Here is a 234,055-nt window from a genome sequence, read left to right on the forward strand (position 1 = left end):
GTTGGTTTGTATTTATATGCTGCACCTGACATTTTGCTTCTGGTTGGAACTAGATGATCTTTAAGACCCCTTCCAATCCAATACCGTTCTACGGTTCTGCGACGTCCGTAGGGGAACCCGCGCACGGCCTCAGCTCAGACACGGGCTCCCACGGGCTCAGCCGTCTCCCCCCGTTAGGGCTGGCGGTTCATGAGCGGTTACCAAGCCCTCAGACCCGGTGCCGGGCAGGTCGGTGCCGTTCCCGCGGGACGGGTGTGGGGACACCCTCACCGCTGCGGGAGAGGGAGCAAGCAGTCACTGAAGACCCCCGTTTCCGGCGGGCCCCTCAGCTCGGCGCTGCCTTCCAGCTGCCAGACACGGCCGCGGCACTGCGGGGTGGCGGCTGGGGCAGGGCGGGAGGAGCCGGGGAGCGGGTGGAAGTGTTGCGGTCGCTACGGGAGACGGCGAGAAACCGGAAGCGAGCGGGGCGGGGCGGCGAGGAGCTGCGCTGGCGCGGGCTCCCCCGCTCCCAGCCTCTCCCCGCAGGCCGGTCGGGTGGCGGCGGTGCCGGTGCCGTCATGGGTTGCTGCTTCTCCCGCCGCGGCAAGCCTGCCCAGGACGGGCAGCAGCAGAAGCAGCAGCAGCAGCAGCAGCAGCAAGAGGCGCCGGGGGGAGCCGGCCAAGATGAGGCGGCTGGAGAGGAAAAGGCGCCGCAGTACAGCTGGGACCAGCGAGCCAAGGTATCGCACCGGCTGTTGTCCCCGCGTTGGGCGGGGGTATCGGCTGCCGGGTAGTCGGGCAGCCCCTTACTGTGTTCTGCCGGCTGGGGTAGGGGAGGTGTGGGGCTGTAGCCGTGGCGGGGCCCCGGCGCCGGGTGGTGACCGCTGGACACAGGGCGGGAAGGGGGGGGGGGGGGGAGCGATTAGGGGGTTCCCCCGGTACCGCTGTTACGGCTCGGTCCGCGCAGTTAAGTGCGTTTGTTAAGCAATTGAGAAGTGTTTAGCCTCAGCATTTTACCTTCGGTTTCGCAAGAGGAGAGGGCAGTGCTTTGGCTCCTGTGGCTCGCCTGTGCGCGCGGCGGTCCCGGTCCGGCTGAGCTGACCGCGGCGGTGTCGGCGGCTGCCGCCCCGACCCTGCTCCCCCGGGGTGGGACACACCCCATGGTGGTGGCCGTCAGCCTGAGCTGGGACAGGCGCTGCGGGTGATGGGCCTGTGTCTGTCGGGCAGTAGCGGTCTTTGCCGGCCTGAAGTGAAGTCCCCGCTCCTGGTGCTTCAGTGGAGGTATAGAACTTGTGCCCTGGTTGTCAGTAATGTTTATTCTTCCTGCTTGGGTTGTTGGGATCTTTCTGTTTAGGATGTGTTTTGGGGGTATTTTTGGGTGTGTGTTTTTGAAAGCGATTGGAACTAGAATTACCCTATCAGTCCCTGAAGTGATACATGAAGATAAATCCATCCCCGTGCTGTTTCTTGACCTGTTGAAGGCAGCAGGAAGATTCAAGCAGGAAAGCACTGAAGTGCTGGATTAAATGTATTTCTCACCACCCTCATTTCAAGTTTCACTTCCTCATACGACATTATAGCACTGCTGGGTCTCCCCTCCTCTCCACCTGCCTTTGGGGTGGCAGGAAGGGGAAAACAGCTGTAAACTCGATGTGGTTTTAACAAACAAAATCCTCAAACCTTTAGGCCTCATTTTGCAAGTGTAGAAAAGAAAATGCCTTAACTTATTTGAATGCTTAGCTTGTTTGGTTTTTTAAACATGGCTCTAGGGCGTCCCTTAAGTCTTCCAAGTAGCTTAAGACAAACTGAGATTGAGAGAGCATGCACATGACCCTGGGGAATTGGTTCCTTGAGGATAAAGATGGTTGATCTGTGTAGGGCTTGTTGTTTTGACTTGCTAGTGGATATTTGCAGTGCAGCACTGGATAGGGAAGAGGAGCATGGCAACCTGTTACTTCTATGGAGGCTTCTCACAAGGAGAGGGCTGTGTTGAAAGCCTGTCTTAGAGCAGAAGAAATCTTAGTCCTGTGCAGAAGTAATTTACTAAATCAGCATTTGAAATATTGTATTTATTTTTTATTTTAGAGCAAATTCGTCAGCTAAAGCTTGACAGATATGAGACTTTCAGTCCAATCTGCTTATATGGTGCTAACTTCTGAAACTAGGAGGAGGAAAGCCAGGACATAGTAACACTTGATTTAGAGAACAGTCAGCCTTGTTGCTAGGGAGATGGCCATTGCTGATGTGCTAGAAGTAGGTTCAAGCTAACAGACAAAGCTATTGAAGCACCAATAATCCATTGGGGGGGGGGGGGGGGGGAAGCAAAGCATGTAATATATTGCATGTACAACAATTTCCTCCTTTCTGTAAAAGACTCTTAGAAACCAGAAGAATCTGTGAGCCTGGGCTGTGCTACTGAACTGGGAAAGCTGACAAATTAGCTGCTTGATTTTAGTACTACACAGCTTAAGAATGGCTGTTTTAAACCCATTTTCTTTTGTTGTTTTCAGCTTTATCTTGTACTGGGCTTTGGGGGGCATACGCTTAGTACATTAAACCAGGAAATCAGTTCTGATACTGTAAAAGAATGCTGAACACTTAGTGTGCTAAACATGTTGATCCCAGTTTGTATTAAGTGATACTATGTTAATGTGGTAACTTTTAAGTATTGTCTCTGATACTTTTAATAACGTATTGATGCACCATTAGGGTTGGGAGTGGGTTTCTCATTTTAGGCTCTCCTACCCAGTGATGCAGTTCTGGTTATATAGTGCAGTCCTTCAAACAGGTCTGGCAACTGCCTGCTGTTCTTCTAAGCTATCCTCTGTACATTCTCACTGGTGGGTAAGCCTTGCTACTCAGACATTCCAGCTGTCTTCCTGTAAACTAGTGACCTGCTGAAACTCTCGCTGTAGTGAGACTGCTAGCTGACAGCTGTGCTGTAAAAAGCTCTGAACCTGAGTAGTTCCTCCAGTGAAACTATTTCTTCTGCTTCTGAAGTAGCTTTGCTACTGTAGTCTATTTTAATTATGTTCTGATGGCAAAAGGTTATTAGTATTGGTACTGTTTGCTAGCGTAGACCTAGCCAAAGAGTAATATGACGATATCCTAGTCATATTATGTATAATGTAACATATAGTCATATGTATGTATGTATGTATGTATGACTATGTATCCATATATAGTCAGTCTCCAGAGAATGTTGTAACTTGGTGCTTAAGGGCACCAAACCCATGCAAGTATTACAAGAGATTGTCCAGAAGGACCTTGACACATAACTCCTGTATAATAGTCCTGAAAATTGACCATGCAGTAGAAAACTTTAAATACAAAATATTATAAAGTGCTGATAGTTGAATTGAAATAAAGGCAAGTATATGAATTTGAATGGCCTTTTCAGATTACTACATGACCTCATTTAAGTGAGGACAGAAGCCTGTGTTTTTAAAGTGTACAAAAATTAATCAAGTTTAGGTTGCAGTGCAAGTCTGTTGAGATCTCTGTAATGCTTGCTGACCCGTGGGTTCGGAGAACTGAGTAAAGATTACTTGTGGTGCAGTGGAAGAATCAAAGGATCAGATATCTCAAACAGAAGGGAAAAGGATGAATATTCAGTTTCTCTGGGATTCTTAGACCAGGAGACTATGTACAGCACAGTTATTAGAGTTTATTGTTACTGCATTGCATCCTGGGGACTTGCTGCGTGTTGATGTCATTCAGCTGTTGAGAGACTCTCCTTCTGACCAAATGTGAGAGGAACTAGGTGGTGCTCAGCCCTCCTCAGTCTTCAGATAGGTTTCCACCTGAAATGTAAGATTTTACTTCTGCTCCTGGACTCCCTTTTCTTTTCCTACCTGACTACCTTCTCTGTGACAAATGTTTACATGTATGACCAGAGTGAAGACTACAGAACTAACTGAATGTGGGTACATAGAGATGGGAACGGGGGTTCATGTCTTATTATGGCAGATATACCCACGTGCTATGACCTTTTCTGCATGAGAAGAAACACAAAAAGCTTCATAGTCTTTTTTTGCTGTTGTCTCATGTTCAAAGAAATAGGATTAGGATTGCAATGGCATTTAAAGCTTAGAGGGACTTTCCCTCCCAGATAATTTTTTCTTTCAGAAGGAACAAGTATGGTTTTGTTTTTTGTCAGTTGACTTGCAACTTGACTGCTTTAGTTGATAGGAAACACACAGCTATCATTGCTGGTTATGATGGCTGTATTTAAGCAGTTTTAAAACCTCAGAGGTTTAACTTTCTATATAAACCATGATCTTTTGTTATTAACCTTATGTTCGAGGACTGTGCTAAAATGGTCTGAGCTGATGTGGGCATTGTGAACTACCTAGATCTCATTTAGGTAGCTGCTTTATATCTTGTTTTGGAATATAAATAAAATCACCTTTTTTTTTTTTTTCCTGTAACTAAACAAATATTTTGTCCTTAAATCCAAAGCACCTCCCTTATGCTTCACAGTGCACCAAAACTGCTGGTGTGTTTCTCAAAATGTAGACCATCAATTGAGAAAAGGTCTGCAGGTTCATATTAAACAGTATTTCCCATGAAGTCAGATATAGGCATGTGGTAGCTTCCTTTCTTCTTCCTCTTCTATTTGCTGTATTTGGCAATGGTTTGCTACTCAGAAAAGCATGAGTATGACCAGTTTATGCTATTACAGGTACTCTGGAAGAGAGGGAAGATTACAAAGAGTTGAATGAAATGTGCATTCAGACTATTATATTGGCCATGTTTGAAGTCAGGGTGTGCAGATGTTCCAAGATTAAAATCTGTATGCTAGTGACTGGAACTTGCACATGCTGTCCCTCATTCCACCTTTTCTTGTTGCATAAGAATCTAGAAATCTGCCAGAGGTGAGTAACTTCAACAGTCTCCAGAGAATGTTGCAACTCGGTGCTTAAGGGCACCAAACCCATGCAAGTATTGCAAGAGATCATCCAGAGGGACCTTGACATGCTTGAGAGGTGGGCCAATGCCAGCCCCATGAAGTTCAACCAAGCGAAGTGCAAGGTCCTACACCTGGGTTGGGTTAATCCCAGGTGCAGCTACAGGTTGGGTGGAGAAGACATTCAGAGCAGCCCTATGGAGAAGGACTTGGGGGTGTTGGTCACCAGAAACTTAAAATGAGCTGGCTTCAGTGTGCATTTGCAGCCCAGAAAGCCAACTGTATCCTGGGCTGCATCAAAAGGAGCATGAACAGCAGGTCAAAGGAGGTGATCCTGCCCCTCTACTCTGCTCTCATGTGACCTGACTTGGAGTATTGTGTGCAGTTCTGGTGTCCTCAACATAAAAAGGACATGGAACTGTTGGAACAAGTCCAGGGAAGGGCCAAGAGGACGACCAGGGGACTGGAGCACCTCCTGTATGAAGACAGGCTGAGGAAGTTGGGGCTGTTCAGCCTGGAGAAGAGAAGGCTGCGTGGAGACCTCATAGCAGCCTTACAGTATCTGAAGGGGGCCTACAAGGATGCTGGGAAGGGACTCTTCATCAGGGACTGTAGTGATAGGGCAAGGGGCAATGGGTTCAAACTTAAACAGGGGAGATTTAGGTTATATATAAAGAAGAAACTTGGTGAGGCAAGTGGAACAGGTTATCCAAAGAAGTGGTGAGGCACTGGAACAGGTTATCCAAAGAAGTGGTAAATGCTCCATCCCTGGTGGTTTTCAAGGCAGGGTTGAACAGAGCCTTGGGCAACATGGTCTATTATGAGGCATCCCTGCCCATGTGTGTTCCTTTATGTTGAGGGAGACAGTTTTACTTTCTTCCATCAAAACAGTACAGGAACAGTTACTTCTCTTCAGAAGGAGAAGTTCAGAGGTACCAAAACTTACAGATTTTTTTTAAATTTGGCACTTAAGCATGCCCTTCTAAACCGCTCTGCTCTAAAACACCTCTGAAGCAGCAGTAGCTTGTCCTACACAGTGGCCTTTTGTCATGGTTTAAACCCAGTCAGGTAACTCGTTCACTCACTCCCCCCCTTCTTTCCCTCCCCCTACTCCCGGAGGGACGGAGAGGAGAATCAAAAAGAATGCAACTCCCACGGGTTGAGATAAGAACAGTTTAGTAACTAAGGTATAACAGAAATAACTACTGCTACCACCAATGATAATAATGATAAAGGAAATAACAAGGGAAGAGAATACAATACCTCAGCACCAGCTGACCGATAACTCGCCCCCCCCCAAGCCTGACCAAGCACCGACCCATACCTCCTCCAACCCTGCAGACCCAGCCGTTCCGGGTAACTCAGTTACATCCCAGGCATGACGTGCTGTGGTATGGAATACCTTTTTGGTCAGTTTGGATCAGGTTTCCTGTCTCTGCTTCCTCCCGGCTTCCCCTCCTCCCTGGCAGAGCATGAGGCTCACAAAGTCCTTGGCCAAACCAAAACATCATTGTTGTCAGCTCTGTTCCCAGGCCGAAAGTCAAAACACTGCACTGCACCAGCTACCAAGAAGGAGAAACATGACGGCTACTGCTGAACCCAGGACATTATCCACCCCTTATTCCATACAATTCACGTCATGCTCAGATCCCACATTTTCAATATACTCTTATCTTAGTGCATGGACCAGTCCCTATAAAGCTGCTGAGTCTCTCTGGTCCATGATATCAGACTCCATCTCTTGTAACAGTCTTTCAGAGCAGGAGAGACTGTGTGCAGTGTTCACACTCGTGAATAACCTGGGCAATAGTGTCCATTGCTAAGTCCACCCCTCGATCATGAGTCCATCTTTATGTTGCATCTCTGCTCTGATGGCCTGAAGTGCCATGGGCCCACCAGGCTTAAAATAATTCACTGTCCCCTTCAGCAGTTTCTGCAGCTTGTTGCTGGGCACTCCACACAGCTGCCTTCCATCTCCGACGCTTCCAAAGCACTGGAGGGGCCCAGTGGACTAGATACTTGCCCATACTGTCCCACACACCCTGCCACTCATGACTGTCTAGCCTTGGAGAAAACCTCTTGGTCCCCTTATATTGTCGTCTAACCGCAGACAAGACCCAAAGCTGACTCTGCTTAACTTTTGAGATCAGACAAAATGGTTGTGGGTAGAACACAGTCTGTGTGTGTGCCAACATGCTGATCCCCATCACAATCAGCAGGCAGGTCCCAAGGACACCCAAAGGCCATTCAAAACCTTCAGAACTCTCACACGATGCTGCTGTACTTGTCACTGGGGCTGGTGTAGCTGCTGTGCTTGCCGGCTCTCCCACCGCCAGCTTCTCTTTTTCTGAGTCCAGCTCTTCCTCCTCTGCCTTGCTGGGAAATGCTGCGTGCTCTCCTGCATCCTCCTGGGGCTTGGCGGGCGGCTTCCGGGGGATGCTCTCGGCCGTCGCGGGGCTGGGCTGGGCCGCGGGGCTCGGCTCCTCCGCGGGGCTGGGCTCCTCCGCGGGGCTCGGCTCCTCCGCGGAGCTCGGCTCCTCCGCCGTCTTCTCCCGCTGCTCGGCAGCCGCTTCCTTCCGCTCCTCGACCTCCCCGACCTCCTCCACCCGCAGCCGTCCCCTCGCGGCCTCCGGCCCCGCTCCCGCCGCCGCCTGGTCCCCGGGGCCGCTCTCCCGGGCCGCTTCAGCAGCCGCCGGCTCCCGGGGCCGCTCCCCCTCGGCTCCCCGCAGCCTCACGAAGATGGAGGCGAGGGCGAGGGCCAGGACGGTGAAGAGCAGCCGGACGGCCAGGTACAAGTCCACGGCCACGTCCGTCCCGCCCTGCTGCTGGAGCCCGCCCGTATTACAAGCCATTGCCATGAAGCACAGTGAGACAAGAACCTTAGCCCAAGCCCCACACTTGATAAACACTAACACAGCAAATACCAGCTCTAAGTAAGGTACTACATTTTGAAACTGTGAGATCAAGAGGAACAACTCTGAGAGCCAATAAATCAGCATTGTGATGAGTGACTATTAATCCGGTCAGATCTGTCGTTATCTCAACCCTTCGTGCCCCATGTTGGGCGCCAAAAAGAACTGTCGTGGTTTAAACCCAGTCAGGTAACTCGTTCACTCACTCCCCCCCTTCTTTCCCTCCCCCTACTCCCAGAGGGATGGAGAGGAGAATCGAAAAGAGTGCAACTCCCATGGGTTGAGATAAGAACAGTTTAGTAACTAAGGTATAACACAAATCACTACTGCTACCACCAATAATGACAATGATAAAGGAAATAACAAGGGAAGAGAATACAACACCTCAGAACCAGCTGACCGATAACTTGCCCCCCCCCAGCCCGACCAAGCACTGACTCATACCTCCTCCAACCCTGCAGACCCAGCCCTTCTGGCTAACTCCCAGTTACATCCCAGGCATGACGTGATGTGGTATGGAATACCTCTTTGGTCAGTTTGGGTCAGGTGTCCTGTCTCTGCTTCCTCCTGGCTTCCCTTCCTCCCTGGCAGAGCATGAGGCTCACAAAGTCTTTGGCCAAACCAAAACATCATTGTTGTCAGCTCTGTTCCCAGGCCGAAAGTCAAAACACTGCACTGCACCAGCTACCAAGAAGGAGAAACATGACTGCTACTGCTGAACCCAGGACACCTTTATAGAGATGTATGAAACTTCCCATCCACCTTGCAATTTTATTTAGGCCTAGGTGAAAAACATTGTTTAGTCAGCTAACCACAGCTTACAGCCAGTTTCAGATGAGAGCGCTTGAGAGAGTAGTAGTTGAGTTTAATGGTAAGACAAATAAATCAGCTTATTGCCAAAATCAGGAGCTCAATTTTATTTCCCTGCCATGAGCTGGGTCATGCCCTGACACGACTCTTACATCTCAGTTTGTTCACCATGTTAAGGAGTTTGCTGAATACAGGGGAATGGTCACTTCCCTAGTCCTGCTGGCTATGCTATTTCCAATGCAAGCCAGGATGCTGTTTGCCTTTTTAGTTCATGCTCACCATCTCTGAAGTCTGCACTATCATCAGCAGGTTAGTATTAAATCACTGTGTCCACCTTCCTTCCCCTGACAGTCAGCGCTAACTGCTTCTTAAGCTCTGTCTTTGCAGCGTAGCAAAAAAGCAGGCTAGAAAGACCAACACCAGCAGAAGAAAGTAACCTCTGCAGCCTCATATGACCACAGTCAGGGCTATGTAGATATCTCTGTCTGTTCATCTGGGCAACTAATGCTGTAAAATCATAAGCATGTGGCAGGTCAGCAAAAATCTACTGTTTGATAACTCATCTATTTATCCTTTGCATTTGGATAAAGCTTCAGAGAACTTTGTCCAAATCTACTCATCCCACCCACACAGTTGCTTTACTCTCCATCCCTCAATACATTCCTATGTCTTTTCCTCAGGCTGGTATAAGTCCAAATGATGACAGTATTTATAGAAGCAACTTTCAATGCTTTCAGCTGAATTTAAGGAGTTTTTAGAGTAGATATGAGTCATGCAGTAATAGGTATGGGCATAGTTCAAGAGTTGAAACCTTCTAACAGAAGTGCTATGTGCAGGTTCAAGAATTACTCCATAGAGGGACCTAAACTAATCAGATATGATGACGAAAAAGTAATCCCTGTTTGCACAATATTCCTCCCCCTCGACAGAGGTATTCAAGTCTATCTTGGTTATCAGCAATGTCACTGGTGATAAATTTGTTATGAAGGGCTGAAGGACAAATTGTAAGGAGCAGGGATTTTAAAGAACAAAGAAGGGAGAGAAGTGAAGACAAAAATTTGTCATGGTTCCTTTGAACTCTAGGAAGCTCTGCTGCAGCAAGTGCAGAGTGTATTAAGCAGCTTTCCTTCCTGTAAACACTTGTCTTGCAAGAAGGTCAGAGGCCATACATGAAGGCTGTAGATAATGTACATCCCTTCAACCACCATTATGCAATTTACTGGCACTAAGACTAGAGAGCTCCCATTTGGAAGATGACTCAGAAGTACTAGACCTTCACAGTTACTGTACTTAGAATGGCTGAGGATCCCAACAGCTTCTTGAACTCTTTCTGGTATGGCTTCATGTCTTAACAAGACTTTTTCACTGGGTCCATCAGAAAAGGAGTTTCAGTCAGCAATGGTATGCCACCACAAATATGAGAAGTTACTGCTGTACTTAAGGGATTATGGTTTTCCCCTAGTCATCTCAGTCTAGCTAGCTGAGCAAACAAGAATTTGCAGAGTCTTTCTAAACCACTTACAGAAAGGTCTTCTCTTTTAAATATTGTTCTCAAAAAAGTAATTCCCTGTCTGTTTAAATCACAACAGATGGTGGTTCAGCTTTGGACTTATATACAGCTGATGACATCCAAGAGTCAGCTGCTGACCCAGTGACATTAAAAGCTGCAGCTATATGGTAGACACACAGACTTAAGAGGCTTTATGTGCTATTTTTGTCAGTAGGGGAATTAACAGAAAGAAAACAAGCAAGAAAAGTGCATTCCCAGGCCTAGACACTTCTGCATGTTCATACTTCATAGAATCATAGAATGGTTTGGGTTGGAAAGGACCTCGAAGCTCATCTAATTCCTAATCCCCTGCCATGGGCAGGAGCACCTTCCACTAGAGCAGGTTGCTCAAAGCCCTATCTAACCTGGCCTTGAACACTGCCAGGGATGGGACAAAACTAATACAAATATCTTATATATGGATCAAATGTAAAACATTTCATGAGACTTAAGACCTTAGAGGGTCGGAATCCTGCTACATGGCTATCCTACTATCTGTACTATGTGGCTGTCTCCATGATGCATACCTTATCATTTGAGCCTCATAATTTTGCTTGAAATTCTTCCAACTACCTTTCCTGGATGTGTTCTAGTGATATTAAGTATGATTGAGGGGAGATTCCTAGGAAGCCATCTTCATTGTCTCAATTTGCATTTTATTTGGAAGATTCATCAGCTGCAAACTGTCTGGAGGTCAGGTATGTTGTATATAAAGGAGTACATTTTAGAAGTTGGTGGAACTAGTATCTTAGCTTCCATTAGCTGTGCTGGACTAAAGCTTCACAGGCTGAGCTGGTTTAGTGGATGTCTGGCACTAGCCCATCCTGGTTCATGCCTTTTTTTGGTCTTGAAATCTCATGCAAATGTTTGAAATTCTGGGGAGGAGGAGTTTTTTTACAAGTTAGGCTATACAGAAACTTTTGTAATACATTAACACTGATTATCGTGCAGCAAAATTTAGGGCCCTCAGGCAGAAAATCAAAAGCAGGTTTGTGAATTGGTTTTGTGTTAAACTAGTTCAGGTACTTGTATACTTCTAAATGCTATTTTAATAAGCTTTCACAAGAGGGCAGAGTAGAATTTGCTCTGGGAATTATAGTTGTCTTGAGACTTAGGTCTATCTGGAAATGAGCCAGCTCGGATTCCTTTGGTGTTACGACAGCATGGGTTGTATTATTCATGCTCTCCACCTGTATTGCAGACCATCCTGGGCACCATGTGGCTCTTCAGTCCCTGCTCCCCAGTAGAGAAAGCCACAGCCTGTCTCAAGTGTCTCTCCTTGGCAGTGGGATGCTGGAGCATGGAGGAGGAGATGTCAGTAAACATGCCTCTGCACCACCACTGCCAATATTTGCCTGTTGGTTGTAGCTAAAACAATCACATAGCTGTTGTTAGCCCAGGAATCCTGTCGTTGTTAGCACAAGATAATGCTGTGGCACAGATAAGTGAGGTCTTTGTAGTTTGCAAACATAATAAAGACGATGCTGCTTGAAAGCAGCAGGGTTTCCTTGCATCATCTTGAGATGTGGTAAAATATGACTGAGAAAGCTACTTGAAAAGGGAATACTGTGTATCTGTATGAATCTGTAAGTTTGGCCATTTCATTTATTACAGTTATTGTATATATGAATATATATGTATATATGAAACAGTTTAGAGGCCACAGAGAGAACTAGCTGCCCCTGCCTTCATTCTGTATTAGAGGACAAACTGAGTTAGTTGGGTTTCTTCCTGGAGCATCTCAGAAGTATAGTTTCAATTCTTCATTGTGCATTCTAGTAGTTTAGATAAAAGATCTGCTTCTAATCTTTCATCACTCTTCAAAGAGTTTTCTGGCAGGTTATCCTGTAGAATTCAGTGCTACCTCAGTTAATACAAGTGAATTCACATTTAGCATTATAATAGTCTCTGTATGGGGAAGCTTTCATGTTTTCTGTTTTTTTTCTTCCTTCTTCAGATTGACCCCAAAGATTACACATTTTCTGGACTTAAAGATGAAACTGTGGGCCGGCTGCCTGGAAAAGTAGCAGGGCAACAATTCATCATTCAGGATTGTGAGAACTGTAAGATCTACATATTTGACAATTCTGCTACAATCACTATTGATGACTGTGTAAACTGCCAAATCTTTTTAGGACCAATAAAGGGCAGTGTGTTTTTCCGTGACTGCAAAGATTGTAAATGTATAGTGGCCTGTCAACAGTTTCGCGCTCGGGACTGCAAAAAGCTGGAGGTATTTTTGTGCTGTGCCACCCAGCCCATTATCGAGTCCTCCACTGGTATGAAATTTGGATGTTTCCAGTACTATTATCCTGAGCTTGCTTTACAATTTAAAGATGCTGGACTGAGTATCTTCAATAACACATGGAGCAACATCCATGACTTTACCCCTGTGTCAGGAGAAAATAACTGGGGCCTTTTGCCTGAGAATGCTGTAGTCCAAGATTATGTTCCTCTGCCCAGCTCTGAGGAGCTGAAAGCTGTCAGAATTTCTACCGATGTTACAAGGAGCATAATACCAGTAACTCGAGGGCAGAGACAGAAAAACAGTGATGAATCGTGTTTGGCTGTGTTTTTCGCTGGTGACTACACAACCGCAAATGCCCGGAAGTTAATTGATGAGGTGAGCAACCTTTGTCTTCATTCAGCTGTTTGAATTTCTAACTGAAGTTGCCTCTAGACAGCCTCTGGTGCTCCCTGAAGGGATAACCCAGAGGCCCTGCTTGTCTACTAACCATACTGGTCAACTGCACTGTTTACCTTAAAGCAAGGTAAGAGACTGGATCTGATCTGTTGTTTTACATCTGACATTCTGGGACTAGCACGTCTATCCGGTAATAGTTCCAGTGTACTTTTCTGTTATGGCACACACCAAAGCTACGTTCTGAAGAAAATGCTTAGTTGATTTGGTGAACTTGGCCAAGTGTAGTGAGTGATAGGCAATGCCTGTGAAAGGCAAAGAGCCAATTAACTTGTTAGCTTGCTGCCCTGAAAGTCACAGCTAACAAAGCAGCCTGGCCTGAAAGTTTCACCGGTACTAACAGGGACTTTAAAAAACCCCCAACATATTAAATTGTATTCCCCCTGCCACCCAGTATTGGATTTTTTCTCTGGAAAAGGCAGTGAGTGTGTGTCACAGCTGATCAGCTGTCTTCCATTACTTAAATAGCTGGTGCTGTCTCTTCCTTTTTTTTTTTTTTTTTTTTTCTTTTTTTTAACTTCGAGGCAGCAGCTCCAAGCTTGGCAAGATTTGGGGCTTTCCTGGGGCTAAAACCTGGGAGTGGCTGGCTGCTTTTAGCACCCTGGAGTGCCAGGGATGACAGAGCAGAACCAGTAACCATGAGCTACAGCTTCCAACAGAAGAGGTATCTGCAAAAGCTGCAGATCCCAGTGCTGTATGATCAACAAAACAACCGATGGAGTTCTTTCCCTTGTGTTTTAACTTCAGGGAAAGAAAGCTGTGGGGAGTTTCCATGCTCCTCCTTCCCCCCACTGCTCATTTGTTTTTTTATGGAACTGAGCTACTAACAGCTACTTGAGTGAAGGGAGATAATGATACTTATGGGTATCTGGAGAAGGAATACTGTAGTAAAGAGGATAATAGATGTGTTTTGTGTTAGTAGTTCTTTAGAAATTAGAGTTAAGACAACACTAAAAGCCTAGTTAGTGAAATTCTGTGGAAATCTTGCAGCTCTAGGTTAATGGACGCTGTGGAAGTACAAATACAGTTGCTCCTTTTCCACATGCTTTTAGTTTTGTATCAGATTTAAAGTAAAAAGCTGCATGTGTTCCAAAGTTTGTAACTATTTTTCCAAAATGGAAAACTGTAGCAGTGGATAGATGAGAGTTTGAGCTAATGCTTAACTGAACTATTGCAGATTAATGAGAACTAACTGCTTGACTCCAGATGCTGAATTTTTTTAACTTCCATTAGTTTCAATTTATGAGAGATTGTGAGGCAAAAAACACAACCCTGAGCCATCGTATAAACCAAAACCATTTGCATTTACTCCTCTAGGTGCACTAGGCCAGAGAAGAAAATCTGGATGAATGGAATGAAAATAAACAGAAATCTAGAAAAAGCAATGGTTTATGAAAAAAAAATAAAAAAGGGACCCTTTGCTCTGTGGCTTGATGTGTGTGTGTGTGAAAAATGGGTCTATTCCAGTATAATCTGGATATTCGAGCTGAACTCTCTGCCTTAGAAGTATTTTTAACATGAATTCTTTCTCTGTTAACAGATGATTGGTAAAGGCTTTCAGCTGGTACAGACTAAAGAAGTTTCCATGAAGGCAGAGGATGCTCAGAGAGTTTTCCAGCAGTGTGCATCGGAATTCATTTCACTCCTTGAAAAAGGTGAGTTTGTATTATTTGCTTTCCCTTGATACAGGTATCTAGCTGTCACTAGGGAGTTCTGGAGAAGAAAGAGGAATGAAGGACAAATTTGTGTTTCAAGGGCGTAGTGTAAACCCAGTTGAGATGAGTTTTGGAAGCCTCAGTGAGGTCCTAAACTAGCCAAAACTCCTGAAGGCATCAGAAATGAGCTGTTCCACGTGTAATTTGTGGCTCTGCCCCCCCTCTAGTGGTGCAACCGTATAGCTCAGGAGCAGTGGCACAAGCAGATCTGTCGGGAGTGGTGAAAGCTCACCCTTTTAGACTATTTCTAACTTCTCACCATTGCCGCTCAATACCCAGATGTTCAGTTTTTCCGTATATATATTCAAGCAAATAGGTATAGATATGTATAAAGCAGGCAAGTGTTAAATTCCTGGTTTAACTGGTGTACTGTCAGAGTATTTCAGAAGCCTTTTTATTGGTCTGACCGTGATTGTTTTTTGTCCTTTCCTGCAGAATTACTGACATCTTGCCATCTGTTATATGCTAAAGCTCAATATATGCTCCCAAACTTAGTAACAACGTTCAGGTTTTTTCATAGTAACATAAGAGGCCTACGATGCTCATTGCAAGAACAGACCAAAAGTTACTGTACTTATCAGATGGCAGTCTAGTTTAAAGGCTATTTTGCACCCATGTGGGAAGAAATAACATGTTCAAAATGAAACCAGAGAAAGGGGATCTGCAAATAGTGGGTGAGAACAAGTCTAAAATTCAGGCAGTTTGCTATCTTGGGACTGAGGCAAAAATGCCTGAATGACTCAGTCCTACTCCAGATGTCAGTGAAATGGCTCACTACTTGAGCAGTATAATCTGACTCACTTCCATGATGCCCTGCGCTCCTTAGTGGTTTTCTGCCATTGCTGCTGTTCAAGGAGTAAAACTGGAATTCTGCCAGAATCTCTGCAAAAATGAGCATGGAATTGCAGATATTTTGTTTTCAGATAACACTATACTTTGAAGCTATGGTTAAGTGTTTTTAATTCTTTATCTTGCATTATGGCTGCTCAAGCAAAAACCATAAAATACCTCTTGCAAGCTTCACAATTCCCTGTGCGTTGAAAAATCTACTGTTTCAATGCCAAGCTTAAAAGTAGTATTGATTCTAGATGAAACTATCTTCTAGGTCCAGTGATTGCTTTGGAGTTTAATGGAGATGGTGCTGTGGAAGGATGTCAAAGCATTGTAAATGATGTTTTCAGTGGGACCAAGGTAAGCTGTTGTATTGCTTTATTGACAAAAAATGTCACAGAATGTCTGGGGTACTTAATGGAAAAGCCATACTGCTGACATACTGCATGGTCTTTTTAGGTTTCTAAATAGTAAAACCTGAATATCTTGGTTTTTGTTGGTTTTTGTGGATTTTTTGTACTCCAAACTCAAGTTGATTGTCAGGGACAAGAAAAATTGCCCTTGAAAGAGAGTACTAAATCCCCATCATAGCAATTGAAGAATAGAAGATTTCCACTTCAAACTATTATTTCACATGATAGTGAAAACAAGTTCTACAAATATAGCAGGGAAAAGCTCTACTCCAAGTCTTATGCTGAAGTCTGCGTTGTGATGTTCTAGTCTGTTAAATCCTGACAAAGATAATATGATGGGATTTCAGGATTTCATCCTTTTTCAAGGTTTACTTTTGCAGTGTAGGATATTGCAGAATGCCTTCCTTCAAAGACACCACACCTCCTCTTTGCTTGCTGTCCCCATTTCTCTAAATGGCAAAGGTTTTGAGAAAGTTTCTGGAAATGATTAGAGCACTCTTGGTAACAAGAAAGTGACAAACCCTTTGCTGTTCGAAGAAGACTAGAATGTCTTTGAGACATAATGTCCATACAGCAACTTCCTGTCTTTTGGTTCCTTTGAAAGAGTTACTAGGAACTAGACAGCCCAGTTTCTGGAAAAGGAGTTATCTTATAATAAGTCATCTCAAATGCAGCTGATGTTTTTGCTTTTTTCATGTTTGCTATTGCAGCAGCAAAAACCTGATGTGTAGCAGGCTTTGATTTGGCTGTCAGTCTGGATAATCCTAGAACTACATTCTGGGCAATTCTTCTGACTCAAAAGTTATCACTGCAAATTTTACCATAAAAATGGCCTCTCTAAAACAAGAGCTTACAGTGCTGGGTTTTTTTTTTTGTTTGGTTGGGTTTTTTTGTTTGTTTTTGTTTGTTTGTTTGTTTGTTTTTCTGCCATATGGTTAGCGTTGTTTCCTTTTTCCATACAGAACAAAGCTGATACTGGGTAGGTAACTCACTGGTTCTTCTTGATCTTTTTCTTGACTCAAAGATTGAAGTGATATTGATTACTAGAACAAATAATATTTCATATTTTCCTAATTGGAAATGACTGGTGTTTGTTTATAACAACACTACGTCCTGACCTGAAAACCAGAAACCTCAGCCTGTGTGCTTCATGCTTTGAAGTAAGCATTGTTCTTGGAGGTGATTGGTAGTGTTTGGGTTTGGTTTCAAGTATGAAATTACTTACTGCATCTGGATTTAAAACTTCTGTTTACAGCCTGGTTACATGGTAAAATCTGCCTCACTTATAAAACACTTGCTGCACTGAATTAAGAAGCAGAACTTTAGTCTTCCTGAGAAGTATATATCTTTCTTTAGATAAAATGTAAGTCCAAAGCTTCTGATAAAAACTAGGTTTGTGCATGGATCCCTAGATAATGAAATATTACCAGTATACATTCCTTAAAAAATGCATTTCTTCCTTGGGGCACAATCTAGAAACAATTTAGGGATTAACAAACTTCAGACTTATTGCTACCAGAAGGTTCAGGAATGCTCTGTAAAATGGTTTCACTTCATTCTTGGCTGCCCTTATCATGTTTGAGAGTTGTTGTAGCACTCAGAAAGAATTATAGGTATCCTTGATCAAGAAACAACAACAAAAGCTCTTAGGAAGACATGTATCCTGTAAGACTTTGCAGGAGCTTAATCTGTTTTTAAGCAGGTGGCTACATTTGCATTTGAAAACCACAGTTAAAAAATATCAATTCATCAGTTAATAACCTTAATTTCACCAGGTTTTTGTTCCTGAAATAAATCCAACTTTAGGTACTCCAGTAAGGGTAGAAAAGTTCTTCAGCAATAGTACCACCACAGTTTTTTGAGCTGTTTGCTAGAAACAACATGTTACAAGGAGAACTCTATGCTCTGCACTGAAGTAGACTTTCTATTTGTGTGGACTGGGAGAGTCTGCACTCTTTACCTCTGACATTCTTTCTGGTGTGACTTTTTTGGCATGCTTTCTCATATTGTTCCTCCATCTCATCAATTCTTCATAAAATACTGTGCAAAATGTAAATCACAATATCCTGGTATTGAGGGGTGCTGAAACAAGATATTTAACTGTTGTGACTATGGTACTGATTGCTGTTGCACCAAACAACTGCCGAATAATTAGTAGGTATTTTCAAGTCCTGTCAAATAGAAGTCTATCATGAATTCAAGCAGCAGTCTAGGAAACTCCTTGCTTTGTGGTGATTTTTCTTTTCTTTTTTTTTTTTTTTAATTTCGTTTAGAAATTTACTGAGCAACAGGATATTCATCTTAAAACACAATTTAAGTATGAACAAGTTTCAGGAATTGTCATCATTTACAGTCAGATGGTGTTCTGAGCTGAAGCAGAAAAGTGGTGACTGCTGTAGCAGAGTCATCTGGAATGACCCATTCCTGCAGTCCCAGATCACTTTGAAATAACTCACTTGGCTATGCCAATGCTAGTGTGCTCAGACAGTGATGATTTTCTCTGGAGGTATAGAAAATATAAGATAGTAAGAACTCCAGTTTTTGATTGAGGCTATCACTTGCATGTACAGATTGAGGAACAGCCACAACACTGTCTGTTACACTGAACTATTTGGACATTGCCTAAGGCATTTTTAGTAGGTACGCTGAAAGCTTTCAAAGATGACTGTCATGGAGCTTGGACTTTCACATGTGTTGATCAATTCTGCAAAAAGCAAACGTAACTGAAGTTATATAAAAACAAGTAATCATCTGATAAAGAAGCAGCCAAGTTTTTGAGAGGAATAGAGTGCAAAGGAGTCCCTTACAAACCCTGACTTCTTGTTAAAGGAAAGCTTAATGGTAGTCTGAAGTTTTTGTATGTTTGTTTTCCCCACTCTCTCCTAGACAGAGTTTGAATTTACCGAGCAAAATACATCTAAAAGGGGAATATCTGAAGCTGTGGCCCCTGAATAATCAAGCCCAAATTTTCTAATTCTCATCATTGGAATGCTAGGGTTACTGCAGCTAGCATGTCGGTAGGAACAGGTGACAGTAACAGTGTGCATGAGGGCTGAGAGAATTCTCACACTATTCTATCACACAGTGGAACCCAGCCTCTCGAGAAATGCACATATAAAAATAACAATTACTGTCTCCAAATGAGCAAAAAGTACTTGAATGTGTTTATTAGTGATGTGTAACTATTTCCTTGTTTAATAAAACAGGTTTTTGTGTCAGAAAGCAAGGCATCAGCATCTCAAGATGTAGACAATTTCTACAACTTTGCTGACATGCAGATGGGAATGTGAAGTTTAACATGAAGGTGTTCACATACGGTTTGTCTCAGCACTTGGATGTCACTTGGCTTGAATGTTGCAGTAGTATCTGAGAAGTTTTGTCATTTGGTTTTGTATTACTTATATATCCTTTTATAAAGCTATTGGTGGTTGTCATACCACATTACCTGAACTGGAGTAAATGGCATAGCTTCCAATGTGTGTTGTGTTTGAAACTTACATTTCAACTCCAGAGACAATGGAGGTTTTCTACTAACTTTTTACAGTGATTTCTAAATTTCTGTTGACGCTTAAATATTCCTTATCAACATCTAATGGTAATACACATTTGAGAAGTGCAGTGCTCGTACAAATTTGATGCAGTAGTAATTGTTCCCTTTAATACAGACATGTTGTTTAGAAAGTGCATTTATGTGAAACTCGCTGCTTAAAACTCCCACATGCAAATTTGTCTTCACTGGGGGCCAGGGAGGAAGCTGTAGTCGTTGACTTTTTCTGAATGCTATTTTGAAATGAATTCTCCTTGTAGCATGCTTTCAGAAGCAGTGCATGACTTATAAAATGTACGTCTGTATTATTCTGCTTCAGCATCTTTCTTGAGTAGTTTGCAGCAGTATTTATGCCGAGAGCTATCATAACAGTGTTGTGGTAAGAGAGCACTTGGCAGGCTCTTCTGCTTTGAGATGAATTCTGAGCATGAGTGCTCCACTGAAGATGCTCTAAGGTCCACTCAGGGTCTCTGGTGACATGACTGCCTCCGGTATTCCCAAGCCATGTATGGAATATACATGAGGTTCCTTGGGACTTGGAGCATTAAGTTTCTGGTACTGTTGTTTGCTAGAAGGGCCATATAGCAACCAGGAGTCAGAGAAGGGCTCTGATGGCATTAAAATAACTCTTTCTTGCTAGACCCCCAGGGGAAGGGTGTTACACTCAGTAGTAGTACTGAAAATTTGGCTGCAAAGTACTACGTACAGCTGTAGGGTTTATTTTGTGTTGATTCTTAAAACAGACCTGAGAAGTGCTACTAGCATTTTGGGAGATACATTTGTTCTGTAAGGATGTTTATTGCTATATAGTACATATTAGAATGCAAACCTATATGAATATTAAATACATGATTGATTTATTTTTGTACATTACATCCTTACTGATTTTTCTATATGTACTTAAAGTTTATGTCAAGGTTTACAAGCCCTCTGTAATACTTGAACAGTTTGCATGTGCAGACACACAAAACCAAATTTCTTAATTAAACCAGTAGCTTGCCAGTTTATGTAGCCTTTACAATCCATTGAATGGACTGGGGCTGTATTGAGGTGCTAAAGCAATCATTTCCTTGTTATGGTCATCTGTCACAAGGGAAGATGTTGTGCATCTTAACTGAAAATGAGTTTTGACTCCTCAGTTTGTGCTCAAGCTCCAGAAGCGGGTGGCTAAAAACACATCTCTCTCTTTCATGTGCTAATTTTTTAGAATTAGCACGTGAAAGAATGTGTTGTCCTGAAGTCCATGATTGTCATGCCCAGGAGATGTTCTGAGCTGTTGTTTTATTGCTACTAGGCAAATGCTTTCCATTAGTTTATATATCAAGAGTATGTCCTTGGGACCTCTTGTTCATGTTATCATAGATGAAATAAGGAAGAATATCTCCTGAAGTCGATAAACCATTGGTGTACTGAAGATAAGAAAGATACTCACTTCTGGGAGATGCTTTTATTTGACAAAGCAAAATGAAATCAAACAGCCACCAGAATTTGACTGGTAGCAGAAATTACCACTTTTTTGCCCTTAGCCAGCCAGGATTTAATTTTCTTTATATATGTGTGAGCAAAGGCTGTGAAAATACCTAAATACCTAAAAATCTTAGGTCAGTCTCCAAAGTACACCTCAACAAACACTTGCTGGAATTAATCTAGACACACACAGTAAATGTATTTTTTTTTTGTATGGACAGAACATTGTGTCATGTACTTCAGAACTATCATTGTGTAAGTTGTCTAAGCAGTGCATATTGGACCACCTTGGTCTCCAAATCTCTACATATAATACTTCCAAACTTATATGCTGACACATGGTTATATGTATGTTCATAGTTTATTTTTTATATCATCAACCTGCTCTGGAAACAAAATGCCGAATTGATTTTTGTGACTACTTTTCCTGGGGGACAGGATGGTTAGTTAAAAATTAATCTAGGCTAGAATCAGTGGAAAAAAAATTTAAATGCTAGGAAAGAGCAGGATATTGCTTTTTTAACTTTTTTTTTACCTTGATAGCCTGCTTAACAATCTGAAGTTTTTAATTAAAAAAAAACCTAAATAATGAAGGACTTTCTTAATCCAATTATTTATCTTTTGATTTCAGTTTCTTGCTAACAGGTGTTAAGAACACTTCTAGCTTAAGCATCAGGTACTGTATGCATTACAGAATGGTACATGCTCCATGTAGTCTTTATATGTTTGTTGTATAGCTTTTTATGTAATTTGTATTGCACTGTGAATGTGATTCATAATAAACATTGTACATCTAAACTCTGGATTCTGGAAGACTTTTTAAAGTTATAAAATATTGCAAACCGTAATTACATTATATTAAGTTTACAAACTGAAATCTGTGTTTAAGTGGGGACTTCAAATAGATACAGCTAATTGAAAATAAGCATTAACTCTGTGGTCAGCCATCTTCCAAAAAAGGTGAATTCTTGACAGCAGAGATTTCCCCCCGAAGTCACTGAGGATGTGATTAACTTTACACTGCAGTTTTTCCTAATAAAATATGGAAGAAGGGTTTTGATAGCAAGCTGTAGAGAGTCAAGTAGAGAGATTCCTGGATGGAGACTGTTAAAGTGCTTCTCCCTGATCTGTGTGTGCATGGAGTTGTTTCTTTTTGGTTTGTTTTTTAGCTTGTAAAAGTCTTGTGCTTTTAACCGTGCTTATCTCTTCGTTTATTGCATGCATGCGAGTGATGTGCTCACAGCAAAAACAGATTGCGGTGGTTATACTGGTAGAACTATTCATTTAGAATGCAGTTTCTTTGTAAATCCCATTTAGTGTCTGAAAACAGGTAAAAAGTCCTGAAAACAGGTAAGCACTAAATACATTCCCAAACTTGGCTTTAAACTGGTCAACATATATGAGAATCTTCTGTCTAGAGGTGGTCTAGGGCAATTTTATCATAGATCATTGAATGATTTGGACTAGAAGGGGCCTTAAGACCATCTACCCCTCTGTCATGGGGAGGGACACCTTCCACTAGACCAGGTTGCTCAAAGCCATGTCCAACCTGGCCTTGAATACTGCCAGGATTGGGCAGCCATGGGTTCTCTAGGCAACCTGTTCCAGTGCCTCACCACCCTCACAGTAAAGAACTTCTTTATATCTAGCCTAAATCTCCCCTGTTTAAGTTAGAACCCATTGCCCCTTGCCCTATCACTACAGTCCCTGATGAAGAGTCCCTCCCCAGCATCCTTGTAGGCCCCCTTCAGATACTGTAAGGCTGCTATGAGGTCTCCGCACAGCCTTCTCTTCTCCAGGCTGAACAGCCCCAACTTTCTCAGCTTATCTTCATATGGGAGGTGCTCCAGTCCCCTGATCATCCTCGTGGCCCTCCTCTGGACTTGTTCCAACAGTTCCATGTCCTTTTTATGTTGAGGACACCAGAATTGCACACAATACTCCAGGTGTCTCATGAGAGCAGAGTAGAGGGGCAGGATCACCTCCTTTGACCTGCTGACCGTGCTCCTTTTGATGCAGCCCCAGAATACATTTGGTTTCTGGGCTGCAAGCATACACTGCCAGTTTATGTTAAGTTTCTTGGTGACCAACACCCCCAAGTCCTTCTCTGCAGAAGTTCACGTCATGAACTTGCATGAAGTGTAAATGTTTGCTAAGAACATGAAGTACTGTGTCAATATAATTTTTTTAATATCTAGAGTTAAATTGTGAAGCTTTAAAGAATCAAAGATTTTGGTTTAAACTTAACTGTTATTGTCCAATTTTACAGTTTAAAAATAATCTTATACCCCAACTGGATCTGAGTTGCCTAATAATCGGGTTTTTTACATAGCATGTAAGTAATAGCAAAGCTGCCTTAAGTATTTTCACAATTTTTACCAATCACATCCTCGAACAGTAAGATGCAGAAGCTTTGTATCTGTGTCCCAATTGCTAGGAAGACACCCACTTTCTTGTATCGTACCTCATAGTCATGCATAAGATGCACGGATTTAAAAGTAAGCCACATGCCAGGCTGCACTTACATAACTGGGACAGATACTTTTTTCATTCCAAAAAGCAGCCGGAAACTTTTTATTTCAAAATATGTGCTTCCATCATTCTGACTAATTGGAAAAAAAAATGAGTTTTACTGACTTAAGTGTGAGCAAGAATTCTGTTGCGCAATATTTTCTCTTAAATGTTGGCTTTTGAATGTTTAGGGTTTATTCATACAGCAGTCAGCTTTCTGTACATATTGAAATGAGCATTGCTGATAACATAGTCTAGAAGATACTGATTCCCCAGGCTTTTTGCCTAAAGATTTAATAAAAGCTGCTGAGAAATGACTCTTTCAAGACCTAGTATCAGCCCCGGTGCTTACATGAGTAGCTCCTAAACAGTAGGATTTTTGCTATCAACTTCCTTGTTGATTCCTTGTGACCTTTGTGCCATTTCTTTTTTATGTAATGAGTAAGCCTTCTGAATTCATAAGGATGACAAAGGCCTTCGGAGGTTTGCAGAAACAGCTCTTCCAAGGCATGTTTAAACCTGACCTAAAACGTGTACATCCTAGTCCACCAGTACTAAAAGCTGTGAGTGATGCTCATAAGTAATGTCTCTAGCAGAGATGGATCTGAGTGGGATAATACAAGCAGGCTGTAGCACTTCATTAAGTTGTGTGTTGTAGGACTGCTTTCTTGCTGCAGTATATGCTGGAAGGAAGCTCTGCAGTGGTCCATCCCATTCCCTGGACCTGTGAAGCTTGCAGTATAAATTATAGCAATCTGCTGAGGATAGCGTTTTCTGGAAAATAACAACTTGCTGCATTACCAGCCTGGAAGCTTTTCTTAAAACTATCTAGTCTGAGCTCTGTCTCTCAACACAACCACCTATGTGTGGGAAAACCTTACAAGCACCCAACCTGGTAAAAGCAGGATGTACTGGAGGTGTTACTGCATGGTTGGGAGTCACAGTGTCTCAACAGGCCAGACATTAATGTCTTGGTGTCCACTTTGATAGAAGAATGCTTTTTACTGCTTTCATCTCTCCAGAATGCCTGGTTGCCATAAGGCTGTTGCTGTTAATATTTGTGGTCATGCAGTCTTCCTGGTGCATATGTAGTCATTGCTGGCTCTGAGTAAGAGAGAAGAAAAGGAGGGGGAAGTGAGAGGAGCTTTTGAAAAAGCTCTGAAGTTTTCTGAGTACATGAAGAAAAATGTGCAACTGCTCATTCCTTTACTTTTTCTGCAGCTAGTGATAATCCCTAGCTATGTCCAATGTCATGTCTAGAGTATCTGAGTACTGTCCCAGAATGTGTTAAGCAATGTGACCAGCATCTGTCAACTACAAGTCATCCTCTTTCCAGTTAGACAAAGCTTTAAACTTGCCAGTGTTGTCAGGGGTCTAAGAGGTCTTACAAAGACATGTGAATTTTCCTCACATCCTTCTGTTAAATCCACTATAAAAAGTTTGCCCTTAAAAGGATCAGGTAAAGTTGATAGGCAGGAAATGATGGTGAGGTTAAGAGGCTCTTGGACAGTGTTTCAGCGAGTGAGTTTCTGACATTCCCAAGCTGCAAAGGCTAAAAGCAAAGCAATGTGCTACTACAGGTTCTACCCACGTGATGAGGCTAAATTTAAGGCTAGGCACCCCTGCAGTACTGGGAGCTCAAAGGACTCTGTGTCTGCATGCCAATAATGTGCATCTTTTTGCTTTACCAACTTCATTTTATCAGAAGTGTTGTGGTGATGAAGTCCCAGCTCATACAGTCACATGAGAATCTCCATTTCATTTTAGGTGCCTTTTGTCCTGGTCATAGTGAAGAAAATTTACAACCACTTTTTCACTATGCAGAAAACTTTGTGGCTGTTTGAGCCATTGAACTTCTGTGTCTCAAAATTAAAAAGACAGAAACTTTGGAGGGGTGGGGAAGGGTGGAGCAGCCACTGACTTGTGATTTCTGGGCAGTGGAGAAGCAGCCTCACTTCCCCCTACTTGCATGGATGCTGGGTACTGTAGGTGGGATCTTCCCCCAAAACTGCATGCATGTCACCACAGAAGAAACTAACTCTCCAGCTCTTTTAGGCAAGGTACAAAATTTGTTCCCTCGCTAATACAGGCATAAGATACATTTTTTGATTCTTTTTTTTTGTTAGGTACTTACCTGCCTAAGTACAGAGCCATAGTACCAATAGGGTTTGAAAGCTGCTGGCAGCGCTCTCCATTCTGTGTTACTGTCTTAGAAGGAGAAAGATAAACCAAAGATCTCCCACAAAACTTTGAACTTGTCAGATCCTGGGAAGTGAAGCTGGCACATTTTGCTCTATAGAAAGTAAATGCTTCACGACTGTGGAAGTACTGTTTTTTTCTGAATGTGCTGATCTTTCTATGAGGGGAGACCTTACCCCACTCCCTCCTCTCCCCCCTTTTCCTGAAGTTCCTCCATGAAAACCGCTTCAGGGGCTTTTTTTTTCTGGCGATTAAATGGAAGGGCTGTGCGATGACCTGAGGACGTCTTTTGATAGCTGCTCCAACAGGTGCTAAAGGATTGGATTCAAGTGTTAAAAGACCATCTTTTGAAGCTCTGAGCACTCTTTGCTTCTATTTCGAACAGTATCAGAAACAGTTTTAGTCATGAGAGAGTTTAAAGACAACTAGCCATCCTTAGATGAGATTCTGCTTTGCATTTTTTTCCCACAGATGAATTAAAGTTACTCTTCAGTGATAATCAGCTCATTGTGGAAGGAAACGAAGGGAGTTTAAGCTGTTGTGTCTCTCGCTGGTAGCTGACAATGCTTCTTCTGGTTTCAAGGACAGCGTATCAAGATTTCACCCATGGTACCTGTTCTACCGTTGAAGTGAGTTTTATGCAGCTCTGCAAGTTTCAAAAAGAGTCAGTGTATCAAGTGTAGGGATCTGTGTATTTTAACAGAGTCAACTAGAGCAGATGCCCATGAAAGCCTCTATGTGCAGGCTGGGTATGCTGCAAACACTTGGAGGTAAGCAGCATGAATTAATCCTCCCAGGCCTTTCCAATTCTTATTTCTTCTCCAGGATACCATGGCATGTTTGTTGTCTTTTTCTTTCCCAGCATCTGATCTGAGATAGCAGATTTAGTAAAAAAAATGCTTTTGTCCTGAAATTCACTGCAATACTTCTAGGTATTCTCAATTAGAGATGATGCTTCTGGGGCTCCAGTCCCTAAACTCTGTGTGACCCTGCTTCTCAGATGTTAAACATTACTTGACTGTAACTTTCTCAATGCCCTCATACACTATGGGCAGCCTTTGCACAGCTGAATAATGACCTGGTTCACCTTGAGTATGGTATACATGTAAACGTTATTTTATCTTCACCATATATCTTATACTTCTAGTTTCCTGCACATTCCTCCCTTGGGAAGACTTCATGTTTGTACTATATTTTATCAACGTGTTAACATCTGGCTTTGTAAATTCTTTATATTCTCTAGGTGCATAAGAGCATCTGTAGTTCATCCTTTCCCAAGAAATGTGGAAACTGTCTTGCATATGTCTTTTAAAAACACAACAGTGTACAATCTGCTTCCTATTTATTCATCTTGCTCCATGTTCCTTCCTATAGAAATGCATCTGAATGTAAATACAATTATGTGTAAATTATTATCAAGTGGTAAATAGTTTACCAGGAGTTACAGAGGATCAGATTAAAAAAAAACCAAAAAACTATTTGCACATAAAAGCATTTATTGAAATTAGAAGCCCCACAGTCTTTCTGCTGCGAGTTTTTCCATGTCACCTATCTTTTAGCGCTGAGCCCATCATGTACAGCTGCGGATTAGAAATAGGGATTTGGATGTCATCTTGTCATCTTCTCCTGACATATAACAGACAGTGCATGAGGAGGGGAGGAGTGGTGTGTGATTCCAGGCATGGGAAATGAAGATAGCTGTGCAACACCTTTTGTGGGCTGGGCTGCATCTGCTCCTGATAAAGTCATTGCATATAAAGTAATCTGGCAGGAAACTTCTCATTGGAATGTTTCCTTCACTGATGGGAATGTACATTTGTCATTGTCCTTCAGAATGACAGATACTTTAAATGATGTAAATCTCCACTAAGCAGATTCATGGACATACAAGAATAGAAAATACAAGTGAAGACATTGCTACTTGAAAATAGTTTCTGTTTAAATCAATCAGGCTTCAAATTCCTTTTATGATTAGGAAACAGATCTTTTTCTATTGCACATAGACCTGGTTTTATCACTCTGAATTCTCTTAATTTTGAACTTAACATCTGTCTCATGGCTGTATTGCCTTCCCTGCTGCCTGGACCATCCAGTTTGATAGACAGGATTCCACAAATGATGATGATCAGAGGAGTGTTCTTGGTGTTTTACTTGAGACTGTGGTTTTCAGAAGCTGCTCAGAGTGGTTTCCTGGCAAGTATATATTAATGAACAGAAGGGTGATCACTGGTGCGTGAAGGAAGTCACACATGTCGGCATTGCTGTTTGGTTGCAGTCTAACTGTATTTGTAAAAAGCTACACTATGTATTACACACAGAAATATTAACCAGATAGTCAAGAGAAAAAAGAATACTGGGTCGTTCAGGGTTGTTTGTTTTTTTGGTTTGTTTTTTTTTTTTCAGCAGCAAAAAAAGGACTTCTATGGAAGTCTTTGGATTAGCCAGCTGTGATTTACAATCAGAAGCCTACATGGATTCAGTGAAAGCTGACTTGGACAGGTTGGACAGGTACTTGGAGATGTGATCTGTTGGGGTCTACTGAACAGATGTGCCACACATCCTGCTTGGGAATCTCAGTAAGAGCTATTGGAGGTTTGCAGAGTACATAAGGAAGCTTCTTATTGTGGATGCCCACTTGGACCAGGAGGAAGTTGATGCAGGGGGGCTGTGACTTTTCTACAGCAGGTAGGAAGATGTTGAGCTAGGCAGAACAATTAGCTTGAACATTTTGCCTTTCTCGTGATCCATTTCACCTCATCTTTTGGCTGGCATCTGGGAACACCACAGAAGTGCAGCTCAGGCATGCCAAACCATCCCTTCCACAGTTGCTGCTTGTCTCTTCATTCATAGAATCATAGAATGGATTGGGTTGGAAAGGACCTGAAAGATGGTCCAGTTCCAACCCCCTGCCATGGGCAGGGACACCTCACACTAAATCATGTCACCCAAGGCTCCGTCCAACCTGGCCTTGAACACTGCCAGGGATGGGGCAGCCACAGCTTTGCTGGGCAACCTGCTCCAGCGTCTCACCACTCTCACCTAATACCTAATGTTAATCTCCCTTCTGTCAGTTTAAAGCCATTCTCCCTTGTCCTGTCACTGCATGCCCTTGTAAAAAGTCCCTCTCCAGATTTCTTGTAAGTCCTCTACAAGAATAATTTTTCTTTGTCCTCCTTGTTACTATATTTTTGTTGTTTCTTCTCTGTGCCTGGCCTAGGCAGGAGGGCTGTATCCCATACTTGAGACCCCAGGTTTGATTTCCTTCTCTGCTGAGTTTCCATAGTCTTTCCATGCCTCAGTTACTATACACAGGGCTGCAGCAGCTGAAGGGCGTTCTGCAGTTACATCTCTTCGAGGCAGTCCTTCTGGTAAGGAAGGCAAAAGGGTTTTGCAGCGTGTTTGACGCAAGTGATACTTGGTAACAGCAGTTTGGGAACTATGTGTGGGTGTGGGGCCTAATAATGGAGGAGGTTTGCCAAATTTCTGCTGTTGCTTCCTTTATTCTAACTGATGCCGCCTACTGTGCTATCAAATATTGTTTTGATGTGGAACTCTGTCACGGGCCAATTAGCACCAATAACTGGCTGAAAGCTGCCCCAAGGCATACTTTAGGACCACCATTTTACAAGTTGTGCCACTCACATAAACTGTTCTCAATTCGGTGCAGGACCGGGCGGGGATGGGTGCGTGATGCCCTCAGAAGCTGTCGGAAGGCAGGTGGGATGTGCCGGCGTGCCTGGCCACCTCAGCTCCGCGACCAAAGCTGGGTCTCGGCAGCGGATGGCTCTGGGGCCACGCGCCAGGCACTGCCACTTGCTGATCACCTGCGCTGGACATCCCAAGGGGAGAAACACCGCCCGAGTGCGGCGGAAGCCAACTGCCGCTCTCACCGCGCCCGGCCACGGCTTAATCCCCTCAGCCCTGCCGCCCGCCCGAGGCGCTGCTACTGAGGTCTCCCCCGCGCACCTTCCCCCTCAGGCTCCTCGCCGCCCGCTCGCCGGGGCGGGGGACGGCTCAGCCGGCGCAGCTGGCAGGAAGGCCCGGCAAGGGAGGGAAGGGAAGGGGAAGAGGCGGGGCCTGCAGCCCAGCAGTGTCAATAATACAATAGGGCTCTTGTGAAGCTGCCGCCGGAGGAGGAGTGGGGTCTGACTGCGGGTGAGCGGGCCAGCCAGCCGAGCAGCCGGCACGCAGGGCGGGAGCCGCCGCCGGCCACGGGCCCGGGCGGGCGGAGGCGATGCGCGCCGGCGCGGGACGGCGGCACCACCACCAGCAGGAGCAGGAGCGGCAGCGGCTGCCGCCGTCGTCGTCTCGGCGGGAGCGCCAGCCCTGACGGCCGCGGCCGCCCACGCCGGCGAGCAGAGGAGGAGCGGGAGAAGGCGGCGGCGGCGCGCCGGGCCGTGCCGCGCCGGCGGCGGGAGGTGAGCGCGGCCCGGGCTGCCCGCATGAAGGCGGGGCGGGGGGCGGGCGCCGGGCCGCCGGGGCCGCCGCGCCGGGCCTGTACGCGGGGGAGGCGCCGGGCCTGCGGCGGGCGGGAGGCGGTGGCGGCGTTTGGCGCCAAGGCCGGGCAGGAGAAGGGGGAGGAGGAAGCAGCGGCGACCGGGGGGAGGCGGCGAGTCCTGCGGGTATGTGGGGCCGGGAGTGGTGGTGGGGGCCGTGCTGTGCCGGGCGGGCTGCGTCCCTGAGGTGCCGTGGCGGGTTGCCCGCCCGTCCATCTGTCCGGCGTGGGCGCTGCGGCCCCGTTCGCGTCCGGAGGGAAAAGTTGCGGCTGTTCTTCCGGGCCGCCGCTCCGACCCCGCGCTCGGGAGGCCGTGCCCGCAACGTGCGGCAGCGGCTGGGCGCCCCCGGCGAAGCGCCCTTTTGTTCGCCGCAGCCCGGAGAGGCGGCGACCCGGCGGTCCCGGAGCCGGCGTGGCCCTGCGGAGCGGAGCGGGGCTGGGCGTGGCGGGCGGGCGGGCCGACACAGCCGAGCGGTTGTCCGCTGCCGAGCAGCGCTCCGCCGGTATGTCGAGGAACTTGCTAGAACTGAGTTTGACAATGAAGAGGTAGCGCTGCCCGGCCCGCAGCTGCCAAGGTAAGTTTTGTGATGAGCAGCAGGCGCGGGTAGCGCCCAGGAGCACCGTGCACTTGTAGGGATAGGAACGGGAAGGGCCCGTTTTCGGCTTTCCTAATACAACCTTCTTCCGCCCTCGCACGATGTTTGCTGGGATGTTGCCCATCTTTCTGCAAAGGACGCACAGCGCCCAGTACGGTTAGCAGTAGGGGATGTAGCAAAAGTGGCACTTGCAAGTAATTCTGTAGTGATTGGTGGGAAGAATGGGGCACAGGCACCTCAAAATACGTCTTGACAGGTAGAATAAATGCTGCTTTTTCCTGTTTTATTTAACTACACTTTATAAAGAGCATTTATAGTTATTTGAAGAGTTCAGCTATTATTCACAAATTGTTATAATGAGCAGCTACGGACTTTAAAATATCACTAAATTAGTGCAGTGCTTTAAAGGAGACAGGATGCTGAAGACAGCATCCAGTTGTGATTAAAGTACACTAGGAACAACTTGGAATCTGTTGCGCTTCTCTGAAAGTCTTAGCACTAAAACTGAAAGATTAAGAGGGTTGTATTTTGTCTTGGTGCACACGGAACGTTTCATCTGCAGCCAACTCTTTACGTCATGTTGGTGCTTATTGTGGGCTGTTCTGTAGAGCATCTCGAGCACACCTGCTTATCTCTGCAAAGCAAGGCCGTATCTTGGCCACAGTTAGAGCTAACCTGTAAGTGTGAGAGCTGGGTGGGTTTATAGAGGAAAGGACCCACCTGGATGAAGGCATGCTAGTGTAACTTTCAAGCCTGCCACAGAGTTCCTTAGCAGGACGTCAGAAGCTTTCACCTGCACATACTAAAGGGAAAAAATGCAATTCTAGTTAAGAGAGTGCATTTTCAAGTTAAAAGCAAGTTAATGCCTTTAGAGTCCAAAGTTATGTTGGGTTTTGTTGTTGATTTTCAGTTTGGCTGTTTGGGGTGTTTTTTTTTTTTAGCTGAACTTCTAACCTCTTTTCAGACTGGACATGACATGCCCTGTTCTTAGTGCCTAAGAGGAGCAGAAAAAAAAGCTGTCTTCTCCAAAAGTTGGGCTTGAGATGCAATAGAAGTCATCAAAATAACAAGAGCTGTTTCTATTGCCTGTCCTTCATTTAATGTTTCCTCTTTCTAGGTTCATTTTGGAGAACAGGCCTCTCTCTGCCAGCAGTAAAATTTCCCCTGAGTTCGGTCAGTCAGTGCAACTGTGGGTTTGGTTTTTTTTTTTTGTTGTTTATTTGCATTTTTGCATTGTGTAGCAGGTACCTGCAAAGATTTACTAGAGAGCTGATGCAAGAGCATCCGCAGTGGCATTTATTGGCAAGGATGTGTGTTAATTTGAGATCTCGTTAAAATCCTGAAAATCCTCTGTGAATGTAAAAGGCGCAGCTAAAGGATCTCAGTGTAAGTGTTAGAATGAACCCAGCTTTTTCTTTCACCATGGTTCTGTGGGCTTCCTCCCTGTGGCAGAAAATCAGGAAGTTTCCATGTGGAATTTATTGGGATACCTGAGGTTGCTGTAGACTTGTAGTTTTTAAAATACATGTAGTTCTTGTAGAGCTGGGTGGCTTACTTAGGACAATTTCCAAAGGCTGCTCATTTACTTGTCCAGCTCTATGTGTACACCTCAGCAGGCACACATGCATGCGGTTGCTGTAGTAGCTACCACGTGCTGAGTGCTGTAGAGCATTTATCCCAAAGAGCTTGCTGTGGCTCACCTGTGGGGTGTCTTCACTGGTGGGAACTCTTGCCTGGCATGATACGATGGCAGGTGCCCAAGGCCATGGCAGAAATGGCTGGATTTGTTAGACCTGCTGGTGAGAAGTGAAGTTAAACCCAGTTCAAGCTGCTTCGAGTTTGAGTTTGAAATTGATACTCCTACGTTGCTCCTTGGGGGCTATTCAGGTAGCTTTTTTCAATCTTTGAAATTGTTTTCTGGCCATTATGCCCAACAGGTAAGGAGCATGGTTTGGAGTCTGTATATTTTTGTTTAGCTCAGCACAACATATCCAGACCAGGAGCATAGACCCATGTTTGTATTGCAGCTTTTGTGATCCATGGATTAAAATGTTATATAAACCTCTGTTTCTGTGGTGCATCTTTCTCCTTTAGTCCCTAGAAGTCTCCTTTAGAATTGGCTCAAGGTTTTGAGAGGTCTTACCTGAATAGGTTTGGTAGTGGAATGTTTTGTACGCTTCAGAATATGCAGAGCAATTTAGTAACAAAGAATTTGAAAGTTAATATTTTATTAAGTGTGGAGATCATTCTCTTGATATATTTTATAACCAAACCCTTGCTGTTCTGTCTAGGTCAGTGGTGTCATTCCTTCTTGCATTATAGCCAGAAATGGATTTAGCCAAAACTTGCAGTTTGATCATGCCAGCTTAATTTCTCACTACTCCCACAACTTTTGTGGGAGCCACAGCTAAGGGTTCCCAGGGGCTTCTGAATTTCTGGAGAGGGGAACCCTTCCTCTGGAATCGTGTGGTATTTCTCTGAAGATTTGAAAGTGGTTATGACACTTAAGGCTTCATGTAATTTGAGACATAAGTGCAATTTTTACATACTTTACTTAAAATGGAAACTAACAAGTTAATAATAGCACTTATCGGGGGATATTTATGTAATGGAAGCCAACAGATGCTATTTGCATCTTGAAGAGCTGGTGTATAACATGTTATGTCAGGGCCCTGGCAGGTTTTGTGCTGGCGGAGGCTGGGTCAGGTGGGAGTGAGAGATGCTGGAGATCTGTAGTGCTTGATGGCACCTCTGAGAAGTGAGATAACTATATGAAATTTTGCATTTTAGCACACAGTTGATTTTAGCTTAATGCTGCTATTTAAAATAAAAAAGCATGTGAGAGGTGATTTAAATTTCTCCATGTTAAATGATCAATTGCACTGTCACTTTAAAATGACTTTTCTTTAAGCTGTCTTCTAGCTACACCTGCACATCTGATGTTCAGAACCCCTGAAAAGTGTGCTTATAGATACTAATTTTACTGATGCTTCAACTTCAGCTGTAAGATGATATCTGGCAAAGAAGTATTAGAAGTGTGATGTGACAGCCTGGGTGTTGCCTTCTGTGGAGAGATGTCTGTGTAATTACTAACCACCTCCCTATTTCCTAGGCTGTTCTCTCTTCTCGTATTTATTTACTTCCCAGTCACCCTTTTCTAGATGGCATGTGAACTTTTCTAGCATTTAAGATCTTGTTTCAGTGGGTAGGAGACAAGGAATTTTGGGATTAGAGCACTCTGGGACGTGTGATCTTGGGCCTAATGAAATCTCCTGCGTTTGCAGAGCTGTAATACAAGCTTTAATGGGATTTAAAGAGATGGAAGAGACCCTGAGCTGTGAGTGTGGATGTGGAGGCCCCACTGGCACTTGTTAAGTCGCCCTGTTAGGAGGAGCAGGAGAAGGTGGGAGTATAAGCTTGTGACTGCTGCTGCTATTTGTTATAACTTTCTCCTGGATGAAACACTGGGATGCTTGCTTTAGCTTGTTAAAACTTTGCTTGAAAACTTTGGAGTGTTTTCCTTCTTTAACATACATCTGCTACAGCATTAGATTACAGAGCTGTGTTTTCTTGCTTATTGAATTGAATGCCGAACATAACATATTGTGTCGTTAATGCCTCCTTGTGTTTTAATTAAAGCTGTAGGGAGATGTTAAAAAACAGGTTTATACACATGCCGCACTGGTTGCTAAATTGAATATGCTTGTCATATGGTCTTGAAGGAATTACGTACTATTTTGTTAATCTGCTGTCCAGGGCTCTCCCAATCCTCTGCTCCTTCTTTATCCTTCCCCCCCCCATTATTCTGAAAAAAAAAAACAACCAAAAACCTTCTCAAATGTTTTCTGACAGCCTCTCATATTTGCTAAAAGTTCCTGACTGTGTGGTTGGCTTTGCTGTGGCGCTTGTTCATGTGCTAGAGAGCAGTTTTGCACCTGCGCAAGTGGTTTGATGCACAGCAAGTCCAACAGCTTCCAAGGGTGAGTGCTGTGCAGTAGTAGATGCTGGGATGCCAAAGGGAGGGGTGGCACCCTGCCTACCAGGCTGTGCCAAGCGAAACAACTGACCAAGAGCATTTACTACACATAGTTAATTCTGTGCGACTGTGTTACGAACTGTTTTCCAAGCTGTGTTTTAAATTTACAGGTAGTTCTTGTTTACGGGTAGTTTAAATTTACAGGTAGCTCTTGTGTGGAACATTCTGTTGGGTAGATAAGAAGTTGGAGGAAAACTTCTGGATAGGACATGTCTGCATGCTAAATAGCTTTTAACTGTGATAAATTGTTTATCATGTAATACTGGATGACTGCAGTTCTTTAAATGTGCAAATGACATATTCTGCTACAAATGTTAGACTGAAGTCTTCTGCTAAAGTTATTTTGGTTGTTAGATGCAGTTTGATTATTAGGTTAATACACTACTAGGTTCATAACATTGGTGTTCACAGGCAATTGAAAAATCATAACCAAACTGTGAGCTTTCATTCATACCGCTTTAAAAAAGTGAGTATTGGTTTAACAGACTGGACAATTTTTAACTAACACTTGCTTTAAAGAGCGTAAGATTGAGAAAGTTAACTAGTTTTATCCACAAATATTTAAATCTTTCCTGTGTATCAATTATAGGAGAATAAAATGGCAGTGTTTTTGTTCTGCTGCTAGCTAGAAAATGCAACATCTTGAACTGCTGGATACAAAAACATAAGGAAAAATGTGTGTCCTGTCAAGGGAAGGAAAGAGTGTCCCTAGTGAGATTACTTGCAGTTTTTAATTCTTTGTTGTTCTGCTTTTAACTGCTTGTATTTCTTTAATATTCTTCCAGTGTTAATTTGCAAGATTTGATATCAAAGTGGCTGTTGAGAACTCACTGTTGGAAATAGTGCCATATCTTCCCCCAGGTTTTGACTTTATGAAAGAATCAAAACCAACAACCAACAAAAAATCCCTGAAACGCCGCATGGAGCTGAAATACAGAGCATGTGAGCATGTTAGGGATCCACACGAGAAAATGGTAGGCTCAGCAATTATCTGGTGAGGAGGTGTCTCAGCATAAGAGGTAGCAGAAATACCTCTCCCTCTTTTATTAGTACTTGCAAGGGAAGAGGAGTAACAAGCTCGTACTCCTATTCCTGCCTTCATGCAAATAGGTTCTTTTTCCAGCAGGTAACTGACTGGAAATAGTGATAACGGGTGATTACTCTGCAGTGCAAAGTAAACCTTGTTAAATGCTGTTTGATAGGAATGAGAAGAAATGCTCATTTCAAGCACAGAAAATAGTTTATTGTTTGTTTGTTGTTTTTTTTTTTTTCAAGAACTGCTGACTGGTGGTTTGGCAAGGGAAAGGTTACCAGTCAGTCATCAGCATTGCTGGGCTTTGCTAGTATTAACCTTGTTGGATGGAGTTTTAGCAACTCTTCTGCTTAATTCCTGAGCAGTTGTATTCTTCTGCAAAAGTCAAACTGACTGTCATTTAAGCAACTGAAAGGCAGATACTTAAACCTGATAATGAAGTTGCAGTCTTCCTTATGTTAGCAACATAATCATTTCCAGTGTAGCATAAAATGAGCAAGCTTAAGAAGTAAGTGAAGTGTTTTGTCTGACAAATTTGAACTTGCAGTTCTGCAACAGAATGTGCTAAGAGTGAGGGAGGAGCTAATACAAGGTGCTTGTTAATGAGCTGCAATATCGGAATTTTGCTGTTGCCATACATAGGAAGTAAAGTTCACTCCTTAAAGGTATTGATTCTTATGGAATTTTTTTTTTTTTTTTTTGCAAAATAGTTTGCCTGTGTTACAGAAACTAATTTTCTGCCCTGCCCTTCCTTTGGTTTGTGCTTCTTCAGTTTTGATGTCCAGGAGTGGAAAAAAAAAAAAAAGGTGAAAAAAAACTCTGGAATGAAATAATTCCACATTTTTGTATGAACAAAAACAATGCAGGATAGTTTTGTGTGCTCTTTGGAACTGGTATCCATCAGTTTAGGTAGCTTTGTTTTGGGTTTTGTTGCGTTGTTTGTTTGGGTTTTTTGTGTGTTTTTTGTTTTTTTTTTATTAATTTTTATTTATTTAAAGCTGTCATACTATAGCTTCCCAGTGATGTTTTGTGAAAATTTTAAAGTTTTTCTTTATTTGGGTATTTTTCAGGTGTTTAAATCTGTTGAAGTTGGTAGTACGCATATTTTTGATCAAAATGAATTTTCATACAGCTTAGCATACAAAGGGTTTACTTGCCCTGGCAATTGGACATCATTTTGCCAGTGACTAGCAGGTTATATCCATGTATGCTCCTACAATTTTGATGAAGATCTGACTTTGTGTAATCTGATCTATGTGCCTGTACAGAGGTGAAATAGCTGTGGTACAACTGTTATCAAATATAAAGTCTCTGGCCTGAGCTCAGTGAAAGAGGAGGTGGTTAAAAATGACTTAATGTGTCGATACCTTGTGTATTCTGTCTTTCCTCTATTACTTAACACTGAATATATATATATATATTTCTTTGCTAGGCATGTGGTGTTTTCATTTTTCTTCCTCTATTAGTGCCATAAAACTTAAGAAGGTGGGACGTAAGTTATTAGAAAGCTTGTGCTCCTGACAATTGGCTCAGTATCAGTCAGAGCCCCGTGACTCCCATTACGTGGATTAATCTGGTTTAAGTGCTTTCTTAAATCTTTTGTTTGGCGTCTTCTGTGTACTTGTTCTATATTTTTGGAAGCCTCTACATGTAACAGCAAACAGGGATATGTATTAATTTACGTTGCTGAAGTCGAATAGCTTTTGCAGGTGCCATTTCATTTTCTTTCTAAGATCATTGAAAAGATTATTAAGATTATTCTGCTTGTTCACTTGTGCATGCTTGACTCCCACATTTCAGACAGTCCACTTCTGAGGTACCGAGCGTGTTAAGAGCTGGAAAAAACATCTAAACTAAATTTAAAAAGGGGAAGAAAAAAAAAGCCCCAAGTGCACGCAACAACTTGAATGTGATTTATAGTTCCTACTTATCTCTCCCAGCCATGTCTTTGATGCCTTTGTGGTCTCTGGTTGGCTGTCCCCTTTTCTTTTTGCCTTGACTTCCCAGCTTTTTCCTTGTCATTGGAGAAAACAGTGTTTCTAGTGAGTGGCTCTTGGTCATCTTGGGACCCTATAAATCAGCTAGGTCAAACTAAAATTGTCTCCTGTACCAGACTCCAGGCTCTATGGACTTCCAGATTATTTGTAGTTGGCCTGAAAATATTTTAGCAGACCTTTAAGTTTGGTTTGGTTGGTTTGGGGTTTTTGTTGTTGCTGTTTTGTTCGTTAGATGGTTGTTTTTGAATAAGATTCAAAAGGTCACAACAGTAGGTTTGCTAGGCCTGATAAAGAGATGCTTTTCCCTTGTCAGGGTTTTTATGTGAGGTTTACTTTCTGTGGCTGGTACTTCTGTGTGGGTTTACATATGTATAAAAGCATCATCCACTGAAAAATCAAGTGTTTTTTTTTTGATATTCGTATAAAAAAAGTATTCATGATATAACACTTCTCAGTGAACGGTTGTATTGATGTGATGAGTGTTTTGCTTATGTATTTAACAAAAACTTCTGTCGTCTTTATGCCTGTACGTATGTAAGTTGTGCTTGGTTAAGCAAGTTGAATCAGTGTGATTTAAAGTAAACACAATTGCTGATATGTGTTTTGTACTGATAATAAGTATGTTTCAAAAGCAGGTATACTTTTAGGTATCAAGAGGAACTGCTGGAAAAACAGGACAGTGGTAAAGCATTGGGGTAACTTCCAAAACACTTAAAAGTAACAAGGATGCAGGTATCAAATCCTTTCTAATAATCTGATAGTTTTTTCTGTCAAAGTGCTTTTTTTTTTTTTTTGACTTCTTGAAATAATTTTAGGGAGTCTATGTTAAGCTCATTCTATTGAGGAAACTAGTGTTTCTAGCAATTCGAAGGTGTTGCACTAGCTTAGCTGTGTTACAATCATCAGGCTGGTCGTGCATGTTTAATTCTGAATAAAAGGCGTTAGTTCAGCCCTTACACAAGGCCTATAGAAGCTGAGCCTGCTTCGCTCTCATACCAGACTTTGGCCATAATGAACTATCTTTTGATCTGTGACTTAGAGGTCTTAATGCCACATTAAGGTATGCTGTACTACCTCTGCCTGTTCATAACCTCTTACAGGCTCGTAGAGATAAAATCATTAACAATTGTGGGTTTAACTGCATGATGGCAATTCCCAAAGGAGGAAAAGCTCAGCTCCTATGTTTACTTTCTCTGTTGAGCTTTCCAGGTCTGACAGGATTATAGCAGGATTATAGAAGTTTTTGTGCTCCAGGTGAGCAGAAGCAGTGCAAAACTCTCGAGGAGCAAACCTGTTAAAGCAAGTTGTCTTTATTTTTATTCTTCATCCCTCTGGAGGATCGTAATGGGGTTTGGCAAGTTCACAGGGGGCATTTGTGCTGTTTGCATGCCTGAAGTGCCGATATACCAGTGTGCTGTGAGGAGCCTCAGAACTGGTGGAAACCTGTTCATGCAACCCATCCATACCAGTGCAAGTGGCAAGTCTCTCTATGTCTAGTTTAGCCCCTTGCTAAGCAATGTCAAAAGCTTGGCCTCTGCAAATGTGATAACTTTATGTAGCAGAAATCTTACTAAACTACAAGAAATCATAAAGGTCTGTGTATTTATAGACAATTTTATTAAAGGTCACGTATTTATTTTTGACAGCTCTTCTGGCAGTGGGTGCTTTTAAATGAGTAGTTCTCTTGCATTGCAACTCCATCTTGCAAACTCCCACCCTTCCTCAACATATTTGCATCAGGAAACTTTGAGAAGAAATTCAAATTTTGTTGCTTGGGAATTCTGCTCACAAATTTATCAGATAGATGCTTTGCTAATTCCTGGCTTTGTTTTGGCACTGTCCTTAATTCCTGTTGATTCCACCAAGGCCAAAATTTCTTTGCTCGTTACTTGGAGCTTATCATGTGTTTTGTCTGACTGAGCAGGAATGGCTTTGGGAAAGGATTAGTAGTTGACACAGGTTTCTCTTTCATGGCAGTAAAAAAGCACCAACTCTTTCTGACCATTTAGGATCATCTTCAAGGAAGGAGTCTTTTGGTTACTGCTGTGGAATTTGCAGCCACAAAGGATGAAGTTGATGAAGTCTTGTTTACTGTGTTTTCGTGTCTGCTGCTTCATTAATTGTCATTTGATTGTGCTCCAAGTCTTGTGTTTTGCGGTCTAAGTGTAAAGCTTGGGTACTTTATTTATTTATGGAGTTTCTTTGCAGGGGGAAGTGAAAATTTGAGTGCTAGTGTGCTATTGATGATCAGCTGTCTGACTGTGAAAGAACGGGGGGCTTTTCCTTGTGAAATCTCACAAATACCAATGTACCGACTTTGAAGGATGTCAAAAGTAGTCTAAATGATCGTGATGAGCAAATGAAGTTAACACTGTTATTTTTCTCTTGCCTTTCTTTTAGTTTCTCTGGAAACTGACCATCATTCAGCTGAATACTGACTAAATGTTTTGATAGGAGGTGAGCTGTTTGAGGGTGACTTTTCTGTGGCCACTGAGACTGCCTTCAAGTCCAGGAATGCACAGTATATTCACTATTCACTCAAATTCCTAGTAGCCACAGCAGTTACAGAAACTTGAAAATGCCTGTTCTGTAATCTGTATGAACCCCTCTGTTGTACATTGGTGAGCATTATAACTTAATGTAGCCAGAAGAGGAGGCACAGTCTTTTCTTGACTGCTGTCAACTAACTGTGATCTAGCTTTCCCCCTGTAATCCAGATGTAAATTATTCTGAATCTTTTATTTAAACTCGCTGATGCCAACCAGTTGTGGGTGGGTTTGGTTTTGGTGTTTTTTTTTTTTTCCCCCTTACCTACATTGACCACAATAGGAACAGAAGCTCAGCTGGCTCATTTGGGTTATAAAAGCTGGTGGTGGCTTCAGGCATGAGCTCCCGACCAGCAACTGGTGGCCATCCTGCATGTAAGTGGCCAGAGCTAAATGGCACAACATAGGTAGTAAAAGGTTGCGTGGGCTGGGCTTCCCTCAGAGCAGTGGGGAATAACTGCGGGTACTTGCATGCTCCATTTAGCAGCAGCAGAGTCCTATGAGGGAAAGGGGCCTGGGGTCTGGTAGCTGGGCTTGGAAGGTTGGAGGCATTGAGGCTGAATCTCGATGGACAGAGGAGGGCTGAGAAGGCAAGGTGCAGAATGTGGGATGGCCTTTGCAGGTGTGGCAATCATTGAAGCCTTATGCAACCCTGAATTGGATATTTGAAGAGTGCGAGCGAGGGGAGGAGGAAGAAAGGTCTAAGCACTGATCTGATTCCTGAAGGTATCTGTTTACAGGACTGCAAGTCAGCAGTTGAATCTGCAAGAGGAGAGATTTCTGGCATCATTTCCTCTTTGGTTTGTGAGCTGACTGTCCTGAATGTGCTGACACTTTGAGTCCCGGCATAAAGACCTTTTCATTTGCTGCATGGGGAGTTAAAACATTACGAGGCTTGTTGTTTCTTGTTGTTTCAGAGATGTAACTTGAAGGCATTGAAATGCACAGTTTGATATTACTTCAGTCTGAAGTCTAAATCTGGCCCTTCATCTTTTATGTTGTCAGTGCGTGGAGGATCCAGCAAGAAACAGTGATGTTGCTTTTAGCATTTGTGACTCTCGTGTGTGTGGTGGGGTCATGGGACTTGCTGCAGGGTGTATGAGAATGGCAAGGCTGTGCCATCAGAAACATAACATCTGTTACCATGCTTCAGAGGTTCTCACACTTGGTGAATAGTTTTATTTTTTATTTTTATTTTAAGATCTTCACTAAAGATATCCATAACTGTGCACAAATATAATTGCATTAAATTATGGAAATTATCTGTGGGAAAAGATGCTTCTAGGTCATCTAGATCATTGCTTCTGAACTGTTCCCTTAGACCTCCCTTCAGCACACGACATGAAGTAGCTATCACTCAGCTCTAGAAAACGCACATAAGCGCATCTGTTTAGGACAAGATGTGCAAGTCAAATGAAGTGGGTTGACAGTTAAGATCTAACTGGCCAAAATGTGACTGTGTCTAACAGTGAGACATGTTCCCTTTCCTCAAGAACTGGCTTTGTTTTTGTTGTTCCAGATCCTCCTAAATAGTCTGGTTTTGCTGGTCAGTGGCTCAAAGCCCTGTTCTCCAGTTTCTCGTGGTAGGTAGCACCAAACTACGTTTGTTACTTCTGGACTCAAGAAGCCTCCTGCCAGTCCCTGATATGTATATCCCGGTTCAGGTGTTCTACTGCAGGCTTCTGCCATGTGCATTTGTGGTCTCCTTCTGCTGCAGTCCTCTGCATTGCAATGTGACTTGCCATGGGGAATACCCACTCTTCAGAGAGATGCATCTTGCAGCAGGCTTAAGTAATACATCTCAACATTTTGACGTGAAAGAGGAGCACAAACCTGACCTGGTGTGTGGACTGCGGCATTACTAGCTCTATATTAAAGTATTATAGAATAGTTTGGATTGGAAGGGTCCTTAAAGATAATCTAGTTCCAGCCTCCTGTCACGGGCAGGTACAACTTCCACTAGACCAGATTGCTGAAAGTCCCTTTCAACCTGGCCTTGAACGCTGCCAGGCATTGACAGCCTCAGCTTCTCTGGGTGACCTTTTCCAGTGCTTCAGCATCCTCATAGTGAAGAATTTCCTCCTACTGTTTAATCTAAATCTACCTTCTTTCAGTTTGAAACCATTACCTTCTATATCCCCTCAGTCTCTGATGCAGGGAGGAGAGACACATGGGTGGAACAGCTACTTGGAATTGCTTTACTCTCACCAGTGTGCAGCGATATGCACATGTGCTGTGCAGTAGCTGATGCACAGTACTTGCTGCTCCACAGTAGCATGTTTGCATGGCTAGGTGCAGTCCTGGGTGCAGAAAGGCCAAACAAACCACTTTGTGTAGTCCTCCTCTTTATACTTGGGTCCCATTTGTTGTCTTGCCCTTGGGCTGGTTTGAGGAATGCTGAGCTGGATCATGTTGTTTTGGCAGTGTAACTACCAGGACTCTTGTTCAGTCTTTGTTTAGACGTCAAAAGCTGCAGCCTCCAATCTGTCCCCTGGGGATATGGACCAGCAGTTCTGACTGTCAGCATGTTTCCTTGATGCTAAGCCTAAAGTTTTGGGTTTCAGTTTGGTGATTTTTTTGTTTTGTTTTTTTGGTTGCTTTTCCCCCCCTTTTCTTCTCCTAAAATTTATCCCATTCCTTCTCATCTTTTACAGACCCATGCCTACCATGTTTCACTAATGTTAATATTCTACTGGACACATGAAGACTATAAACAACTTTGTGTGCACCTTAGGATGGGTGGTTTAAGTTAAATCCTGTGTGTATGTGGATCTCGGTAGCTTTTCCCCATAAGGGCAGTTGTTTCAATCCCTGACTTTTTTTGCATGCATATGTTAATTATATTGTGTAACAAGTAATTTCAAGGGAGTAATAAGTTTTGAGTATTTTGCAGAGTGGCTGGCACTACACATGCACTGAATAACTGCTGCGTTGGGTCACCATCTGGGTGCCTACAGGCCCAGGACTTCAGAGCATTTCATAAAACGGCTTGATATTACTTGTTAGTTGCCTTATGAAACCTATCCTTCTAGGCATCCTGCTGCATTGTTTGTCTGAAATGGGGGTAAGCTGCTGTGGGAAGTTGTTTTCCCAGCAATTTTGAACTGGTTGCTGGAATTACTAAGTCATTGGCTATTATTAAGAATAGACTCGTTGCTGTGTAAAGGTGTAATGAAATACTTTTGTGACAGTGGAAGGAAATGAAGGTGCTAGGGAGTTGCTGGCTTTTTTAGCTGCTTTCCACATCTCTAACCTGCTTTAGGATGAGATGGGCTGTCTTTAGATTTTTACAATAAGATTGTGAATTTGTACTGAATTGCAAGCAAAAATCTAACCCTGTTCGCTATGAATATTTAAAGATTTTAGAAGACTATTCTTAAAGCTTAGTGACTTTTTCTTTTCTACTGCCTCTAGGATAATTATTGCCTGGAAGTCTCTTCAGTTAAATACGATGGCTACTGTTTTGGTATTTGTATACTTGTTCCTGTTAAGATTTTTCTAGAACTATAAGGGGAAAGAATACCATTACCTTCTTGCTTTATACTATGATTTATTTATAATTTCAAACTACTGTCCTTATTTCCCATGCTGTCTTAGTAGTATTAAAATCTTCATGTGCATTTTGTAAGAAATCTGTGTATACTGGCAGTCCGTGGGGAGCCAGGTACATGTGTTAGGTAGCTGAGACAGTCTGTAAGAAAATTAGGTGGTAAATAATTATAATTTTCTAATACCTTTCTCACATAAACAGTTGTTACATCTGTGGAATTATTTATTGTGATGTAGACATGAAGCATCGCAAGACCAGCTTTCTAATTCAGTCGTGAAAGTTCATTTATGAGCTAAGAATTCCACAGGAGATGATGCAAGTTATCAGAAAATGAATGTTACCAGCATCAAGCTAAGGAAAAATGGATTAGATTAAATGCTCATAGAAATGTTTGCAGTTGCTTAGAAAACGGAAAGGAAGTTGCTAAGCCACTGTCCCTCATATTTGAAAAATCATGGCAGTCAGGTGAAGTTCCCAACTACTGGAAAAAGGGAAATATAACCCCCATTTTCAAGAAGGGGAAAATGGATGACCTGGGGAATTACAGACCAGTCAGTCTCACCTCTCTGCTTGACAAAATCTTGGAGCAGATTCTCCTGTAAGGCATGCTAAGGGACATGAAAAACAACAAGGTGCTTGGTGACAGCCAGCATGGGTTCACTAAGGGGAAATCCTGCCTGACCAATTTGGTGGCCTTCTATGATGGGGCTACAGAACTGATGGACAGGGTAGAGCAGTTGATGTCATCTACCTGGACTTGTGCAAAGCGTTTGACACTGTCCCACATGACATCCTTGTCTCTAAATTGGAGACACCTCAATTTGATGGGTGGACCACTCGGCAGATAAAGAACTGGCTGGATGGCCGCACACAAAGAGCTGTGGTCAATGGCTCAATGTCTGGCTGGAGACCAGTAACGAGTGGTGTCCCTCAGGGATCAGTGTTGGGACCGGTCTCGTTCAACATCTTTGTCGCTGACATGGACAGTGGGATTGAGTGCGCCCTCAGCAAGTTTGCCGAAGACACCAAGCTGTGTGGTTCGGTTGATACGCTGGAGGGAAGGAATGCCATCCAGAGGGACCTTGACACACTTGTGAGGTGGGCTGATGCCAACCTCGTGAAGTTTAACCATGCCAAGTGCAATGTCCTACACCTGGGTCGGAGCAATCCCAGGCACAGCTACAAGTTGGGCAGAGAAGAGATGCAGAGCAGCCCTGCGGAGAAGGACTTTGGGGTGTTGGTTGATGAGAAAATGAACATGAGCTGGCTTCAGTGTGCGCTTGCAGCCCAGAAAGCCAACCGTATCCTGGGCTGCATCAAAAGGAGCGTGACCTGCAGATCGAAGGAGGTGATCCTGCCCCTCTACTCTGCTCTTGTGAGACCTCACTTGGAGTATTGTGTGCAGTTCTGGTGTCCTCAACATAAAAAGGACATGGAACTGTTGGAACAAGTCCAGAGGAGGGCCACAAGGATGATCAGGGGACTGGAGCACCTCCTGTATGAAGACAGGCTGAGAAAGTTGGGGCTGTTCAGCCTGGAGAAGAGAAGGCTGCGTGGAGACCTCATAGCAGCCTTCCAGTATCTGAAGGGTATGCTGGGGAGGGACTGTTCATTAGGGACTTGTCCTGTCCCCCATTAGGACAAGGGGTAACGGGTTAAAACAGAGGAAGTTTAGATTGGAGATAAGAAAGAAGTTCTTTACTGTGAGGAGGGTGGTGGGGCACTGGAATGGGTTGCCCAGGGAAGTTGTGAATGCTCCATCCCTGGTGGTGTTGAAGGCGAGGTTGGACAGAGCCTTGGGTGACATAATTTATTGTGAGGTGTCCCTGCCCATGGCAGGGGGGTTAGAACTTGGTGAACTTAAGGTCCTTTCTAGCCCTAACTATTCTATGGTAGTTGCTAATTAGTTTAAACAGGACAGGTGAATGTGGTGAGATTTAAGTGGCCTTTGCTAGGTCCAATGTTATTTGCCGTTGATGATGGGGGTAAAGGAAATAAGACTGCTTATTAAATACCCAGATGAAACTGAGTGGAGCTGTATGTCTGTTTGAGAAGATGCTTTGAATGTACAGTTGTTTGACACATGGAGAAGGAGTCTAGGAGGAGGGGTTGAACAGGGCTGAGCAGGGGGCTGAGTAGTAGCTGTGATGGGAGGGTCTGGCTCTACACTGGCAGACTGGGAGTGATGGGCCCAATAGCAGTGATTGTTTATGGCCAGGACATGAGGCAGCAGTTGTGTTGCAAAAGCAGCCACACTGGAGTTCACTCACAGTATTATTATATGTGACTCACGAGACGGTAAATAATGGTTTTCTGTAACAAGGAAAAAATGTTTTATGTCTAGGGAAGGGTTCAGCTGGAAGACTTCACCCAGATTTGGGCATCACAACCTTGCAGTGGTTTTGTGCAGCAGCACGAGAAAGGTGGTGGAGAGCAGCAACTAGAAGGATCAGAAATGTTGAAAACATGGCCTATGAGCAGAGGGTGAAAAATGGAGTTTTATTTAGTCTGGAGAAAAGACTAAGGCGTACTAATTGTTCAAGCATGAAGTTAACTGTGTAAAGAGGAAAGGGGTGATCTCTTCAGGGTCCAGTGCAAAGAGAGACTTGGTAAAGGGCTTGAGCTCTGTCAGGGGAGATGTGTGTTATAAGTGCTGGGACGTGCTTTCTAGCAGTGGAAGGGGCGCACCTGGAGAGGATGTGGAGCCTCTGCTGTGCAGTCTGAGCTCTTGGTCCCATCTTGGTGTGCTTTTCCAGCACCCAGGCCAGTCTTTTCTCCTGAGTCCCTCTCTTATTGAAAATGGCAGTGAAGCGTGCAGGATGGTTAAGGAGAGAAGTATGAAGCGCTGTTCCAACCAGCACGGTTCTTGTTTTGGAGGCTTGGCTGTTGGCAAGTACTATGGTAAATTACAGAGGGAATGATAGTATAACAGTAGTGATAACTGCAAAAATAGGTCTTTGTTCCAAATGGCTTTCTGTTGTTAAAAGTTGTGTTTTAAGAAATAAATCTTCCTGATGCTTTTTTTTCCCCTGGTGATGCTTAGTTTCCAGGCAGTATTTATGAAAAGCTACTGTGCATTTCCAGGGTCTTTTTTTTTTTTTGTTGTTTTTTTTTTTTTTTCTGTGTCTGCATTGTCCTTTAGTTTCCTTAAATATTTTTTTTTTCTCTTTTCTGTTTCTCCGTACCACAGTTTCTAGTGCTGCCTTGATGCTTTTTCAAATGCACACCAGGAGTAGAAATTTGGGGTCTGTTGACACAGTGCGTGCAGAGAGGAGGGCGAGTGTCTCCAGCGTGATCCTTACCCTGCTCCTGAACTTGCTCTTGATGGGGAGATTTGGGGGGTTAGCACCCTTCGAGGCCGTGGAGCACTCTTCTGTTTGTTCTTTTCACCTGCTAGGGAAGAGTTCCCTGCTCGTTAACTTGAGGTGATTTAATTTAGTGTTTCAGAATCAATATGTTAAGACTGGCTTTCAAAACAAAATAAAAGGAGAAAAGGGGGGAATGGTAATTTGCGATGTCAGCTCTATCTTTCATGTTATCTTGTGTATTTATATATGGTTGTGAAATAAATCAAGTTGGGACTGAAGATTGTGACTGTAGTGTAAGGGTTAGAGAAAGAAAAGATTTTTAGTTGAACCTTTTGATATTTCAGAGTTCATCCTGGCATTTAACTGAGCAAACAAATGTGTTTTTAATGAGGAGTTCAAAAATATAATAGTTTTGTGGTTCAGCGGGGAGGCAAAAGCTGTGGTTTTGTTCACACTTAAAAGTTGTAGGCTGTGTTGCATTTTAATGATGTCATTTGGGCTGCCACGACCAGGGCTTTGCTTGTGTTTCTATGGAAAACTTACATTAAAGGGCTTCAGTTGGGACTCTAAAGAATTAGGCCTTAATGAAACGTCTCATAAGAAGAATTTGTTCGAAGTAATGCTTGAAAATTTGATCCAGCCACTCACTCATTCTTTACTTTGTATCTTCCTTTGGTCTCCCTTCCCCAGTGCATTTTGTGGGTGAGGTTCTTGGCATTTCTTAGCCAGAGGGTAGAAGCAGCATTAGTACCAGTGTTTTGTGGCAGAGCAGCAGTGGGCTTTTAACACAAGTCCCTCTCGTCACCACCTCTCACTGTGTTGTGTGTCAGCTCAGCAAACCATGTTTCTGCTGCACACGAGCTGAGTCCCTCTGGATAGAGACTGGAGGCACCCATCGATGCCAAGTGCATTTTGTCTCCTGCTCACGGACCCTGTGATCGCTTCAGGCCATGCATGTGGTGGTGGCAGCAGTGGTGTATATCTGCTTATCTCCAGTTAAAAACTCGACCCACATAGTGTGATTCATGTTTTGGCAACCTTGGCTGTGGTACTGCTTTGATCTACAGATGTTCTAGCATTGCTCAAAATTAATTGCTTAATGTGGGTTATAGCGAGAGACTGTATAAAGGAGATGGAAAGAGGAAACTGGGTTGATATAAAAAAAATGCTCAAAGATAAAAAACCTAAAGACAAAAAACTCAATGACAACTTTGCCAAAACCTTACAATTTTCTAAGGTCAGCATACAGGAGCTATAATATATTGTGTGTTCCCCTACCCCCGCAATTGGAAGGAAACATTTTCCTTTGATGCCACAGCCAAAGTTGAGCAACAATAGTTGTACTAAGTAATAGAATCTGTGCCACTCCTCAGTGGATGGGTGGTGGTATCCTCTTCTTGTGCTGCAGATGGGTGGAGAAGCAGAAACGTTACAGCATGGTGCTGACACTTGGGCCAGAAACTGCCTTATTTCAGTTAGAAAGACATTGCCATCCCCTCCTCCCCCTTTCACTCTTCTTCTGGTAGGGTTTGCAGTTATCAGTTCCTTGGTTTTTACTTGAATTTCTGCTTTCTAATACTTTGTTCCCCAACTTGTAGCAGTCCTGTTTTTGTTAGCTTTTTATTCTAAGGCATGGGGTGGACTGCCTGCCAGGACAGACACTGGTCTAACTGCTGACATCTCCGAGGAGTGCTGCAACTAAGCTGTTGGGTGTAACGACTTTAATGCTTTTGCCATGTCCATTACAATAGGACACAAACCATACATGTGCATAATGCTGCAGGAGGTGAATGCGGGCAGTTGGTGAAGAGAAAAATTCCTTCTATTCCCATATTTGCTGTTGCTCAAGGCTGAGAACTAGATTAAAAAGGGCGAGTAAGCGGAATCCCTGCCAGGAAGCTGAACTATCCAGGATTGTCAAGGAGAGGTTTGAAGGAATGTCTTGAGGAATTAAAGCAGGAGCCATAGGGAGCTTTCCCTCTATACTTGTCCTCCCCCTCCCTCCCCCCCATGAATTTATAAGCATGCTCAGTTCATAGAAGGCCCTCTAGAAGGAAGAAAGCATTGGTGTATTTGGAGAAAGCAGCTCCTTAAGTCAGCTGAATAAGCGTGCAGCATCTACTTGAACTTTTTTTGTTATTCCCCAAACAAGATAGAGAAAATGTTAATTAAAGTTCTGTTTTGTTGGTATTGGTAAAGTTGCTTCCCATTTGTGTTAAGAGGAAGGCAAAACCAACTTTAAGATTATTGTTATGAATTTACTTTTAGTTGTAGTATGTGTATATGTAGCTGATGTATTTCATTTTTTCATATATTAAGTTAGAATTATGGGATTTAAGGCTTTAGATTATGGGTATATCATTTGCTTGAGAAAATTGCAGTAAAAATGTAATAACACCCTTCACTTACTTGCCAAAAATTAAGCTGTAGCTCAGACATGAAATGCCTGATGTCACTCCTGCTACGTAAATAGCACTCCTTTCATTTTTTTGGGAGCTTGTGATGTCATAAGCTGAAGCGAAAACATCTACCTCATGACCTGGCATGTAAGTGAAGGAGGAACTGATACTTAAAGAACCCTAAATATGTGCGTGTTGGTGTTTACAATGTGTAAATTGAACCTGTATACCTTCAACTTTCAGATATTGCCTTTTAAATGAAAGCTTTGTGGATTTTAAAGGAGTATAAAGTCCTTTTAAAGGAGAGGAAGTCATAAAAGAAGCTGTTAACAATGAGGTTCCAGCCTGCAGAGCTCCTTGTAATAATTTCAGTTAAAATCTATCTTTACGTATCCTGTAATGCTTGGAAGGCTAGTAGGCATAGACAGAGTAATTTTATCTTACCACAATATTTACATGTGCTGCTTCTACTCCTTTTCATTCTGTGCTGCTTCTCTGGATATAAATTTTGATAGTTGTGATGAATACATTCTGTACCCAGTGATACCCTTTCTAAAATTAAAAACCGCTTGTGCACAAGGTTTAGATGCTTTTACGTGCTCAGATGCTTCACAGTAAACTTCCTGCAGCTTTGTGACACTTCTATATTCTTTTTTTTTCCCCCCTTAAGTAAGCACAAATATTTCAATCCTCTGCAGAGGCATTTTCAGAGCCTTTTTTGTCTGCCCGCTTTCTGCTTTTCTTTTGTGTGGCTTAAAGGATTAAAGTGCAGTCATGGCTTTGAGGGGCTGATGTCAGCAGTGAGCTGGGTATTCCTAATTAGTGCTAACACCTGTACCTCATTATGAAGCCTCATTCAAGCTGTCCAAGTGAACCAAGGTAGCCGGTCTCTGTTGCACGTCTCTAATGTGATTATAAAACCCTCTCCTGATGCAAATTTTATTACTTATTCAACTTTGGGATTGATGTGGAAAGTGAAGCTAAGCTGAGCCATTTGGCTGGCTACCAAAGATCATAAGGAATGGCAAAGAGAAGAGATGCAGTCATCTCAGTTTCAAGACTTGTAGTTCAAAGCTTGTTTCTGCTTTGACTGTTAAAAAAGAAAGGCGGGGGGGGGAGTGTTTTTTCTAATTTTCAGTGTCAGATACTCTGAATTTAGAAACCAGATCTACAGACTCCAGCTGAGCTCTGAACATCTCAGTGCAGTTGCTATTGTGCATAACCGATTGATTTTCTGCAAATAGAGCTTTGGCCTTGACTACTCTTGCACCATCACTTTGTCTTTTAGGGGTCAGTGTTTAGAGATTCCTTTCTATACAAAACCAGCATCGGCCTCTCCTCCCACCTAATTCTGTGCTGTTAGCAGGGCTGTAATACAATGTGTTGTGCCATTGCAGTTGGAAAGTATGACCTCAGACAGATTTGACTAATAAAATTAAAGGCTCAAGTGAAACGGGTCACTGTCATGTTTGGGCTTTGCAGGCAAAAGTTTAAGCATGGTTACTTTTTTTTTAGGTAGTTTCAGTAGATTTTTTTAAGGGTTTAGCTTATAGAATTCAGGCACACAGTGCTGGCTGCAGGTTCTGGGTTATTTCCCTGTGAGGGAGGAGAGAGAGTAAGTTGAGATGTGTGTCTTGGAAAGGTTTTGGGTAATAAACCTGTAAGAATTCACATGAGAACGTTGTGCTAGTTATTCTGATTTGGAAAAATGAAAGAAAATGGCAGTTTAGTGAAGTCTTAAACTTCAAACATGGAGTTGAAAGTCTAGTTATTAAAGGGGTTGAAGCCTTGCAGAGTAGAAGAGAACCCAAAAGAAAAGCCTGAATGGATAGTGCCCTAAGGTGCATGTAAGCTGTATTTGCACAGAGTGTTTATTAATTTCTCTTTAAGAAAAGAAAAAAGGCAGCAACTCCAACACACTGAGAGTGAGCTAATCTTATATTTAATCATTAGGACCAAAATAGTTCTCTACAGTGAACAGCGATTAACAAATTCTTCAGGGAAACAGCATGTCAACTGTCAGAACCCCTGGTGGTTGTGCTCATCATAATCAGTATCTTGTCTGATAAACACACTCATTTCAGTATTTACCATATTCCTATGGACCATCTATCTGACCTGTAGTCCAGAGAGGTCAGGTTGGGAACTGGTAGATTAAGAAAATAATCCACTGCACAGAGGTGAATTGTTATGAGCAAGTCTGGTTTCGGATGAGCTCCTTTACTGAATTAGGCCAATTACTGTCTCTGATAATGGTCAATAGAAGACACCTAGGGAAAGAAAGCATTAAAAAGCTCATATAGACTCTGTTTCTTGTAAAATTTTGACTTTGGGATTTCCAGCAGATTGACATGACATATTGTGTTTAATAGCCCTTGTCCTCCATTTGCCTAATTCTCTTCAATCTGTTTATTTTTAAACCTCTGCAACATCCCATAGCATTGAGTTTCTCCAAGTAATTTTGTACTAAGTGACTTTTTTCTTTTAACGACTCTAGTTCAAAGTTTGTTCCATAACTGTGTATCCCTTGTCTTCCGCACCATGAGCAGCAGTGAGTGTCTCCATCTTGTTTGCTGTTTCTTAACCACTTACGGCATCTCTCTCCTATTCTGTATCTTCCTTTCTCAGCTGGGAAGTCTCAGATCGTTTAATCTTGTGCCCTAAGGCCATTGCATGCTTCTCTTGCAGCTGTAGTTGGAGGTTCATGTTCTGCAAATACTTTTTCTTCAGTGGTGCCCCTCCAGAAGGTACTTCCTTGCCCTTAGCCCAAATGAGTTATCTACTACTGTTGCTCATCCATAAAGCTTTCTCTTATGTGGCTCAGCAGGTGCAGCAAAAAATATCAGACAGGCTTGTATTGATGCTTGTTGCTGCTGGTCTTGCACCTCTCTTGTATAGGTGCAGAGCTCTTTGTGCTGTTAGTTTCTGCTACAGCTCACCTTGGAATACCCAAGGACCTGGTTTTTAAAGGCATTTTATGAATGTGTTTGTTTTCACCACCTTAAGGCCTTTCAGAAGCATCCCATAGGCACTGTGGCATGGCTGTGCATGTTAACTGGGAGCCATAGTTGGTGTTGAGGTAGGCAGCTCAGTGTCCCTGGCAGGGGTGTCTGAAGGAGCAGATGGACCATGCCTGGGCTGCTCCTGGGTCACAGCTTCAGTGTGAACAACTGGTCACTGTTGCAGAGCTGAGGAAGTGGATGAGTAGTCTCAGGTGGCTTTATTCTGCCCAAACACAGGTTAAGACATGTCTTCTCTCAGTTGCAGACCCTTGATAACAAATACAGCTGCAGCCTGCCCTGTGCCCTGCAGCTGCACAGGGTAAGAGCCTGCAGAGAGGGGGACTTTACAGGTTCATAAAACCTCACTGACCAACTGGAGTTGCATATACAAAACATATTGACTGTGCAGGTTTTGCATTGTGTTGTGGAGTTTTGAGAGTGACTCTGCTGTAAAGGTGGTTTTGTTTTGTTCAATTTTATAGTTGCACTTTTAATTGTAACCTCTCCCTCTTTCTCAGCAGAGACTTTATTACTGCTCTTGATAGCATGTGATTCAGTTGCAGCATGTTGTGGGCTCTTACCTATGAATAAAGATGTGGTGAAACACCTCCCTGCCTTCATGGTTTGTAGGCATTTCCATTCTTTCCAGTACAGAGGTGGAGAGTGGATGAAGTGACCTGCTTTGGAGTCAGATTCATTATCTCACACCCCTGCAGCTTTGGAAGGTCAGTTGTGATAGTTCCTTGTCCTCATAGGATGGAAAGGATAGTATTTTTCTGTACTTTCTCACTCCACCTATTCAAGTACAGCTGCTGTTTGTGATCCACCCTATGGGTTGGCACCTTTTTTCCTGTGCCAAAAAAAGCCACCTCCATCCACTTGCTTGGCTTTAGCACAGCTCAAGTAAGGACATGCTTTCCACAGAAGGGTGGGGGTCTAGTCTTACTCATTTTAATCTTGTTTATTTAGTCAAGAGGGGGGGGGGGGGAGGAGGGAGGAATTTGGGGTAGTGTTAATGGTCAGTGTGGCCCCTCATCAAAAAACCAGGAAAGTGCTTCAGCTTGGCTCTTTGGTAGGAAATTGAACTTTATGTGGTCTTTAGGATGCATCACTTGACTGCTTTCTCAAACAAGATGTGGCAATTTAGAAACCTTGGGCAAATACAATCATTCTTTTGTTCCCCTTTCCAGGGTGGTGTCAGCCCCAGTGAGTAAGTTTGCTGTCTATTTTGTCATTGCTGCATTTTGCGTTACAATGGGGGGTGGGGGGGGAAGGGTAATTTTTCTTTTTGCCTCTGCTCTGTACATAAAAATGGACAAACATTATTTGGTCACAGTATCATTTTCATAATGTCTTCTCTCACCTCAGTTGGGTGATTTAGAGAAACCTGGAATCTTACTTACTTTTTTATAAAGCTATTTTAAATCTGTTGGCCTAAAAGAGTCCTGAACATCGTCGGTGTGTTGTAGTATTATAGATTGTAGCACATAACATGAAATTAATTGACCTTCCATTAAAATTAATTTAAATTCATTACTTATTAAGGCCTTTTTTTGTCTCTTTAGAAAGTTTTTCAAACTAAAAAAGTGCTTTAACAAGTCTAGTAAATCTTTGTTCATGTTGTGATGTTTTGACACAGAGAATTAAATACTGCAGTTGCATATGTGTTGTGTGAAATGTGAGAAAATGTAGTAGGATGTTAGTATTCAACTAGTGATTTGGAATATTCCAAGTATTATTTTGAGTTCTGGCTGTGACAGTACTTCCCCTTTAAATGTTCCTTCCCAGTGATCCCCTTGGTGCCCTTTTTCTTACTTGAAGAAAACTTCAGCATCCAGACTGTTTATTTTCAGCTTGTGAATGAAAACCATTTCTTGTCCGATGAGGAAACAAGTCATCAACTTCATGTTTCCTATAGGAAAATATTTGTGTTCTTACTTTCTGTTATCCTTTGAGTAGAATATAAAGATGCAGCTTGCTGTTTTTTGTAATCCTTCAGGCTTTGTTAGTGATATAAAACTTTGCAGCGAAGTTGTTAGCCTCTTCAAAGTATTATAACCAATAAATAAATGAGTCAAAAGAGGTAACATATTTAATGCATTCTACTGCTGTTGATTCTTTTATTGTTTGAGACTTAGGAGAAAACAAAGAGAATGGTGAAAGCTACTTACTTTATTTGCAAGTACCAAAAAAATAACCAATTATTTGAAGCAAGTGTCTTTTGGGAAATGAGAACTTCTGCCTGTGCTATTAATAGAAAATTTGTTTTTTGGAATCCCAGTAATGCATCCATTTCTAGATCTTTCCTTCTCTGATAATATTTCCTGCGTGTATTCCTAGCTGTGATGCTAGTTTCTTACCTGTGTTTTGTCAGGAAAGCATGCATTAATACAGCTGGAGAGCAGAGAAAACAGATTCAAGTGGAAAACTGCTTGCAGCATCAGGCAGATAAAGCAAAGTGGCATCTTCACTTGAACTAGTGTAATACTCATTATTGCCTAATTTTCAATTAACCAGTGACTCTTTTGTTAGTTTCTTTCATTCTCCCCTCCGGCTGTGGAGCAATTTCATCACAGTACAACAGCAGGACAATACTTGGTGACTGAGTGCATCACAGGGATTTTTATCCTGTTTGTCTCCACGTGTGCATTAGCAGGAAGGGCAGCGAGCGGCGAGGCTGTGGGATAAGCACTTGGGAGACCTGTATGCAGCTGCCTGCTTTGCCAGAGGCTCCCTGCATATGATGTATGGCTGCTCTGTGCTGCAGCTCTGAAATGTCAGAGCTTTCAGTGCTTGCTTAACATGAGCCTATCGTGAGGGTGGATATGGTAAAGACTGCAAAACACTTAGAGCCAAGGTAATGTGAATCATACCAGGTCTTAAAATAGAAAGCCCAGCTAACCACTCTCTGAGGCTTTTCTGCTCAGTGATACTGGAGAGGCGTGTGCATGCTGCTCCTGTTTCTCGCCAGCGCTTGACGTGCCCATGACTGCAATCTCCTTGCAGATACAGTGCATGAGGCTGCCTTTGGGTGTTGAATCCCCTCGGGGAGCCCCTGGGCAGCCATCTGCTTGTTTACCTGGCTTAGCACTGGGTGCAGTAACCTGCACCAGTCAAAAACTGTCTCTTACTGGTCAGTTTTTAGTAGCAGGATGTCCACACCAGTCTTACAGCAAAGACCTTAGCCTCATCTTTGTTTAGTAAGTACATATGGACTTGTGGGGTTTTCTTTTTTCTTTTGCCCCTTTATTATTAGATGCTGCCTCAGTGTTAATGTCAGGTATGAGTTTTCTTCTGAGGGAGCCCTGTAAAACAGGCAACAAACCATTAGTAACTGCATCTTCCCTGCTGAGGGCTCTTGGGAGCAGATTAAGTCCTCCACGTGTGTACCTGAGATCGGCACTTTCTGCGGCATATGGTGCATGCGTGTAGTTAAAGGTCTGTATGTGAGCCAGCCCCTGCCTCCTGGGGGATTCCTTCAGGGATGAATTAGCTGCCCTGGAGTTTCCAGCAGCCTGACAAGAGGTGGCTTGTTTGTGTGAGGCTGGCCTGAGGAAGCAGGAACTGTGATGGCTTCCCTCTGGCAGCATGGCGCTCCTCCCTCCCCTGTGGGCCTGCCCTGCCTGCCTGCCACCTGGGCCTCAGGCACTGACCTGCTGTGTGGCAGCCGTGGTAATGCCTGCTGGGAACTTGTTCCTTGTTTCTTTGCATTGGGAACTTTGTCACTCCATTGGCCATGAGGTGGGCCCAGCTGGGTCAGGCAGAAAGAGAAGACACCAGCAGGGTGTTGGTGTCCTGCTGAGGACGGTGGTTCCCTTTTCCTGAGGGCTGTGCCCTCATTTTAGCCTTTTTCCTGAGTGGAAGCAATGCTGGGAGGTGTTTGAGGAGCTGGGAGAGGTGGGTGAGGAGTGTTCACTGGGCTGCTGCAGCCAGGCAGACGCATCTCTGGTGTTGTGATCATAGCAATGCCGGGCAGTGCCCGGCTGGTTGCTGTGTCAGGGGAGGAAGTGCTGCCTTCTGATTGTTTTTTATTTTGTTTTAGAAGCAGGCTTTCATTCAAACTCAGTACGGTATTTTGAGGGAAATAATTTTGTGTGTCTTAATCTCTACTGCTCTTTTAGGAAAACGGTAGCTCTGTTGATAAACAGCTGGTATGAAAACAGCCTTGCGTTCAGGAGCAGAAAGTAATTATGAGGACTGAAGCAGAGAGGAGCAGAACCACGTATGCATTGGTGTATTTGCTCGCATTAATGGCAGTCTGATGTTTTTTATTTTTTTAAATTGATTTTGCTCAGTTGGTACCGTCTTCAGGATGCAGTGTTTAATGTGAAGAAATACTTCCATGTCAGCCTGGCCCACTTGGCTGCTCTGTGCACAGGCCAACACATGCAGCTTGCTTCAAAGACAAAAATAGAGCTGCTCAGTCACTGCCGGGTGTCAGGGAAGCACAGGGAGGAGAGTGTCATTTAATCTTTCAGGCCTCTTGGAGAGTTGCTGTCGAGGTGGTGGTGCTGTGTGTGTTGCTGGTGACTTGGTCTTCTGAATGACTTCGATTTTGAATGACTTCTGAATGACTTCGATTTTACCCAGCTTCTTGGTGTGAGGTGATTTAGCTGAAGGCCTCTGGTGGAAATCTGTCCCCACCTGCCCTCACGGTGGGTCTTCACGCGGATGTGGCACTGGGAATTAAAAGCTGCTCTTCTGTTTTCAAGGTAGGAAAGGCAGTTGTATTCTGGCTGTGCTGTATTTTATTGTATCATCAAAGCATGTTATAAATGTGAAATAGCATCACTTACCCTCTTTTTATACTCGCAAAGCAAAATGAAGGCCATTAAGTGCTTTGCAGTAGACCAAATGATGAATCTTCTTTGTAGAAGGGCACGTGAAATGATGCCAGGGTTCCCTTTTGGCCCATAATCCACCAATGAATGGGAAGGGGGGGGGGGGATGATTGGGATTTCTTCATCATGATTTTATGATCTATCAGCTGACTTCAGAATTTAACTATTTCAGGTGATAAATTGTGCTGTTAGATGATACTTTGGGTTCTTCTTTCTAGGTTTTAAACACACAGTATCCTTGTGGCAGGTGCTAAATGGCCTTATGTAAAAAGGTAATGTACAAGGAAAAGAGAGATGGAGACTAGGTAGTTGCTATTGCGCTTCATACAGACCTATGTTGTTATCCAGATTCCTGTAACGTGTACTTCCTTGCCTACTAATGTTATTTCTTTAATTAATGACAAAGGAATTGACTGTCACTGGTAGTGCTGTTTCTAAAAACAGGCTCATTCCTCCTTTGATTATTATGTTAACCAAGGCTTAGTTTGAAATAGTAGCAAGAAAAGGTTTATTTTGTGGTAGGCCAAGTACAGTCTTCAGAGAATAAATCAAGCTTTCATTTTGGGGGTGAGAGGAGAGTAGGATAGATGTGGTCACTTTATTAGGGTTCTTCAGTAGGGGGATATTACTAGTCTTAAAATGTTCATTCTCTTCAGAATGAAATAAAGAAAATTTTTTTTTTTTTGCTGAACTTTTCCTGTGAATTGTTTAAGCTTTCAGACCTTTTTGTTGTGGCACATACTGCCAACCCAAGTCCGAGTAGGTGTTTTTTCCAGTTTATAAAGCCTTTTTGTGAGATTGGATAGGATATTAAAAAATAATAGTAATAAACCCAAACATGACTGATCTCTCTTCCTCTAGTTATTTGAAAGGTTGTATTAACTCTACTCATATTTCATCATTTCCCTGGCAGTTGGCTATGAAATTTGACCTATTTAAATGGTCTTACTGTACTACATTTCCTGGAGACCTTTCAAGATAATTTGCTTCCTAATCTAAATTTAACAGTTACATAAACCACATTTTGGAGACTTGGAAATTTCTGCCTACTGCCTCTGCCTTTTTTTGTATTTTTTTTTTAATTTCTTTTTTAATGTAGACAAGCCATATTGGAAAACTGTAAGTACAGATTTTTTAATCTGAGATTTGCGTGTAGCTTGTCAGTTGGTTTGCATACATAGATGCTGTTTTTCTTTTTAATAAGATAAAGAAAGTAGGTTATTTCTTTGTCACACTTGAAAGTTTCCGTAATGCAGTGGCCAATTCCATTTTTTGTCAGTCTATTTTAAAGCATGAAGAAATAAAATCTCACAGGTCTAGGTTATATTTGCCTTACAGCTCCTTGAATTTCTTTGTTGCCTTTTCCTTTTGTATAGGTGTTAACAGGTACTGAGTAGCGTATGGATATATTTAACCTTTCTCTGCAACAAACTGAAGCCAGGAAGAAATGACTGCTACTCCTTGGAGATACTGTTTTGTTCTGAAATCTGGGCTAGATTTAAGGATTCATTTTGTACGTTTGTCACTAGTGTCTTGCCTAATATGCTGGGTGAGTTCAGACTCTGTGAGATACCTCATCCTTCTTTGTGCTAACTCTTGTTACATTCTTCAGCATATAGTGCATCAGTATCAGAACAAGAGGATAAACTTAATGGCTTATTTGGTAAATTTAGTTGTTTACTCTGACACAAACTAAAAAGGAAAAATGTGTGTTGCTATTGTTTTCACAGGTATTTGAGTTTTTATTTTGAATAAGGCTCTGAAATTTTGTTAACTGCTGTTTACATATGCTGCTTGACTGATTTTTTTGAGTAATTCATGCTAACTAGCCCTTCAGAAAGGGGAAGTGCCATAAGTCAGTGCAGCTCAAGTTTTCCCTAGGGAGAGGAGAATGGTGGTAGAGGCAAGTGTTCTTGTTAGCTTCAGCTAACTGTAAATAAGCAAAAAGGAGCAAACATAATTTAGAAATCATTAATTACAAAACGTCTCCCCTAGATTTTTGGCACAGAGTGTTTCATTTTTGTCAGATTCTTGCATGTGCTGGCTGATATGTTGATTACTGTTAAATTGGGATCCATGTTCTGTTTCAGCCAGGTGAGTGCAAGGTAATTTTTTCCTAAAGTGCAGTGATATGTTGGATCCAGCATCGATTTTGGCTCCAGGGCAGAATTCCCAATATGGGCATCAGCCTTCTGGAAGCCAGGGAGATGCTGGCAGCATAATGTTGCTGCTTGTGGCTCAGGAGAGTGTGTTTCCTGGGGTTATTTTTAGTTGAACACCTGAACAGTTCAGGGCATTTTGACTTGCTTTTGAGTGTTTAGGTGACAACAGGGAATGAGGCCGATTTTTCTTCTTTTAAGTTGTGGGTTTTATCTTTAGTAGTTGTGAGCACATCAGGGATATGGCCATGGCTTGACAAGTCACAAATGGGACAGGTGTGGAATATGGTTGAAGTTTAGGAATTGCTCTGGTAATTGATATTGAAAATGTTCCACTGTGGTAATTGCCTGGAGGATTGAGTATCTTTTTGCTTGTGACATGGTGGTTTTGTAATGTCGCTTCTGTATTTTAATTTTCATTTAAACGGTCCCTCAAGGTGAGCATCTTTAGAACTTGGATATGTTGTCATACGTGATAGATCAGTTGTTAGTCCTTCTGTGGATTTAAGAAGTGGAGAGGTGGGGGGAGAACTTTAGATCATGACATGTTATGTTCTTATTCCTAATGATCATTTTTAAGTTAATCTGTGCTTGACTGTAATGCTTGAGCACATTTCAAATCCACAGCCACAGCACTTCTACTTAAGTTTTAAGGTAGTGGAATCATTACGCAGTGACTGGTAAATAATAAGGCTTTTCTTGGGGCTTTTTTGGGGAGCCACTTACCTTTTTTGCTCTGCAAAAACATTTCTGTGTTGCTTTATGCTCCTTGTTTATCTTAGCTTGTACATTGGAACTACTGTAAAGTTTAAATGCTAAAACTAATTTCTCAAAATTCAGATAAAAAGTTCAACATGCACATTTGCAAAACATCTGTATGAAGAAAACTGAAGTGGAAGGAGGCTGGTTTTAGTTGTTTGTGGTCCAGCATTTCCATCATACTGCTGATAGCTCATCTTACTTTTTTTTTTCCCCCTTTATAAACCGCATCTATTTGAGGCTGTGTTCTAAATTTATATTGTAACAATTCTGTGGAAAAAATATTTTTTATCTGTTCTAAAAGTTCACTAAATCTTTCATTTTGTATGTAAAACTAAAACTGTTTATTTGACTGTCTTGGTTTGCCATTGATACTGTGAAGTAGGAAAAGGGCACTGGTAATCTCGTTAGTTTATTTATTACCTTTCTAAGCTTCATGCATATGTTGAAAAAAAAATTAATTGTGCTCCTTTATTCTAGGCTTAATTTCACCATAGTTTGCGGGGTGAAGTTAGAAAAGGGGCCGAGCTAGGATATCTGAGGGATTGTACCTGCTTGTGTGGGATTTTTTGGTTCTGCTTGTTTGGGCTTTTGGTATGTGTGGATTGTCCTTTCTTTCTACGTTTAACCCTTTCAGGGATATTTGTGGGGGGTTGATTTTTATTTTTTTATTTAAACTCTTCACAATGCATTGCAAGTGGTAACGCTAAATGTGATGGAAGAAGTAGGAACTTCAGCACAGGGTTGCTTGCAGCCTTGCTCTGGATGGTATCATCCAGCAGATAGTATCATCATCTGAAGCTGAGGGACAAAACTGGAGGGTGCTGGACTGCTTTGCAAGGAATTGGACTGAAGCTGGGAGAGGCTGACATAAGTTTCCGTGTTGTGGAGTCTGGCTTTGTAGCTCCTGTCTTTCTGAGCAGAGCAGCTGCTGATTCTCCTGCGTTCTGCAAAGGCAGATGAAGGAGTGAGGTGGGATCTTTACCACAAAGTGGATGTTACTTTGGGACACCTCACTGATGACTGAGGAAGTGGTATCATTGTTAGTGAGCCTTTTTGATGAGCCCTCACCGCACTTTTGAGTGGAAGTGAGCTGGAAGTTGTGTGCCAGTCACAGTGTATGCAAGGGTACAGCAAAGGAGTCTCCTACCTACTAAAACCAGAAGTGAAGTCCCCTGCAGAGGTAGTCCTGTTGAATGATGCTGAGTCTTGTTACTCCTGCATCGGGGGGGGGGGTGGGGGGTGGGGTGGGGTGGTGTATATAGCTGGTGTTGGTCACTTTAATAACCTCTCTTAGTGAATGCAGCACACACCTGTGATTTGTTGTAGCTCTTAGTGACTGTTGTGGTTAATACTGCTGAAAAAAATCGGTAAGGACTCCAGTGTTATTACTGTTTGGGGCTTTTACCCTGAGTGACTGCTTTCACTGTTTCTGTCTGCTGTGACAGAGGTGTAAATCTCTTGCCTCAGCTGCTGCAAATCCAGTTCTCAAATACAGCTTTTTAATTTTTTTAATTGGTTTGATTTTGTTTTTCCTCCTAGAAAGTTGTTTGCTGAGGTGTGCTTTCTGTTCCAAAGTTTTGGTTACACTGTGTAAGTTGTCTTTGAAGTAGCTGTCACCTCTCTGCTTTTCCTAGTTGCCCAGGCAAAAATCCAGGCTTCCTCGGTGTTCTTTCCTGCAGTTGTCTGTCTTAGCCTCGTGTTTGACCCTACTTTGGATGAATGCACATGTTGTGCTCTGCAGATAGCTGTCTTTAGGAGAGTGAAAAGGTTTTATTGCTGCATGTTTCTATAGGCTGTAAGAGATGAGAATCGCCTGCCATAAGCTTTCAGCACCTTTTAACAACTGCTCAAAAATTCATCTGAACATCAAAGCAAGCAGCAAGCACTTTAATTTCTTGCTAAGAAATGGAAGTGAGAAATACTGCTTGGCATACATAGATGTCTTTTTCATCGACTCCCAAGGTCTTGTAGCATGCCCGATGGTCTGTAAGCCAGGGCACTTTGAACTGAAAGACTGCCAGCAGAGAAGGTATTGCCACAGGCAGAATGTGTTGCATTTTAGAGAGTGTTGTATGCTCCAGGGGCTGGGTTTGGCTGCTTTAGCACAAGATCTCAAATAAGGCAATACCATTTTATTTGCTTTTGATTAAAGTCCGTGCATTTAAACTTCAAGATGACAGTAGTCTTCTAGCCCTCCCTGCACTACCCAGAAGTTAACTTCAAGTCTGCTGCCCCCAAAACATGCAGAAAGACAAGCCCTTCTGGCTCAGGTGCCTTCTACCTGTCAAACAGCTTTTGCTAAGAGATTCATGGAAGTCCCTTCATCTGGCTGGTGCCTGCAGAAGCCACCTGACCCTGCTAGCTGGAAGTGAAGACCTGCGGTGTTTTGGGTACTTTGTTTTTGATGCTTCTCTTCTGTTGGATGCTGGTCTTTGTATGCGGGATGGCTGCCTTGCCTCCCCCAGGCTGTTTTGAGCTGGGAGAAGGTGAATTAATGTGAAATAAACTGCCATTGCATAGCAGTTTAAGTAATATAAATGACACTTTTTTGATGTCCTGCCCTGTTGATCACTGTGTCTGTCTGTCCTCCACCCAGGTTGAATACCTGACTCAGAAGTTCTGTATCTGACTGCTTGAAAACTACACATGTTGCTTCCTTTTTTGACTCCCAGGAGTGTGGGACAATGTCTTCTTATAACAGATAGCTCAAAAGGGTTGTTTTAAACTTTTAGTGATTGATTATTGCGTTTAGATTCAGTAAACTCACTCCCTTAAATAGGAGTGAAAATTTCCACCAAATTAAATACTTGTGCTGCAGAGAACTTGGTTGCAATCAAAGTCTTGGGACATGCTCCTCTTACGTGGAAGTCTTGTTTATCTATCCCATGGTCTTCGGATAATCTCAAGACCCATTGTACAGTAACTACCAATGAGGGTTTATTAAATGGGGGCACTTAGCTATGTTGCTGTTTTTAACTGCATGTGGTTTTGTTTAAGAAATGAAGCTGCTTATGTTTCAGGTGTGGGCAAGCCTCCGTTCTAATAGTGCAGGCATTTCAGGTTCAGCTCTCTGTAACCTACTCATGCTTAGCTTCTGCTTTGTCTGTTTTTGCAGAATAATTTTTTACTTCTTTAATGATTTCCTCATTCAATCCATTAATAAGATCAGAGCAATTTCCATTTACTGTTATTAACTGTAAACTGTTACTGGTTCTTATTTAGCAAATGTAGCATTTAATATTATAGAATTGCAAAGTCTGGTAAGAATGTTTATGGATTTCTGTTGGCACTTGTTTAGAGCCTGTAACTGATCACTGTTTTGACCTTTATTAAGTAGAGGCCCAGATTTTTTTCTTGTGTGTTCTCTGTATGTGTTACATGTTGAAAAATCAGTTTCAAAAAGCTTAATACCTTTTTTTAATGGGACCATGGAAGCGATACCCTCCTTCACTCCTCAGACTTCTGAAAACCACATTTCATGTGAACTAAGTGGTGGCCTGATGATTTCAATGGCATCAGTCATTATCTTCTGTGATTGTCCCTATTTAAAATGTGCCTTTTGTTTTTCATGGATGCCTTTGCTTTTTGCTGGCTTGTGTTTGTGTTGGGTTATTTTTAAGGGGAGTTGTATTTCTAAATCGTTGTCTTGCTGTGTGAATCCACCTTATTTCCTGGCCTCCACCCATCTCTCAGCTAGCGACTGCCACCATGGCAACTCTTCCTCTGGCTGAACAGATGGGACATTGAGTCTCCTCCAGGAGCAGAGCACTGCTCACGCCCTGCTGGGAATCATGCGGGTTGCAATCCTCGCTGCAGAATTCGGAGCAAGCTCTGGCCAGCAGAGGCATGCTGGTTTTGAGGGTGCTTGGTTTCACAAATCATACTGTGGTTGAAGAATTGCTTGCAGAAATAAAACATGGTGCCTTATTATATCTGTGCCTGAAAGCTCTTCAGAGGAACTTTGTCTTTAGTGAGAGGAGCTTGGCCTCAGCCAGCACCTGGTGATTTTTCTGGTAGAATGGTTGCCATCAACTTTTCTTTTCTCTAGGATGCGTCAGGATGAAACGCCACAGGCATCTAAGCACCAGTGACAGTTCAGACAATGAGAGTAAGTAATACCTACTAGTTTTTCTTTGGTCTGTCACCCCCTTGTGGTTTCCTTCCGTGGTTTGAGGCCAAACTGTTTCACCTCTTAAAATTAAAAAAAAAAAAGTCTCTTGATTTCTTTTTTGCATTCTGTGGTTTTTGATGTTCTGATTCCTGTTATAGGAGGAAAATGAGGCAAACGATCCTTTAAACCTAGGGGAAGTTTTGAGTCTACTTAGAATGTAAAGAGAAACTTGAGTGTCTTTACTTTTCAATGTTGGGGAAATGAAATCTGTAATTCAAGAGAAAAATTTACTGTCTGGGGTCCTATTTTGTAATTCCTATTTTTTAAAAGGAGTTCTGTTGTCTCTTGTTATGCAGGAGCCTCAACTTCAAAATGACTGGGGGTGGCAAGCTATTTGAGCATTGGTACGTTAGAGTGTACATAAGACACAGAGTTACAATAAGTATATTGATAGTTATCTTACATTACACTGGTCCTTGATCTATTCTACTTTGTTCTGTTGTACCACTTCGGATAGTTATATTTTAAATGTTCCTTGGCACACATTAGCCTGAGTTTGCTGAGGAAGGTGGGGACACCTTCCACTTGAGCAGGTTGCCTTCGCCCCCCTGCCCTCCCCAGACCTTCCCCTCTGCTTTTTGTTTTCCAGGACTTGCAAACTCTGTCCTCAGTTTTGCTCCTTCTTCCACTTTGTTAGAAAGAAAGCAAAGGAAAGTGGTCTGCCTGCCTCTTTCTGTTTACTCCTGCTTGCATCAGGCAGATCAGAATGTACCCATAAGCTGTGTGCTGTGGCTTTACAAAGAAGGAGTGGAACAGGAGGAGCTGTAATTAAGCCTACAGACTGCCTAAGAGTTTTTTTGCCCACATCTTGTCAAAAACTTGTGATAATTCAGGAGGCTGGAGCACCTTGTGTCTTACTGAAAAATTAAATGAATTGAAATGAGCTATAATGTTTTTGTTTTTTTTTAAACAGGTCCTTCCACTTCCTTTTCATCTTGTTCTAAATACAGGAGCAAGTCAAAAACACCAGCAAATGAACAAAAGAAACCTGCTGAGGTAAGAACCAGGGTTAAAGATTGGTTGCTGGTAATTTTTTGTCTTGTAGTTTTAATGTTTCTAAGCCTTGAAATCATGAGCTTTGAACTAGTGCCAGTGAGTCCTTTTGTCACCTGTCAAATTCTTTATGAAACTGTTTTCCCCACTGTGCGAGTATTATGGGAGCTCTAGTGTTTGATGTCCCAGAATGACTTTGGGCATTTGCAGACAGTATTGTGTAGTTCTTTCTTCCCCTGAAATGTAGTCTTCTTTTTAAATTGGAAAAGCTGGGATGGTTTTAGGACTTGTGCGTGCCACAGAAAAGTGGTTCATGTGTATGGGAAGCATACTTTCTTTCTGCTTTAGGATAAAGCAGTGGGCCACTTAAGTGGGCAGGATATGCATGAGGAGTGCTTACTCATCTTCTGTCACTTTCTCACTTTTGGCTTTTTACCTTCAACAGAGTATTTTATTTTATTTTTTTCCTATTCACTCTGCTGTCCCCACCATTAGGACCTCACCTACTGCCATTGTCACTGGATCTGTATCCACCAGTTGAATAAACTGGCCTATATGCACAGTCCAGTGCTCAAATCCAGTCTGGCAGTCATTCCACCAGTAGCCCTTCTGCGGGAGAATTTGTAGGCTGCCTTCTCCAGATTTGATGCTTGCTTTCTTAAGGGATGAAGTCAGATAACTGCTGCAAATGGGAAGAATGTTTTTCTTTCCCTTTACCTTGCTATTGCATTCACTCCAACTGAGTCCTTCAACATGTTAGTATGAACTGTTGATGCCTGAGGTTACTGAAAAAAAACACCAAAAAAATACAAAACCCACTTTGCTCAACAATTTAAAGCTGAGATTTATTTCCCAGAAGTAATTTTCTGTACTATACCAGCAGCTTTTTACCTGCTTTAGGTACTACTATGAGAGATTGCATGAACTAGAATGGATTGTGCTCATACAGAAGAGCTGTTTGGCAGACATACTTCATGCTTCTTTTCTAAATGCTGCTAACCAGATGAGTTTGGTTTGGTAAGAGCAAAGTAAATGTTGCAGAGCATGTTCTTTCTTTAGAAGCTTAATTTTTATCACAAGTTAATTGAATAAAACTCATAGATTCTTTTCTAGAACAGAATCTTTTAGGAAGGTTTCCATAAAAGGAAAATTGGCCATTACTAGCTACATAGTGTCTTATTTACAGCCATCAAGAAGGTTAAGAGTTTACTTACTTTTTACCTTTAAAAAAGTAAGTCTGAGGTCTGAGGGTAATGGTTCTGTGAGAATTTTAATCTTAAAACAGCTCATGGCTTCTGAGGTCTTGTAGTTATTGCTGATGTCTGCCTTGTTACTAGCTGAGCTAGTAACTATGAGCTAGTAACTAGGGCAAATGGGAACTGAAACGGACATACCCTGCCAGACTTCTTGTGTCAAATACACCTCAGTGCTAATCCCTTACCAATCAATCCCTTGTTTCTTTGCAGCCATCCAGCTTTACTTTTGTGTCTCTTTTTGGTGATTGTCCTATTACAGTTTTCTTTGCATTTGTTGCATGCTGTCATTATGGTGTGTATGTACATTATAAATAATTATGAAGATTTAGTCCATATGTATAGCATACAAGTATTCTGTTTATGTAACTTCTAGGAATTAAAATGAGCAGTATTTTCAGTTCCTCCTCTTGGGATCTTTGCTGCTTTCTACCTGTTTCAGCACAGAATCTTGAACCCTTTACTGCTTGAAAATATGAAACTTTGAACAACAAAATCTGGAATATACAGTTTGAATTAAAAAGTGTATTTTGTAACATCATCTTTCCAATAATAATGACATCTTTTTATCATCTTTCATTTAAGATCCTGCTCCTGGGAATAAAAGAAGGAAAAAAAAAAAGGAGAGAAATCTTAACCCTTAGAATATGTTCTCGTCTGAAGGAGTGTCCCAAGTATAGTATTTAAAAGAATGCTGTATTTCCAGGGGGTGGGGACGGAAATCAAGTCCCCTGGGAAAAGGGAATGAAAGGGAAGGTGACAGTAATAATCTCTACTGCTTGTACATAAACTCTTGGCTGTCCTTCCAGTTTTCCTTTCCTTTTGCTTCCTTCTGCTGGAAGCAAGCACTTATTGCAAATCCTTGAAAAGCACATGCTGGGAGAGTGTGTTACATGAAATGCTGTTGTCTGCAAAGCCTTGAAATTGATTATTTATGCACCAAGTGGTGACAAGGGTGTAAAGCAAAGACTGAAAAGCGACCCCACCACCCACCCTTCCAAAAGTCATGTTGTAATCCCACAAGTTTTTTGTAGCAATAGTTGTCTAATAACTGTCAGATAGAAATTTAAAATTTCGGGCTGACAGGATCTGTTTAGCAAGGGCTCTCTTTAACAAGTTGGCATTCCTCTGCTTTTGTTCACCTCTGCTTGCCAGGCAGCAGGCTGTTTCTTGAGTCAGTGATGCAGAAAATCTAGAAGGTCAAAGCTATAAATAGCTGTTTGGGAATATTTTTGCTCATGGTCTTCATACATTGATTTTTCTTTCATGCCAGTAAGCCTGGCTTTCTCAATTAGATTGCATGTGAATACATAGGATTTTTTTCCACTTCTTTCACCGTGTTCAGCCCAGACCAAGTACCTGGGTTCTCTTTCCAAATACAAGCTTGGTTTGGGCCCTGTGTCCAACAAGAAAGTTATTGTATCTATAGATTGCTTCACAGGACTTGTCTGTACATGCTATGGTCCTCTGTGGTCACCTCTAAAAAAAGATGAATGGCTGCAGTTGAGGAGAGCTCTGCCTTGAACTACCTCCCAGGTCAGTCAGTATCGAGGTGGGTGCAGATGGCCTCAGTGGAGCCATGGAAAGGTTATCGGGTGTTTCTTCAGGGCAAAAGGGCTCAGTGTCAGAATGCACATGTCAGAGTTCATTCCCAGAGCCTGACTTACCCCAGAGGTTTGCATCAGTGCAAAAGGGATGTTACTGAGTCAGACCTGGGTCTGCTTACTCCATGCTCCTCCTTGGAGGAGAACAAGGCAAGCCTGTGACGATGCTTCTTCAGACCACCGTGTTTCTCTATGTAATTTAAAAAGCAGGACTGTGGCTCTTTCTCTGTGCTCCCCTTCTGGTTTATTACAATCTATCACAAACTACTGAAATGTTGACTTAAAAATTCTGCTGTCTGATTAGCTTTAGCATTTACTTTGAATAAATAAATTCTGTTAAGGCTACAGGTACTTCAGTAGTATAAGTCATAAGTTTTTCAGGCCTTTATGGTGATGTTGGCTACGTGCCATTTGTGGTGTTGCCCCTCAGGGGTTTAAACATAGACAGGAGGGGCTTGCAGGCTGGAGCAGTAGGCTGTGTGGGAGTAGCAGAGTAGCAGGCATTTGGGTGTCTGGCTCAGCATGAAGCCTGTACTTTGTAGCTTCCTGTCTCTGTGGAAGCTGCAGAAAAAAATGATGGCATTTTTGCAGGGAAAACCTATTAGCTGGGCTGTCCGGAATGAATGTGGCCGTTTATTTTCTCTTAGGCTACTGGGGTCACAAAAGAGCCTAAGAGATCTTTATGATGCTCCACACTCAAGCTTCTATATGCATAAAAATATGTATATATATTTTAGTCCCCTCTCTTTTTGAAACTGTAAAGGAGTTAGGTTAGCATTGTGCTTTTTTTTTTTTTTTAACCTTCCCATAAAAGATGGCAGTATTTTACCTTTCTTTACAAATAGGCTTTTGAGTCTCTCAGCAATAGTAGTTTTTAATCCCTCATTGATGATAGCGACAGCTGAGTTATCATGTGAAATATGGCTTGTCTTCTACAAGTAAATGGTCTGCTTTCATTACTTGGATATGTGAAACTTTCTTTAGTGGCATTTAACTGCCACATAAATCGTAGGTCTTGATCCTGAAGAGCACCGTGTAAGACCAGACTCTTGGCAGAAAATGGATTCTTCTTGCAGTTTGAAAGTGGTTGGTTTTGTTCTATGTATGAATAGACAATGTGGTTGAATTATATTGCTCTGCATGTACCATGCATAATAGAAGAGGAGGCTGTTACTTTTATGCTCATGCTACCTCAGAAAATTCTGAATTAACTTGGACATCTGCTCAGGTTTCTCAAGACCTCTGGCAAACATGGCTTAAGCATTTCAATGAGCAGCTTTTTAGCCTGCTTAGGTTATGATTTTTTTTTTTTAAAAAGTGTTTTACAATACTTCTATGTATGTCAGAGGTGCAACCTCATTGGTTATTTTTATGCTTTCAGATATTCTCAGGCTATTTGGTCTTTTTAGCAAGAGGTGACCCAGATGCATAAGTGCATGGAAGAGCTTGCTTATGAAAAGGCTGACCTATTTTACCTTTGGAAGTGCATGAGCAGGTCTAAGAATTAAGTGTGAGTGGTCTGGAAACAGCAGAGCTAGAGCTTCAGTCCTGCCTGTCCTTGTGATGGAAGAACTGGGGAGGAAAGCTGGGAGGGAGTGAGGGGGTGGTGAATGAGGCCAAAAGTTAAGAAATCTGTAGCAATTAAAAGGATATGCTTTTCCATGCATCATGTAATTAGACTGTGGAGCTCATCTGCTACAGGAAGTTGTTGAGACTGAGAATTAAACAAGATTAAAAAAGAAATGGGGCAGATGATAATGAGCACAGATTTTTCTAAATATCTGTATAAATTAATACCACTTAAAACAAATTGATTATTCGGATTAATCCCAAAATCTGAAGCTTATGTCTGATGAGCAACCAGAAGGAAACTTGACGTATTCTTGCACAGTCTTCTGGCTCATGAGATACTGTCGGAGACATGACGTTGGGTAGGGATGATTTAGTATCCAATTTCCTGGCTTTTTCTATACATGCTTGTAAAAGAGCCTAGGAAGATTCATGGCTACTTAACAGCCAAGTACAACATTTCATTTGTTTGTGTCCTGGATAATCCATAAAAATGGTTTTTAGGGAGTAGGGGTTCCACATTAGGATTTACTGCAGTGTGTGTCCAAAGTGTGTGGATGTTTTGAGAACTACAGATTTTATGCTATTCTTACTCCTGTTTGTCCCAGCTTTTTTTTTAACACTGAGTTTTTCAGTCCAGTCAGTATACATGCCTGAAACTGTACCTTCACTTCCATGTTGAAATTATGTTGTCTTTTTTGGCTACTTTACTACCAAAAAACTACCAACCAACCAAAAAAAAATCTTGTCTCAAGTCTTCAGGCTCCTCTGTAGTAAGTTGTCTTTATTCAGAAACTTCATGCCCAGATTGCAGTGTATTAATGAGAAAAAAATCTACCTCTCCATGATGAGCCTACCAAATTTTGTCCTTAAAACTTCATCCTCTATAAATGGGAAGTCTTTTGCACATGCTCTGAAACATCTATACAGAGATTAAACTATGCTCAGATACTATGTGGCTGTTTACATTTGTAATGGCTCATATTACAATTTGGCTTTTGTTTCATTATTTATGAGGTAATTTTAGGTGTAAATTGTTTTGTAAGTGTAATAAATTTTGTTGAGGGCATTGTACTTGAGGGCTACAATAGTGAAGGAAGCTGTAACATAGGAATAAAAAAGTTACTATATCCTTTCAAAGTTGAATAAAAAAGTTTATTTGACCCCAAAGATGATGAAAAATTGTGTAATTTACCATTGTTTGGCACCTGGCCTTTCCAAGTTGGCCTTTGCAATAGGTTGTAAAGGAGACCAGAAATCCAAGAAAATAACTAGTTCTTTCAGCTGTCTCTGGTTAGAGAGGATGTTCCACATGGTTTTCCATAAAAGATTCCTGAGGGTATGCTCTTGTGGGGGGACAGGATGAGACATAGTAGTTCTGTCTTGCCTTTTAAAAATCATGGTTCTGTCTCTGGAGCAGTGAGTCTTCTGACTACCTAAGTGGTGGGTACAAGGAACAGAAGCTAGGTGCGGCTGTCATGCATGGGGCTTTGCTGGGCACAAGGGAAGCCTTAGAGCTGAAGAAATTGAATGCAATCCAACAGAAATCCCACTTGGATTGTAGCAACAGAGCAGTTAACCCATAATTTACTTAACACTTTGGGGTGTGGTTCCCAGCCATGTACCTGTGACAAGCAGCTTACCCTTGGGGGTTTGTAAGTACCCAAAAGGTCAGTGTATCAAAAGAAGAAACACTGGGTTTATTTATTTTTTAATTTTTTTTTTTTCCCCCATTTGCTTTCTCTTACACATTCATTTGGGCAAGACAAGGTGAATGAGCAATGGCATCAGTCAGCTTCAGTGATAGCTTCCTGAGGGGTCTTGGAAAAGGTATTTAACTTGTTTGTTTGTTTCCCTCTTTGTTTTTTCACTGGTTTTAGGTTTGCAATGGTCCTTGTCAAATGGTGCCTGGCAGTCTGTGCAGATCTGATGTTTGAATTGTTCAGCCAAGATGGGGCTTGTGGTAGCCTACTCTAGTGTCAAGACTCATGCTCTCTGTGTTGCTAATATTTTCGTGTAATCCTCTATAGCATTACTTGTATCCTCCTTGATATCTCTAGTGGATAAGGATACTTCACACATAATAGTATTCTTTGTTTCACAGGTTTCATTTATTCACACAGTGAGCACAGGAAGGTCCTGTGAGGAAGATTACATACTGAATTGACATAGAGTGCTTCCAGAAGGAGTTTGGATTAAAGTTATAGACAGCTTTTGGTGAAGCATTTATAAATGGATTCCAAGAAGTTAATTTTCCTTGGACATAATCTTCTAACATAAGTTCCAAATAGGACTCAGAAGTCTGAAAAACAAATAAAACATATGAACCATATCTTTCTTTCCAGAGCTCCACGATATCTCTGTTGCTTGGTGTGTTACTGCCGTGGGGGAGCAGAGCATCCTTATTTCTTGAGATTTTTTGTAGAATTTAGGTTTTAAAGGCTTTAGAGACAGCAGTACATCTCTGCAGAGGTGACTAAGACGTTCTCATTGCCTCAGCAAGTCCAGGCAGACTTCTGCTGCAGAGCAAAAAGCTGATCTTCACCAAAGAACAAGATTTCCTCTTCTAGATCTAAGCCCCAGCTCTAACACATTAAATAATTGTTGGGAGTTTCTCCATAAAATGGTGGTGATGATGATGATGGTGTAAGCAAACACTTTTTTCACTAACGTCATTCACTCAAAGCACTGCACCATTTTCAGCTGAAACTTAAAATTCCTGGCAGCAAAATTAAATTGCAAGGTCAGACTGAACAGCCTTGCATGGTAAGCAGGGCTTACCTCATTTCTTCTTTCATGCTTTCAATTGCTGAAAATACTTCTTAAAAACCCCCAGTCAGACCGTAATCTCTGTGAGCCCTTGGCAGTGGTGGGGAGTACCCCATCTCTGTGTGAACATGCAGACCTGGCTCTGCTGGCTCCAGGTTGTTGTCGCCCACCTCTGCAAAACGCTTCTCTGTTGTGGTAAAGATACGCAGCACTAGTTGAGCCTACTCTTGAGGAGTGATATGTATGTCTGTATGGGAGTACTTTACTAGCCTAAACCTGGCATACTCATTTTTCAGGTTTTCTCAATATGGATTATATTGAAATAAAGTTGAAGGGTTGTGTTTTATGTGTGGTAAGAAATAGAGCTGCTGTTGGGTGACTGAAAGATGACAGCCACACTTCATGGGCTAATTGTGGAAGTGAAGGTGGTCCTTGCCAAGAGAAGAGCATGTGCTGTGGAGTGGACTAGCTTTTGCTTAACGGGTACAGTTAGTAAAGGAACTGCAGTGTTTTTCAAATAAGTGTCCAAAAAGGAACAGCCACAAGGAAAAACTGTCTAAATCCTGAAGGTGTGTGTTGGCTCGTCATTGATTTGGCTTAGTTCATAGCCTTGAGGCTGACTGCTGAAATATACTTAGTTTGTCAGAAAACTCTTTAAGTCTCCTGGGTGTTTTGGTTTACTTCCACAAGAAAGGAAATACAGAATGAGTGTTCTCATACATTGTCCTCTTGAGTGTATTTTACTGTTGGAAGACCCAGCTTGGCCACACGTGAAGCAGCGAACAATGATGAGAGCTAGATATTGTAATGATTCCAAGCATTTGCAGGAAATACTCAATTGCACTCATCACAAGTATGAATAGGCAATTCTTAGGAAGTCTTGGTCAAGTTTTGGCATCCCTTAAGTTTTCATCAGTTGTGTTTAATCTTCAACCTTCAGTGGTCAAAATTTTAGAAAATTGAAGCAGAGAACTTAATATTGTGGTGTGGTGATGGTGTGGTCAGTACTGTACAAGAGTCAAAAAAGCAACAAAAAAGTCCATGTTCCAGCAAATTTGTACTCTAAAAATAGAGGTGATACAGTTCACATACATAATGGATGATCAGAAGATGAATTTGCTGCTAAGCAATGTAGTTAGAATACTGATGCCTTTAATAGCATTTTTCATCTAGTATTTAAAAAAGTGGGCTTGACATGAAGTAGTCTACTTCTGTATTCTGTTAGTAGCTTAAAAGGTAGCTTATAAAGCACTTACCCTCAGATGAGGTTTGAGAAATATCTTTTCTGATAATTAAGCTAGTCATTGTCCTTCTCATTTATTGGATTATTTTTTCCATCTGGAGTTCTTTTGGAATTGTACCATGTTAGTGTTTCTCATTATCCTGGTTCTGTACCTGTAACATGGAAAATGAAAATGCCTTTTAAAAGGCATAAATAATTTTATATTTTGGTGTGTGCACCTGCTGCTTGGAACAAATGGATGCTTGCAGCCTCAATGCTTTCACTTCTGTCATTCAGATTTTAATAAAGCCCTGTTAGGTACCTGGGAATCTGGGGTTTTACACAGAAGACAACAGTTAACAGTCTGGACTGAACCAAAGCAGGCTGCACATCAGGAGCAAATAAGAGAGCCTTGAGTCTGTGGTTTTGAATTCCCTTGGTCAGTTTGCTCTCCCAGCAGTCCATGTGAGATGTGCTTGTAGGAGATAATGAAGTAACACCGATGTTCCAAGTCATTGGCAGCCTATTTCAATACCTGTTTTTAGCATAGAGCCTTTTTTAATAATGTTTTCTTGATGATTTCCAAGAACAGCTGAGAATTTTTGTAGTATGCATAACCGGTCTGGTGCTGTCAAATTGAAAAGGGTACACAAAGATACTTGGCTCTCAGATATTTTATTACTCTTCTAACTATAAAACTGAATTAATAAGAAGAGAGTTCAACCTGCCACAGCTTATTGCAGGGATATTTTCCGTCTTGTTTTATTGCCCTTGGAGGGTTTGATTTCTCATTATGATAATACTGCTAATTAGTCGTGATGTCTCCCTAACACTAAGCCATAGTCCCTGTTTTGCTGGTGCAGTGTAGCAGTAGAGGAAAAAAAAAACACAAAGCATGCATATGCCCTTTATTTAAATTGTATGCACCTGTATTTGACAGACACTGCCATTAAGTAAGCTTTGAGATGACTGATAACAGTGTTTGTATGTTTGTAAAAACTTAATCCTCTTGAGCCAAGAGCTGGATGTTATGGCTGAGGTTTGTCACTGATGGGTTTGCTTTGTTTCGCAGTAGCATGTTTCATCATCTAGGTTTGCAAAGGATGCCGAGGTTGTGTTGCTGTGCCTGCACTGTTGGTGTTCAGACACAGAGCAGCAAAGGTCTTGTGTTTTAGCAAAGGCAGCTGTTCATCTTTGATCATGGAATTCCTGACCAGTATATCTTCAAGTGGTTTTAAGAAATGAACAAGTGCCTATGCATCAATTTTGCCATGGCAACCTTCATAGCCCGTGATGAATATGACAGTTTAAAATAGCTAAACTGGGTGAAAGAGAAGGATATGCTACCTTGCATCTAAGTTGGGGTAAAGCCTACAGACTGGCAAGTAAAATAAGCTTTTTGAAAGTGATATGGTGAGGAATATTAAATCAGAAGCAGGCTTCTTGTCCCTTCTCCCTGGTCACCTCTAGCAGCCTTCTTCCATCTGATTAGCCTTTAGGCATCAGCGTGGTTTTGAGTTAGCATAAACTTCTTGTCATACTGCATGTGATACACTGAACTGCTAATCTGGGTAATTTCAAGCTTGTTTGTGTCTTGGTACTCTTTTAAAAAAATTATCAAGGTATATGCATTGTTTCAATGTAGATTAAGAAAAATACCTACTGCTTCCTTTAGTGCAGTGCTCTTTCTCAAGCCACTCTTTTCCCTGGTGTTTCTTGCAGGTGTTCCGCAAGGATCTCATTAGTGCCATGAAACTACCAGATTCTCACCATGTTAACCCTGATGAATATTATATCTTTGCGGACACATGGAAACAAGAATGGGAGAAAGGGGTTCAAGTTCCAGCCAGTCCAGAAACTATTCCACAGCCTTCTCTCAGGTAATGACAATCAGATGCAGATCACGTACACAAAACGCAAAACAGCAACTTAGAGAAGATGCTCTCTCAAAAATAGGTTGTCTAAATGCAGTCAGCTTTTCTGTATTCTTATATTTAAACCTCCAATGCAGCAGCCTTCAGGCATGTTCTTAAACCAAGCAAGTACCAATTTGGAAAACATTTCTGTGGCACTCCAGATCTGGTTCTGTCTGTACACTGTTATAGCATCTACACTGTGAATTTAAAAAGGGTTTTTTTTTCTCTCCTGAGTCACACAGTGTTATGGATTAAAAAGTTTCTCATTTGAGTACGGCAGGTTTAATAAATTAAAAATAAACCCAAATCTTATACGTGTTATTTGAAAGGCTTCCATATAAAGCATGATGATAACAGAGCAGGAGGCATGCAGTAGTTACTGATACCCTGTAAAGTTACTCGTTCATGTAATTTTAGTTATTATTGCCAAAGCCTTAATCCTTCTGCCATCTCTTGTCAAAAATTGCTGCTTAACATTATAGAAAATCAGTGATCTTGGTAGATAAATAACCTTAGACTAGGAAAACATAACACTAGTCCTGCAACTCTTCCTGGGGCAAACAGAGTGTGTTTCAACACAGAAATGTTGTTGCCAGCATGGTCTTTGAGACAAGTGAATTGTCCAGTGAAAGCACTGATGCCAGCATAATTTAATTTCTACTGGGCTATTGTCAGTACCAAGTTATTAAAAATAAATATATTGCATCTCATACCAGCAGTATTACATTAGAAGAAAAAAAAAAATGCTATAGATTTGGCTGGACCAGAGAAAAGAAAAGCTCACAGGGGAACAAGATGAAAAAATGAGCAAGGTGAAGGAGGAGGAAGAATGGCAAAACACTGTACTGACATTGACAACTCTCATTGTCCAGTAAGAGCTATGTAGGATGCTGTTTGAGTGCTGCCTGCTCCCTCTTTATTCTACTTGCCTAATTTCCCACTGTTTTTTCTTTTTTTCCTTGTCCTGTGGAAGGTTAGTGCTAGAAAGCATGCAGAGTTGCTCATGCATGGCACTGTTCCAGTCAGTATCTCCCTGGCTTCCTTTCACATGCAAGTCCTCTTGCATTGAAGTCAGGGAAAGATTGACCTTATCTAGGTAAGGTCAATTTTTCCATTTCCATAGGTTAGTTTACTGATCAAATGCTGAGTTTTATCTTTTAAAATAATTGAAAGATTGAAAACAGCAATATTTTTCTTCCTTGCTTCCTGAATGATTTTTAGCTGGTTTTTCCCCCTTTACATTTTTGCTTGGCATCAGGATGGTTCTTACATAACAAAAATAATGCATTAGTAATGTGGATAAAGTAATTTACAAAATAAGGGTAGACTGTTTATCCCAAATGAAGAGCAAGCATTTCTACACACACACTGCAGTAGAATAAATTAAGCTTTTGTGAAAAAGCTGTTATTTTCAAGATATCAGTTGGCAAGACTTCCTTCTAACGTTTAAGAAGAATATAGAAAAAAGATTGTAGCAGGATTTTATGCATTATACTTTCTGTGGGTTTCAAAAGGACTTGCATCATCGCTGTAGTAGCATTTGTTAAATTCAAAATCATATGCACAGGCTTACATTTTAAGAAGGATTCTGTGTACGTAGCAAACGTTAACACATTTTGTGTGAAGAAATGACATTTACAGACTCTCATCTCTGTAGCCTGTCTATGTTTACTGGCTAGTTTAAAATCTGTGAAACACAAGGTTTCTTTGCACTTCTAGCAAATATTTCGTGTCTTTCAAGGATGAGTCTTAAAAAGCTATAACCCTCTATTTCTGTTTTGTGGTGTTGTTTTTTTTACTTCTAGGGTTGTAGCTGAAAAGGTGAAAGAAGTACTGTATACACGACCCAGGAAATACATCCACTGTTCCAGCCAAGAACCCACAGAACCAGGTTACATCAACATTTTGGAACTGGCAGAATCTGTCTGTCGCTATGACTTGGATGACATGGACATCTTTTGGCTTCAGGAGCTAAATGAAGAGCTTACAGAAATGGGTAATTTTACACCATGTTCTAATTTTAAAAGCAGTGGTTAATTTCTGGTGTTTGAGTTGTAGTTGGATATGTGAGATCTCTTAAAGGTTGCTGAATAAGAGTTGAATGGAAAGGCTAAGAAAAACAGGAGGGAGAAATGCTTAAAGTAATTACTTGCTTCATCTGTTAATGCTTTATATTTTACCTGTTATGCCAAAAAACTTCATCACATCCAAAATCATGTGCAGCTTCTGCAGGCTGAGGCAGGAGGAGATTATCCCACACCAGATGGAGTTGATTTTAGGACTTCAAAAGTTAAAAAATTTAATGTAGTAAAAGCAGATGTTTTCATTTCTTAAACTTGAACATATTACTGCTACAAATTCAGAGTTCTGAGGAGCTTGCATGCTGGGTTCTTAACAGAGTAATTAAGTTTCACACATGTTAGCTCATTTAAAATCAGCTAAGTAAACTTTTCTTTTTTCCATGCAAGTGGCGGTATAGAAGGCTATGAGGGCGAGTGAGCTGTGGAAAATAATCTTGGAATTATTTCTGGAATAACTGACTTGTGTTGGAATAGCATGTGTGGCTGACATTCTTCCATGGGTGATTGCAGGTCCTTTAGGAAGGACAGGTGGGCAAAAGAGAGGTATTTGGCATGTCGTGGATTTGCTGTTCACAACCAAGGAAGAACCTGTAGGGATGTGCTAATCGATGGCAGTGTTGGGTGTAGTGGCTATGAAATTGTGGTGACTGAGATCCCGAGGGAAGTGAAGAGAGGAAGTAGCCTTGTGGTCCTGGATCTTCTCCTCATTTGGTTAACTGGTAGATCTGGGAGGCAGCTTTGAAGTTGAAACTGTTGAAGAGAGCTAGCAGGACTTTAAGGACAGTCTCCTCCAAGCACAGGAGAGATCAATCCACACAGGAGAAAAAGTAGATATGTCAGGAGACCAGTCTGTTGAAGAAGGGAACTCATGACTGAGCTCCAGTGCCAAAGGATGTATGTAAGAGGCAGAAGCAAGAACAAGCTTCCCAGGCATACAGGAATGCTGTTAACAAAAGCTTTTCTGGGGGCCAGATCTCCATCTCGTGGAGATTTTTCAAGATCTGGCTGATACATCTCTTGAGCAGCATCCTTGTCTAGATTCACCATTGACTGCTTGGAGCCAGGGACTAGGCTGGAGCCCTCTGAAGGTGCCTTCCATCTGAACAGTTCTGCAGTTCTTTTTGTTCAGGGACTGAAAAAATATCCAAGCATTGGAGAGAACAGTTTAATAGCAGAAGATACTTTTTATCAGCAGTCATTTATCTTTTCCATCTCTGTTTGTTTGTGACAAGGAGTTAAAATTAGTAGCCCTATTCTTGTGCATAGTCCAGGAGTTAAAAGGTTAGCCTCTGACAGCAATGTCACGTGAGTATCCCAGCCTTTGAAAGTCTGAGTAAATAGTGAACTATGGGCAGCAGCATCATTTTTGAGTGAGGATTTTGATATTTTGAGAGGATGCAGTTTGGAGGTTTGTCGTGGTTTAAACCCAGTCAGGTAACTTGTAGCTGTAAACATTGTAGAGTTTTGTATTAAGCGTGTGTCCTGAAGCTGCAAGCTGAAGGCCAGTCTCATAGCAAATCCTTTCTATGTGGTTCTGTTTACACTGTGTTAATTAGTGGTAAGTGTATAGAGCATGTGTAGTGTTCAAGTGAACAGAGGTAGTATGGATTGCAAATAGTATATTTATCTGCTATTTTATAAAAAAAATAAAAAAAAAAACCCTAAGAAACAACAACAAAACCCGCAAAACAGCAACAAAAAATATTAGTGTTTCTTAGTGATGGAGATGAAGGAAAGGTTGTATGGGAGCAGTTAGGAGTTACAGCAACTGCTGTCTGTCTCTTGTGCTGTTGTGTTTTCTTCAAGGTCCCAGTCTTGTGTTATATATGCAAAAACTTTTACTCAGGTAGTAGTTCTTAGCTTATTTATAAAATACATCTGCAGTTAACCAGTAAGTGGAAAAGGTTTTCTATTTTTATTTTTTTTTTTAGTTTTAGTAAGAGTGATGGGAGAGGATGCCATGTCTACTGCTGTAGCTGCTAGAAGTTATCCTTCTCTCTTCCTGCATCTCAGACTCTGTCAGAGGCACCTGACTGTCCTTTAATTCCCCTTCCCTATTCTGTGTTGCAGGATGTGGGCCCCTGGATGAAAACACAATGGAGAAGACGATTGAAGTGTTGGAACGGCATTGTCATGAGAACATGAATCACGCTATTGAGACTGAAGAAGGATTAGGTATTGAATATGATGAAGATGTCATCTGTGATGTGTGCCGGTCCCCTGACAGTGAAGATGGGAATGACATGGTGTTTTGTGACAAGTGTAATATCTGTGTCCATCAGGTTAGTAGTGCCTGCAGAAATGTTGACAGTGTCCTAGGGTCCTGGGATCTTAGTTGATGTTGGCAAATGTGGAATTTGAACTGGTATTAGATGTTTTGGGGACTTGCAAGTACTCTGTGACCATAACAGTTTTCCCCCTGTAATTAAACCTGCTTTTGAAGATAAAACCGGGCAGGAAATTCTAGCTTGCCTATTTGTGAAGAATCTAAAGATCATTGTTTCAGAGCTGGGGTTTTTCCTCCTTGACTGACTAGTTAATTGTTCAGATGGGGGGTATCCAAATCTAGCTATCTGAAACCACACGTATGTGTAGGCACTTTAACAGACTGATCTTTTTAGAAGGCGTAAGCACCTGCAATAACTGTGCTCTCAGTCTGAAAGTTGCTCACGTTTATAATGTTTCATACGTAGCCAAGACTTTACACTGACTGGGCTCAGTATAGTGAGGCAGAGGTATCCTTGTAATCAAAAAAGGAATATGAATCCTGTAGTTTCTGTTCATCTTGTTCTGGAAGGGACTTTTGCTATAAATTGAGACGGGACTGAGAAGGTTTTTTAGTGTATTTTTGTACCAACTGCATATAATACCCAGAAAACATACCTGGCTGAAAAAGGAGCTGTCATCTTCCTGCTTGCAGTGGGCTGGCTTCCAGCCCAGCTGCTTTCCTGATCTGATTCACTGTGTGTAGCTGCCATATGAAACCGAGTGCCAGTAATGTGGCCAGTGACAGGAATAGGGCTGGCAGCTGGGCTGCCTGCTTCAGCCTCTGCTGGTGTCTGTTCAAAAGTAATGATGAATTTGCAGTAGGAGGCTTGTGGTTGCCTGCTGGCAGCTGAGCTTGATCTCATGGCCTGCTGCCTCCAAGCTCCTGACCTGTGCTGGATCTGACTGAAACTAACTGGGGAGCATGTCTGGGCTAAGGCTAATCCTACCCACAGCAACAAAATCATTTGATTTTTAATCTGGATTGGCTCTGGTTCACCAAATAGCCTCAGGTCTGTTTGTCATTGCACAGTTAGGAGGGAGGGGGGAGTGTGAGAAATTTCCTCCTTCATGGTACCTTCTCGTGCTGGCTCACATTGTGAAATTACTGGTTTAGTAGTCTAGGCCTCCTCTGCTTATTAGTTGGATTAAATCAGAAAATAGTTTTGGTTCATTTCCAACCCCCTAAATGTGATCTCTAGGTGTAATGTCACTTCTGCTTTAGTAACAGAAAGGATGCTGGTAGGAATGTGCTGCATAAGGGAGAAAAAAATTATTTGTAACATTTAGATTACAGCTCCCCCTGTTGATTTTTGCAGCAGTCGCCACATCAAAATAGCTTTTAGACTAGTGAGTCTTGCAGAATTTAATTCAGGAAAGTCCCCCTCTCTGTGAGCCTGGCATAATGTGCAATGTTTTATGGTATCTCCTCATATTAAATACTTAGCTCTTACAATCAGAAGGCTAGGAAGTCAAGTGTGGAAATTTTATACTAGATTTGAATCTGAAAGACTAGTTGCAGTTAATCCTGTTCTACAGAGTGTTTCAAGTTACTGCTCTCAGAGACAGTGTTAGGCATGGTGGGATTTCTTCTGAAAGCCACCCTTTTGACAGAGCTTATATTTGGAGCGGTTAGGTAGAGTTAGGCCTTAGTGGCATCCATGGTTTTAGATCCACTCAGCTTGTTACGCGTGTATATATGTACAGCAGGATATGTATAGGTACATGTGTGGTTAGCCATCAAGAACTGCTAGGAATTTGAATTAGAAGGCAGGTTTGTTTATTCTGTTTTTTTTTCCTTTTTTGTTTTTAGTTCTCAATCCTAGGAAAACCTAAGCCCTTGGAAAATGAGAAATGTCTCAAGTGCAGTACTCAGGAAATAGTCATAAAACCCAGCACCCCATAATTTCAGTATATGCTGTAGTTTTTTGTTGTGATACTATATAAATATTTAAAGTAACAAACAATTCACAGAACTGTAACCACAAAGGTAATTTAAGGTTGCAGGAAATGGTCTTCAGTCAAGCCACTCATATCCCATCACATCTAAATAGAATTTTATGTTACAGTGTAAAGTTAATAGCAGTAGGAAATTGTGATTTTAAAGAAGTAGTTGATGCAGAAGCTGATTTAAAGAGATAGCAACAGTTTTTGTTTTGGAAATTTAAATCTCTAAAAGGAAAGATGAAGGTTCTTAAAGCCAGTGGTGTTTTGCAGTCACAGTGGGTATGTTTTACACCATAAACAAATATTGCAAGCACACTTGAAAAGAAACCAGCATAAAAAGTCTTTGCTTTATAGGCTGCTTGCTTATCTCTTTGATCACTTGACTCATTTTAAGGTAAAGAAGCTAGAGAAGGATTAAGTAAAGGCCAAACAGTGCCTTTACTATTTGAAAGCTTCTTTCTGTGTGAATATTAATGCTCAGTGTGAAATCATTTCAGCATAATGATCTCAACATTTAGTTTTCATTATTCATATTATCTCAATATTTATGTTTTCCTCCAAGGCATGCTATGGAATCTTAAAAGTACCTGAAGGGAGTTGGTTGTGCCGCACCTGTGTCCTGGGAATACATCCTCAGTGCCTCCTGTGTCCCAAAAGAGGAGGTGCTATGAAAGCTACCAGGACAGGGACCAAGTGGGCACATGTGAGCTGTGCTCTCTGGATTCCAGAGGTAAACACTTAATTTCTGCCTCTTCTTTTGCGTTACAGACTCCTCTTTTGCGTTATAGACTCCTCTGCGTTATAGACTCCTTCTTGTTCCTTCCTCTGCCTTCATGTCATGATTTAAGGTATCTCTCTGGCTTAATACTGGGCTTTATTCTGATGAGCCTGCACAGTCTGTGAAGACTGGGAGAGAGTCCCGCTTATGTTCCCATTAATTAATAACTTTGTCCCCTCCATTTACTCGGCAGTCACTTCTTGGTGTCGTCATGGTATCGGAGCTACCTGCTAGAAAGAATTACTGATGTAAGCTAGTGTTAACCACACAAATGCATCTTTGTTGTTTTTTCTCTTCTGAATTTGTGTATTCAGTTAGGTGTATGGTTTGCATAAATACATCATTTTTGGTTTTGTTTTTTTTTGGTTTTTTTTTTTTGTTTTAAAAAAACACCTCATTGCATTATCTGCAGAGGATATATTAAAACATTTATAGTTAGGGTTTTTTTGTGGTTTTTTGTGTTTTTTTTAAACTAGAGTTGATGGGGAGATAAGTATCTATTTCCTATGTCATATTTTATAAGAAAAGGCTTTTTAAATATATCCGTGTATAAATATGTGTTAGAGTTTCATAATGAAACTTTAAACTTCTTCCTCCATTTTGAATCAAGTTTAGCATAACAGTATTGTTCTGTAAATCGAATGTTCATTCCTGTATAGTTGGGGTTTGTTTAATTTTGTACTTGGAATATTTCTGTTTTCTCTCTGGTAAGATCCACAAATCCATTAAAGGGTGGTTTAATATGAGGCATTAGCCAAGTCTGTTGGCACCATGACATCAGTGGGATGGATGCCTTCTTTTCTGAGCATTCTGCTGCCAAGAGCAGCCAGGCCTCCTGTTTGCAAAACTTTGAGGGAGATGATAAGATTCTAGGGTTTTTTTTTTTGTTGTTTTTTTTTTTTCTAGCATAGCAATCAGATGCAATGTGTAGTTGTTCCTAGCTCTGTCTCAGGCACATATCTGCTTTTCAAGGAGGTTATCTTTGCAGTTGCACTTTTCCTTTCAGGCCTGCTTCGGTTTTTTCACCTCTTCAACCTCTAAGAAGAGTGGAGTTGAAGAAAAAAAAACCAAAACAACAAAACCAAACGGTTTATTTTGAAGTTAATAAAATATATAAGTAAAGCAACCTCTGACTTCTCCTCCTCTGCTGAAGTGTCTTAGCTGGAGGCTCTTTTGGATTTGAGCAGATGGTTTTTCCCAGGAGGTCCTTCCTGCATGTGATTGCCTTGATGCTCTCACCAGCAGATGTGTAGCCGGCAGGTTTGGGAAGCAGGTGATGGCAGGGCAGGAGCCTGTGCTGCCTGCTCACCTTCCCTGCGGCTGAGGGAGAAGCTGCTTGGGAGAGACCTCACATCCAGCTGCTCCCACAGCCTTTTCACTGGCTCTAGGCCTCGGCCACCTCCTCCCCTCCACACCAGTGCCTAGTGTGTCAGGCATAGCAGGGAAATGACACCTGGCAGTAGGGGTGGGAAATGCCTCTTGGATCCATTCTGTCTCTTGGTGTTCTGTGTTGTCACTTGTAAACCAATTCAGTCATAGGAGAAGCCAGAAAAACCTTTGGGAATCTGCTAAAATGGCAGATCAGTTCCTTCTGCAGAGTTGTGGCCTCACATGCTACAGGGGACAAGAAAACCCAGAGTTTGAACACCTGGGGATAGATACTTTAGGAAAGAATGTGTATTCTGGTATGCCTGTTTCTCTTCTGCGAAAGACAGTAGCACACTGAAACTCTCCCAGAAGAAACAGATAAATTCTAAAATCACTGCCATTTCCTCCTGTGGCCCTAACAAAATAGAGTAAGACAGAATGAAGAGAGGAATAGGTCATAAACATGTCTGTGCCTTCTGGTAGAAGTTTCAAAGAGGGACTTCCTGTGTCACCAGGTACAGGCTAGCATTGTTGCAGGCAATTGCACCAGGTATTTTCCTTCATTAGCTCATTCAGCACTGTCTTAAAATGCTTTTCCCTCCCTTCCTGGTGAGCTAATGCTGTTGAAAGACTTTCTTGACCCTCACTTGACTGATGGGGAAGTTGGAAGGGTGTACTCATTGCTGGTTTAAAGGGGCCTACAAGAAATCTCGAGAGATGTTTTACAAGGGCATGTAGTGACAGGACAAGGGGGAATGGATTTAAGCTGGAAGAGGGTAGATTTAGATTAGATATTAAGAAGTTCTACACTATGAGGGTAGTGAGACACTGGCACAGGTTGCCCGGAGAAGCTGTGGCTGCCCCATCCCTGGCAGTGTTTAAGGCCAGGCTGGACGCGGCTGGGAGCAACCTGGTCTAGTGGAAGGTGTCCCTGCCTGTGGCAGAGGGTTGGAACCAGCTGGTCTTTAAGGTCCCTTCCAGCCTAAACCATTCTATGATTTTGTGATACTCTTCTGCCTCTGGTGTAAATGTGTAGTCTAATTCATGTTTTCTTAAAAAGCATTCTTTTTAAAAAATGGGAACATTGAGACCGGAAAACTGTGATGAGTGTTTTGAAATTCAAGGTCCTTCTCTGCCTTAGACCACCCATTACAGTTACGTCCTCCCTCAGTCAGTGTGGGGTCAGCTGAAGCAGAAAGTTATTTTTCCTTGCTACAACTGGATGTGTATCAAATTGACTATCCTTAGCTGCTGTTTGAGTGGCTGTGCTCCAGCCACTGGTGCAGATCATTGTGCACTTGTGCAGCTGCTTGTGGCGGGTTAGCAGGGGAGCAGAGATGGTGGCAGTTGAGATGGCAGCGGATATACGTAGCAGTCACAGAGAAGAGATTTCAACAGCCCCTTGTCTTCACCCTGTCCCACTCTTAACACTTCAGAGTACAGCAGTCAAATGTAACAACAGATAGAATGTGCAGAAACAACAGGAAACAGCTACATATTACAGCAGATGGATAATTTCTGCCTTGGCATAGAAGGTTTTGGAGAACGATAAATGTTGGCCTCTCTGCCCTCTATATCCCTTGGGAGCAGTGAAGTTAAAACAGACTTTGCCTTGACTCTTCTCTTAGGAACATCAGAAGCATGCAGACAGCATGAGGCCAGTATAAATAAATCACACCTGACTCTGTAAGCTCCTCTTTGTGCTTTTACAGAGTAGGGTAATATAAACAGGCAGCACTACAAGCTGAATGGACAGTATTTCCAACATAAATGTTTCCTGACCTTGAGTCCCCTCTGGTGAAGGAGCTGGGAGAGCATTAAAAGGGCAGAGAGGGACAAGAAGGTCTGTGTCAATTCCCAGATCCTGCTGGGAAGCATGGTGGAAAGTTGGTATTACCCAGTCTCCATTAAAAAAAAAAGAAATCACTGAAGAATCTGTTTTGTTTTTGAAAGGAATATAGATAACCTGACAAGATGATCAAATCCTTTAATTCCCAAAGTCTTGCATCCTTGTGTAGTGGTAACCACAAGGAGAATTCTAGTCAATCTTTGTAGAACATTTCAGAAATACCTGTGCAACTTGGAACCAGCTCTGGTTCAAGGAAGGTCAAGTTAGGTTGATGAAGTTAGGCTCACTTTGGAAGTGAAAAAGCTACATTTTATGATGTTTGGGAGTGCTAGGCATAATACTGTGGAACCATTCAAGCATTCCAGAGGCAGCTTTGTCACCCACCAATTTATAGGAAGGCCACAACAGATTGTCATCTCTGTCTGATGGGGGCATCACATATGGCCTGCTTATTCTCCTTATCTGGTAAAACCTGGGCCCTCTCTGAAGCATCTGTCTTCCTAATAAAGACTTCTGGAAATGAATACAGGAGGTTGACCTCAGTATATTACAGAAGATGTGGCTTCAGCTGGGAGATCTAAAGGGTGAAGTACTATAATAAAACCAATGAGAAATCCTGTTTGAGTCAATATATGTTATTCGTTCATGAACTGCTGATCAACTTTTTAAAATGTTGAAATAAACCAGGTAATCTCTTGCAAGCCTGTCTTCCACCTGGTTTAAGTGATCCTTAGAGCAATGCAGTGGTGCGAAGACAGTAACAGAATTACTCAGCTTGAGCATAGCAACTGTGACACTCAGACTTTATGAACTTAGCACTGCTATCTTTGAATAGTTCAGCCTCACCAAGGAGGTCTGCTGAAACAAATCCTTCCCTTTTCAGGGATTAAGCAGGTTTTAAAATTAATATGTGCATCAAGTGATTGCTGATGTATCTCCAGAGAGGAGCTAGGAAATTCAGCTTAGTCTGCTGGCTCTTGTGAAGTCAACTAATTATCACATGCTAAATCAATTCATATAACCTGGATTTCCCTAGGGGAGTCATATTACGGAGTCAATCTTTGAAAATTATTGCAGCATAATGCTCAAGTGTTCTAGAAGAAGAAGAAAAAAATTGCCATTCAGATCTCAGCCTTAACTGTTCTCTTAAGAAATCAGTGTTATACTGGCCTCATAGTGCCATGGGGTATGACCTAGGAACCTCTCTTCTTTGAGTTCTTGGATATGACCCCTTTGAGAATAGGCCCCTGTCCCACCATTGGAAATGCAGGTCTGTTCTATTCAGGTGAATTGTTCATAAAAATTATGATCTTCCCAACTAGAATCTGCATTTTCTTTTCTGCTTCAGGCAGGTAGCTCTCCAAAGCATATATTCAACTCTCCAAACATACAGTCAGCTCTCCAACTGCTCTATTCAAAAAGTGCAGTGTAAGCATCAAAATCCAAGCTTTTGGAGACTGGAATTCTTGGGACAGAACAGTTCCCTCACTGAAATCTTCTGCCATGTGCCATTCTCATACTGGTCCAGTTCTGCATGTCAGTCATTCAGAGCTGGCCAGCTTTTTGTTTGTGCTCTTAGTTAAACTCTTGTCTGTCAGGAGTGGCTCAAGAGACGCCCACACAGCTAATTTATGTCTGTTTTGGTGTCCACTTTATGGGGGACAGTCCTTACTTCCCAGTATGGACAACAAGCAACTGAGAAATTTGTCACAGAGGGTATGCGGACGTTAGTGTAACAAAGAATAGGAAAAGGTATCCTGTGCTTATCTGTTTTTCTTTTTCTTTTAGTATTAATATCCATAATCTGGTCTACCAGAGACAAATGGATCATCCAGACTAAGTATGTGAAAACTTGAACAAGAGAAAATACTGTGCTTTGCAGTAAGAGAAGTTTGCTGTATTCTTTCTCAAATAATATTTGATGCAACCTGTAGTGAGGAAAGTGTGTTAGAATCATCCTTGCACTGGGAGTGCTCAGAGTAGTGGCAGAACTGGGAAGCAAAGCCTTCCCTGACTGCTGGCTGATAGATCTGGTTCTGTCCTAAACTGTGGGCTGACGGGAGTAGCTACTGTAGCAGATCTGTGGATCATAAAAAAGAAACTATTTGGGTAAGTATGAGTAAGTGTTCCTATTTTGTTCTGATAAGCTTGCATTTTGATACTTTGTAAGTTAGACCTGTAAAAGTAGCACAGGGGAAATAAGCATCACTTATTGCAGTCTGTCAACTGATTCAGAACAGGACATGCTACAGGTGCCTCAGATGTTTTGAAGAGCTACAACTTTTAGCCACCAGGTTAAACTAGTAGGATTCCACAGTACTGTTTTCATGTGGGATCTTTCAGGGTCCCGTGCTGAGAAGTATGAGCACATAGAGATCTCTCAGTGAGATAAATGTGTGGTCATATTTCTTCATCTGGTATTAATTGAGAGCTTGTTTCTACTGCCTTGATAACTGCTTTCTATGCTGTTTTGTTTTGTTTGTTTTTGGTTGTTTTTTTTTTTTTTTTAATGTTTACAGGTTAGTATTGCTTGCCCAGAAAGAATGGAGCCAATCACAAAGGTGTCTCACATTCCACCAAGTCGATGGGCTCTAGTGTGTAGTTTATGCAAACTGAAAACTGGTGCTTGCATACAGGTATGTACTTGTCCTGTGGTGACTCTATGTAGTGTGTCATCTATGTGAGAAGGGCAATTTTGGTTTTGCATTTTGTTCTTTGTGTGTTCAGAGATGCTTTATAATGCAGATGACTGTGGATAGTATGCATACTTCTTCATAGCTGTTTACTATCAAATTAGTTCACTAACACAGAGATTTAGGAGTGAGTTTGAGTTGCCTTCTTTTAAAGAAGGCTGAGATGTATAAGGACTGCTACAGTGTGGGTCAGAGATGGATAGAAAAGTTCTGTTGAGCATTGTTCACAAACAAGAATATACTGAACTGGGTGGTACCAGCTTCAAAGAGACCAACAGAATGTTTAAGAGTGCTTAGGAAATAAGTTTTGTAGGGATGGACTTTAGTTAAGATAATTCTGTCCTTTTTTCCTGGTTTGTTGCTACTGTTAGTGATCGAGGTTTTTTGTTTTGTCTGTAGTGCTCTGTGAAAAGCTGCATCACTGCCTTTCATGTCACCTGTGCCTTTGAGCATAGCTTAGAGATGAAAACCATCCTGGATGACGGTGATGAGGTCAAGTTTAAGTCGTACTGTCTAAAGCACAGCAAGAACAAACAGAATTCGCTACCTGACACTGATGAGCACCCTAAAAGCATGTCGGACCAGAAGCAAATAGAGAGTGAGAAAACCAGTTTGCGAGCCCAAAAACTCCGAGAGCTGGAAGAAGAGTTTTACTCACTAGTTAAAGTGGAGGATGTTGCAGCAGAACTGGGCCTTCCTAAACTTGCTGTAGACTTCATCTACAATTACTGGAAATTAAAGCGGAAAAGTAACTTTAACAAACCATTGTTTCCTCCCAAGGAGGATGAAGAAAATGGCTTGGTGCAGCCAAAAGAAGATAGCATTCATACTCGCATGAGGATGTTCATGCATTTGAGGCAGGACCTAGAGAGGGTAAGAAATTAACTGGTACAGTTTTGAAAACCTATTTGCAGGTGAGCGAGGTCTTTGTTCGTAGAGTGAAGTGGGAATGGAGGGAAACATAGGGAGATGATTTCAAAAATTACAATAAAGAAAACAAAGCTTTCAACTCAGGTCTTCAGTATGCTGCCCTGCCTGCTGCAGAGACTGTCAACAGCGGTCCCTTCTCAGTCCAGTGACACCTGCAGTTTTCAGGTGCTTAGAGATAGTGAATATAAAAAAGGTAACAAATAAGGTATATGTGATAACTGTGATTCAGAGATGTTGGAGAGGAGAGGGGAAGGAAAATCAAAAGAGAGAAAATAGTGTTATAAGAAAAGGGAAAACATTATTGGGGAGAGAAGAACATGAAAATACAGGGAGATAAATGTTAGAGCCAAGATTTCCCCTTCTTGGTGTAACTGTTGTCTTGAATCTAGTCATTATCAATCTCGATCTCCTTTTCCAGGACTACTTCAGCTATGGATCTTTATTTAAAAAAAATTTAATTAAAATCCCATAACATGCTTCAAATGGAGGGTTGTGGTTTTGGGGCGTTTTTCTTCCAAGAGGCCATTTCAAACTTTTTCTTCTTGTTTTTCAAGTAGTTTGTTTGCATCAGGTTTTGTTGATAATGCTTATTCTGAGTGGAGGTAATTCATAGTTGGAAGCATCTGTCTCAGTTTCTGAACTTCTCATGCCACAAGGCTGTACTGGGTTACATTGTGGGATGAGTATGAATTTGGGGATCTTGGAATTTCCTTTCTGGGGAGAGAGGTCCCAGTTCTGAACAGATGAAGTTGAGTGCTGGGGGAGATATGCTTGGCAAACATCTTTCAGCCAGCCCTTAAACTGTTTCTGTGTTCTGAAAGCTTTTTTAACTGTGTATCAAGAACTTTCAGTGTCTCTTCCTGTTCTCGTTACATTAGGTGGAAATGCTGCTGTTAACTCAAACAAATAGTGAAAGCAGAATTATGTGAAACAGAATCACACAATGGTTTGGACTGGAAATAACCTTTAAAGATCATCTAGTCTGACCACCTGGCCACAGCAGGGACACTTTCCACTAGAAGAGGTTGTTCAAAGCCCCTTTCAGCCTGGCCTTGAACACTGCCAGGGATGGGGCAGCCACAGCTTCTCTGGGCAACCTGTTCCAGTGCCTCACCACCTTCATAGTGGAGAATTTCTTCCTTGTATCTAATCTAAACCTACCCTCCTTCACTTTAAAGCCATTCTCCTTTGTCCTGTCACTACATGCCCTGGTTTCTCTTTTCCTTATAATTCCCTTTCATGTAACAAAAGGCTTCTTTATTGTCCCATGGAGACAGCAAGGTCTCTGCGGAGCCTTCTCTTCTCCAGACTTGGTAACCCAAACTCTCAGCCTTTCTTCAGAGGGGTTCCAGCACTGACCTTTCTTGTGGCCCTCCTGGATTCACTCCAACATGAGTGTCTCCATGTCTGTCTTGTGCTGGGGGCCCAAAGCTGAACACAGTACTGCAGGTGACATCTCACCAGAGTGGAGTAGAGGAGGAGAATCACCTCTCTCAGCCTGCTGGTCACTCTTCTCTTGATGCAGCCCAGGATACAGTTGGCTTTCTGGGCTCCATGCACACATTGCCAGGTCATGTCCTGTTTTTCAGCCACCAGAATTCTCACGTCCTTCTCATCCAGGCCTCTCCAATCCCTTCCTCTGCCAACCAGTACTGATCCTGGGTATTGCCCTGACCCCGGTGCAGGACCTTGCGGTTGGCCTTGTTGAGCTTTGTGAGCCTGCAATGGAGTCAAAAACTAAATTGCAAAATGGGTTATCCAGAATGTGTGTATTGCACAAGAAGCCAGAGTATTCTTTTAATTTTAGGAGAAAAAACATAGTTTAGCCGTTAAAAAGCATTCTATGAAACATTTTGCAGGGAAATTCTGGGAGAATCCAGTATTGCCAGCAGTAACATCCCCAGCATTGTACACAGTGGAAGCAGGTTGCAGACAAGCAGGTCTTAGAAATGGCTTACTTTTCTTTTGACTAGAACTCTGCTTGCTGTTCTTATACATGAAAACGTCTTCTACTGTCTTGCTGAATATATTCAAGGCATTCATTAAATTGGCAATGAAAAAGAAAAAATCCAGGGTATTTTTTTTATTCTTAGTTACATATGCTCAGTAATATTCACAAGAACTTTGCCAAGGGATTTACACATAATGTTGTTTAAATTCTGTTGTTGATGCACTTTCTATAACTATGTTGGGATTTATTTTTGAATTGCCTATTAAGTCTCCTATTATTCCTCTGTAGGTAAGAAATCTCTGCTACATGGTAAGCAGGAGAGAGAAACTGAAGTTATCTCACAGTAAAGTACATGAACAGGTCTTCAATTTGCAAGTCCAGCTCATTAATCAGGAAATTGCTGCAGGTAATCACACAAACGTAAAATTTTTACACATTCTGTCTGTATTTAAACTAAAAAAAGTGTTCTCTTTACGTTCCTGCTTAGTGTTTTTAACACTGTAAATCTGCCTTTAAAAACTTTGTTCACGTACGCAGTCAGTGAAAGTAGCAACACACACAAGACTCTAATTTCTTAAAATATGTACTTCAATATTTCTTGATTTTATGGCTGTTTGTGCTATATTCCTATTACTTATCAATCACTGTGCCATCCAGATGGCAGAAACAGCCTGGTGGCGATCTCTAGGTTTTTGCTTCCTTTGGCCTCTGGTTTATGGTTATTTCCCCACAGCAAGCTCTGCCCTGCTCTTTGGTCCTCCAGCTGAGAAGGCTTTTTGCTTGCTGTCACGCTTGGTTCCTTCAGGCAAGAGAGAAGAATGACTGATGGGAATCACTGTTCTCCTGTTGCCTCACATGCTTGATGAGCACTGCAAAGAGGCATTTCTTAGATTGCCATCTGCAGTTACTCTCCTTCCTTCAAAAAGAGTTTAAGTTCTCTGTTTTTTAAGAGTGAATGGTAACTGGTTAGGAATGCTGATGTACCAAACCCCACTCTGCCCTTTGTTCTTATAGCGACCCTTTTGAAATAAGGAGCACACCATTTGGAAAGAGGAAGAGTATATATTACAGTGCAGTTACTTTTTTTTAATTCTTTCAGGGTACATATTACGTTTTAATGAGTTAAGAGTGAAGTCTTTGAGGTTTTTTTGTTTGCTTGTTTTTTTTTCTCTACCTCTGAAACACAGGTTTCATTAGTACTGACAAGGTGGGTTTTTTAAACTGTTTTAGATCAGACTGGAACTTTGTGAAGCAGCAGTATTCTAAAGCACTTTGGTTTTCTGTAACTGCATTTACAGTTCTGGGCCTGGAGAACAGAAGGCTCCAGGGAGACCTTAGAAGAGTCTCCCAGTACCTAAAAGAGGTCTACAAGAAATCTGAAGAGGGACTTTTTACAAGGGCATGCAGTGACAGGACAAGGGGAAATGGCTTTAAACTGAATGAGCAGAGATTTAGATTAGATACAGGGAAGAAGTTCTTCACTATGAGGCTGGTGAGACACTGGCACGGGTTGCCCAGAGAAGCTGTGGCTGCCCCATCCCTGGCAGTGTTCAGGGCTAGGCCGGGCGGGGCTTTGAGCAGCCTGTTCTAGTAGAAAGTGTCCCTGCCTGTGGCAGGGGATTTGGAACTGGATAATCTCTAACGTCCTTTCCAACCCAAACCATTCTATGATTCTGTGATTTCGTTAGAAATGTCTACTAAATTTATTTTATGACTTTTCTAATACAAGTGCTTTTGTAATGCTTATTGGACAAGCTTGATAGCTGCTCTGCAATGGGTTCTGTATGCATATAATATCATAAAGACTAATATAGTGGGGTGAAAAGACTTTTAAAGTGTAAAGAATTGTATAATACAAAGCAGAGAGTTGAACCAAGTCCAAACTGGAACTCAGTTTGAAGCATTGTTTTTTCTCCATCCAAAACTGAATATGAACCTTTTTTATAGCTTTGTTGGAACTACTTCAGTCATATCTCAAAACTGGTTCGATTCACTGGCTTAAAGCCCTTTAAAAATGGCATGCTGTTGTTTTTAATGGAAATGCTAAAATGCTTACCTAAATTCTGAAACGGTGAATAATTTGGAACAATTTTCATTATCCCAGCTTCTCTTTAATGTCCTAAAATAATTTCATTCTAATTGCTTGCAAATGCTTCTTATTGTTGAATGACTTTCTAATGGACTGTAAGACTTGTTATAGATAACAAAACAATTACTTTCTTCTAAAAAAAGCTTTTTTTTTCTTCTCTCCCCTTGTGTCTTTCTGCTGTAGGCCATACCCTGACAAGTGCACTAGAGAATACACTGTTCTACCCACCTCCCAGGATCACACTGAAGTTAAAAATGCCCAAGTCAGCACTAGGAGATTGCAGAAATAACTCGCTGAAGCCTGGCAACAGACCGCTTTCTCCTGACAACAACAGCACTGTTTATGGCAAGCGGAGCGTGCCGATGTCAAAGGAATCATTTGAGATTAAAGCAAAATCTTATGCCAGGTATCAACATGAGAGCAGAAGTAATGGGTTGCTGGCAGGGATTGGAAAGCCTCGGGGTGAGGCAAAGGATTCTGGCCCCACACAGATGCTGGAGTTTCACCGGGGCCAGCCGTCCGGGAAGCCCTTAGCGCTCCAGGCTGCTTTGCACGGACAGGGTTCCATTGGGAATGGGCGGGTGCAGCAGGATAACTCAAGGCTGGCAACAAAGTCCAATGGCCTGATGGGCAGGGCTGGAGATGTGAGCCAGAGAGACAGCTCCAGCCAGACGCCCTATGAGCAAGAGTCCGTGCTCACGGCTCACTTGGCCAGCCAGAGCAGTTTCAGAAAGTCCACCATAGAACATTTTAGTCGGTCCTTCAAAGAGGCTACCAACAGCCTTGTGAGGACCACAGAAGATCTCCGGTGCTGTGACAAGCCAACAAGAAGACTTGCAACAAAAGACCGTTTGTGGAGCAAGCAGACACTGGAAGGTGCTCCGTACCAGGACAACGATGGGTACTGTCCTGACTTAGAGCTGAGTGACTCTGAAGCAGAAAGTGATGAAAACAAAGAGCAAGTGAGGTTGAGACGAGGTAGCTCAGAGAGAGAAAGCCCAAGTAAGGACTTTGGAAGAGATTGTCACAATAGAAACAAAAAGAACATGATTTCTCACAGTTCCGTACAAAGGTGATTAGAAGCCCCCACGGGGTAACTCAGCCTTTACGTATTCCAGTGTACCAGTGCAAAGCTCAGCATCAAAAGGTTCCAGAAAATAGTCCAGGACCTACATTAGGAAGATTTGCGACAGGGGATAGGGGAAGGGGAGAGAAATCAGTAGTTCTGTTCAACTGTGAATTGGCTTGCAGTCTCCGCAAGGTTGACTCTGTTATTGCAAAGTCATGTGGAAGTGGATGTGTTTTAATTAGACGGTAACATCTGGGAGAGCACAAAGCAGTTACTCTTCGTGTAAATCCAGGGAACTGCTTCCCCCTTGCCGGTTTATGTGCCAGACAGTGTGCTCGTGTTATGTCCATCTCGTGGTAGTGGACAGGTATTAAAGAAGTCCTTGCATTGCTCTAATGTGTTGCAAAAAAGTGCAGACAGAGACCCTGAAACTGCATTCATGTGGCACGTTCAGTAAGGCTTTGATCCAGCAATGCACATGCAGATGCGTTGGGAAGTTAAGCATGTGAAAAGTCCTGATGGTTTCCCCCTGGGAACGTTTCTACTCCGATCTCTGAGCGCATGCCAGTGTGCTCTGCTGGATCAGGCCCAAAGTGACTACTAAGTGATGATCCTGTTCTGCAGGAGACTTTGAGCTGCAGTGGTGTGTGCAGGCTCCTTGCGGAGGGTGGAAGCAGGCGTCGCTTGTGCTGCCAAACTCGCTGACCTCTAGCCGTGCCCCTGTTCCTTGCTCTTGCTGAAGGTTGTGTTTCTCTTCACAATAATTTGCTTACTTTGTAAATATACAACTTCTATTACTTCAATTTTTTTAATCTCTGTACATACTTGCTTGTTGTGGGATGCACTTGTAAATATTTTACCCAGCTAACAAGTACAGATGGCTAATTTTGTGGATAGTGTTTACAAAAGTAGATGTACTACTTCAAAGAAAAATGCTATTTGACACTTACTCTTAGGCAATCACCGGTGATGCCAGGTTCCTCTTGAAACTGAGATTTCATGTCCAGAGGTGTTTGTACCTGGTACTTCTTTTGCAGGCTCAAATTTTCAACCCTGGTTGCCTGAATGCAGGCATAAGAGCCTTACTTCTGGCATCGAGGTCTGTAAAATTTTAGCCAGTCATCATTTGGAGTAGCTTTTTTTTTGTTCTGAAAATCTATCCTGTTACTAAACTACTTTTCAACCTCTGGATCAGTTGCTGTTTCCCAAACTAACACTGTTTTGTCTGTCATTTACAATTAGCAGTTGTTAAGTAGCGCTTAAATTTCAGCCAGGACTGGAGAAGCAAGAAGGGAAGGGATTTTTTTCCATTTGTTTCAATGTCAGGGAATTTTTGTTCAAATGCATACAACCTTCTTGCTTTCCAGATGGTGTCCTGTCAATCAGCAAAGTAACTGTGCTGTTTTTCTCTGAAATGCTGTACATTTCATAAATATGCCATATCCTCTGTCCCCACACTGCTGGCTGAAACAGGCCGTAGGTTGTATAAGGCACGTCATCCACCTCCTTTCTGTTGAGGGTTTTATTTTGTGTAGAAACAAAAGGTGTTGCCCACCCAGCATGAAGATGACTATGCAGAATCCAAACCACAACCTGCTTTTCTTCATCATCTTAATTTATTGCTTTTAGCTTGGGAAATGGCAACGACACTTTCAGATTTGTTTTAGACTTTGAAATCTCCCTAGTTGCAATAGAACTAGCAGGTCAGGGGCTGCAGGACTTCTCGGTTGTGAAATAATAATAAGAAAGAAAAGCATACTTGGCAGTTCTGCTCTGTTTGCAAGCATCTTAATTTTTATAATTTCTTTTTCCACTTCTTGATTTTATGTATATTTGTGTAATTGATCTTTCTAGAGCTGTATCTTCAAAACGATTTCTTTGGTGTAAATATGCAGTAGCATTTTAGGTTTCCACATATTTTATTTTAATGGGAAATGCTTTGTGTTCTAAGCCATGGGTCATTCAGAATAAGTAAACAAATGTTGCTCATTTGTATTCCAGTTCTGATTCTCTTAGTTCTCCTTCGATATTTATTAGTAATCCTTTCTCACTGGTCATGAAATTTTATGAAGCTTGTATTGGGAACACTGATCTAGGAGGTCAGCAAAGTGTTCCTCTTATTTTGTGACTGGCAGCGTATGACAGAGGGGAGGGAAAATGGTGCTTCAGCAAAACTCAGCATTTCTGCTCTTCTGGGGTAATTAATTCAGTTGTTTCCAGTCTGGGCAATGGTTTTGCTAATTTTACATGATTTTAATAGATATATGAAGGAGCCCTTGGTTATGTAGTTCTCAAGTATTGTTCCCAAAGTGCATTTGCTAGTTTTTATTGTGTGTTCGGTGGCTAACTGTTTGAAGTATTACCTCTTAACCTTATTTGTCAATTTTTTTTTGTGTTTTTGCATTTTGTTTTATATATATAAATATATATATATTCAATTTTCCAAGATGGACTCGGTCTTTTTCAGATGTCCCCTTTTTACAAGTACTTTTTCATTAAATTATGAAACTGCTAACAGTATTTTCATTTGTTGTGATTTATTTAGGGCTTCACCCCTTGTGTCTGGCAGGTTGTTAAACTCATCAGTCCCAGTGCAGTTCTATGTCCAGCAGGAGTAAAGTATTTCTGCAGAGCTGGCAATACTTGTAACAAGTTAAGTATCAAAGAAAACCTTTCCCCTTCAGCCTCCCAGAAAAAGTCACTGAACCACTAATTTGCTGTGGATAGCAAATAGCCCAAGCCTGGCATTTGTTTCTGCCTAGCTGAGCAAATGTAACAGACCGTTTGCTGCCCTGGCCTCACTCTATTTTCTTATGCTGTGGTATGACTGTATTTCCCTGGTTGGACAAATTAAGTTGCAGAGGAAGAGCCATAGCCAGGCCAGCTGTCTCGTCCTTGTTCTTGAATGCTCACATGCATGCAGAAATACCTAACAGTCAGCTTTTGTCTCATGCGTGCTGCAGACAAATCCATGCAAGCAAGTTCCTGGTTTGATGGTTTATGCTGGTTCTCCATGGCCTTCAGCTGTAGTTCCCCTTGTTCCCACAGGCCGGTGCTGTGCTATACCTTGCTGGCAGAGAGGAGCTGCTCCCTGTTGCCTGGGTGGGGAAGGTGGCAAAACCAAGGAGGAAGATGGAGAGAAAGGAGCAGGTTGTGGCTGCACAACCGATCCAGTTGCATCCCTCCTGCTCTGGCTGGCTTGGTAGCTTGCAGTGTTCAAGAGGGATGAGGGATCTGCAGCGCATATGTTGGAAGCAGCAGTGACCTTCCTGCCTGTGGTGGGTCAGTGGCTGAGCAGTGGCCCCAGGCAGGTGGGAGTGGAACTGGGAGTGGGTTGGGTGAAATAGAGCAAAAAGTCCCTTGGCTGCAAAGAAAACAGGAGACCAAAAAAGGGGAAATGCACTAAAGGTGCATATAGAAGAAAGGGAAAAAACAGCACTAGGAAGAAGCAGTGAATGTTGGATAGTCAGCTGTTTTTCAGGACCAGGATTTCTCTTTCCTTGCTAAAGGCATCCTTGCAGCAGATTCCTGCACTGGACTTCTTTTTGTGACTTTCTGACTGGCAGCCTCCCATTCCATTTGCAAGTACAGTCTGCTTGTGGCTGTGATGTGGGAAAGACAGGGCCAAAGAAGGAAACTGGTATCCTCATTATTTTGGAAATGGCTGCTATTGGTTTGTAGAGTCTTTACAAACAAGAAAGTGTGGTTAGTTGTTGACAGTAACTTGAGCCAAGCTCTCACAGGGGCTGTGCGGTGATTCCCAGCACCCTCACTTCCACATTTACATCTCTGTCCAAAGAGATGTTCCTCAGCTATAACTTGCATATATCACTTGTAGAATGTTTTCTTCGCACCATGAATCACAAACCATAGAAGGAAAAATTACAGATGTTTAACTACTAAATATAAGCTTGAAACCTTCACCTGATTTTGATGTGGTACCTCAGTGCTGACTAAGCCCAGACACACGGGCTGTACTGCAGACACGTGATGTGCATCTGGTACCTGGGAGAGACTCGGTGTTCAAAGCCTGCCTCTGTGAGCTGCAGAGATAACCCAGCACAACCTGTCATTTTGATCATTGTGAGTTTTGATGCTCCCAGTACTCGGGAAGATGTAGTACTGCACGGAACTGACACATCTATTAGGAAGACATGCTTTTGATGTGAATTAATGAGCAAAAGGAAGCTGCTTGCACAACCTGAGAGCTTGGCATGGAAGGGAATAATCCTGGGGAAGGGCAGAGATGTAGAACAATGGAGTGCCTCAGTGTGACTTCTTCAGGAGGAAGTGAAGACTCAGATTTCTGGGCTCTGGTTTCATGAGAGATGCCCTGCTGCTGCTGCTCTGACTCTTCCTCCATGCCAGCTTCATGGCTGAACAGAATTTTGCCCCTCCTGGGATGTATTCCTCTTGTAGAGACCTGGGAGCCTGGAGTAACTGCTCCCAGGCTCCGCTCCAAACCACATCAGCTCATCTGGTGGACTCTTCCAGCACAACTGCTGGACTCTTCCAGAGAGATGTGACACAAGTGGATTAAAGTGACTGCAAGCACAGCTTTCTGAAGCAAAATCTTACATAGCAGTTGGGTAAGTTGCTTGAAAATAGCAGCTGTGCATGCCTGTTTCTGTTCCTCAAGTCAACCCTGGGCAGACAGCTTGGATGAGTTTGTATGACTACCTCATTGTGTAAGGAGAAGCAGCCTCAGATAGGATTTTCCCTGCCTCTGTGTGTGCAGCTTCCAGATAATCTTTCTCTAGTAGGCTTCTTTTGGCTGGGACAACCTCATGGTTCCACCTTGCCCTGCCTTTTCTCTGGGACTCTTTTTTTTTTGTTTGTTTGTTTCAGGCTGGGCTGACCTTCCCAGCCTTCCCATTGCTTTCTCAACAGCCCTAAAGCTGGCTATCACCAGCTAGCCTCACCTAGGCTGCCTTATCTGAGACATTGTTTTAGATCTTGCAGTAGGCTCTGGAATGACATCTTAATGGTTTCTTTTGGCCTAGCCCTTCTCAAGACATTTTTCCTGGTTTCTGTTTTGTTTTTTTTTCCACAGGTGCCTGCCCCCTCTGCCCTCACTTCAGGGAAAAACACTGGGCAAGGCAGGGACACAAGGTGTATTTTGACTTATTTGAGTTCTGTAATAGCTCCAGAGATGTTCTGCTAGCCAAATTGGTGGGCCAGTGTCCTGATGAAGAATTTAAAACCTAGCACAACAGCACTGTAGAAAGGAAGATGCCTTCAAGAAATCTTCTGGTCATCCAAAAGTCCTTGAGGTTGTGACTGATGTCAAGATTTGTCACTCTTCTTATTTTCTGTGGTCTCAGCAACCACAAGGAATCCAAGTATAGGTGCTGCTACTGGAGTGATACCTCTAAAATTAAAATGTATGACATGCCATTTGAGAAAATGGCTCTGGTTATACCTTTTTGGAAGTGCAAGCCCTAGTGAGGGAATGAGGTACCAGAGAGGGGAGGAAATCATTAAACTAGCCCATCCCCTTCATCTGAAATCAGTGTCTGGCTGCATTCCTTTGGAGTTCCATCCCTCTTATCTCAGAAGCTTATCTTAGCTCAGTAGTTTGGGAACCTCTGCCCTGGCATAACTGGCATTTTAGGCTTCATTTACATTGGTTGAATGGAGCCTGACCAAAGCACTTCCCCTCCCTAGAAGTGATGGCTCAGCCGTTGTTATGTTATCTCCTCTACAGTGGAGTAGGGGCACTGCCTCACCCTCTCCCTTCAGATTATTCCTTCTACAACAAGCCAGCCATCTCTCCTGGCTTAAGGAAGCACAGAGGCCAAAAGCTGAATGTGCCAGGTGATGCAGATATCCATAAGCAAGTTGGAGTTTATACTTCGTACGAATGGCTGATACAGAAAACAGGCTTCTCTCAAACTGGTTGAAATGCTAAATTAAGCTCAGAGCAGTCACCCCAAACCTGAAGTTTGCTTCTGATTTGGGCCTGAAGAAGGTCTGGTGTGCCTGAAAAGTGCAAACCCTGAAAGCACTATTGCTAAATTACCTCCTCGAATGAAAGATGCTGGCTCCCTTGCACAGCCTTCGCTGTGGCTGTAATTTTGCAGCTGCTGTAGCACATATCAATGCTCTTTTTTTATCCTGAGGCAAGCAAAATGGAAATGCAGGTCACGTGGATTATGAAGACCAGAAAAGTAAGGCATTAATGAAAAATGCCTTGGCCGTGCTCCACTGAAGAAGGCTTTCTGAAGCGCCCTGCTCCCCAGCTGCTCCTGGTGATGTACAGCGAGAATGGGATTTGCCGTCTTTCTTCTTAGAAAAGATTCCTCAGCCCGCAGAGCAGAGAATCTTTCTGGGACAGTTTAAGGTGGCAGGAACTAGCACTTGTGAGTGCTCCAGTGACAACAAAGTTGGAGGTGCATGCGTGGTGGTGTGAGGGGTGTTTGTGAAACACTTGAGAAGCTGGCTGCACTGGGAAAGGCAATATGTTTGCTTATAGTACTGTATTCTGGGGTGTGATACGCTTTTTCGTGGCCACTGTGTAAGAAATGAAGCTCAAAGAAGACTGTGTAATAAACTGCAATAAGTAGAGACAACTGTTGCTGGTTCTGTGAGAGAAACTGCACTTTTAAAGGCTAAATGCTTCAATATGACTCCATGGTAATTTGGTGCAGTCCTTTTTAGAAAAGATTGCCTGGCTGAAATTCTTAATCCATGCTGCATTAACTTCTGTGACAGTGTGACAGCAGTGGGTGTTAGCCTTGATGTAACACATAAATTAATCAGTGGGCGCAAGTCTGCTGTTTAACGCACTCCAGAGAGGACATTTACAGAGCAGGAATACTTTGGCAAATGCATGAGTATTTAAATACAGGACTGTGATCATCCAGACTAGTAAACAGTTGTAGCATCCCAGTGGTTTGATCTCTCCTGCACCTACTTGTTGCTTCCTAACAAATAAAAGCTTGAGCTGGACACACAAGTGAGTTCCAAGAACTGTACTTAGCTGAAAACAAGTGTGTGGCAGTGCCAACTCCTGCTTTCCAGCCAACTGATTGCAGTGACTGATCTTTTATTTCTCTCCGCTCTCGCTTGGTGTTGGGGTTTTTTGATTTGGTGTGTTCTCTCCATCCTCCCAAATGCAGTATTATCTGCTGCACTTTGCTCAGCTGCGGAGGAGGCCTGACAGAGCCCCTTGGTGAGGTGCTGGGTCTTTAAGATAGAAACATCTGATATATGGCAATTGCACTTTGTACCAGGCATGGATAAGGCCTACAGCCCTCCCATCTTTAGACAGGGAGGAGGACTAACATAGGAGTACAACAAGAAGGCTAAAGGTGAAAGAAAAAAGACAAAGAGGGCTCTAAAGATGAAGAAACAAGAGGATCAGATTTATAAAAGGAGAAAAGAACAACTGCAACCTTCCAGGAACCAGCATAAACAAGTCCCGGTTTATTTTTATAACCCCTGAAATCACCCAGCACCCATTCTTGCCTGCAGTCCTTATTGGGGGGAGGGGGGAGGGAATTTTCCCTGCTTTGTGGCACACTGGGCTACTCTCCAGAACTGGTCAAAATTTCCTGACTAGAGAGAAGGGTAATGGCTTGCAGCAGGCTCTGGGAGCCTGCAGGCTGGGTAAGGGCTGTGACTTCACCTTACAGGACCTCCTGCAGCGTAGGTCTACTCTTACTGCTCCTCATGGCTGCCATAGTAAGATTCCCCTTTCCCTGCTCTCACAAAACAGGAGAAAGTGTGCAGTGTACCCTACCATGTGGAATAAATGCTGAGCCACCAGCCACTTCCTTTGTGCTGTGTGTGCTCCTTGTTACTCAGATTTAGAGGCCACAGAATAGACATTGTGGCTGCGATGCAAGGGAGGGAAATTCCTGGTGGGGAAGCCACATGGCAACACCACTTTCCACAACTATCTTGTCTGTGCTCCTCTCTCCCATATTGAGCTTGTACTGGCAGAAGACCTCAGCTGATGCTCTCTGTGAAGGCACCCTGCCATGAATTCCTCCCTGCTCTACCTTCCAGCAAGCCTGGATTAACTGTTACAGAAAAGACAAAGCAGGAGTACTGCCCTGTGTAACTGGAGATACAAGTTCAAAATACTTGGTACTTTGGAAGGAGACCAGAGTTTGTGTTGTAACCCAGCGCTTGCAGAAGCTGTTAATTTTCTCCCAAGGTGTGTGCCATCCCACAGCTTGTTTTGATGCCTCCAAACCATGCTAGCAAATGCCTAAGTCAGCAAGGAGCAGAGAGATTGGCGCCAGGTGGGTTGAGAGTGCGAGTATCTCCTGCTTGCTGAATTCAGTAAGCTGTTTCACTGACCACATGTCCCAAATGCAAATGGCCTTGTAGTGTGCAAGGACAAGGGGAGAACCGCAAATGTGGCTGAGCTTTGTAAGAATTGGTAGTTGTACTTTGCTGTACTTCATGAATTCTCAGGATACATTCTGGGTTTTTTTTTTAGTTAACGTCTGGATCCTCTTCCCTTATTGAAAAATGTATGAAAGAAAGAGAACTGTAGCACTTTTTCTCTGGATGTCTGTTTTCTGTGATGGCAGTCACTAATAATTTGCTTGCCTTGGGTCCAGGATGAAATCCTGCTGTTTGTTGTACAACACAACAGTGGGGACAGAAGGAGGAAGTTCAGTGTGAAGCACTGAAGCAACACTACGCAAACCTGACACAATAAAAGCCTAACTGCTTGGTTAATGTAGTACAGTGGTGTAGTAGTCCACTGAGGTAAGCCTGCATGAAAAACATGTTGGTAAGGCCAGGTAGCCCATACACTTTCCAAATATACCACTAAAAGAAAAAAAAGCCATGACCAAATGAAGCCTGGGCTTTGAACACCTGCTGTGTGAATAAAGGTAACCCAGCAAAAATGCTTGGCAGGCGATAATTGCTAATAGGAATGTGTCTGGTAAGGAACAAGTAAGACCTGTAACAGAAGCTCTGAGGGGACTGCCTGGTGTGCAGTGGAATGAAGTGCCAGCTGGAAACAAAAGTCTGGGTGGGGAAAAGGGGGTTTGGAGCAGCCGTGTTGATCCTGGTTCAGGGGCATATGGTGGTGAGCCAGCTTGGTGCCCCCTGGGTTGCCAGAAGACACAAGACATGGAGCAGTGAGACCAAAGTCGCTCTTGTATCACAGATCCTTGTGGCGATGACCGAATTCAAGTCAAAAGGCAACCTGTTGGGATGCTAAAGAGGAAAGCTGGCATTTAGAAAACACACTGCTTTGTGACTGGGAGCCACAGCGGCATGAACACAGGCAGGTGCAATGGAGAATTGCACGTGGAAATTTTGGTGCTAGCCATCTGTTTGTCTCCTCGCTTTGGAAGTAATTGAAGCTATACAGCAAGAGGAGCAAAAGAGGGCACGACATGACACGTGGAAGGTCCTGGATTCCTGGAAATGCTGCAGGATCTGTGGAGGACGATGCGCGGTGCTGGGAGCCGGGGCCAAGGCTCAGCAGACGCGTAAGCCAAGCATGGAGAAGGCACACACAGACCAGGCCTCCGGAGAGAGAAGAAACTTGTCCACTGCGGGGAGAAATCTCCTCTCTCTTTCTTCCTCCCTGCAGCTTTTGGAGGGTGAAGCTGGACCTCACCTGGAAGCGCCCGCTCCCTCCGCCGTCCTTGCAGCACCACGCGGAAAGTTCCCCGAGGGGCCCGGCCTGGCCCTGCGCGGTGCCCCCCTTCCCCGCCCTTTCCCCCGGGGCAGGACTGCCCGGGAGGCCCGCCCCTGGCCGCGACACCAGAGGCCCCGCCGCCACCGGCCCCGGGGCGCCGAGGAGAGGGGCCGCCTCCCCGCTATAAGAGCGGCGGCGGCTGTCCGGGGCCTTTGGCTGCGCTCCCCGAATCAGGTAAGGCAGGCGGGGAAGGCGTGCGTGTGGTGCTCTGTTGCCACTGCTTCATTGTCTCGTGCGTGTGGATACACTGAGGGGTGTGTGTGCTTAAATCACACCGCGGCAGAGGTGCGCCGGAGCAGCCCGGAGTGCAGGGGCGGGACTGCCGGCTGACGGGCCTTCCCCCGCAGGGCCCGGCGCCCCCAGTTGGGATTTGTCTCTGTTTTATTACCCAGACACCCCTTGTTTTGCATTATTGTTTGCAACCTTCGCCGTGATGCATTACAATCCGCTCCACACCGCCGCGCGGGGTGCCCGGCTGGGTGCCCCGCCGGATGCAGGCGCTCTCTGCCGCCGGGCCGGGCCGCGCTGCGCTCCCCGCAGCGGCGGGGAGGGTAGCGCACGTTGTTGGACATGTGAAAGTCGTTCAGTAGCACGAAGCGGGCCATCGGCGCAGGCAGCACGGATAAGCTCTGTCGCTGTGTACAGGTGAAGCCTCGCTATGCTTGAAGCACGGCTCTGAACACTGATTTTCAGCACCCAGAAGTGGATTTCATATGCTTTTGCTGTTGGCAGAGGCGTGTAAAATGGAATGGTTTTCTCTACAGGCATGTCAGCCGTTAAGATTGAGTGCGTAGCCAGCGAGGGCTACAGGATTGGGGAGTCGCCCGTCTGGGATGAGAAGGAAAGCGCGCTCCTCTGCGTGGACATCACGGGTAGAAAGGTGTGCCGCTGGAGCTCGGTCACCAAGCAGGTGCAGGCCATCTCTGTGGGTAAGGAATGGCTCAAAAATCCTCTGCGCATCACAACAGTTGTGTCTTCTGCCTTGGTCCTCTGTCCCTGCCCAATGTGGCCAGGGTACCTGTTGGTGATGCATCTGCATTCCTCAAAAGCGGCTCAACTTCTAGAGATCTTTCCCTAAAACCTGACTTTCCTAGGCCAAGGAGGACACCGGGGCTTGTGCTGTGCACAGACAGTAGATACTGGCCAGACAGTCCTGAGCACCCCTCTTACGATTCTGGGCTAATGTTTGATCAACTTCTCTTTCCTGTGACTTGTTCACAATCTCTTTTGTTCAAAGAATCATAGAATGGTTTGGGTTGAAAGGGACCTTAAAGATCATAGAATTCCACCTCCCTTCCATGGGCAGGGACACCTTCCACTAGACCAGGTTCCTCAAAGCCCCATCCAGCCTGGCCTTAAACACTGTCAGGGATGGGGTAGCCACAGCTTCTCTGGACAACCTGCTCCAGTGTCTCACCACCTTCATAGTAAAGAATTTCTTTCTAATATCTGATCTAAATCGTCCTGCATTGTCCCAGAGATAAAGTTCTGCTCTTGATATTTGGGGGGGGGGGGGGGTGGGGTGTTACAGAAGGAGCAATGGCCATAATGTTGTCTTTATTGGAAGAAAAATTCCTGTACCTGTTTAAGAAGACATTTTTATAAGGTAACAGTGTCACCACCTAGAGCCTTGATAGTTGAAGTATTTAGTCAAGAAAGGAAGAAATGTGCTAATTCTTGTGAAGAGTTGCAGATGTACTTTTCTGTGTAATAATGTACTTAATTGTCTTTCAGAAGCCAGATCCTTAAATGTTTTAAGTACTTGTATTTATGACTTTCTCATGTTCAGTAACACTTGGTGAAAATCACTTTTTCTCACCTATAAGCTGCTTGCATCATTCCCAATGAATTGAATGGGACTTACCTGCCTTTCACATTACTGTAGTTACCAGTTTTAAGATGGAAGAAGGCTTGATACTAAGCATTCCTTCCCAGACTTGGTTCTTCTTACCTTAGCTGAGGAGGGGTGCTTCTCTCTGCCTCCCCCTACCCAACTTGGACCTACTCTCAAAGGTGTAATCTTTTACATGTGGCCTCATTGGAGGTGTAGAAGGGGTAGTAGCTGAAGTAGTTTGTTTTTTTTCTACTTCCTTCTGTTTCCTCTGTTTTGTAACAAAATAGTTATAGTTAATGGCTGTGCCTTTGGGAGTACCATGATTAAAAGAAAAAAAACCAAACCCAACCAGCAAACACCCAAAGAGTATCATGTGATTTAAATAGCGGGTTGATGTCCAAAGTGGCAGCTGAGGGGGAAATTACTCATTACTGAAGTTTATAGAGAATTGCAACAACCCCACACTTAGCAGCAACTTCAAATGCCCTTTTCAGCTTCACAGGGAAAACACCACTACATGCGTAATTGTGCCTGGGGTGGGGGGAACTTTACGGTCAATTTTCTGTTTGGCATAAGATGGTGTTGCAAATAAATTGGTTCCTGTGGATGCCGCTTAACGAAGCCCTCTGGGGTGGCTGCAGATTGAGCTGTGTGCAAGGCCAATACGCTCACTTCTGCAGTGAACAGTGGGGTGGGTGGCTGTGTCCATCTCACTAGCCTTATACTCCCCTTTCCGCTGGGGGGCTTTGTCGGGAGCTATGGGGCTGTTCTTGTGGCTGTAGGGGCACCTGTGCCTACCTCCAGGGACAGGCAGGTAGGGGTGTACAGGCTGCTGTGCTTAGGGCTGCTCCCCCAGGTTGGAAGGGAGGTCGGCCCTGGGGGCTGCCTGGGTGGAAGGGCTCATGTGAGCTATAGCCCAGGGTGTTTCACTGGGAGAGCAAATGGAGAGCTGCATGCCAAGGAGAGGTGTTCCTATGCTCTCCCAGCAAAGCCCCTGCTGCTAGTGCAGGCAGAAAAGTGCTTTTACCTGCAATTGGAAGAGCAGCAAAATTAATTCCTTTGGTGGGTGTCACAAAGGGCTGAGGGGACTCTGCCAGCCTCTCTGTGTTGGCACAGTAGGAGAAGTGGCACCTGTTTGCCCACTGTAGGTAAGCCCAGACCAACAGCTTCATCAGTGTGGTGGCGCACCTCTAGGTGAAAGAGTTGCTAGAGTCGAGCTTGCAATTAGGTGTGCATCTCCGGTGTTGGGGGCAAATAGCATTTGGATTGCTTGCATGGTGGTACCGCTGCCGGGACTGCAAAGGGAAGGAGCATCCTGAGCCAAGAGCAAGCAGCCAGAAAGGAGCAGCTCCTCTTGGCAACAGGGATGGCTGGTGATGTTTATAAGTGTTTGGGAAGCTATTACCTAATTATACCTCTGCAAAGCTATAAATACATGAAATGTTTTATTTTTAAATTAAAAAGTTGCCAATTAGTCCCATGTGTATTAAATGCTATGCCAGACTTTATTGCCCTGTTTAATGTTGTTATTCCTTATGTTGCGCCTGATTGCAGGTTTTTACAGAAATGTTATCCACACTCATTTTGCTGCTTTTTCACTAATTCCTTTATAATAACCTGTAGTTGAGGTCTTACTGCATAATAGCTCAAATGAGTGTAAAATAACCATGGAGCATTTATTAACTTTTGGTTTTGCTTTGACTCATGGAAAGCTCTGCCACTCCTGGGTGTGTTTCTGGTGCTGCTGGCGGCGTGTCTGAACTGCACAGCAGCGTGTTGCAGAGGGGTGCCTCTCCTGTCCAGTGTGACCTGTCCCAAGGCAGAGATACTCTCTGTCTCCATGAGTTACAGCTCAATGCTCCTGTAGAGCTGATTTACTCAGGAGCTGTGCTAAACAAACACAGTTGCTCCAGTGCTCTTGTGGCAATTGATTTTTCCCTTGAGAAAGGGGGAGCCCAGGCAGTAAGCTGCTGTAAAAAGCTTACATGCCTGTATCTTTTTATTGAATTATTTACTTATTTCTTAAAGCACCTCAGAACCAGGTGCTGGTAATGATTATTGCTCCTGGTTGCTATGGTAATACTCAAGTTCCTGGAGTCTGTGTGTCCCAGACTGGTGATTTTTCTTCATAGCGACTTTCTGTATGCATTAAGTATGCCCTCTTCACATGGAAGAATCTATTTCTGTGCATTTACACACCAGTTTTGTTGGTAGAAAAGGAGTTCGTTTCTCTTGCCTGTGGTCTTACTGAGTCTAGTGTAACTAGACTGGCATGTCTGAAGTGGACAGAAAACAAATGCCTCTTCATAGCACATGCCTCTTTTGCATTTCACCCTGTTTCTAGATGCTCCCGTGAGCTCCGTGGCTCTCCGGAAATCTGGGGGTTATGTCATCACTCTGGGAACAAGATTTGCTGCTTTGAAATGGAATGAGCAGCTGGTAACCACCATTACTCACGTGGACAAGGATAAACCAAACAACCGATTCAATGATGGGAAAGTAGATCCTGCAGGGAGGTATTTTGCAGGTAAGCTGCAGGTGGTTCTTTCCTTCTGCTGCTCTGTGACGTTTTGGTGATGAATCACCAAACAGCAACCGCTTTTGTATGCAGTAAGTGTTGATTCATAGTTAAATGGTGGAGGTGGATTTTTTGTTGTTGCTGTCTTCAAGCAGAGTTTATCCCATTTACATGGGGATAATCCAGGTGACATCTAATCAAGGGGACACCATCTAATCAGGGGGTGGGCCTGGATGATCTCCAGGGGAGCCCACCAGCCTCAAGCTGTCCTGTGATCCTGTCCTCCTGTTTTGTAAAACACCATTGCGTCTATCTGCCATGTAATTGGGTCCCCAGACTTACCTTAACTTGCATTTACCCAAACTCCAAGAGCCAGTCTTAGCTGCCAACTTTGAGCCATAAAGATGAGATTTGTTTTTTGGAGACGCTTTGGTAAGACTCATTCTGAGGGAGGAGGAAATGTTTTTCCCAGTCTCTGTTAAACAAGATGTGGAGATCTGTGGGAAGTTAAATGCTGACCACGCCTTTCTTAATATTTGAATGACTGAATAAGGCATTTTGCAGAAATTATGCTGCACACCGTTTCTGCCACAGTTCAACAGAAAAACAAAGGCTGTGTTTCTACATCTTCTGATGAAAGCAAGCACTTTTGAAACCTACCTTTCTCTTTTGCTTTTACTCAGTTTCTTCCCCAAATTTCTGAAGCCCCACACTGCTCCCTTCTACATGGGCAATGTGGTCATTGTTATAGCAAGGGGCTGCCACCAAACCCGAACTTGCTTTCACTCTGAACTTATTTCATTCTAAACCTGCTCTCTCCCCTTTGGCTCTGCACAGGGACAATGGCTGAGGAGATTCGTCCTGCTGTGCTGGAAAGACACCAGGGCTCTCTGTATTCCCTCCTCTCTGATCTCTCAGTGGTGAAGCACTTTGATCAGGTGGACATTTCTAATGGGCTGGACTGGTCGCTGGATCACAAAACCTTCTTTTACATTGACAGCTTGTCCTACTCAGTGGATGCCTTTGATTATGACCTCCAAACTGGAAAAATTGGTATGAATTGTTGCATTCTACAATAATTGTTTGCACCTAATGATGGGGATGTTTGTTTGCATTCTGGTTATGATGCAGAGATGATCAGAGCTTTGGGAGTGCTCCTACAGAAACCTCTTTAGAACAAAGCAACAGAAGTCATATTAACATCCATCTGAGCCTGAGTAAGGTCAAACTAATCAGATGCTGTTGGTAATATTCTAAAGTATATAAGTTGTGTGGCAGAGTTTGAGCAGTAATGTGGACTGCTGTTATTAAACAAAATGCATATCTGATCTTCTTGTTTAAAAAAGGCAGTGTTTCTGATATGGCTAGGTTTCTGTGGCTTCGTGCTTCTTATTATTGACAGCATAGGCAAAGTATCAGAATGCTTGTAGTCCTGTGCAGAACCTTTGCTAGCTTCTCTGGAGGTTTTTTCCACCCTGTTTTGTTGTTTGTTTTTTTTTTAATATAAGCTCTTAAACGAAGATTCTGCAGATAGAGCCAAGCAGCAACTCAAAACTTCTTCATTTATTTAAGACAAAACAACCCTTTAAGGGCTTCTGCAAGCTTGGGCAAAAGAAAAGAATTCAGTGGCTTGGACTAATAGTTTGCTATTGAGTACATGGACTGCAGTATTTTGCTTTAAAAGAACCCAGTCAATTTGATATTTAGCTTTGAAACAGTGAATTTAAAGTCATACTGGGTGTAGCATCTTGTCCTAGTGTCTCTGCTATAGCTTCCAACTGGATTTTCCTTTAGGAAACAGGGTGGTTCTTCTCTCTCTCACCCCCTCTCATTCACTCCCTTTCTGTGGGCAGTCTGACAATCCCCAGGAGGCAAAGGAAACTCATTAAAAATATTTCTGCATGTGAGAAACACTGAAGTTGTCAGAGCATAAAATAAACAATGTTGGGAAATTGGTTTTCATTTTCTTTAATAACAGTGGATAAAAGTCCAGGTAAGAGTTGTTTGGGTCTCTCTTGACAGCCTTTGAAGTTGATGCTTTTTCTAACTCTGTGTTTATATAAACTCTCAGTTTATATATCTTAAGGTCAGTTTTGTGTTGGAACAGTGATTGTTGGCACGTTCCAGCAATCTGTTTGAAAAGTCTCCAGTTTTCTGACTGGAAGTGGCCCATACTTGTAATGATCCAAACTGCTGTTAGAACAAGTAATTAATTTTCTGAATATATATATATATAACATTAATGTATTCAGTTCTTCATTTAGTATTAAAAGTAGGGAGCATGAGTGTTGCACTAGAAAAGAATACCAAAAAGCAAAGATTACACTTCCAATGGGAAGAAACTGATCCACAGGCTTTCATGCCAAGAAACAACTGGCTCAGGGAAACAAACAGGGCAGCAGACACAATCTGTTTCTTTCATATGAAAAAGCACAGCTTTTGAAACTCACAGGATAATTAACTGCTGGGCTGCAGTTTTGATAAAAGTTTTAACAACTGTCTCAGTTGTGTTGGTTTTTTCGACCCTGCAGGCAACCGTAGGAGTATATACAAACTGGAAAAAGAGGAGAGCATTCCTGATGGGATGTGCATTGATGCAGAAGACAAACTCTGGGTAGCTTGTTATGATGGTGGGAGAGTGATTCGTCTTGATCCTGAAACAGGTAAGTCCTTGCAAAGGGTGGGCTGGAATTCTGTATGAGAGAAAAAGAGAAACAAGCACAAAGAATAAGAGGTGTTTTTTTTCCCCTCACAGAAATGGTATATTAAACAGATTAATGTCCCTGTTCTCAAAAGTTAGCTTTGTAAATAAGACTTCTTAGTTCCAGCCTCTGTTGTGTTGGAAAAGGTAAAGTTGCTGAGGAGATTATTATTATGCTTGTGAATTGTTTGAGTTAGCATCCTCTTACAGCTTCCAAGCTTAAGGTTTACCTCATTGATAAATTATGTGGAAGAAAATTAGTGAGCCATGAAAAAGCAAAGATGACTTAAACCATTTTTTGGCTTCTTTCTTCAGCATAGCGTATTATTTTGGGCAGCCTACTGAGATTAATACAAGTCCCATGAGACACTGATACCAGCAACGTTGGTTTATTGTTGAAAATTATTTGCACAATGAACTTTGCAATTGAGATGATAAAAAAAATGTTCAATGAATTCCACAGCATTTTACCATTCCCACAGTAGTGTCTTGGGTGTGCCCATTGTCTGAGCCTGTCATTCATTGCTGCTCTCATTTGGGCTTTGGTGGTCTGCCAGGCATGATTTGGTCTGGGTCAAAAACACGTGAGCCTGTCTGATTCACTGTTTCTACCTTTTTCCTCCCTGGCCTTCACCTTCTTCCTTTTTTCACTTGTTTTCCTTTTTGTCCTCCCTTTTGGAAGTATTTTCTTAAATGAAAGCTAAAGAGAATAGTGTCCGTAAGCAGAAGTCAGAGACTAAGAATATTGACAGCAGAGTATGTATCCCTAATGCATTCCCAGTTTCTTACTGTGTTCAGAGCAGAGTCTTTAGGAGCTGAATGTGGTTTGGATGTACCAGTAGGTGCCAGTGATTTTCTCTTCCCATGTAGAACACCCAGCACCTGCGGCAAACATTACCAAAAACACTAGCAAGAAGTTTCTCAGGTTAAGTGTCCATGTCAAAAAGAGCCTTCTTTGTGAATATCTCATGCTTATCTGCCTCTCCACAGGGACAGTAATATGTAAAATCTGCAAATTGCTGAATTCTGAGTGAATTGAAACTGTTTAGGGAGATAACCCAGGCAGGTTTGAAGAGAGCTCCATGAAAGCCTCTCTTTTAATGCACAATAGCTATTAAGTGTGACTTGAATGACTGTCAGACAGTTGCAGTTACATCCACTGATAAAAAGTTGATCTAAAGCATGGGGGGGTTTTCAGGTTTCACTGATAGCAAAGCTTAGACTGTGTTTTTAGGAGGATGGGTAAGGAAACTTGTTTGTTTTGCATCTTTTCTAATAGAAGGTTTTGAGGTTCAGGGTGAAGCAGCTTTTCAGGTCTAAGCTTCTTTAGCCCAGACAGCTGTTGCCTTGAGATTTAGGATGTGCTACAGGGAAAGACTGTGATGGCTGATCCAACTGGGTTTGCAAAGGGCTGCAAAGGGATGTCTAACTTGTATATTGCCAAGTCTTGTCATACCTTCTGGTCATGTAGTGACCTAGTTTTGTGTAGTCTTGTCTTATTATTAGGAATTAAATATTTGACAGCTCTTCATAATGAATGTATTCTTATGTCCTTTGATTGTATAGGGTCTAAAAGATTCGCTGAGTTTCTCCCTTCTAGGTACCAGGCCTAGATGAATACTTCAGGTAGATTTTGGAGCGTCCAGGTGCAGATTTTCTTGTACCTCAGGAGACAATGCTCATCTCAGATCTTTGTAAACAATATCTTCCAGGCTGCCACACTGAGACCACTCTGCAAGTGCAGTCAAGGTATCTCTGCTTGTCTTTGGGGCTCATGCCTCTTCTCCTACAATGCATATTTTTTGCCTTTGAATACCCTTCACACTCATTTTCTCCCAGACTTGGTTTCAGCCAGTTTCTAGGGTGGCCTCTGGAGCATTTTGTATGCAATCATGTAATCCATGCAACCATGTTAGGCTTCAATTGACAGCTGACTGGATAACAACAAAGTGTTGGTTGAGCAAGTTGTCAGGAGCCTTGTCTTGGGACTCATATTGGTCCTTGTCACTCCCAGGCAACAGACAGAACTACTTCTTTCCCAGTTTTTCTAGATATTTTGAAAAATCTGCTCTTCTCAGGAGAAAAAAAAGCAGTTAACCAGACAGGCAAATGATCTCTGGCAACCTAAATGCTCTTACAAAGTGGGTTTGATTTTTACTTTGTCCACTGTGGGTCTAGAAGTGTGCCAAATAAGCTTATTGTACAGCATCAGGAATCCAAGACTGCTCAAACTTTCCAGGCTTTTTCACCCCTCCTTACTTGCTATTTTCTTATATTTATTTTGGGCTTAAAACAGAGTTGTAAAGTACCCAGACCTCATCAGAGTTGCTGATGAAGCCAAGAGAATTCTGCTCATCCCTCTGTTGTGTATTCTGCGTATACTGGTTTTACATCAGTACTAGCAAGTAAAATGAATCAGGCAATGTCCGTTAGTCCTGCGCCATACAGCATATGATGAGGGATGTTTTACAAGGGCGTGTAGTAATAGGACAAGGGGGAATGACTTTAAATTAGAACAGGGTAGAATTTAGATGAGATATTAGGAAGAAATTCTTCACTGTGAGATCGGTGAGGCACTGGCACAGGTTGCCCAGAGAAGTTGTGCATGGTGTATGCTTCATCCCTGGCAGTGCTCAAGGCCAGGTTGGATGGGGGTTGAAGCAGCCTGGTCTAGTGGAAGGTGTCCTTGCCTGTGGCAGGGGGTTGGAACTGGATAGTCTTTAAGGTCTCTTCCAACCCACACCATTCTGTGATTTTATATTGTAGCTTATTTTGGACAGCCAGGCTGTCTTCCCACACCAAAGCAGAGACCAAACTGTCTCTGGGGAGCAGTATATCCATCTAGGCAGGCCAAAAGTGTGCCAGGACTGCACCAACAGCTTAAATGTGGCCTTGATTTTACCTGTGCTTATGACCCACTTAGTGTTGTGGTACATGTGAAGCTGCTTAGTCTGTGCTTTTGTCAGGTAATTGCAGCACTGCTACATCATTGCAAGGGAGAAAAGCGCAGCATGGTGGTGAGGCAGAAGGGTTGATAAACACCTCCTGGGAAATGGTGGCCCCACTCTGAAGCTGACCAAAAACTTCTGACAGGTGTTAAGTGGGCCAAACTTTCCACTTTTTCTTTTCCCTTGTAGGATTCCTGACATCAAAGTTACTCTCCTGCTATTGCAACTCATCGCTAAACAGTTATTTACTGTAAGGGGACCGGGCCTTTACACATGCAGTTGTGGGGCAGGGAAGATATGTGTTTTGTAAGAAGAAACTATTCTATGACAGCCTTCTGGTTAAGGCTGGGCCAGTCCATTTACTACTGTCATTATGCTGGTAGCTGTTTGTTAGTATAATAAATGAGTAATATTATTTAGGCAGGGGGGGTTGGAACTAGATGATCTTAAGGTCCTTTCCAAGCCTAACTGTTCTATGATTCTATGATAGCACTAGTTTCTTCCAAGCTTCAGACTTGTCCCATGATCCCTATTTTATTCAAGCTTGTTTTGAAAGGCTATTGAAATTTCAGGAAAAACTTCAAGGAATTAATCTTCCTTAACTGCAGGCAGTAGAGGTGTAGCACGAGGTACGCCTCAATAGAGCTGCATGAGGTCTGTCTGCTCCAGGCTTCCTTTGTAGTTCTAAGTAGAAAAGTCATCAGCTCTAGGGCATGATTCATGTGACCTGTTGTAGGGAGGAATTATATCTCATTTCCATTGACTGCATGGGCAGCTGAGGTGATGAGCTGAGATAAACATCTGTGCTGTGGCTGTTAGCATTTACTTAGGGGACAAGCTGAGATTGGGGGGAAGGAAGATCTGTTTGTAATAAGTGAGACTGAAACTTGTCAAATGATACGTCACGTCGTCAACAACAGAAAATCCACTTCTGTGTCGTACAGAAGCCTGGTTTCTCCTGTCACGGTGCTCATCGGTGTGCTGAAATGCAGCATAGGACCTGCTCCTGCCCTGGTACCTGCTTTTGCGGAACACCTGGCTCCATGCTGGTTATTCGCGTAATTTGTTTAAGTTTCTTGTCCTAAGCTGACAAATGGGAGCACAATGCATTGTTTTCTTCAGGAAAAAGACTGCAGACAGTGAAACTTCCTGTTGACAAGACAACTTCCTGCTGTTTCGGAGGAAAGGATTATTCAGAAATGTATGTGACTTCTGCCAGTGACGGGATGGATAAAGAGTGGCTTTCACGGCAGCCACAGGCTGGTGGGATTTTCAAGGTGAATGATACTTTTTCCTGTTATTTTAGAAGGCCATTTTTTCTTTCCTGCATTTTTCTGGTAGCAACCCAGTTGGAGTGGTAGGAAGCAGGAAAAGGGGTGGTCATTGGAACTTAATTCACATACGTTAAGCTATTGTTTGCATTTTTGGTTCCTGTTGCAGGACAAAGAGGTTAAATGTACTTGGAGATTTGAAATACTTCTGGGTTTTGTAATGTTGTGACATTTGTAACAACGCTGATACTGCAATTTTTTTATGCTGTCACCTCTTTCTAGTTCTCCCCTTCCCAATACAGTTTGGGTTTTCTATTTATTATGGAAAGAATGTGTAAATACTCTGTGTCTCAATCAATGGCAGATAAAAGTATCTGCTATTATTTACCTTCTAGTTAGTTATAACTAAGTTATCTCTTTACAAATTTGTCACCTTGGGATTTGTTTGAAATCTGTAACCTGCTCTTCTGTATGTGTCCATACTGAAGGCTATATTGCAAACTGCAGAATTAAGGCTTAGTGGTATCTTGAAAGAGGCTTTTGGGGACTGGACTCTGGTCTGTGATTATTGAGCTTCACAGAAAGAGCACAGGTTGCACAGGCTGAAGTTCCTGGCTGTGATGAGCTGCTGTGTACAAAATACAGTAGGACGTCGAGTTGGAGGACAGAGTCCTTTTCTAAATTAGAGCGTGTCTAGTTGTGAAAGAAAAGCAAGTGTCTGATAGTGGTGAATTGTTACACTGATCTTGTTTTTTTCTCTCTGTTTTAATAGATAACAGGGCTAGGGGTGAAAGGAGTCCCGCCGTTTCCGTTTGCAGGTTAAATATACACTCTTCAGGACGGATGGAGAGGACTGATTTAAGCAAGAGAAGTGGGAAGGTCTTATTCTAAACTCAAGTATTCTGGTTCAGCATCTTCTGCTTTGAAACCACAACACAATTATAATATCAGGAAAGGTTTAAAAACTACTGAAATACATAGAATATTTTAAAACTAATCTCCCCCTTGCCCTTAAACTCTATTACTTTTAATATCTGATGGTGCTTTTTCTGTTGTGTTAAAAAGATTCTCACCCTAATAAATTACTGAATATTGTAACTTTCTTTTATGATTAAATAATGTTTTCATATGTTTTATTTTTCTTGTTTATTCTCTTGTCTCCTAAGTTCCTTATAAAATGTCCATTTGTGGTCTTACCACCACTTTAACAAGAACTTCATTTGTTCCATGATGTTCTCAACAACTCAAACACTAATACCTATTGCTGTGCATCTACAGCTTCCTTTTCACATTACCTTTTTAAGGCCTCAGGTGTGGTTGTGTTTAAATTAACTCTGATGGGCTGGAGCCGATCATTGTCTCTCCCCCAGTGCATGTCACTATGTTGTTCATTTTGTTAAATATAAACCCAGACTTTTGGGATGAAGAACCGTATCTTTACGCATCCTCTGAAGATCTCAGCCTGTTCTGGCTTGATCCATGATGACAGGAAGGTGTCAGGTGTTCTCGGTCATTTGTGTTTAGAAGAAAACACTACTTGCACATACCTCTCACTGAACAATATTCCCCAGAGCAAAAGGGGGCTGCATGCCCAAATGACAACTGCTTCAATGTATGTGTTTGAAAGGGAAGTTCTATTGTAGTTTCTTCACAGCATCTGTTGCAAATGGCAAGATTATTCACTGGTTTGGTTTTTTGCTGGTAACTTCAGGCCTCTATGTGCTGAAACAACTGTGATGTAGCTCAGCTGGTTTTTAAACTGCAGATTTTGCTGCTGTCGTGTTACACATTCCCATATTTGTGCACCTCCACCTGCAGGTGGCATAGCTATCCATCCCACCCTGCTGTGCGTAGGTAACCCACCAGGTGAGTGCCAAGAGAGCCTGTGGCTGTGCGTCTTCTCTGCAGGTAGCTCCAAGAGTTGGTACATCATGGTTTTCTGCTACGTCTCCAGAAGCCTGTGGGAGTTAGTTTCTCTCTGTGGGATCTGCTTGTGTCTGCTACGCCTCCTGAGCATCGCCTCTGCACCACAGCGTTATACTGAGGCTGTGGTGCCGCTTTGAATTGAGGGTTCAAACCTAACTTTGTGCAAGTCACCATTTTTCCTCTTTAAAGCATGTAGAGGTTTGTGGCCAAGTGCAAGGTCCTACACCTGGGCTGGGGCAATGCCAAGCACAAATACAGGCTGGGTGGAGAAGGGATTCAGAGCAGCCCTGAGGAGAAGGAGTTGGGGTGTTGAATGAGAAGGTCAACATGGCAATGTGCACTTGCAGCCCAGCAAGCCAACTGTATCCGCGGCTGCAGCAAAAGAACTGTAATCAGGAGGTTGAGGGAGGTCTTGTGAGACCCCACCTGCAGTACTGCATCCAGCTCTGTGGCCCCCAACATAAGAAGGATGTGGACCTGCTTGACTGAGTCCTGAGGAGGGCATGAAGATGATCCAAGGCCTGGAGCACCTCTCCTATGAAGAGAGACAGAGAGTTGGGTTTGTTCAGCCTGGAGAAGAGAATTCTCTGGAGATACTTTATAGCAGCCTTTCGGTACCTAAGGGAGAACTGTAAGAAATCTGGAGAGGGACTTTTTACAAGGGCATGTAGTGACAGGACAAGGAGGAATGGCTTTGAATTGGCAGCAGATTAAGATTAGATATTAAGGCACGAACGGGTTGCCCAGAGAAGTTATGGTTGTCCCCATTGCTGGCAGTGTGTGTCTTTGTGCCTGTGAGCATGGGAGCAGGTACAGTAAGCTTCTGCAGACACTTGACAAGTAAATACCACCTCCCCTCTGTAGGATCAGCCACTGGGCTTCACTACACTGATTTCACAGGCATCACATGAGCAGGAAGAGCCAACTCTGCCAGGAGAGTTGTATTTTTAATATTACTGAAAACACCCCGGGAGCGCGCCTCACCACAGCCTGCAGTGCCGAGGCCTTGGCTGCCTCCCGCGCCCCAGCCCCGAGGAACCCAAACAGGTGCTGCCAGCATATTTTGACTCAAGTCCCATGATGGGCCATCGGATCAGTCCCAAACTGGAGCTGGGTGGTTGCCGGTTCCCTCAATTAGGAAGGCTCCCTGACTTTAGTTTAATCCCTTGCTTATTAATGAAGCTCACCTCTTTGATCAAAGACTTGTACTGATTTCAATTAGCATTGAGCAAGAGCCCACTGACAGGAAAGGCTGTACTAGGAGGAGCAGCTGCTGTGCCCTGAAGGATTTCTTCACCCTCGTGACCAAAATCTATAGTCATAGGTGAACAGTATTTATTCCCAACCAAACTGGAGAAAACTCAAGTCATCCTCTGCTGGCAGCATAGCTCTGCTGAAATAAAAGCCAGAAGCACGGACTGCCCGGGGAGCTACAGTTCTTCCCATCTCAAGCACCAGGGAGGGACCAAGCCCTGCCTACAAAAAGGGCGAAGCCAGGGGAAGATAAGCCTTGGCTTCACGTTTGGACAGCGCTGTCAAGTGGGATATTGCTGGGGTGAGTAGCTGCACCCGCGCCTGCCTGGCATGGGTTTTTAATAACTGTGTCTTCATTAACTGTAACCATGCCTGTTGTCGTCTCCAAGAGGGAGACAGCGGCAGAGGATGACTCTGTCTAGGTGAAGAATGACTTTAAGACATAAGGGCAATCAAATCATATGAAAGGTTGAGTTTCTAGAGTAACAAAAGCTGGGACGGAACCGCAAGGGGAATAAGCAACACAAGTGTGATTTGAGGAGCTGTGAGAAAAAGAGGGGAGTGATGGACCTACTAAATATTTACAAAGCCATGGGAACAGAGCTATTGTCTGAGCCTGTATGCAACAGAATATATGCCTGTGGGTAACAGAAGACAAGTACAATTATTTAGATACCACATTAATATATATGGTGTGTTAATGCTTTGATACACTCTCCCAGCTACACTGTGTTGATAAAAACTAGGGACCACAAAAAAAGAAGTGGTAGGAGTTGCATCAGAGGAAACCAAAGCAGTGGGAAAGGAGAGAGGAGGTCACTCCAGAAGGAAACACTGTGGTGGGGTTGTCAGCCAGAAGTACAGGGTTGCACCACTGCCTTTATCATAAATCACAGAATGGTGTGGGTTGGAAGTGACCTTAAAGATCAGCCAGTTCCAAACCCTGCCATGGACAGGGGCATCTTCCACTAGACCAGGTTGCTCAAAGCCTCATCCATCCTGGCCTTGAACACTGCCAGGGATAGGGCAGCCACAGCTTCTCTGAGCAGCCTCTGCCAGTGCCTCACCAGCCTCATAGTGAAGAATTTCTTCCTAATACATAATCTGAACCTACCATTTCTCAACTTAAAGCCATTTCTCCTTGTCCTGTCACCACATGCCCTTGTAAAAAGTCCCTCACCAGATTTCTTGTAGTCCCCTTTAGGTACTAGAAGACTGTTACAAGGTCTCCCCTTATATACTCAAAGCTTGATTTGTTTAAAGAAATAAGATGTTTTTAAAAGTTCAGATTTTACTTTTGTGCTGTTAATGACAGTGCTTGCCTATGGCCAAATCCTCTGTAAACTTCTGCTTTGCAGCATTAGAAACAAATGGAGTGCATGGCAGGGACAGGCTCTTGATGTTCCAGAAATGATTCAGGAATAGTGGGCTCGCCAGCAACAAATACATGCACCCGCTACTGCAGGGGTGCGCCGCTTGTCAGCAGCATCCACAGAGCCTTTGAGATGTGTCTCCTCCTAAAGTGACTGACCTCTGGAAAGGTTGGCATAGGGGATGCTGGAGTGGTGTGCTAGGGGTGGGAGATGTGATGCTGGTAGTCTAGATGCTGGTCAGGTCAGGAATAAGAGATGGTGCCAAATGCGGTGAGGGTGTTCCCAGAGCATTTGCAACCACCTGAATAAATCAGAGAGACGTGCTCTGGTAGCACTGTCCCAGCTGCTGCCCTGCTTGGTGTTGCTGCTTGTTGATGATCCAGCATCTGAGCTGCTCCACAGCAAAGCAGCACATGGGGTTTTTTAGCTGCAGCAAAGCAAATGCTTTATCCCCCTGCCCGACGTGGTTTTGCTTTGCCGCAGCCTGTGGCGGGAAGTCAGTCAAGTCACCAGAAAAAATTGCTGAGTGGGAAATGTGGTTTTCTCTGCCAAAATTCCTTTAGGAAAAGATGCCTTGAGAAATACTTTGTGGAGAGAAAAAAAAAAAAAAAAAGACCTTTTTTTCCTGCACCAGAGAACCAGTCACTTGTCTTTCAATGTGAAAGCAGTTAAAATGATAGTAAATGAGAATTTCCCTTTTGAATATACCTTCCATCTGAATGCTGTGAAAAAATGGATATCGGTCTACATGAACCTCCCTCCAAAGTTATCTTTTAGGTTAAAAGTAGGAAAACACGACACAATGTGAAAAGTTTTGTGGGAACGAGCAGAGACACAGGGTTTGTGCTGAAATGAGGTGGAGCCTTGGGAGGCCAAGGAAGACTGAAAAGGGTACTCAAGGAGCTCACAGCCACTTTGCCCATAATGCAATGACTTGGCAGGAGCTCAACTTGGAAATATGACTGCCTCTTTTGCTAGAAATGGTTGAATCTGTCTCTGGCTTAGGGCTGTAACTTTTTAACCTCCAAATGTGGCTCGATGGTGACTGTGACAGGATAATACTGGGTCTATCTTGGCTATTTGCTTATCTGGGAGAAATGTTCATCCTGTTAATCATTTGAACATCAAATTAACATGTTCATTAAAGTTTTGCATTAGTAAAGAAATGCATTGCTTTCTCATGCTGGACTGGGTCTGATTCCTCCCAGGTGGCTTCTGCCCTCTCTGATCATGGTGAGCCCAGTGACTGGCAGCAGCAACCTGCCTCCTGCATTTCCCACTAGCTCTGTCTCCACGGCAAGCCTGCCCTTGTCCCCACCTTGCTGGACCAGCTGCAGGGGGTACCCACCATCACCTACCTCTGCTGAGCAGGGCTGGTTTGGAGAAGGCACTTGACATCTTCTGTCTTCATCTCTCACAGGTGAAAAAATGGCAAATGCCAAAGAAAGAAAAAAAAAAGTCTTAAATCCAAGCAAGATGTTGCTGTCCTGCAGCATCCGTGGCAATCGTGGAGGGTCCCGGGGCAAAGCCCTTCTTGGGTGTGCTGCAGGCAACAGCTTGCAGCTCTCCACTGAGGTGCGGATCGGGCTTTGCGTGTAGGAGGTGAGAAGCCCTGCAAGGAGAACGGGTTCTTCTTTGCACACAAGAAGGTTGTGGCACAGCTGGTAACAACCTCCAAATCTTAATGATGCTAATATGCTTTAATCACAAGAGTAGATTTTTCCTTATCCTTCAAAGTGACTACAAAACCTTCTCCTGCATCTTTTATTAACCTCCCCTTTTTATCACTCCAGACATTCATTTGCCTCTAAATCTGGGGAGAGTGTGCTAGCCCTTGGGGTGACCGAGTGGTGCAATGTCTCAGTTTTCCTCTCCTGCTCTTATGACATGAGAGAAACTCTGAGCAAGGATTTTTCCCTATCACATGTTCTGCTGCTGGCACCAGGAACCAGACCATTCAGAAGGGCTTTGCTCCATGCCTCATCATTCACGTGACTGCTGGCTGAATACAAAATCTAAAAGGTTACCTGCTAGGTGCAGATAGCATCAGCTATTGCACATTGTTCATTGTCGCCAAAAACAGTAGCTGGTTTCATCGGACTAGTGCTGGAAAGGAGATACCAGCCCAGGAGTTGCGATATTTCCCTCTGCAGGTGTGTTGTTGTGATGAGCTGCACAGTTTAGCATAGGCGTCCTCCAGCTCGGTGAAAATACTCAGCTGCTTGATCAAGGGAAGCGGATTCTTAAGATTCCTTAGTTTTCACTGATGGGTATTTCTCTGTATGCACATTATAAGCCTCAGCTGTCTGCCTGCTTCAGCTTGAAATGAAAAATGAAATGATGTGCGCTTGCATGGGGGAGAGAGGAGGAGAAACAGTAAAGACCTGTTAAGGCAAATCATTTGTTTGGTTTTTACCTGTATCTGAGAGGTACTGAAATGACCACTTTATGTCCAAATCATTTGAAAAGGGATGTGGACTTAGGATTAGAAAAGCTATTTTCAAATAGCTACCAGAAGGAGGCTTTAGTTTTAAGAGCTGACCGGATATTTTTACATTATTTTCCCATTCCTAAAAGGAAATTTTTCTTATGGTCTCCAGATTCTGGTAACTTTAAACAGTTTAACTTGGAAAACATTTCAGTGACACCCATCAGCCCCTTAGCCTGCATGACGGGTTTAGGCATGAGTCCAGGAGGCTAGAACACCAACAAAATGTAGCAGAGAGGAAATAGGCAGGGTAAAGATGATGTTTTTATCCACAGGGATTTGTTTGGGGAAAATACAGTAGAATTTGGTGTTTTCTGCTTGGAATGGTTCTTTTTTTTTCCCCTGCACACCAATCAGTGCAAGGTGCCCCTTGCACAGAAACGTGCCAGGCAGCAGAGTGCTTGGGGAGTGGTGAAGTTGGGATGTTTTGAACAGGGTTTTTTGTGGTCATTTCCACATTTTTCCCCCTGAGATGCTGTATTCTGTGGAATGCTGCTCCTATATAGCTCCACGTGGTGCAAGCAGGGAAAGTGAAGAAGGAAGTGGGCCACCAAGCACGGGGGGGAACAGGGGCTGCATCCTTGCCAAGTTGTGAGTCCTCTTTTGGATGACAGTGCTGCCTGTTAGGGTTGGATGAACATCCTGTTAAAATTCTCACTTTTTAGTTGCTTGTGAAAATTAGTGAAACCTCAGCCAATAAGGCACAAATCTTCCCTTTTGGTTGCCCTCTGCTTAAAAAATTGAGCCAAAATATTCAGATATTTGAAAATAAAAGGAACCCACAGCTGGAGGGACATACAAGAGCTAATCCTTTGGAGAAGGGGTGAAATGCTGAGGCTGGATGTGCAGCTGGGGAAGGTGGATGTGTGCTGAGTTTCCACGGGACAGGGCAGGTCTAGGCAGCATCGTGGTGGGAGCATGAGAAGGGTAAGCAGGCAGCTGGTGCGTGCAGGTTGGTTTCTCCTCTGCCTGTGCCTTGGGAAATAGCTGTCAGTGATGTGATTGCATACTCCTCATGTGGCACGCAGGATGGGTCTGTCAATCAGTGTTTCACTCCGGATTATCTGCCGGGCCCCGGTATTGTTGCTGCTGGAGAAGGAGCAATAAATTGAACAGGTGGTGGTGGGAAGAGAGAGGTTTAATACAGCTCAGTTTTGTCAATGAAACAGCAAACAAAACAAATACCGTCTGCTGCAGATCTGGAGACTTTCTTCCTTTGTGGAGCCGTGTGGATGCCAGGCTGCTGCTGAACCTTGTTTTCCCATGAGGGTGGGAGCCGCTCTGTGTTTTCCAGACCGCAATACAATACAGTCAGCATTGTGTCTCTGAGCCTCGAGTCCCAACCAAGGCAGCCACATGACACAAAACTTCAACCCAAGAGAAACTCGCTTCTCCAGCTTGAGCATGGCCTAAGAGGTTTTATGAGGTTTTACTGGCATCTTGCTGGGTATCCTCATTTACACTTGAGACTGATGCTGATTTCTTGCATGGAGCAGCTTAAGTCCAGCCTCTCATGACTATTTTCTTGGAAGAGAGAAGGATATATTTGATAAATGGGTTGTTTGGATCTTACCGTGATGGTGTGACTCCTTGTTATGCATGCCTGGGGTTTGAAAGCAGGGGAGATCCTGGGTCCCCAGCCATGGAGTTTCCACTCAGGGTGATTACTGGCTCTTCCCAGTACTTTGAAGAGCATTAGTGATAATTAATTGTAGAGCATATCATCAGCTCACCTACTAGGAAAAAATGCCCTCTTCAAGACAATAATCCATAGGAAGAGTGTTAGGCAGGGACTGGCTGCCTCCCAAGAAATATCTCTCTGGTCTGTGGAAAAAATGCGCTGAGGCCAGTGGGTGCAGCAGCAGTGGTGTCTCCATTAGCAGTGACTGAGGCAGTGAGGAGGCCCCTTTCTTTTGTAAGAGCTGAATGGTGGATGCTGCTGCTCACATCCCACACTGAGACAGGGGCAGAGGCTGATCTACCTGTTTTGGAGGGCATCAGTGGGCTCTGAACACAAATATAAGGGATCTGGCACCCTGTTCCAGGGTGGTGGCTGAGTGTCTGGTGTCTCTCTGGGCACCTTGCCACAACAGGGATGGGACATGAGCACCCCCTGGCAGGAGCAGCTGCCTCGGATGAGAGCTTCATAGGTGGCTTTGCCCTGAAGCTGCAGCTGGAGTAATTACACCCTGCCGCCTGGCACAGGGTGAAATGTGGAGTCTGTGGCAGGGGCTGGAGCCATGACTAGGGCGGCGAGGGGGCTGATTAAGATGAAATGCTCAGAGGGAAAAGAAAGTATCAGGATTTCAAAGGCAGGATCCTTCCCTGGTGTTTGCATATTCGCGCTGGCTCCTTGTGGGAACAGGTACTTGGTCTGCAGTGGCACCAGTGGCAAGTTGCAGATGGTATATGAGCTTACATCTTCCTGTGGAGCAAGTCAGAGCATCTGTGTTAACAAGGAAGAGCCTTGTTTTTCCACAAAAAGTCACCTGAATCATCAGTGCTGCTGCCCACAGTCCCTTCTCATGGGTCAGGGAAAGCTTTGGGATCACCACTCTCTGGTTGACAGCTTGGTCCTGGCTCAGGGACATATCCCCAGAACTTCCTTGTCTGGAGGCAGGTGCTGCTCTGGTTCGAAGTCTCCTTCCTAGGAGAGGTTTGCTAAGGAGAAGCCTTGGAGCCTGGAGCTCAGTTACAGCCATGAGGACATGGAAATGTCACAGAAGCCTCCTAAATTACTTGTCATGTGGGATTTGGAGGGCTTTGCCCTTTACAAACTCTGCCTTTAGGCACTGTAGGCATAAAACTTCTGCACAATGAGAGCTTTTCATTAAATCTGTTATCAGCATTCTTCCCCTCAGACCATGTCCTCCTCCATCAAAATCGAATCCGTTGTGAAGGAGAAGAACAGGATGGGAGAGTGCCCAGTTTGGGAAGAGAGGGAGAGCGCGCTCGTCTATGTAGACATTAACTCACAGAAAGTTTGCCGCTGGAGCTCTCTCACCAACGAGGTGCAGAGCGTGTCTGTGGGTAAGAGTCCATAGTCATCACTTCATCATGGGAATCTTCTCTGTCTGCTCCTGTCCATCCCTCCTGGTAGGAGTCCCACAGCATGGTGGTCTCCTTTACTTTCCGTGGGGTCACACTCCCTGTCCTCCCGTGACGTGTTGCTGAATACGGTGTGCTTTGAGCCAGTTGATCAGAGGGGATTGTGCTTAGGTGCGGAGAGCCATGTGCATGTTGCTTTTGCTAAGCCCAGATGGGATGTTTCATTTGGAACCTGCAGAGGAAAAGCTACAATCCTAATGGCTGTGTCTGCCCAGAATGTGGGAAGATCTGGGGAGCACAGAGCCAGCAAGGAGTGCTAATGATCCCAGGGAAGAAGGATCTTAGCATCAACTCAGCCTTTCCCGGGTCAGGGATGTCCCAGTCAAGCCCAGATGCTCACAGTGAGATGGGGGATTAGGGCTGACTGAAGGCCTGGAGCCATTTGCCATCTCCTGCTCCCTCTTGCCCACAGATGCCCGTGTTGGCTCAGTGGCACTGCGGCAGTGCGGGGGCTACATCATCGCCCTGGGGACCAGGTTTGCCTTTCTGGACTGGGACACCAAGGCGGTCACCACCATCCTTGAGCTTGAGCAGGATAAGCCCAACAACAGATTCAATGACGGGAAGGTGGATCCAAAGGGAAGGTTTTTTGCTGGTAAGTTCCTGGCAGAAATTTCCCCCAGCTCAAAGAGGAACTAATTAAAGGGTATTTTGTACAGTGCGTTTTATTCCATGTTCTTGATTCCTCTGTGGAGTTCCCCACAAAAACTGCCATTGCAAGCATAAGCCATCTTGTGGATGCTCTGCTCAGTTACTGCCCAATGGAGGAGGACAAGGGACCCCCACATCCCCTGACCCAAATGAGGACAGGGGCTGTCAACATGGGCTGTCTGGCAGGAAGGCTCCCCTTCCACTTGGCGGATGGTGTTTTACAAACATCTGCTTCCATGGGAGCTGAAAAGCCAGTGAGGGGCTCATGCAGATAGGAATGTTTCTGGAGGTGTGCAGGGGGATGCAGGTCCTACAGTAAAAGATAAGCTGCAGCTTGAACCCTTCATGTACAGCCTCCTCTGGTTAGCCTGTGGGAAACAGGAATGTGAGGCGAGATCCTTGGCCTCCTGAAGGCAGGAGGGACTTTTGCCACTGGTTGCGATGCAAAGCCCTGTGCTTTTTCTCCTCCTATATAAACGAGGACGCAAGCACAGAAATCCATGCTGGAAGCAGAGGGCAACTGATTGGAGTGAAAACGGCTCTGCATTTGTTTTTCCACCCAGCCTTTTCTTTTTATTTCAAATTTACCAAAAACCAGGAAATTCATTTGACTCCTGGTTATGCTTGAGGGCTGACATGTCACTGGAGTTAAGGACAAGAAAAGAAACCCACCTGTTTTGCACACCCGTTCCTAGATGTGCATGGTGGATCAGTGCTTTTACAGGGGCTTTGGCCAAATGTTGTAAAACAAGCTCATGAAGTCTTCTAAAAGGGGAAGCCAACAGAAACAGTCTGTCACAGTTAAAAGAAGGCATGAATTTCCCCCTTGAGTGCTTCCCATCCCATTGATACAGAGCTCTTTCCTTTCTGGAGAGAATCAGAAACTAAATAACAAGCACAACACTGAGACATAAATCCATTAAGGAAAAAAAATCTCACTTCTGTAGTATTCTCCACTTGCTTCTGAGACCACCATGATTTACAGCACCTGTATTTTAAGGTCACAGCCCATTTAAATGACAAAATCAGTCTACAAAGAGAACCAACAAAAAGAGCACCTGATGCTTGCCTGCCTCTTGGATTTTGCTGTGAGCAACCTCAGCATCTGATGTGTTGTGGTGCTCCTTTGAGTCTTTGGTGTGTATGACTTAAACCTCATGGCAATGCAGAAACTCGTCCTTTTGTTGGCCAGAATGACCTCCATGGGAGGCAGCTGCTCCTGACCTGCACCTTTTAATCCTTCTCACCAGTCTGATGGGACCTGGGCAGACCCTTTCTCCCTAGGACCTCTCACTAACAGTTACAGGAGGTTTTTGATCAAGCCTGAGGAAAAATAAGCTTCTGCTTTCTAACTGTCACTCACATTTCCATTTCAGGTACAATGGCTGAAGAGACAGCACCAGGGGTCCGAGCAAAGCAGCAAGGAGCTCTCTATACCCTTTTCCCCAGCCACTCAGTAATAAAACAGTTAGACCAGGTGGACATCTCCAATGGTCTGGACTGGTCCCTGGACCACAGGACCTTCTTTCACATTGACAGCCTGGCATACGCTGTGCATGCCTTCAGCTACGATGTGCACACTGGAAAGATTGGTACAAGTGCTTTCCTAATTTCAGTGACAAATAGCGCTATCACTCTTCCTGCAGGAAGACCTGGGTGTGTAAGGTGATTTGTTTGACAGATCTCATAGCTCCTGGGTACAGCTTGTCAGCAGGCTGACCGTGACTTTTGTCAAATTTAGTTACACACCAGGTGTATTTGTTGAACACACTTTTGGCACTCCTTCAACTTACTTTCATCTGGGTAGATGGATCATATTTAGACCCTTTCAAGGAGCTGCAGGGAAAAAGCCATTTATACTGCAGAGTGAGAATTAGCTTATAGGAAGCTGTTTATTCTTCAGTGCCATCTACTGGAATACTTTGATTGTACTAGTTCCACAAATACAAATACGGAATGTATGTGTATGTGTATGTGTATCACAGGATTGTGTTTAAAGAATCAAGTTATCATTGTGACTGAAGTTTCCAAATTCTGAAATGAAAATTGCCCTCAGATGTTTGGTGAATTTCATTTGATTAATTTTCTGGACAAATATTATTTGATTCCGGACTGTAGTGATAGGACAAGGGGTAATGAGTTCAAGCTTAAACAGGGGAGATTTGAGTTAGATGGAAGGAAGAATTCTTCCCTGTGAGGGGGATGAGGCCCTGTCACAGGCTGCCCAGAGAAGCTGTGGTTGCCCTATCCCTGGCAGTGCTCAAGGCCAGGCTGGTTGGGGCTTGGAGCAACCTGGTCTAGTGGAATGTGGCCTTGTCTGTGGCAGGGAGCTGGAGCCAGGTGGTCTTTAAATTTCCTTTCCAACCCAAAACATTCTATGATTACATCTGCAAAAATGAAAATTCAAGTGCAAGCAAAATCGAGGTAACCTCATTTGAAAACTTGGTGAAATATTTTTGCGCTGTATCAACCAGTTGTACTTCACGGGAGTTTAAATTGTGGAGCTACCTTTGTGCTCTGATGAGTGGGGACTTTGTGTAATCATGGGTGAAAATCATACAAAATAATTACATTCTCTCAGATCTCATTTTGCAGAGAAAATCTATCTCTACAGATTTTATGATACAAGATTTCTAAAGAAGATGTAATGTGACTTCCTTTCCCCCACACTCTCCACCCCAATACACAAATGTAATGAATTTGAACTTCCTAGCCTTGGCTTTAAGTCAACAGCTGTCTGGTTTTGGGTAATGTAAATGCCATAAGGCACTGGATCAGAGCAGGCAGACTGCTGCCTATGGGCACTGTTCCATGGGCCCACCAACCCATCTTCACTGCAGCCTACACCATTAGCAGTTGTTGTCCAGGCTTAACCAAAACTGGTAGCTTGGCTGGCCATTAAAAGGTAAGGTTCTTCATCTTTAGCTGACAGAGAATGCTTATCACCAACATTTAAACCTAAGTCATTATTTACGTGATGTGTTGCTCATAAGACATCCGGGCTGCTGTGAGAAAGGAAAGACCAGGAAAAGTTCTTGCACTTGAAGCAGTGGTGTTATGGTGGGCAGCTAGTAGGTTAACAAGAAGGACAGTGGTATTTTGTTCTCTTCCCTTGGTAAAATAGGAGCGTTAATCCAGTACAATTCCAAACTGCAGTGGTTCTACTGGGCACTTGTTTCTGCCAGGCTAAGTTAGGCTTCTAACACATTTGCTAAATGCATATATGATATACATTTTGCAGCACATCTTCCTCACGGAAAATGAACTTACCTGTTTGCAAGAGCTTGGAAGATGTTAGACTGGGATCTGATACAGAACTGGTAGGACCCCATGTAACACTGGCTTTGTAACTCTCCCTGCAGCCTGCCCCAGACTTTTGTACCACCTAGAAAAGGAGGAGCAAATGCCCGATGGGATGTGCATAGATGCAGAAGGAAAGCTCTGGGTGGCCTGTATTGATGGAGGGAGAGTCATTCGTATAGACCCAGAGACAGGTAAGGCATCCATCAGTACGTGTGAATCAAGCGTCACATATGTGCCACGAATACAAGAGCAAGGAAGAATGGTTTGAAGGTGGGACAAGAAGGTGTTATCTATTGCCTGTTTCTGCTCCATGTGATACCATGAGCATCACTGGTCCAGACCCTGATCACATGGAGAGCACAGCTCCCTGTGCTGCCTCCCAGTGTCAAGTACCCTTGCTCCCACAAGGAACCTCCTGATGTAGCACACCCACTTCTTAATAGCACACTAAAAGAAAATTAAAAAATGCATTGCATATCTATTGTGAGAAATATTATACACCTGCAATTCTTAATTATATGTAATTTAAAACTTAATTAAATTTAATTAAAAGAAAGAATTCAGCGTTGAAATGTTTAGCTGGGAAACTCTGTTAGGGAATGACAACCATGCCAGGCCAGGTGTCTCTGCTCTTCCTGGCTTTACATAGTGTATTACTTCATTATGAGGAAAGGAAACAAAGCCTCACAGATATAGGGAAGAGAGTGAAAAATAGTTAGAGATGAGGCAGATGAAAGAATTTGATTTCCCAACAAGCTATCCTTTAGGATATGGCCTCTGTCTGAAGAGGAGATTCCTTTTGAGTGAATGCCACATCTGTGCTATGTATGCATTAATATTTATATGGCATAAGTAAACAAATGCCCATTTTCCCAGGAAAAAGAATCCAAACTGTGAGGCTGCCTACTCCGAGGATCACTTCTTGCTGCTTTGGTGGAAAAGACTACTCAGAAATGTACGTGACTTCTGCGTATGATGGATTGGACAAGACCACCTTAGCCAAGGAACCTCATGCGGGAGAGATTTTCAAGGTCAGCAGATCTTCTTTCTGTATCTCAGACCTGCCAAGCAGGGTGAGGTGTCCCGAGTGCCTTTGCTCATCCTGCTCACCTCATTTGCTGGTCCAGATGTGTTGCTTGTCCTGTAGCTGGGTACAGCTGCTTTTGCACAGCCGCTCATGCATTTGGAAGGAAGATTGGAATGTTGCTAAGCCAAAGTTGGTATCTGGTTGGGATCTGAAGGCAGCTAGTGGATCTGAATCTGCCCTGTATAGCATAGTCTGTAATACACTGTAAGGAACTGGGACTTGCTCCTATGTCTTACTTTATTTTCATCAGTTCTGGAAATTTCACTTCCCTAATTCTCAGGTTTTAATTGTGCCAGGAAATCTAAATGTAATGCTTACAGCACAGATTGCACCTTTAAACATTTAATGGTTACATTCACAAGGTCAAAATTCTGCATCCCAATCCCAAAACTTTGGAGATTATTATTTTTTTTTTAATATGTTTAAAATGGTTGCTACGTTTTGAGAAACTAATAATACACATTTTTGTCCATTTTTGCTCTTAAATCTGAAACTTGGTTTTCTCTTCATTTAGCAAAATATTTAGCAAAAAGTACATCAGGAATGTAAAACGCAGTTCTTAATCATCAACTGCCATTATTCCCTGAAAGCTGACTGCAGCCAGTTTGGCTATAGCATGAAAAGATGTTCCAGGAGAAATGGAGATCTAGTCTCAAATCTGGGACTTTCTGGTTTAAAGCAGTGCTTGGAACAGATTTTGCATGGCTGAGAACTACTAGATTTCTCAAGAAGCAGAGTTTAGGACCCCAGGATAATTAAATGAGCCTTGTCTCTTTTTATCTCCTCCTCAGTTCTCCAGTTCTAGAAGGGAACTGGTATTTTCCAAACTCAGATGTCTTCCATGGGCAAAGCACCTTAGAAGTTACTATGACTCGTTTGGTTACTATGGACATAAATACCATATGTAAGGGCAGCAAACAATGTGCAAATTAGCAAAATTATTGAGTGGTGCTTGATTATGTTAAAGACCTTAATGAGCTCTAAAGAACTCCATTTAATCTCTTTAGTCTTCTATTGAACCAGGAGAACATTCACGTAGGAGTAGGTTGTTACGGTATTTGTTGTAAAACAGTTGAAGGTTTTCATTGTACTCAGTTGGAGACTTTTCTGTTTCTTTATTTTTTTCAAACAGATAACAGGCCTGGGTGTGAAAGGGATCCCACAGAATTTCTATGCTGCTTGAACACTGATGTTATATAACAAAGAAGAAGTGCTTGCATCTTGTAGTAACTCTGACAAGAAGTCCAATGAACTGCAGAATTTATCTGTATGAGGATTTCTAAATCCACATGTGAGAGCATTCCTGTTTGGACTTGAAGACATTCCTTCTCCTGTGGGCCTGTGTCTTGATGCAATAGGTTAGAGAGATAAAGTTAGCTGGTGCTACACCTGGATAGCTTTTGTGACTTCCCATAGACCTCTTCAAGCTCAAGCTTAGTTTTTTGTTGAACTTTCTGATTGACAAGCTCTGGATTTTCAAGACTGGGTGGTTCCTGTAGCAGAATCTGACTCATGGTTTGTCTTTTCATGTTACAGTGATGTACCAGCTATGATAAGGCAGATGTTAATAAACATTTTAAGTAAGTGATGACCTTAATTGCTCCTGTGCTGTGGGACTTCCCCAAAGTATGTTCTTTGGTGTTTTGGTGTCTTTCTCTGAGGTATTTGGCCTTTCCACCACTGCTATTGAAAGCCTTAAGTTAGTCCTCAGACACCAGGAAGTAAGTACTCAGTGCCTCATGAGGACAGTTTCCCACAATGGCCCACAAGTGAAAGAGCAGAAAAAATGGTTAGCCACACAGAAATGTCACACAGTTTCTGTGGTGCTGTATGCAGATTCCCCCTAGAATTGAGTGTTTTCTCCAGAACCAAGAATCCTTCTCCTGGCCAGGGGTTCTACATAGCATGGTTTTGAAAGAGCCAAGCCGGGCTGATTTCTTTGCTTCTGTGCTACTTGGCCAAATCATTGGTAAAATAGAACAAACGCTCTTGGCCCATTGCTCTGCTTCACTCCGACCTTGTTCTGGGAACAAGTTGATTCCATAGAGCGGCACAAAGACAACTTGATTGAGAAATAAAACGTTCAATTCATTCTAATGTTTGCTCAACAACTGGGCTGTTGTTTTTTTCCTAGTCATAATTCCAATCGCAATTAAGCTGCTGGGGTGTTTTAAGAGCAAAGGTGTTAAATGCTCCTTTGGCACCATGTCAATGCCAAACTGGTATAAGGGATGTTGACAATTATGCAAGATTTCCTGTTTGCCCCATCTGGAGAGGAAAGTGAAGGTAGGATATTTGGAGGCAAGTCAAGTGTCCTAACCTTTAATTAAAAAAAGAAAAAATATAGAAGTGTGTGCAGATACCTTATTTAATAAAAAAATACCAAATTATTTGCAAAATTGCCTATCCATTATGTTAAATGTTCTGCCAGAAAGGAAAATAGATAGTTTTGAAAAACTTACACTTTAGAAATCCTCAATACCCTCATAATTTTTTTCTTGAGCTTGCTTGGGCACGCAAGCCAGGCTCACTGGTTTGTAATTCTTCAGCTACTCCTTCCTCCATCTCTAAATGGAGATACTGTGCATGCTGCTCTCAGACTCCAGCGTCTGAGTGCTCTTGGATCTTTCTCGGTGTAGCACAGCTTCCCAAAGTAAAGAAAGGTTTGAAGATGAATTTCACTCTGTTACCCAAGGGCCCACTACTTCATTTCTCTTCAGATTTCAGAAGCTGCTCTTTCATGATTTTGCTTCCTAGAAAAAAGCACTGATTGAAAACCAGGGGATATGGGACTGGCTTTATTCTCTTTGTCTGTGTAGGGAACAATGCAGTATCTATAGTCCTTGGTGAGGATACTCTCTGAGATAGTGACTGTGTGACTGAGTACGTGGTTGGTGTGGGTCAGCCCCACACAGTGAGAAGCGTAGCAGGGAGGATGCTGTCTGCACAGGGTTAACCTGCTAATGAAGCGTCTTCACAGTGTAGATCACAGGCAGAACACAAAACATCTTGTCAATGATCTAGCAGTGACTGATGAAAGCTGGCTTCTCTTGTAAGGGATTGGTTTGTACATCCTGCATTTTATAAACTTTTCTAAGTATTTACTATGCTTAATGTATATTTAGCTATACCAGTCTGGATAAATCTTACTTTTCTTGCATACTTTTGTGTGTGTTGGAAATAGGCATTCAACTGGGAAGATTTTGGTCCTCGTGTTTTCTGGCCCTTGTGGGGCAACCTGACTGTCATTCTTTGCCTTCCCAAAAATACATGCCTTCAAGAAAACCTGTTAAATCTAAACTGAGGGTCTCCAAATATTCATAAATGCAGCTAGGATGTGAACGGAGGTAGTAGTTAAACATCATGGCTGGGCTGGCATTGCTGCTGCTGCACCCACATGCTGTCACATGCCTGGAATTGGCAAATACAGGTGTGTAGGGTTTGCTTCACTGTTTTTTACTGTCATGCCAAGGACTCTGGGCAGGAAAGAAGACGTAAAAATAATCCTGGATAAGGAGACATAATCTTTTTTCCTAGCAATCTTTGCCTATTTCTTGTTCTGATTATCTACCTATCTTAAAGAGAAACTATAACCTCCTCACTAATGAGAGAAGGGACAGACATGAAGTAGAGAAGTTTAAGTAGAAAGTTCACAAGAGTTACCTACTGCAGGTAAATATGTCCCTGGCAGAGCAGAGGTAGCTGCCCTGTTGAAATTACCTGGCTTTCCATAGTTGTTTGTTTTACTTTGATCCTATTGTGCTCCCTGCTCACATCAGTGTTAAACTTACTTAGAAACGCTGAATCCAGACCTTTGCTACCTTCTTGCTGTTACCTCTCTTTGTCAATGTGGACTCAGATTTCAGAGGGTAATGAGATTACAGAGCAGAGACACCGAACTTTGAACTCCTTTCACGTGAAAATACTCTTGGATAATGAGAAGCCACTTGCCTATGAACTATTAACAGGACTATCGGGTGACCTGAGGGGTGACTTTGGTCAGCAGACAGGCCTGACTGGGAAAATGGCTGCAGAAGCAAGAGGCAAGGCCTGTCCTTTGGAGGTGTATGAGCAGGAACTGGGTGTCTGCAAAAGGGTGGCTGAAGGGCAGAAACAGCTGTAGATTGTTTTGTCTAAGACTGTAGGTAGCTTGAGCTGTTTGAAAGTGCTGGTTTACTGAGTGTGTTTGTGCTGCCTGTTGCAGTACTGACAACCTGAAAGTCAAAAAATACAGTTGGTGTTAGTGTTGGGTTCTCCTGCTGCCCCAAAATAACACTCATGCAAGCTGTAAATGCAAGCAGTGATAGCCTCTGAGGATGTGTAAGACCCTCGTCCTCATCAGCTGCTGTCTTCTTAAAGAAGAATGTGTATGTTTAGCAGTACCCAAGTCATGTTAGGGAAGAGAGGATATGTGTGAATACCATGTTAAGACTGTGGTATCTTCTGGAAAGGGCTGGTATCACAGCACTGGTACACTGGAAGGATTTAAAGATGAAGGGAAATGGAAGGAGCTATCAGAGGTGAGAGTTAACATGGAAGCCGAGGTGGTGTTGAAAAGTGAAGGCATAGAGAGGGGGGGGACATATTGCTGGCAGTTGTGGCAGAAAGCAAGAGACAGGAAGGTGGGCTTCGTAGTTTGGAAGTAAAGCTTGAAATAGAGCAATTGTATCTGGAAGGACCCTTGGAGGACTCTGAAGATGCTTGCTCCATCCTCTGCAGGGCTTTCCTTGCCTGCTGATTAGTTTCTTGTTTCCAAAGGGAGACAGTGGTGGGGGAAAAGCTGAACTGCCCTCTCCCACACCTTTTGCAAAGATCTTCACTATTCTTTTAAAATCACCTCAGACCCAAACAGCTGGGCTTTTCCACAATGGACCCATTTGTATTTAATGTGGTAAGAAGTGTTGATGCAGGGTTTGGGACTATGTAGGATGATGGAGTTACCTCCATGTCAATGTCATCTGGGTGTATGGAGCAGTGAGAGGTAAGCTACAAGAAAGGCAAGGAGTTTGAAGTTGATCTGGAGCAAATAAGGGGAGCAGTGCTTGTAATATGAAGTATTGGGCTGGTTTCTGGTTTGGGATGTTGGGCATCTTGGGAAGTATTCTTTCATCTGGGAGTATTTAACTTTGCTGTAGGAAAACTAAGGTGTGTATGGATCCAGAAGCTTTCCGTATCAAAGGCACTATCAGTTCGCCTTGAAGGCCTGGTCAGTGGCCTTCCTTCTCCTGCTCTGTCCCATCTGTAAAGGCCTATGAGTGGGTTTTGAGCTATCTCCTGAATGCCTTGCCAGATGCTGTGTGGCAGGGAAAGGGCAGACTAACTAAGTTTAAGGACTAACTAGTCCTGCCTTATGCCATGCTCTGTGCCTGTACCTGGATCCCACCTTCAGTTTTCTTTCTTCCCTATCCTTCCCCTGCACTTGCACGTGCTCCTTTGGAGCACCTTGGACTTGCTCACGTGATTGGAACTCAGTGAAGCCAGTACAGCCACAATCAGTGGAAATATGACATAAAATTATCTTTTCAACGCACACACAGAAAGGCTCAAACAGGTGTTTGCTTTCTCTTAGGAACTACACACCAAGGATTGACCTGGGATATTTCTGTGGAGAAAAGGAGTGAAAAACATGAGCTTGAGAGGAATTGTAGCATGAATGTTTTTGGGGACAGTGGAGATTTTTTTTGAGTAATTTGGCATAAATTACTTCTGTCAAAAGAAAAAAAAAAAAAAAAAAAAAAAAAAGGAAGAGTACTATGGCCAAACTTGCCTATTCTATCTTGGCTTTGGGAAGGTTGTGCTTGTGCTGGCCTGGAACAGTTTGGGACCTGGCATTGCGTCCTCCAGTGCAGAATCACTTAATACTTTGCAGGCAGTGCTCCTGGGATGACTGCCCACAACTCTGTGCTCCTGTCCTCTCTGCCAGACTCCTGCCCAGGCCAGGGCTATCTCCACTCCTCCAGACAGCTTGTTTGTGCTCTTTGATGAAAAGTTACTGCTTTGAAACCAACAAATTCTTCCTCGCGTGGAGAAGAGAAACAGGCAGCTTTAGGGTGTAACTCAGAGCAGACTGATTCCATATGCCTACTCGAGGCTACTGTATTGCACCTTTTAATTATGTACTTCCTTTGGTTGCAAAAGGAGTCTCCGGTAGTAGTGCAGAACGAGAATGGGGTGTAAAGGACACCAAGGAGAGTTGATAGCCTGCTAGAGAAAACATGGTACAGATACACAGAGACTGCCTGTCTGGGAAAGCTGGAGAAAGATCACTGCTATCATCCCTACCCTTGGGTAACTGAGGCAAAACCAGAATTGCTTAAGCAATCTTTAGCAGATTTGGAGGTCCCAGCAAAATCCCATCCGCTGCCTACTCCTCTAACGCCTGGTGGGTTTTGGTGACATGGGGACTGTGGTAGGGGTTGGTAATAGGAACTAGTGGGAGTAACTGCTGAGAGGTGGGAAGGCAAAAATTAATGCCCCAGAATTAAAGCTGATAACAAGCCTTGCAGACTGCATCTTTCCTCCTCTGGCTGCTGCTGCTGTTGCTCCATCCTCCTCCTACTCACTGCTGGTGCCAATGAGGGCTGTTTGCACCCACTTTCACAAGATGGAGTGGGAGTAACTTGAGTCAGCTCTGAGTGAGTGCCCCCTCACCACTTCTTCAGTGTAGGTGATCTCTGCTCAGCATGCAGGTGCCAAAGCTGCCGGGGGTGGGTGGTTTCGAGGTGGCTATCCTAGGAATTGCTCTTGATTTTCCTTAAGAGGCAAGTCGCTGAGGAAGAGTTGCTATTTTCTACAGTGTGTCAGTTGGGATTTCTCAATAGGGCAGAAAGTGACCTTCCTGTTTACTCTAACAAATGCCTTTATCCATTTGAACAGCACATTTCCATGTACAGCTGTTTGTTGATGCAAAGGCAACGTCCTACGGTGAGCTGTATTTCATAAGGTGCACTTCCTGACACATTAGTGACCTTTCTAATAATTAAAACCACATAGAGTAATCTTATAAACTTCTCATTTATTTTCAGCATCTGCTTTAAATATTTGTGTGTGTTTGAGGGGTGGGGGAGGAATTAACATCAAAAAATGCTAGGTTCACTGAAGTTCTTTCTTTTCCTTTAAAAATGGGGAGTTTTGTTTTTATTCTTCTATTACAATACTTAGGATGAGCTAGTGACTAAGATTATTCCTCTTAAAAGGTGTTACTTACAAATATATTTTTTAAAGTTATTTCCCCTATTAGAAAAACCTGGGTGATCTACAAGGTGCCCTATTTCTACTGGATAGGATTAGGAGAGACTGAGTTACGGTGATACACTGACCTCTGTTGGCATCACCCTTTCTTACTGAAACTCCTTTTAAATGTTGAATTTGATACTCTTGGAAATACATCTGGTACAAGGTTTGAGGCAGAATCAGTCAATGATGAAGCCATAGTCCGATGTCACAGTAAATCTAACACCATGACTCTTGGGCATAACGACATAGAGTGATGGTTTCCTTAAAAAAACCTCAATCAGAAGTTTTAAATATGCTGAATAGCTGAGTGATTTCTTTTGTACCAGCAAGCTCTGCGACGGACCAGGTGAAGAGAAGCTGTGCCTGTTGCCTGTTGGCTCTCTGTCCTATGGCTGGCATAAAGACAGGCTGTAAATTAAAAACATGCACAACTTCTGTGTCAGATGCTCTGGCTAATGGTGAACTGCATGTTCATGTCCGACTCCAGCCTGTTTTGGGCTGCTACATCATCTTGTAGTGTGTTGATCCAATATGAACTGTCAGGCAAGCATGTTCATGCAGTGTTGGCCTGCTGTCAGAAAGCTTCTCTGCAGCACCATAGAGCAACTTTGTCCAAATTTAGCTCTAATTAGGGCTTCTTTTCTCCTGGAGATAGCTTGTCAGGGGAGCAAGTTGCCATAAGCATTAAAGGGACCTGGTGGAGAGAAACGGGCATTTCTAGGCTGCAGTTTTGTCTGATTTTAGCTTGGGATGGAATAACTTTCTCTCTAGAGGCTGCTCTCTACAACAGCCTCTGCCTTGTGGCTCCCATCCTCTGGTGGGAATGACTTCTAGGTGCATGCTAGATTTGCGTTAGATGAAACTCCAGGTGATGCCAAGATCCAATGGGTCAAACAATCAAAATGCTGCTGAAAAGCATAAAACCCTCATGAAATTCAAGGCTGTGTGTTGGCAGGGAGGGATGACAGTGGGAGATACATACCTATGTGAATTTCATCTGTGCTAGTATGAGGAGCTTTCATTTGCTGTCTGCTCGTATAAGGACTTGGGAATTTTTTGTTAGGGGGATACCTGTATTCCTCTCCATTCCCCTAGTGACACCTGCACGCACAAGTCATGCGTGTGTATTTAAGCAACTCCACAGAGAATTCTAGGCTAACTGAGTAACTGGGAAAAATACATGAATCCATATTTCTTTTGTACTTCAGTCTTCATGCACTTCAAAGAGAAGTTGTGCCTGCTGCCCATGGGCTAGCCTTTGCAAGTATGCTTTAATGAAGGGTGGAGGAAGAAACAGGCTTTCTAGCTCTCATGTAGTGAGCAACGTTTTAGCTTTTGTTTTGGAAGGAAACCTGCCTGATCAAGAAAAGAGGACAGTGATACTCAGAAACATGCCTGCTCATGTGTTGGTCAAAATGGAGGCTGAGACTCATCTGCTCTGTCAGAATATGAGTCACATTTTTATTTGTGTTTTTCTGAGCCTAAATTGAGAAAGATTGTGGAAGAAATTTTACAGCCTTTGATGTTACTCTGCACTTCTGCCAGACAGCAGCCTGACACTTTGCCCTAGGTGTTGGATTAAATAATGACTAGAGATTGTGCAAGTACTTCATCTTAGCCATGATTATCATGCCGAGGCCTTGTGCAAGCTGGGGACTTGTGACACTGGGGTGGTTCCACTAATGCATGCCATGAAGATAGCAGATCTGTGTCTGTCTGCACCACTATTGGTTGGCTCTTCTTTGAAAGCACTGGCAGAAAGCCTGTGAGACGGAAAAACTGAGGGAAGAACCACATCCTGACCACCAATGTTTGTTATCAGTGTAAACCTGGGTTGTATACAGAGCCCATAACAAACACCTGAGCAAAGGTAAGCTGCAAGCATAATGTTCTCCTGTTATACATAGCATTCTGACTCAAGCATATTACTAGTCTTGGTCTGATAAGCATAGCAATGACAGGCAATGCAGACCACTGCATAAATGTGCTTGTCCAGCTGTATCCTACATTCCTTTAGATTTTCCCTCTCGTAAAGTCTGTCTGTGGAGCAAAAGGAATTGTATTTCTCAACCTCAGTGTCGTGGTTTAAACCCAGTCAGGTAACTTGTTCACTCACTCCCAGTGAGTGGTGCCGAGCTGACAACAATCGAGGTCCGTGTCCCCCCCCCCACCGGGGTTCTCCCCTTCCCCACTCCCGGAGGAATGGGGAGGAGGATCGAAAAAGTGCAACTCCCACGGGTTGAGACAAGAACAGTCCAGCAAGCAATGTACAACACAAATCACCACCGCTACTATCAACTACAACAATGATAAGGGAAAATAACAAGGGAAGAGAATACGATACCACCGGCCAAGAAAACCAGTTCCACCCGGAAGCCCGTGTCCTTCCGGGTAACTCCCAGTCACCCCCCACCCCGGGCATGACGTGCTGTGGTATGGAATACCTCCCTGGCTAGCCCGGGTCAGGAGCCCCATCTCTGCTTCCTCCCGGCTTCCCCTCCCCCCTGGCAGAGCATGAGCCTCACAAAGTCCTTGGTCAGGGTAAACATCACTTAGCAACAACCGAAAACATCGGTTTCACCAGCACTGTTCTCAGGCTGGAAGTCAAAACACAGCACTGCACCAGCTACCACAAAGGAAAAAAAAAACATGACTGCTACTGCTGAACCCAGGACACTCAGTCACAAGCCTGAAATGTTATGATTGCTTTCATGTTAAAAATTAGGAAGCTCATGGCTCACCTTCTTCTGCTGGGAGGAGAGTGAGCAAGCTTCACATAGTTTGATACCTTATGGATATGTCATCAGAATTCTTTTTTATCCTTTTAGGTCTATTGTTTTCCCCTTTGCCCAGCCCTACAATGATTTTATAGCTTTAAATAATGATCATACAATCATAATCATGATCATGACCTCACAATTTGCTTTCAAGCTGCAGTAGTAGGAACATGGTGCCAGCACTTTTCCTTCTCAGCAGTCCACTTTGTGAGTAAAATGCAAACGCAAAGGAAGCAGAACCACGTTTCATTTGCAGTTTTCTGCTTGCTCTCCAATGCCACCTCTCATCTGTGCTCTGCTTCAGCATGGTGGTATCTTGATGACTTGTTTCCCTACCTGCCTCACACTGTCACTGTGAGCCATCATGGGTGATTGTTTGCAGGGCATGGAATAGGTCTCATTCTGCATTGAGGACCCAGTTTATCTGACCTGTATCAGCCTGTGAGTTATCTCTGTGCTTCAGCACAGTGTGTGTGTGTGGCCCTTCAAAGGTCTTGCTCTGTGTCAGGCTATGCTTATGGTTGACAGCAAAAATCAGTAGTGCATGGGGGAAAAAGAACCTATCAATTTTAGAATATTCACAGTTATTCCCCGATGATCCATTGTAAGCCCAGAGCCACTAATGCTTAACCTACACAAGAACCATAGGAGTTAAGGGCTGGAAGGCTTAAATACCAAGACACTCTTAGCTTCAACATTTGCCTAGTGTTAAAGGTACTGGAAATTTGCCCCTGAGGACACAGATGTGTAGTTTTCACAACTGATAACAGTAACAAGGTGGGACGTTGTGTGGTTGACACAAGGCTCACTCCCTCAGCTTCGATATAGTGATGAATTTAAGCATTAAAAGGGTCTTCCTTCCTCCTTCCCATGGTCTGCCACCAAGTTAGGAGCTGCATACAGGAAAGACGTGCAGGGAACAGTGTCCTGATGGTCCTGCCTTTCCCAGGGTAATGCTGTAGCCCCCTGTCTGCCTGGGCTCCTGCCTCTCATGTCCCTTTGGGAGCTGCCTTCTTGGGTGAAAAGTGTTGGTCTGTGTTGTCACTTCAGCTTCTCCAGGGATCAGGGCATCAGAGTAGAGGGCTTAGTTTCTGACCTGTTCCAGCTAGCAAAAAAATCCTAAAACCCCCCAAGAGATTAATGCAGAATAGGGAGTGCAGCAAGGAAACAGCTGAGGAACTTAACCTTGTTCACACAGTGTTGAAGGACTAGATAAGAAATTAACAGAGAACAAGGAGGCATGACAGGAGGAGGTTTCCCTTCTCCCTGTAACTGAAAATCTTTTCTGGTGGACACAAATGCGTGATTTACTCTTTGTGTCTCCCCAGTTTCTGTTGCAATGAGCTCTAGCAGCAAAGTCGGGCTATCCTCCTGCTCATATCTTCTCAAATGCTGGGTCTGAGGAGAGAGGTTTATTTATCTCCCTCTGAACTTCTCTTTTTAGTAGGATTTTATGAACAGCAATCCTGTGCCTCTTGGAAGTGCTTTTCATGTCTTGTTTTAAACATTTCTGGTGCCAGACATGAAATTACCTGGCTTACTAAATGTTTTACAAGGGCATACTGGTGTAGTTAAGTTGAAATTGAAATCTCATTTGCTTCTGTTTGACAAGAAAATTTTGCCTGGACCTTGCTCCAATCCCACTGAAGCCTCAGGTAACATTGGCGGGACTGGATCAAATCAGATGAATTTGAGGGTCTTTTTCCCCCATGATTTTTTTTTTCTTTTTCAAAAGTTTAAATTAAAAATGTTGCTAATAAAATTAAATTTTAATTTTTCTTCTCCTTTCTATATTTTAAAATAAGTCAAAACATTTCCCCCATCTTGAAAACTTTGATAAGAAAAAACCCATCTCATGTATCCCTGGCTCTTGAGATCCCATCGTGTGAAGGGAGCAGTATTGTACCCCATGTTTAACTATCACAGCAACATTTTTACCAGCCACTGAATTTTATCACTGAATTTCCCTGTTTCAAATAAACCAGGGCTGCTTCTTCATGATGTCAACTGTGCCAGGCTGTCAGAGGCAGCTCATTGACAGGGAGCCCTGAGCATGGAGAATGGGAGCAAGGGAGGATTTCAGACTGTGTCCCCCATCCTCATCAGGTCCTGCCCACAGTATTGCAAGCTTAGAGTAGCCATCATGCTCCAGTAATCCCAGGAGCAAACACAGGGAACCAGAAAACAGCTCTCAAAGTCTGAGATGTATTTTTCTTCCCAGGTCTTTTTATTGCCCAGAGTGACCACCCTGGTGCTTCAGGCTGCCTACCCACTGATTCCGCCGCTCTGAGGAGCCATCTAGATATATCTGCTGCTCTTAGATATACAACCTCCTCTCAGAAATATTAAGCTGCCTGTTTGTTCCCAAGGACAGAAATTAGGTGAGGGTTGAGAAGATTTATCAGTAAGTCAGGGCAGGAGCAAACATAGGTTGTCAGGGTGTTGCAAACGTTCCCAGAACAAACACCCCAAATCCAGGGAATTCAGTTAAAGCCGTCTGAATGCTTGGTGGCATTTCTGTATGTTACAGTGTAAAGATGTGCTGTGTCTGAAGAGACAAAACTAGGATGGAAGAAGAAGTCTCATGCAACATCCCAAATATTGTAAACATTCAAAAAAATATAAATCTCTAAGTTGTTTGAAACATCAACTGATTTCTCTCAGCCTGACTGTGTCATGTTTTGGTTAGCCGAAGTTGTTTAAATGCTTAAAGTCCATTTGAAGGCTCTATGGCTGCTGCCACTGTAATAAACCAGGAATTTTCACTCTGATCCACAGCTACAAATCTGACCTGCATTTCCATTTGAGTTTAAAATATTCCTTTTCACAATCATGTTTTCTCTGCTAGTCTCAACAGCTGCACACAGGTTCACTTTACAAGACCAGAACCATGTCTGGCTGTTCTGTATTAATCAGGGTAGTATCCAGAGGCTGACTGACTGCTGTTTTGTTATACCTCCATAGTCTCAATTTTCTAAGTAAATGAAGAATTAAAGTTGATTTTGTCTGACTTTTCCTGTTTGAAATACTTTCTCCACCACTCCAGAAAGGCTGAGAAGACACCCTGCTTCCAAAACAACACAGGAGGGTTTGTGTGTTTGACATTCACTAACTTATTTCCTTCCTGCCTCCTTATACAGAAAGGCTTTTTGGGGAGGTTGCCTGGATTTCTGCAAGGTGCCATAATAAATATGAGTGAATTTCACCCCAGATGAAGGGCTGTACAAGCCACAGAGGGGAGGTTGCCAGGATTTCTGCAAGGTGCCATAATAAATATAAGTGAATTTCACCCCAGATGAAGGGCTGTACAAGCCACAGAGGGGAGAAAGAATTAGTGAATCGTGTGTTAACTCTGCAAACTGAAGAAAAGAATCTGTTGGACAAAGCAGGCAATTAAGGTACTTTGTATATATATTTATAAATATGTATTTTAAGCTTTTTCCGCATTAATAGATTTTAAATGCAGCTGAAGAATGGCTACACGCTGTTACTTGATGCGTTGTCCTCCAGCATTCCATTGCCTGCAGGTACCTCCCGCGGCAATACATCTTCAGTCCACCAAGTGTCTCACCTCTGCCTTTCGGGCAGCTCCACTTCACCAGAACCACCTCCCCTCTTCTTCCTCATCTCTCTCGCCCCTCCTTCGCCTTCCTCAAACCTGCGGTTACTTGACGCAGGCAGGGCAAGACAAGGCAAAGCAAGGCAGGGCAGGGCAGCCCCGGTCGGAGCGCGGGCAGAGCGCCTTTGCCGGGGAGATCCGGGCCGTGCAGTGCTTCCTGAAGGGCCGTCATGGAAACGAAATCCTTCATCCGAGTAAGTACAACAATTAACAAAAAGGGGGAAGGGAGGAATCTGTGTCCCCTGGGGATACGACAGCGCGGCGACGGCTGGGGACGGCGCTGAGCCCTTCCCCGTGTTGTCGCCTCCATGCCCGGCGGGCTGCTCTCTCCGGCAGCGCGGGTAGGTCTCGTCACAAGGTTTCGGGTGCTTCCCGTGGCGTTAGGTAGCCCCTGGATCTGGGTCGGCCGCAGCAAGTATTTTAGTCAGCTGTTCATTAATTATGTCTCCCTGCCGGAACTGCCCGGTGTGAGGCATACCACGGGCACTGCCCTGCTGTCTGCACTCCGAGCACACAAGGCCAGGGCAGAAAGCTGCTGGGTGTGAGGGTAGTTGTGGTGGGTTGATCCTGGCCGGACACCAGGTGCCCACCAAATCCTCTTTATCACTGCCCTCCTCAGACCGATAGGGGAGAGAAAATATAACTAAAGGCTCATGAGTTGAGGTAGGGATAGAGAGAGACATCAGTCACTGTCACGAGCAAAGCAAACTCGAATTGAGGAAACTGATTTATTATCAAGCAAATCAGAGTAATCTTAAAAAGCCCTTCCTCGCTACTCCTCCCTTCTTCCTGATCTCAACTTCACTCCCGAATTCTCTTCCTCCATCCCCATAGCAGTGCAGGGCGATGGGGAATGGGGGTTGTGGTCAGTTCATTCCATGCTGTCTCTGCCTTTCCTTCCTCCTCAAGGGAGGACTCCTCACACTCTCCCCCTGCTCCAGTGTGGGTCCTTTCCACAGGGTGTAGCCCCCCAGGCACAGACTGCTCCAGTGTGGGCTCCTCTCTCCGCAGGGCCGCAGGTCCTGCCAGGAACCTGCTCCAGTGTGGACTTCCCATGGATCACAGCCTCCTTTGGGCATCTCCCTGCTGTGGCGTGGAGTTCTCCACAGGCTGCAGGTGGATATCTGGTCCTCTGTGGACTTTCATGGGCTGCTGGGGCACAGCCTGCCACACTGTGGTCTCACCATGGCTGCTGGGAAATCTCTGCTCTGGTGCTTGGAGCACCTCCTGCCCTCCTTCTGCATTGATCTGGGTGTCTGCAGCATTAGAGAGAATTAGGCAGCCACAAAGTCCCTGGAAAGGGAGCTGCAGAACCCAAGGAAGAGGAAAAGCAGTGCTTATAGTTTAAATTCTAGTCTATATACGGGACCCACGTAAGTGCTGCCATGCGCTGGAGTGTTGCAGCTGTGCTCATGGCAGAGGGGTTGGAACTAGGTGATCTCTAGAGTCCTTTCCAACCCAAACCATTCTATGATTCTGTGGTCCTCAGCTCATGTCAGCTTCAGAGCTGGAGAAAGAGAAAGACTACCCAGTCTCTTGCAACTGCTAAATGGCAATGTTGTTTTAAACATCTGCAGCCCCTGTCCATGCTGATGCTGTATGGTACATAGATTAGAGCAGAGCAACCCTGGGTGAGCAGTGGTGTGAAGTCTGAGGAAACATGAAATACAGCAAAAGGTGACAAGACTAGATGCAGGTATCTGTTGTCTCAGCAGGAGACAGAAGCTCAGCATGTTCAGTTGCAGAGCCAGAGGGTGGATGAGTTTATCTGCTTGAGATCCGAACTTCTTTCCAAGAATAAGAATACCAGATATGGCATACAGAGGCCATTTGCTTATGCAAGGCTAAAAGATCCACACTTTTATTCCCCAAATAAAGCTATGGGATATTTTTCCACTCAACTTTGCACTAGGCCCACCAAATACCTGTTTTTTAAAATAATGAGACAAAGGGAACAAGAGAGAGTCTAAAGCACCTCTCTTCTGCTTATGAAATGGCCTTGTGTATGTGGACAGCCTCAGAAGCAGCTGCTCTTCACCAGGAGGAAAGCTCCAGGTTACACAGCTGACACATGCAGCCTGTGTCACTGTGCTGGGCATTTTCCTCAGCCTACATATTCCCATTCTTTTCTTAACAGGGGCAGCTGTACTCAGAGTGACCAATTGCAAGCCACGCTGAAGGCACAGCAAGGCAGGCTAGATGTATGGTGCTATGTGCCTTGACAGATGTAAGGCAGATTGTATCTGTTATGTGTGGTATGGACATAAAACATAGGAATGCAATTCCTAAAGTTGCCTTTGAAATGACCCTATGTGACTGCCAGAAAAAAAATAATAAATCTACTGCACCATGTTTAAGGAAGTACTCTTCATATAAACTGTATGGCTCACTTGTAAATCCAGAAAAACCAACCACCCTCCCAAAAGCAACTTGAAGAATACTCCAGGGAGAAGCAGTCTCAGGAATGAATGTGCTGAGATGCAGCAGAAGGGACCACAGACCAGTAAGAACTGGAACTATTGGAGCAAGTCAAGAGGAGGGCCATGAGGATGATCAGGGGACTGGAGCGCCTCCCGTATGAAGACAGGCTGAGGAAGTTGGGGCTGTTCAGTCTGGAGAAGAGAAGGCTGCGTGGAGACCTCATAGCAGCCTTCCAGTATCTGAAGGGGGCTATAGGGATGCTGGGGAGGGACTCTTTGTTAAGGACTGTAGTCATTGGACAAGGGGTAATGGATTCAAAAAACAGGGGAAGTTTAGATTGGATATAAGGAAGAAGTTCTTTACTGTAAGGGTGGTGAGGCACTGGAATGGGTTGCCTGGGGAAGTTGTGAATGCTCCACCCCTGGCGGTGTTCAAGGCCAAGTTAGACAGAGCCTTGGGTGACATGGTTTACTGTGAGGTGTCCCTGCCCATGGCAAGGGGGGGTGGAACAAATGATCTTCAGGTCCTTTCCAAATTTAACTGTTCTATGATTCTATTATTGTAGCAGCTGAACTGATGCTTCAAGGTGAGTGTTCTCTAGGATTCTGAGGGTTGGCGACCCAGCCCCTGTCCCAGCCCTGCCATCAATCCCTCTGCCATGCTTCTGAGGCTGCAAAAGGTTAGGGAAGATGTTTCACACTGAAGTTGGGTTACTCCTTGTGATGTTGCAATAGCTGATGTAGATAGCCATTTCTCCATATCAACGAAGCTGCACATATTTGTCTTGGCTCTATTTTTGTTTTCAGTTGGTCAATTTACAAGCCTGAAGTTGGAACCCTCCCTTGGCATTGTGCTGGTAGGCAGTGTTATCAAAAGCAGTGTATGTTGTGGCCGAGAAGCTCTTGACATTTTGCTGCAACTACTTGAGAGAAAGGCTGATGTTTTATAGCATGTATAAATCTGTTCTGCACAGTGCAGTGGCATTAATTCAACCACAGTATATGGAATGGTTTATTCTTTTTCTTTTCTCTTTCCCTCCCAGAACTCCCTATGAAGTCCTAAAGCAGGCACTCATGGAAGACTCTTTACAAACCTCCATTCACATGTGCCATGAAAATGGTCAATGGATGTCACAATTACCAGAGAAGCTCTGGGATATTCCGCTCTATAATTTAGCTCTTCCAGGTAAAGATTAACTTTCATTCTCCACTATTTTGTTGGTGTGTCATTTAAGAATTGGAGCATCCTGTTTGTCCCATTTCAGGATAGCTACTTTTATTATTTGGGTCAGTGTGTGGGAGAAGGGCCTGGGGGAGGCTTTGTGTGATGTGCTCATGTGAATGTCTGTAATGCTTGGGATTTCTTAGAGGTGAGGGGGAAAAAGGATTTTCCTATTCATTCTTGCCAGTTCCTACATAATGATTCGAAAAAGGAGAGAAAGAACACTTTATCCTATTATTTGTTTTTTTGTACTGTTTCAAAGAGGCTGTGAAAGTATGTAAAATGGAAGATAGAGACTTCCAATTAACATATGTTTGTATTAATGTGGAGTGTGACTTTTCTGCATGATTGTTCTTATAAAAACTGGATTTATCCTATTATGGGTAAATACAGCTGTGCTATAGCTGGTGTTGTTGGTACTACATTCAGACCTGTGTATCACTAGCCTTTCGTTGGTCATGTTCTTGATTCTCTCTCCTGCCTTGAATAAGTGAGTTTCCCCTTTGGGTGGAAAGCAGCACAGCCTGTAGGTGAATGCTTTGTGTAGGCTACAGGATCATAGGTTAACTTTAGCAAAGATGTATATTAGAGAGAGTGGGAAAAATCAAATCTTGTCTTCCATGGTGGAGCTGTGGTGAACCCAAGACCTATGGTGCATTTTTTTCCCTGCCTGTCATGAACTAATGGAGGTTTGATTAAAATTGAAACCTTGTAGCTCTCTCAGTGGTTTGGTTTTGGTTGTGGGTTGTTTTTTTTTTTTTTTTTGGTGGAAAAGGAACCATGTTTTTATAAAGCTTTCAGAGTGGTGCTTCTTGGACATTGCAGACAGTTGGGAACCTCTGGTGTGTGCTTTTGACTTCCCGGTTCTTCTTATGGTGACATTGTTATTCCTGGGAATGTTTGCTCTTATGAATAAGCCTGCATGAAAAACGCAAGAAGGAAAGAATGATTGAAGGCAAGCCCATTTCAGCAAACATTGGGGGACTTCTACAGACCACTGCAGGCTATTAACTTGGGAGATTTTGGTGGCTGTCCAGCTGACCTACAAAACTGGTCTAGCCCAGGTCAGAACAAAAGCAGATCAAGAGCAACCAGGTCAAAACAGCTCTGGCAGGTTTTCAGAGGGAACAATGACTGGGGGAAGCCCAGTTTGGAAGTGGAAGCTTATCTCAAATAAAGAAGACAACAAGGCATGCAAGAAATGTGACAGAGTGCATTCTGAAAGCATGGTGAGGAGACAGAGGCAAGTGTCAATAATAAGTGCTGTATTTCACCAGGTTCCTCACAGTGCTGCTGGGGAGAAGTTGCTTCAAGCTCTGAAGCTACCTGGTTTGGTACTAGCTCACTACCTTTGCATAATATTTGTTGTGTTATGGATATACCCATCTTCCTGTCATTACTCTTAACTCACTGACATCAGAAGAAGACTCCCAAATAAAGGCTTACTATCTGCTGATTGGCATCAGTAGAAGGAACACTCATCAATGGAATCCTGTTCACTTTTCTCAGACTTGGATTTGGTCCATGGGTATTTAATGGTTTGACTCTTATATCTTGTAAGACAAACTTCTTTGATTGTATGCATGCACATTAGCTTAGAGTTGGATTTTCCTTTGAAACCTTCAAGTGCCCATCTCTTATATTGTTGCTGTAGGGGGATGTAGGTGTTTGGTTCAGGAGTGCATTTTTGCCAGAAATTTAAAATACAGATGCCTTAAATGCCAAGTTAGGAGTTGGTCCAGTCAAAGGTGTAAGAAGATGAATTTCTGCTTTCAGTCATATTTTCCTGTGCAGAGATGATGGTATTAGAGTATGAAATCCTGCATTTGGACAATGCTGAAAACAGGACTAATTCTAGACCTTCAGAATTATTAAAAAAATAAAAAAAAAAAAGAAAAAAGTAAAAAATTCAGCCTCCAGCTATTTATTCACTGGAAAAAGAACTGGAATCAAGGTAATTATTTCAGGGGAAGATGCTAGTTGAAACAGGCCATTTTATTGCGGTTTGAGGCAAAAACCAATGTGTAGTTTAGATGGGGACTGCTTTATTGAAAAATCTTGATGCCTTCCCTTCACAAGGATTTCACACTAATCTTACTCATGTCAAGTGAGAAATCTCTGCAGAAGATCCCATCTTTCTGCCATAACTACATAGTCTTATCAGGCAATATAGGTGTGTGATTTAGAAACAGGGTCAGGTCAGGTGCGTGCACACAGTGTAACAACATGTTGTGGTTTTTAGTAGTTAAGAAATAACATTTTCTGTACATTTGTTTTTATATTCGACAGGGAGTCATGACACCATGACCTATTGCTTGGATAAAAACTCTGCTGTCAGTGGCAACGAATGCAAGCTGGTGAAGTTTTTAAGCAAATGTATACCCTGCATTGTGCACCCTGTTATCATGAAGTGGTCTACAACACAGGTAACTTGTCTGATGTTGTCATGTCAGAGCAAAGTTGAAGCCTGTGTGGCAGTGCTGAGAGTGGTCATGCTAGATGACCACAGTGAAAGAATAACAATGAAAGAATAGCGTGCTGTCCAGAACCTGTGCGCTCATGAGATACTGTGCTTGGGTGTCGTGGTTTAACCCCAGCTGGCAGCTAAGCCCCACTCAGCCCCTGGTGGGATGGGGGAGAGAATCTGAAGTGTAAAAGTGAGAAAATTCATGGGTTAAGAAAAGACAGTTGAACAGGTAAAGCAAAAGCCACACATACTCAAAGCGAAACAGGGAACTAATGCAGTGCTTCCCATGGGCAGGCAGGTGTTCAGCCATCCCTAGGAAAGCAGGGATCCATCACGTGTAGCAGTTACTTGGGAAGACAAACATCATCACTCTACAAGTCCTCCCCTTCCTCCTTCTTCCCCCAGCTTCATGTGTATTGGATGTCCCTTGGACCAGTTGGGGTCAGCTGTCCTGGCTGTGTCCCCTTCCAGCTCGTTGTGCACCCCCAGCCCTCACTGTTGGGGTGGGGTGAGGAGGAGAAAATGCCTTGACTCTGTGTAAGGGCTGCTCAGCAGTAACAAAAACATCCCTGTGTCATCCACACTGTTTCCAGCACAACTCCAGAACATAGCCCCAGAACAGCTACTATGGAGAAAATGAACTCTATCCCAGACAAAACCAGCACACTGGGCCTGAGATAGGTGCCATTCATACCAGATCTTTTGCAGGGAAAAAGAATGTAGGTAAGACAGGGATAATACACAAAGATGTTGCTAAAAGCTGATCACTTGCTAGTAGAAACTCATCTTTTTCATATGTTTATTGTTACAAGTAGCATTTACTGTTACTATAATCAAAAGATTTTTCTTCTGCACTTTGTTCAGAAGGTAGTGCTTGTCATTTTTACTGTCACTGCTGTGTGAGATGTCAGTTGTTTTCCCCATCTGTATCATGTATTTCATCCAGCAGAAGAGACAAGTCTTGTTGAAGGGAATTTTTTTTTTAAATGTAAGAGAAAGGAGTCATCCCTCACATAAAGTTTAGCTAACTTTTTACAATGTCTAAATATTAAGCTAGCAGTTATCTCCTTGTTCCTCACAAATCTGTGTTGAAGATGAAATTGAAGATGATGTTTTAAGTGAGAGCTTTTGAAGGTTTCTCTAAAGAGCAGACTTTCCTGGCATCAAAGAGATACCAAAAATCTCTAAACTTTTGTTCTTATTGAAAGAGTAGTTCATTACTTGGCAATTAAAACTGAATAATTGATAAAAGGCAAAAATTATGCCTAGGCTTCTTTTGTTGTGTTTGAGCAGCCTGGGCAAACTGGAGTCTTAGACAGTACCATATATTGAATATGTAATGGCAGTGATGAGCTGATGTGGAAAGGCCCTCGCTTATCACAGTGCCTTGAATTGAGCTGCTTTTTGCTTTACCCAATGAAAGATTTAGATATCTCTGAACTTGTGGGTTGCTGGCCAGTGAAGTGACCCTGACAAGCAAGATCCTTACACCATTATAGTCACTTTGTTGGTTGAGCAGGAAGTGGCCCATTGCTGATGGGAAAGAGGCACGGCTGCAATCCCACCCCTCCTTATCTCTGTGGTGAGTTATCTTTCTGAGGAGATGACTCCACCCATTGGCATCCAGAGCAGACATCAAGGAGCCCTATGATGGTAGGACCCACAGTTCCTGGATGGCACAGTGCCTAGTAGACTGGGTCTGTCTTGAGTCCTGTCTGGCAGGGTTGTCAGTGTAGAGGCCCTGTTGTGGTTTAAGCCCAGCTGTAAATCAGAACTATGCAGTCTCTGTCTTATTCCCCCCCTTTCCCCTGCCCCTGCTCCCAGAGGGATGGGGAGGATTGAAAGAATGCAACTCCCACGGGTTGAGATAAGAACAGTTTAGTAACTGAGGTATAACACAAATCACTGCTGCTACCACCAGTAATAATAATGATAAGGGAAATCATAAGGGGAGAGAATACAACTGCTCATCACCTGCCAACAGATACCCAGCCCGACTGAGCAGTGATCTAGCCCTTCTGGATAACTGCTCCCAGTTCTACATCCTGGGCATGACATGCTGTGGTATGGAATACCTCTTTGGTCAGTTTGGGTCAGGTGTCCTGTCCCTGCTTCCTCCCGGCTTCCCCTCCTTCCTGGCAGAGCATGAGACTCACAAAGTCCTTGGTCAGAGTAAACATTACTGAGCAACAACTGAAAACATCGGTGTTATCAGAGTTGTTCCCAGCCTGAAAGTCAAAACCATAGAACTGCACCAGCTACTAAGGAGAAAAATGACTGCTACTGCTGAACCCAGGACAGGCCCAAATCCTTCCTGTGCAATGGCTGGTGTCAGGGGTGTAACCTGCTCATGTCCTGGATGTCTGGTGTCTGGATGTCTGCAGCACTGAGCAGCATCGTTCTCCAAGGCTTCCTCTTAAATTTTGTTCTACAGGGTCAGTGTTCACACTGTCTAATTCAGTATCCAAACCCAGGTGACTAATTAGAGAGCTGAATTTGTCTAGTTTTCCTATGCAGTCAACAAAAAGAAATTAATTCATCCAAAGAACAGTTCAGAGCGCCAGTTTCATCTGGCACTCTTTCTTGCCACAAAGGTTATAGATGACCTACAGCCACATACACTCCTATTTCCAGCATGCTCCAAAAGGGTGGGAGGAGGGAACTGGGCGTGGATCACTCTTTCAATTGCTTCAGCCTGGTGCAGAACTAGAAGGCATGGAGGGAGCTGTTAGCCTGAGCCATTGTACCACCTACACCTTGAGGCAAGTGGTGCTGGGCTGTTCCCCAGCCCTGCAGCTCAGGCATAGCCTGGGGAAGATTAAATTTCTGTCTTAAGAACAGAAAGTTAGATGGTTGAAGCTGGCATGTGTCTTGAGCTCTGTCTTTACCCTAAAGCTACAGATGTGGTTATTCAGATGCAATGCCTTGTATTGATTTAGCTTTTGTTGAATCATTTCTGACTCAAATCAGTACTATGTATGCTTTGTGAAAACTAAAAGTTTTGTCCATAGCAGGTTGAACTGAGGCAAAGCAGTGTTTCAGTGTATTTAATTAAAGGCAAAGATAGCCTTGGTATAGGTAAGAGACATATCATTTGGGACTTTTTGCCCCAGAAACACAGCTATATCACCTGTTCCATTCAGCTCTCAAATCCAGTAGAAGAGGTCTGAGGGACGTGGAAATAGAGAAATACCTCTGTTCTGTAGGACTCCTACAGGTTAATTCAAACTTTATCTTGAAAAAGAACAATAGCCAGTAGGTTTTTTGGGTTTGTTTTTCCTTCTGTTGAGGATGAGTGAGCTCCACAGAGACAACCCTGGTAAAGTCTTTGATCTAATAAAATAAATACAGCTTTTTTAAGGTGCTGATCCTGCAGTTTTTGTTCATACAAATTGTCCTGTGAAGAGTGACTGTGTATTTACACACAGGTTAATGGATCTTTAACATTCAGAGCAGAACAGTTTCAGACATCTGAAACTAATCTAATCTGCAATTGCAGGGAAATTGGGATCCCTCTTATCAGAGAGTAAAATACTTCAAAGGTGCAACTTGGTGCCATACAGTGCCATTTTAAAGATGAGAGATCTGTGAAAAATGTTATAGTGATAACTTTGTAGGCCTTTTTCAGCTTTCTAAGCTAAAGAAGAAAATATCTTCCAAACTCTCAGAATCTTTGTCTTCTGTTTCACCTTTCAGGTGCTGACTGTGACAGAGCAACTTGAGGCTGGAGTTAGGTATCTGGATTTCAGGATTGCCCACAAGCCTAATGATCCATCTATGAATTTGTACTTTGTGCATATGGTTTACACAATCGTTACTGTACAGGTATTGCTCTTACCTTTGGGGTGGCTATAAAACCAGTGCTGTTCCTTTCACTTAAGAGCCATCATAATCTGGAAATGCTGGCCCAAGGTTTTCCAAGTAGGTTATTTGTTTTCTTAATGTGAGGACTTCAAACTAGAGAAAATCAGCAAGGCTAGAGGCTAGTTTCAGTAGCTACAAGTGAGACTGGAGCATCAGTCAATTCTGCTTCCTCAACCCAGAGCTGCTGTGTCTTGCTCTGTACTGCCTTGCCCCTATTGAGTGCCTGATGTTTCTGGGGTTTATCTTATCTTGTCCTAGGATGCTACCCAGAACAATCCCATCTCCTCTGTAAGGAGAGAGGTTATTAAAGAGAAGAAGGTATTATAAGCCTAATAAAATCACAGAAACACTTTTTTTTTTTTTTTCTGAGGAAAAAGTATTTCACTAAAAGGCAGCGAGGCTCAAGTCTGGATCCCATTACCAAATTACTGTCAGATGCTGTGAGGAAACTACTGTGAGTTGCTCTTTGCATGTACTCTGTCATGTAAAGTAGTTTACATCTTCCTTCTGTTTGCTGCAACCTGTACAGCCAAGCACAGCTAGCTAATGCAGCTTTTCATTTGCAGACTAACTGGCTAAACTTCAGCCTCATGCTCATGAGTCTGAGCCCTTTACGTGTTGTGATTTCATGGTGACTGACATGCTCATGCAAACAGTTAAATGTAGTGCCTGACTACCCTGCCAGTTACACGTGACCTTGAAGACGGTGTCATTGCCCATAAGAAATGGGGGAAAAGGGTACAGTTACATTTAAGCAAGCACAGAACTTTTCCCTGTTGTGAGTTTGCCACCAATACATTGTTTATTCTTTAAGAAAGTTGGAGAGATGGGTTTACTCCTAACCTGCCTCTAGGCAGTAGGATATCAGTAGGATTAGTAGGATTCATAGAATCACAGAATGGTTGGGGTTAGAAGGAGCCTTAAAGAATCTGGTTTCAACCTCCCTGCCATGGGCCAGGACACCTTCCACTAGACCAGGTTGCTCAAAGCCACGTCCAGCATGGCCTTAAACACTTGATTCGTGGAAATTACCAAAATACAAAGCTGTAAAGTGAAGTGTGCTAGAACCACATCCTGAGCAGAGTGGCACAGACCTGCAGAAAGTAGGTTTCCTGGGCTTCATCTCTCTGGACCACTCTGTGGGCATTTGGATGGCCATCTTCCAGAAACCTATACTGATTTTTGTTATTGTGATTGTGAGTCTGCCCCACCATCAATGCTCTATTGGTTTTATTTCCTTTCCCCTGCATAGCACAGATGATTTTCTAAGTTGCTGACTCTCTCTTGCAGGATATTCTGTGGGAAGTGTTAAGGTGGTTGGAAACTCATCCTCAGGAAATTGTTATCTTAGCCTGCAGGAATTTTGATGGATTAAACAAAAAACTTCATTGTCGTCTAATTGCCTGGATAAAAGAGGTTTTCCAGTGTAAACTGTGTCCCAGAAATGTAAGTATGAGATCCCTTTTTTGTCTTTTTCTTTTTTTAAGAAAGATATATTACAATGAGATCTTTGATTTGAAATCTTACATCAATTCTACTTCCACTGTATTTTTAACCTAGGAAAAGTAACATTTGCTGCATCAGGGGTGTGTGTGTTATAAATATAGTCCACACCATATTTGCAGAATTTAAAGAATCTGTTTTCTGCCTTTTCACAGCAATAATGGTAAATGAATTTTTATGCTATTTATTATAGTTTAGGTTGGAAGTGACCTCTGCAGATTATCTAGTTGAACCCCACCATGCAATGCAGGAATGACTTCAAAGTTACATTGGGCTGTGTCCTGTTCATTCCTGAATATCTCTGAGAATAGAGATTCCACAACCTTTCTATGCAGCCTGGTGCAATGTTTGACCACTCTCACAGTAAATGTGTTTTCCTTATCTATCTGATCAGAATCTCTCTTGCTGTAACTTGTGTCTGCTGACTTTCATCCTTTTGCTATGCACATCTGGGGAGTCTTCTCTACGTTTGCCCATTAGGTATTTGCAAACAGCTGTAAATCCTGTCCGCAGTCTTCTCTTCATGCTGAACAGACGCAGCTCTCTCAGCCTACCCTTGCGTGTCATGCTCCAGCCTCTGCTTGCTCTGTTTGCATACTGCTGGACCCAGCACGTCAATGACTTCTTTGTTCTGGGGAAGCTGCAGCTGGACCTGGTACTTGAGATGCAGTCCAACAACTGCTGGATAGAAGGGAAGAACCCCTTCTCTTGACTTCCTGCCTATGCCTTTCCTAGTACAGCCCTGTTTGCAGCTTTGCCGCATGGTTACGCTTGCTGGCTCATGTTCAGCTCAGTGTTCACTAGGACCTCCAAGTCCTTTTCTGCAAAGCAGGTTTCTAGCCAGCTGCTCCCAGTCTGTCCTGGTGCATGGGGTCAGTCTTGCCTGAACACAGGAGTTTGCATTTGCCTTTGTTGAGCTTCATGAGGCTCCTGTCAGCTCATGTCTCCAGTTTGTTGAGGTCCCTCTTAATAGCATCTCTGCCCTCAGTGCATTTCTGGTGGCATGGACTTTCATGAATGTGAGCTGGAGCTGACCTGCCAACTAGCCTAATATGTTTTCAGTCACCCAAACCTCCAGAAAAGCCTTAATTTCAATAATTAGAAATTATCTGATTGCTAGATGTCAGAAGTTGAGATTTTTAGCTTCCTCTTTTTTTTACAAAATACGGGAGCTTTTAGTAGTTAAACAATTAACATTTCAAAGATGCATAGGAACAGAGGGTTTCCTCTGGAGATGTGAGGGGTACAGGATAATGATGACCCTGTTTGTGATTCGAATTCAGCCTTTGAAGCTGGTGTATAAGTAACGGGTGAGTATTACCATTTCAAAGCATTTTGAACAGCTGAGTTAAAATAGAACAATTCTCAGCAAAACTATGGGATTCTGAATATTCAGGTCTCAGCTGAATAATTGAAGACCTGAGTGACACTCTTATTTTTTTCCTCAAATAACTCGACTGAGTAAGTCACGGATGAACAAAGCAGTACTGGAGAAGATGGTCAAATTTACTTCCAGATCTTAAAAGGAAAACTGTTATAAATTGCAAAAGGGTTAAGCTGCTGCTGATAGTTTGTTGAATGAAGGTGATGAACCAATGGTTTGAGATCACCTGACTGAAGAAAAGAGTTGCATCCAGGCGGATGAAGGAAGGGCAGTGGAGAAAGGAGAAGCCAAGTATTCCCCTCAAGCAGGAAGTCTTTATTTCTATGCGGTTTGTGACAGGCAGAATGAATCTCACCATTTTTTGGAAGTGATACAATTACTGGTAAGGTAGCTGTGGGTTTTTTCAGGATCTGAATTCAGATTTAACATCAAATAACAAGTACTTGCTCACTTCCTCTAAAATAATCTGGTCTTTACAGTCTTTCAAGGCCGCTACTTTTGTTGTACAAGGCTAAGTGTCCAAGTATTTATGAAGCAACTGCTAAGTAGGGGTCTGTCTGTATGTAGTACTGGCACAGGCCACAGTGTGACAACATTACATTGCATTCAAATTTTAATTGCCTTAACTATTCATGGTGACTTCCTTTGATCTGCATTACTAGGGTTTAAAAATCCCTTGTTAGACATCTACAGTTTTATTTCTGCTTTGTTTGCGAAATAAGCACCTGTGCTCATTTCCAATACCTTGGGTTTGTTTTTTTTTGTTTTGGCTCTTATCCCACACCTTTTTTTTCTTTTTTTTCTTTTTTTTTTTTTTTTAAAGAAGTTGCAGTTTCCGAGAGGCAGCTGGAGTAAAACAAAGGTGTCTGTCAGCCACAGATCTGTGTAGTCTGAGTAGCTTGTGTCTTAACTGTAGTGATAGAACAGGGGGACTGTAGTGATAGGACAAGAGGTAACAAGTTCAAACTTAGACAGGGGAAGTTTAGATTGGATATAAGGAAGAAGTTCTTTACTGTGAGGTTGGTGAGGCACTGGAATGGGCTGCCCAGGGAAGTTGTGAATTTTCCATACCTGGCGGTGTTCAAGGCCAGGTTGGACAGAGCCTTGGGTGAAACGGTTTAGTGTGAGGTGTTCCTGCCCATGGCAGGGAGGTTGGCACGTGATGATCTTAAGGTCTTTTCCAACCATAACTATTCTATGATTCTATGATTTAATTCTGGAGCATTTTCTGACCTAATTGGGACTTGCAGTCTTTGTTGGGTGAAGACGAATTCCCATGTTCATTTAACCCTTGGCTCTCTTCATAGAAGAGAAGAAATCCTCATGGAAGGTTTACATAAAATATTTTCAACTGTCTTTAGCTTTCATTTTAATTAATTACATAATTGTAACATCAAAAAGCCACCATTTTCTCTTCACAAGCAACAGACACAGCTTTTAACCACAACATTCTTAGGAAAACAATGCCTTAAGTGTTGCTTTTTCAAATAAAACTAGTCAGAGGGCCTCAATTCTGTCTGATGGTAACTCTTGAGGATTGGAAAATGTAATTTCATACTGAAACATTTAAATTTAACAGCCCTGTTTCAGCCCATCTGTCTGAGGTAGCTTGTGACTCAAGTTTTCCCCTCTCTCAATTCAAAATATCTGGAGCACCCTAATTTCATAAACTTTCTACTTAGAGAAATCAGAATTAACATATCTATTGAAAACTTACATTTAGTCTTCCCATGTCTTAAGTAGTTCAATTTTCTTTCTCGGCTACAGTGACAAATTTAGATCAATGTGGGGCATTTGCCAAAATTATTCCTGCTTCTCTCTGTCTGTATTTCTACAGCTGGGTGTAAGGCTTTGCTCCCCTCTTACCTCCTTTCATCAAATGGCCTGTGTCTTCCTCTCCCAACAAATTTTCAGCAGCAGTATGTGCACAAGGGCTGACTCAGGGATGATTTCTTGTTACATGGGTGTAACATCTTGAGCTATGTACTTTACTGTACTTGAACTATTTGAACCCAGCCATTGATCGACTGGGTCATACACTTAAAAAGCTTTATTTGAACTGAATCTGTGCCTCTCTACCAAGGCAACGTCACATATCAGTATCTGAATTTTGGGAACGCTGCTGTGCTGTTGACTTCAACCTGGGCATGCTTTCTCTTAGGTGGTGCCAACGCTGCGGACCATGTGGCAGCATGGCCATCAGGTTATAGTCTCATATGAAGAGGATGTGGAAGTGGAAGAGCACTGTGAGTTGTGGCCTGCAATCCCATACTGGTGGGGAAACAAAACTACCACTCGCTCTCTTATCCGGTTTTTAGAGCGCATGAAGCGGATGGGCCGCCCAGGTAGGCACAGAGTTGCTTATAGGAAATAAGGGGCATGTACAGCAACACAAATAGGAAGTTGGGTAATCATAGCATTATGGGCAATAACCACTTTTTGTGCATGCTGTGTGCATGAGATGTGTCCATGTTGCTGAGTCCTCTGCCTACCCATGAGTGAGTGTGATGTTCATCTTGGGTAGTGCAAATCATAGAACCAGAATGGTTTGGGTTGGAAGGGACCTTAAAGCTCATCCAGTTCCAACCCCATGTCATGGGCAGGGACACCTTCCACTAGACCAGGCTGCCCAAAGCCACATCCAACCCGGCTTTGAACGCTACCAGGGATGGGGTAGCCACAGCTTCTCTGGGCAACGTGTGCCAGTGTCTCACCACCCTCTCAGTGAAGAATTTCTTCCTTGTATCTAGTCTACCCTGTTTCAGTTTAATGGCATTGCATACATGCATCAGTGTATGTACATGTAATTGTAGCAGCTGCTTGCATGACTGTGTGAAAAGAAGCTCTTAGCACAGACCAGCTCACTGGTGCAGACATGCCTATCTCATGAGTAGAAAGCTGCTTCCTCGGTCCGGTGCTTGCTGCTTTAGGCAGTGTTGATGAGGGAAAAGCATGAAGGTAGCCTTATTCCGGAAAGAACCCCCTAGAAGAATGGCAAGGCTGTAGCTACAATAGGAATTAACAGTGCTCAAGCATGCTGGGGTAGTCTAAGCTGAAATAAATCCAGTTTGTAACCTTTGATGCAACTCTGTGATGTGAACACATGGAATGATGGAGAGGAGAACTGCTTCACAGCCACATGTCCCAGCCAAAGCAAAAAGCTTGTGTAGGTGCACCCATGTTCCCATCCCTCAGGGGAAGGCTAAGCATTTGGAAGAACCCTTACAGAAACAAACTTGAATTTACAAAGGAAGATAAGTCAACGGAGAACCTTTAGTCAGCAATGATTAACCTGGATAAATTTAGCTAAACTGGAATGGCTCAGTAACCCAGCTTGCTTCAGTAACTGTTTACTACAGTTGCAATAAGGGGAGGCAATCTACTGAAACAGTTTTAGGGATATGAAACAACACAGAATGTGAATTTACTATTTTAATGATAGCCAGAGGAACAAGATTTGGAGTTAATGCAATGTCAAGTGGTTTCTGTTCTCCTCAAACAAATATCTAATGTGTCACCTTCTGATATTTTTGTTTCAGAAAAATTCTTTGTAGCAGGGATTAACCTTACTGAAAATTTAAGGTATATTCTCCAACATCCATTTGGATCACTGAAGAAAATGACACTCCAGAGTCTTCCATGCTTGAAAATATGGATAAAGCAGCAATACCCAGGACCACAAAAGGAATGTATTAACATCATTGCTGGAGACTTCATAGGAAACGATGATTTTGTCAAAGATGTGATAGAACTTAACACAAAAATTAATCCTTCATTAACCTGTCAAAGAAAAGGGGCTGGAACAAGTAGCAGTTGATTCTCAGTTTCTCTGTGAAAGCTGAAAAGGCTTTGTCTGCATTTAAAGTGTCCTGGTTCAAACAGGTCCAGTTACCTTAAACCAGGGACGTCGTAAAGGCTCAGTAAGAAAAGCATTCCTACTATCACCAAGGGTTCAAGGCTTTTTCACAGAAAAGAGAGCAGGCAGACCTTGTTGAAGTCACTAGAGGACTATGGTAGAGGTATAATTTACTCAGAGGTGCTTAGATTCTGTAGCAGCTGGCAATACCGAAAGCCCCAGGAACTTAATCTTATTTTATTTACCTATGAACAAAGAAGAGAAGTATTTCAGCAGCTGCATGAATTATTTTGTGATATGATTTTATCTTTCTTATAAAGATATTCTGCACTACTTGCAACCCAAACTCTCAGTCTTTTATGTCAGTGTGAAACTGACTTGTCTATTTTCATAGTTTGTGAAAAATATACAAAAGGAACAGTTTAAAAATATTTTTGATTTATCAAAGATGTTGTATTGACTGTCCTGGTTGACATATTTTTATATAGAGACCATTGGAAATCTAGAGGCTGTTGTTTTGTGCTGCATATCAGTTTTGAGCCCCTTTACCAACAAGGTAGTCACAAAATTATTATTTTTAAGAGGTATGTATATCAAACACTCTATCACTTATGCCAGTTCTGCAGTGATAAAGATACCAAACTAGACCCCTAGACAGTTTCATCTGTGGTAATGTAGTATGTTTTACTAGGTGTTGCCAGAATATGCCTTACATTGAAAATAAACACATAAGAAACAAATTCCTTATCTAAACTCAGACTGCTCTAAAAATACACATTCTTGGCTTCTGTCATGCTCATTTGGGGTCCCACACCTGGACTTTAATTTATGTATTGTAATAGCTCTGTAATTAATTTTCCTTTCAATAAGTAGTTTTTGCTTGTGTAAAAACCGAGGGGTTTATGCTGTTTGCCATTGCATATTAATCATATCTAATTTTTTAAATGAACTGTGCAATAGATAATTGTGAAGGTTAAGAGAAATGGCAAGCATCAGGACTAAAACAAAAACAGGCATTGTATAAAGTAAGTTCACTACGCAGCTTCATCAATATACCTCACTTTTTAGATGCACTTTATATGCAAAAGCTGAGTTCAAATGTCTGGCAAGATGTTAATGTTTGTGAAAGTTTTAAATCTACTGCTACTTGACATCAGCTCAAACCCGTCCTAGACTTCTCAGAATGAAAGGCCAAGATGCTACCTCCTCACGCATTGTCTTGCAATTGCAGGATACATATGAGTAAAAACCCCTAAACATTCCATTTATAAAGACTTTTTAAATGCTTTGCTTTTTATCCTTGTTTCTTACCTCTGTGTACTTCGTACTAAGCAGTCACTCAGTTCTGTTTTTTTTTGAGTCACTACCTGCATTCTCAGAATGTTTTTCTGTCTGTCTTTTGTACTCTCATGTGGCTTGTTACTCTAATAAAACTTGAGCTCTCTGTAATATGGACTGAAATAGTTTTGCTTCTGCTTTTTGTGATGATACTGATTGTTTTATTGGTTCCCAGTAGTAATTCATCACTCAGGTAATGGATCAGCTTTGTTTTTTTTTTTTTCCTTTGTGAAATAATTTCACACAAAATCCATAGTTTGCTGTAGCTTACATGTTTGCTCCAAGAACTGACACAGTAACAGGTATTGTGGATAAATTACTGTAGGCAAGAAACCTGTATGGGTAAAAGACGTTCACAGATAACTTCATTTATAACTTATAACTTTATTTATTTTATATCAATTTATTGCTTAAATATACAAATCCATGGGGATTTTTGCTTCATGTCACAGTTTAAGCCCAGCCGATAACTCAGAACAGCTGAACTCAGGACATTTCAAAAATAAGATGTGGCAGTTATTTTACTTAGGTTCACACACTGTATTTGAATACATCTTGATCTGTATTATTTATATACAGCCAGCAACATTTTGTTCAGTAACTTTCCTTTTCCAATGACCATCCAAGACACCTTAACTATAATAAATATTATTTTATTCTTAAAAAAAAAAAGGGTTAAAAAGCTTTATTTGTATAAGAAACTTGGTACTTTTCTGAAGGTTAATTCAGATGCCATCCTATGATTTCCATGTGTATGAAGGTCCACAACTTACAACCAACAGCTGTTTTAACATTAAAAACTTGGTGCTGTCCTTACACTTGCTGACAGAATGAAGCTCAAAGTTCTTACTGTGTCCAAATAGAAGTTTTCTGAAACAGTGTCCGCCTCTAAAACACATGAAAATCATCAACTGGAGAAGGAATACACTCTTCAGCACCCAGACTAACAAGTCATTGATTTAATTTCACATCTTAATGAGATCAGTTTCTTTTCCCAGAAAAGCAGATGCAGTTTCACGGCATATAAATCTTACTGTTGGGAAAGAGGTTTTTGTATTTGCCAAAAGCAGAATTGCCGATTATCACCTTCACCCTGGCTGTGCCATCTTCAGGCATCACTTCTACTTCCTGAACTGTTGCTTCCTTATAGAGCCAACTGTAACAGTAAAAGTGTATTAGCATCTTAAAGGTATAACACAGTGCATACAATGTGATCTTTATTTTAGGCCAGTATGTTGCAATCCAGGTAATGTAACACTTTAAAAGACAAAGTGCTTCACTTCTAATTTGCTACTTGCTCTTTGGAAATAGGGCACAGTGTTTTCATAAACCTTTCAGATTTGTATTTTTCTCAGCAATCTGGCTCCAGGACCAGTGGCATGGTCTTTCAGGAAGTATGTTTTATAATACCAACACACAGACCTCTGAAGGACACTTTCAGCGGCAGACTCCACAGTATCTAATGGGGATATTTTTTCTCAATAGGTCAGAAAACTTTGATAATTGTCACTGTAATTCTTAATGCAGACTGATATCAGTATTATACGATTTGGAAATTTTAAGACATGCAGGACTAACAGTTTCATATTTCTCCAAGTCCTTCTTACAATTAAAAATCATTTACCTTAGCTGAGGTCCCTCTAAGTTGACGTTAACTGTCAGAATCTTCTTCCCTGTTGCTGTCAAAATTTTTTTCTCTATTTCTTCTTTCAGCTCTTCTAAACCTTGTCCATGTAGAGCAGAAATGGCTAACACATTTTCTTCAGCGGGTTTATACCTCAAAAGTAGCCATTGCAGACATGTTTGCTCATGAAGGTTAGGTCATGAAAATATTCCAAGCATGGACCATTTAATTATGTTACTTTATACTGGTACATTCCTACACATTGTGTCTACACAAGTGATTTATTTTGTAATTAAATCATAATTCATTCTTTTTTAAGACCACAGTTAGATATGTAAAGGATTGAGAAACACTATTAAATGTATTCAAAAGTGTGGGAGCTCGTTTCTAGACCAAGAATTAAAAAGATTTCAGAACATTAGAACTGTCTAAGTACATTTAGCATCTTCTGCTTACCTTTCTATCAAATCCACTTTGTTATGAACTTCCACCATTGAGTCCAGTAAATGGCTGGGAAGATTCAGATTCTTCAGAACTGACAGCACAGTTGCTTTCTGGAGGATGGTTTCTGGATGAGTAATATCCCTCACATGAACTATAAGATCCTAGCAAGCATTAATATATAAGACAATTACTTAATAAAATACACCAGTTAGCAGGTTGTAGAGATTTTATATACCAATGTAAAACAAACCCTGTCAATCAAACTAGTTACAGAATTCAGATTTCAAATAATAACTGATCAATTTTTTCAAAGCTAAGGCTGTGTAACAATAAAGCTTAAAAAATACTGGGGAAGGAAAAGAGTGAGCTCCAAAATGGTTTTAGGGTAATGGCTGAAAAAACTGTTTCAAAATGAGGGAACACCCCCACTTAACTTGTAATTATGTTTTTACATTTAAAATGCAGAAGATTATCCTCATCCTTAGCTCCTGAGATACTATTATTGCTGCTTCACTTAGAAAGTGTTATACAAAAGTTACCAGTTTCAAGCACATACATAATCATGTTTGCTGTGATAAAAACGAAGCAACCAAATTCAGTATTTGCATTCACAGTGTTTCATCATCTTTATTCAAGATACTGCCTCAAACTTCTGAAAATCAGTGAGAATTAAATTTCATGCCTTTCATTTAACACTTCAAAATAAGAAACAAACAGGATAATTGCAGCCAGCTTTTGAAAGTCCTATTATCACATGGTGAAGTCTAATTCTCAGCAGCATTCCAGCATGTAGTTACCACTGAATTTCATTACCTTTGATGATACAGGCTTTTTGTTTAAATGTCTGTGTATGCAGACTTACACTTTGCTATAACACAGGAAACTAACTTTAATGAGAAAATGATTGGAAAAGTGTATTTATGTTTATCTCATGCTGCCTGCATCACATCACAATCACCCACTCATAGTGCTATAGGAAACCTGAAGTTAAAACCAGATCATTCCAGAGGCTTTATTTCATTTTTAACTCTTAAGAAAGCTAACCTCAAATTATTCAGATGCAGTGTCTAGGTTTCCAGATATTTAATGAGTAAAGTCTAAGTTACCTGGTTTATGCTAGTGGAGAAGGACACATATACTCCAAATAAACCCTTTCTGAAATCTCTTCATAGCTATACATTCTGCATAATTTCAAGTATGAGAAAATGGGTTTATGGTGAGATACATCATTATCTTAGGAGCCCAATACTAGTCAGCCATATGCTTCACTAAGAGCAGTATTCCAATTAACTTCTTTTTTTGAAGGAGTGAGGATTATCCAAAAGGAAATTGACTTCTCAATTCTTATAGTCAACTACTTACTGAGTAAACCACTTCTTCTAAGGTAGCTGAAAAGGACTCAACCAGATTATGTGGGAGATCAGTCAGAAATCCAATGGTGTCAACATAAATAACTGCCATATGTGAGGGCAGATAGCCAGCATGGGCTGTAATATCAAGAGTGGCAAACAGCTGATCTCTGGGCTGAATTCCTGCTTCCCCAGTCAAGGCTTTGATCAAAGTAGTTTTTCCTAATTAAAGGAAAAAAGACGAGATTTTGGTGGCTTGTTTCAAGTAAAAATTTAATTTGCAAGGCTCAGGTGAGTTGTACGATGTAACACATTTTTTCAGATCTATTTAATTTAAATCTAGGCTATGCTTCCCTGGAGATGTTCAGGAGTTATCTGGACACAAACCCGAGTAATGTGCTCTAGGTGACCCTGCTTGAACAGTTAGGGTGGAGATGATCCCTAGTGGTCCCTTCCAACCCCAACTATTCTGTGATTCTGTGATTAGTTATCTATATGATGTTAGGAAATCCAAAGACAGTCTTAACTTTTGAAAACTGGAATTGGATTTAAAGCCACAGCTGGAAGCTATGCTGCAAAACTGCAAGATGATCAAATACTGAACTGACCTGCAAAGTGACCTACCCACATCCCTCACCTCTCAGACTATCTGAAGAGCACTGCCATGACAGCATTAGAAAGCATACTTACACACTCCTCAGTGCTTCTGTTGTCAAACAATTCAATATTTACTTGTTAAAACCAACAGTAAACAGAAGCACTAATAATACATAGCTTACTAGGTTGACGCTTTCATTACGCATTTCCTCATGAACTTATCACTAAAGACATTCATTTAACTCAATGAATATTTCACGGAATTTAGTCATTAAAGAGCTCAGTACATACCCTGGCTGAAGTATTTAAATTATGTGTACAATACTGCAAAATATGTATATTTGATTTTTCAGCTTTAAAAGTATGGAAGGGGTAATGGGTTCAAACTAAAACAGGGGAAGTTCAGGTTAGATATAAGGAAGAAGTCTTTACTGTGAGGGTGGTGAGGCTCTGGAACAGATTGTCCAAAAAAGCGGTGAATGCTCCATCCCTGGCAGTGTTCAAGGCCAGGTTGGACGCCGCCTTGGGTGACACAGTCTAGTGTTAGGCGTTCCTGCCCATGGCAGTGGGGGGTGTTGGAATTAGATAATCATAAGGTCCTTTCCAACCCAAACCATTCTATGATTCCGTAACATAAAAATTAGTACAAGGTAAGTTTTTATAAAGATGTTGAATAAGAAAATGAAATGGGTCTTAAGATAATGTAACCTGAAAAAGTATCTAGTCCAAAGGCTATTTATGCCTTGTGTATGAAAAACTTCAGCTTGATTTAGATTCTCTTATGAGAACATCTCAGAACACTATACATCAATCAATGAAAAGCTACAGTGCTTCTTAAGCATATTTCCACATCAGCTGCCACATCTCCTGAGTTTTCCTCCTGTGCCTCAAGCCTTCACAGTGATCCAAATATCAACATACTTTTCTCTCACCCATTCTGATCAAGTAATAGAGATTCATACATAGGGACACTAACAGTATAGTCTTCAGCACTGTATGCAAAATCTTTTTGGCACAACAGGTACTAGGCATTTCTCCAAAACATATCTTCAAGACCAAAAAACCAAAAGAACTAACTACAAGCAGCATAATTTGCTTTCCTAACTATACCTTAATTGACACATACTCATTACACAGTTTAAAAACTAATTAAAATAAGAAGCCTATTCACACTGAAATGAGATTCTGGCTAGAGATTCTAATTAAAAAGTAGACAATGTAAGCTCTTTCGCGCTACAGTTTCATGAGTTTTTGCTTACCACAATTAGTATAACCCATTACTGAGATAATCGGAAACTCGCGTTTTTTGCGTTGAGTTCTAAGTAATGACCTTTTCCTCCTTAGTTTCTCCAGGGCATTCCTAATTTTAAGTTCTTTTTCTTTCAAGATACGATATTGTGTCTCCATAAATGTTTCACCTGAAATATACAAATGAATAATTGGCAGAATATTCTACAAGAGAAACAGTAAACCAAGTGATGTTGCGCATTTGGAAATCAGCGACTTAGTGCTAGGGCAGCTGAAGCTATAAACAAACAACTAAACTACCTATTTTTGCCTAAGAGTCAGTTACAACTAATTATTAAAATATGCACTAAGCAGTCTAGAATAACCATGTACACTTATGATAAACCCCTGTGGCAGCAAACGGTCTGTCCATGGCCACTTACTGAGCCAGAACAGACCAAACTTCATTATTTAAGCTATTTTCCAATACATTTTTGTATGTTCACTTAATTAGATGCAGAACACAGTTTTTTCTCCTGGCCTCCTCCAAATAAATAAGACGCAATTAATATTGTTCAAAGGCTATGGAGAAAATAAATCCTCTAATTCATGAGAATTTACCTGAGCCCATGATGTATCTTGATCCACCTCTCTGCTGATCTAGCTGAGACACCTCATTTTTCAGATTTGACCTGGCAGTGGAGTGACAGTTAATTAGGAGCAATTTTCTTTAATCAAGCTATCCTAAAATGCCTAACAAATGTGAAGCAGTAGTGATATTCTAATAGCACAAACAAAACCGCTAAATGACAGAGCTTTAAATAAAACCTGGTCATGGTGAGAAGCATGGCAACAGATTTCCACATTTTCCTAGCTTCTCAATGTGGTTTGAAAAAGCGTGCAACTCTTTTAGCAAGTTATAATGGCTATTCTGAAATTTCAGAGAGCCAAAGATGGTCCTGATGCATCCATGCAACTCACACCAACTGCCATGTACAAACGTCTATACCATATATGACACAAATGGTGTCATTTTTCTTCATAGTATAGTACTATAAGTTTTGTTGCTGTAAAGAAATAGTCACTAAACTATGTGAATATCAGTACGTGATTTGCACAGCTCAAGGTACCTGAGAAGTGGAATTTCAGCCAGTGCTATCTGAAGTTTTGCTTCTTTGGTCCGGGCATTACAACGAAAAATGTGAAGTACAACCGTGTATCTGTCAAAGACTTTCACACCCCAGGCATCTTCTAGTTCTTTCTTTAGCCATGTAAGACAAAATAACCTAGATGTTTTCTGTCCCCCACACAATCTGTAGATCAATTCCTACATAGCACTACAGTTACAGTTAGCTGATGGACACTTGACCTTAGAGGATTTCAGGACACTTGAACTTAAGAGGATTCCATTTCAGTGGATGGGCAATGATTATGAGCACACAAAGGCAAAACTGGTTGACCATGAAGAAAGGTGTTAAAGAAAGTTTAGAGGGCAGAACTTTATGTCTATACCTATTAAGAATCCTTCCACTGCCTTTGACAGATTCTGACAACAGCCCTTAACAGCATTATCTCAGAATCAAGAATCTCAGTGGTTAAGTCCTTGTAAAAAAATAATTATGAAATGCTGTGATGGGAAATGATAGGGATAATAGAGGAAAAAGAAAAAAAAATACCAAAATAAAACAAACAAATTATAGACAGCAAGGCAAAAAAACTATTTCCTAAGCAGCTTTTAACAAAATACTTGAAAAACCCCAATCAACGAACCAAAACCCAAACAACCCTCCCCACCTTTGTTCTAATTCAGCAAAAGACACTTAAAGTATGCAATAGGTCCCCTCTGCTCTCTCTAAAATCCAGAATGCTTGTTTCACACATGTTCTCAAGCGCTTTCTTGAATTAACCCTATCAAATTGCTCTTAAGGTTCAGATCTGTACAAGAAAAACTTTTTAGCAAATGCAGAACTGTAAGAACACATACTATAAATTAGGGAATATCAACTAGAAAATTGAAATGAAACATTTTCAACTTACATTTTATCAATACAGTGCTTAAAATAACTTTATTAGAGATATTTACCATCTCTGTTCATTTTATAATCAGAGAAAGCGTTCAAAACTACCAGCAAAGCATTATGTTTGCTTATGGATTTTGCATGCATTTTACACCCTGTATGATGCTGTATACACAAAAAAACCTAAAAAGCATGTATTTCAGTTTGTCTAAGCATTTCAAAGAGCATCTATAGTTTGTGTACCAGTTGTTTTACTCCTAGTGTTCAAAAAAGTGAATCATGCTCCTTTCCCCATCCATTTAAAATATGGTTTCTATTTAAGGGTTAGGAATTAAAGTTTCAGTATTTGAAACATTTAAATACAAGCTTGCTCTGAATTTACACCTCGTATTAAAAATACAGTACAGTGTCCACAGAACTATGGGAAAATAAAGACACTATCCATGTAAGTATAAAAACTTCTGCATATAGCTAATCCAAAATGTTGACATTCTTCATAACAAAAGCTAGGCTGTCACCTTTAATTTGTGAAAAAAAGACCCTAAGTAACTTTTTCAACATTTTCAGTGGGGTCAGTGGTAAATGCAGGAGCATGGCTATTAGATTGCTCGAAAATTTCATGCACAAGAGCTGGAAATACATAAATATCTACCAGACAAATGTAAAAGGAATTAAGTTTCCTTTCAACAAAACTCCAGGTGTGTCCAGGTGGCCACATATATTACCACTTGCGAATTCAGTGTCATAACTGACCCTACTTCTTGTAAAATCAAGAGCTTCTGAACAATAGTGATTCAAAGAAACTTATTTTATACTCTATTTAATTACCTTTGTTAGTGAAGATATTCTTTCCACATTCAAGAAGACAGCTGTCACTTGGGGCAATTTTTTAATCTTTTCTAAAAGATGGATAACCATTGCAAAATACAGTGTTAAATGTCAATTCTCTTTTTAAAATTCACAGAATATAAAACCATTTTGCACAGAGCAGAATGCTCATAAAATATTCAAATGGCATCATGTTCTTTGCTCACAGAACAGTTGTAATTGCACGAGTTTAGTACTATGTCAAGAACAGACGCCAGTTTCACTTGTGTCAGTCACATGAATGTAGGGATTAAGTTGACTCACACATTTTCAGTGATCTCAGATTAATTGTACTCTGTGCTGCTTTGTAACCTTAAGAAAATTCTTTGATGCTTGTTTGCAAACCTGCACGATGGATGAACAACATTCTCTCTTCAGCTTTCTTACATATCTTTAAACAGTTCAACTGCAGAAACCTTCCATTTAGAATGCTGCAGGACTGAAAAATCTCCCTCCTTACCTGTTAAAACCTGGAAGTTTCCTTTGCCAAAAATTAATTTCTTGTCAGGATTTTTTGTAGGAATAACTATTTTATCTAAAACTGTCCAGTTCTGAAGGGTATCTACAAGAGCAACGGCTTCAGCAACCTGTAATTCAGCTTTAGGAATACAAAAAAGAAAAAAAAAAGATTGCAATATACCATTATAACTTCGCCCAGATTTCCAATAACTATAGTACATGCATGAAAAGGGAAACAGTAAGCTACACTAAAATTCTACGAGGCTATTTATATCAACCTATTGCATAAGGAGCAAAATGTCTTGCCTCTAATCAGAGTAATTTACTTCTACTTTGATGCAATTTTATCACACAAAGCATCTTTCTACCAGTACAAATTATTTCCATGGTTGTTGATCTAGAGGAATTTTTAACTGTATTGTCAGCAAAGAAATTATCAAGCTTTTTGCCTTAACAAGTGAAATAACTAACTAGCTGGAAAATAAATTATGTTATTTCAGATGAGCACAAACCTGTGTGATTAATTCCTTTGTGTATTGTGGCAATATTTAAAGAATTACTAATATGACATATCCTACTGCTACTTTTTCATAAAGGACTTACACTGATTTATGACTTGATAAAACCAGCAGATTCCGATCCTGTATTCTGGTTCATCAGTCACTTTAAAAAAACCACAACTACATGGCAAAGCACTGACTTCTGAGGACTTTGTGAAATGACAAACACTACATGGGCATATCCTGGTAGATAATAGTTGTCCATGAGCCAGCAATGTGCCCTTGTGGCCAAGAAGGCCAGTAGTATCTTGGGGTGCATTAGCAAGAGGATTGCCAGCAGGTTGAAGGAGGTCATCCTCCCCCTCTACTCTGCTGTGGTGAGGCCTCACTTGGTATACTGTGTCCAATTCTGGCTCCCCAGCAAAAGAGAGACATGAAGCTCCTGAAGCAAGTCCAGTGAAGTGCTACTATGATTATTAAGGGTCTGGAGCATCTTTCATATGAGGAAAGGCAGAGAGAGCTGGGCCTGTTCATCCTAGAGAAGAGAATGCTCAGGGGTGATCTGATCAATGTGTATAAGTATCTGAAGGGAGGGCTTCAAGAGGATGAAGCCAGACTCAGTGGTGCCAGGCAATAAGATGAGAGGCAGGGGCATAAACTGAAACAAAAGAAATTCCACCTGAACACAAGGAAAAACTTTACTGTGAGGGTGACTGAGCACTGGAATAAATTGCATAGAGACATTGTTCAGTCTCCTTCCCATGAGATTCAAGACCCAATCCTGAGCAATGTGTTCTAGTTGACCTTGCCTGAGCAGGGAGGTTGCGCTAGATGACCTCTGGTGGTCCTTTCCAGCCTCAACCATTCTGTGGTATCAGATCAGAATATCCAGTTTTGATTTCCCCCACTTTTCCTCCTTTCATAACAGATTTTCCAATTTCTTCTACATCTCAAAGCCAAATTTATATATCAAATGTTACCCTGGTCAAAAAGGTAATACATTTTTAAAGATAACCACAATCCTCTTCCTCCTCATATTGTTAGTGGTCCTTGTAAGATTTCCTGTTGTACCTGTGGTGTTTCAACAATCAGTCCAAACCATTTGTTCAGAATTCAGGCTCTTCATCTGGAGGGCGTAAATAAATGGAAACGGATCACTGCCATTCTTCTGCATGTCTGGACAGAAAGGTGCCTTCATATTTTATTTATTTTTCAGTTGTAAAATGGGACTGCTTATGTAAATTTTGAAAAGGTTACAACCTTTTTCTGCAACATAACAATTTGTTATAATAAGCAGTACTAAAAAAACCTAAATGAGATTTAGGTTCATCACAAAATCAGAGTACAAGAGGAATCATATATAAACTGTCTATATACAAAAAGCTAACTTATGAGATGCTTAATCCTTTCCAACTTTGTAATCAGAGAAACATTTCAAGGAATATCAAGTTAATAATATATCTTAATTGTGCATGATTAATACCTATATATTAGACAGCTACAAGGATTTAGATGCACCCCAGGAAAACCTACTTTCTGCAGGTCTGGGCTGTTTTGCTGAGGATGTTGCTCTAACACACTTCACTTGACAGCTTTATATTTAGATAATTTCCATTAAGTGGTCAAGGCCAGGTTGGATGGGGCTTTGAGGAACTTCTTCTGTCCATGGCAGAGGGGCTGGAACTAGATGATCTCTAAGGTGCCTTCCAACCCAAGCCATATGATGATGCCAGGAGAGTATTCTTGCTTTTCACCCAACTCCTGTGTAAGCCTAAGAGTGCAGGACTCCTGAAGGCTATTAACGTTCTGCTAAGAAGGGTGAAACACTTCTATTTCCTTAAGCAACCTTAAAGCTCCATACACAGAGTCGTTCTGCTCTCCAAGCCCCAAAGCCATGGTGATCCAAAAGTCAAAGCACAGATCTGCTAACACTCACTGACAGCACATTGTCTCTTAAAAGGTTATCAGAGATCAGCCACAAAGACTTTATCAGAGCCTGTATTTCGCTAGCTGTCCCAGACAGCATTTCTATTTTACCACTCCAGTAACGGATCTACTTTACGCTAATGGCACTCACTCCCTACAAGTACTCCTGCGGGCCATAGAGACCTAGAACGGGAGAAAACCGAGAAGTGGCGCGGCTGGCTGGCAGGACCCACTGTCGGGTGACCGTCCGAAGCCTCCCCATACCCCAGCCCCGGCGCGGCCACGCACCAGTGGTGAGCGGCGATTTCTTTGGGCCCCACTTGACCGCCGGGTGCACCACGACCACGCGCTGCACGCCGGGCTCCACGGCCAGAGGAGAGGGGCCCAGCAGCTCCTCCAGCTCCGCCGCCTCCTCCTCCTCCTCCTCCTCCTCCTCCTCCTCTTCTTCTTCTTCTTCTTCTTCATCCCCGCCGGCGCTCGCCGCTCCGTTCCACCGCCCTCCGCCGCCCGCCCGTGGTGGTTCACTCCTGCCCGGCGGCCGCTGGGGAGCCCGCAGGCCAGAGGCGGCGCTGAGCGGGCGGGCGGACAGCAGCCCGCCATGGCAGCGGGCCGCGCCGAGAGCCGCCACCAGGAGCCGGCAGCGCGCAAGGAACGACTGCGAGATGCGGCCAGGCCCCATAATCACCCCTCCTCCGGTCAAAACAGCTGCAGACACCACCACAACCCTGTCCATCCAACCCTCGCCCCGGCCACTACGGAAGCCCGACGGCATTAACGCGCCCCGAATGGGCGGTATCGAGCCACGTGACAGCGGCCCACGCCTCTGATAGGCCGGGCGGCGCGGAGGGATGGGCCGTGATTGACGCGGGTCTGCAGACGGGCTCAGGCCGCCGCAGTAAGGGGTGGGAGAGTGGCCAGCCAAGGGGCGGTGTGGGCGCGTACCCCGGCCTGCGGAGCGCGGCCACGGCGCAGGTGAGTGACAGGCCCCGGGTTTGACGCACCGCGTTTCATACTTCTCTGGCACGACCCGGGGTCTCGGGTCTCGGGCTTCCCGCGCCGAGCCGCCGCCCGTTGCGTCCCATCACGGCGACGGTGTTGTTCCTGAGGCAGCCCTGCCTGTGCGGGGTGCGGGCCGCCGGCGTTGCGGGGTCTGCCCCGGGAGAGGAGGGTTCAGCTGGCCGTATGGCCGTGGGAACTTAAGGCTCTCTCACGGGCGGCGGCTTTGTAGCGCTGCCGCCTCAGGGCTCCTGAGGTGCCATCTGCGAATTCGCCTGCCTGAAGTAATGTGTTTCTCGGAGTCGCATCCCTTTCTGCGGACTGGTTTTGCGGGGGCCTTTCCGACTTGGTTTTGAGGGAGCTGCCTGGAACTGTTGCAGTGTGTCCAGAGGAGTCGACAAGGATGATCAGAGGGCTGGAGCACTTCTATGAAGAGAGGCTTGAGAGAGCTGGGCTTGTTCAGCCTGGAGAAGGTCTTTGGAGAGACCTTATAGCAGCCTTCCGGTACCTAAAGGGGGCCTACAGGAAAGCCGGAGAAGAGCTTTTTACAAGGGCATGTAAGGATAGGACAAGAGGGTAATAACTTTAAACTGAAAGAGTTACATTTAGATTAGATATTAGGAAGAAGTCCTTTACTATGAGAGTGGTGAGGCACTGGCACAGGTTGCCCAGAGAAGGTGTGGCTGCCCCATCCCTGGCAGTGTTCAAGGCCAGGCTGGAGTGGGCTTTGAGCAACCTGGTCTAGTGGAAGGTGTTCCTGCCTGTGGCAGGAGGGTTGTAACTGGTCCCTTCCAACCCAAACCATTCTATGGTTCTATGAATTAATTCTCTTTCTTTTTTTTTTCCTCTTTTCTTGACAGTTTTTGGCTGCTGTTTCACCCGCAAGAAGTAGAGCCTTGATAAGTTTTTAGCACTACTGATCTTGGTGAATTGCCTCAAAAGAAGTGCTGCTCTTGTTAGCTTGCTGCCTATACTGCTGAAATAATGTAGCGGAAATGATAGCCGAGCCCAACACAGCCAATAACCTTCCCAGCCAAAAGTAAGACCTGTCAGAGGTTGCCTGTAGAATTTATTGGTAAATTAAGGTGCTGTCCCTTGAATTTGTGCCCCACAGATACTGGGCAGTCTATCATGTGTTGTTTTGGTGGGAGGGGGAAAAAGCAGGGATTTGCTATGCACTATGTCTTGTTACTAATTTCTCCACTTTATTCCCTTTATGTATTGTTTAGCCTCTTCTTAATGTAGTGCTTTATGCAGGAACCTTGGCCTTGCAAGCTTTTCTGTGCCTTATTCTGTGCACCCCTGTGGCAGGGGGGTTGGAACCAGGTGGTCTTTAAGGTCTCTTCCAACCCAAACCATTCTATGATTCTGTGATTATTCACCACAGTGGAAATAAACCTACTTTGAGGAAAAAAAAAAAAGGGCAGATTGATAGTCAACACATGTTCACTTCAGCTGTGGATTTGGGGATACTGAGCAGGAAGACTGCTAAGTAATCTGTAATCTGCCTGTTGGCACTGAAGAGGGAATTGCTTCTCTTTTTTTTTTTTTTTAATTAGGATATGTCATGTCTTCTTCCTTTCATAATGTATTTCTCCAGTCATCAGTTGAGGTGATCTATGAACCAAATATATTCATATCATTGTCTGCAAAGTGGTATTTAGAAGTTCTACTAGAGCAGATACAAATAGATAAAAGGTAAAGCTAAAGCATTTGGACATATCTTGTCTAGTTTCAAAGGGTGAAGCTGCTTAGGAGTCCAGTGCTGCATGCATTCATTGCAGCCCAATCTTTGCTGATCCTGCCACCTTCTGAGGATGTCTGCTCTAGGTCTTTTGCTTCATTAAGCTCTAACAAAGGGTGAGAGGTGTATTCCTCATATTCCATGATAACAATTAATATAGCTTCCCATATGTCCTTTCCAGTATGTTTCATCTGAAGCCAGCCTCTTACTTGTGAAAGTGTCAGAAGGGCATCTGGCAATTGCTTACCTGAGTTTCTTATGTTGCTTCTAAAAGATGAAACAGCTGTGTTGAAATTTCTAATTTTAAAAGTCTATGTAGGATTCTTCCAGTAACATAGGTTAATTGTTCCTTTTATGCAGCTAAAGCAATGTTATCTTTGTTAAATAGGTAGCTTTCTTTTTAAGGGTGAGTCACTAAATCTGCTCCAAATGTTTATTGAAATGAGAAAACTGAATTCAGAAATTCTTGGAACAGTATTGTGTTTGAGGACTAGATGAAGGACTTCGCCTCCTTCCAACTTCAAGATTTTTTATCTCATCACTAGTACTTCCAGTGCTAGTGAAAGGACTGTATTGTGGCAGGCGTATGAGATCAAAATGAGTCAGAGCCATACAGGGTATAAAAGCGAAAATTAGGCTAAGATAGGAATGCCTGTGCTTTCCTACTGATTGCTGATGGAAACAAAGTGAATAGCAGGGAATTGTTTCTTACCAGCATGAGGCAGTGAATTTAGGTATACAAAAGTGCTCGGTATGGTATAGACTAGCAGAGGAGAGCAAAAAACCCACTAGTTCAAAATTTGTCAAACCTACAGTTGCACTCCTATAGTTGAAAAGATATTAAATAGAGAGATGTATAAGAACTGCTGCAGAATTGATCACGTCATCCTCAACTAGATCCAATGGTTCCTACTTTGCTCAAGAAGGTTAGAGGACATCTTAATTCTTTTAACAGTTTCTTCAACAGAAACTTAGTTGTGCAAATAAAAACTCAACCAAAACATCTCTGTTGATCTCTAAGTGGTTTCATGAAGTTTGGTTTCTAGGCTCTGGTCTAGTTCCTGCGAATGTTTAAGTACCTGCCTTATGAACAGTCTTACTGGAAACACCAGTATTAAAAGGGAAAAAAGAGAAAGGAAAAACATGAGTGTTGATAATGCCTGTATTTTAAAAATCTCGACTTCTGTGTAGATTGTCTGTTGTAGCATGGTGCTTCCTATGGCGTTGCTATGTGCTGTGGTGCACTGATAACCAAAGCAGTTCAGAAAAGTAAATGGCTTTTTAATATTAGTATTTAGTGCTTTTTGCATTTGTTGAGTGTTTTAAGACAGATGCCTTAGTGCATGTGTGAAAGTTACTCTAACTGGTTTCATCACAGAGATGTTGCTTTACTTGGCGTTGTTAGCCCAATGTGAGGAAGTTATCGATCATCTGCTTTCTTATTCTTGCAGGCTTTGCTGAGCTTTGTTAAGCATATACCAGGCATTCCCTTACTTTGTGGAGCCCCTTTTGCTACAGGTACATTTTGCCTGGCATAAGCTGACTAAATAGCACAGGGCAAGTAGATACCATCTGTAGCGCCATCCTTCAAGATGTTCTTGGGAAAAGACACATGAGTTAAAACTTCAGAGAAGTATATTCTAGACAGATACTAGAAGTCGTGCATGATTAGACAAGTACTTGACTGAACTGTCCTGCAGCAGTGATGATTTTTTAGTTATTTGTTTTAATTCATCTTGGAATCAAATATAGTTGCTGTAATCAAATACAAGGCATTTATTTTTATGATGGGGTGGAGCAAGTTGCTAAATAGTGCATGCAAACAAATCAGGAAAAGTTTTTGAGAGTGTGTTGAGCGTTATGTTTAGGTATAATGCAGCAACAGGTAGCACATGTTATCATGATGTTGGCTGGCATCAGACTTGTAGTTCTAGTGAAATGATGCGAGTCAGAACATGTTAGTCCAGCCCCATAATGTAGCATACTGCTTTGAAATCAAGAGTGGAAGGATTTAACTACCTAGGATAAGTAGCTCCTTGATGAACATGTTTGGGTTCTTTTTGTTGATTTGTGGTCTGTAGAAGGATCTGGGAAGAGCTGACTGGCATCAGAAAAGCAGTACATGTTGCTGTCTCTTGCTGCTTTTCTTTTCAACTAGGAAGTCTCTGGTGGTGCTTGAGACACTTAATCTCTGTGACTTGCAATTGCAAATCAAAGAAAACATTTGAAAACTTTTGCAAACTATTGCTGACTCACTTGTGAACTATATAGCTCATCCCTCTCTTTTCTGTGACATGAGTATTGGTAGGATGAACTGATGTAGTGATTGGTTTGCCTTGAATATGTTTCTTGGCTTCCATCTGTCAAGCACTGAGGCATATTCTGAACTTCTCTATAACAAGACATTAATTGAATTTAACTTTCATGGGACTTTTCTCTGTAGGGAAGTTAAGCATTTGCATCATTGTATTTAGAATGTTGATATATTTAGAGTTTTATATTTATATAGAATTTTTATAGGAGTCTTTGGAGACCTAATTCTACATCGCTTATGGTAAAGTGTGCCAATAGATTAAAAAAGTAAATGGAGATTTGTTAACTATGAACTTCTGTCTGCTCACACTAATAAAATAACATCAGGACCTTGGTCCTGCAGTTGATGCTATTCAGCCTCGGGATTTGCTTTACAGAGGCAATGTCTGACTGAAACAGTCTTGGGAAGACAGCAATAGTGGTTATCTGGCACTGATAAACCTAGCTGGAGTTGAGCTGGTTTTGCCTCCACAGCACAGTTAATTCTCCGTCTGGGTTAGCCAACAGTAGATATTGGAGAGTTGACTGTGTCTTACAGTGTAATACACTGTTTTATAATTTGTAAAGTGATCATTTGTGTTAGCACACTTTCTTGTTGCAGCAGTATCACAAAATGAAAGTAACTGTACACTCTTATATTTACTCTTTTTTTTGGTGCCTTATAGTATGAGTCAACTAGCTTCATGTCCTGGCCACCATAGTTTAAAAGGAGGCCATAGCAGTCAGCTACCAGTACTGGACCTGCTGCACAAGTGGGATCCAGCTCATCTGTTCAGATGTGACCTTTGGCAAAGCCTATTGTTAGCCCTGAGAACGATGAAAAGTGGCATGATTTCATTGCAGATAAATGTATGGCTTCAGATCTCCCAGAAGGTGCATCTTTATTTTCCTCCATCATACTAGCAATGACCTTCAAATGAAATTTCTTATGTCTTTTTTCTTCAGCATGTTTTATAGACAAGGTAAAACAGTTTCTTCCTCTTGCTTCAAATTGTAGACCCATCAAATGTTATTACGTTCTTTTGTTTAGAGAACTCACAAAGTGAATGCATACTCATGTTATTGTTTCATAGTGCAGAGCTCTTCAGTCAGCAAATGCTGGCTTAAGTCAACATCAGGATTCTGTTTCATTTACTTGCTTTCTACTTTCTTGATATCTTTGATAGTTTTGCTGGTTTTCAGTGTATCTTGCAGGAAAGCAAATAGTTTGAAAAAGGCCCCAAATTTCTGGTGTACTTTTAAAGTCAGCTGTTTTGTTTCTAGTAACAAAATGACATAATTTCCAAACAAGTAATTAAAAACATTTAAATACCTATATAAGCTCTTGATTTCTTCTGTTGTTTGTATTGAAGCGTAGTTTTGTGTTCTCACTGCTAACCTCTTCAATGTATCCATTACACTTCAGAGAGAATGCTGTCCATGATGAGACTGTGCCTGAGTCTGCTGTGCAGAATGGCAGCTGTGTGAGAAATGGCAACCTGAAAACACCAGTAAGTTGATTTTTAAAATACCCCCCCCATGTTTATTAAATAGGAATTTATTTTCTGTCTCATTCAATTGTTACAAAATTGAGTATTACATAAACCGATCATAATATGATACATTGTTGTGGTTTAAGCCCAGCGGGTAACTTGGAACCATGCAGCCACTCACTCACCCCTGTTCTTCCTCCCCCATGCTCTCAGAGGAGTGGGGAGGAGAATTGAAGGAATGTAAATGCCAGAGGTTGAGATAAGAACAGTTCAATAACTAAAGTGTAATAGAAAACTAGTACTACTAGCATCAATAATAACAATAATGATGGGGAAATAACAAGGGGAGTGAATATGAAACTGAAAGGGGAAAATTGGAAGAGAAAATAATAAAACACAAGAAATACAATTGCTCACCACCTGCTGACTGATACCCAGCCAAACCAGAGCACTGATCTGGGCCTTCTGGCTAACTCCCACCATTTCATATACTAGGCATGATGTGCTGTGGTATGGAATACCCCTTTGGCTAGTTTGGGTCAGGTCTCTGCTTCCGCCCGGCTTCTTTTGTCCCTCCTCACTGGCAGAGCATGAGACTGAAAAGTCCTTGATCAGGGTAAGTGCTGCTTAGCAACAACTGAAAACATAGGTGTGTTATCAGCATTGTTCTCAGACTAAAACCAAAACACAGCACTGCACCAGCTACTAAGAAGGAGAAAAATAACTTACAGCTGAACCCCAAACATGCATCTGTATGCAGTCTAGTCACTGGATGCAGCTTGACCTCAAATTTTGTTTGGTGTCAGAACCTCAGTGCTGGCTTTTAAACAGTCAGTTCATTTCAGTGAGTGTTTTTCCTTAGTTGTGTATTGTGTGTAGCTGATGTTAATTTGAAGGTTCTGTGTTTACCCTGTGAGTGAAAAGATGTAGAAGAGTTTCTGTGCTTGCTGTCTATTCTGCAGAAACTACAGCTGCCACTGAAAAATGCCTTCTGGATAGTACACAACTGGTCAGAAGCTTCTTTCCTGTTATACATTCCTATGATTATGACTCATTGTTGAGATAAAATTCAAACTGGTAAACCCTTTCTTTCATTCCCTTACAGTATGGTCATGTTTGATAAGACTTTGTGTCCTTGAAGCTTAAAAGTTAGCACCCTGGGGAAATCATTACAATGAGAGTAAAATAGACTTGTTATTAGGGGATAATTTAGGTATTGGCTGTTATGTGTTATGTTTTCTCACATCTTTTTTACTTGACTCATTTCAGAGAGAGAAGCGGAAGGTCCCACAGCAGTGTGAGAACATAAGGAGAAGTTCTGCCAGTAGCAAAAGAGTGAGCCGGCTGCAGAATGGCCAAGTGGTTGAGGCGGTTACGTTGTTTGAAGTGGTTAGCATGGGGAAGCAGGCCATGCAGGTATTTCTGGTTCTGAATTCTGAAAGGAGTTGGTGGAGGGAAGATAGATAGATAGATAGAGTGCTCATTTCAGTTATACTCTGGAGCACTGAAATTTTGGTCTGTTTTGGCACAGGTGGAGAAGAAATATGTTTGACTGGAAAACTTTTATGAGCATGACTGTTGAAAAGAATGCATCTTCAAGAAATTAGCAAATTTTTTTTTTTTTTTTTTTTTTTGTTTTTTTTTGTTGTTGTTGTTTTTTTTTTTTTTTTACCTCCATTCCAATACAGTTTGACAGCATTTTGCAAAATAGTCAGGTTCCCCTTGCCTCTGTGTAGTTAAAAATTTTCTTCACTGTGAGGAAGCCCACCTCCCCATACTCTGTGAGCATATATTATGTTTGTCTATATGTACGAAGGATTAAAACCTGGAGCCCAAATATTCTTATACAGGGTTATACCTATGTCTCTACTATGTAGTGTCTGTAAGCAAAGTGCTTGTGTGCACACATGAAAAGTACATTTATATTTTGGATGCAAGACCTCAGTTTTTCAAGATGTTTCTGTGGATGGACGTTTGCCATGCTATAGCTGCGTTAACTTGAGTAGAGCTCCTTGAAGAGCTCAGCTTTTGCTGTGGAAATCATAAATTGCTGTGCAAATCATAATGTGAAGGGCTTGGAAAGGCAGCAGCTGAAGTCTGTACTGCTGCTGCAAGAACTCATTAGACCTGTGTGGCACTAGAAGTGGGTTGAAGCCTGGATGGCCTGCCCCAGCAGGCCTGTGTCACATACAGGCTGTACTGCCCTAGAAATGAAATTTGGAGTTGGTTTTCAGCTTCAGTGTGGTATGTGAACTGTTTCAGGCTACTGCACAAATAGGGTGCTGAAGAAGACAACTCCCAGAAACAGTTGCTAATATTAATTAGTAGATTGTGCAGAGGTTAAATGTGTTGTGAGGTGTTTAATTTTTTATTTTTAAGTGAAACCATTACCTGGGTGCTGGCAAGAAGTCAGGAGGATGATGTTTTGGTTGATTTATATTAAATTAATTGAAGCTGTGGCTGTTTTCCCTATTAACAAGAAGCAAAGCATCTGTGAATGGCAACATTGCCCTGAGCAGAACTTGTGAATGAGCAGTTCAAGACTTCATTTTGCCCCAGAAAGTGTCTTTTTTTTTTTTATGTGCTATTAGAAATGGAACAAAATGGTGTGGAGTTTATTCTCGTTTTTATAATTTAATGTAGATAGAACAATGTTAGTTTGTGTCCTTGTCATGGATGTCGTTAGTGGAGTGCAGCATGCTGTGTTCAGCTCCTGACTAACGAGTTTCTTTAATCTTTTCTAGTCTGTAGTAGATGACTGGGTTGAAGCTTATAAACAAGACAGGAATGTGGCACTTTTAGATCTGATCAACTTCTTCATTCAGTGTTCGGGCTGTCAAGGTAATTTACCCTCTTAGTATCCCTTTTGATTGTCTGTGGGTGAGAGTAGTCTGAAGTATGCTTTCTAAAATGGAAAATTATGTATTTATAATCTGTACTGTTTGTTAAGATGGACTCCAGATGGTAAGGCCTAATAGTAAAGAATATTACTGGTTAAATTCCTTGACTGTGTTTATAGCATACCAGCTCCCAGAGTTGCATTTAAACATGGTTTGCAAGGTCAGGTTTCTGAAATGGCATGTCACATTGCTTTGCAGAATCCCCATATAGGGAAAATGGTTGTGATGACTGTACTAATTGAAATCCAATGTTTTAAAACATAAAATTTCAGTTGCCATTTGTTTCATAACTTCCTAGTATCTTTTGTTTGGCTAGTATCTCTTTTTGAATATAAACAACAAGGAAATTAAGCTCCCTACTTTGGTGGCTGGAAAGGGAATCTCTTCCCTCAACCCTCTTGTGTTACTTTTACAAGAGACTTATGATGCTGTCTATTTCATACAAACATTGAGACTGTCTGGGGACTGTCTGCTAGTGAAATGCTTCAGGATGGCAAGGAAGAGTTTTAAGAAGGCTGTTCTGTTAGCTTGAACTTTTGAGTGTATTTAAGCAGCTAGGCCTATGAGAAATCTGGAGAGGGACTTCTTACAATGTTGTGTTGTGACAGGACAAGGGGGAATGGCTTTAAACTGAAAGAGAGTACATTTAGATTAGGTATTAGGAAGAAATTCTTCACTGTGAGGGTGGTGAGGCACTGGCACAGGTTGCCCAGGGAAGCTGTGGCTGCCCCATCCCTGGCAGTGTTCAAGGCCAGGTTGAGTGGGGCTTTGAGCAACCTGGTTTAGTGGAAGGTGTTCCTGCCTGTGGCAGGAGGGTTGTAACTGGCTGACCTTTAAGGTCCCTTCCAACCCAAACCATTCTATGACTATGATTTTACACTTCACAGTTTTGTTTTTGTTTTCTGGTCTTTTGCTTTCTCTTAGGGGAAGTGTTTTGGGGCCCTTGACTAGCAGTGGGCAAAATGTTAGTAAATCCTTGAAGCAAATGAATGGACAGAGAAAACACCCATGCCAGACCCCACAGGGCAGAATTCCTAATGTGAATTTCAGTTTTGGTTCATGAGTATTTTCTACTATAAATGAATTTATATGTCTTTCTATATCTATATTGTCCTTACCAGTGTAAACAGAGATAAAGCAGAGAGTCTGTCCTACATGTTTCTAAATTTTATATAAAATTCTTGCTGTGTTTTGGACTTGATTAATATAATAAGGTGTTGGTAACTCTTTTTGAAATGCTACTTTTCTAGGCATGGTAACAGCAGAGATGTTTCAAAGTTTGCACAAGAAAGATGTCATGCAAAAAATGACAGAGAACTTTGATGAGGTAGGCAAAGCTTTGAGTTTGCATGTGTTGTTTATATAAACAGTAGGCTCTACGTTAATAGCCAACCTGGACAGAGTTTCTGCTGCTTAACGGGAGCTGTGTCCCATTTCCTTAATTTAGGAGATTTGGAAATTTTAAGATAAATTTGGTGTTCTAATGACCCATTTTAGCAGTAGCAGGATAATTTTTTTCTGTAAGCCACTCTTATTTTCAGGGTTTTATTCGGGCTAACTGTCGTCTTCATGAATCTGCCTTTCTCTTAGGAGTTCTTTTCATAGTGACTTTAAGAAGGTAAATATAACCCACCATTGCAGAAGGTAAACAGTTCCTTTGGTATTTGGTTGATAGGTCCTTTTAAAAATACAATTGTAGGTGAGTGATGAACTAATTGAAGATTTATTTTTTTTTAGCTGATATTTTTATTTGAATCTTCCCCTTCTGTTTTCCTGGTAATCTGAATTTTTAGAGTTGTGTCTTGCCGTATGAAAGAAGAAAAATGTATTTCTGAGTTTTAGATAATTGTCAAAACAATAGTGAATATCTAATTTCTTGAGGATTGTTAAGAAAAATGCATAGCTTTACAATACTATTTCTCTGTTTGACTGCTCCTTGGTTAATTATGCCAACATCAAATTTTCTGCAGCACTCTCTCAGTTGCTTCTGTGCTTTTCTTCTGTATTTGCCACCTCTGAATTGATTTGTCAGGCAGCAGCCATCAGCCTTGCTTTAACTGAGCATCTCTCAAAGACCAGATGCTGTAGAAATTCCCACAGAGGATGAATTTGCCAATGTGGTTTTCTTCGTTTTAGAAGCGTAGTAACACTTGAGCTGGTTTTTGACAGAAATTGTCTGATACATGTCTGGCTATATGAATTAGTAATCTGGCATTTCTTTCCTAACTAGATTAACCCTGAATAGCACTCATCATAGAATAGGCACTCTGGAAAGTACAAAGATATGATTATTATTAGCATTTGTCTGGATGTGGTACAGCTCTGTAACCTTTTCACTTATCCTAGCACTGAGGGGGCAGATAGGTTCTTTTAGAGATTCTTAGTTTTATTTTCTTAACAAGATATTAGTATAGCAGAGAATTTATTATTAGAATGTCATGAGATTTCTACAAGCAGAATCAATATAGTAGCATAATATAGAATTTATAATCCAAATTCAGTTATGATTTCTAATCACCTTAGTAATACAGAATTTATGATAAATTTAACCTGTAATTTCTCATCACCTGGACCCTCTGCATATCAGGTCAAATCTTAATACATGATTGACTACATAACAATCATAATCCAGACTTGTAAATCATATAAAAGAGAAAGAGTCACTCAGTCCTCAGAGGAAGCAAATGATGGTGGAGGTGTTGCTGCCATCATGGGTCATAGGTCCACGTGTCTCACTGTCCAGCAACAGCTCTGGTCCAAGTTCCCCACTTGCAACTACTTGATTTTATGGACAGTGCTCTGGGTGCTGTGACACTTCCCTGTTCTGTGATGGGGTCATTGCCAATGCCTAGCTGGCGAGGTGCCTGGAACCTTCAAGGCCAGTAAGGGAGGCAATAATCAGCCTTGTGCCCAGGAACCTTGAGACCTGTAGGAAGGGGAAGAAAAAACCTGTTTGATTTGTCTACTTGGTTCATAGGACCTTCAGGTTCCTGATAATGAGGGAAATGGAATAAATACATGACCCACTTGCTCACAAAGAATAGCTGCTTGCCTTATAAAATGGCGTTAGTTATGTTAACCACATTAGCAGGGTCTGGGAGCAGGGGGTACCAGTCACATGGCACTGGGCAGCCTGCTCTGGCTGACCCTGCTTGAGCAGATGGCATTGGGTTAGATGACCTCAAAGAGTCCTTCTCAATTTCAGTCTTTCTTTGATTCTGTGTAAACTTGTTCTGGCTTTGGAAGCAGAGAAGGGCTTTAATATGGTCATCGAGGCATACAGGCTCGATAGCTTTGTGGGCAATGGTATTCTTCAGTGGAGAGAGAAGCTTGTTTTTAGGACCACTGCTTGTTCTTTTCCCTCTTTCATAAACTATTTTGTTTCTCTTTTCTGCTTTTCTTCTTGTATGTGGCATTTTATTTCTTGCAGTTCTTTCTTTGTTCTTCCATAGGTTTCTTTCCCTCTCTTTGTTACTGCAGTGTTAAGCAATGGAAGAGTTAAGTTTGATAACTGTACATAAAGATAACCGTACAACCAGATGGGAGTAGAAATATTTGTGGTGTTTCACTGAGCCTAATAAATAACTGTAGATGTCATGCCTTTTGTCTTGGAATAATTCTAGAGTTGAGGAAACATCTCTGAATCATGTCACGGAATGAAAACATTTCTCTATAATTTGAAAAGCTCAGAACAGTTTTCCAGAATTTAGGTATTTTACAGTGCCTAGTGCAAAGGCATAAATACTTAAGACTTGCTGCGAAGCCATATCTTAGAATTAATAATGAGGTTTATACCTTGTATATGTTTGCTTATAAATTTTAAAAACAAGTTGTCTCTTGTAGCATGAAAACTCAGGTTTTGCATAAAAGTGTTGTTTTTTTTTCCTTCCATAACTGGTTATAAATAAATAAAAATACTGAGACAAGAAGGAATTAGATTTTTATTTAATGTATTGGATTGTTATGAGCCACCTGTAATGCATGTTGCCTTAAGTTTTAATAGCCTTTTAAATATGATGCATGGTTTGTGATATCTTTATGTGCCATTTTAACGAAAAGCTTTTAACGTTTTGTCTCATGCACTGCAGGAAAGTGGGTTGCAGTACAAGAAGTTCATCGCCTATCCCTGGATCCTGACAGTTACTTGGCCAGTACACATGGTAGTGCTCTTGTCGTTTTCTGTAACTGTCGTATAGCACATGCTTGCACATGTGTGCACACAGAGGTTTTGGCAGATAAATCTGTTCAAAGGCTTGTTTCATCAAAACATTATTTTGCAAACAGAAATGTTTGGAATAATATTTTGAGAACAGAAGTATTTCTCTGTTATGCTTCTTCCCATACAAGGCTTGCAGCATTGTGAGGAATTCACTTAACTCCTTGTTGGCACTTCAGTTTGACTTTGCTGTCTTTCCATAGACTCTGTATGAAAGAAAGAAAGAAACATATCCAGGATGAATCAGAGCAGGAGCCTCAGCTGAATGATTTGAATAGTTCTTTGGAAGAAGCAGAGTTGCTGGTCAGGGGGGGAATCTAAGGGTATCCCTAGGTTAGATGCCTAAATTTAGGTGATGTGCACATTGTGCTGTCTGTATATTTACAGTATGCACGTTACCATTAAACACTATCCTGGTGTGATGAACGTGGACAGTAGAAATGCTCTTAAAAAGTGAGATGTCTTCCTGTATTTGTGCTGCTTTTCAGGCTGAGGAGTAAAATTTGGTTATAAAGTAGGTATTTCCTGAAGTTGTTTTGTCTGTCTTGGCACTTGCCACTGCTGTTAGACTCTGAACTGATTCTTACAGCCTGATTAGGAATGCATTCCAAATTCTAAACTCCCAGTGTGCTTTGGGTTGCAGACATCCCTGAAATCAGTCTGTGTTTGAGTTTATTTTTCAAGAAAGCAGTGGTTCCTTTGCTTTGGAAAGAAAGCTACAAGAGAAGACCAGCTGAGCAGTGGCCTACCTTTAGGATGAAATTTTCCATAGTGGGTGAAGCTTTGGAGTTCCCTGGCTCCATTCATACCTCTGCCTCATTCTGTGCCCCACTGTGGCACAGTGAGGGGGTTGGAACTCGGTGATTTTTGAGGACCCTTCCAACCTGAACCATTCTGTGATTCTATTATTTCTGTGGAGGTTTTCAGAGATCTAGGTGCCAGTGGTATAGGTGTATTTGTCATGAAGCTGTAGCCTTTGATAAACTCCTTAAGATGGTGGTGCTGCTGAGGAAAACAGTCCTGTCCTGCTCACACCACAGTTGTTCATTTTCACTTTTCAGTCACTTCAGTTTTCTCCTGGATTTTAGCATGCATTTACAGGAACAGGTAGGATGGTGAAGTGGGGAAACATTACTAACTGTGAGGATGTACAAGAGGCTTGTGGTTTATGCCAATGAAAGTTACTTGCCATGCTGTGGCTTCACATGCCCTCTCACACCTGTTTGTTGACAGCTGTCTCGCATACGTTGCTTTCAGATGTGAGCTATTGTAACAGTGTAGCTCTGATGAAGCTAGTTTGTCTCAGGGCTTGCTTGTAAACTAGTTGTGTGTCCCTACTTTGAAGTTAATAACTGTAAAAGAAGCTATGGAGGAACTGAGGTGAAGCTGTCAGCAAAACTCTGATATTCAGTGAGAGAGATGTAAATGGTGTGCACAAACAAAACTGCATTTGTAATTACTGTGTTTTCTGTTGACTTTTTTCTTATGTAGGGCAATGAAGACTACCCATTGATCAGAACAGGACCCTATTGGAAGAAATTCAAGGCCAATTTCTGTGAATTTATTGCCGTGCTTGTCCAACAATGTCAGTGCAGCATCCTGTATGATAGCTACTTGATGGACACTGTCATCTCACTGCTTACGGGCTTAGCAGACTCCATGGTCAGAGCATTTAGACACACAAGCACTTTGGCAGGTAAAATAATTCACAGAGTTTTGTTGACTTGTGTGCAAACAGAATGGCTTCAAATTGAAAGGCTGTCTTATGCACTGACAGTGCCTTCCTCCTGCTGTATGTTACTGTAATATAAATTATTTGTTCCCAGGTGTTTCGGAATGGAATTTGAATGCTTTAGATGCAAGATCTAGGCCAATTTTTTCTTTATAAAGAAATTTTCTTTAATGCCTGGCATGATTAACTTTAGAATTATGCTGTGTTCTGATTACTTCCCCCCAAGACTGATTTTTTCAGGTTTTTATTTTCTTAGTTGGTTCCCTCCACTACTTAATGTAATGGGTTGCATTAAATGCTTCACCTGAAAAAGCTTTCATTGGAATGCTGCTACTCCTGTGGTTCCTATGCTAAAAATAATATTCCTTGTTAGACAGTTTTGTTTCATGCGCATGATACTAAAGATACTACTTGTATTTTTTTTCTAAAGCCAGTAAATACTCTTTGCCCTACAAAAAGCACTTAAAGTATAATTTGTTCCAAAGTACACTGTTTGCTTTGGAGGCTCAAAACTCCCCTTGAAGTCTATGCAAACCATCTAGTGATCCTTAGATGAATGTGAATTTTTGTTAATTCAAGTAAAATATTAAGATTCCTGGCCTTTTTATGGGCCAGCTTCACTGTTGGGTTGTATGGTGTATTTGCTTTTTTCCTTTTTTTTTTTTTTTAACTGAAGATCAGTTCCACAACTCTAGATCCTTTTGCAGAAAAATTAAAATTACAGGATGTAAGAAGAGTTGTCCAGTAAATTAATTCTCTGATTGGAACTTTGGCCAGAGGTTGTAAATCACCAGGAATGTAACTAGATTTTCCTTTTTTGATCATTGTCTGCCTTTAAAATAAACACTGTATTTTAAAACTAATTACTATAATCTAGTAGTGTTTGTATTTTATATAATAAACTGGGTGTGGTTAACCATATCCTTTTTGTGGTAAAGTGGTGGATGTATTTATGCTACATATCTCTGAGCTAAGATAACTATGTTGGGTTTGTTTCCTTTTTAGCAATGAAACTTCTGACAGCAGTTCTAAGTGTACGTCTGAACCTTGATGTGAACAAGCACAATGCTCAAAGATTATATGAGGTGGAGAAGAAGAGGATAAGTGGCAAGAGGACCAATTACAGACTTGATCAGCTAGAGAGAAAAAGGAAAGAGGTTAGGCAGGTGTCCTCTATGGGAGAAGTGTGAAGAGGGATCACTGACAGCTTGCGTTTGGGTCACTGCGGTTCTTTAAGGTTTATGTATTTATCTAATGCATGGTGCAGCGCAGTTGTGACTGGCTAGATTGAGTGGTACTAAAAATGTCTAAGGTAATAACTGCCATATGTGCTGTTAACTTGTGATGTCTTGCTTCTCTAGATAATTACTATCTAGCAATTGCTTCTCTAAATTGCTATCATTAGCCGTTGATCTCTACACAAATACGGATTTAAACACACATGTGTTTACATCAGTAGCTCTGGTGGTGTGGGTGTGCAGTTTTTCATATGTTTATACAAATTACAAGCCAAAATGTTGGTTCTTGAACTGAATTTCAGTGAATGAAAAAGGACACAGGATAGCTGTCATCTCTGTGTAAGTAATGCATTGTAAAAATGGTTGTAACTTTAGCTATGACCTATATCTTTCTTGCTGTTCAGTTTCTGTCATTTCTTCCCTGTTCAGCCAGACAGCTTCTTATTACCTCCCAGAGACAGACCTATAACTGTAAGAAATAATTCTGTCTTTAGGGTGGAGGTGATAGGAAGTATGAATATCAAGCATAGTTTCCTCTCTCCTGACTTTAGAATCAGTTATCTGTGTTCTGAGCTTTGGATGTCCATGGGCTTCTCTGTGTTCAGGGCTTGCTTAAATACATGCTTATTATGGAATAGGTGCATTTTGAAAATTCCCTGGTCTGCATTTCTTACCTCTGTTTAAGTGAATAAAAAGAGAATTTGAGCCTATATGTGAAGATTGCTTAATAGTTGTAGTATATCTTTCTGTGTCTTGATAGATCAAGATTCACTATATCAAACAAGTACTTTGTTATCCAGGCTAGCAGCTTGTACCTGATAAACCTTTCACCCAGGTGTAGCTATAAAAAGGCCAATTGCTAGTGTAGATACAGACCCCTTATTTTGTATTGGTATACTATGTGTAAACACTAGCAATTTGAACCACAGTAGTATTGTAAGTGCACTGATGCAGATTTTTCATATCTAGTGAATTGTGGCACCAATGTTAACATTCAGTTCTCTTTGTGTATTCCAGTATGAACATAAGCTTCTGGAGATACAGAATATGATGAATGCTATTTTCAAAGGGACTTTTCTAAACCGTTACCGGTAAGAATAAAAATAAAGCAGTGATGTGTATGTGCATTCCCAAGAAACTCTTGCTCAGGTTGCCCAGAAAGCAGAATCAAGTTAAACATCCTGGAGGCACTGATAGTATCAAGGAAAATGTAGCAGTTACGCTATTTTAAAGAATTTTGTCTTACAAAAGGACCTCTCAAATAGGTTTCTGAAGTTCTTCATGCTGGCCATAGAGCAGTGCATTTGTGACTGAGAGAATGCCCAGAATTACAAAGTAATTAGTGCATGAAACATTTGTAGCTAAAGTGGCCTAATTATCTGTTGAAGACAAAAATACTTGTAATATTTTTATTATTATATGTGCTTCTGCAATTCTAGAAGATAAAAATATTGCAAATAATATAATTACTATATTAGATATGTTAAATATATTAATATTGAAATGTTGTAATTTCACAGTGATGTGATCCCTGAGATCCGCGCAACTTGCATTGAAGAAATTGGCAGATGGATTAAAACATACCCAGATGCTTTTTTAAATGATAGCTACTTAAAATACATTGGGTGGATGCTGTATGATAAGGTAAAGTGTGATTTTTATTTTTAATTTTTTTTTTTTTGTAAGAATCCTAATGTTTAAATTCTTGAGAGTAGATACGTGGGACTCTGGCACAGTACTTTCTTCCCAGCTCCAGGTTTTACTTTTAAAGCCACTGTAGCACTAAATAACAGAACGTTTCTTTCAGTTCTGCAGCAGTGTGTGTCCCCTGTATGTGCAGTTATTTTTATATGTGACTGAATCGGGAGCTATTACTGAATTGTAAAATGGCCTATATCCTTTGAGCACCTGTAATATTAAAGGTTGACTAAAATTCTGCTTTTATGTTTGATGGCTACGTGTAAAATATCATTTCATTTTATAAAAATGAACAAATAAATATTGCCTATAGTAAAATTGCATTTCTCATTTGGAGTTAAATCGATATAGAAAATGTTTACACAAGGTCCAGTAATTTCCCAAAGGGGTTTCTTCTTTTCCTTATAGTAAGTTTGCTTTTTCTTTTTGAGTAGAGGCACATTTAGAACAACACCACCTCCTCTCCCACCTCCCAAAAAGCCCCAAACCCCTTCCTGCCCTCAGAAAAAGAAAACAGTGACTCAAAAATAAGCTTTTTCTCATGCTTCTAAAATGCATGAGAGATTTTAGGGGGTGGTAACGTTTATCGTGAATGGCCAATTACTAAAATTGGCACTCAGTAGTTCTGCAGGCCACCTTTTAAAGTGTATTTAGTTTCTGTATAAATTCTGAAATGTCTTCAGTTTTTGTGTTTCAGGCAACGTTTGTGTTGTGTAAAAAAAAAAGTTGTAGTTTACCACAAAACCAGGAGGGGGAGCGCGAAGCCTCTTAGTTCCCTGCGTTGTGCCATGGCTGTAAAGGTAGTAGTTAGATTTTTAGAGCAACGAATCTATCAAGAACTGTCATCTTTTCCTGCATAAATTTTATCTGATCAGAATACCTTTTTTAGTACATGTTCAGTTGGGAGAATTCTCAAAAGGAAAAGTCATTTTTGAAGATGATGTGTTTTCATTCCCAGTGCTGTACAGTGAGAATTAACAGCTGATGTCTCTGATTAATGCACGTAGCTCGTCCTGTGTCATTTACTGGGAACTGAAAATGGTTCTTTTTCTAAAGCTTATTACCTCACAGCAGTGCAGATGCAAGCAGAATGAGGTGAAGTGAGAAGTCTTCCATATTCTACATTTGTACAAGACCTGGTAGCGTGCCACTACTGGTGGTTGCTGTCCCGGCTGTGCTTTGTGATTTGCAGCCACTGTCAAATTGCCTGATTCCAAAATGAGAGCAGGGCATTTTTGGCAGCAACAGGGGCAGTAGTGCTTTTAATATACATCTGAATGTTATTTCCCACTACTCCTCCTTAATAAGCATTTCTATCACATCTTGTTGAGGATGGGCAGAAAGAAACCGATATCTCCCAGAGCCAATTTTCTTTTAGAATATAACACAGAGAAGTTTGCCAAATAATTTAGGCCCCAGAGTGGAACAACCACAAAAGTATTCTAATGGTGGGGGAAGACCTGGCCAGGATCATCTACTGTGCTGTAAATAGAGATTAAGTACAGTCATTTGGGAGGCTTCAAAGCAGAGAGGGGAGGGAGAAAGTGAGTACAAAATGAACATTTTGTCTTGAAAATCTTTTATTTGAATATGATAATTCTTTCTTCCCCATGAGATACCATTTTGTCATTATACCCTGATATGAAACATTACAGTTTTGTGTGTAAGGTTATTTCCTAGGTGCAATCAGTTGCACCAAACTCAGTGGTAATGTGCTGAAAACTGCATGAGGATCTTTTTTTGGCCCAGTAAGACTTGCAAAACACTACTATAAAGATGCATTTTTGAATAGTTCACGTTCATCTGCTAGATATAATTTAACTTTTTATTTTTGAAGACCAAGCAGCAGTTAATGCTAAATCTGACAGCTGTGTGCAGTTGAACAATGTTATATGTAAGCTCAGCCACCTATCAGTGCATTTGTGAAACCCAGGCACCTGATTTGTGTTCAAGGGAATCTACAGCTACTCAATCAGCATACAGACCCAATCATACCAGTGCTGATGTGAGCAGCAGGTGTTGAAGGGAAATGCTGTGTAAAAAGTTCAGAGTTAAAGACTAAAAAAATCAAGGCAATGGAGAGTAAGGATGGGGAAAGGGAAAGGCAGAACTAGCAGACAGAAGGCAATGGAGATGCATACTTTGGACCTCCTATCATATTAGACTAGCTTTGTCTGGAACTTCAGGGCAAGTTGTTGAGATTCTCTCGTTGATGAAAGACACCCAAAGAAATCCTGTGGAAACAGGAACTTTCTGTTGAATGAACTTCTGTGTTCTGACCATGTGATCCTCCTGGCAAATTTCAGGAAATTGAAAGGGTTTTTAGTTTTGCTTCCCATTCAGTGTGGTTATAGAAATTGATCCCGTGGTTATGGCTACTTCTGAAATACTTCTTTCTTCAAATGGTCGTGTTTACATAGTGGCTTTCTGCTCCACAGGTCATCTCTGTGTATATGTAGTGATTTTTCTTTTTTTCTTTTTTTTTGGGGGGGGGTGCGGTTTTTTAAATTGTTTCACCTCAGCAGGACAGTTAAGCTGAATTGTCTTCGCTGTTCAGGAGTAATTCAGAAGTAGGCCTAGTTTTCCCAATTTATTGTTTGGGGAGTGTTAAGGAGAAAGACAAAAAGACCCAATGACCCCATCAAATCATCCAGGTCCTACCACGTATTTGTAAGGCTTATTGATTGACTCAATCTTTGTGATAGTGGTGAGGCTGAAATATCATAACTGAATGTGTCTAAGCAGTGTGGAAGCCCATGCAGAGCTATTTGCTCTCGAGATGCTCACTGTTTCCCTGACGTTTTCTGCCATTCTGCAGGTCAGGGTCAAAATATATTGTGATATAGCTGAGGGGCAGTGTGTGTTCCGAGTACCCTGAAAATGTGCTTACATAATTCCCCTTCACTCTGTCACAGCTTTGAGAAACCAAACAGGCAGGTATTTCATCAAGATTAGAATGGTAGTTCTGGAAAGAAGAGTAGACAGCTGAGTGTTTGCATTTGCCTACATTACTATGGAAAGGAGCTGAAGGTAAATGGTGAGATAGTTTTAGAAGGACTTGAAGTAGTTTTGAACGCCTAAGAAGGTGTGAATTACTCCTAGAAAAGGAGAGGTGGCTGAGAAGGAGATAATGCAGCTGATAACACAGGAAAACAAAACTGGTCATAGTAGGAGTAGTTATTTGTGCATAGTTACTGGGGTTAATTTTCTCAGTACTTAAACATATACATATAGGGTTATGACTGAGAACTTTTGGGTGGGCACAGGATAATTTAGACGGCAGATGGTGTAGTTTAATGTATTAAACTTTATATCTGCAGACCTACACTTGAATGCCACCTGACTGACAAATGACATTACTAGCTGCTTGCCACAGGCTATATGACGATTCAGCAAACCATCACAAACTTGTTTTCCTTTTTTCCACCTTTTCCCCAAGCACAAATGCAGTCCCTATTCACAAGCAAAGCCTTGTGATAAAATACTGAGGGCAGCTGAAGCTGAGTATGTGCCACTGTGCAGTGATGGGTTCCAAGCTGGGACTGTTTGCGAGTGTGTTTTGTGCTGTAGAGCCTTTGTAGCTGTAGGAAGCAGCAGGTGTGGGCTACAGTCTCCTCAGACAAGGCATTTATATAAAAGTACAATCTAGAATAGGTACTGCTGGTGTGTCACAGGCAGATTAGAAAGTAGTATTTATTGTTACCGGTTGATCTTTTATTTTAGATTTCTAGCAAAAAGCTGTCTTATGCAAAACTGTTGGTCAGAGCATGCTATTAGGTGTTGTCCTCTGCTTTCCATCTAAGCAGGTGAACAGGAACTTGTAGTAATGGATAGCCTGTGTGTAGGTGGTCTCCTTGGGTTTCCTTGATTATTCTTACTGCTATTGTTAGCAGGAGGAATTAAGGAAGAAATATGAAGGGACAGATTTGAAGCCTGAAGTTCATTTATGTGTCTCTGCTTGTATCCTTAGCATTATAAGTTTACAGAACAGTGATTTTTCTGTGTAGGATCCTCAAAATTACTTTTCTAATGCCATTTAAAGCTTTGTTATTTGAAAAGTATAGCAATGTGCATGAGATTTTTTTAAAAGCTGGGTAAGGAAAAGACTTCTTTTTGAGGCATCTCTGAAGCAGCAGTATTAAGAGTAGGAAATAACATCTTGCAGGGATAAATATGTTTTGCCTAAATTCACTAATTAGGCCAAATTCAAAGCAACCCTTTTCTTCTTAGAATGCTTAAATCAAGCCAGAATGCTTAAATCAAGCATTCTGGCATAAAACAGAAAAAAGGAGAAGGCACAACATTTAATTTTTTATTTGTAAGAAGCCACCATGGTAACCCAGTGCATTTCTGAAGTGTACCTCTTCTTCTGAGAACCTTCCAGAATTTCTTGGAGTCCTTGTCCGTGTTTGATGATTGTCTGAGTCAAGTGTTGAAAGGAAGTAATCAAAGTCTGGTGTATGGGAGAATGCTGGTTGTATTAAGTGGGTCATCCATACTCTTCTCTTTGTTGCTTTAAAAGGTGAATAACACAATTTCTGCATCTTTTGCATCCTGTTGGTTTTATTAACTGTAGGGACTGTGAGAGTTTGACTCTTAAGGAGCCTAACACAAACTTTGATGTCACCTTTAAGTTTAGCTTACAGCAGGCTTCCTCTGTGTGTGTGTAAGATGTGCACACAAACAAAATAGTACCGATATCACTAATAAAGAAGACGAGGCAGTATTTGGATAGTCTGCTGTAGGCAGCCACAAAGAACTCTTATTTACGGAATATAAATGCCAGTAGTGAATAACATCAAAGAAAAATGTTTTTTTACTGTTAGCCAATTTCTCTTTGTCTTGCAGCAAGCTGAAGTGCGGTTGAAGTGTCTTCTGGGACTGCAGGGAATTTATAGCAGAAAAGAATTTGTTTCCAGAATGGATCTCTTTACCATCAGGTTCAAGGTAAATAGATTACTGTTTGCTACTTTTTAAACCTGGGTTGGGTGTATATACAGGGTCTGATGTTTGGATCAGTGCTGGTCTCCCCACTTTCTTGACTGACAGGAGCTTAGGGTAGTGCGCAAACAGCCTGCTTAACTGAGTGGATGAAGGAGTTTTGTAGAGATGTTTCCCTCTGTTTCTATTGAATTTTTTATTTCACTTTAGTTCATGCACAGACTGTGTTAGCATGCACTGTGGTCATTTATTTCCACCCTTCATCCAGAATGGTCCAGATATTTTTACAGGATTTTTTGGCAGATGAGAAAAAAATTCATATTCTAAAGGTCCCTTTTTTTGCTGCTCCTGATAATGGCCTACCCTTGTAGATGCTGGATTGGCTGACTATGTAATACACTGATGTGGGCATGGCTAACTGTTGATCCACCATGTCAGTATGAGTCTTGAAGAAGGAATCCTTAACTCCTTTTCAAACAAGTCAGGTGATACACTATAATTGTAAGAGCTTGTTCTATGACCAACTGACTCTGTGCACTGCCTTTATCATATTCTGCCATCCTCACTCATTTAAGAAGTAAGCTCTTTACTTTTTTTTAAAATCCTGCCCTTTTTAATGATTTTGTCCCTTAGGCTTATCCCAATGGGGCTGTGCCTTTTCAGTATCTGAATAAGAAAGGTTAAGATGCTGTGATTGATATCTCAGTCCTTCTGAATCAGTATATGATCAATGCCCACATGTGGTGGTAATTCCTGTTCTTTTGCAAAAGGTGCAGGGCTTACCTGTACTTCAAAGCAGTTGCTAATAGTGAAAAATACTTGTAGCATATCCTCAAACAACAAGAAATAGATTAGCATTGGTATCTTAAGAATAAATTGTTTAGACTGAAACTTGGCTATCTAAGATTAACCCCTGTTTTAAACAGTTATGTGGTGCTCCCTTATCTTTCTGTCTAAAAGAAGGTTGTAAGCTGTGTAACCAACTGCAGGATTGGTATTCAAAGACTGATGAAATAGCTCCAGTCTGTGTGTACTGTGATCTCCCTCTGTGTGGGGGGTGCTATATAAATGGATTATTGTAAACTCCATCCCACAATCAAAAAAAACCCCAACCCAAACACGACAGCTCCTTTCTGTCTAAACAAAAGAAACCCAAACAGCTACACACAAAATATAGACTGATCTGGAATTTTCAAAGTTTGAATCATGCTTTTCCAGTGATTGGAAATGTAGTCCTATAGCCATCAATCTATTTCCCACAAGTGGGAGTTTTGTAAGCTCCCTCTGTTGTCCTTGAGCATTCATACTCAGGATTCATGGACTTCCACACCTTGCAGCTGTGTTGTGAGAAAAAGGAAGGTGCAAAGTAAAATGAATCTAGAGATTTAGAAACTATGTGTTAAGTAAGAAAACTGTTAGACCCAAAACAAGCAAGTCCAAAGGTTTAGTATACCTTAAAGATGTAGACCACATCAAGGAGTGCAAGTTCTTGGGTACAAAGGACATGAAAATTTCCATTTAGAATCATAGAATAGTTAGGGTTGGAAAGGACCTTAAGATCATCTAGTTCCAACCCCCCCTGCTATGGGCAGGGACACCTCACACTAAACCATATCACCCAAGGCCTCGTCCAACCTGGTCTTGAAATTTCTTGAGGTGTTTGCATGTGTACCAAGTTACAATAAATTCTGGAGGTCAGGAGTATTGCTGCTGTTCTATGAACTACCTTTATGACTCAAGTCCTGTCTTTCCAGCAAGGCACTGGCTTCTGTAACATGTAGGTACACACACTTTATTGTTGATGGGAGAAACTGATTATATAATGCTTGTAATTTGAAGCTTACCTTCATTTAACATACTGAAGTGCCGGTAGTAACATCTTAGGAACAAGTTGTCAGTCACTTTTAATTTGTAGACTGTAGCTGATTTCTTGAGAACGCATACATTACATCTATAAAAAATATCTTATTACTGCATGATTAATTCAGTTAAAAAATTAACATGCTGTTAATTTTCAGGGGCTGGGGAACTACTTGGTAGTAATCAAGTTGCCTTATGTCTCTTAGGAAATAGCTGCTGAAATAAAAATAAATCTCTGCTCTACTAGTGTAGATGATCTAGCTGTAGCAAAAAATATATGTTTAAGAACAAACCATGTTACATCTTTTTATTGTCATTTTACATCCATTAGGATCGAATTGTGTCCATGCCTCTGGACAAGGACCATGAAGTAGCAGTTCAAGCCATGAAACTCTTGATGCTTATGTCACAGTAAATAATTTCTTTTTTAATTTACTGTATTGTTTTAATGGCAACAAGATCCAGATACAGTCCTGATGAATCTTCTATAATCAATTACATGCTAGGAAACAGTTGCTCCTGGCAGGTTATGAGTTACAGTTAAAGCTGCTTAAGATACAGCATTTTCTTTCTCAGGGAAATACCAATGTTAAGAAAAACCTTTGTGCTGAGAATCAGTGTGAAAACTACATTTTATCTTTCCTCTGAAAGGAAATGCCATGTTTTCATTTTGGCTTTTCTCGTACAGAGCATCTGCCTGTCTTGGGGGATGTCCCCACCCCATCTTCTGTCCCAGGGTTGCCAGGCCTTGACCTGATGATGGCTCAGGGAACTCTGCCATCTTCCCTGTCTCCCCACCTGATGCAGGAAGCCTTGAGCTTTGAGGCTGATGCTAGAATTTGGACTTTCAGATTCGTGTCTCTGTGGCAGAGAACTGGGGAGCTATTGGGCCCGCAGCAGACTGACTGACAGGAAATGAACAAGAGTATGGTATCTTGGTTGTGCAGAAGTGGAAAACTAACAGAAAAGTTGTTTTCTTGGGAAATTACTAGCCAGCCATAGGTTTGATAGGCTAATGGAAAGCTGGAAGTGTGGGGGAAAACCTAGACTTCGTGTTACAGAAGTATATGAATCCTATTCTGATATATTCTTGAGCAGCCTGTTTATTTTGGAAATGGCTTTACTTGCAAAATATATGAAGAATACATTTTATGTCATTTTATTTTCAATGCAGAAAGAGAATAAAATGCACGCTGCATCTAATTGTTAATACAGTTAAGATGTTAGGACTCAATAAGTGTCTCTTCTGTCTCAGAGTATAAGTTGAATTCTGCTGATGCAGCTGCTTGCTTCCATGTACAGCATGGCTTATTGTCCATTAGCCTTGTGGGATTTGCTTTTCCATTTAAGGCAGAAGTATTGGTCATTGCTAATGAGGTTGTAGACTTTAATGGACCAAATAATATGGTGGTGTAGGTATTTACGTTAAATTACAAGGACATTTGTATACTGAAATGCTGCTTTATAGTCTGGTCTATCTCGCTTCACACTCCATTGATTTGAGTGGCATTTCTTTAGACTTGCTTCAGCATATGCATCGGAACAGCATATGATACTATGAACATAGTATGCTTTTCTGAAGGGAGTACCATTGTTTGGGCCTCACCAGTAGTAGCTAGGGTTATATCGTTTCTGTGTTTACAACATCCATTTCTACCACACTTGGTTCTCCATGGTGTGTAGCTACTGGAACAAAGCACAGTGCTGTGTCTGTGTATAAAGTGTCCCTGTGCTAGGAGGAGCAGCACGCCATTGTTGAAGTACAAAGATTCTACACACCAGTTATGGCTGCCCTTGTTCTGTGTCTGCCCTAACAACTGCTGTATTGGCACTGCAGCTGCTTGTCATTTCTGACTTTATTATAAGGGATCACGTTCTCATTAATGCAAGCTGCAGCTATAAAAGTTTGATCAATGTTTCTTTTTCCCTGAAGCAATTTTTCCTAATTTTTCTTAAATATGATTTCCAATGTGAATAAATGCCTTCTAAAGTTTTCTGAATGACATTTTTACATGATAAAATGCAGTTTTCGTAAGTAAAATGACTACAGTTTGTAATTGTTTTTGATTAGGTTGTGTGGAGGCCTAGAAAATAGATGCTTCTCTTTCTTTTCGCTCATCTGTTACATAGCTGTCCTCCTTTCTGCCTCCTCCCCTCCCCAGTTGCTCTGATCCCTGCTGATTTGGCTTAATTACTGGAGTGATGAAAGTGGGAATTCGGGACTCAATAAGCAAATTCAATGACAGCTCTTCTTTTTGGTAAGACTAGTATACTGGTCAAGTCTATAAAACCTGTGTGAAGAGAATGCAGACAATATAGACAGTCACATGTACAGGATTCTTAATAAAAGCCTACATCAAGATGCTTTTCTAGCAGGGGAAAAGCCTATGCCTCAGTATCTAAAACAGAGTCTGAAAGGACTCACTGCTGCCATTGCAGAAGCAAAGAAATCCCAGGGCTGTTGTGTCTCAAATAGGAGTGTTTCGTAGCTCAAACCCAGTATCTATATATTGAGCAGTAATGCTGATTGATACATGAAGTAAAACATGAAATGGGGTTGAGGACAGCAACTCCCCTTTATTTAAAAATAACAAATGACAGCTTGTGTAAATGGCACTTCTACTTGTGTGCATTGATGTAATCAATTTTTTTGCCACTCTTGTCATGCTGCATCTTTTGTTTCATGATGTGTTGGCAAGAAGCAAGGCCAGGAGTCGTTTTTTTCCTCCAGTTAGTCCATTGGGTGCGCTGTGACTTTGGGGAAAATTAACTATATGAGTAACTCTCTTTTACTGGCTTCCTTAATTGTATTTTGAGTGATTACAGTAGCAAGACTTCATTGCCCCTTAATTATTTTTGTGATGTTTTACAGTTGCAGTTGAGCAATTAGCTTCATGGACATTAGTAACAGTTTTGACCATCTTAACCATCACTGCATTCACTACTCTGTGTGCTACTCACCCATATGCTACCTAGAGAGGCAGTGAAAACACTGATCTTTTCAATTCACTTAAATGTGTTACATTACTGAAAAAAAAAATCCTGGTGCTGATTCAAATGCATATACCTGGTTTGTTTGTGGGTTTTTTTTTCCAAACCCATAATTGTATTGTCATCTTGTCTATTTCTGTGAGCTGTGTTTTTTTGTCCTCTTGTTTGTTGGATGTAGTCTCAATTGAATGCCAAGGTCTTTGGGCTAGTAGATTCCTGTTTTTACACAGCATGATGTGATCTCAAAACTGAAATAAGCCTATGAGGTTTGGCATAGTAGAAATTATTAATGTTACTGAATTATGCATAATTGGTAGTATTAATGTTGCAAAGGATCTGAGAAGAAATGGAACTAGGAAGGAATTAGAGGGAGAAAACATGAGTGGCAAAGAGAGACCAAGGAATCTTACTGAAAACATTGCTCTTCAGGAGGCAAATTAATTCAATGTGCCTACTGCCAGTTAATTCTATTAATTTTTGTGTACTTAGCTACCTAAAAGAGGGATTTTGGAAAAGAGCAGCAATATAGTAGAATAATGAGCAAATGTTACAAGTGGTTGAGGGAGGGGCACAAATCTACAAATAGCTCAAATATGTATATAGCACAGGGGAAAATTACTTTGTGTTACATTAGTTAAATGTACCTAGAAATTAAACTGAGTTTTAAAAGCAAAACTCTCAAGTTTGAAATCTAGGAGAGCTGCCTTAGTGACAACTGAGAGTATGCTACATAGTATCATAGAATCATAGAATAGTTAGTGTTGGAAAGGACCTTAAGATTGTTTAGTTCCAACCCCCCTGCCATGGGCAGGGGCACCTCCCACTAAACCATGTCACCCAAGGCTCTGTCCAGCCTGGCTTTGAATGCTGCCAGGGATGGAGCATTCACAACTTCCCCGGGCAACCCATTCCAGTGCCTCACCACCCTCACAGTAAAGAACTTCTTCCTTATATCCAATCTAAACTTCCCCTGTTTAAGTTTTGACCCCTTACTCCTTGTCCTGTCACTACAGTCAGGACTTAAATAGTTTTAAAACTATTCAATGGAGCTGACAAATATGTTAATTCTTAACCACAGTGCTTTGACAGTGGTCAGCAGAGTTAATCCAACTTGAAAGTCAAGAAACAGACTTGTATTTTCCCAGTGTCCTGCTTAGCACAGGAGGCCTGAGTCAAGTAGGGGTATATCACCGTTTGGCTTAAAAAATCTTAAATCTCTGTTCCAATTCTCAAGTAGAGCATGAGGGATGTTTCAGTTTGGAGAGGGAGGGGCCACCCTGTAGGAGAAACTTGAAAACTGGCTTTGGCAAAGGATGCCATTGAAAACTAAAATGTAACATATGTTACTAGTTCTAGTGGTAGGTACAGATGTCCCATGACAAATAATTCAGTGTCAGCAGAGAGCTGAGCTCTATGATTCCATAGTGTTATTTCATAGCTAAGCCATGGACTTCAGAGGAGACATTGGCATTCGTTAGGCAGATGCACTGTATCTAGCTTGTTTAGACAAGCCACTGTGTAGAAAAACAGCTTATTAAAGGCTTAAATGCTTAATTATAAAAAGTGCTTAAATTATATGCTTAAATTATAAAAAGTTTTCATGTGATTGTAAAAACTAAGATGAGGAGACATGCTATGAATACGAATAACTAAATTATTATCTTGTTTAGTGGCCTTTAGGAAAAATAAAGAAATGTTACCTTGAATTTGAAAGAAGTAGCACATGAAGCAGTGAAGCAAATTACACTGCCCAGTTCTGATTTCTTGTACAAGTAACTTGCTTGTAGCAGATTAGGTACTATCAAAAGGTAATGGCATGGAGCTCCTCACAGCTCCCCTGTTATTCTTTTAAGTCCACCACACCCTTTTCAGATGGAGTTATTGTAGTGCTTTGTCAAGCCTATTCCAAACAAAGTTGAAAAGACCAACACAGAACAAAGGCATGTGCCTTCTCCTTTGTCTTACCCTCTTTTCCATCCTCTCAGATTTATGCTTTCTTGGAAGTTACCTTTAGCAGTTTTCTGCCATCATGCACCTCTATTCAAGAAACTTGAGATTCTGAAATCTTTTCTGTCTGAAGAGTTAACAAGAAAAATAAGAATTCTGTGTCTCCTAGGGTTATGTTTCTTAACCAAAACGGCATGCTATACAGCATCTGTCTAATGTGCATCATCCTGCATTCTGTCACAGCATAATCATAGAATCACAGTGTACTGCAACATGCTAATCTTATTTTATAGTGGGTGGAAAAGGACTCTTGTTATATTGTAGTGGCAATCGTGTTATCTTGCTAACCATCACTGATTTTGATGGTTTTCTTTGGTATAAGCAATAGCACAGAACAAGAGAGGCAACTGTAGCAGTCATGTCTCTTGGCATAAAGCAAAATGGAAGAAATAGCAAGATAAAAAAATCTTTAAACTGGTGCCATGTGCAAAACAAAATGGATCTGTGATCCTCCAGTAGAATATCTCAACTTCTTCTTTGTGACATTTTCACACTGAAGTGCAGAGAAAATGATATGTCATGACACTGGTATGTGGAAGGCCATGCCTATTTATTTTTAGGCACCTAAACACTGGCAGGCACTGCTGGCTTAACCTTTATCTGTTGCTTGGCATTCTGAGGGCTGTAAATTTTACAGCAGTATTATTGCTATATTTGAAGTATTCTTTGAATGTTTGATGATTGGTTTATGTATGTAAAAAAGAAAGGCACCCATTTAATGTGGTAGTATTAGTGATAGCAGGAGTAGTCAGTATTGCTACTTCCAGAGGCAAGCAAAACCCCTAAGCACGCATTTGAGTGGGAGTTATGAATATAAACCTCATTGTATCACTGAGAGTAGTGTTTGAGCAGTACATGAAAAATAGTACTACATACAGGTATTCCCTCCCATCCAAAACATACAGGTTTTCCCCTCCTTTGCTTCTATGCTATTTAGGAAGTGCTTCATACAATAGCTCCAGCCATGTATCTGACCTATTCTTGTATTGAGGAAGAAGAAAATAACACTGCTGTAGATTAATGTAAATTGGGGCACATTTCTAACCTCTCTGAAGACAAAGTTAAAAACATGGAGGGTGGGATTTCAGAATCACAGAATGGCTGAGTTAGAAGGGACCTCTGGAGGTCATCTGGTCCAACCCCCCTGCTCAAGCAGGGCCACCTAGAGCCACTTGCCCAGGACTGTGCCCAGATGGCTTTTGAGTATCTCCAGCAATGAAGACTCCAGAACCTTTCTGGACAGTCTTTGACAGTGCTGTCACCCTTGCAGTAAAAATGTGTTTTATGATGGCGAGAGGGAACCTCCTGTGTTTCTGTTTGAGCCCATTACCTCTGGTCCTGTCACTGAGCCGAGCCTGGCTTCATCTTCTTTGCACTCTCCCTTCAGGTAGTTATTGATAAGATCCCCCTAAGCCACCCTTTCTCCAGGCTGAACAGCCCCAGCTCTCTCAGCCTTTCCTTATAGGAGAGATGCTTCAGTCCCTTAATCATCTTTGTGGCCCTTCATTGAACTCTCCAGGATTCTGTGTCCCCTTCATTGCAGCAGTGGTTTTAGCACTCCAGGCATGGCCTCACCAGTGACAGAGGGGAAGGATCACCTCCCTTGACCTGATAGCAACACTTCTAAGGCAGCCCAGGATACCATTCACTGCCTTTGCGATAGGGCCCACTGCTGGCTCATGTTCAGCTTTGGGTCCATGAGGACCCCAGGCCCTTTCCTAAAGAAAGGAAGTTTCTAAGAAAAGGCAGTTGTACTGGAACAGGAGAACCCTGAATTTCTACCCAAAGAGATGGCAGGCATGTAGCTGAGCTCTTCAAGCTATCTGAACAATTTAAGTAAAGAATATTTTAAAATTGAGACACACAGGTGTTGCATTCACTATTTCCAGAAATGTGCTAAGAAGAGAACACCAAAATATAAAGAATAAAGCCCTCAAATATGAAAAGAAGTGTACATTTTGCTGGCATGCTCATACAGGAAATTCCATTTAAGCATAAAAAAAAAAAAGATTTTTACTGTAGGGGTGGTCCAAGACTGGAACAGGTTTCCAGAGAAGTTGTAGAGTCTCTGACTTTGTAGATACTCAAAACCTGATTGGATATAACCCTCAGCTGATCATCCTCTGAGCAGGGTGTTGGGCATGTAGTCCATGGAGATCATGTCTGTCCTCAGCTGTTCTCAGTTTTTTGAATGTATGTAGAGAGAAAATTTCAAGGACATCTTCACAGAAACGAGTGCTTTAAAAGAACTAAGTAATAGACTGACATTAAAAAAAAAAAAAGGAAAAAGTCTTGTCAGACTGCTAGTTTATTTCAGTAAATTTGCCACAGCCTTTTAATAAAAAGAGTTGCTATATCATGTACTTTGACTCCTGTAAGTACAGTTTGTTGTCAGTCTTTGGTTTACTCTCACCTGTTAAACTTGTAGAAGTTTAATAAATATGATGCTTCATTCATGGCTTCACAGAACACAGCAATGTTTACTCATTCTTATACTCTAATGAACCATGTTACCTCTTTCAGTTTCTATTTAATCAATTTTACTCTATTTTCCCAGTTCAGAGATGGCTGAAGAGGAGTCGCATAAATATTTTTGATTATGCTGATATCATTATAGATGTACTTTGTACATGTCCTCAATTCTACAAATATATATTTAAGGGAATTGAATGTTAAAAGAGGCCACCAAAACCTGCTTTGACTTTGGTTGAGGGCAAGTGTTATCTTGTGAGCTTGACCCATTACTTCTGGAGGCATACCATCAGCACTTTAATTTGAAGATCTTTTCACTGTTCTAGTGACTACTGTAAGCAACCACGGAAAAAACATGAAAAATTCAAGTGATATATGAGTAAATACATTGTAAAGCTAAAATCCATTCCAACTTCTATACTTGTGAAGCTATTGGCTTTGAGAAGTGAGTGTTATCTCGTCTTTCCCCCCTGTTTTAAATCCCAGACAGTGCTAAAAAATATTTGCGATGGACACTCCAGTGATACTCTTACCTAGTGTGAGGTCAGTTTTTCAGTCAGGTTGGAGGATGCTTTGGGGCTTTGTGACTTGTGAGAGTGCTAAAAGATGCAATGGGTTTGAAGGCCAATGGACAAGCTCAGGAAGGGCTGCTTAATTTTTCTAAGTCATCACTCCAAGAAAATGGAGAGCACAAATCCTCAGTTTTAGAGAAGGTGTTGGGCCACAGATGTAGATGGTTTTAAACTGTTACTACCTGAGGGCTGAGTGCAGGAATAAATATCCTTTTCCCTTACTTCTCTGTAGAAGGGATTTCGTGTTGCTCTTTCATTCTCTGCAATAGCTTAGTCTAGTAATGTTGCTTAGGCAGTAAGGAGCAGGCATTTTGAAACTAATCCTTGCTTTGGGCTTCACTGCTCTGGTGTCTCTTTGGGGGGTTATTCCACCCTCATGCTCAGTTCCTTTTTGAAAATGGTTGATATTTATACCTCTCATGGAGTGTTCTAGGTTTACTGGTTGGCATGTGATATTCTCAAGATGTGTAGCTGAGTGAAAAAATTATGACATTGAGGTATTTGCACAGAAAGGTCACAGTCATGCTATCAATGTGTTTTGATTTCTTTTTACATGTGACTGCATAAGCCTAGTGTAATAGAGTATGGGTTTTAAAATACTGTAGTAAATTAAAAATAATGTATACTATAAAATAAAGGCTCCTTGTTTGTTAACTTCTGTGGTGAACAGCTAAGCATAAAGCAGAGGCCTGACTTTCCTATTTTATTACTGTTTTTACTGTGACCACTAATCAACCTAAATTATACTTTAAGTTAATGTTCGTGTCCATGCAGCGGGCCTGATTTATCATGGCTTGCACGGCTCTGTATCTGTGCACAGTTAGTAAAAAAATTCTGCTGATTTTGTTTGATAGAGCTTTTAGATATATTCTACAAAAATTTAGCTGTGTAAGCAAGTTGCATGGCCACAGAGCTAGTAAAAGCTGGACATAGCATTCACAGTATTATTTGCAGATAAACCTGAACTATAACTTCCGTTGTTATTTTTGCCTAGGAACTGTGAGGATGTGTTATCAGCTGAAGACTGTGAAACATTATACCAGTTTGTTTACACCACACACCGTCCGCTTGCAGTAGCAGCTGGGGAATTTCTTTATAAAAGGTATCTCTGCCTGCTTGCATGCCTACTTCTTGCATATTCTCATTTGTTTTGGAATAAAAGTGGGTTTATTTCAGAGGGACATTAAGCATTCATTTTTCTGTTGGAAGTGTGTACCATGAGGGTAGAGATGTGTTTTCTTCTGCTGAATCAGAAGAGGAATGCTGTCTGGGGGTAATTGCTTGTTCCCCTGCACAGCCTTGCCAGAATAAGCATGAGAAAAGCTGCAAGGCTAACACAGAGAATATGAAGCAACTGACTGATCCACAGATGCCATGCAGTGTTCTGCATCTTTCTTTCTACTTTCTTCTCCTGTTGCTTTGCTACATACAAACTAATTCATCACCTGGCATCTGCTGGATTTCCATAGCTTTGGTGATTAATCACAAAAATGGCCTCCTCTTCTCCCTTTGGAAGTTGCCTTATACATTGTAAAGGTTTTGAATAATGAGAGATGCAGCAGATTAAAAACCCCTCCCAGTTTTCTGTCAGGTTAATGAAATACAGGGTTTGTCTTCCCCAGGAGTAACTCTTATAAATGGGCTTCTTACAACAATGGTTGCATGAAGTGAATGGAGTTGGCATGCTAAAATGAGAAGAAATAAATATTCTGTCTCTGTGGCTGAGAGAAGTAATTCTGCTTTACAAAGAGGAATGAAAATAAAAATATTTTAGCAAGACTTTTGTGGGAAAAATTCAGAAATAATAATAATTTGTGTTTTCGTACATACCCCTTAGTTGTCTCTTCCTGTCTGGCTGAATTGCTGACATTCTGGGTTTTGTGGAGCCAAGTCCAACAGAAAGACAAAGATAAATTTGTGTTTTGATGAGTCTTCTGTCACATCTGCTACTTAGTCTTTTGTGTTGGTCCTGATACTCTATCATAAATCAGGAGTTTTTCCTCTCAGAACACTGATGCTTTTTGTTATTGGAGTGATTGCCCTGATAACTTTTTCTACCCAGCTTGCCAGTGCAATGTGGACCCTTTCACCCTGTAAACCTCATCCTCTTCTTGTTTATCCAGTTTTCTCTCCAGCAGTTCTGCCAGTATAGAAGTGTTCATTCTAGTGTGCTCAAGATGTTAGGCTCTTGTCTCCTTTCCCTGGTCATATTGCTAAAAATTTTAGTTTAAATGCTTATGTTTCCCCTCTCCCTCCTTGGTTTTCATGAAGTCTCCCCAATTTCTGCATTTTTAACGTAGGTTAATTACTTAGCTGGCATAAATTATACCAGCAGAAACACTTTCTGAAAGTGTAAGCTTGTATTGATATTGAGTAGTGTAGTCCTGCTCTTAAATCCAAGCCATTTGGGCCTTACACTAATCTGCAGGGGTGGCCTTCCTGTAACTTATCTTGGGACTAGCATTTTTTGTAAGCAGTACAGTCACATCAATTTTGGATAAAGAGAGAAATGGAAATTGAAGTGTCATATTGTGCTTTATACTTCAGACAGAAGAGGAAGAGCAGTTTTTCCACTCTATTTGTAAAGTCTATTTGATTTCCTTTTATAAATACAAAATACTGTGCTTTCTTTAAGAAACTTCAGTTCCAAGATGTACCATGATATGAATAATGGCTGGGTAGTAATACGTCTGCTCTGTTGTTAATGTTTAAATTCAGCCTAGAGCAAGCCCTTTTTCAAGCATGAACGAATGCCTACCTCATTATATGTTCAGCTCTATGGAATCTGCATCTGTTGTCCAGAAAGCTGGCAGGGTACCTGTGAAATTGTCAGAAATAATCTCTGCATCCACAGGGAGAGGAGATCTCTTATAATGGAAAACAATTTAATCTCTTTTCCTTTCATCTGATAAAAGTCTAATGTGATTTGGAGTTATAAAGTAGACATTTAGAAGAAATACAGTCTTTGGGATCTTGACAGAATTGGTGTTACATTGGCAAATGAGTATAAGGAGAATGTGGCAGAACTGGACTGACTTCATTCTGTGTTGGCAGGTTGATTAGTCATGAGGGAGATGAAGAAGTTCAGCCCAAAAAAGGAGGGAAGTTTGGGGCAAGTACTGACCAGCTGAAAAGATTAATACGTTTTTTCCTGGACAGTAAGGTGAGGAGAACAGCCTCTGCAGTAAGCCTTTTAAATCCAGTGTTGAATGTTAAATCAGGTATTGGCTCCTTTTGAAAGCTCTTTCTGGTGGTGAGCTCTGAAATGTTTGGTGTTTGGGATGTTTTCACTCTCTAGGATGAGATTTTAATGAAGACTTTTCTGTTCTGTTGTATTCAAACTGATTTACAGCTATGCTAATGGAGAGAATCAGTGCTTGAAGTAGCTTCTGAAAACAATCTGATGGACTAATGCCATTGAGTGAGGGTTTTTGGTATGTGTCCGTGTTCTTCTGCAGGCAGATGTGGGTAGCTGCACCATTGCTCTATGCTGAATGAGAACTGTTTAATTTTACTGAGAGTTTTATCAGCTTAAGTGCTGTACTTCATTATTTGGCTTTTGCTGTGGTGCAGACCTCTGTCTGGCCAAAGTGTCTCAGGCGCAGCAGCTTTGATTCTTTTACAAAGAATTTCACAGATACTGCTTAAAACATTGACTCATTTCCAGTCCCAAGATTTAGATTGTAGTTCCAAGAGTTTCAGTTGTGATCAACAATATAAAAGCAATACAAAGCTAGTTTAAAAGAGATTGCTTAAATTACACAGTAAAGGTATCCTAAAAAGAAGAAGGAAGAGCTTTTTTTCCTACTTTTTTTTTTTCCTCTACTTTTCTGCTTTATATGAGATTGAAGACATGGTGATTAAATGTTGATTAGCCTCAAACTGAGTATGTTGGAATACTGTGTGTGAATATATGTGTGAATGACAAAGCTCTGTAATTGGAAAAAGGGAGAGGAACATAGGAAGCTCTATTTCTTTTAATTATATGTTTGCTTCTATAAGCTTGTGTTTTTAATCCGTAGCTACACAAACATGTTGCGTACCTCATAGACAGCTTGTGGGACTGGGCAGGCAAATTTCTGAAGGACTGGGAGTGCATGACCACTCTTCTATTAAAAAATGCTGAAGAAGATGGAGAAGGTGAGTAAGCAAAGAGCTTAGTTTGTCTGAATGTATCTCTTGATACAGTTTTTTTGAACTTCAGCTAGTTTAGGATCATTCCATATTACAGTACGCTTTGATCCCAAATACTGGTCCTCAAGGGCCACAAAAGCAGATGTAACTCAATGTGTTGCCAATGTGATATTCGTATCAACATATTTGTTTTATTAAGTATTCTGTATTTATGTATTGCTAGTTTAGAAACTTTGCAAGAATAATTGCATAATTAAGCCATAATGCATATGTAACATTTACTTTTTCTGTTTGTCCAAAACTTAAGACTCTAAAAGCATTAACTGATTGAAGTACAGTACCTGTTGGGTTATTGTTCATGCCTGAAAAGAAAATGCATAATGTGTTGAGTTCATTGGCATCTAACACTCTAGAGGATTAGGGTTTTTTATAATTATTTTAAAGTGAACTTAAATAAATCTTTATAGTCCCTTCCAACCCAAACCATTCTATGATTCTGTGAGTAGTTGTGGTAGTAGAACTGGAGGTGGTTGTTGAAATCAAAGTTTGTAGACCAGTGAGTTCATTTTGGTATTCAAAGAAGCAGATTTGTCCTAAATGAGTTAGCAGTCAGTAGGAGTAGGCCTTGTTAAAGCTGCCTGTGTTTTAGCCCAGCTGCCCTAAAATGATTAACCATTATAGGAGTAATTGGTTTTGTATTCAGTAAATGTAGAAAATAATTTTCTTCAAATTAAATCTTCAATTTTCTTTTATGTGATACTGAGACTGATTTACTTACAGAACTGAGTGATGCCTATCAAAGTGCCCTCATTGAAATTATCCTCGCAACGGTTAGAGAAGCAGCTGAAGGTCACCCTCCAGTGGGCAGAGGTGCAGCCAAAAAAGTCAGTACATCTTAATCGTATTTGTTGTCCTGTAATCACATTCTCTTTGCCTAATGTGCTTTGCCAGATAGCGTGTTCCTTGCGGTAGGTATATCTTAGGAAATAAAATGGCTTATTTTATGCAACTACACAGTGTCTTTTGACCTCTACATCTTATCAGTTGAAGGAGATAGGCATTAGCGGAATGCCAGTGGAAGCATGTTCCTGACAAATGGTGAATGTTTTATCTGTGGGATATAGCTGTTCAGCAATTTGCATCTAATTTATGGTTAACAAAAAATAAAAGTCATCTGGTTGTCTCCATGCAAAAGTATCTGTATCTTAGCTTGATACACTTTAGACAAAGGCATGTGAGTTAACCTTGGGTTACATATAAAATGCCACTCAAATCAAAGAGATTTTATAATTGAAACAAAATGCTTTATCTGCAGATTCTTTCAGTAAAAGAGAAGAAAATACAATTGGAAGATTGTACCAAAATTACTGAACACTTTATTATGGTGCTTCCTCAGCTCTTGGCAAAGGTAACTAACAGCTGCTATGTGAATGCATGTTAAATATTTCATTAAAATTCCTGCAGTGTACTCATATCCTTTTTTTTCTCTGCAGTATTCAACAGATGCACAAAAAGTGGCAAATCTTCTGCAGATTCCCCAGTATTATGATTTAGATGTTTACAGTACGGGACATCTAGAGAAGGTGAATAAGAATTGGGGTAGTTGGTTCATGTGGAATATACTAAATTTCTGTGACAATGCACAGAGTTTAGTGGGACTTGGAACAAGTAGGATACTCTTGAAATGTGAAGAAATCATCTCATACCTTGAGGAAAGTGGTCTTATTAGGGACTGCCAAAGAAAAGCCTTAGTGCTTGTCGGCTTTAATATGCTGTGACTGGCCCTGGTGGGTAATGATTTGTGGTTTCATGTGGTAGGCCTAGCCCTAGGTTTTTCATTGCTGGGTGGTGAGAGGGTGGGCAATGCCATGTGTCTGAGCTGGTGTGTCTTGCAGGAGTTTACAACAGAATAGGTTTCATTCTCCTTGAAGACTGACTCCCAGCTGCTGGGGAATGATAGTAACTGAAAGATAAGAATGGAGATAATGTATCCGCTGATGGGAAAGGGATGGTCAGAAATGGATACATGAAATCCTTGAAATAGCTTAATGTGTTCTTAAGCAGGGATGTTTACAGGGAGGTAATGTTAGGCGAACACTCCTAGGTTAATTTCAGCACAAAATGTTAACTGGAGGAGAGTCAGCAGAATGGCAGAAGTTACCTCCTCTCACTGAGGGAAGGTCCCAGTTGCTAACATGATCTGAAACATTTTCCATCTTCTGCTGCTGAGGGAGACAACTTCCATAGTTTGGAAACACACCTGTCCTTTGGAAAGATTTTTTTTTATTCCCTACCTTTGTCTTTATTTTTATGTAGTGCCAAACATGTACTGCTAAAGTAGAACTTGAAGCGGTTGCTTCATTCTTTAGGAAAATCCAGAGACAATAATAACAAAAAAACCCCACAACCTATAAACCCAGACAAAAATGCTGCATCCTTTAATCCTGTCCCTCTGCTTCTTAGAGTGGCATTTATTTTAGTTTGGATATGGACATATGTGGGCCTAAAGTGTAGTGTATCTAAAGCATAAGTGGATTTTTGTACAATTTACCTATAATACTCCTTTTATCACCTGCAGCATTTGGATGCTTTGCTGAGAGAGATGAAGGACATTGTGGCTAAGCACTCTGACATGTCTGTCCTTGAGGTTTCCTCCAGGACTTATTATGTCCTCTGCAGTGAAGAGATTGCCATCTATAGCCAGGTGGATCATGCCCGATCTCAACTGATAGATGAGTTGATGGGACAGCTTAACCAGCTACTAGATGGCTTCTGGCAAAAGGTGAGTGTGACTCATTGTGGAGATAAACAGACTGTTTCCCTATGAAGAAATAAGACAAAAATATTAAGGGGGATATGGAGCTATTCTCTCCCTACTGTTTCTGCTTGAGGGGAGCAGAGCTTCCCAAGATGAATTTGTGCCTCTGAAAGAACTGTTTACATTTTAATGAAGCAGATGTATTTTGGCAGGAATAGAGTGGGGAAAGTAATAAATGAGGTAGTCCACACCAGCAACAGGGCATTTTATGGCTTCTGGCAGGTTTTCATGGGATACCAGCATTTTTTGTAAAATGTGTTGACCCAAAAATCCCCTAACCACAAACTGGATTTATCTTGAGGGTCTTAAATACATATCTATGTCAATGTGGAAGAATGTATGTTTATGAGAAGCAAAATAAGTGCTAGACCAGATATTCTGGGCTTAAGCTCCACAGTTGCTCCATAGTTGTTCTGTTACCAGGCCAAAGATTCTGTGTGCAAGATCAGCTAATAAGTGCCGTGGATCTATAGGTGATGAGACTGTTCCCAAGAAAAGGTACAGTTCTGTACTACTACATATTTGACTATACACAAGATGTTTTTTGTGCTGTCACTTTGTCTGTAGAGATAGTTTTAGGGGGGAAAAAAAGCAACCCAGCAGTCTGTAACTGTATAATCTGTGGGGTCTTTGAATAACGACCTTCCCCTTGAAGAAGGACTGCCGAGTCTCCCTCAAAGTTCTTCATTAGTTCTAAAAAGCAGAAACAGCTGGTGGTGATATGAATAGCTTGCTGGCTGAACTGAACAACAGAAGCCTGCAGCTGATCTGATCAACTGTGCCGTCATGAACAGGTGTCGTGCCATGGTATGAGTGTTAACACTGACAGGTTTTTATTGGACACTGGGATATTGTAAAATGTGTCAAGCCAAAAAATCCCCTAACCTCAGATTGGGTTTATTTTGCTGGTCTTAAATAGATATCTATGTCAATGTGGGAGAATGTGTGCTTATAAGACACAAGAAAAGTGCTAGACCAGGGATTCTTCAACTCCTTTTTAGTGTGATCCATATCTAAATAAAAAGATTTCTCCTGGAACCCCTCCCTTCTAATTCCTGGTTGTATATACTGTCTCCCATAATCACGTAGTATACTTGTGGAAACTATAGCAATTGCATCTATGGGAAAGTATTTAATGTATTTTTAGCTATCTTTGAATGTGATCTGGCAGCTGGAAGCAAGGAGAGTCAGCACCAAGTGAAGAGTTAGCCCCCCAGAGATCCTTAACAACTGTGTGAGGGACCACGAATGGCCTGTGAGTCTGGGGGTCAGCACTTCTGTGTTAGCCTAACTGCTAGTTTTATCTCTGTGTTAGCAATACTGTAGGCTAGGGAGGCTGCCATGGGTTTATTAATGTCAGGAATGTTTCCTTATACAGGATTTCCATGCAGTCAAGTGGTGGTTTCTTTTTACTGTACAGGAAGACATGAGTAGCATTGTTAAAGGTGAAGGGACTGGGGAGGGCTGGAGGAAAGTAATTCAAACTTGTGGATTGGTTGGGAAGAGAACATAGCAGTTGTCTTGCCCCACACTGCCTGACTCCTTTCTCTTTCCCAAACTTTCATAATTTAGGAAGAAGTATTTTGTACGGATGCAGGAGAAATTTCCCGGATGCACTCTGTTTTGAGAAGAGTAGCAGCTTTTCATAAGTGAGATATTTATTTACACAATTTACTTTCCCATATACTGAAGTATCCACCTAACAGGTGCAAAGTGAGAATTGCTCTTGTTTGTTGGGTTTAATAAGATTTTTCCCAAAAGAATGAAAATGATCTCTATGAGAAGTGCTGCAACATTTAGTTTCTTCTTAACGGAACTGTACTCTTAGGTATGGATTTCTTTTGGATTCATTATTGAGGTTGGAGCATTAGCCCTAATGTGGCTTGAGAAGTCTGTGTTACAGAGTTGGGATCTCAGAGTGGGCAGCAAAGATTCTCTCTGTGGTGCCTGTCTCCTAGCTGGATGCTTTTGCACTGCCTTACTGTCAACACTGGTGGTCAGTCTGAAGAGGGTATAGTGAATAAAGTCTTTTTTCCCCCGGCAGGTGTTATCTGCTTTGTTTGATTTAGTTTATTTGATCTTCTTTTGTTAAAAGATGTATTTCTCAAAAGCTTGGTTCTCCAGGGATTGTTCACCAAGTAAATTATCATGCAAGATAGTAGAGTGGGGAATTTGGCTGCCTTCTTAGTCTTTTACCTACCCTATGTGCTAGGGCTGCTCTGTTTTTGCAAAGAGAAGTCTAACATTGAGCTGTGAACACTCGAGTATTAGAAACAACCTTTTAAAGTGAGGTGGGGAAATTGTTCTTTAGACCCTTTTGGGCACCTAGAGAATGTGGATAGAGTACAAGAAAAGGAACAGAGTTTAAGCTGGTTTTCCTCTCCTCATTACACTGCAGTTTTGTGGTAGGAATGCAGACTGTAAGGCTATGGTTTAGAGGTTGCAGTGTTAAATTGTGAAAACAATTTAATTCCCCCCTTTAGAATTATTAATTAGTTGTTTAACATTATCGCTATACATCAGATAAAGGCAAAAATAGGATACATTTAACCTGTTTGGTCAGGTGAGATTTTGTTTCTTGCTTAGTGTATCACTGTCATTTCTTTTTCACTTGCAGTGCACACGATCTCACTAAGTGGAATCTGTATGACAAGACTTTAAGGTTGCTGGTGTTTGAAATGGAACATGGGAGTTTGCCTGTTCTGGTCAGTTGTTAATATTTAACACTGAAGGAGTTTTTTCTTGTCGAAAGCAGGAAAATTAGGAAATACTAAATAATCTTATATATAAATGTCCTATGGGGCAGAAAGGTACTGTTTCCATTTCTCTATCTGGGGAAAAGAGGCTGTCTTTGGTATAACGTTATTTGAATTGGTAAATTCATGCCATAGATTCATTTATTTTGGAGAGTATCCAAAACTATGGTAATCACCTGACATCTGGATTGATCCTTTGCCACACTCAGTACTTCCCATGATTGTACAGTCTTGCTCTCAGTACACATGAAATTGTAGATTGCATGTAACCAGAAACAGGAATACTTTGGACCTGTTGCTTGAATATTGACTCTTGGTGAAAATGGTTTGTAATTACCAGCTGTCTCACCTGCAGCCTTTTGTTGTCTGATTGCCTCAATTCAAATATTGGCTGTGCCAAGATGGAGGTGTATATCCTGGGATTATAAGGTGAAGTACTCCAGTAGCCATGACTGTTAATCAGCACCTGTTTTGAGGTGACAACTTGAGGTTATTTGGGAAGGGGTAAAATACAGTTGAGTAAAGAGAGTCTGCAGCAAGTAGGTAGAGGTGGACTTGTTTAGATGGGGCATTGGAGCACTGAAGTTTGGCTTCTGCTCTGAATTGCCCTCTGAAGGAGTCAACCTTTAATCAAAGACTGCAGAGAAATCCTGAGAAGCTAAGCTAAAGTTAGCTTCTGTGAACACTCTTTTTAGTATGTGGTTAATTTCCACTGAACTCATCAAGATGTCAAGAGTTCTGCAGAAGCAGCACCTTAATAATGGAGGTTCTCAGGAAGCAATGTTTGCTTGTTTGTAAACTCATTAAGTTTATTTTCAGTGTCTAAATACTTTACAGTGCAAAAACCGTCATGCAAGCAGCGTGCAGAATGTCAGGCTTGAATGCTTTTTGCTTCCTAAGCTTTTTGCTGTTGAGTTTCATGTGCAAAGGTTCATATAAATAAAGTACCTGTGGTTTTATTTGCAGATTATTGTGCCAGCTCTCCAGTCCACGTATTTTTCTCTCCTGTGGCAACTAGCTGCAGTTTCAGAAAATTCTCCCAAGGTTGGTTGTTCCATTTAATTTTGAATGCCAGAGTTGTGATTCTAGAAGTTTAAGTTGCTTTTTTTTTCTTAGATTGCCAGAAAAAAACTGAGTGCCAAGCTTTCTAAGGAGATAATTTGTGTGTTTTCTTGAGGAAACCAAGTTGAATTGAGGCATTTTCTCTCTGTTTTGCCCTCCTTTTTTAAAAAGTGTTTATGCTTTTTCAGGCTGCAGGAGAATAAGTAAACAGTGGATCACCTCTATTTTTACTGCAAAACATGTGCATTGAATTCCTGAGGCTTCATGGAGATAAGGAGCTTGTTCCACCACCAGATAGTTTGTTGTTTTCTTGTTTTAAGCGACAAAGAGTATTCAGTGAATCCTCCAGGAAATCTGTTGCTTTGTTTTGTTCTTATTTTCTTGTTTTTCTTACATATTTCTAGCAGAAAGCTTGAGGAAAGTGGCCGTTTTCTCATCAACTATTTACTTTCTTAATTGGTTTTCAAAAGTGCCAAGTTCTGGCAGGTATTTTAGAAGACAGTCTAGTTTAAGACACCACAGAGCAAAACTCCTTTATGCTTCAGTTCACATGTGAATGTGTACCTGTGCTGCTTGTCTTCATGGTAGTTTCTGACTACAGTGACTGCTGTTGCTTCTGTCAATTCTGTCTCCTTCCCCTGGTGCTTGCTCCCATGTGTGCAGAATAGGACACTGACATGGACATTTGTTAGCTGGGAGGTTGCCTGTTTGGTGACTGATTCACTATCTATTCCTGTCCCGTTCCATTCCTGTGTGGATGTCCGCATCTCTCGCTGCTCTAATATGTTCTGCCTTTCAGTCCAGACATGGCTAGCTTAACTGATAATGGGGCAGCATATTTTTTTAATTTGACCTTTCATATGGGAGCAGATTTTGACTGGAAGCACAATGTTATGGCCCACTCTGCAGGGCCAAATCTGGATGTTGCCAGAGAGAGAAATTCTAAGACCAAAAAAGAACACTTCCTGGACCAGCAGGTCTAGGACTGTTTCTTCCTCCCCCTCCACCCCCAAGAGTGTTAAGGCAATGGTTTACCTCCCCCTCTGCTTCTTTGCAGCATTCCCTGGGATGGATCCCATTTCTTGTAAATGTACAGTTGCATAGCACAGAATTCAGCCCTCCTGTAAGGGCATTCCTCTTCTATTCACTGCTCAAAGCTCAGTGCAGTGCAACAGCTGGGACCTGATGAAGGATTAGAGTCTTTTCTATGGCTGTGGGCAAATCAAGTAGTCTGTCTGTCTGGATTCATCTTAACAAACAGAGGTGTCTAAGTTTTTGAGTGCAGTAGCAGTATGGTTAAACTACATTCCCTCTATAGTCAATAGAAGGAGGGAGAAGAGCAACTTCAGAAGGCAATACATGTTGCAAATTAGGTGGGATGGACCAGAGTTTTCATGACTACTTCCATCTCTGAAGTGAAAATCATCCTTACTGCATCATAAGGATAAACTGAAGTGAGGAAGGGAATAAGGGAATACACGCTATTAAACTGCCCATCATACAGATGGAGCAACAGAGTGTGACTTGCTGAATACCACTAGCCTCAGCAAGTGTGACAGGTGCCCATGTCCTACTAGTATTTGTCACATTTCTGCACCAGAGTTGAGGGGAAATTATATATTTTTATGAATTGACCTTTCTATCCCAGATATTGTGCCTGAAAACAAGCCATGGTTTAGAAGTTGTTCATAGCTAGTAAGTAAGCTGTTGCTACTGGGAGATGTCAGCTTTTTTCATAATGTCATCAGCTGTGCTATCTTGAATGAATAATAACAGTGGAAGACAGATGCAACTGCTGCTTGTTCTATAATTCTCTAATGAATCATAGTCCATAACGTATTTTTCCTGTCACTTTTCCTGAATATGTTTTTAGGAGACTCTTTTTGCACTAGGAAGGGAGCTGAGACATTTCAGTCAGATTTGCATGCACTTCCTCCACCATAAGGATAAAGATGTAAAAGAAAAGGTTTGTGTTTCTCTATCACTTAACTAGTGTTCATGCTCAGTCCTCCTTTTAAATGTCTGCCTTTCTTTTCATACTAGTATTTCCTTCTGCTGATTTTTGGTATTTTTTTTAGTCTCTTAGCAGAAAAATAACTCTAAAAAACCCAATCTTTGACTATTTATTTTAAAGGAAAATTAAAGTTATGTTAGTTGAAATGCTACAAAATTCAGTGCTTTAATCAAGCACAGATACGTGTCTGCACAGTCCTTCTGCAGAATCAATGAATGTCTCAATTCATGAATCTGAATGTCTCAGTTTGCTGGTTTATAATCATTGTGTTTTCTGACTAGACTGAGCAGTGTACTGTGTACTGGTTGCTATAATTGCTTTAGTAATTCCCTGCTATGAATATTACTTCAAAAAGTGGGAGAAATTGTCCAGTAATTCATGTGTTAAAAGGGAGATATTCTAGCATAACAGAGCTCTTCTTTCCATGGAAATTTGACAGCCTTTAGGTGGTGTTCATGCATGATACCTATATATGCTGTATCCTAAGGTACAAATTCTAGAAAGGCTTTGCTGTGGCATTTTACCACATGCTGGAGCAAACAGAAATCTTTAGCTTGCAAGGAAGAAGTGGGATAGAAGCTAGTTTGTTAATACTGGTGTTTGATGGAGATGGAAAGTGGAGTTGGCATGGAAAGTGGTCTCTAAAAACTTGTTTGACTTTGTTTGCTTGGTACAGGCCTTCCTGATACTCTGTGACTGGTTGCTGATTTTGAGTCATCAGGATGCAAATAATAACGAACAAGCAGTTGGACTTCTGGATTATCTTCCTAGCACATCACTTCAGGAAAAACTGCTTTTATTTATTCAGGAACATGTTTTCATGGGGGAAGAAGAGGAAAGCAAAGGTTAGACATCTTCATCACCTGAGAAACAGTCTACCACTTCTGCTGTCATTTGTCATCTGCACTGAATGTATCAGGAAAATTGGCTGGTCTTTGGGTTTTTTTTTTGAGGGGAGAAGGGGCTGGGGTTGTTTGTTTTTTTTTTGACTGGGTCCCTTTACGAAGAAAGTGGCTGATCTGTGATACACTGATCTGTTTCCACTGAATCTTGTGGATCATCTTGTGGATCAACCACAAGAAGTATCTGCAAATTTACTTACATTTGCAGCAGGAAAGAGTTTATCTCAGCTCTCCTCCTGCAAGAAGCTCTCCCCAAGCACCTTTGTAGCTGTTTTGGAAGACACTTAGGAGTATTTGTTTTCCACAAGTTTTCCATCTAGTAATTAAGCCATGTTCCAGAGAGTTAATGATAGGAAATTACTTTTTTCTCTCTTTTTGATAACCACTTGGAGAGTTCCATCTCAATTCTTCCCTTGTTGATGGTACATGGCAGCTTTTGTAGGGTTTCTCATGAGTTATGTACTGGTTTTCTAGCATCTGTGTTATTTGAGGGAAAAAAAATGTGGTTGCAATTTGTCTGGTCTCTCCCATTTGGCATGTTTGTGCGCCTGGTTCCATTCTGTATCTGTGAACAGTGTTGTGCACAGAGATTCTGACTAGTAGAAATGTAAAAGCCCCATGAAAATGAGAGTAGACAGAAGACTGTGGAAATAACTTGCTTTCACTGTCATCAGTTTCAAGCTTTGAAATGGAAAAAAACCCTGTATTTTCTGATACGCTCAGGAAGGAGCACTAGCATCTGTTGCTTACTGTGTTGACTGAACAGCAGTCTGTGCTATTTGGATGAAAGTTTGTCATTAAAATTGAGATCTTGAGTAAGTAGAACAAAACTTCAATGGTTTTGTTTCCCTAGACCTGACAGAAGAGGAGGAAAGAAAGGATGAAAGTTGCAAACTTGACAACTTGCACAAAAAGCGGAGTCTTCTTGCAGCGTATTGCAAGTTAATAGCATACAATGTGGTAGAGATGACTGCAGCTGCTGAAATCTACAAGTATTATGTTAAGGTAATGTTTTAGATGAGGTTGCTTTGCTTATCAGTGCATTTTCGTTTTTCAGAGTGACTCCAGTGTTTGTGAAAGATGTGGGGTTAATAGTCTTATGGCTCAGAATCCTTGCATGATCACAAAAGGGCTATAAAATCAAGCAAGTGCATGACAAATCTTCCCCCTTTGCTCTGCAAAGGTACCTCACTGCAGGCAAAGTCACTGAAAATTGAGTAGGGGGTATGGCTGGCTGCACATCTGCTCCTCAGCTTCTCCAGAGAGGTCACTGCAGAGAAGCAGTTTATGGCTAGGAGAGTATTTTAACTATAGTTTCCCACACTGAAGCTTGTCAACTCTATACAGCTCACCCAGTCCTTACACAGATGGCCTAGATTTCACACGAGTGCTGGTGTTTAAACAACTGGTAGAGCTTCAGCCACTCTGAAGTGGGTTTCAGGAGGACTGAGAAGAGCACAGATGGACAGTTTCCTTGAGCCAACTAACAGGACTTTTGAAATCCCTGAATATGGATCTTGTTTTTCACTGGGCCCAAGGCAAGCACTGGTTATATACAGAAAACTCTCTATTTCTCTCCTGAGGAGGCTTTGTTCTTTTGTTGTAATAAATACTTAGCAATTTCAGTGTAACTTTAATCCTTACATTCTCTTAAAGGAGCATGGCATTGCTTTCCATATGAAATAATAGAAAAAGTCCAGTTTTCATCTTTATCTTGGGTGTTCTGATATTGGGAGTGTTTTGTGAACTTCTGTTGCATGAAAGCAGTCGTATTTTGTATACTCCCAGTGCTAAAGAAGGGTAATGATAATTTCATTTGTTTTGTTTCTGTTAATAGACCTACAATGATTTTGGAGACATAATTAGAGAAACTTTAAGCAAGACGAGACACAATAACAAAATTCAGAGTACCAAGACACTGATTATCTGTCTGCAGCAGGTAAGGTTAAGGTTAAAGCAAGAGGCTAGGGGCTCTTAATGACAGCTGTACTCATATTGGAGTGTTTTACGTTGCTGTAATTATTCAAAATTCAAATCCATGAAAAAGAAAACCCGAACTAGTGGAAGAAATTGTTTTCCTTGCCTGTACTTTCTATGTGTATGTTGATTTTTGCATCAAAACTCCTTACAAATCATTACATCTGTTTTAAAATGTAATTTTGTGCATGATTCTTTTTGATCTCGGTTTTAACCTTCAAATGCATAGTGTGTTAGGACTGATGTGTAAGTATGAAGTGTTTCTTGGGATACGGTAGGTGTCTCTTAAGCTTAAAAAGTTTGAGGATATTTTACAGTATTTTACCTCAATTCGTATTCAGTTTAAAGAACCAGAAATGTACCTGTGGCTGGCAAGCTCTGACCCCCCCATATCTGCAGTATTTTTTTTCTGGAAGAAAGTGGGTTGTGGCCCTTCTGAAGGGTCTCAGTTGCTGGGGCTTGCAGCTGCTGACTGATGAGGCAAGTTAGCTATTTTAGCAGCTGCTTTTGCCAGCTCTGCCCATGAGCAGAGCTGCTTCTAGCCTGGAGTTGTGCTGTAGGCCACAGAGCAGGCTCCTCACAGGGGGTGTTGACACATGAGCTTTGCTTATTTCACACACATTGCCAGGGGCTTATCTGTGAACTAGCCCCTGAAATCTGAGCTTAGATGAGGCTAAGCAGCATTTGGCTACATATATTCTGCTGACATAGTCAGGACTTTGTGTTTAGGTATCACATAGGCAACAGGCCCTTTTTGGTTATTGCTTGACCTTGAAAGTTAACAAGTTGAAGAGAACAAGCTACCTTCCCATGTTCTGTAACCAAGAAAACCCCCAAACATAGTTAATTGGGCTCAAAACGTGCTTTTGACCCAGTCTCACTCTAAAGAAATTGGACTATGCTGCTGCCAAACTTGATGCTTTATTTTTGCATTCTGATGTTCCAGAAGCTTCTCGGGCAAATTAGGCCTCTGGGGCTTGATTCAGAAGTCCCAGCAGGAGATGGGGTCAGTGGAGCCACCATCTTCAGGAATTGGTTCTCTGTTTATGCACACCATGTTTTATTTTTCATTTTTGATTTATGCCTGTTAGCACAACAGTGTCATTTGTGTCAGTACCTTCTTGTCCCAGTCATGTACTTCTAAAGTATGACTTACCTGCTCTTTCATAAGGCTTGTCTGTGGAAGCCAGCTGTTGCTTGCTGTGTGTGTCTCTGTCCTTCTAGTGCTTTGTTTGCCTGTAGGATTACGTATGGTTGCTTATCTGAGACTTCTTTTGCAGCTGTTTCAGGCACATGCAGAAAGCCACGACAGCAGTGGCAGTTTGGACTTCTTCTCTGCTTCCTTCACAAACATGAAAGAACTTGCTCGTCGCTTTTCACTAACGTTTGGCTGGGACCAAGTGAAATCTAGAGAATCTGTAGCCATGATACACAAGTATGTGCCATGTAACATCACTTTGTCCATTGTCATTGCTTTGTTCGTTGTCTGTTTGTCTGTTTTATTACTCTGTTTTTCTTTTTCCTTTTTTTTTCCTATTCCAATAGGGAAGGGATTGAATTTGCTTTTCAAGGAGCTAATGGAGTACATGGAAAATGCTTGCCTCCTAACTTGAGCTTTCTGTTAATCATCAGTGAATTTTCCAACAAGCTGCTAAAGCCAGACAAAAGACTAGTGTAAGTTAAGTTCTTGTACATTGTCATACACAGTTTGCTTTGTGTATCCCTGTACATGGGACACTTGACCTTCAGTGTTGCAGAAGTTGCTCGAGGGCTTTTCAGAGAACCTTTGAAATCAATCTGCCCCTGAGGCTGTTAGCTTGAAGACACTTGTTGGGTTTTGCAGTAGGAGTTATTTCAGATTGTACATGCAGTATGCATTCTAGTTAATTTCTAGACATAGTTGTGGCCATGGATGGCAATTCTTCTGTAGGAAAGACAATGTTAATTTGGTGGAAGAGATCTGCAGTTTGACTGGCTAGTGGTGGAGTGGCAGGACTGTTTTTCTGAACAGAAAAGTAAAGCAGAAAAGGTGGAGGAAGAGAGTGCCCAGATCATTATTTTGTGATGACATAATTCCACAGCTTCCAAGCTCAATTATGTGAGTTCCACGGGAATGTATTTGGAATAGAAATACACATGACACTATTCATAATGCGGACGTTTAAGTTCAAGAATTTACTATTTATGGGGGAATATGCCCTGATCTAGTTGGGCATATGTTATACAGTGGTTTAAATATTTATATTTAATAATATAACAATGCTATCTTTATTTTGACATCATGGGGAATTATGCATCTGCACGGAGAGATGTATTATTATGTCTCTTACTCTCTTCTTCACCTGCCTCAACTTAAGTTATTTTTGAGATGGAAGTAATGTTCTTCCTTCTATTTGTCCTTTGTCATTACTTCCCAAGTCAGTGCTGCTTCTGTGGGATCTGGATCTCTGCACTTCAGTCTGCTGTTTACAGGCACTGTAAAAAACTATTGCAAAATATGTAACAGGTATTTCCATTTTCCTGAGAGCATATTTGAGGACACAGGAATGTAAGATGAAACATGAAGATGCTTCTGCCTGTTTGAATTTCTGAGCAAATCACCCCAGTACCTGACAAGAAAAATTCCACTTTGAAGAAGTCAGCAGAAATGGAAAAAAAAAACAATCTGCTATCATGTCTTGATGAGCCTTGTGTAACTTGTTTGCTCCTGTGTCGCTTTGTCTTAAATTGGAGGATAACTTCCATGAGTGTCATCAAGCAGTTTTTATATAACAAGGGCCAAGAGTGGTAAAATGTCTACTTTCCTGTTATTTTACATGACAAACACAATTTAATAATAATTGCCAGCTACCCAGACAGTGTATTTTGAAAAATTAACTCAAACCCAAAATGCAGAATACAGAAGAAAAGTATTTGACATATTCTGATTGCAATTCCTGGTAAATCTGTTATGGATAATCTGTGGGTAGTGGTAACTTCCCTTTATATTCTTGCATTCCTCTCAGAGAGGATCTTCGAGATCTGTGACTAGAATTGGCTTTCACAGAACCATAGAATCACAGAATGGTTTGGGTTGGAAGGCACCTTAAAGCTCATCCAGTTCCAACCCCCTTGACATGGGCAGGGACACCTTCCACTAGACCAGGTTGCTCAAAGCCCTGTGCAGCCTGGCCTTGAACACTGCCAGGGATGGGGCAGCCACAACTTCTCTGGGCAACCTGTGCCAGTGTCTCACCACCCTCACAGGGAAGAACTTCTCAAAGTCTAATCTGAATCTCCCCTCTTTTGATATAAAGCCATTTCACCTTGTCCTGTCCCTACACACCTTTGTAAAAAGTCCCTCTCTGGATTTCGTGTAGGCCCCCTTTAGGTACTGGAAGGCTGCAATAACGTGTCCCCAGAGCCTTCTCTTTTTGAACAGCCCCAACTCTCAGCCTGTTCTTACTGGGGAGGTACTCCAGGCCCTGTTTTGTACAGTTTCTGTGCAACTCTGTCCATGTTGCCTGCATTTAAAGAGCTGTTATAATCTCTGTGGCGACACTTGAGCAATGAGTAGATTTCTGTTAATCTATCCTTGAATAACTTTGTCATTTCATTTACCTCCAAGGAGTAACTTTTAATTAAACAAGAGGAAAATATTTCATCATTGAAGTAGGCAGATTTAAAGTTAACCCCCAACAATTTTTTCCTAGGGCTATATTTAACTTCTTCACTAGAGGGATATATTCCAGAAGTATATTCCTGAATGTATTATTAGATACATTCAGGTAGGTTTATTCATTGAAAACTTTTGTGGGAAATACAGAACCTAGCAAGGAATGCACTTTGGCTTCAGTTCTTAATGCTTTGGACCTCCCCCCTGCTGCTGGGAACAAATGGGAAACAATAAAATTCACAAGGGGGGGAAATAGCAATTCTATCCACAAGTACATTCAGACTAAGTTTCTAGAGTAACAGTTTCTATTCTGGGAGTCCTAAAATGCCTTGCAGGGGCTGGAGATTATATTTCCTCTTAGAAATATTTAGGTTTAGCACCATCATAAATTACTGGGTGGAATGTTTTAGGTCAACATGAACTTTTAGAAATAAACATCTGGTTATTTTCATTTTTATTATTAATCATGGGATTGATGTCCAGGTATGTATGTTAACATATGTGAATGTACCTGTAACAGATGAGATGCAGAATATGGGCATTTGTTAGAAAGGAGTATATTTCAACACCATCAAAGTATATGGATTTTAACCTCCTTCCCTGTAATTGCCCAGGCTGTAGCAGTAAAATATTGGACTTGTCAATTGCTCTGTGCCACAAAATGCACACAAGAAATGAATTATTGAATAACAAGCAGCATGAGGGGCCTGATTCCTGAATCAGTAGGAGTCTTTCCATTGACATTGATAGCAGTTGGATTAGACCCTAAAAATGTAATTACAATACATGCTTGTTTGAAATCAACAAATTCCATTACCAGGGTTGCTTGATCCCTGGGCCCCCCCGGAGTCCAGGGCTGTAATTGTTTCGGAGTCGGTGCTTACTCTAACCTCTTCCCAGCACCAGTTTTCTTGTTTTGCAAACCAAATGAAATGTCTGATATTTTCCAGGCCACACTCCTAATCAAAGAAAGAATAATATACTCCACAGGCTGGCATTAAAACCATCACTTCTGGTATTTGCGAAAGTGGGGTCCATTTTAACAACACTGGGCTTGATTTTCAAAGTGACGAGCTGTAGCTGAAATGTAGTGAATATCCAGTTTCTAATCCTGAGTCAGACTTTGTTTTTCTTACTGTTATGAAGTAGGATTGGGTCAGGAATGTCCTGGTTTTTGAGAAGAAGGCTTGAAGGAGTCCTCTCTGCTGCAGAAGAGGTGATGGCTTCATCTGGAATTCAGGGGGGCCTAATGTCAAGCTTCCGGATTGGATCAGGCAGAACAGGGATTTGAACTAATGTTTCCCACACCCTGTGTGTTGTAATTGTAGAGCTATTAGCTGCATCTTTCAGACACTTGACATTTTATTTGTAACCTGAGAGAATTGGATTGAATTTGAGATGATACTATAGAAAAGTGGCTTAATTGGTTGTTCTTGTTTTTAGTTTTGACAAAACAGGCACTCATGGCATAAATCCCCCATTTCCCAATGTGCTATCCTGTTGAACCACAAGGAACATCTCTCATCTGGGATCTCTTGCATTGCAGTCTGTGACACAGAAAAGGGCCACCAGGACAAGAGGTGCATCCTTGCAGAGTTCTGCTCTGTTGAAACTGCTCTTCGCAGCAGCAACTGACAGTGACTTTTCCTGCACAGGCAATGCATTCTAGTGACTGATGTAATTCTGTGATTCCTGTGGATCTAGTATTGTTTCTAATGCTTACATTCAAGCACCCTTTTAGCTTTGAAGGCCTCTGCTATTTAAATATTCAGATATTTCAGAGATGTCGGATATTTCTGAGAAAAGGAATGCCCTTTCTTTTTCTCTGACAGTTCTGTCTACACCTTTGGAGAGCAGAGGGAAAATGCCTTCCTAGCAATTACTTCCTAAATATTGAGGGGAAAGGTACTGAGTTTTCTTATGCTTGTTTTTGGTTTCCTCCAGGTATGCTTACTTACAGAGGTACGTAGCAGAACCACTGCCTTGCAGAGGAGACGAATGGCAGCCATTGATTTGGTACAGGAACTCATTATTGGCAAATGAAGATGAGGAGAACTCTGTGCTTGGCAGTTCAGGAGAGTGGTCCCCTGTGGGCACATCTAAGACATCTTCTTTTAAAAGGAAATTGTCTAATGGTATGAAAGCTTCCCTGTTCTGGACCAGCTGTATTTGCACTGTCCCAGCTAAAATGCACTTCATGCTTTGCATTAGCAGTGCCGCAGTGTGCTGGAAGTTGTGGACTTTACAGTTTGAACTGTGGTTTTTGCCTTCAGCTGTGTTGCTGTTAAAGGTCTTGTCATCATTCAATAGCAGTAAGGTTGGTCTGGAGACTTTGAGTGAGCCAAATTCAGGTAATCATAGAATCACAGAATGGTTTGGGTTAGAAGGCACCTTAAAGACCATCTAGTTCCAAACCCCTGCTACTAGACCAAAGCCCCATCCAACCTGGCCTTGTACACTTCCTTTGATGGGTAGCCACAAATTCTCTGGGCAACCTGTTCTGGATGAATTCTCTGTACTGAGCTCTGGCATTTGTCTGTGCTGTTGAGACTTGGTTCATTGCTTTTAATTGTTAAGAGCATTGTTGCTTTAGGCCCTGTAGATAATTGAGACAGGAGAGGTATTTCTAGAAGTTGATTCAGAACATTAACCCAGATGATCTGAGCCAAATCATCTGCTAGGGTCCTTGAATTTCTAGGGAACCTGTAAAATTATACTCCTAACTTAAAGAGTTACAGTTAGGTGGGCTGCATCCAGGCTTTAGCAGCTCTCATGGACTTCCAATCCATAATGAGGTATTCACTGCATGGGTATGAAGGGACTTGTTTAAATGCAGTAAAGCCATTATGGAAACAATTGCCAGTAAAAATGCAAAGTGCTGTAGACACATGCAGTTTTGTGTGGAGGACGGGCAATTTTCCCAGAGCATCTTTTAGTTTCTTTCTCATCCTTTCTCAGAAATGTTCTTTTCAGTGACTTGCCTTCATCAGGCTTGTTCCTATGTGTCCCAAAGGCCCTCTTTTCTGGAGGGTTATATAAACTCAACAATACTGATAGCACTTATGGACTGGGGCCGAGATCATACCTCTAGATTGCAAAAATGACCAGTGGGCAAAATAAATGGATTATCTTGTTTGTGGCTTTTAGCTGGCTCCTTTAGAAGCAAATGCTTTGCTCCAGGTCTCCCTTTGAGCCTGGCCCAATTGCTTCACTGCTGTGGGGAGCATGTTGGAAAGATCAGTCTTGAGTCCTCTGAGGGGAGGCTGAAGCACGAGTCTCTTCACTGTCTGTTACAGGGTCTTTGCCTGAAACCAGCCAGACTGAGGCCACAAGGAAAGCTCCAGAACCACACTGTGCTTCCCAGCTTGCCTCTGCAGCAGGCAAGAGCAGGAAGAGGTTGAAATCCCAAGAGGTGCACTTGCAGGAACAGTTGCCATTCCTCTGTCCAGGAGGACTGCGTGGAAGATACTGGTGAGACTGTTATGTCTTAAAAGCACCTTCACTTGTACTGACACTTGGGGTCTCTATCCACCTCTGCTTCTGCTCTTTGTAATGCTTTCAGGGTGTGCGTCCCTCCTGTCTGTCTTACGGGCTGTGTCCCACAGACAGGTTGGCGTTTCTGTTTCCTCAGTGCAGTATTTACATTTACTGCTTTAGCCTGATTGTCCCCCAGGGCTTCCGAACGTTTTTGGACAATATCGAGTGTGAAGGAAAAAAAAAGGCAAGGGAGGAGGAAGGCTCCCTGTCCCGTTCTCTGTCTCTGTCCCTAATTAGAGGCCTGTTGTGTTGGTTACTCCCTGGCTGTTTGCTGCAGCTGCACAATGAGTGTTTTCTGCTTCTCTGGAAACGAAAGAGGATTTTTGTGTCTGCAGATCTGCTGGCAACCACTGTGTAACTGGTGACTTTCTTCTAGATGTGCATGTCTGAATGCTGTTAAAACCTCACAGAACTTGGGTGAAAGACAGGTATTGCAGGATTAGGGAGTCTGGAGTCTACTTTTGAACTCTCTAAAGTACTCAGAATGCTCAGTTGGGGTATTTTGCTTCAATACTCTTCACTTACTGAGGTGTTAGGTGTCATTTCCCATGTTAGGTTACAAGACAAAATACAAATCCCAGGAAGACACATGCTTTTCCAGTTTTTGGGACACTTGTTGAATGGACCTCGTAAACACAAAATAGAACAAAAATGTATTAAATGAAAATGAAGAAGGTAGCCCCTGTTTAAATGAATGTTTTGTTTCTGAACTGCTTTATTGGCATTTCTGCAGCATGACCTCTTTCGTACTTGGGGAATACTGGGCCAGAAACTTTGGCCTACCTTAACATGAATATCTCGGCAGCACATCTTCATATGTGAACTACTCTGCCTTAAGCACACTTGTGCAATGTGCAGCCTCTGTTAGCAAGTTTGTCAAGACTTGTTTTTTTCCCTCCCCCCCCCAGCAAAGATGAGATTAAGGCAGAAGAGGTCTCAGAGGAGGGTCAAGCAGAGGACACAGCTGAAGATGTCGATGTTGATGTGGTTGGTGCAGACCAGGTAATTTCAGCTTGATTTTTCCATCTCTGAGGACAGCTGTGGTTGAGATGAGTGAATGTGAGTTCAGAGTCTCATGAATACCCATCTAGCAGCACTTCTGTGGCCCCTTTGGGGGTGAGAAAAGGGATTTTCCCCTCTTCCCTTTCCAGCTGCAGCTGCAGTCTCCTTCTTAGCTGCAGTCTCCTTCTTCAGCTTGATCTGCATTTTTAAGGCAATTCTTACTGTAGCATCTAGACATCCTTCAGCACACTGAGCTCCAGCTTAAGATGCATTAAGAGGAGGATCTGGTTTCCTCTTTACCCATACTTTGAAGTTTCTTGATTAAGAGCCATTTGCTGCAGTTGCTTCATGCTACTGACACATTATGGAGATGGCACGGCTGCATGGCCTGCAGGGAATGTCTGCAGGTGTTTGCACTGTGCTCTTTAGATCGAAGCAGTTGGAATGTGTCTGATCACTGTTCAGCTCAAGGCTCTTGCTGGAGCCTCCCTTGTTTCTTGCCCTTTTCCAGTCAAGGCTGGAATTGTCCCCAGACCAGCTGCAGATTTGAAGGGAAGCACGTGGAACCTTGTGGGCTTGGAGAGGCAGCCAGCGCAGCCTGGGGGGTTGTCTGGTGGGCACTGATTGCCTTTGGGGTCACAGAAAAGTTTGGCAAGACTGCAGCTGTCTGCCTGGGTCTGAGCTCAGCCCTGGAATGGGTACTTGCAGCTTCCCTTTGGACCAAGGGGTTGCAGGGACTCAAACATGGTGTTGTACACCAGGAGTCTTGTAGCAGTGACTATGGTGAAAGGGAGGAGGGGGTAAAGAGACCCTGAAATTTCCCGTGCTGCAGCTACTCTAAGTCCTCCCATCCTCTAAGGCTTTGCTGTGTCAACCTTTGCAAGGGGCTGAGCGGTTCCTTTAGGTTTCTCTCCTGTATGTCCCCTTGCTCTCTGAACTTCTCATGGAATGTACACCCAGTGTCTTGCAGACAGGTTTTGCCCTGAGTCAGCAACCCCTTGGTTTCCAGTGACTCTGGTTACCTGGAATATAACAGCCACTATTCAAGGAGTTTGTAAATGAGTTTTTCCTGTGAAGATGAGCAAATGGTTCCTTTTTGTATTTGAATGGTGGGGGTTTTGTTTAGAGAGGACTAGAAGGAAAAAAGGGACTTTTTCAGTCATATGCCTGTTAAAATGTAGACTGTTTGTTTGGACTGCTTGGAGCAGCTCCTATTGAAGATAGGTAATAAAAGAATTTTAATCCATGGCCCGAGACTGGAGCCATGCAGAAAATGCAATACTTATCCAGTATGTGGCCTTTCTCTCTAATGCCTTTTCTGCACGCCTTGTGGTATAGAAATGCTTATTTCCTTTTGTGGAAGCCAGACATAATGCTTTCCAAGAGCTTGCTCTAGCCAAGCTGCTAGGAGGTTTGATGCTGCATACTTTGATTCCGTATGTTCTCTTATGTGATTTTTTTATTCACAGTATGAGACTGGTTTAATCTTCTTTCTTTTTTCTTCTGGTATAGGACAGTTAAGACACTGAGAGGATAAATGGGAGTGGAGAACACGCTACCATTGCTTTCTGCAAATTGTTTAACTGAAAATGGGGTTGTGATAGCATTGACCAAGGCAGCAGGAGACGTGTGTCAATCCAAATCACTGCCTATGGGCTCCCTTCAGAAGCTGGTGCTGACACTGTGGTTGGTTTCTCCATGTTGCTGTATGTGAGTGTTACCAATTTGGCTGTTGCACCTATGAGGTTGCGGGTGTTATGAACATCATTCATTGCTCAGTTGCATCTTGGTCCCTGACGCTGCCCTGGAGAAACTCCCAACCTAAAGCTTAGAATCAGGGTATTGAGTCAAAGGCTGTATAAACTAGGTGAGGCAAACTTGCTCAAACCAGTTCAGTGGCAGCATTCTGAGAGTATATTGATTGCCATTTGAGATAACCAAGATGGACATCTAGTTGTTTCCTCCTACATGATGCTGGGAAAAAAGGAGCCTGCCCCACTGCAAGCACTATAACCTGCTGGGTGACAGCAGGTGACCTGTCTGTGCTATTTCCTGCTTGTGCAATGGAAAACCTGGATTGAATCACCTGAAAGTATTTCTAAATTCCAGTGGTGGTGGTGGTGGTGGTGGTGGTCTGTGGAGATTGGGACATGTTCCCAGGAGGTTTGCATCAAGGCTTCTAAGTAACAAACAAACAGTAGGCCAGTTAATCAAGTATTTTCCTCTGGAAGAAATCGTTCAGAGTGATCATGTGGTATTTACTTGGGAAATATAAAGCCTGAAAAAACAATGTAAATAGCCTGTAAATATGGTCCTTCAAACGGAGTTTTTCAGTGATGATTTGACAATGATCTTCATGCCAAGAGTGTTTCAGGGGCAGTAGGCTAGGGAGTGCTGACTGCCCCTTTGTCACCACTCCATGGAATTGTACATTGCATTAATCCAATCAGCTTTTTTTTTTTTTTTTAATATATATGTATATATATTTGGATTGTAACTGTAAAATAAATGACAGAATTATTGCCAGCCATTAGTACTGAATGTGCCAGTTCTATTCCCCCACTGAGCCTGGAGGAAGAACAGCAGCAGTGCTGCAAGCCTTCTGGTGTACCCTGTTACTAAGCAGACTGAGATGGGAGCTCTCATGGACATGGGAGTGAAAGCCATGAATGGCTCCTGGTGGTTATCAGCTGTCCTGAAGTGGCAGTGGTAAAACCATGAGGGTTCATTTTTGCACAGTTAGTTAAGCATGCAGTAGGTGAACATCAGGGAGAGGTGGCACTGCACAACATGGTGCTGATTTCACACACATCACCTTGTTCTTGGCTCCCCTGCAATTCCTTCCCCCTGACCTAAACCAGGAATGTGATAGTGATGTTTCTCTTCCCCATCTTAATCTCTGGATTGAGGCCTGAGCATTTACAGGTGGGCAGAATACAGATGGCTTAAGCACACAGTTATACCTGGGGACACATCAAGCATGCAGATGCTTTCATTCTTGTAACCAAAGCTGAGGGATGGGAATTGCCCTTCCTGGAGAGGCATAGTCATCTTTATCCTTCTCCTGTTTCAAGAAAAGGCACTGCCATGGTAACACCAAGATTTGTTCCACTGGGTCTGGTCTGCGCATATGCTTTAGGAAAAAAAAGAGCTTGGTTATCACAAATACAACAGAGAGCAGGATTTAGCAGTCACTTTGTTAAACACAGCAGCAGCTACAGGCTCTGCAGCAGAGATCTACCCTGTACCACAGCTCTGTGCAACGGAGAAGTGTCACAGTCAGATGAGGCTGCACAGTGCTCATTTAGAAGCCCATTTCTCAGCAGGGCAGGTCCAACTCAAGGGTTTTGAGTAGGGAAGAGCAGCAGCCCCGATACCTCCAGAACAGCAACAGAAGTTCAAGATCAGCTTCTGGAAATCAGTTGGT

At 42.0% G+C, this 234,055-nt stretch overlaps 7 protein-coding genes across 18 annotated transcripts; 6 read left to right on the forward strand and 1 right to left on the reverse strand.

Moving 5' to 3' along the window:
* The first annotated feature begins 430 nt into the window (after positions 1–430).
* RP2 (RP2 activator of ARL3 GTPase) lies at positions 431–20,371 on the forward strand. Of its 2 annotated transcripts, none has more exons than XM_062628617.1 (5): positions 431–719; positions 12,117–12,782; positions 14,401–14,515; positions 15,681–15,766; positions 16,186–16,660. In XM_062628617.1, the coding sequence occupies exons 1-5, from the start codon at positions 558–560 to the stop codon at positions 16,270–16,272; spliced, it is 1,116 nt and encodes a 371-aa protein (XP_062484601.1). In that variant the 5' UTR covers positions 431–557; the 3' UTR covers positions 16,273–16,660. The 2 variants fall into 2 exon arrangements, with proteins under 2 accessions (XP_062484601.1, XP_062484602.1); XM_062628618.1 differs by lacking the exon at positions 16,186–16,660 and adding an exon at positions 19,026–20,371 and having other exon boundaries at positions 433–719.
* Positions 20,372–29,636: 9,265 nt separating this feature from the next.
* Positions 29,637–97,304, forward strand: JADE3 (jade family PHD finger 3). 6 transcript variants are annotated; one of them, XM_062628629.1, is made up of 12 exons: positions 29,637–29,960; positions 49,597–49,650; positions 64,316–64,375; positions 65,352–65,434; positions 75,571–75,728; positions 77,570–77,760; positions 79,916–80,127; positions 82,620–82,787; positions 88,572–88,688; positions 89,145–89,618; positions 91,915–92,032; positions 93,899–97,304. In XM_062628629.1, the coding sequence occupies exons 3-12, from the start codon at positions 64,327–64,329 to the stop codon at positions 94,789–94,791; spliced, it is 2,463 nt and encodes an 820-aa protein (XP_062484613.1). In that variant the 5' UTR covers positions 29,637–29,960; positions 49,597–49,650; positions 64,316–64,326; the 3' UTR covers positions 94,792–97,304. The 6 variants fall into 6 exon arrangements, with proteins under 6 accessions (XP_062484613.1, XP_062484612.1, XP_062484617.1 ...); XM_062628628.1 differs by lacking the exon at positions 49,597–49,650 and having other exon boundaries at positions 29,637–29,961; XM_062628633.1 differs by lacking the exons at positions 29,637–29,960; positions 49,597–49,650 and adding an exon at positions 30,050–30,165.
* A 7,306-nt stretch (positions 97,305–104,610) lies between these two features.
* RGN (regucalcin) lies at positions 104,611–116,868 on the forward strand. Its single transcript, XM_062628640.1, has 7 exons — positions 104,611–104,634; positions 105,225–105,389; positions 108,639–108,821; positions 109,650–109,865; positions 111,344–111,475; positions 115,584–115,738; positions 116,505–116,868. Exons 2-7 carry the CDS (start codon positions 105,227–105,229, stop codon positions 116,553–116,555), a joined length of 900 nt encoding a protein of 299 aa, XP_062484624.1. The 5' UTR covers positions 104,611–104,634; positions 105,225–105,226; the 3' UTR covers positions 116,556–116,868.
* Positions 116,869–118,513: 1,645 nt separating this feature from the next.
* On the forward strand, positions 118,514–132,548 carry LOC134168672 (regucalcin-like). 2 transcript variants are annotated; one of them, XM_062628641.1, is made up of 7 exons: positions 118,514–119,213; positions 125,635–125,803; positions 126,294–126,476; positions 127,909–128,124; positions 129,895–130,026; positions 130,712–130,866; positions 132,055–132,548. In XM_062628641.1, the coding sequence occupies exons 2-7, from the start codon at positions 125,638–125,640 to the stop codon at positions 132,103–132,105; spliced, it is 903 nt and encodes a 300-aa protein (XP_062484625.1). In that variant the 5' UTR covers positions 118,514–119,213; positions 125,635–125,637; the 3' UTR covers positions 132,106–132,548. The 2 variants fall into 2 exon arrangements, with proteins under 2 accessions (XP_062484625.1, XP_062484626.1); XM_062628642.1 differs by lacking the exons at positions 118,514–119,213; positions 127,909–128,124 and having other exon boundaries at positions 122,532–125,803.
* Positions 132,549–144,289: 11,741 nt separating this feature from the next.
* Positions 144,290–163,280, forward strand: PLCXD1 (phosphatidylinositol specific phospholipase C X domain containing 1). Of its 2 annotated transcripts, none has more exons than XM_062628647.1 (7): positions 144,290–144,748; positions 148,018–148,160; positions 150,486–150,622; positions 154,360–154,488; positions 155,818–155,973; positions 159,576–159,759; positions 161,297–163,280. In XM_062628647.1, the coding sequence occupies exons 1-7, from the start codon at positions 144,396–144,398 to the stop codon at positions 161,407–161,409; spliced, it is 1,215 nt and encodes a 404-aa protein (XP_062484631.1). In that variant the 5' UTR covers positions 144,290–144,395; the 3' UTR covers positions 161,410–163,280. The 2 variants fall into 2 exon arrangements, with proteins under 2 accessions (XP_062484631.1, XP_062484630.1); XM_062628646.1 differs by having other exon boundaries at positions 144,302–144,748; positions 160,954–163,280.
* Positions 162,977–174,323, reverse strand: GTPBP6 (GTP binding protein 6 (putative)). 2 transcript variants are annotated; one of them, XM_062628645.1, is made up of 10 exons: positions 173,908–174,323; positions 171,195–171,321; positions 170,696–170,766; positions 168,980–169,110; positions 168,471–168,541; positions 167,882–168,040; positions 166,039–166,247; positions 164,689–164,837; positions 164,233–164,385; positions 162,977–163,764 (listed from the first exon to the last, which is right to left on the reverse strand). In XM_062628645.1, the coding sequence occupies exons 1-10, from the start codon at positions 174,217–174,219 to the stop codon at positions 163,623–163,625; spliced, it is 1,524 nt and encodes a 507-aa protein (XP_062484629.1). In that variant the 5' UTR covers positions 174,220–174,323; the 3' UTR covers positions 162,977–163,622. The 2 variants fall into 2 exon arrangements, with proteins under 2 accessions (XP_062484629.1, XP_062484627.1); XM_062628643.1 differs by having other exon boundaries at positions 171,195–171,332.
* A 250-nt stretch (positions 174,324–174,573) lies between these two features.
* On the forward strand, positions 174,574–233,158 carry LOC134168675 (cohesin subunit SA-2-like). 3 transcript variants are annotated; one of them, XM_062628648.1, is made up of 33 exons: positions 174,574–174,591; positions 175,476–175,654; positions 180,078–180,162; positions 181,414–181,560; positions 182,889–182,985; positions 184,295–184,371; positions 187,133–187,204; positions 188,752–188,956; positions 189,998–190,149; positions 191,248–191,321; positions 191,751–191,874; positions 196,777–196,875; positions 199,061–199,140; positions 207,766–207,873; positions 209,826–209,934; positions 210,794–210,911; positions 211,686–211,789; positions 212,221–212,313; positions 212,399–212,488; positions 213,484–213,687; positions 215,296–215,372; positions 216,341–216,428; positions 217,446–217,523; positions 219,415–219,507; positions 220,232–220,400; positions 221,311–221,462; positions 222,295–222,396; positions 223,715–223,869; positions 223,980–224,108; positions 228,034–228,224; positions 229,386–229,560; positions 230,535–230,628; positions 232,141–233,158. In XM_062628648.1, exons 2-33 carry the CDS (start codon positions 175,611–175,613, stop codon positions 232,147–232,149), a joined length of 3,594 nt encoding a protein of 1,197 aa, XP_062484632.1. In that variant the 5' UTR covers positions 174,574–174,591; positions 175,476–175,610; the 3' UTR covers positions 232,150–233,158. The 3 variants fall into 3 exon arrangements, with proteins under 3 accessions (XP_062484632.1, XP_062484634.1, XP_062484633.1); XM_062628650.1 differs by lacking the exon at positions 175,476–175,654 and adding an exon at positions 181,107–181,221; XM_062628649.1 differs by lacking the exons at positions 174,574–174,591; positions 175,476–175,654 and adding exons at positions 179,617–179,634; positions 181,107–181,221.
* Positions 233,159–234,055: the final 897 nt, after the last annotated feature.

This window comes from Pezoporus occidentalis, unplaced genomic scaffold (assembly GCF_034315485.1).
Source record: "Pezoporus occidentalis ecotype Australia unplaced genomic scaffold, CSIRO_AGI_Poc_V1 ctg32, whole genome shotgun sequence".
In the NCBI taxonomy this organism is placed as follows: domain Eukaryota; kingdom Metazoa; phylum Chordata; class Aves; order Psittaciformes; family Psittacidae; genus Pezoporus; species Pezoporus occidentalis.

Coding starts and splice junctions, on each gene's coding strand:
- RP2 (XM_062628617.1), top strand. CDS start 558: ATGGGTTGCTGCTTCTCCCGCCGCGGCAAGCCTGCCCAGGACGGGCAG. Junction 720..12,116: donor GCTGGGACCAGCGAGCCAAG/GTATCGCACCGG, acceptor TTCCTTCTTCAG/ATTGACCCCAAAGATTACAC. Junction 14,516..15,680: donor CATTTCACTCCTTGAAAAAG/GTGAGTTTGTAT, acceptor ACTATCTTCTAG/GTCCAGTGATTGCTTTGGAG.
- JADE3 (XM_062628628.1), top strand. CDS start 64,327: ATGAAACGCCACAGGCATCTAAGCACCAGTGACAGTTCAGACAATGAG. Junction 65,435..75,570: donor AACAAAAGAAACCTGCTGAG/GTAAGAACCAGG, acceptor TGTTTCTTGCAG/GTGTTCCGCAAGGATCTCAT. Junction 88,689..89,144: donor AAACTGGTGCTTGCATACAG/GTATGTACTTGT, acceptor TTTTGTCTGTAG/TGCTCTGTGAAAAGCTGCAT.
- RGN (XM_062628640.1), top strand. CDS start 105,227: ATGTCAGCCGTTAAGATTGAGTGCGTAGCCAGCGAGGGCTACAGGATT. Junction 109,866..111,343: donor CCTCCAAACTGGAAAAATTG/GTATGAATTGTT, acceptor TCGACCCTGCAG/GCAACCGTAGGAGTATATAC. Junction 115,739..116,504: donor AGGCTGGTGGGATTTTCAAG/GTGAATGATACT, acceptor CTGTTTTAATAG/ATAACAGGGCTAGGGGTGAA.
- LOC134168672 (XM_062628641.1), top strand. CDS start 125,638: ATGTCCTCCTCCATCAAAATCGAATCCGTTGTGAAGGAGAAGAACAGG. Junction 125,804..126,293: donor GGTGCAGAGCGTGTCTGTGG/GTAAGAGTCCAT, acceptor TCTTGCCCACAG/ATGCCCGTGTTGGCTCAGTG. Junction 126,477..127,908: donor AAAGGGAAGGTTTTTTGCTG/GTAAGTTCCTGG, acceptor TTTCCATTTCAG/GTACAATGGCTGAAGAGACA.
- PLCXD1 (XM_062628646.1), top strand. CDS start 144,396: ATGCAGCTGAAGAATGGCTACACGCTGTTACTTGATGCGTTGTCCTCC. Junction 150,623..154,359: donor TGAAGTGGTCTACAACACAG/GTAACTTGTCTG, acceptor TTCACCTTTCAG/GTGCTGACTGTGACAGAGCA. Junction 155,974..159,575: donor GTAAACTGTGTCCCAGAAAT/GTAAGTATGAGA, acceptor GCTTTCTCTTAG/GTGGTGCCAACGCTGCGGAC.
- GTPBP6 (XM_062628643.1), bottom strand. CDS start 174,298: ATGGGGCCTGGCCGCATCTCGCAGTCGTTCCTTGCGCGCTGCCGGCTC. Junction 170,767..171,194: donor AAACTTCCAGGTTTTAACAG/GTAAGGAGGGAG, acceptor TCCATCTTTTAG/AAAAGATTAAAAAATTGCCC. Junction 163,765..164,232: donor TTAGAGGGACCTCAGCTAAG/GTAAATGATTTT, acceptor TTACTGTTACAG/TTGGCTCTATAAGGAAGCAA.
- LOC134168675 (XM_062628648.1), top strand. CDS start 175,611: ATGATAGCCGAGCCCAACACAGCCAATAACCTTCCCAGCCAAAA. Junction 187,205..188,751: donor TTACTTGGCCAGTACACATG/GTAGTGCTCTTG, acceptor TTTCTTATGTAG/GGCAATGAAGACTACCCATT. Junction 212,489..213,483: donor GTACGGGACATCTAGAGAAG/GTGAATAAGAAT, acceptor TATCACCTGCAG/CATTTGGATGCTTTGCTGAG.